The 234,978-nt window shown below is 40.2% G+C and overlaps 4 protein-coding genes and 1 non-coding gene across 10 annotated transcripts; 4 read left to right on the forward strand and 1 right to left on the reverse strand.

Moving 5' to 3' along the window:
* The first annotated feature begins 14,987 nt into the window (after nucleotides 1-14,987).
* TBC1D9 (TBC1 domain family member 9) lies at nucleotides 14,988-121,759 on the forward strand. Of its 2 annotated transcripts, XM_074378207.1 has the most exons (21): nucleotides 14,988-15,127; nucleotides 58,066-58,176; nucleotides 69,612-69,730; nucleotides 76,743-76,971; nucleotides 77,386-77,647; nucleotides 79,428-79,635; nucleotides 84,187-84,393; nucleotides 85,218-85,388; nucleotides 86,210-86,360; nucleotides 89,701-89,915; nucleotides 91,783-91,900; nucleotides 93,011-93,296; nucleotides 93,597-93,726; nucleotides 106,103-106,201; nucleotides 106,378-106,446; nucleotides 111,257-111,497; nucleotides 117,016-117,081; nucleotides 118,017-118,103; nucleotides 118,494-118,568; nucleotides 118,657-118,760; nucleotides 119,642-121,759. In XM_074378207.1, exons 1-21 carry the CDS (start codon nucleotides 14,998-15,000, stop codon nucleotides 120,362-120,364), a joined length of 3,801 nt encoding a protein of 1,266 aa, XP_074234308.1. In that variant the 5' UTR covers nucleotides 14,988-14,997; the 3' UTR covers nucleotides 120,365-121,759. The 2 variants fall into 2 exon arrangements, with proteins under 2 accessions (XP_074234308.1, XP_074234313.1); XM_074378212.1 differs by lacking the exons at nucleotides 14,988-15,127; nucleotides 58,066-58,176 and adding an exon at nucleotides 64,689-64,810.
* Nucleotides 82,798-82,869, forward strand: TRNAT-UGU (transfer RNA threonine (anticodon UGU)). The gene has a single exon. It is a non-coding gene; the product is annotated as a tRNA-Thr (tRNA).
* Nucleotides 121,760-141,716: 19,957 nt separating the features above from the next.
* Nucleotides 141,717-149,175, forward strand: UCP1 (uncoupling protein 1). The gene is made up of 6 exons (XM_074378255.1): nucleotides 141,717-142,760; nucleotides 143,405-143,603; nucleotides 145,931-146,125; nucleotides 146,225-146,326; nucleotides 147,043-147,187; nucleotides 149,040-149,175. The coding sequence occupies exons 1-6, from the start codon at nucleotides 142,635-142,637 to the stop codon at nucleotides 149,152-149,154; spliced, it is 882 nt and encodes a 293-aa protein (XP_074234356.1). The 5' UTR covers nucleotides 141,717-142,634; the 3' UTR covers nucleotides 149,155-149,175.
* A 2,077-nt stretch (nucleotides 149,176-151,252) lies between these two features.
* Nucleotides 151,253-177,750, reverse strand: ELMOD2 (ELMO domain containing 2). Of its 4 annotated transcripts, none has more exons than XM_010954611.3 (9): nucleotides 177,604-177,749; nucleotides 176,311-176,461; nucleotides 174,375-174,403; nucleotides 166,123-166,220; nucleotides 164,447-164,576; nucleotides 163,195-163,328; nucleotides 159,870-159,938; nucleotides 158,952-159,085; nucleotides 151,253-154,789 (listed from the first exon to the last, which is right to left on the reverse strand). In XM_010954611.3, the coding sequence occupies exons 2-9, from the start codon at nucleotides 176,450-176,452 to the stop codon at nucleotides 154,644-154,646; spliced, it is 882 nt and encodes a 293-aa protein (XP_010952913.1). In that variant the 5' UTR covers nucleotides 176,453-176,461; nucleotides 177,604-177,749; the 3' UTR covers nucleotides 151,253-154,643. The 4 variants fall into 4 exon arrangements, with proteins under 4 accessions (XP_010952913.1, XP_074234352.1, XP_045372374.1 ...); XM_074378251.1 differs by having other exon boundaries at nucleotides 177,609-177,716; XM_045516418.2 differs by lacking the exon at nucleotides 177,604-177,749 and adding an exon at nucleotides 177,457-177,594.
* A 208-nt stretch (nucleotides 177,751-177,958) lies between these two features.
* MGAT4D (MGAT4 family member D) lies at nucleotides 177,959-230,437 on the forward strand. 2 transcript variants are annotated; one of them, XM_074378223.1, is made up of 12 exons: nucleotides 177,959-178,206; nucleotides 180,045-180,136; nucleotides 204,938-205,096; nucleotides 207,351-207,488; nucleotides 209,836-209,969; nucleotides 212,519-212,565; nucleotides 219,559-219,672; nucleotides 221,167-221,242; nucleotides 222,550-222,664; nucleotides 224,226-224,356; nucleotides 228,883-228,990; nucleotides 230,272-230,437. In XM_074378223.1, the coding sequence occupies exons 2-12, from the start codon at nucleotides 180,103-180,105 to the stop codon at nucleotides 230,284-230,286; spliced, it is 1,071 nt and encodes a 356-aa protein (XP_074234324.1). In that variant the 5' UTR covers nucleotides 177,959-178,206; nucleotides 180,045-180,102; the 3' UTR covers nucleotides 230,287-230,437. The 2 variants fall into 2 exon arrangements, with proteins under 2 accessions (XP_074234324.1, XP_045372376.1); XM_045516420.2 differs by lacking the exons at nucleotides 177,959-178,206; nucleotides 180,045-180,136 and adding an exon at nucleotides 195,616-195,976.
* Nucleotides 230,438-234,978: the final 4,541 nt, after the last annotated feature.

The following is a 234,978-nucleotide window of genomic DNA, read 5'->3' on the forward strand; positions in this document are numbered from 1 at the left end:
TATATATAATGGAATATTGGCCATAAAAGAATGAATTTCTGTCATTTGCAGCAATGTGCATGGACCTAGAGAATATTATGCTCAGTGAAATAAGTCAGACAAAAAAAGACAAACACTGTATGCTATTACTTACACATGAAGCATAAAAAATAGTACAAACAGAACAAGACAAGACACAGATACAGAGAACTAACTAGTCTTACCAGTGGAGGCAGGGTTGGGGGGCAAGTTAGGGGTATGGGATTAAGAGACCCAAACTACTATGTATAAAATAGATAAGCAACAAGGATATATTGTACAGCACAGGGAATTACAGCTATTATTTTATAATAACTCTTAATGGAGGATAATCTGTAAAAATACTGAGTCACTATGCTATACACCTGAAACAAACATAATATTGTAAGTCAACTTCAATTAATAAATCTGTTCAGCTACAGTATATTTTCATAACATGCATTAGCTCTTACATGGCTGATAGGTAGGGCAATGATGTCAGTGTGATGAGGGAGTTATGTTGGGTCATGCAGTTTCTCCCTGGCAAGGAAAGCCGGAAGAGTAGAAACAGACTTAATAACAAAATCGGTGCCGGCATCCTCCCCTCTTCCTGGAGAGGTGCTTCCCCATCTTTGCCCAGGTCTGGGCTTGTGACAGGTTGCACTTCCTGTGTCCACCCTAAAGGCAGCCCCGCCGGCTCAGGGCTTCACTTCCGGCTGTATCAGGCTAGTGCTTATAATCCAGCATTTCCAGTGCAGTATTGCGGTGCATTTTTAGTATCTCCTTTGGGCAGCCTCCAGCCTTGATGAGGCCACCAGGAAGATCATTCTATGCAGCCAGGCCAAATCTACATCACAATGGGTTGAAGGTCAGGCCTGGAGCAGGGGTAGCTGAGGAAAAGAAAGTTATTGTTTTTGTTAGTGCTCTGGTTACAAAGCTGCTTAGATTTTGAGCGGTCTGATCTAGCTGCTTTTTTCCCATAGGTGCTATTATTTTGGAAAAATTATTTCCCAGAAAATAAGATTTTTCAGGAATACCTATATCTACTACTGTACACAAAAGTGGCAATTCTACTAAAACTGTAATTGTACGTAACCAGTATGTCTACTTTTCAGAAGCTATCTTTAAAAAGTATACCAGAGATTGACACAACATTGGAAACTGACTATACTTCAAGGAAATTTTAAAAATTGTTTTAAAAAGTACTCATACGTAGGCCTCCCTCACCACAGCCAACCATGTTCCATGTCCTCCTGCAGGGGGTGCTCTGCTGCATCCTGAGGCTGCCACCTGCTCCCATCATAGGGAGGAAGAAATCTTTCAAAATGGCTCTGGCACTTGCGAAGCTGGCTTTGCTGGGAATGACCCCACCCCTCTGGCCCTGGGCTATATTAAAAGAGAAAAACACTCATGTGTATATACAGGAGACATGTATACAAAGATGGTCACTGCAGCATTGTTTGAAAGAGTATAAAGGTGGGGCGAGAGGCCCTAAAGGTCCAGCTCCCACTGAGAAAGTGCTTTAATAAAATACAATATATCTATATTATGGAATATTATGCAACAATTTTAAAAAATGCAGCCATAACATAGGTAGACCTAGAAGGATCTCTGAGATGCACTGTAGAGTACAACGAAACATAAAACAAAATCAAAGCACACATGCAGAGTATTATGTATTTTCTACAATTACATATGTACATATGTGTAAGTGTGCAGGTATACGTGTGTGTATAACACGTGTGTGTGCCTAGGTGCACATGTATACACACATACACGGATGTACACACAAATACATGGGAGACAAAAGATCTGGCTTATCTCTAAGGAGAAAAAGAATCCAAATTTGAAGATGGGGAGTTGTTCAGGAATGCTTTTGTTTGTTTATAATTAATTGTTTTTAGCAAGGAGATAATATTCATTTGTATATGTTTAATAAAAATCCAGTGTAAAAAAGGAAGAGAAGAAACATAATACAATGGTTAAAAGCTGAAAGTCATGGGCCAGACTGTGAGTCTGAGGCCCAGGTTTGTCCCTTTCTGCCCATGTGAACTTGAGCTATTTTTCTTGTCTGTGCCTCCACATCCTCCATGAAAAAGTAGGAAACATTATTGTGCCTACCTCCTGGGGTTATTATGAGGGCTTAATTATTTTAAAATCACTTAGGAAATACCTGGTGCGCAGTAAGCCTGTTTGTTAGTTATTTTCAAACTGTTTAAAATGATAGATTTTGAAATACTTCTGAGTCATAAAGAGAAAATTACATCTCAGAAAATATTTCCTCTTGGGGGAGGGACAGGCCATCACAACACAGCACACAGCAAGACTGTCCAAAAATCCTCCCATGTTTGACTTGTTTCTTTATTTCCTCCCAAACCTCTCCTCCTTCCTGGATTTTTCTTCCTGTGGCTTCTCTTGCGGAGAGGAATCTGGCCTCTACCTGGATTCCTCTGGTTTGTTACCTCCACTCAGTATTCCCCAGGCCTGGTGGCCAAGGAACAAGCAAAAAATCTTCAGTGGGACAGAGGGGAGGAGGGGGGAATATTGCAAATGCACTTAGATTTCTTGGTTCACTTTGACACACTGATAATCTCATGGTCTCTTCAACAGTGGATGGCCAAAGTTGCTAGAGCTATTCATGGAGCTTCTGCAAATGCCCAAGGCAGCTACAGAAGTAAGCTTCTCCCAAGTCCTACCAAGCTGCCATTCTTCTTTGCACACACTATCATGATGTGTCACACTTTTACATGACTATCCTTATCAGTTCATTTAAAATTTGTTTATCTATTTTCACTTTGGAAACAGAAAGTGTTGTCTTTAGAAAAAAGCAGATACCAGTCTATGTGCCAAACCTGGGGACAGGCTTTCTCTTTATTAGCTGGCCTTAAACAGGCCCTTTTCGTACTTCAAAACAGATTGCCATGGTGATTTCTATGAAGACCTAACCCTAGTCAGATGGGGCACACTGCACACTGCATTTTGAACCATTCAGGTTGTTTAGGAGATGCTCAATCTAGTATCCCCAAAGAAGATCCACGGAAACCATTCAAATGATGTTGTCATTTTGTTTCCAAGATCATTGTCTCCACCTGAAGATTCTTTCATGCACTTGGGCCAAACCTATGTCCTAGTAGGCTGGGGGTCAGACCTACTGAGAAGAAGTGGGCTGAGGAAAAGAAAGAGATAGCAACATTAGGTAGAAACGGGGACGAGCATTCCTGACCAAGGGTCTCTAGTGGCCGATTGGCTCTGGGGATGGCCAAGTGAAGGACTTCACTCTTTAGATTGTCAAAGTGGCAGGGGACCTTGGCTGATTCTGGAAGAGATCTCTGTATTTACGGCCATCATAGCTGACAGCGTCTTCAAAATTAAAGAGTCTTAGGAAGAGTAGCAATTCATAAGGAGAAGTATGAATGAATTTCTTTATGTTCTACTAAAAAAAAAAAACTGCCCTTACAGTGACTGTCTTCCCTTACGAGTCTTCATTGGTTTGATAATAAAAGGTCACTTTTAAAAATCTAAGAACCAGTATTGAAAATGAGCTTAAACACAAACCCAATTCGTCACTTTATTGGAACCAATAAATACTTCACGAATTTGTCATTACGAGAGTGAGAGTTTCATCTTTTCAAACGAGTCTTTTTGCCGTGTTCACAAATTTTGAGTTAAAGGATACTCTAAGGACTATAAAACAGAGATGTCTTTATTTATTGAATGGTCCCTACCATTGGGCTTCAAAGTCTTAGAGCACAAATAAAGAGTGCCCCCAAACAGAATTCTGACTTAATGAGGTTTTATTTTTTTCCCATCGGGTGTGTTTCATGTCACAGACACTCCCCTTGTCACGATGCTGGTGACCTTGGACTCGGGCATGACTGCGCACTCCATGACACTCAATACTGCAGCCTTGATTGCTCTTCGGAGACATCACAGGGACATGGTACCCTCCCCTTCCCACTCACCCCACCCTGACCCCAAAGAGGAACCGAAAGAGGACCACATACCCTGGTGGAGTGGGGACAGACCAGAGAGCTTCGCCCTAAGTACCCACGTACACATACTTGTGTGTGATGTACAGGGACTGGCCTCAAATCAGGGTTCTAAAGACAAATGTCTGCTCCTTCTCTTGGATACTCAAGACCAAGCAGTAAATATACTTTGCAAATAGGCATACCTGCCACTTCCCCGAATCACAGTAATACCTGACATTTACTATGCTTTTCCTAGATGCCAAGCACTGTTCAAAGTATGCTCTGTGTGTCTCAAGAGAGGTGAAGAGCGGACACAGCTGATCAGTGGTCCAGTTGGAATGTGAACACAGGCAGCATTGCTTTAGAACTAGATGTTTTTAGTCTTTACACCATTCCCCCTCCCTTAACTTCTCTTTACCGCAACGTCTTCTAAATAATAATACCTTATTATAAGTGTGTTGCGAGGATCAAAATAAACGAATAAGAAAAGCACTTGACACAGTGCCTAGTACGGGGAGAAAGCTCAATGGGTGTGAGTTGCTAGGAATAGTAGTGAATTTGCCCAAAGTCACAAACGTAAGTGGCCCAACCAGGATTCCAAACAGGGAGCATGTTTCCAGAGTCCACCCTTAACACGACTGGTCCTGCTGCTCCGAGTCAGTGACATCAGAGGTAAGATGCCAGCACTGGGGCAGGCACAGAACAGTCAGTGTCAGTCACATATCTTCCTCCTTCTTGCTGAGAGATGAACCAAGGCACAGAAACGCTCTTATTTATAAAGTAATGACCAACTTTGAAAAGAGAAGCCAGTTCAGATTCCACATCACACTTCCTTTCTCACGCTTACATACAAGACAAAAAGTACAGTACATGAAACAGAAGGCATACGTTCAAAAAATGGATCGTATACTTGGCTTCCTCTTTTACTTCCCTTTTTTATCCTCTTGCTTCATTGTATTGAAACTACCAGGAAGGAATGGATCCCTAGTTCCTCATGATGTATCATCTGCCTCGTGTCAAGAGGAATGCTTAGATTAGTCACAAGCTCACAGTTAGCCACATGAGGCGCACAGCACATTTCATTTTGCTCTGACAGCGTCTGCTGTAGGTATGAACACTCACATTTCAATTTTGAAGGAAGCTAGCAATCACCTGATACGTCTTTAGCAATATAATAGTGCAATTCTAGATTTTTCTCCTTAAGAAATCTTGTACTTTACATACTATGGAAGACAGATCTTCTGACTTTGTCCTCTGATATTCTCCCTGAGATGGAGGCATCTTTAAAATCTTGAGGAGATCACTCTGGGCTTCCTGGCTTATCTAGATTGCAAATCAAACCTTAAACTCTGACAGCAGAGTTTCTGCTGTAAGTTAAGCTACAGCAGAAGGAGAACTCGGACCTCTCCTGCAAGTGAAGCCATGTGTCTCAGTGAGAAGGCGTCCCCAGGCTGAACCCCCACCGCCTCATCAGCACACACACCGCACCACATTGAAGCCGCTGTAACGGGAAGTGGAGCTGCACCGTGTCTGTGGTGGGAGGGCTGACCTAACCGGGAGAGGCAGAGAAGAGTCCAGAAGTGTCTGTCCTCCCTTGGTCCACCCCAGCCCATCACCAGGAAGAATAAAAGTTGCTGGCAGGCCTGGAAGGGTTGTGCTGACTAGGACAAGGAGAAGTCATATCGAAAGGATGTGGTGTGACCGACTCCAGGGCTGGAGTGTGGATCCAGCTACACCTCGGTGGTTTATCAGCCAGTCCCGGCTGAGAACATCCAGCTGTCTTTGGAGGGGCTTCCCTGAGAAGAGGAAGAGTTTTCAGATGATGAGCAGCCAAAGAGACAGAGGTTCACCCTGACTATCACGTATAGAACCCCCTTGTCACGGAGAGATATCAATTCCCATGAACCTACCATGTTGACAAAACCACAGCTGACACGAAAAACCTATTATAAGCAACAGATTAGGGAAGAATATAAAGCAGCATTGAAAGCCTCTGTTTTTAACTGTACAAAGACGTTCTAGAAGGCATCAGTTTTCAGAACATGTTCGATTCATCAGAACAGTGTGAAGCAGCTCTGCTCGTAGGTGGCCCTGCTGCCGGGTGCCCCTGGGCCCCCACTGCTTAGGAAACCTTGGGTCAGCACCAGCAGCTGCAGAGGGGAGGTCACCACAGAGTTTACATAGGAACCCTGCATCTCTTGGAGGGGGGAGTTCAGAGTCATTTGCATCATCCCCTGTTTCTCTTCCACGTTTGAGCAAGATCCTGGCGTAACCACTGACCTTTTCATATATTATCACAATTCTTTTCAGGGCCTAGTCTACACATACACAAGGGAGTGGAACACAAACAGATCTTCCCTCACCCGGACCTGCCCTTGTTCACTGTGAGAGAAAGAGGCCGTAATTGCAGTCCTGATCTTCAGTTAACTCTGCAGAGTAAAGAAGCATCAAAGAAACCTTTGGAACACAGATGCAAAGCCATGTTGCCTCTAAATAGCACTTAGCCATGGGAATAAAGGATATCTCTTTGTCCGTGTATGTTAATATGCACAGACTGATGTTTGGAAAGATGTTTACCAAAGAGGTAATTGTTATCACTAACTGGAGATATTTTGGGAAATTTTATTTTCTTGCTATACTTTTCTGTTATGTTCATCTTTTTATAATAAACATTTACTCTTTTTATAATCTAAAAAATAAAACTATTTTATTCTTGGAAAAAGAAGTATTACTGTGTCTGCTGAAAGCCCTAAAATGTAATAAAAGTGCAAAGCCATGTTACTATGTTCCACCCCAAATAACAGTGAAAGATACTTTCATGCAAAATATTAGATAGGGTTGTGGAGAAACAGGTGTTGCAGAAAAGATTAGATACAGCTTTCTGGGGAGTGATTTGCCAATGTGTGTGAAGAGCATTACAAATGTGCATTCTAGATGGCCCAGAAATTCTACTTTTAGGAGTCTACACTAAGAAAATACTTAGAAAAATATGCAAAGATACATAGGCAAACGTCCATCACAGACACCTATATAATATTTTAAAGATGCAAAAAATTATGGCAGACAAGTTAAATAAATGAAGATCTACCACATAATTAAATAACATACAGTCAAAAAAATTAATTCTATAAATGTTCATTGTAAAGAATCTGCGGATGTGTCTGCAGTATAGTTATGCAGCCAAAGCACATTACAAAAGTTTATGTGTCGTGTGAACTCATGTCTGTTTGGAAAGAAAATCACACACTCTGGATTTAGACTTTTTTTCTTTTTGTTTATCTGTATTTTCTAATTTTTCCATAATCCACATGATTTACTTCTGTGATTAAACATTAAACATCAGGAGGAATGTTAATTGGAGATGTTTAAATTTGTAGAATAGTTCATGTGACCCCCCTTACACACAAAAACACACACACATGCAGAACACACATACAGCTTACAATATAGATGGTTACTTGCTCCACGACCTGGTAAAGCCAGTGTATGTTCTGGCACTAGCTTCAGGGGGTCTCACTGCAGCTGTAAGGATAGTTACATAGAGTTAATTTGATCCAGTGAAATCTCTCATGCAACACTGTTCCAACTAACCACCAACCAACTATCTTTATTTAGAATTCTGTGATTTTCTATTGGCACATCTGAGATAGATTTTCTCATTTCTTTCGAAAGGTTTTTAAATTTAGATTTTGTGTTAAAACCCAAGGCCACAGTTTGTAGAGAAAGATACATTCAGTAGGTACTTATTTTTGTTTTCAATATGTGCCTTTCAGTGTTCTTTAGGTGAGTGAGGGATGGCTCTGTGCAAGGGAAGAAAGGGGAAATTTTTTTTTTTTTTTAAGTTTCATTCAGGGACAGAATGTCTCAGCTTCCAATCTGATTGACTGAGTCATTCCCATTAAAAGCAAACTGTAATTTTCATTGGAATAGAAAATCAGTGTGATTTAACACATCTCTTTTTATGGAAGATTGCTTTTCACAGCCTATAAGAGGATTGCAAGTGACAAAAAAAAAAAAAAAGGCAAAATTTCTCACCAGTACAATTTTATGATGAAAATGCCTATTTATGTCTGTATTTTATAGAAGAAATAAAGGTTATCATGGAAGGGCGGTACATTCTGTAAAAGAAACGTCAGCGATAAATGCCTAAACAGAGTGATGAGAGCCTTGGGACAGCTACAGAGCGAGTCATTTTTTGCCTTTTTCTCAATTCTGATCAAGGTGGTTCAACGGCCACCTCTCATGCTTACCCTTTGGGTATTAAGTGATCAGAGCTCTGATATTTCTCCTTTGGTGCAGTGAATAAGTGCATTTTCTCACTTAATGTTTTATATTTAAAGTTTTTCAAAGATGTTTGACTTCCAGATCATATATGTTTTATATCTGTAATCTTGTTTGGAAGCTCTGAGAGGCTGGAATTCAAAAGGTAAGGGATTTAACTATAATTGATAAATTAGAAGATTTCGGTAGTAAGTTGTCCTTTCGTGTTAGTACTGGTGCCTACATATTCCTTCTTTTAAATCATTTATTAAATGTATCTTAAAAATGTTGAAGATCTGAGATTCAAGATAGAATACAGTATTCCTCTAGTGAGAATGTTGTCGGTATAAAAGAAAGACAGCTGAGTTATCTTATTCTGAAAAGAAAATTGCAATTTTTTTCCCCTTAAGTCATTAAAAAAATTTTTAAATTAATTTTAGTTAAACTGAAAATGCCCCACAGTTCATCCATTTCTCCTATCAGCTACCCTCCACATTTTGCTTATCTGTACTAATAATTTGCTCTCTGGATCTATGAACTTGGGTTTAGTTAGTTTGTTTTTTAGATTTCACATATAAGAGAAATCATACAATATTTGTCTTTCTCTATCTGACTTATCTCATTTAGCATAACGTCCTCAAGTTCCATTCATGGTGGTGCAAATGGCAAGGTTTTATTTTTTTTTTCAAGGTTTCATTTTTTAATATATGCTTCTATATATATACACCACAATTCTTTATCCATTCATTCGTTAATGAACTCTTAGGTTGCTTCCATATCTTGACTATTATAAGTAATGCTACAGTGAATGTGGGGTTTCATACAACTTTTCAAGTTAGTGTTTTTGTTTCCTTTGGATAAATACCTGGAGGAAGTACAATTCTTGGGTCATATGGTAGTTCTAATTTTAACTTTTTGAGAAACTTCCATACTGTCTTCTATAGTATACATTCCCAGCAAGAGTCCACAAGAGTTCCCTTTTCTCCACATCCTTGCTAACACTTGCTATTTCTTGTCTTTTTGGTAACAGTCATTCTAACAGGTGTGAGGTGATATCTCATTGTGGTTTTGACTTGCATTTCTCTGGTGATTAATGAAGTTGAACATCTTTTTATGTATCTGTTGGCCATCTGAATGTCTTTTTTGGAAAAATGTTTATTCAGATCTTCTGCCCACTTTTTAATTGGATTGTTTGGGGCTTTTTTTTTTTTTTTTTTTTTTTTTTTTTTGCTATTGAGCTGTATGTGGTTTTTATATATTTTGGATGTTAATATTTTATCAGATATATGATTTGCAAATATTTTCTCCCCATCAGTGGGTTGCCTTTTTATTTTATTGTTGGTTTCCTTTGCTGTGCAGAAGTTTTTTAGTTTGATGTAGTCCCACTTGTTAATTTTTGCTTTTGTTGCTTTTGTTTTTGGTGTCAGATTAAAAAAATCATCACTAAGATGTTTGTCAAGGTGTGTACTGTCTTGTTTTATTACATTTTCTTCTAGGAGTTTATGATCTTGGGTCTTACATTTAAGTCTTTAATCCATTTTGAATTAATTTTTGTGTATGGTGTAAGATAGTGGTCCAGTTTCATTCTTTTGAACATGGCTGTCCAGTTTTCTCAACACCATTTATTGAAGAGATTGTCTTTTACCCATTGTATACTCTTGGCTCCTGTGTCATAAATTAATTGACTTTATGTACATGGGTTTATTTCTGGGCTCTCTATTCTGTTCCATTGTTCTACCTGTCTATTTTTATGCTTAAGTTAAGGAAACAAAAGCTATAGGTAAGGAAAAGAAATTGGTTGATAGAGAAATGACACTAGGACGAATGTATTGTATATAGAGAAGCAGAGATTCAGAGAGAGTGAGGGAGACAGAGACAGAGACAGAGACACAGCTGGTCCCAGAACTTCCTGAGGGTCTCTGGTCCCAATTTAGCCTATGTAAGTCTTACGGTAACCTCTCTCTCTCTCCTTTTTTAAACAAGATCAAACTACTAGGTTTCTTAGCATTAAACAAAACAAGATATGTTATATTTACGTAATATAAAATTATAACCAAGAAGATATGGTCATTAAAAAACAAGTTGTCAAAAGTAAGTTGTCTCATAGACCTCTGTTGTGCAGGCTTGCCCTGACTCCTGTCACTTTATTTTTATTTTTTGGTCACCTTATTCTGATAACAGTTCTCTGATTTGCCTTTAGGGACTGACCCTCCCCCTATCACCACCTCCCCAGGGTAAGCATGTGCCTCTCAGTTCCAGGCAATCAGTGAATCCTAACACCCAGATCACAGTGACAGATACTGGCCATGAAACCATTATGTAAATATGAATTATTTTAATTATTGAGACAAATGTGACAATGTATGGAATAAGAAGAAAAAATTGCAATCAAGATTTGAGATCCTAAAAAAAAAAAGATTTGAGATCCTAATAGTCTCCTAAATAATAAAATCAACTTCCAAGTCAAGTCCCTTCCCTTTTCTGAGCTTCAGTTTCCTTGTGTAACAAATGAAAAGCTCAACCTAACTGTAGTTGGGGTGTCTCAAGGTCCTTTTCTTCCTAAAGCTTGCAACTTTTCTGAAGTTTTGACATTCAGGAGTCATGTGTTTCCTTGTTGGGCATGTACAGAGGCCCCAGTGCTAAGCCTCGGAATACGACAATGACGTCACAGTCTTGGCCTCGGGGAACTTGCTGTTGGGTGACTGTGAAGCAGGCAAAGTGTCTACACACCCTTCTTTGTGATCTAATCTCTCTACCTCGTCACTCTTCCCCAACCATTAAAACGTGCCCTCTTCAATAACAGTTAATCAGAAAATAAATCTCTACTAACACCTTCCTTCATTTTTCTCCCCTTGAGAGGTAGCTGTTTTCTTTCCTTCTGTCATTCCAGGAACACAAGATTGGACAGAGGTCGTCTGGTCACTTCCTCTAACATGAAGAGAAATAAGGCTTTATTCAGTTTTGATCTCCAGAGCATCTCAGAATTCAGCAGGTGGGCTGATCCACTGAATGGAGGCAAGGTAGAACTGTTAGATATTGGAGCTACTTTGAAGGATCCTTTCCCTCAAATCACACTATAGATACACAGGTGGTCCTGGCTGCAGACCTGTTCAGCCACTTAAAGCTGAAAGAACCAAACTGTGGCTTCTGTATCATCCATTAGCTCCATTACTTGCAGAGTAGATGGTTGTGGTGACTCATTGATCTGGTTTTTCCAGTTGGGTTAGCAACTTAGATCTACCAAGGAGGTCTCTATATAGGTATCAAAGCTACTGCAAAGAAATGGATCTTTGAAACAATATTACTCTTCCCTATCCCAGCTGGCCACCCTCTCTTTCTGCCTCACTGGGTACCAGAAATCCCAAATACTCTCCTAGAACTATTGGCCTTCCAGGTTGCACAGGGAAGATTTGGGCATTAAAAAAAAAAAAAAAAAAGGTTCTTGTTAACATGTTACCTTCAGCTAGAAGGCAAGGGAAGAAGTTGTCTACTTTAGCATTTTATTAATCTGCTGGGTGAATTTTCTCTGCTGAAACTAGAACTGAATTTCTACTGGCCCGACCACTCCTGAGGCTAGGGAGCAATGGAATGGCTAGTTGGATTAGCAGTCTGCAGCCTTCATGCCCTTATTTCCGGGAGAGTTTGCCATGAAGAAGTGGACAGTGCAGTTGGGAAGTTGGGGTGGGGACTGTGGGCAGAAATAAAGTTCCTAAGACTCCATAGTATTTCCAAGGGTGGCAAGACCCTGACGACAAAGTAGAGGGCTTATTGTGAGAGGAGTGAGGATAGGGAGGGAAATACACCCCTGTGAAGGTGGAAAAGCGGGAAAGGTAGAAACATGTAGGAATGAGGGTCAGAGTTGGCAAAGACAAATTTACTGCCCTCAAAATTTTGCTTCAATCAAATATGCTCACTAAGTAGTAAACCCACTGATTGCTCCAAGGTGGGCCATCAGAACCCTACTGAAGTTGAATTTTTCCATGTGGAAGAGGGGAGTAGGAGATCTCAGGGGATACAAAGACTGTGATGTCATTTACTCTTATCTTATCTAGGCATCTGCTGAATGCTTTAAGTGCTTTGAGACAATCCTTGGGCTTAAAACCAATGAGAATGATTTGAAAGTTAAAACTACTCATCTATTTTACTGAAGAACTAGTTGGATTAATTAGGTTCTCTTTGTGTTATTTCTAGTTCAGGCACATTTGATTGTTCTTTATCTTTTCTTTTTCAAACAAAGCCACACGTTAGTAAGGGAGCAGTTAATAGTAGGGGACCGGCAAGCTGCCATGAACTCCTTGTAGTTTCTCTGGTTCTTTGCAATGTCCTTTTACTATAGATTATTACAACTCAATACCATAGTGGAAGCCCAGATTTCCAGGAAAGAATGTGCCTAACTCCTTCAAAAAACCAGAAAATAGCTAAGGACTTAAATCTTTTTCTTGTTTCCTCTTGGTGTCCAAACTTATTCTCAAAGCAAATTTTTGTAAGTTTGTTTTGGTTTTTATTATTTATTTCACATTTTAATCTTCACAAAGGCAGAAATTTTTGTATGTTTTGTTCACTTGTTATCCCCAGGGTCTAGAGTCTAGTAGGCATTCAATAATTCCATGCTGAATGAATGCGTGAATGAACATATGAATTATATAAGCAAACACCATTTTGGCAATAACAGACAAAAAGTGCTACACTAAGGTCCCACTTTAGGGCCAAGGCACAGATGTTAAGTCACAGCTTTGAGCAGTATGATAAGGACACTCCAGGAGATAGTATGAAGTCACTTAGTGGAGTTTTAAAAAATGCATATTCTATAAAATAAAAGAATATCTATGGAAGCAGTTCAAAATATTAAAATTATATAAATACAAAATTAATACAATTTTACATATGTACAATTTGCAATCTTATTGTTTATTTTTTAAATTTGCAATAGATTTTGTGACTGAGGCCACTATGTGGTGCCAAATGAAATTTTTGAGTCTATGTTAAAAATGTGGAATTTCCACAAATGCCCGGAGATTCAAAATGTTTCCTAAAGAGGCAGAAGGTCAATGTGGTAAGGTAAAGGGAGACTTCCGTTCCTTGAGAGCCCACTGGATAGGAAACCAACAGGTGTAAAGGCAGCCTCTCTAAAACGGCTAGGATGCGACTCACTCAGCTATTGAAAGGAATTCAGCCCTCCAAGTGAGAACTACAAAAGTGAAAAATGTGAAGTCCACACATGAAAGTCTCATTTGAATGATTTGCTCATTGGGGAAGGGATAAGTCCCTAGGATTGTCCAACTTTCACGACAAAGCAGAGCTTGGTAAATTCCCATTATCTGGGAAGAGGAGCCTTTTTCTTTTTTATCAGCTATCTTCAGATCTCCGGGGTGTAAAAAGAAGTGGGGAAAAAAAAGGTCATCAGATAGGTAGAAGGGCTGCGATCACCACAAAAAGGCTCGAAATACCGGGGAAAGTGAAACTGTCTTGGGATAAAGCAGGCCCAGTTTTGTGTCTCTGATTTCCATGATTCTTTTTAAAAATTTAAATCCATCCATTAAGTGTGGATAAATCCTTGAATTCTGCCATGTCCAGGCCTCGAAGCGCCAAAGGCCTCGTATAGGGACCAGCTGTGGTGTGAATTAGTTGCTCTAAGCTTTTGGGCTGCTTCCAACTTCGCTATTGCTCGTGCCCTACAGGTCAAGGAAAGAAGTGATGTAATGCATTTAGCTGGGCCACTTTAATTACAATGGAATGGAGAAGGGGAGGGGTTACAGGCGGTGACAAGTTTAGCGCATGACTTGCCCTAGAGATGCAGGAAACAAAAACATCGACAACCATTGGCTGCGTCCACTTCCGACCCCGGTCTCTAGCTCTAAGTCTGGAAGCCTGAAACACACTTCTTGGGAAAAGGGGTGGCGCCAGCCTACAGAGCGTCAACCATAAACACACACACAGCGCGCGCGCGCACACACCCCACGGAGGCTGGCAGCGTCCTCCCTGCTGGGATGGGCGTGGGGCCGAGTGCTTGCTACATGGTCCCCAGAAGGTACCCCCAAAGCCAGTCGCCGCGGCCCTGCTCGGCGCGCAGGGCCCACGGAGGGCTCGCGTCCGCGGAAGCTGGTGTCACCCCGGCTCGCTCCTTATGAGCCGTGCTGTCGTCATTCATTCGCAGTGTCCGGAGCGTCCTTCCAGCGGGGAGCTGGGCTTCACCGGGGGTGCGAGTGGCCCCGACGCGGAGTGTTAACGCGCGGTGACCTCGAGGGCTCTGAGCCGCTAGAGGCCGAGGCGGCCCTGACCCCGGGTGGGCGCTGCGGGACCAGCTGCGCCTCGGCCCAGCTCCGCCCGACCCGAGGGGCCGAATCAGCTCGCGTCGACCGCAGCCAGTCCTGCCGTCCGCCGAGCCGGATCCCGAGACTGAGCCACACCACTTCCTCCTCCTCCTCCCGCTCCCCTTCCTCCTTCTCCTCCTGCCGCGGTGCGCCCCAGCCAGGCTGCGGAGCGAAGGGCCTGGGTATCTGCGGCCGCGGGCTCGCGAGGGGCGGCGGCGCCGCGGAGAGGATGCTGCTCGCGGTGCCAGCCTCCTCGCGGTTCTCCCTAACCGGCCGCGGGGGCTTTGTCTCCGTCCGGGCGCCGCGGGCCACCCCCTGGTGAAGTCGCTCTCAGCCGCCGCACCTCGCCGGCGGGCGGGCGGGCGCGCGTGTGCCCGGGAGTGCGCGCCTGTGCGCGCTGGTGTGCGCCGGACCCGACCCGCCGCCCCATTGTGCGTCCGCCGGCGGCGCCCGGGAACATGTGGGTGAACCCCGAAGAGGTGCTGCTGGCCAACGCGCTGTGGATCACCGAGAGGGCCAACCCTTACTTCATCCTGCAGCGGAGGAAGGGGCACGCGGGCGATGGAGGCGGCGGCGGCGGACTGGCGGGTAAGGACCCGCGGCCGGCCCCTGTGGGAGGGGGGCCCGGGGCGCTGCGGCGCCGCCCGCGGCCTTGGGCTGCGGGCACCCGAGGCGCCGCCCGGTCTCTCGGGGCTGGGCGACCCGCCCCACTTTGGTGCCAGGAAGGCATCAGGAGCCGTAATTTTCAGACTGTGAGAGAGATGCTTCTTTTCTGACCCTGTCAGGCGGTGGGGCCCTTCGTGTACCCACCTCCCCGCAATTGGGTGATGTTGATAATGGAGATGAGTGAGTCTGGGGTGGGGGCAGCGTCAATCTTTACGAATTGAATGCGGTACTAACCCTCTCCCCCCTTTAAAAAATATTGCTTTATATATGGGCAAGAGAGGTGAAGGACGGTTAATTTTTACTTCATTCGCTTTACTGGTTGTGGCAGGATCAGGTATAAAATGCTCTTTTGTTTCCAGGAAAGCAATTAGTAAGGAGCTGGTGTGGTCATTTCTTATATTAGTTATGACAGAAGAGAATGAATAAGGAAAACTGAATTTTGTTGTTGTTGCACCTAATTAGATATATAACAAAGCAGGTTATCTGGTTGTAAAAATAATCAGAAGTGTAACTGCATTTTAACTGTTTTAACTCAACTACTTCCTCAAAACCCCTCACAAGGTATTAATATCGTAACTATTACTGAAACATGCCGTATTATTCTGAATTATAAAACCAGACCTCTGTCCCAAGTGGTGCTGTATTAGAAAGATCTTCCTTTACTAACTAACTAGTTTGCGTGGTGGGAGATTACGGGTAATCTTGAACTCAAACCATGTTAGAGAAATTGGACCTTCCCCTCTTTCTGTTGGTTACAATGAACAGAACTGGGGTACTTTTTACAATGGAAAAGTTAACAGAAGAAACAGGAGAGATTTAACCAGAAAGAGATTGCAGAAAAGAGATGAACCTTGACCTCTTCAGAGTTCAGAATATATCACCCACCAGGAGCTCGCGTGCTGGGTAGATGGCTGCTTTCAAAATGCCCTGCTATGAACTAAAAATTCTTGATATATATGCATTTAATTGTGATTATAATTTATAAATTAGTTTTCTCAAAATTCAAATTCAAGCGTACGACATTGACTGGTTTGAAAGATCTTGCTGGTGCAATCAGATCGTCTATGAGTAATCTGATTTTTCTGCACTTTTTTTTTTATCATAAAAGAAAAGGAATCTGCAGAGCTCCAGCTCCAGATTGTGTTCCGGAAATTCTGATTAGTAGCTTAGAATCAGAATTTTCCAGTCCATTTTGTAGAAGCTGTCCACGTATATACATTAATAAGAAATTTGCATATCTAATGTTGGTATCAGCCCAGATTGTCTTTTAAGTCTAAAACAACAGTATAGAATAGATAGTTTATTGTGTTAACAAAGAATACTTCCTTCCTGGAGTTAACCCTCCCATACCACAAATTACAAGTATTTATTTTCTGGAGTCATTTGCAATGGGTTATAAGAAATAAGAGATACAGAGCCTTCTTTTTCTAGTCAAGCTTCTTGTGGTGCTCCTACTGACTCTCCAAGCTGTAATTAATTGCAGTCTACTTGGAATCTCATCACTGAGACTTATTTCAGATAAACTTACCTACCCAGTTGAGAAATCACAGCTATTGCACTTATTGCTAGAATAATTGAAATCGTTGAAATGAGTACGAATATTCCTGCCAACAAAGGCTATTTTCAACCAACATGGGAAAAATGTTTGCTCTGATAGATTGGTGCCACATCGAATGTTATCAGGGACATTTTAGAAATCCTTGTACAATGTATAGAATACTCCAGTTCTAATGTGAGTTCATTCATGCCTTCATTAACTCACTATATCATTTAAAATACTGGTTGGCAACTTCCGAAGTGCTAGTGTCATGAAGCTCACAGCCTAGTGGGAGAAGACAGATGTTGATGGAAGTATCCTATAAATTAATATAAAATTACCACTCCACAGGGTCCCAGCAGAAGACAGAATCCAACTTAGTTCTAATGAAGATAGTTTAGTGACAAGACAGCTTTGGAAGATGGAGGCAGGGTTCCCAGAACCAGTGAGGGCACAGCAGTGGGGAGCTGTTGCCACCCTAGGTGGCAGGAATGATGTTGCTGGATGCCATGGGAACTGGAGCCAGGCAGGAAGAATCTGGACCTCCAGAGAAGCAGCCACCACTAGGAACACAGACCACAGCAAAAAGGAAATGGGGAGGACATGTCCCACTTCTCTCTCCTCCCTACTTCCCAGCTTCTGTCCTTGCTGGATGGGGTGTCCTGGTGATCTAGTCCTTAAGGATCAGCCTCCCAGCGATGGATCTGGGAGATGGGGGCAGACCAAGAAGGACCATCCCTAACATCAAAAGGAGAGGAACGCGATGTAGGTTACCTCATTCTGGGTGGGAGTGGGAGCAAGGAGAGCTTCCCTGTGAAAGTGACACCTGAGTTGAGAACTGTAGAGAGAAAAAAATTGGCCTGTGAGGCGAGAAGGGAAGAGCAAGTATCAGATATCAGTTGGAGATTTTCTAAATGATCTCAGATCTTTTATATAATGTGCATTATCTGGACCAATACACCATTGTCCACTCATCAAATGGATGACAGATGAGTGAAACCCACTCAGTGTGAACTGGCCAGGAGTGCTCAGTGGTCCCCAGTGCTTGCTAAGATGTTAGTGAGAAAGCTATAAATGTTAGTGCAAAAGTTATATTATTTTTAATGGGCCACAATGAGGACACTTGCTTTTTTAAAAAAAATTAAGCTATTCTTTTCCTGATTTCAGGCAATATACATAGGTGTTGACAAAATAAAGTCTTTTATTGTAGATGCATTTGATTTATTCATTAACCCTCTTTAATTGAGATTTCATATCATGTACAGAAAGGTGCATAAAATAGAGACGCAGAGCGCAGTGACTTATTACAAGTGACACCTTGCAGCCAACATCAGGATAAAAAATGGAACATTGCTAGTGCCCTGGAATCCCCCTTTGTGACCCTCTACTAGTCACTATTTTGCTCCCCCAAAGGTGAAAAAAAAAACCCAAAGCCAAACTATCCTGTAATTTTTGGTAAACACTTCCTTGCCTTTCTTTTTAGTTTTTCCAACAAGGAATATTTTGGTTTTGCCTGTCTTTTGAGCAAGGAGTGCATGGAATCATAGAGTATGTGTTTACACGTTATCTGGATTCTTTGCTTTGTTTGTGATATTCGTGAATGTTGTAGCTGTAGTTCATTTTTCTGTGCTGTGCAGAAAACTGTTATGAGTATACCACAATCATTTTTCCATATTTATCCACTGTACTGTTGGAGGACCTTTGGATGATCCGGTTGGGGTCATTGTGGATAGGGTGGCTGTGAGCATTCTTGTGTGTGTTTCTTGGTGCCTGTGGATATGCGTTTCTATTTGGTCTGTGCCCAGGAGAGGAACTGTCAGCTCATAGGTTACGTGTACCGTCAACTTTAGTAGATAATACCAAACTGTTTTCCAAAGTAGTTGTACCAACATACTCCCACCCACAGCATATGGGAATTTCCCTTGCTCCCTATCCTTGCCAGCATCGTCAGTCTTTGTAATTTTAGCCATTCTGGTGGTTTTGCAGTAATACTACACTGTGGAGTTAATTTGCTTTCTCTTGACTGATGAGGTTGTGCACCTTTTCATGCTTATTGGCCGTTTGTTTGAAATATTTTGTGACATGGTTCGAGTCTCTTGTCCACTTTTCAGCTAGGTTGTCTTTTTCTTACTGATCTATAGATTTTTAAAAATGTATTCTGGATATGAGCTCACTGTTGGTTGTATGTGTGGCATAATCTTCATTCTGTTGCTTGCCTATTCATTCTCTTAAGGATGAAAAGTGGATCTTAATTTTAATATCAATCTTTTGTAGACTCCATTTTTCTTTATGGTTAGTGTTTTTATTATGTTTAATAAGTGTTCCTACTCTGAGCTTATAAAGGTATTCTTTTATATTATCTTCTAGAAACTTCCCAGTTTTAACCCCTAAATTTATACTTAGAATACACTGGGAATTAATTTTTGCATATTGTGTGAGATAGGGGTAAAGTTTTAAATTAAAAAAAATATGGACATCCGGTTGCCCCAGCATGATTTATTGGTAAGTCCACTCTGTTCCCACTGCCCTGTGGGGCTACCTTGTCATAAATCAAGTGTCCCAGTATGTGTTGATCTGTTCGGGCTCTCTAACCCGTTCCTTTTGTCTGTGAGAATATCCTTGCACCAATGCCACACTGTGCTTTTATAATGAGGTTATTAGATCAAGTCCTCCTGTTCTTTACTAGACTCTTGGCTATTCTTTGTCTTTTACATTTACACAACATTTAAGAATCAGCTTATTAAGTTCCACCAGGAGCAACAGAGACTTAAGCTGTTGGGATTTTGACTGAGATCCCATTGAGTTTATAAATAAATTTGGGCAAAATTAATATCTTTATAATATCAAATCTTCTAGTTCATGAACGTGGCATATTCCTCTATTTATCTAGGTCTTTTAAATTTTTTTTTCAATGATGTTTCATAGATTACTCTGTAGAGGTCTTTCACATCTTTCATTAGATTTATTCCTAGGTATTTCAGGGTTTGTTTTTTTTTCACTCTGCTGTATAGTTTCTTTATAAAATTTTATTTTCTAAATATTTTTTTGCTTACCTATAGAAATAGTTTTTTTTTGACCTTGTATTCAAAACCTAGCTAATTTGTGAAATGAATTCTAGTAATTTATCTATAGATTCTTTTATATTTTTTACATACACAAGAATATCATCTGAGAAATTTGTTTTTTTGTAATCTTTATGCTTAAAAATTTTTTTCTTTGCCTTTTTGCACAAATTGTACAATGTCAAATAGATGTGCTGATTGAGCATGTCCTTGTCCCTTTATAGGTCTCAAAAGAAAGACTTTCAACACTTGTCATTTATTCATCAACTATAGTGATTTTTGTAGATAATTTTTTTTTTCACTTTAAGAATGTTCTTATTCCTAGTTTGCCAAAAACTTTTAGTTGTTTATGGATGCTGAATTTTTTCAAATACTTTTCTGTATCTATTGAGGTTATCATATGATTTTTCTCTTTTATTCCGTTAGTGTGGTGACATATTAACTGACATAAAATAATCCAACTTGGCTGTAATGTATTTTTATGTTTATTAATATCACTTGCTAATCTTTTATTTAGGGGTTTTGCGTCCTTATAAATTAGTAAGATTGGCCTGTTTTTCTTTCTCATAACATCCTTATCAAATTTTGGTATCAAGATTATATTGGCCTTAAAAAGTAAGTTGCGGAGTGCTCACTCTTTGTTCTGTTTTCTGGAGGAGTTTGTGTGATAGCAGTGTTATATCATCCTGACATGTTTGGCAAAATTCACTGGTGAGGCTGTCTGGCTTTGAAGTTTTCTTTGTGGGTTTGTTGAATGGTATGACAACTATTCAAATATTTAAAAATCTTCTTTTACTGTGAGTTTTGCAAGCTGTTTATTTTTAGGATTTATCCTTTTCATCTAGATTTTCAAATATATTGGCATAAATTTATTAATAATATTCTCATATTTGTAATGTACAGGGATGTGCAGTGATATCCCCTTTTTTATTCCTGACAATTGTTATTTGTGTCTCCCTTTTCTTAATTGGTCTTTCTAGAAATGTATCAATTTCTGTCTTTTTTAAAGAATCAACTTCTGGACCTGTTTACCTTTTCTGTTGCATATTTATTTGCTGTTTCATTAATTTTTACCTTTTATTATTTACTTCTTTGTGTTTTCTTTGGGTATACATGGTTGCTACTTTTCTAGCTTGTTAAAAGTGATGTTTAGTTAATTGATATTCAGCCTTATTTTCTAATATATGCATTTTAGATAAATTTCCCTCTAAGCATGACTTTACCTGCATTTCAAAGCTAAGTTTTGATATATAGTGTTTTGGTGATTATTTCACTCAAAATAGTTTCTATTTTCCATTATGATTTTTTTTATCTTGAGTTATTTAGATATATAGTTCTTAATTTACAAACATTTTGATACTTATTTTACTGCAGTCAGAAATGTATCTTGCAGTTGCTGGATAAATGCTTTGTTTGTGTTCATTTGGTGAAGTTTGATACTAGTATTTACATCTTCCATATATTAACTGATTCTTTAATCTTCTAATTTTGTTGATTACAGAGAAATGTGTGTTCAGTTCTCCACCGTAATTGTAATGTTGAGTTTTTCTTCTTGTAGTTCTTTCAATTTTTGTTTATATGTTTTGATTCTATATTATTAGTTATATAGACATCTATAATTATAATGTATTTTGGTGAATTGAATATTTTATCCTTATGAAATGTTTGCCTTTACCTCTAGAATTGCTTTTTGCTTCATCATTATAGTTAGAACAGATTTACTTGGCTAATGTTTGGTTCTCTTTTTCATACTTTTAAACCTTTCTGTATCTTTGTATTTTGATGTGTATTTTATAAATAGTAGATTTTTTTTTCTTAACCTGGTTTGAAAATCTTTGCCTTCTAATTGGATTATTTAATCAATGTACATTTGACTTGAGTTTAAATCTGCTGCCTTATTAAGTGCTTTCTGTGTCTTCATTATGCTTTCATTCTTGAAGGATATTTTTGTTTAAAATAGTTGGTAGTTATAATTTATTTTAAAAGAATGCTTAAGGTATTGTTCCATGGTCTTCTGATTTACTTTTTTTTCCCTAAGAAGTAAACTGTCACTCTGAATTATTGCTCTTTTGTAGGTAGATAATATTTATTGTCTTTTTCTCCAGCTGCTTTTAAGCTTTCTCCCTCTCTCTCCCTTTTTTTTTTTTTTTTTTTGAAGGTTTTTCTCTTTGACCTTAGTTTTCTGCAGTTTTAGTATATCCAGTTATTTGTGTTATTTTTAAAAATCCTGCTTGGGGTAGTAAGACTTGTTTAACTTGTCTTTCCTTGGTTTTGTAAACTTCTCATCTGCTGTTTGTTTAAATATTTCTTTTCCTTCATTCTCTTGATCTTTTTTGCTAGCATTCCAGTTACATGTATGTTATACCTTCTCATTGTCTTTTCTACGTCTGTTACCTTCTGATTTTCACTTGCTTCATTTTAGTGATTTTTTCTCTGATCTATATTTCAATTCACTATCTATTTGACTGTATTTAATCTGTTAAGCCTACCCATTCTTAATTATTTTTCAATTCTAAGATTTCCATTTGGTTCATTTTTATATTTTCAATATTTGATATTTTCAGTAATCTATCAGAACTCTCATTTTTAAAAATTCATTCCTGAGCATGGCAAGCATAGTTATTTTAAAATCTCTGTGAACTGCAGTATCTTGAGCTCATGTGGGTCTGTTCTGTTGTCTGTTATTTCTCCTAGTTTTCATTCATTCATTGTGTCACCATGTATGCCTGGTTACTTTTCATTATGTACTAGACGTTGTACTTCTGCTTTGCAGAAGTAATCTGAAATAGAAGGTGGTGTAAGAGAACTTTTTTCTGCCAGTTACAAACCAAAATCACTTTATTTTTAGGTACTGATGTATTTCAAAGCTAAGTCTAACCTGGGTGGTTTTGCCTACTTAAGATTCACACTTTTGATTAGGTTGTAGGTCTCTAAGATCTCAACCCAGAGGCAGAGGAGCATCATTACTTTCCTACCTCTATGCTGACACTGATGTCTATCCCTGTCTTTCCAGATTTTGATTCTGTTAAAAGCACATCCAGACTCTCAGCTACTGTACGTCCCCTTTGGGAAGAAGGAAATGCTTCCCCAGATAATAGTTGCCCCCCATGTAGGGGTCTTGTGTCTGAGCCGCATTCCCAAGTGATGTGTCTCTTTTTAACTCTTTGATAGTTTAAAGTATATTTTGTCCCATTTGTGTAGTTGTTCTCAGTAGCAGAGAGTGGTGCAGAGTACCCTGCCATTATAAGATGGTGCTATTGTTAGCCCATTTTACAGAAAAGGAGAGTAAGGCGTTAAAGAGATGAAGTGACTTGCCATGGGTCACACAGCTGATAAGGGGAGGCCTATTTGACTTTGTATTTACTTTTCTTTATAAGGACAATTATAATGACATAGGTTAACTTTATTTTCCTCACTCTCTCGCTTGAGAATCTAATAAAAACTATTGATTCTACCTCCGGAAAAATGAAGACACTGAAAATTTTTACATGCAGTTTTAGGAGCTTCATGGATGCCAGGTGAATCAGAATATAGATGCTTCAAGTTAAAGGATGTCACCAAGAGATCAAAACAGTTTCTCATTACCCAAAGTCCAAAGTGAGATGGCCTCTGTAAGCTGTCCTGTCAGGAATGTGTTTAAGTACCACTTGTGTTTGGAGTGCTGAGCTTTATAAAGATACACAGGAAGGAAAAGGCAAGTTTCTCTTGCTGAGCCATCATGAACCTAGTGATCAACCTGGATAAATAAATTTGGGAGAGCTACCGACACAGGCATGGGGATGGAACAAGTGCAGGCTAAGGCTGTATCTAGAAGTTTTGATCTGAGATTCAGCGTTGGGCTGTCCAGGAATTGGACTTTTTGCACCACATGGAGACCATCACAACTAGGGAAACATTCCATTTAATAACTGATAGGGAAAATCAGAATATGTCACCCCAAAATATGCCCCTTTGATACGGAAATTATTTTGAGCTAAAGGCAATTAAGAAGCAGTAAACATAGAGAAAGCCCCCCCCCCCCCCCCCGTTTATGACTAAAGGCAGGAGATAAATTGTCCTTTTACTGGGGATAGACTCTTATCAGCCCAGACACAGCAAACAAACCTGGTTAAACTAACTGACCTTCCTACTGAAGGAAGACAAAGACTAGTTAGCCCTAGCTGATTACACCCTTGCCCTAACCACTTTGTCTTGTCCATTGTTCAAAAATGTATTGTTACTTTGTCTAAAAGATATAAAAGCTTCCTGTTCTGGCCACTTCTCTGGATCTTCATTCTCTTGTGAAGACTCCCATGTACCTGTCCAAATTCAGTAACATCTGTATGCTCTTCTGCTAGTCTGTCTTTGTCAGTTTAATTTTCTGACCCAGCCAGGAACTCAGAGAGAATGGAGGAAAACTTTCTGTACACCGAAGAATTCCCAGTAATGAGAGAGAGAATAACAAAGCAATGGTCTGGAAACCCTCACTAGTTAACCCGGGCTTGTTTTTAGGGTACACGCTTTCCTCTTGCCAGTGTGTAGTATTAATGAAGTTGCAACTAGTTGCACTTAGCAGTTAATGTTTTTCTTTGTAGATTAATTCTATCTAAAGCCAGTAAAATGAGTGTTAGTTCCTCAGGGAGCCTAGTGTTGTAACTGGTGACTTGAGTGTGTTGGGGCGGGTGGTGGTCTGGAGCTGTGTATGGGGTTGGCTCCTGTACTTACATAATAACCAAGTGCTCTGGCAAGAAGCCTGATTAGACAAAAGCAGATGTTACTTGCTTGTTCCGTGAATTCCTCCCCACTCTGCTTGTTGTACCAATTTTGAGAGAATTTTGTCCACAGAACAATTTAGTCACCCATTCCAGTTTGTCTTGAGACTTTCCCTTATTCTACAAAGAAGCTGTCAGAATGAATGCGCATAATTTGTGTAGGATTTAAGGTGGCTTTTGACATCTTCCAGGTGTTTATAAACTGAGCTCTAAAAGTAGGGAGGAGAAAATGAACTCCGAGCTTCCTTTTGGAAATTCGAGGGGGTGAGGCTGACTTCCTGTTGCAGGGACACTGTGGACATTTTCTGCTTTGCCGTCATCGCGCACAGAGAGGACCCATTTGGTGAAGAGATCAGGTTGTACACTGTAGGATGACTCCCAGGCCTGCACACTAAAACAGGGGCGTGGCCACCTTTCCTTATATTTTTTGTAGTTGTTTTGTAGTTGTGTACAAATCAGGAATTTGTCATTTGGAACCGGGCAGCTTGTGATGCTAATGACTGTGGCCGGGACCACCTTGTGGCCTGGGTCTGGGTCTGAGTCTGGGTCTGGATCTGGGAGGCTGGAGCCCAGGCGTGTTCCTAGTACCTGAGTGCACCGAGGGCCGCAGGCAACAGGGGAGACTCCAGGGTCGCTCACTTCACTGCGTCTTTTGGTCTTTTGCATTCTCTACCCCTCACAGGGCTCTAGTCTTTTTCAGTCCTTCCCTTAGTAAGGACACCACCGGATTCAAAACTAGGTTAAAATCTCAGCCCCATCCGTTACCAAGAGATGTGATTTAGGAAGTGTCTCTTCCTTTATGAGCTTGATTTCCTTATATAAGGCTCAATAACCTTTCAGTGCCAGGTGTGAGGACTCCGTGAGGTAAGTCAGGTAAGACAGGAGACACAGGGAGCTGCCGTAGGTGATGGTCCATCGTTGCCCTCCTCCTGGTGATGCTCTCAGTCAGGTGTTAGGAGGCATCTGGCTCTGAGTAATTCACACCTCTGTGAGTCCTGCAGTTAACAGAGACACTGCAGTTTTAAAAGGTGCTGATAAAGCGACTGGTTATCTGATATTTAGGTGACTTTAAAAAGATAAGTCAGTATGCAACAAATGAACTTATTTATAAGACAGAGACTCACAGACATAGAAAACAAACTTATGATTAGGAGGGTGGAGAGGGGGGGATGGAGGGATTAATTGGGAGTTTGGGATTGGCAGATGCAAACTACTAGGTACAGAATAGATAAACAAGGTCCTACTTGTACAGCACAGGGAGCTATATTCAATGGCTTGTGGTAACCTGTAATGAAGAAGGATGTGTATATATACATATATATGTATATTAATAGTTAATTTTTGGTGGAGGTAATTTTTGATCAGCAACTTTCAGCCATGCTACCTGCACACCTCTCTCCTTCCCTTCTTCCTAGAGATGCACATTTTGAAAGCTCTGGCAGTAAACCCAGAACTCTCTCTCTTTTTCCCTCCCTCCCTCCCTCCCTCTCTATTCTCTCCTCTCTTTCTCTTCTCTCCCTGTCTCCTTGCACCAATGACCCTGACTGTGGCAAACTGGGACCACCAGGGAGAGGACAGAGGTGGGAGGCAGGGGTGTGGCCACCTTTCTTTATATTTATATATATAAAGATATGTGGTTAATTAGCCAATCAGGAATTTGTAAGTTAGACATATTACCTAGTAGTTATAATAGTAAAAATAATAGGAAGTACATACAACTAAGCATTAATAAAATAATATGATCACAATAACAATGACTTGGAAATTTAGCTTTTAGATCATGTAGATCATAGTAGTTAGTTAAATGATTTCTGAAGAAATCATTGACCTGCTTTCCCTTTTGCTTTGTTTCCCTTTCCTGTCAGGGATGTGTTCAGAGGACTGGCCAGCCATTTTTCAAGTTCTTCTGCAGTTGCCACTGGCTTCTGATTTGCTTCAAAAGGCATTTCACATTTTGCTGTTGGTTATTTACATTTGCTCTCAGGGAGCTGGGGGTTCCCTGGCTGTGGGATCCATTCAAGAGATCCATGAAGGTTCTCCTAACTCATCACACGAGATCTGGATTGGAAGCTTTCATTTAGTTGGATTAATTCTACTCTCTGTTGGGGCCCAAGGACCACTAGGCCAGGTGATTAACTGTCCAGCCCTGGAAGTGAGGTCTGTGAAATGCATTCCTGGCTTTCGGCTCCATTATTCTGAGGCTTGCTGGGCAAGTTTAAGTGTTTGCTAGAGGGAAGGTCAAGTAGAACATTAAGGATTTGATCTGTTTATGCTCGAAACAGAAAAGCCGAACTCTTTGTTTATCTCATATAGTTTTTTCTAGATTACTTGCTTCTTAATAATGAAACTCTTTACATTTCAGTAGTCCAAATGAATTTTTAAAATCTTTATATTAACCTGGGAACCAAGGTAATCTGTAATAAAAATAAGCAGGACTTAACAGATTTACATTTGGACTCTTGAAAGCATTAAAAGAAGAAATCATTAATTTATTTACTTTTTTTACTCCATTGCCTTTTTATAATATTTGCATATCTAGTACTGTAATGAATAATGTGAAGTACTGTGAAGTACATTATTTCTTTTTTTAAATTGTTAAAGATCTACCCTTTTATTTATTTAATTTTATTTTTTAGTTGAAGTATAGTTGATTTACAATGTTGTGTTAGTTTCTAGTGTACAGCATAGTGATTCAGATATATATATATATATATATTTTCTTTTTTGCGTTCTTTTCATTGTAGGTTATTACAAGATACTGAATATAGTTCCCTGTGCTCTACAGTAGGTCTTTGTTGTTTATCTATTTTGGACATAGTAGTTTGTAAAGTACATGATTTCTAAAAGCTTCTTTGTAATACATTTTCATATCTACATGATCTAAAAGCTAAATTTCCAAGTCATTGTTATTGTGGTCATATTATTTTATTAATGCTTAGTTGTATGTACTTCCTATTATTTTTACTATTAGCATAGAGGATAAAGGCAGAGGAGCTAACATTTGATGGAATTCTTCTGTGGTTCAGGCTTTCAGCTGAGAACTTTTCATACGTTACTAATTTGATTTCCATAACAACCATGTAGGGTAGTTATTCTTCCGTGTGTTACAGATGAGGAAACCACATGCTGGAGAAGTTAAGTATCTTACTTAAGGAGACCCTGCTAGTAACAGACAGAGTCTGGATTTGTACTTAGCTGTGACTGCATGACTGCATTTGGAAAGAAAGAAGGATAAAAAGCGAAACAAAGAAAAAAGAAGAGAGGAAGGTGAAACTGGAGCGCAGCCTTTGGAAAGCTAAAGGAAACGGAGGCAAAGTCAGTCTCAGTCTTAGAAATGCAATCTTGAGTGTGGATATGAAGGGAAAGGCAGAGCCAGGCTGCTCCTTCTCCAGTGTTACGGTGTCGTTGGCCAGTGGCTGTCATAGGTTACAGTTACCTGACTCTGTGCCAGGGAGGAAGTCTGAAAACTGTCTCTGGAGTTTCCTAAGAAAGGTCTCCAAACTTTCCCCATATCCAGCCTTCTAGTTAAGCTGTCTTTGGACCATGAGATAGAGCCATTCCAAGTTAAACAGTTGAGAGGGCGCTGATGGAGGACCAGGGAAGGAAGAGGTCTGTTTTGATGGATATTCCACAAGGAAAACCAGTATCCGTGTTTAGCAGGCGGGGAGTCAATCTCCAACATATTGGAGAAACGATATCAATTTTCACTAATGTAATTTGTGTCAGAGATCGTATTTTCTTTCTTCAGTACCTGCTTCTTTTCTCTTTGTGGATGTAAAAATGTTACTGAGTTTTTTTAATAGGATCTTTGTAATAGTTTGGCTCCCTGAACTACTTTTTTCTTTTAAAGATACTTAGGCTGGTGGGGGTTCAGATCTTGGAACAACATGAAATTATATATGAGATTTATGGAATTCATTAGGAGTTCATATTTTTCTGGAGCTGAGGCTCCACCACGTCTGTCAGCTCCTTAGAGTGGATTAGGAGTCCAAAAATGAAGAGCCAGTCCTCTAAAGTCTTCCGTTTATCAGCTTTGAATTTTCTACCCAAGTGATTTTCAGAAATTTAATGTTGTTGCTTGCAGCAGGATTATTACAATTTGTAAGTAGTCTTATAGCATTTCCAGGTAATTTTGTTAGCTTCCTAGCCAGTTAGAAATGTCCAGTTTGCTATATAGTGTTCAAACAATAGGAACATATCACTGCCCGAATGCAAAGATAAGTTAGTGCTTCTTTCTTTCTCTTACCCTGATACCCAGGTATGTGGCCCTTCAACTAGAGTTCTCAGTTCATTGTGGGGAAGGCCCTAGGAGGGTGTGTGTGTGTGAGTGTGTGAGTGGGGGGGGGGGAGCAGTGTCTAGATAAGCTAGTGGAAGGTCCTGCCTTGGGGCAAGATCTGGTGTTGCCCCAGCTGCTCTCTTCCCTGCACATACTCCCCAGGGGCAGCCCTCCCTGGGATGCTCTGTAATGCAGAGCACACAGTTCTGACAGCTAAATCCTGGGGTTCTCCCTTGTTAATTCTCCTAACCTACTGGTGACTAGAGAGAAGAATTGGTTTCAAATGCAGAACAGTGTGGTGGGCGTTACCCTTTTGCGCTCTAAAATTCAATTATGAGCCTAATTACGGTGTTGTTCTGATTGGATGGTGTGTGGCTAATCACTGCTGACCCCGAACTCCACAGCGCTTAGACAACTGTCAGAATGCTAATCCTGCAGACTCCCCTTCCTTCTCACTTCCTTCCTATTTCCTTCCCGTTCTCTCTTTTGCAATGGAACGTCTCTAGTCTCTCAAATACGGCCCCACTTGAGTGTCTCTGTGAGCTTTAGGAAGAGGGAGCTACATTCCCTCTGACTTTAACCTGTTTATCCAAGCCCACTGTCCCCTTCCCCCTCATCCTCTCCTTGATAAAAGTCAGCATGTCTCTCTCCTGACGTAACTCCCATCTTCATGGCGAATTCCATGGAGTCCTCCTAAAGGCATCATGTAGTTTTGCTTTTGAACATTTATGGGGTGTTCTTTTCAGAGTCCTGCTAATCTTGTCCACATGATTCCAATTTTAGGGTGTGTTTGACCAAGCAAGCACCCCGTGACTTTTTCCTAACTCAGATAACTTGGGTTGGCCCCTTGCTGGAAATATCAGTAATGAGTTGTGATCTGTCCCTCCTTTCTTAGCGCCCATAAAAACTTTGGCTAGCAGAGGACACCTCTTCTTCATTTTTTGTGGACGTTTCAGTTTGTCGCGGGGACAGTGTCTGATCACTTGAATGGTACGGCTGTACCAGACTCTCGCGTGTGTGCTTGTAATGGCTACTTGCAGATTTCTGTTTCTCTTGTGCTGATAGCCCACTTTTTAAAACACAAGACTTCATAAAATTTCAAAGGTGAATACTTTTTTTGCTTGCTCTTACTCACCAACTACATCTTTGTCTTGCAGGATCTATAATATCCACACAGAATGGGAGAGAGTATTTTCAAAAAGCTTAGTAAATGAGGATAATCATCTTTAAAAGGGCCTTGGAAATGTCCTTCCAATAGAATGTGAATGTCAAAGAGGGTATCTGCTCCTATTTGAGGTAGTTTATGGCAAATAGAAAGAATTTGATAAGAAATTCTGTATTTATCTTTCACTATAAATTATAGGTGGGTGAAGGAGTTTAAACATTTCTGGTGGTTGCTAACTTACAGGACTTTCTGGAACGGAAGGAGACCCATCAGCGCCATGGTTTTTAACTTCTCTGACACTGTGTTTCAACTGAAAATGGGGATGGTTCCCTCTACCCACCTTACATGTTTATCGTGAGGGCCAAATGAGACACTGAAAGTCCTTTGAAAGCCAAAAGTGTCAAGTTTAATATGGTATTAAGACTATGTGTTCCAAATGAAGTCTTCTCCTGCCCAAGTAGCCTCCATCTACCTAGTGTACCTGGGAACAACCTATTGACGGTATCAGAAGTCTACTGGGCAGCCATCAGCTTGGTGGTAGCGCCTACCAAGTGAAAATGGGGCATAATAAAACAGCCTTGCCCGCAAGGAACAGATGTTCACTAGAAAACAGGAAGGGAAAAATGAGAAGAAGAAAAGGAAGGAAACGGGGAGGGAGGATGGGGGAGGAAAGAAGAAAAGGAAAGAGAAGAGAAGAGAAAGGAGAAGAAAAGAAAACCGTTTTGTTACTGTAACTGGGGTGATGAATGGTCGGGTTGTTTGGTTTTTAAGTCTACATGACACTGACTATTCCTTATTACTTTGGAAGTAATATAATGCATTGTTTTTACATCAACTGCAGAGTTAGAAAGAAGCATAGGCATTTCCACATACCTTGAGATTCCATGTACCTTTAGATTTGAAGTACCGTTTACTGTTTAATTATGGAACAATCCAAGCAGGAAACAGAGCGCCTGCTCACCTGTCTCGGGAGGCCTTTTGCCCAGGTAGCCTGGGAAGAATCTGACTTTATGGAAATGAGTGTGTAAACACACGTAATAAGAATTTAATGTTGTTTAGTTTAAAGTTGTAAGGTTGTTTGCCTAAATTAACAAGGAAAACGAAGACCCAGGCATTAAGAATTATCAGATTTACAGTTCCCCAAGCCCCCTGAAGGATCTAGAAAGCCTCTCTCAGAAAGAAATTTCTCTGGAAAGACTTCTCTTGTTTTCCTGGGCAAGTCTGGTCCTGACATTAGCTAAATAAAGGACGGCTTAGTGTCGGGATACTTAATAACTCCTGGCATTTAGAACTCAAATAATTATTTTTGAAGGGGCATGAGGAAGGAGGGAGTGTTGGGAAGAGGGCTATTGCCTCTCTTGTAAAGGTCAGTTTTTTTAAAAAATATTAAACATTTATGAATATTCTTTATTGTACAAATATCTTCTCCCAAATATTTTGAAACATGTAGCCCTCTCAGTCTATCTTTTATTTTTCCAGCTTTGATGGAGATGTAGTTTATAGTTATAGAGATACATTTCATTCCTATGAACAATGATTGTAGTTTTATAAGAGTACGAGGTGATACATGGAAGCTAGCTCCAGTGTCAGCAGGGCAGTAGGGAGTGGTGAGGACCAGGCAAACTGGGGAGTCCATGCTCTATCGAAATACCTAGTCACAGGCTAATATTTACACTGGCTGTTGTATTGTATAGTGTCACCATGATGCATATTATTATAATTTGTAAATATATGTTGTCAGTTGAATTGTATCAAATGTTTGTTCCCTGATATTCATTTAGTGTCTTTAAAATTAGCTACATAGGTTATGGATTTAAATAATCACACTCTCCACAGAATACCTGGTTTTCTGGTAACAGGTAGGGGACTCTGGGGCCTGGTGGAATGTTGTGTCCTGTGGTGTAAACAGATCTGGGAAGACTTGAGTTCTATGTTGAAACCAGTAATAACTGGCAGTGGCGTGATCTGAACAAGACCAAGTATCATTTTAGTTAATTAAATAAGCACTTAATGATATGAGAACAGGGCAGTGTTTTCTTTAGGATTTGGAGAACATGGGTGAATAAACAATAACAATGTCCTCACTGGGAAAGGTGTTCCAGTCTCCCCAAAAGTCTCCCTGTACTTGTGTTTGAGACATCTAACGTTAATATCTAGCTATTAAAGCAGAGTGTGGTTGCAATTTGAATATATTTGCAACTGTACAAAGGTTTCTGTTAGTGTTTGATTTTCTTTCCAAATAAGACCTATGACAGGTGTCTGACAGGGGTGAGCAGCGGTCTGTGGAGACTTGCTGTCCTGGAAGTCAGCCAGAGAAGAGGAAGGATAATTTACCCCCTCTTATCCAGGTACTTTTAAGCAAACTGAGCAGAAACAGCTCAGTCATGGAATAGCTAAATTGTGCCAAACAGGCAAATTCTGTTTCCCGGCCTCAGTCTCCTCATCTGTAAAAGGGGGATGAAAGTAGTGCCTTTCTGTTGGAGTTGTTTGCATGTGTAGAGGGAGAGTGTTGAGAGCAGCCCTTGGAACCTGGCAAGAGCGCAGTATGTCGTGGTGATGACGGGGAGTTACAGAGTGAGGAGGGAAGCAGGGTCCTGTTCGACCTCTGGTGTTCAGCCCCATTCATGTCAGAGGATGGTTTCTATGATCTGGAAGAAGTGGAAGCCCAAAGTAGCCCTGCTTCTTACTGGATTCAGCCTTGAGGCCTAGTGCACCAGTTAAGAAACATTCTCACTTCACAGGGTGTGGAAAGAGAAGAGAATTTGGAATAAGGAGGCCTGGCTTTGAGTCACAATTCTACTAACTTCACTTTCTCACGTTGGTCGAAGGCTCGCCAAGACCGAACGAGCGGTGAATCGAGTGTGCTGAAGTCCCCCCCCCGGATGCTTACTTCACTTTTATAACGGGATCGCGTGGGTGTTCCTTAGACCAGGTTTTCCTTCCACGAGACAGGCACCAGCTTGCAAACCATTCACTCTTTTGTGACTCAGTCATTTTGGTGGTTTCAATGACTTTTTAAGAAATGAGTTAGTCAGAAGAAAATTTCTGGATTTTGGCAGTGAGATGCCTCATAATAATTAGTGACCCTAATAATAATAATGCCTAACACCAGTTGAGTGCTTGCCTGCCTACCGAGAGTTCGGCACTCTCCTCTGATCATCAGAACAACCCCAGTAAGTAGCACTTAACATTATCCCTGTTGGTAGAGGAAGGATCTGAGCCTCAGGCCCCTCAGCCAGTAAGTGCTCAAGCTGATGGTGTGTGAGCCCAGGGCAGTCTGCCTCGAGTCCACCTGCTTCAACTCTGCAGTCAACTACCGTTTCCCCCTTGCATTCATTTCTGAGACCTTCAAAGCTAGTCTAAATGGCCCCATGGTCTCAGTAAGAATGTGGCTGACCATCTTTGGATAAAGGACAGGCATTGGTCACATTTAACTTGAAACTCACTTAGGATAGACAAGTACTGCCTGGTTGATGGCTTAGACCAGCGGCTCAGCGCGTCTTCAGGGTGGTCAGGGGTCATTCCAGCAGTGTTCTCCATTTGTGGGTGGAGAGCACCCACAGTTCATGCACTCCCCGTGAGACTCAGCTCCTCACCATTGTGTGTCGGTGACTTTGGGGTGCAGGCAGACGCGTGTCCTGTTTCTTGTTGCTGTCTCAGTACCATCAGATCCATTCTTTGTCAGGGTATCTGACATCTGATTTCCCAGCAGCTAAAGGGGAGGGCTTTTGCCTGGCCAGGTGCCCTTGGTCTCAGAGAGGCCAGCTGGCACACACCAGGCTGTGGGAGAGGTGTTAATTGTCAAAGGGGTCTGATGAGCCACATGGTGGACCCTGGCAGGCTTACCAATCATACCCAGGACTGAACTCTCTGACAAAGAGTTTTAGTGCCTTGAGTCAGAGTGGGCGTCAAGGGTGAAACCGAAGTTATGGGAGGAGACCAAGTGGGTGAAGGATTTTGCTACCTAACGAGGAGTCTTTCTGGGGGAAGACATAGTCCCTACCACTCATAACTGAAGTTATCATCTCCCTGGTGCCTTCACTGGGTTCTTGGCTGTTGTGATGGACAAGTTGATCTTTGGGAATGTGGTTAAACACAATCTCATTTTCCCATCATTCGAATCCTCTAGCATTGGTACAATCTCATTAAAACTGAGGGGATTTGTTCAAACCATGCGTATCTCTAACACCTTAGGCAAAACACATTAGCTGATACACATCTTTACCCTCATTACTTTTACGAGAGCTTCACGCTCTGAAACCCAGTGAGGTGGCTTCACTGCATTGTCACATGAAACCTGAAATGTCGACTTGAGAGAGAGGGTAACCAGTTGATGGCAGTTCTGTAGCTATGAGGGAATGAGGACTGTGTGACACAGAGGACATCCGAAAAGGAGGAAGAGTGAGAATCAAGGATACAGAGGGGAACAGAGCAATACCAGGACCCCAGAATGGCAGTACTGCCATCTGTTTGAAGTACATATGCCTGAGTTCTCATCAGAGGAGGCAGATTCCACCTTTCCCACAGTGGCCGATTTAAATTAATTGGAATTTTTAACAGCAGCATTATTTCTTACCATTTTAAGTAAAAACAAATTAAAAAGTCTTCATGTGACTCAGAAACTGCTTGAACTTGAGAGAAATGTTTCCTCTTTCCCTTTCGTTGGGTTGTGGCCAACATTCCTGGCAACATGGAACCTGGTATCAAAAGAATGTGCCTGAAATATTTAGCTACTGACCTTTATAATCACGAATCACAATGCATGGGAAGGTGTTTACCACACCACAGTTTTTACTAACTGAAGTCCTGTACTGTCTACTTGTTTTAGCTTTAGCTTTGGTGACAGGCCAACTATTAGAATGACTCCCTACACTGTACTTACAAATGCTTTATAAATAAATACTCAAGAGAACTCTACTCCAGTTTCCTGGTAGACTGTGGTTTTTATTAATTTTTAAAAACTTTTTTAGTGGGGGTGGAAGGTAATTAGGTTTATTTATCTTTAATGGAGGTACTGGGGATTGAACACAGGACCTCGTACTTGCTAATAAGCATGTGCTCTACCGCTGAGCTACATCCTCCCCCTGACTGTGGTTTTTAAAGAAGTTTATATATGGAGAACAATTTTAATTCAAAAAGGGTACCACTGCTTCTGTTGGTGATCAGAGGGGCACTAGAGATGTGAAAAAGAGGCCGCCTGGTGGTTCAGGTGCATGCGGTAGTTAAATGAGCTTGCTTTTAAAACTTTTTAAAATTTTTTTTGCCTTTTCCCTAGTTTTACTCTCTGGCTAATTCATCACTTATTTTTATTCGTTTATTCATCCATTCACTCACTCCCTCATTCATCCATCGGACAGATATTAGGCGCTTACCACGTTAGGCACTTAAGATGCAAAAGTATATGACATCATCCCTATGCCTGGGAGACTGGATTCAGCAAGAATCTGTACAGATGTCTAGTACTGAAATTAGTTTCTTGGGTTTTGTCAAGACTTAATGCGAGAGGCTTTGAAATGCAGGTTGGAATGCGTGTGCCCTCTATGGGGAATTGATATTTGTGCTAAATGGGAATTATGTCATCACTCAGGTGATCTACACTCTCATCCCTCTCATCGCTAGGCTGTAGGTGGTTTGAGACTCTTGCCCCAGACTGGAGTTTGAGAGCCTGCAAATGGGCACAGGAATGGGGCTGAGCTGCGCAGTGACACAAAGAAAGAATCGGAGGTGAAGGCAGACTCAGGGGCCAAAGAGTCTGACCTCTCAGAGGCTTGAACATCAATTCCAAGGCAAAGAGTCTTCAACTGGGGCCGTGAATAGACACACTGCCCCTTTAATGTATTAACTAATTACAGCTGTTTTTTTGCAGCTAATTTTATAGCTAATTTTGCAGCTGTGAACTGCGGGAGGTCTGTGCACATTGTCAGCCTGAGTTCTCACCATAATTTTAAAGTTTGATATTTTCATTTTTATCATGTTAGTAATGAACAATACGAATCAAAGTCAGTACATGTTATTCTGGGTTATTGTTATGACCACCTTATGATGGACACGCTCAAGTTAGCGCTTGGATTTATAATTGTGATGGCTCCAGATCAATTGTTTTTGAGCCATTGGAAAAATGGCCAGCTTGAATAGTACACAATGCATTTGACCAGAAGAGAGTCAGATGATTTCTCAACACACGATACAAAGGTTTCCTGAATTTGAATAGAGGAAAATGGCGGCAGAGTCACCACATTGCTTAACAGAAGGTGACACAGTGAGCCCAGAGAGCCTGTACAGAATTCCTCATCTAAGTTAGTTTCAGCAAAACAACCTCATCTTTCACCATAAGTTAATGTGGTTATTTCAGACTTCTGTTGGTTGTATAATTTTGCTGTGGTTGATTTGTGAGCATATTTTGGTTTTGTAACTATAAGTGAGCTTTGAGCATGAGAAGTTTATAATTGGCTTTATGTGCGTGAGTATTTAAATCACACCATTTGAAGGAAAAGTAGTACTGAGGAGGATTGTGAGAATGATTCTACCTTTAAGGTCTTCACATTTGGGAAACTTTTGAGAAGAGATTGCAAATGATAACCCTTAGCGGCTCTCCCTCAAACGTCTCCTAATTCTTGAGGTTGATGGTTTGCTAATGTGCTGAGCAAAAGATGCTTTTGACACAGTCACAGAGATACTTTTTACAATTTAAATAAATTTTGAGTAATAATATATTCATATGGTTCAAAAATCCAAAGATATTAAAATGTATACAGTGGAAAACATCTCAGTCCTGTTCCTCTTGTAACCACTGTATCCATTTTTTGTGTATCTTCCCCAGATCCTTTTTGCACATTCAAACAAATACAAAATAGAGCCTCATCCCACCCTCCCCTCAGCCCTTTGTACAGAAAGCTTGTCCTGCACCACCACACTTTCTTTTCTCTTTTTTTTATTGAAGTACCATCAGTTATGGTGTGTCAATTTCTAGTGTACAGCACAATGTCCCAGTCATGCATATACATACATGTATTTGTCACACTCTTTCAGTGAACATCTATTTTCCTACAGCAAGACATAGAAGGTTGCCATTCTTTTTTCTTTTGTATGGCTGCCTCTTATTCCATGATATGTCAGTGCCATCATTTATTTAACCACTTCCCTATTAATAGATACTTATGTTATTTTCAAATGTTTAATATAAAATTAATGCTGCAATAAATAACCTTGTATATGTCATTTAGCCAAGTGGAACATATCTAGCACAAATACCGAGAAGTGAAGTTGCCGGGCCACTGGATAAGTGCATTTGGAATTTTGGTAGACCTTGCCAAATCACCCGCCCTCGAGGTTTTACCACGTTTCACTCCCACAAGCAATGTGTGAGGAATGCCTGTTTTTCCAGTCTTTTTTTTTTTTCTTTTCATATTCTTTTTCATTATAAGTTATTGTAAAATATTGAATATAGTTCCCTGTGCTATACAGTAAAAACTTGCTATTTATTTTATATATAGTAGTTAGTATACACTTTTGTATATATTTTATATATAGTAGTTAGTATCTGCAAATCTCAAACTCCCAATCTATCCCTTCCCACCCCTTTTCCTCCCTGGTAACCATAAGTTTGTTTTCTATGTCTGTGAGTCTGTTTCTGTTTTGTAACTTCTGTTTTGCAACTAAGTTCACTTGTCTTTTTTTTTTTTTTTAAGATTACACATATGAATGATATCATATGGAAATTTTCTTTCTCTTTCTGGCTTACTTCACTTAGAATGATGATCTTGGGTTCCGTCCATATTGCTGCAAATGGCATTATTTTATTCTTTTTTATGGTTGAGTAGTATTCCATTGTATAAACATACCACAACTTCTTTATCCAGTCATCTGTTGGTGGGCATTTAGGTTGTTTTCATGTCTTGGCTATTGTAAATAGTGCTGCTATGAGCACTGGGATATATGTATCTTTTTGAATTAGAGTTCCTTCCAGATATATGCCCAGGAGTGGGATTGCTGGATCATATGGTAAGTCTATTTTTAGTTTTTTGAGGACTCTCCATACTGTATCCCATAATGGCTACACCAAACCACATTCCTATCATATGTTTTCCAAGTCTCATGCAAGAAAATGTGTTATCAGACAGTTTGGATTCTTGCTACTTGGATCAGTGAAAATGGTACCTCAGTGTATTTCTAGTTTGCATTTCTCTTATTTGTGATGTTGAACATTTTTTCGTATATTTACAAGCTATTTCTATTTCCTCTTCTGTAAACGGTTATTGTTCTTTTCCTGTTTCTTATTGGGTGGCTGTTCTTTTTTTCACTAACATTTAAGAACTATTTTATATGTTGGGGATGTGAGCCCTTTGTCTGTGATCTGAGTTGCATCTCCCCGTTCTTTCTCCCATTTTGTCTTTTGACTTAACACATAGTGTTTTTGCCGTGTAGAGTTTCGGGGGTTTTACGTAGAAGAATCTCTCTTTTTTTTTTTTAAATAATTTTTTTTGGATTGTGAGGCATAGTTAGAAAGCCTTCCTACTCCCAGATTCAAAGGGAATTTTTTGGGGAAAAAAATCTTTCTAAAAGCTGACTCACCAGCTCTGATGAGGTTGCTGTCCTGGGCTCTGTCATAGCCCCATGACATAGGCACTCACTGTGGCTCATCTTGTGTCATTCTTGTTGATAGCGTAGCTTTAGAGACCTAAAGCTGGATGAGGGCATTTTCAGTTGCCTATGAACCAGTAACAGACCAACTCTGTCCTTGTCCTGTATCCTGTCTCCTGTTCTTGGGCAATTTTTGAGAGGGTGGTAAGAGAGAAAAGTAGAGCAGAAATGGCCAGATGATCCTGGAACCTGTGCAGTGACCTTCCATTAATTGTGCCTGTTTGCGTTAATCAGGAGCATTTCACAAATATGCCATCAATTGTTATTTTTGTGGCTTTTGTTAACGTTACTCAGAAAGTGATGCTACTTGTATAGTTAAAAGGTAGCACTTTGTAATTATTAAACTTGACTTTTTTTGGAGCCCATACATTAATATTTTCTGATTTCAGTGATTCCGAGAGCCTGTCTAGATTGGAAGGAAGCTATCAAAGACTGCAAAGTAATTACGTGAATCGGTTAGTTCGAGGCTGGTTCTGTTGATGCCTTCTCATGTCAAACCTTCAAAGAAGGTCGTGATGATTAAGTTGTGGTATCTGGACATCTTTTTCTTTATGCCTACCACTCAGGGTCTTGAGAAGAGAACCTGAGAGTTCACGGCATAGAAGGGGTAATTACTAGGAATTACTAGAGTTTGTAATTCAGGATGCCATTACCAGTCAGACGTAGTGTGGCCTTTCTCATTGGAAAGAACTCTAATGAGTAAGTACCATGATTTACATCGTATAGTGTAATTTGATAGTCTAAGAAAAATAAAAAGCTCACCCCCCTCCCTCCCAAAAGAACTTGAAAGAAATGAAGAAGAGGGGGGCAAGGAGGAAAGAGAAAGAGTGAAAGATGATGAGAGAGAACCCCAAAGATTCATTAGCCCTAATTCAGTGACCAGGGAGGAGAAATAACCAGAAGAATCCAATATTCTGGGAAGGAAGGAAGTGGGGCCAATCAGAGGCACACTTGGGAGGGGGGAGGATGATGACATATCAGACAGAATGGTGATGGGTGCCTTTTCGAAGTAGAATGAAGACGAACAAACAAGTAAATAACTCCAGCATGGAGCAGAAAATAAGGGTTTGTTTTAATAACAGTCAAAAAGTGGACAAAAGTATCACTTTTAAGAAATATTATTAAGAGGCCAGAGTCATAGTGGTATCTGTCATGTATTTTTTGCCAAACTGGTTACTCTCCACTAAACCAAAGGTTTCTTAGGATTAACATAGGATTACCTTGACCCAGCCCCATACCAGACATGTGTTAAGTCACTGTGTAAATGTTTGCTGGATGAATGAACGATTGAATGATAAATGAATTATCTATTGGAGGCACATTTAGGTCTCTAACCTCAGTTCACACTGAATAAAGGTATTTTTGGTCTTGGCTTTATTATGACAGTGATCTACCTGTTTATAGAGCCAGATGGAGGGGTTAATGGAAAGGATTTCAACAACCACACTTGGGTGTAGTTTACATTGTCCCTGCTCCTTCTTTATTTCTGAGGTTTTTTTTCCCCCCCACTTATGGGAAATGAATGAGTGGAGATGCAGAATGATCAGCGATCAGTGGAACTTCTCAAATGACCAAATAGCTTTTTTAGTCATGACATCTGTGGTTGGTCACTTTGACAAACAGTAATTGGTCCATATACCCAAGTGATACTGTGTTCCCTTCTTTGATTTTATGTCATTCGGAGCTATTTTGATGGTTGAAGCTTGGCCTGAGTAAATCTCTCCTCCCCCAAAGATCCTCTCTACGCCTTTGAATTGGGCATCGCTTACTACTTTCATTGATTGAAAGATAGGCTGCAGGCCTTACAGGAAACCAGGACAGGGGTGGGATAAATCCTGGGTTGGAGATGGACAGGCCAGCCCTGGGAGAATGGAGTTAGCAACTGATACCCACTGAGGCTAGATGTGCAGTCTGAGAAAGTGTCAGCGGAAGGCAGCTGGTTAAGACCTAGGCAGAGATGAGCAGGTGTTAGCAAGCAGGGAGACGATGTGCTCAGGGAATTGGAATGTTGGGCAGGTTACCAAGACAGACGTCAGCCACAGGAGAATCGTTCTAGACCCTGGGCCAGGATGATCTCGATATGAATAAGACGAGCAGGAAGGTGGCAGTTCATCAAATACTCTTTGCCACAACACAGAGCCTGTAAGCCAAGGGCTGGTATTTTATGTTCCTCCACTCAGGGATTTAGGTGGTTGAAGGAGAGGAGGTGAAGGAATTCTTATGGACCCCTGCAGGCACCCTGGCTGGGGGCTACATCTGGGTCAGCAATAGGCTCACCAGTGCTCTCAGCTGCCTCATGGTTTCTGAGGTGATGCCTGCTGTCAGTGTTTCATCCTGACTGGGAAGCATCTTTCTTTATGAAAATTTCTAACAGTTACACAAGTGGGGGTTAAAGAGAACACTGCCATTTTTATAGATTGTCAGTTTAAAAAATGGAAATGGGAAGGATGCTGTGGGATCTAATGTATGTAAGGGCTGAAATCAGATTGAATTTTCCGGGAGCTTGAAGAAGCCCTTATTATTACTCCTTTATTTGTACCACTTGCCTTTGAACAGCCTCAGCTCCCTTAAGGAGATGATTACAGGAGCTGATACAGTGAAACTGGCACAGGCTTTGGTGCCCTATCCTGGGCCCGGTGATCAGGGCTGCCCCCTGTCCCAAAGTGGCTGTGTGCCGCCTGGGCAAGTGGCTTCACTTCCCTGAGCCCCAGATTTCTCATCCATCAAGTAGGGATAATAGTTGCATACATGTCATAGGATGTTGTGAGGATTGAATTAAAAAACGCATGTAAAGTGATTAGGAGAGCAGCTGACATATGGCCTCTGCTGTTAGCATTAGCCGAGTTGTTTGGTGGTGTTTAGAAAGGTCAGTTGGAATGATATACATATGCTTGGCATGTGTAGTACACTTCATTTCATTTCTCCAACTAGCGTGTTGTAAACAAGGCTTCTAGTGGAAACGTGGACTCTGCTCCCCAGACCCTTAGGCTCTCTAAAGTCTTCCCCACTCTTTGGATTTAGTTGTCTATTGCCAGTTAGGTACCAGGGTAATTCTGGAAACTTCCTTTGCAGGAAGGCTGAGCTATAGTGAGGACATTTATCTCAGAGAGAAAGCACCTTCTAGGAACCAGGAGAGGAGCTGTGTGTGCTGGCCAGGCCACAGTGGCTCCCCCTGGGGTGTACACACACACTGGTCTCTGGTCCCACCCACAGGGTCCCTGGTTCCCATCTGGAGAATAAGCAGAAAATAATGAACTTGTGAGGCCCGAACTTGCCACTGTCGGTAGAAGCTTTTGGGCAGCCTTGGAAACCAGCTCTTCAAAGGTTAGTCTCCCTGCCTCTCTCCCTACCCCCACCCCGAAGAGAAAGAGTGGATTAAGAAGGCTTCTTCCTAATAGAAATAAAAACAGCAGAGAATGTGCCACCTTCCCTGGGGTGGCCAGTGTTACCACTGAAGTAACGCAGTGATGTCCGGTTTCTCTTGCTGCACCTGCCACAAAACGGCCCTCGTCACCCTGCGTGTGGGAAGCAGCTTAGTGGACTCGCTTGGACAGTTAAACGCATCCTGGCTTCATTCACTGAATGTCTCCGAGCCTCCATTTCCTCATCTGTGACATGCGGATAATACCTTGCTGGTTTTTTGCAAGGATGAAAGAGGTGATCTTGTGTAAGGAACAGTACCTGATACGACAGAAGGGGTGAAGGGGCTCAATACATCTCCTCCTCCTCATAGTTTCCTAAGCGGTTTTCCTGTTTCTGTTCCCCCTCCCCTAACAACTCCACGCTGCCGCCGGAGAGATTTCTACACAACACACATGATGGCCAGTTCTTACAAAGTCCAAACAGTGCAGCATGGGGCCGCCAAACCGCGATCTGCTCCTTCCTCCAGACCCGCAGTCACTCCCCAGACAGGCCGTGTGCCTTCCCGCTGTGCTGGGCTGCCTTGCCACACTTCAGCAACCACCAGCAGTACGATTGCTGAATCCTTCCCCAGTGCCGGCACTGTATGTTTCATACGCCTTGTGTCCTTTACTCCCCACTGCAACCCTGTCAGGAAGATACTATTACCTTCATTCTATGGATGAAGAAACATTTTTTACAAATTATATACCTCGGTTCAAGGTCATGACCCTAGGGTTCAAGTCAGACTGGGGTTCCACTCAGGTTCTCAGTGCTTTGAAGTGCTATCTTCTACCTAGTCCAACTCCAGGATGCTGTTCAAAACAGTCTCTCACGTGAGCACCCCAGCCCTGGGTGATCACCTTTTAGCATCTGTTGCACGTACTCTTGAACCACCTGAGCAAATGATCACTTTAATGGTTGCCATTTGTATGTGGTGCTTCTGCCTTCCCAACCGGATCCTGGTCTCCTCAGAGACAGCAGACATAGATTCTAATTCCATTGCCCAGCAAAGTAGCCTCTCCTTGGTGCTCAGTGTCCATTTCGTGATGATAAAGATGAAAACCTGTGCCTGCAGGAATGAGATCGTAATTATTCCTTCACCTCTTCTGGGTGCTAATAACCATGGTAACTACTTACTCAGATTCAAAACATAACCTTGGCTATACACACTACCAGGTGTAAACAAGATAAACAACGAGTACAGCACAGGGAGCTATATTCAGTATCTTGTAATAACCTATAATGGAAAAGAATCTGAAAAAGCATAGATATATTAACCAAATCACTTTGCTGTACACCTGAAACCAACATAACACTGTAAATCAGCTATACTTCCATAAGGAAAAAAAAAAATGGAAAAAAAGAACCCTCATAAGCTTGGCAGGCACTTTTTCATCTGTCATTCAGTCTCCTCTATAATAGAAGATGGAAGTGTTATGACCTAAAGCTCCTTTCATGCTGTAAAATTAAGCATTATTTTAAAAAAAATCCTGCATACATTACATGGACAAGATACTCTGCAGTTCATGTGGCACTTTTATGCACATATGTCACCTGATTTTCCCAACAACCCTGGGAGACTGGCAGAGGAGATGAATGATCTCTGACTTAGTGGCAGGAGAGTAGGGCACAGAGAGGCCAGGTGACTTGTTGGAAGTCACACAGCTTGTGAGTGGGAAGGTGGGAACTTGAACTCACCACCTGTGACTACTTTGTGCAGCCCTGGTGGGCCCTGCCATGTTGGAAATGTTCTCACTCCCACCGAGGAGGCAGACCAGTGCAATCTAAGTGTTTCCTTTGTACTCTGGCACTCTCCCAAGTGTGAAAAGACTTAGTTTTTCTAGGGGTTTCCCTGATGATCTTTTTGGAAATTAGTTGAAATAGGCATGTTGGTAATTTCCTAACCTCTTGGCTTGCTTATTGAGAAAGTGTTAGGTCACTGTGGTGGTTTATTCATTGGACCTTCCGGGAAGAGCTAGGAGGCCTGAGACCCTGGCCATAGGTTACATAGGGTGGCCCTGACTCACTTTTCCTCCAGGTCCATTCAGAGGAGTGAGGAATGAGGATCAGAGATCCTGAAACTTTTACAAGGGGATTTTTCTGGTCTAATAAAAATTTTCAAAGAATGAACAGAAAGGGAAGCCAAGATGAGGCAAATGTCACATGAGTCACGTCCCAACATACACAGCTAGATGTATTCTTTTCCTGTAAAAAAAAAAGAGAGAGAGAGAGAAAATATATATTGCATTCAAATAAAGTAGAGCACATTTAATGTATTTTTATAGGCAGATTCTTGCAGAACGACATACTATCAATTCAATTGAATGATGTCCGTATATATCAAAAGTAAATGTATAGGAATTTTGTAATGTGCTGTTATCTTAAAGACTTTTCTCGCTTTGTTTCACCCAATCCAGAGCTTTCCACCTATTTTCACATCATTGCACACTAAGGAAGTGGGAGTATTTGCATGACATGTGGGCAAGGCCCCGCCCAGCCGCCCTCAGGGAGTCTGTGTCACTGTCTTCCTGGGCACCACTGGGAAGCCGTGCCTCATGCCAGACAGTTAAGGGCTGGGCACCTGGAGGCACCCAGAACCCTGCTCTCCTGTCTCATCTCAGAGAATGCACTGGTTGCCCCTGGGGGAAACCCTGAGCGCCTCAAGAGCACACCTTTCCTGATCATATAATCTTCACGCCTAGACAGAGCCGTGGAAACAATCTGTTCTCCTGATCTGACGTCTAGGTTTCAGAGGCCCCGGCCCCCCACTGGCAGAGGAGAGGTTCTGAAGCCTGGAAGCTCGGTGATGACATGCCTCCTGCTGCCGGCTTCTCCCACAGCCTTTGCCTCCTTGCCACCCGGGGTCACAGCGGACATGCTGCTGAGAAGTTAGTCTCAGAGCCGTAAATGAGATATTGTCACAACAGGAAATGGAGAGTCGTGTCTAAAAGGAAAAGGGCTGGTGAATTAGCCATCGAGGAAGAATCATCGGCATTCCAGACTCGTTCGTGTGATAGCTGTCCCCTAAGAAGCCTGTGCTGTTTGAAACAGCATCATAAATGCTGTTAATTTATAACTGGAAAAATTTTCAAACTTAGGCTCTTCCACTTTTCCATGTATTTCTCCCTCTTCCCACCTCCCTCCCAATATAAATGACAGAAAGAAAAGTTGAGGCAAAAATCTTCTGCCTATGTCTTTTGGATTCACGGAACATATGCTGATTCTATACAGAATCAGGGCATTTAGGGTCACATAACAGAATCTGAGGGAGAGAGTGTTTTATGTTTATTCAAAAAGTGTATTGGTTGAGAAACATTGCATTAAAGGAGTTCTTGAAGGTGATTATATGTAAAGGTCTTAGAATATTGATTTTGATTTAATCCTATTCTTTTATACATATTATGTTTCTTTAAATCCAAAGATAGAAACCAAAATTTGAGGGTTTTTTTAAGACACTTCACTGCTCTAAACTCATTTTAAATGAGCAGATTGTCATATGTGTGTATTCATATATATGTGTGCAAACTATGTATGTATATATGTATGTGTATACATTTTCGTGTGCATCTATCATATTTGCTTAGAGATTAAGGAGCTAGGTATAGGAGATGTAATTCAGGGTGAAAGAAACATAACAAGACCCTCATTACTTTCATTTCCCCTACTCATTAATAAAACAATAATATAAAAAATAATTTCCCCCAGCTTTCATCTTCCTTCGTCAGTCTCTGCTTGAAGATACATGAGTCCGTGACATTGCTAATACCACACAACTGGTTGCCATCCTTCTCTGTGTCTGTTGTGTCAGGTTTTATAGCATGAAAAAAAACCCAATTTCTTGGAAATGACTTTGAAATCACTTTGCAAAGGTTATCCCCCCTTACCTCACAGTACACTGCTTTCCATTATTGCTGGTGATCCTTTTTTCCATCCATTGTTGACATTTTTCAGAATAGTATACAAGCTATTTCCAGGCCATTCCTGCACTGTTTCTCAAGAAATCTTAATTGGATTTAATGTATTCCATAAGGGACTCACCTACATTTGCAGGTCGTTTCCACGTATTGAAAAACACATCAGGTCATAATATATAACTTGACAAAATACAGACGTTACTTGCTGCCACACACCGGGCTTTGCAAAGTCAAAGCCTCTTTGGCAGGCTTCCTAGTTTGGTTTCTCCCACTTGTTGGCACTGTGATTCTCTTTATTTTCAGGTCCTTCCAGCTTGATTTTTCTCTTTAAAGCTTTATCTAGACCTTAGGTGAAGATTGCTTTCACTTGATCCATCACAAACTGAGATGTCTCTGTGAAATAGACCTTAGTCTCATCCAGGTGACTTAAGGCTAAGCTAGACTCAGAATTCTTCCGAAGAGGGAATGCAGGTGAGGTTGGATGCCCTAAAAGTGAGAAAGTCAAGACAAAATGCCAGGCTGCTATGTACTTCTGCCCTGAAAATAGCATGATTGTTTTAATCACAGTTCTGTTTTTATCTGTTTTGGAATATTTGGATGCAAGGCTGGAAGGCGTATTATTAACTTGCTGTTAATGCCTTGGCACTGTGTTACATAACACTCGCCTTGCTGTCCTAACAAAGGGAACGTTTACCAATAGTCCATCTTAGATGGAGCCAAGGGGGTAGTTAGGGTTTTAGTTGGTCACTTTTGGTTGCGAGGACCAGAGACTCAAGTTACCTTAGGTACTTGGGTTTCGTTGGCAGGATGCATGGACCTGGCACCAGGCCTGGAGAGCTGACAGGAAGCAAGACAGCTGAAGGGAAGTGGCTCCCTGCCTCCCCCTCAGCTCCCGATTGCGTGGTCCCTCCTCTGCCCTCTCCATTTCTGCTCACTTATCCTGCTGACAGCTGGCTGTCTCAACCTCTGCTTTGTATCTCTTCTTTAGCTCAGTGTTTCTGCCTCTGTGGCATCTGGCTTGCTTGCTGCCCTCCTTTCTCACGAAATCCTTTCAGCATCCATTTCTCTAGCTACTTGGCTTTCCTCCTAGTCTGCCTCAGCTCAGACTCCCTTGAGAGGGTGTGATGGGCCGGCCTCATCTTCCACATAGGCCACACCTGAGCCCCGTGCGTTTGCCCTGGTGGAAGGCAGTCTTATTTTGTGCAGCGTGACGGTCCTCCTGCCCACCCCAACGTGAGCATCATAGGGTGACCGGTTCTTAGGGTGGCCGGTGCCCATGGCAGGAAGTGGTAGCCGGAGCTGACGGGTCACATAGTCTCATCTTTTATGAAATCTTAAAATGATGTTCTGTTATTCTTTTATTATTGCTATATTATAACATATGCAAATTGTAAATAATTATGAATACAAAGTTTTATAAAGTATAGTTCCAACGGCAGAACAACTACTTAAAAAAATGCAGTTCTAATAATTCAGAAGAGTTCCTGATTTCTTCCCTAGGGGACATCTCCCCAGGCTGGTGTCATTCTCCAGCGGTCATCAGTATGAACAGTTGGGTGTGCCTCCTTCCAGGCGTTTCCTCTGTAGATATGAGCACATATTGCCTCTTTGTTTGTCTTGCTTATATGTAGCCAAAGGAAACACTATGGGTACTTAAAATATAATGAATGTTCAGTTATAAAATATAATGAATACTCAGTGATAAAAATAACAAAACTAATTTCATTCAGCTTTTGTGGTTTTTATCCTGGGACTACAAACTTCCTGTCTTAAGATAAGCTAGTTATTAAACACCTAGTCACTACAACTGGGTTAAGCAGTATGGCCCTATGTGTATTAATATGTACCAATTTGTTGTATTGGTGTGCTTTGTCTACTAGAGGGAAAATATGAATTTTAAAAGAATTTCTAAAGACAAAGGCCAGGCCCCTCTCCACTGGAACTTGTTTTGGGGATGCCATTCACTTAGCTACTGACCCCAAGCTGGCACGCTGCATCCTAGCAACAAGACCACTTACCTGTGGTTATCTGCCATGAAGCAGCAGCTTTGCTGTAAACATGGTAACCGTCTGTTTACTTGATGGTACGCTTTCTCTTTGAGTAAACAAAGCCCAAAGTAGGAGGTTGGAAATAATTGAGAAAACAACAACAACAACAATTTTTTACATCGTAAAAGTATTGAATGTACATTTGAGAAACTTTTAGAAACACAGAACAACACAAAAGAAAGTAAAATTATTTTGTCCACCAATATGTTCATTTTTGTAATCTTTAAAAATAATACATATGTTATAATTCAATATAGACAGTATTGTACTTGGACAGAGTGGGATCATATAGAACAAAAATGATAGTTTTGTGGTTTTTTTCACATAACATACTAGATACATCTTGCCATATCATTAAAAAATTATTTGAGGACGTGATTTTAAATGTCTAAGCATCATTGTATACCTGTACTATAATTTATATAGACATTCTAGGTTATTGCCTAAATGTAATTTTAAATTCATAATAACTTCATGCTGTTATTTCATTGCGGAGAAGGGGGTTAGGTGAATTAGGAGAAGGGTGGGCAGTCGTTTGGGACAGTAAGTGGCTCCTGCAAAACTTGGCCCGCCTGACAGAAGGGGTCCGAGGGGTGTCAAGCCCAGGTTTCACCGAGGCAGTGGGTGTGGCTCGTCTCTTAGAAGCAGTGGGCTTCACATCAGTGAACTGCTCTCAGCAGCACCGAAAGGGCTTCTGCATCCTTGTTCTCGTGGCTGACCTTGGCCGGCCTTGAGCCATCAGTTTCAGACGTTCAGACCTGCCTCCACAGACAAGATGGGAATCAATACCCCTTCCCGTCGTATAAATGGAAGCAACTGAAAATGAAATGAAAATGCATCTCCCTTCCTCTTCCTGGGTTGAGGGCTTGTTTGAGGAGTTGGATTGCACAGGTGCCTGGAGTGTTTCTGAATCAATTCAGTCCATTGTCCTCATTGATCTGTGTCAGAGCAGACTTGAATCCCTGACAAAAGTCTGAGCATCATGTTCGTGGAGATGAAATCACCACTGCCTGCTGGCGTCAGGGCCAGCTCTGGGGTCTGTGGTCCGTGCTGGTGCACCAGGACCTGCACTTAGAAGAGCCCCAGGCTTGATTTAATGTTTTCCTATGGCTGTCTAGAAATCCCCAAGAAATTATAAGCAAGGGAACCTGCATTTTCATTTTGCACAGGGCTCCACAAATTATGTGGCTCATCTTAACTAGGGTGTAAAGTGAGGTATTAAGAAGTTATTTAAAATAACTAAAATAAAATGATTCCTTCTCAGATGCCACCCCAAAGAGAAGGAAAAATCAATTCCACCTGCCCTCCCTTTGTGCAGGAGGAGGTGCGTGTGACTTTAAGAGACTGGCCTGCAGGGTAAATGGAGCAGCTCCTGGAAGACGGGCCTTCAAGGATGTTTGGGAGATCTGAGCTGCGCGCAGCTAACTGGCTGCCGGACAGAGGCCCTGCAGGCCAAATCCTCTTCAGATTTCAGTTTTCTGCCCAGGTTGTTTAGTTACAAACCAGTCTGTGCTTTATCTTTTGTAGAGGAAAATATGGATGTATATTTTGAGCCCTAACTTTCTGGGTATTTATGTAAGCTTGGGTTTCAAAGACCCCATTATCCAGAATTAGTTTGAAATACTACAGAGGGGGTGCCCTGCCTCTCCAAGTTTTGTCTTTCTGCCCTCTTCAGCCTGATCCCCTCTTGGTAAGATATGAGTCAAGGGTCTCTCAGGGACCACCTCATATGCTAGGTCAGAGTCTCCTCACTTTTGTTTATTCATTATTATTTTTAAATGAAATATAGTTGATGGACAATATCATGTTAGTTTCAGGTTGGTTCTCCACACTTTAAAACCCGGGTCCCTTGAGATAAATATACAGGGAAACCCTCGTGCCTCCCCCCCATTCATGTATTCTTGCCTTCAATTGAAAAATAATTTTGTTGAATTTTATTTTAGTTTGCAGTGGAAGAACTATGATTTTTTTTCATTTCTCAAATAAAAAGTTATGACATAGATTTGACTATCCACTTTAAAAGTATATATGATTCTAATAAACACAGTCCTGAGCAAATTACTGCCCTTCAGCCTCTCCTTCCCTAATTCAGCATTATTTAAAGTGCCAGTTTGCAGCCTGTTTGTTAACGACTGCCTTGAGCTCAAGAATGGAAATTGAGATTAAGCATTTAGAAACCTGGAACAATTTGTCTGTTGAGTTAAATAATGAGAAAATTGAAGGCTTATATTTTCTTTGTCTTTTTTCATATTCTCTAGATATATTTTAGTATTTCATAGGCACTGTATTTTACAGACATGTCAGTCTGCAACACATTGGAAATTAAAAACTGATTCTTAACCGCAAATAGTTTGAGGACTGTCCTAATTGACAGAATCAGCAATGTATTTGCTATGCTAGCAGAATTCTCATTAATTCATCTTTCCACAGACAGTCACAGGTTCTCCTGTGTGTGTGTGTGTGTGTGTGTGTGTGTGTGTGTGTGTACGTGTGTAGATGGGCTCCCTCCCCTCAAGTAATTTGTCTTTATTTCACGGCAACCATGATATACGTCTGGCTGGACTGGTGTCCCGAGAAGCAGCTGTGAAGGGGAGGGGGGTTTTGTGGATGATCTGTTTCAACCAACAGTTTGAACCATGTTGAGAAACCAGTTTTACTTAAATGTGCTAGAAGGGGTGGGAAATGTACAAGACTTAGGGAATCACAGACACTTCCAGACTGTTCTACCTTGAAGGTAGGATCCCAGTGTCAGCGTTGGTCTCTCCTTTTTGCCAGGAGTACCCACGCTTGAGAAAGGCTGTTAGACTTTTTGAGGTTATGGACAGGGAAAACAGATTGCCCCCATCCTGATCTTCAGCCACCTCCCCTGCAAACCTCTCGTGTCCCTTTTCTGCTTGGGTGGAGAGCAGCCATCACCTGTATTTGTCTCTTGTGCACACTGTATCTGGCCTGCAGTGGCCGACTGGACCCTCACGTTGGTCACGGTGATGCTGCAAGCTCAGGTGCATGTGTAGGTAGGGAGCTGACCCTCACCTCAGCTGACCCTCACAGCCTTCTCCTTTGCGACTGTGCACACATGCCGGTCCCTAATCTCTCTCCTGGTCTCTGGCCAGTATGGTGAGCAAGCAAGTGTTTAAAAATCTGTGTGCAGGATGCAAGAGTTTAAATTGATTAAATCTTTGGGTTTTCTTGGTTTTGGGGCAACCAAATCTAATCTCTGGACTAGTTTCCAAAAGTAGGAGAATAGAAAGACTTGTACTTTCCCTAAATATCTCTGCTTTCGCTCCAACTTCATTTCAGATCAATCTCCACATTTAGTAAAAAGGGACAGATTACTTCCAGAAATTAGAGAAGTTAACGTCTCATGGTAAATTTCAGTTTCAGATATGAGTTTGAGCAGCATTACCTCCCACAGTCTGAGATGAGATTTTCTAGCCTTTTTCTCAAGTCTTGGTCCCCTTTCATTGTCTGATTCTTTGTGGCAAATGACTAGAACTTATTATATTGGGTCCCCTGACACAGAGGTGAATAAGCTCTGGAAATAGTTCTTGGTTTCTCCCAATGTCCATCAGGTAGAAAAGCTTGTGGCCCATTTTATAAACATTCAGCATGATGTGCTGGACATCATTCTAGGCTTCAGGAATTCCAAGATAAATAAGGCCGTGCCTGCCTCAAGGAGCTCACAGCCTGATAGGAAGAACCGACTTTTTTTCTGGGCAAGAAACAATGTGATAATTACCTTAGTAATATGATGTGCAAGGTGGTTGGCAGACCACAGACAAGGGGACAGTTAATTGCCAGGAGATTTGGGGGTTGAGTGTTGGAAGAAAGCAAAACAAATGCCTTAGGTGACACTTCACCTGGATATTGAGGGAAATAGATGTTTGCCAGAAAGAGAAAAGAAAGGACATTCCAGATGGAGTAAAACAGCTGTGTGAAGCCTTGAAGGCTTTAAAAACAAACAAGCAAGATTTATTAAGAGAAGTGTAAAAATTATGGTGTGGCTGGAGTTTGTGTATCTGTCAGCAGCTGCTTCAGGACGTTACTGTTTAAGCCTTTCTGCCTAACGTCATGTGCAGACATAAGGGCTGAGACTAATAGGCGGTGTACCACTTACATCAAGGCAGCCGCAGGCAGAAGGACAAGGTAGAAGCCTGCAACCCACAGAAAACCTACATGGGAGGGATGCAGAGGGATTGCAAATACTGGTCCCAAGGTCTTGCATCTGTACAGAATATAAATATATCGAAGTAAATCCAAGTGTACAGCCCCTCTGGCTTTAGAAATATCTGTGTATTTGCTGAAATGAATCAAAATCCAGCGTGGATATTAGGAAGTCTCTAAGTAGTGAACTCTGAATTTCTGACCTGGATCTCTCAGCAAATGTCAGTACGGAGGAAAGGCAAATAACTCACAGAATGGAAAATTGGAGTGGCCGATAAGCTGGAAGAGATACCCAAACTCATTAATAATCAGAAAAATGCAAATTTAAACAACAAATAGATATCGTTTCTCACCCTTGAGACTGGTGAAAATGAAACAATCTGATAATACTAAGGGTTGCGGAAATTACGGATAAACATATTCTCTCACTTTCCTGGTACGATTGTGAATTGGCACAGTCACTTTGGAGACCAGTTTTGTAATAAGGAATAAGATTTCAAAATATACTTACCCTGTGACCCAACAATTTCATCCTAAAAAAGTACTCATATGTTTAAAGACCAAGTACAGAGACTGATTGCAGTGCCCATTATAGCAAAGAAAAAAAAAAAAGGAGATAAACCCAAACGTCCTTTATTAGGAAATGGATACATTACAGTATATTTTAAACAGTGGAATATTACACACTATTTGAAGTGAATGAATCAGATTTATAAGTATAACCTGGGTAAGTTTTATAAATATATTATTGAGTAAAAAAAAATAAATTGCAGAACAGTATCTGCTCTTTATCCTTAATGTAAAATTGAGAATATACATCAGTGTTAAATCTGTATTTCATGTACATACATAGGGGGCAATAAAAATATAAGGACCTGGATGGGAAGAATAAAAACTTTGAGGATGGTGAATGGAGAGGGAAATAGGATTAAGGGGGGGCATTAAGGGGACCTTTGCTGTCTGTGTTATGTTTTCTTTCGTTAAAAAAAAAAACAGATCTGAAGTAGATAAGGCCAAGTGTTAAAGACAGAGTGGTGGGACGTATATTTTGTAATTTTCAGTAATTTTCTGTGGTTTTGAAGTATTTTATTAAACAGTAGTGCTCAATACATCCCAGGCGCTCTCTGAATGGGTACTATTAGAGCATCCATGTCGGGACACAGCCCACCTCCCAGACCACTCCGGCATGGTCTCTGTAGGGCTCAGCCTCATCTGACTGCTGCAAGGCTGAGGGGAGAGAGGGAGGTCGAGTGAGCTTTAGGGTCTTGTCCCCTTTGACACTACATTATTCCAAGATCACCAGCAGATGGATTGATCATTGTCATGGGCACATTCCTGCATGTCCTGTACTCCCCTGACACATCCTTGCCCCCAGAAGGGTGAGGGGCTGCCCAGGAGTGGAAATGACTGTCTGCATCACACACCCCCTAGCGCCCACAGCTGGTGGGATGCCTAAATGTACCAGTTCCGTCGTGTGTTTTCTGAATCTCCTTGAAAACAGCACGTTTATGTTACCAGCTGCCCCTGAACTAATGTAATAGGTAGATGCAGAGAAGAGCTATTTTGAGGGCTATAATTTGATTCAGTTTTCTCAGGCAATCAAAGATTGTTTAACACCAGAAATAGCTGACTAGAACAGCTGCTGAAACAGTGCTTTGTGTGGGAAATGATGAAAGGTTCAGTGTTTTGACAGCCATTTCAGAGGGGTGAGTAGTAAGACTTCTAAGGAAATCCTGACTGCTGCTTTTGGGGGATTCTCTAGGCTAAATTTCCCATCTTCTAGTATTCTGTGTGGACAGAGAGTGTAAGAGGAGTTTCTGTTTTCCAGAGTCTTGACTCCTTGTATCAATAGAGTTTAGACAGTGATAAATTTACCATATGGGTTTTCAAAAAATACCTAACTTTTCTTGCCACCAGACATGTGTTCAGGGCTTCCTGTGCTCCAAGCAAAACATTGGACCTAGGAGTCCGAAGGATTCATCCAGGCCTTGCCATCAAGGAGCTCCCAGCCTGGAAAGAGGAGAAGTGGAACTCGGCGTGATGTGCAGGTGGTTTTAAATAACAGAATAGGTATCACAGCAGCAAAACTCGGAGGGGATCTGGGCTGGAAAGAGACGGCGTTAGGTAATTAGGAGTTTGTCACTGGAGGTGGTGGGAAGTGAGAGCCGATGGACCAGCACAGTACTGGAGGGAAGTGGAGGGAAGATCCTGGTCAGTGTTACAAAGCGAGAGGGCACTTCTGGGTTAAGGCAGCAGAGTCTGTTTATTGCTTTCGCTGGCCAGCTGTGGGCCTCAGTTCACAGTTCACAGTATTACTTTCTGTTGGGCTATCCAGCGCCCTAAGTTTTCAAAGGACTTTCACATTTTTAAATAATATTATGTGCACCTGATGTGAGCATTGCAATATTATACTGTCTGTAATTCACAAATATTTCAGTAGGGACCCTCTGGTAGATACGAATCTACCTGGTAGTGTCCCTCTAAATGTTAGTGGAAGTTGGTGGCTCCAGTTGTGAATGCACACTCAGGGTTGGTTACTGGCATCTAATCAGAAGCTCTCACCCCAGGGGAGTCTTCCTGAAGCCACTCAGTTTTCTTTACTTGTGAGTGACAGTGGAGGTTTTGTTAACTAGAATAATAGATGTTGGAGATGGATTTTAGTTGGGGACATTCCTGGTGGTCAAGATGTGCGGATGGGGTTGGACCTTTTCAGAGGCTTTCTCTCCTTGGTGTTAGAGAGTAGAGAAGTCTAGTGAGACATTTAGCATGGGGAAACTGAGGCTTGGAGAGACTGGGTCTGGGAGTTGGGCAGTGGCAGAGCTAGGACTGGAGGACGCTCGAACCCAGACCGCCTCTGTCAGCTGCTCTGCCCAGGGAGCTGTGCCTTCCCTCGGAAGGGTCTTTATCTGCCATGACGCTCTTTCTGTGGCTCATTAAACCACACGGGCTAGTCCTCGACTGCAGCTCCTAATTCCAGGCTGAAGTCTGTGTGCCTTAGAAACAACATGCGTGACACTTCCAGTATTTTGATTCAAGGAGACAGAAGTTTTATTATGAGTGATGCATTTATATTTCTGGTTCACATGTATTTGTACTTCTAGATCACATAGAAGAGAATCCAGTTTAGTGGGCACTCTTGCTTTTCCTATTAATATCCTCCTCCATCTGCAGATAATTAAAGAGTAATTAGAGGTCTTTGCAGTAAACCTGAGTCACAGTTGAGAAAACAAAAATGCACGTGTGTGTGGCGTTATGTGGAAAACTACCCCTTGGGAAACTCTGCAGGCGCCAAAGATCTGATTTTTGATGTGTTTCACACAGGCCGGAGCAAACACACAAATTCATTTCCACTTTAATGGAAGTTTGTTTTTCCTGATGTGGGCAGGGCAGCTAATGGTCACGGCGGTTTGGAATGAACCTAAATGGATTCCTGGCCTTAGACACAGACCAGGAGGACAACTGTAGGGCTTCCTCATGTTAAGCTCCCTTAGGCTCCTTGATTAATACCCCTGGTTCAGGAAGGCAGGTATATTACAGCCACTTTACAACAGAGGAAATGAAAGGCAGAGAAGTTAAATGGCATGTCCATGTGCCCCGGACCTGGTCACAGCAGAGTCAGAGCCAGAACGGAGCTCTTCTGAACACTGGTTGACTGTCCACTGCTCTTCACGACTCCAGGCTGACAGAGCAGAAGGAAGGGCATTTCGATGGTATCGTGTGTTACTCAGTAGCGTCAGAACAAGCCTCCAGACATTGTAATAAGACAACACCCCAAGAGAGACTGGTGGTGACAGTTTCAGAAGAACCTGTGGTTCAGACTCAGCGGAACTTTGTGAGAAGCCTGCTGGGGGCCAGGCCCTGGGCTTGGTGCTTCCAGTGAGCTAGTTATTTCCAATTGGCAGAGCAGGGGAGGCTGGGGGCCTTTACCACCCCCGTCCCAGCCTCAACCACCGTCAGCTCCATCCCAAAGCCATCCTTAATAAACATGCACTCTAAGTCAAAGTCACACTAAATAAAGGCGTGTCTTGGTACTGCTCGCCACCTGATAGGCCAGTCAGCCAAGAGACCAGTTGTTGGGGTAAGGGATCACAGCTTTGTTCAGAACGCCAGCAGTCTGAGAAGAGGTGGATTAAAGAACCATCTTGCCCAGGTTTGGATGCTAGTTTTTATAGAAAAAAGAAGGGGAGGTGAGGAGGTAAAGTAAAAAAGGCAGTAAGTTGTTGCAAGTATTTCCTGTCCCCTGACTCCAGAGGGGATGTGTTAATTTCTTCTTTCCTGCAGCCATTCACAAGTAGCCGTGGTCAGGAGGTTTTCTGTGATCTAAACAAAGGTGTTTTAGCATAGGCTCAGGCCTGGGAGGCAGGGTTCCAGGGGATGGGCCGTTATGTATACTTTAAGCTACTGGCAGCATCCCTTTACTGATTAATTTGTAGCAAAAGCAACAGAATACAAAGTATTCTTAAAGTAAAAGAAACAGATCCAATATGGAGTCAGATTTGTTCTCCCCTATCGCAGTGCTGGGTAGTTTGACTAACCCCTTATTCCAACCAGCCTCTTGCCCCTAAGTCCCGTTGTATTCAGCCTTTAAGAACAAAACTCTAATTGTCATATCATTGTCAGAACACAAAGGCATGGGAAATAAATGTCCTAAGATGCTTCAGCTAATCACAGTTCCTAATTGGTCCTTCTGAGTCCAAACCCTGCTCTATGCTGGGTTCCATATGACTTTAGAGTAATTATGGGCATTTACTTGATAGCAATCTTTTGGATTCATTCTGCCAAGGAAGGAATGTAGTTTATTTGACCTTGTGGAATTTGTGTGTGTGTGTGTGTGTGTGTGTGTGTGTGTGTCCATGATAGTCTGGAATAGTGTAGAAAATGTTTGGTATCTAATCCAGGCAAGAGAAGGCACTGCCTCTTCTTAAGTGAGCATCGGTACGCTGGGCATTTGTATTTCTTACAAATCAATTGCTAAGTTCACTTCTGGAGTGTACAGGCTTGCCTTAACGTGGATGATATGAACGAGTTTCCCCCAGGTCCTGGCCAGATTGTTGAGCCTCCTGATCCAGAGAACTCAACATCTTGCTACCACAGTCCCTTTCCTGGTCCTCAGCATAATTACTGCATCTTTGCAGAGTGTAGACCAGGCTCCAGTCATCTCTGTTTATAATGATTGATGTGACAAATGGCAGGGGACTCTGACGTTGAGATGGGCAAATGCATATTTCACAGCCCTGTTCCTTCCTAAACACAGCCCTGAAACATTGCTTGGCCCTCTCCCCTGCTGGATTATAAATGCCTTAGGGGGTCTGCTTTATTCAGCTTCAGGCCCACAGGGTTTGCCTGGCGCATAGTAGGCATTTCTTATTTGCTGAGCGGAACTGTACCTTTTCAATACAAAAGAAAAGTGAGGCACATGAAAATAATACCTGGGGCAGCCTGGCACACAGACTCATGTACATGACTGGTTCCCACGGCCTTGGCAAGTTACTCACATTAAGGATTGGTTTCTTGGATGAAAAGGGTGAGAAAATCATACACACTGGACATAATGGAGGTAAAGCAGAGATCCCCACGTATCAGTCTTAATACCTTGCTTTTTAATTTGAAACAGGCGTTTATAAATACTACCATATGCCAGACTGAGCTAGAAGCTTTGCTGGTTTTGTTTTTGAAACCAGCACTGTCTTTCTGTTTGTGCACTGTATCTTGGAGGTTGATGAAACGAGTAATGTAGAGTAGAGCCGACGTCATCGTGTCTGAGAGGGTCAAGCTTTGTCAAGGTGGAATGCGGGGGGAGGGGGTGGTGGGGAGGCCCAGCAGAAGGGCTCGTCCGCACTGCTGCCTCTGGGAATTTGGAGGAAACACTTACACACTTCTCCCCCTTTCTCTGCCCTCAGGCCTCCTGGTGGGTACCCTTGACGTCGTGCTGGACTCCAGTGCCCGGGTGGCTCCTTACCGAATCCTGTACCAGACTCCAGACTCTCTGGTCTATTGGACCATCGCCTGTGGTAAGTACGGTATTTGGAAATACGGCAAACATTAGGATTCGTGACTTTCTGTCTGAAGGGAAGGAACATTTATTTGCAGAACGCAATCACCTGGTATTACAGGGTCAGTGACCATAGCCGTTGCAACAGATGAACCCTAAATCTCAATGGCTTAACACAAGAAAATTTCTTTCTCACTCTGCTGAAGTCTTGTTCAGATCCTGTGGCCACCTGCACCTGTAGTGCCACCCCGTAGAACACAAAGCCTCCAAGGTCCACTTACAAGGCAAAAGTGGGAGGTGCTGACACACCTGTGTTTAACTTGCTGGGCCCAGAAGTGTCACCGCTTCCACTCACACTCCACTGGCTAGAACTAGTCACGTGGCCCCAGCCTGTCTTAGGGGAATTTGGGAGGTGAAGAGGGACACGTGGAATCCTGGGTGTACCAGGGAATGCTTCCATGTCCTAGTACGGTCCCTCCAGCTGAGTGGGGTTGTTTATTTCTCCTGATGACAGTCTGTACCAGGGTGCTGTGTGTAAGATGGTGACAAATGCCCACGCTGTTACTGGGTCACTAGAACTGTGAGCGTGAAATGGCTCGGATACTTTTTAGTTATTTGTTTGCAAATAACCATAGGAAGAGCAAGGTCACTGAACACTGTCTTTTTTTTTTTTTTTTTTAACCCTCTTTTGATTTTTGTTTTTTAATTAATAGGTTTTATTTTCTTAGAACAGTTTTAGATTTACAGGAAAATTGAACAGATAGTTGAGAGAGCTCCCATATGCCCTCCACATATACAATTTTCCCCTGCAACGAACATCGTAGTGTGGAACATTTGTGCCAATTGGTAAATCCACGTGGATGCTCTATTACTAAACAGAATCCACAGTTTATTTAGATTTCCTAAAGTTTCACCTGATACCCTTTTCCTGGTCCAGGATCCCAGCCAGTATACTATTCTGTATTTAGTTGATACAGCTCTTTAGTCTCCCTTTTGGCTGTGGAAGTCACTCAGACTTGCCTTGTTTTTGAGGACCCTGCCTGTTTTGAAGGACAACGGTCAGGTGTATTGCAGAATGCCCCTCTGTTGAAATTTGTCTGATGTTTCTCTCATGACTAGGCTGGGGTGATAGATTTTTGTGAGGGAGATCACAGCGATAAAGTGTTGTTTTCGTCATATCGTGTCAAGTGAGGGCACTTACTATCAAGCTGCCTTGTGTCTGACGATGTCCCTGATCACCCAGCTGAAGGAGTGTTTTCCAGATTTCTCCGTTGTCACGTTACTCTTTTCCTTCCCCTTTCCACACTGTCCTCCTTGGAAGGAAGCCACTGTGCACAGCCCACACTTACAGAGTGGGGAGTTCTAATTTATTCAATTATTTTTGTCACCAGGGACTTATGAATACTTACTCTATACTCTGGGTTATAATCCAATACTATTTCCTTTATTTTGTTACATAAATTGTTCCCGGTTTCGCCATTGAGGGCCCTTTCAGTTGACTTTGTTCAGGTTTTAAATTGATCTCTGCTTGGTAGGAAGTGCAGTGTAGAGATCTAAGGATGTAAAGATAATTAGATCCAGCTTCTGCTCTTGAGGATACCAGGAAATACTCAGTTTTAGCCCAGGGTGAGTAAGTGCCAGTGGATGGAGGGGCTCCCAACTGAATACTGGAGTCTTGACCAGCCTTTTGCAGGGATAGGGGGAAATTATCTGGGAGTGACTTCAGGCTGCCGGAAAGCTCCGGAGCCCTAGCCATGCACTCTCAAGGATTTAGCAGCACCTGAAATTCTAACACTGTAGTTGTGTCCTTTGAAAGTTCTTCTGGTTAAGATGCAAACAGCCCCATGAGAAACGGTGACACATCTCAGCATTTATGCATTGTGGTGAATGAAGGAGTGGTATTGGGAGTCCGGGCACTGAGGAAACCACCTAGGAGTAAAGGATGGGGATTAAAGCGAGAGGAAGGGGATGACGGATCAAGGGAGAGGGGGCTGGGACCCTGAGGAAGACAGACTGATCAGTGTAACCCAGGCTGGGTAAGACAGCGTTCTGGCCTTCTGTGCCATTCATCCGGCATGAAGGGAAACACCACCGCATAGCTACTGTAGAAGGGAAGCGCCCTGTGGTAGTTGGCGGGGAAAGTGTCACCTTTAGTTGGAAAACAATGTAGAATGGTGTTAAAATAGACGTTGTAGCCAGCAAGTGAAGAAAGAGAGAGGAAATTAGAAATCAGGCAGGAGCACTAGAACCCCTGGACTTAAGCAGGGTTTGACACTCCTCCCTCGCTGTCCAGCACTTCCGCACTTGTGCCCGGAGGCTTCTGAGAACCTGGGGAGCCTGGAGCGCCTCAGCGCCCTCGGGTCTCCTGGCCTGCCCAGGTCAGGGCGCCATTTCCCGAGCTGCGAGGAGCTGGCTCCCATCTGTGACTTCCTGCTCCTCAGCCCTCTCTTCTTTTCTCCCCTGTTGCCCGACATCACTCCTCCTCTGTCTGTTTCTGAGGCTTTGCCATCCTGCGAAGCAGAGGCTCCTCTGAAGGGTCCTGTGGGAAAGAGCCCAGAGTTACAAAGCTGAGTTATTCCTGAATAGTTTGCCAAGCCAAGGCTGGCGGGACACTGGGCGGCAAATGCCAATGCCATCATTTATACCTCAAAGAGATGCACTTCCCTTTTCCCAGTAAGTAATGCCTGTCACAACGGCATGATCTCTTTATAATAAACCCAGACCGGTTGTAGCTTTTGTATATATTGATTACACGCAGAGACAGCTCCAGAATTGCCTCGTGGAAGACTCCACGGAAGTGACAACCACTGCAAAAGTCCCACTCACCCGTTAGTTGTTCCTTCTTATCGATTTCCCTTTAAAAACCCAAATGGCTGGCTCTCTTTCCTGAGAAGATTTTAAGAGCGGAAGCTGCTACCTTAGAAAGATTTCTTGGCTATGCTGATCTTTTAGGTTTGTAATTCTAATGCTAATGTAGTTACAGCTACAGAGTTGGTATTTGGTGGGACACCACACCAAGAGCTTTTTAATGTGCTCTAATTTCAGGAATCTTTGCTATAAGAGAAGCTTCAGCAGAAAATTGAAAGTCTAATTCACTTCCCTGTTAGAATCCACAGGATCGCAAAAACCTTTGCTTTGTGCCATGTGCCTTGTGAATCTTTGATATGTGTAAATATAACTAAAGGGCGCATCCACCATCAACATCTTCACCTAGGTCACTGTCTGCACGAGAGCAGTCATCGTAGTGGTGAATCCTGATCATACGATGGCTTTAGACTTGTGCCACTTGGAGCCAGGCAGGACCTAGTTTTTTGTTTGTTTGAATTAAAGTATAGTCAGTTAACAATGTGTTAACTTCTGGTGTACAGCATAGTGTTTCAGTTATACATATATGTATATTCCTTTTCATATTCTTTTTCATCATAGGCTATTACAAGTTATTGAATACAGTTCCCTGTGCTGTACTTTAGGATCTTGTTGTTTATCTATTTTATATATAATGGTTAGTATCAGCAAATCCTAAACTCCCAGTTTATCCTTCCACCCCCTCTCCCGTTCCCCTTCTAGTAACCTTGTTTGTTTTCTATGTCTGTGAGTCTGTTCCTGTTTTGTAAATAAGTTCATTTATATCATTTTTTTGGGCCCCACATAATAAGTGGTATTGTATGATATTTGTCTTTCTCTGTCTGGCTTACTTCACTTAGTATGAATTCAGGTCCATCCATGTTGCTGCAAATGACATTATTTCATTCTTTTTTATGGCCAAGTAGTATTTCATAGTGTGTGTGTGTGTGTGTGTGTGTGTGTGTGTGTGTGTGTGTATGTGTGTGTATGCCCGTATAGTAATCACCCAGCCCTTGGCAGTATGAAGCATATGGAAAGAAGAGGGGGTAAAAAGCAAGAGTTATTTGGTGAAACATTATTTTCATATGCTGCTTTTTTTATTGTCTTCCTCTATCAGTCTGTATGCAGTTGGTTTGAAGAAATTGATTTTTTATGTTTCTTTGGCACTGAGACCTTTCATTGGGAAGGGGAGCCAAAACTCTGTCTGACAGATGACTCTTTCACTGCTACCCAAAATGAAGCCACTGTTCTCTTTGGCTGATATACTGTTGAGCCATCGATTCCAGCCTTCTGAGCTGCACTTTGTTCAGCGGTTTGCTCAGTGCTGTTTGCGCCGCTAAGAGCACAAAGGAAGCAGCACCGCGGGAACCGGCCCGACTGGCTTCGTTGCCCCAGTTATGCTCTGCCAGGTCGGCCTCCCTCCCACCAGTAACTGACTGTTTTACACCTGTGCCCCCACTAGGGCACTAAACAGCTGCAGGTGCTCCCCCAGCAGCTGGAGTTGTGGACTTGGTGCCCCAGAAGTAAGAGAGCCCAGTCCTCCGCCCTCCTCGACCTTCAGGGGGCCTGAGTAGAAGGCGGTGCATTTGGCTCCCCCCAGGAGAAGAACTAGAAGGTACGAACAGTAAGAAGGCCTATACAGCCTCATGAGAACGTGGACTCTTAGGAATGCAGAGAATTCCACGGACACTGCTTGAAGAGCTCTGGGACAGCAGAGGAGAAGAGTTACCATCAGAAAGATGTTGACGGTTCCCTCTGGATACATGGGACCTTCCAACAGGACTGATAATGGAAATGAGGTGGAGGGTATGTGCCTGATGGCCACCTCGCTGATAACATGGCCCTGAACCCTGCCCTGATTTCATTGCCCTCTGATTTCCTTTCCTTTTTCTTCACCGTCTTAGAATCTCGTCTGGGCCTAGATGGTCATTCATTTTTGGAACTGAGAGATAGATTTGCCCTTCTTGTCCAGCACTCTGGTTTTGATAGGATGCAGAGGCACAGTGGACTGCCCAAGTTCACATGGCTGGCTACAGCTAGTTAAGTAGAGCTGAGATCAAGGTCCCAGGCCACCCCTGCTCCCCGCCCAGTCCTTTTTCAGTGGCATCACACTGGCTTTTATGATTAAACATTCTTTTAGTCAGAAGCTGGTAAGACCCAGAGTTTAATTAAAGATTGCCAGTTGTTGCTGCTTCTGCTGTTTATTTACACTAGATGCAAAATGTTGGGTAATTTAGTTGCCTTCCACATGAGACACACGTAATGTGGAAGTTGGTCAGTTTTTTTTCATCCTTTCTTGGTCTGTATACCTCAGGAACTATTCCTGTTTTGTTGGGAACCTAGCAGCTTAAAAAAAAAAAAACTTGGCTTTTTTTTCAGTAAGCAAAACATGTTCATTGCAGGAAATTAGAAAATATAGTTAAGCAAAGAGAATAAAATATTTAAGACAGTAATAACACTTTAAAAATCTTTACCTTCCAGACTTTACATATATGTGTATGTCTGTGTGTCTGTACATACACATATATATGTATTTGTGTGTGTATGCATATATGTGTATAGACTTTCTATGTCAATAAAATGTATGCCTATAATGTCAGTTTTAATAGGTAAATAGTATTTTATTGTGTATCAAATGTAATTTATCTAACTATTCAGAAAATCTAGGGTTTTTCTCTCTAATATTAACTGAATTTTGAAAAACCATAGTGATTATCCTCTGAATAAAATATTTCCACATTCCTTTAATTATCACCTTAGGGTAAATTTATAGGAGTACATATGCTGAGTCCAAGAATATGCATGTATGTAAGGCTTTTAGGATCATGAGCCTGTTTGTCCTCCAGAAATAGAGCCATTTATGTTCTGCCCGTCAGAGTTGGTGAGGACCTTGGCATTTTAAGTAAAATAAGCAAACTGACAACACCAACCACTAATTCTTACTGCTAAGTCTGGATGAGTTACCTGGGCCTCTCTTTTCTCAGAGTGATTATAAAGCTATGAACGTACTGTTATGACCTGTAAGAGATCACAAGCAGAGCTATGTAAGCAGCTTATAATAGTTGCACAAAGAGTTGTTCTAGGCCTGCTTTACTTCAATTGTACGTACACTTTGCAATCCAAATGTAACAGTGTCAGGGCCAGAGAGATCTGCGCTGAATGTATGATGATGAGACAACAGTTAAGCAGCCAGTTTCTTAGTGCTCTGACATCAGAAGTTAGAAGTATCTTCTGCATCACATTTCAAGAAGAGACGTTTGTGTTCTGTTACTTGTGGCGGTCATAGCAAAAGTTACTGTTTGTTTAGTGCTTTGTATATTCTAGACCTGTGCTAAGGACTTTACATGTATTGTCTTCCTTAATCTCCAGCACAAACCAACGTGGTAGGTGTTGCTACCTACATTTACGGATGAGGAATCTGAAACACAGTGAGGTTAAGTCACTTTTCCATGGTCACAAAGCTAATATGTGGCGTGGTAGGGATTTGAAACCATGTGTACTCTTTTGACATCCAAGTCTGTGGTCTGAACCATTAAGTGATGTTGTCTCCCTGATAATCAGGCTCCTTATTACTTCATATCATGTATCCCCCAGGTGTACTTAACCGCACTTCTAAAATAGGTCAGGGGGTGGAAGTGTAGCAACGAACAGCATACATTTTGGAGACAGAAGAGTCTGAATTTGATTTCATAGAATGTGAAAACTTCAGTTTCCTCATAAACAAGAGGACTGTAATTGGCCTGCTTATAGGATTGCTGTGAGAATCCGTGTCTGTAGTTAAGCGTGGCTCCGGGCCCCGGTGAGCACAAGTAAGTCATGGAAAACATTATCATTATCACTATTTAACCTGTTTATAGTTTTCGCTTTAATTGGATGTGGATTTTTAAAATGTAAATCTCCCTTTTGTTTCTAAACTGTTCAAATCACCACATTATTTTGGGTTGTATCTCTTGCCCTCTCTAAATATGAGTTTGTCATTTTTCTGGATGTAGAGAGTACAGTGGTGGCCTTGTAAATACTACAGGGGACAGTAAGTGTCACTCCAGTGTGTTGGGTATTACTCTCACCTTTACAGATAAAAGTATTTAAATTTTGGTATTTAAAATCCAAAATTATCATCTCTGTGAATAAGACTGTGTTTGGATAAGGCCGTAAAAAAGATGATTCCTTCTATTTAAGTAGCTTCAAGTGCTGTTCATTTGAGGACTAGATCACCTTTGGGATCCAAGCATCCTGTTCTGATATCTGAAAATACTAGGTTAGCTGCTTTTTAATCTCTGGGATGTCTGGTGGATTTGTTTTGCTTAGTTTTGTTTTCTGCTGTCGTGAGTGGTTATTGTTTTTGCACATACACACAGATATATACCCACACGTATGCGTGCACACAAGCTCCATCAGTGGGGATTTACCATTTTAGATATTCTCCAATTCATGTTTTTAAATCAGGCCCACAGCTCCAGAACCAAACTGTATTACTAATTATGCATCGCAAAGAAATATCCACCGAATATCTGTCAGTGGGGAACCTAAGGCTTTGTTCCTAATCCTCAGAGGCCAGATACAATAGAATCAATTTGTGGGTCCACCTTAATGCTGCTTCCTTTTAGTTTCAAGTAGATTTCTTGTGCTTTAAGGTACATCTCAAACTAGATGAGAGATTAGACTAGGCTGATTTAGTATTTTCCACATCTTAGCGAGGAGTATTTAAACTTTGCCCAGATATATGCACAGAGCCTGTGGCTGGTATTCTAAAAACAAAACATAACACTGCAAATGATAAAGATTCTCATTTTTCCAAAATTAATTTCTCTATAATCTTAAGCCCATGAAGTGTTGATCCAGTTTTGACCATGGTGGAAAACTTTACCTTGGATTTCCTGAAGGAGTCTCATACCCGACACAGCTTTCTTTGTTGTTCTGGCTGATTGCACAGTCAGGTCAGCTTGTTTTTCCTGCTGTATCTCTGTAAATGCAGCCTTTCCAGAAAGTTGACTGCCAAGCCCTTCCTTTCTCTTCTGAGTGCCCAGCATATTTTGCTCAAACTGTTGGGTAAATAGACCTGCCTCTTTTCAGAAGTCATGGCAAAACAGTCTCATGTTATCTCAGTTTGCACAATAGCAAAAGGAACGTTCCAAGCTCTTAAATATTGCAGCCCTTGTAATTACTTTCTTGAGAAATGAAAGAGGCATTTATACGGAACATTAAGGATTCCAACATGTTTCTTCTGGAGTCTTACTGGTTCTTAAAGAGTGGGTTGGCAGAAGTGACAGTTGCTCTCAAACTGTTAGCAGGATATTTGCTCCGTGGACCTGACGTTTGTTCTGGGATGAGAAGTGGACACCTGCTCCTAGAGATCATTTTTACTAGATCAGCGTCTTCAGAATGTGTCTGGTCTGCGGGGGAGGGACTCCAGCCCTGCCTTATAGGTATCCTCATACTTCCAGAGCCTGGAGCCTTGAGTACCATCCTCATTTATTCTTTGTGTATTAAGGAAAGTGTTCAGAGAATATGGTGCATTTGCACAGTAAATAGAAATGTAAAAGGTACATTTACATCACTCCCCCGACAAGTGTCTGTTGGGTATAGATAGGAATCCATAGTTAATTCCTGAAGCTACCATTGGCTGTTGGCATATGTGACTTTTTCTTTCCTCAGTGATGGTGATAATGGTACACAAATTTCTTTGTTATCTACAGCCCAGTCTTCTGGAACTTTAGAACCTTAGGTCTGGATAGAGGCAGAAGAAACCTCAGACACCTCTTTGGTGGTATACAAGCAGGCCTCAGGCACCAAGCGGTCTGAAAGAGCTGGAGAACTAAAGATACTGAGATTTGCCATCTCGCACCTTTCCTGTGCATGGGAGCTGTGAGTGGCTGGAGATAACTCCAGAGAGCCAGCCTTTTCACGTGACACTGACAAGCCTGGGAGAAGCAACAGGAGATGCAGGACAGCAGAGAAGCAGCTCAAGCAGCAGGAATTGGGGTGGGGGCAGAGGGGGTAATCGCAGACAGGAACTTGGGGATTTACATCCTGGGCAGCAAGAAGTAGAGAAAAGAGCTGGCAGTGAGCATGGTGGCAGGTGCTGGCAGGTGGAGATTGTGGACATGATGGACAGCAGGACAGGGTGATGAGCAGGAGGTCCTGGGGCAGCAGAGAAGCCAACAGGTGGGGAAACAATGTGGCGAGTAAACTGAAGTTCAATACAGGAGTGCTCCAGATGGCTACTTGATGACAGGGATCCACCCCGTAGACTTTCATGGTATGCCCATGAAAATCAGAGGTCTGAGTGAATGTTTGTTGAATGAGTGCATGTGCACACACACCATTTCCGCAATGGCTGTGTGGCAGGATGGGAGGATGTACCCGTATGAATATGCACATAGAGAAAACTGAAGGTAGCACCTGCAAAGGTGGAGGCACACCTGGTCTGCCCTGGGGCTTGTTATCCTGGACTTTTTTGTCCAAGATGACCGAGGAATGGTGAGGTTGAAGTGAGGTTGGATTCCAAGACCGGAGTAACAGGGACTCTAAGGTCAAGTACCTGGTGTGACCACCTGGAAAAGGGCAGTGCATGGAGGAATACCAGTCAGCAGCCAGACTGCCCAGCTGAGCTAAGAGACGTGTGCAGACCGGCCTGTGGAAGGCACATCTGGGATCAGTGCAGGCAGGGCTGGAGGAGAGGCAGAATCAGGCTGGGAACTGTGCCCGGAGGGTCTGCAGAATCTCTGCCATCCTGCGGGTCCCTGGAGTGCCTCCATCCTCAGGTGCGAACCTCTCACAGGGCCAGCAGGCACAGATGGGACAGTGGGGTGCAGGGCATGTGGCCAGCATTCACGCTGGACTGAGCTCTATCTGTAACGCACAGCCAGTCACAGCTGGGGATGGGGGGTGACCTGTTTACAGACAAGGAAGGGCGCAGTATGTTTTAGAAAATTTTCCAATGCCAACTTAAAATTTTTATGCCTAAAATGTTTGAACACTCCTGGCAAACTCCAGAGTGACTCATTCCCTAAATATTCCAAATGGTCATTGTACTTTGCATCTGAAAAGTGGTTTCTACTTTCGAGAGTGTATCTGTAGACATTATTCCTTGTGATTTTTACTACATTGCTCTGAGATGAGTCAGGGTTTTGTTTTGTTCTTTTGTCTCCATTTTACACGTAAAGAGTTTGAGACAGAGAGAGATGAGGCAAACTGTCTAAAGGCACCCACCAGGCTGGTGGCAGGGACGGAGGGGGACCCAGGTATCCTGAGTTCTAGCTCTTGCCGTGACAGCACAGTAGAGTCATGGCTTTCACACACGATTGACTGCAGCCCAGGATGAGTGAGCTGCAGAAGCTGCAGGAAGAACTCCAGACAGTCTCCTCTTACTTGTTCTTGCAGGGCTGCCTCTCCACTCGGAAATTTGCTCTTCGTCCTCTGCATAAGCATAAAGTCAAAGAAAATGAACGTTGAGTTTGGTTTTGTTCTTCCTTTCCTCGAACAGTGGATCTGAAACTCCTCAAGCCTGCCTCTCCTTTTCTAAGAAATTTTAGTTCTGTTCCTCACAGTTCTGAGTACAATTCTGGATACATTTGTATCTCCTACCTTTCCTGGCCAGGAATCAGAGTGAGATGCTGAGAGACCTTGAATTACTGGTGGCAGAGAAGAGAGAAGCTATTTTTAAGAAATCAATAAAAAAGATAACTTGGAAATCTAAGGAGGAGCATGAAGGGGTGAATCAAGGGAATCACAGAATCACTCTTTAATTCTGGAATGAGTGGTGCCCACAGTTTACATCTGTGAGATATATGTATGATTTCTGACTAAGTGTTCTTCTGCAAGATCATTAACCTTCCCAGGGCAAGAAAAGAAAAGAGGAAAGGAATTTATTCCAGTGCCTTGACAACCACATCGTGAGAGCATCCCTATTATGCCCTGCAGTTGTGAGCAGAAGCAGGGTTCCGGGTTACATATGCTGCAAGGCTAAGGTTGCTTAAATCTAGAGGTTGCCAGGAGAGGTGACTATGCTTCTTGTATCTGACTGAAGTGTAGTGGCCGGGATGGAGGCTGTGAGGATGACCTCATCCCGTTGCGTTTCAGGGCAGCTGTGCTGGTGAGAGCCGGGCTGCTCTTCCCTCGCTGTAGTCCATTTTCACATCTCATTCATAATTGAAGGGAGTGAGGATAATTTTTTGCCCATTATAGGAGGTGGTTACATCAGCTCTCCAGGGGCATACCAAAGCTCTGTATTGTTGCAACTTAACAACTGTAACCTAGTCTCCAACAAGATCTACATGCCAGTCCTAGGAGGGAGAAAAGAGGATAGGGCTAAACTCCCAATCCAGAAAAGCGAACGGGAGAAACATTGCTGCCTTCTACTCTGGAAGATTGTCCTGAAAACTTTCTGGACTTACCTGATCAGATGTGACCATAACACAATACTTACTCTCAGGTTTCCACATCCTTGAGCATTTCTGTGTGTCTCCCCTAGAGAAGAGAAAGCATTTAAAGGCAGAGCTGGTGGGAACAGTAGTTCTCTTTAAAGGCACTGCATATGGATGAAGTTAACCATGATTTTTAAAGTGTCTTTTAAATTCTGACTTCTGTTATCATTTTACATTCGAATAGGTGGTTCCAGAAAAGAAATCACCGAACACTGGGAATGGCTCGAGCAAAATCTGCTGCAGACACTCTCCATCTTTGAAAATGAGAATGATATCAACACATTTGTGAGAGGAAAAATACAGGTAGTGGTTTATTTTATTATATTATTATTTTTTTTATTGATGTCTGATTGACTATAGCACTAGTTAGTTCTAGGTGTACAACTTAGTGATTTGCTCTTTCTAGAGTAGTGGAGTTTTTTTTTTTTTAACCTTCCACTGAGAATAACTCCAAACTTACAGAAAATTTGCAAAAATAAGAATTGTATAAAACACACCTGTAGACCCTTTACCCATATTCCCTGTTGTTAACAATTTACCCCATTTACTTTACCATTTGTGTGCTCAGTTACTCTATTTTATAGGAAATTCCCCCTAAATACTTCAGTGTATATTTTGAAGAATTAGGACTATTCTATTAAATAACAACACTATCACCAGTGGTAAATTTAATACTAATACTGTAATAGTTGGCGCATTTTCTGATTTTGTTAATTGACCCAATAATGTCATTTATAACATTTTTTTTTTCCACTCCAGTGCAAGAGCCAGTCTAGGAAGCTATTGGATTAGTTTTCATCTCTTTTGTCTCCTTCGATCTGGATCATTTCAATAGTCTATCTTTTATGACATTGATACTTCTCAGTGTATAGTTCTGTTTTTTTTAATGGGACACTTTTCCTTTGGGACTTTATTAGATGTCTCTGGAAGATTTGCTTCAGATTATGCATTCTTGGATGGGACATCATAAGCGATCTTGTGTCCTTTTCAGAGTATCATTTCTGGAGGCACCTGACACCCATCTGCCACCCACTGGTGATAAAAACCCAGCAAGGTGCTAGCCAGTTTCTCCACTGTAGAGTTACTAATTTCACTTTTGCAATTTTCTGTAGGAAGACACTTTAAGGCTACCCAAATATCCTGCTCTTCATCAAAATCTCCCCCTTGATTTAGCATCCATCAGTGATTTTTTGGTGGAGCCAGTCTTTGCTCTTACGGTTTACAGTATGATGACTCTCCAATTCCACTACCACTGAGCTATATCCCTCCCCCTCTTCATTCTTTTTTAAGCTGCATACTATGTGTGTGAACCATAGATAATCCAGCTACTCTTCTATTCTGTGACATTTATGTAGTTTCCAATATTTTGCAATTATAAATGATGTTCCATATGTACGTTTTCATGCATATGCACTTGTGTATGGTTGGGGCTGTATCTTTAAGATACACTGGTAGAAATGGGGTTGCCAGGTCAAAGGGTAAATGCATGTATGGTTTGGCTGAATACTGCCAGTTTCGCCTCCCCATTTTACATTCCCACGAGCATGTATGGGAGTGCCTGTTTGCCCACAGCCTCGCCAACAAGGTAGATTATCAAGCTTTCGAGTTTTTACCAGTCTGAAGGGGAGAGATATTTTAGTACTGTTTCCATTTGTATCATCTTATTTATGACTGAAGTTGAACATCTTTTCATGTGTTTAAGGGCCATTTTTACACCCTGTCTGTAGACTGTTCATGTCTTTTGCCTCTTGTTCTGTGAGACTTTTGGTCTTATTTTTCCTTAATTTTTAAAAGCTCTTTTTAATAAAAAAGGCCATTAGCCCTTTATCAGTTATATGTGTTTGTTGTTTTTCTTTTGACTTTGCTCACAATAGTTTTCACCAAACTTAAAATTTTTTATTTAGTCAAAATCAGCCAGTTCTTTCTGTTACAGCACCTGGTTTTTTCAGTTATAGTTAGAAGCCCTTCTTTAAACCCGGGTTAAGGAGGAATTCTAGGAAGTGACCTGACAGTGTTTCTCATTAAAATTCCAGAGTGGCCAGTTTGTATTTTATTTCTTCTTCTTTGCTGAACTTCTACATGTATATGTAGTGATTTTGATGTGCTTGTGGAGGGAGGCAAGCTCCAGGTCCTCCTCCTCCACCAGCTTGAGCTGCCCTCACATGTAGTAATTTTATGATTGAAAAGAAGAAAAGTATAAATGGATTTTCACTGCTCTTTGGATTCTGATGTTTTTGAAGGGGAATTTTAACTGGACCACATAGAATTAGTGAGGACCGAGGAGTACCACAGCAGGTGCAATGATACAGCCCCTTCCTTTATTCAGCCCCTTACCTTTCAAAATGAGCAGTCTATCAATGCTTTAAAATTGGCGATTTAAGCTTCTGCTCCATCCTTACTAAAGAGATGATTAGAAGAGTAGTGAAGAAGATAAAAAAAATTGAGAGAGGGGAAAACCTTGGAAAGGATCAGTCAAGCTAGGAAAAATGGCAGCTTCTGAGTAAAAAAATTATTCTTAACTAAATTAAAGAAGTATACTTAATGACAGACAGCTGTTTGGCAAATAGTTTACTGACCCACCAGACTGAATTCTGATCCTGCTGGAAAAAGAATCTATCTTTATTCTTCTGGCTTTTTACTGGTAGTAAAGAAAAGAATAACATGTTTTCCTTGTTTAACTGGTAGTTGAATATAGAACTTAGGTATAATAGATGACTTTTTTCTTTTTGGAACGTTTTGTATTTGAAAGTTAATAAAACAACATGCAAAAAAATTCTTGAATCATTGAGAGTTTTATTGATAAAATTAATCAGATTTGCTAACATCTTCCTGTGGTTTCTAAGTTCTGTATCTAAATTTCTGGGAAGTAGATGAATTTCTGGATTTCTGTAGATGAGGAGAGTCTGAGGAGGGGCTGGGCGAAAGGGGGCGGTGACTGGTGGGGGAACAGACGCAAAGCATCTTCTCTGTCCCTGAGCTACTACTGAGGTTCTCAGTTACCTTTTCATAGTCCTCCCTCAAATGTTGTCTTCTTTGGGAAATAGGTACAAATAAAGAGCTATAGGAAGACACTGAAGCTTCAAAGTGACAGTAGTTAGGAGAAATAAATAATAAAGCAAGGACAAATTATATCAAATAGCCATTCTTCTCACCATTTCCATTACACCAGAAGTGTCAGATTTAATTCCCCTGAAACCAATTATGAGGGAGGAATTGCTACTAATGCAGTTAAGTGTGAAAGAACATCATTCATGTGCAAATGAATGGTTTAAACATGCACAGATTGTCCAGTAATGAAGGGAACCAGCCTATTTGTTTGTGTTGAGATCTAATTAACTTTTATAAATTATAAATGAAATAATTAACTACAGAGGTGACCAGAATCCAAATACCATCAATAACTTTTGTTTGTTTCTTCCTAGATTTCTAATATGCATATTTATCATAACGGTAGTCTTGCTGTACATATAACTTTCTAGCATATCTTTCTTCTCTGGTATCTACTGTGTTGTTATATAACTTTTAGTTGTTACTGTAGTAACTGAATATTATCCCACAATTGACCTTACCATTCCTCTCTTTCTAGACGTCACCCCAGCTTTTAGACTCATGGGAGTCAGGCACAAACAATACTATAGTGAATCCTTTGGTGCAGCTTTTCCTATAATTTTTCACCCCCTTTTGGGATAGATTACAAAATGTTGGTTAATGGATTAAATAAGTTTAAGCACTTTTCGTGGACCTTAGTAGATATTGTCAGTCCATTAGAATCCTTGTGCAGTTTTCCCATTGCTTACTTTCAGCATTTCACTTGTTTAAATGGTTTTTCAAATTTAATAAGTAAAAAGACTGTGTCTTATTGCTTTAATTTTCTCTTTGATTATAATGTTGAACTTCTTTTTTCATGTCTCCTAAGTTAATTTTCCCCCGTTTGTGAATTACCTGTCAATGTCGTTTGGGTATTTAAATTTCTATTGGACAGCCTGAATATTTGGATTGTAGTAATTTCCCAAAGTTACGCGGAGCTGTTGCCTAGAACCGGGGTGACCTGTTTTATATTATGCAGAACCTTTAGAACATACAGGAAGGAGATAATTCCATCCCTTTGTTCCATCATCCGGTCCACCTGGCTAAAAGACTATGGTAAACTAAAAAGAGGTTCTGCATTCGGGACTCTCTCTTTTCCTGAAGGTAGAGACGCTGGGAGGGGGAATTTGGGGACTGTTATCCTTGCCATTGAAACCAGTTGGTAAGGCCTGGCCTGTTGATGTTAGTGTATTGGGCCCCAGAGTGTTTCAGAGTGATGTTTCTCACTTCTGTGTCTTCATTAATCTTCTCGTATTTAAAAACATTTTCTCTTTAAAAATTTCAATGAGCATTCTAGAGATTGTGGTACTTGTTCTTTAGAGAGCATAGTGTGAACCTAGTGTTTTCCCACTCAAGACATCTGGGCGTGATTCGGTTTGTTACATGTCTCTCCCTTCTAATAGTCTCCTTATTGTGACTTCAGGTAAGAGCCCAGCACAGTAGCCCGGGAGAAGAGCAGGCTGGCCTTGAGGGTCTCCAGGTTACTCTGAGTTGAGTGGCCATTGGGATTGTCTAGGGACCCAACTGCTACTTCTTATTAGTGGTTTTTTATTCAGTTCTTTTCATCTATTCATTCATTTATTTCTTCATTCATCCTTACATATTTTTTGATGGCCCTCTGAAGGCACTGATAACTTTGAAATGTCACATAGGCTGTAGGTGTATTTGCCAACGGGGAAAGGTTTTTCCATCCCTTCTCTCTCTGAACTGACTTCTTCTCCTCCCCGACTCAGAGGTCCAGTGGCCTCATGCTGCCTCCTGGCTGTCTACAGTTCCCTGCGCTACCAGAGCCTGCTCACCCCCAAAGCAGCCCAGCTCTAAAACGCGTCTCCCCTGGCCTCCACCAAAGTGGACATCTCTGTTCTCTCACGTGCTAGTATCAAAACTGACTAGAAAAAATAACCTTATCGCAGATGCTCTCAGGGAAGTGCATTGCCTCTTCCAGTGCCAGCCATTCAGCCCTCCCGAATGACAAAGGAACAGCAGTCGACAACTTGGTGCTTAATTTCCCAAGGATTGTAAGCTCTTAAACAATTTTAGATTTAGATATCTGTGACTCTGGAGAACAAAATAAAGACTAAGATATGGCCCCTTAAGAATGCATGCTAATTTGGAAAGACAACATACACTCTTTTAATAATCTTTTTATTAAATTTTAGGTGCTAGATATGGTGATTAAAAAATACTTGAGACATTATATTTGTCTTTGAAATGCATATTTAGTGGTAGAGGGACATATAAACAAAATACTTTCACCCGACGTATAAATTAAGAGAACATAGAGACGAGAATGCTAGTTCTTATTTAGTCCTGGGTTAGTTTCACAGTGAGTGTGATAGTTACACTGAACCTGGAAAGGTTGATGTGGGCAGATTGAGGAGAGGTTTTATGGCATAAGACGCAGATTGGACTTTTTCCTTCTTTCACTGATAGCGTACAGACATTTTTAAGGTGGAAATGGTACAGTGAAAATCTCTGTTTCAGAAAGTAGTCGTATAAAATATGTATTAGAGTGTGGAGAGACTCGTGAGGAGGTGCCGATTGGGAAGCCATTGCTGTAATTCCTGGACTGTGTAAAGGGGCCAAGAGGTGGTTTCTCAATAGAAAATAGGTTGGAGACTTACGTTGGGGTTGTGTTTGCTGTTATGGTATTGTTTACAAGTTTGCTTTTTTACTAGAATTGAACAGTGATGGAGATGGCAGAAGTCTAAAGCCCTCACTCTCCTCCCTCCCACCATCACTTCTGATTACCACAACTGCCGGTGACCGGAGTGGAAAGCCTGGCAGTGAAAATAAAATTCAGGACATAATTTCAGTACATCAGGCCGAGAGAATCAACAGTACTTAAGATGAGGAAGGACAGTCATAGTTGGGAAAAGACTCGTAAGGAGGTGGGCGTTGGACCAGACACTGAGGTTAGGCGGGATTAGTGAAACAGACAACAGTTTGCTGCTAGTTTTTAGGCACACAGAATGGCAGGGCCCCAGGCAAGAAGGTGGCACACAGATGACACATTCTGGCCCCGAGCGTGCCTCAGGCCGGCTGGGGCAGAGTAACTAACAGGGAATCTTGTCGAGTGTAGCACCATGAGAGAAAAGGTTGCAGTGCTGGTTGGATCAAAAGTGTGTCTGGTCTTCAATTTTGGACGTTATATGGTGGTAGTAGGGAAACACTCAGAATTTGATTAACAAGAATTTTCCATTTTAGGAAGATAAAATATAGAGAGCATCCAGGATATCCTGGAAGCCTGAGAGCCAGGAATTGTAGGTATGAGACAATTGCAATTTTCTGTCCTTGAAATACAGAGGACTCAGTCATGTCAAGGGGAACCCGGGAAGTTGCCCAGATTCACACAGAGCTGCAGTGACACTGTCAGGGTCCAAACCCAAGACTTCCATGCTCAAAAGTTCATGCTTTTCTCGTGCCACCTTGATATCAGAGGAAATGAAGATGAGGTGAGAAGGATTTGGTGATTACAAAGTCAAAGGTGGAATTCCACTGAGCATTTTCTATCCAGAGACATACACAGAAGCCAGTTTCCAGGGAGCTCTGGAGGAACTGGGTAACAATGAAATGGCCTCTCAAGCTTCTATAATGATTAAACAGATTAAGCCAGTCACTTGCTATGCATATATTTTGTTTCCTGTGCAACTGATCAAAAATCATGTATCTAATATAAGTTTTTGCTCTCACATTCACTCCTTTTCTGCTCAAATGATTGCTTGTTCCTTTTTGTTAGGTTCCCTGGTGTTATTCACGGCCCTGAGACAGTGAGTCTGTGGCCAGAATCAGTTAGTGACAGGTGTTTCGGTCTTTCCTCCCTTCCAATTCACGATGAAATTTCATTGGTTTTGTTTTTTTGTTTTTTTTTTTTTTTTTTTGATAAAGATGGAAGTTGACCTTTGGGATGACTCTATCATGATAAGCTAGGAAAAGCAGTAGAACTAACAAAATCCTTCCATGTCCTCATTGGTCAAATAAAACTATGGGCTTCATTCTATGTGAATTTATCAAAATGATTAGTACCAGTAAACAGATGATAAGATCTCTGTTGCTCTTGTTCACTGGCTTAGAATTTGGGAGTTGGCTTTGAAAATACTCTGTTTTTTAAAAACTCTAGCCTTTGAAGTTTGTCTGCCTCCACCCCTTTCCAATATGTACAGCATGCGGAAAAATGTAGCTCTAGTCATATTAATACCAGTTGTGTGTTTTGTGCTTTACCCCTTAGGGTATCATTGCAGAGTATAACAAAATCAATGATGTGAAGGAGGATGATGACACAGAGAAGTTCAAGGAAGCCATTGTGAAATTCCACAGGCTGTTTGGAATGCCGGAGGAAGAGAAGCTCGTCAACTACTATTCCTGCAGCTACTGGAAGGGGAAGGTCCCCCGTCAGGGTTGGATGTACCTCAGTATTAATCACCTTTGCTTTTATTCTTTTCTCATGGGTAGGGAAGGTAAGTTCTCTAGGATCTTGGAGGGAAGCTTTGCAAAGTCTGTTGAGGTTTGCCACATCCAAACATCAACAATTTATCTGTAGTTGTAACTGAGCCAACACTATTTTGTAACGATTTTAACAATTGAATTCGATCATTTTTGATCCCACAGTTGTAAAGAAATTGATTACTAAGTAATAAAGAGTCACCAAAGGTATAATCCGTTTAGCAGACATGGACTTAAATCCACAATAATCATAGCTCAGAATTTTTGTGGTCCAGATTTGTCTCTTAAAACTAACAGAATAATGATAAATACTGGCACAGAAACTCACAGGAGTTCAGTGAGATTGGGGCATGGGGTTGTGAAATTACAGTATCTTGAAAGGATTTTAAGCAGCTGCATGTTGACCCAGCCTTGTTTCCTACACTCAGCCAAGCTGGTAATCCGGTGGGTGGACATCACTCAGCTGGAGAAAAACGCCACGCTGCTTCTGCCTGATGTGATCAAAGTGAGCACAAGGTCCAGCGAGCATTTCTTCTCCGTATTTCTCAACATCAATGAGACCTTCAAGCTAATGGAGCAGCTCGCCAACATTGCCATGAGGCAGCTCTTAGACAATGAGGGGTTTGAACAAGACCGATCCCTGCCCAAACTGAAAAAGAAGTCTCCTAAAAAAGTGTCTGCTCTAAAACGGTGAGTGACAGAGACTCTGAGCCTTCCAGACTTTAGACAAGAAGCTCATCCATTCATTTATGAAATTTAACCTTCTCTGAACAACTTCAAGGGTTTCACAACACTTTGCTGGGTGTGGATACAAAACTGAAAAAGACTTTCTAAGGCACTCACAGTTCAGCAAATGAGGTAGACACGACCAACTCCAGCATAATGTGCTGGGACCTCTTCTGGTCCTCTGAGCACAGTGCCATGAGCACACAGGTGGGGAGGTGGGCTGAGAGGGTAGGAAAGACCTCTTAGCAGAGGCTGCTGGGAGCTGGGCTCTTAAGACGTAGAAGAAATTACTCATGCAAATTCAGTAGGATGGAATAACATGATGGGAGAAACAGAAGGGGAAAGCACAGGGGGAAGTAAGTCCATCACATGTGTGGAAGGTGGCTGGGCATGGGATGAGAGGCTGCAGAGAAGTCTGAAGACTGGATGTGGGAGGAGGGCTAGAGAAAAGACAAGGGAAAAGTTGATGCCCTGAGGTGTGACAGTATGCATGGAATTACTGAGATGGGGATGAGGGAAGGATGAGTGTTTCCAAGGGAGATGAAGCCTCAGTTTTGATCAGGCTGAGTTGAGTTGCCTGCAGGACATCTAACTGGACATTGGTCCAGTAGGATATATGGAATTGGTAATCATCGCCACGCAGCTGATAGCTGGAACCTGACCAGAGGTCACTGCAATTAAAATGTCTGGTGATATGAGACATGTTTTGACAGAGTGATAAGAGGCTGGGTCACCGCAGTGGATCGACTAGCACGTGAAAAGCAAGGCAAGGGAAGTAGGGGCAGGTATAGACCGCTTGCTCAAGAGATTCAGTGGTCAAGGAGGGGGCTTGCTCTTTCTAGACTAAAGAAGGTTTGAAAATAGGATAGTCTGAAGTAGGCAGATGGGAAGAGTTTACTGGTGAGGGCAAGCGCAGGGACAGGTGTGGGTGCAGGTGCAGAAGGGAGCGTGGAGATAAAGCTATAATAAAATGAATAATTTTAAAAGTGGCATCTCGTAGGGCATGGAGAAGGATGCGTGTGTGTGCTGATACCTCTCCCTTTCAAACGGGGAAAGGAAGCAAGAGTCGGTGAGGATGGAGGCAGTTTTGGAGACAGCAGGGAGGGAGCTGGAGGGCTTCTCTGTGTCCTGTGAAGCCAGAAACTCGACCATCCAGGGGCTCAGGTGGTGTAAGAGCTTGAGGGGAGAGGTTTAAATAACCGCCACTGTAAACAGAAAAGGACCTGATTCGGGAGGTTGTAGCCTCCCGAGGACCCAGAGAGGTTAGAAACGCGAGTTGTCCCGAGCTGGGTTGCTCCTGTGTTTCAGGCAGGTTTGTTGTCTGTTCAGAGCAGACAGTGACAGTCAGCTGATTCATGTGGCTTTTGTGCCTTCCCATTTGGTCATTCTTAAAAGATAAGACCCCGAAAGTACATCTAGATGAGTATAAATGTAGTAATCTCTTTAGCAATTACCGTATTCTTTTAGAAAGAGAATTATGCCTGTCTAGGCCTTGTTTTCCTAAGATCCTTGAACATTTACAAATACTGATTGTGAAAATGACAACCCAAGGGGCCCTAAATATATTAAAATAATTTTATTATGTTTTTGGGTCCTAGGTTGGAGCTAACTCCCAGGAAGGTAGGAGTAAGTCTGACAGGCTGGAGGAGGGGAAAGATGGGCTGGGGAACCTCCGTTGCTGCATCATTTAGAGGCACTGAAGCTCTTCTCTTGCGTAAGCTGCGTTACTGTTGTTGCTTTCCAGCGATCTCGATGCCAGGGCGAAGAGCGAGCGATACCGCGCACTTTTCCGGCTGCCCAAAGATGAAAAGTTAGACGGCCACACGGACTGCACCCTCTGGACTCCATTCAACAAAATGCACATTTTGGGGCAGATGTTTGTCTCCACAAACTACATCTGCTTTACCAGCAAGGAGGAGAACCTGTGTAGCCTCATCATCCCGCTCCGAGAGGTAAGCGTCAGGTGAAGATGGGTATTTGAAGAGTTTAATCTGTAATACTTCTTTGTGTATTTTTTACCAGCGTTGGGTGGCTTTTAACCATAGGGTGATTGTTCACAATTCTTTGATGGAATCTGCCACTCTTTCCTGTGTTGTCATTGCTCCAAGTGACCGTGGGACCTGCAAGATCTCTTCTTCTGGAGGCAGCCTGGTGTTTTAAAAAAAAATGTAGGTTTCATTCTTGTTCAGGTGAGGTGAGGCCAACAGAGCAGATGACTGTCATGGAAAAGATTGCTTGTTATAGTCGCAGATCCCTCTAGGGGGCGCACGCCATGCCACGGGGACCACACGGGGACCACACGCGGAAGCACCAGGGCGGGTCAGCAGGCAGAAGAGCAGGGGAAGTGTGGAGAAGAGCCTTTACTGTAGTTTCCATGGGAAGAAACAGTGGAGGCAGGGCAAACAGGCTTAAGACTGGCAAGTTGGATAGTTTTGGCAGGCCCTAGGGCAGAGGGCCTGTCTCCAGTTGGCTGGTGCCTGGCCCTAGGGTGATGGGGGCAGGTGAGTGGTGGCCCTGAGTGTGAGAGCAGGTGAAGGAGGTCAGTGGAGTGTGGGCTCACTGGTTGGTCTGCCTATGGAAGGGCCGCTCACAGGTGAGTCCTCTGCTGTCCCTAGGAGTTGGCTGACTCTGGGATGGGTGGTCCTTCCAGGGTCAGCAGGGCCCCAAGATGTGAAAACATCAAATACAGAAACTAGAATATGTGGTTAGTACACCTGGCTCACAGCCTGAGCAGCTTAGTCTTTAGAGGAGACAGTCCAGGTTGTGAACCAGAAAGCCAAGTGCTGAGATCTAGCTGGTCTGTCGATTCTCTGCATCGGACCCACTGGGACCGCCTGCCACGGTGGCAGACTCCTAAGTCCACCCCGGATCTTCTGAATCTGTGCAGGCTTTGGAGTCTGTAGTTTAATAAAGTCCCAGGCTGACTTACATGTGCAGTGAAGACTATGAAACATCAATCTTGTGTCTGCGGTGGAGGTGGGTTTCTGTCATGTCTTCACAGTGATAGGTTATTCTGGTACTTGCGTGGAAGCCTTGCTGTGCTGTTTGGGGTTGAGAAGGAACTCAGGTTAAGATGTCAGGGGCTGGCAGGCCTGCACTTTCTAACCTGGCAACTTTCAACCTTCTCTGGTCATTTTCTAGAAGTTAACATGGTTGGAAGCTTTGGCTATTAAATTAAGATTGACCCTTTGTTAAGATTCCCTATAGTAAAAGATTCAAGTTTCCCTCTGCCTTCTTTTCTTTTCTTTTTGTTAAATCATTTATGTAAGCAGATGTTCTTGGTTTTTTTGTTTGTTTGTTTGTTTTTAAACTGTTGCATCATTATTACAGTAAATTTGTAAGAATACAGACAAATAAAAAGAAAGCAAAATTCACCCCTAGTCTCACCATTCAAAGATGACCACTTTAGTTAACATTCTGCTATCCAGCTTTCCAGACTTTCTATACATGGCTGTGTATATGTCATTTATATTATTTACATATAAAACATAAAGAATTTTTATTATTTGCTTATTTCCCTTAACAGTATACACTTAACTTTTCCCCATATTATAAAATACTCTTTTACAATGTAACTTTTAATGACTGCATATTATTCCATAAATGGATACACATATAATTTATTTCTTCTCATGTAGGTGACCTGTGGTTGGACCTTTGCATTGTTTTTAGTTTTCTTCTAATCATATGTATAACTTTCCTTAAGTTATAAATTCCTACAAGTTGAATTGTCAGATTAAAAAAAATGAGAAATGTTAGGCAATTGATAAAGTGTACAGCACTTTTTGAGGCCAGGAATTGTTGGGGGTGAATTCTGAGATGGATAATTCATCAGTACTTACAACTGGCTCAGAAATGCATTTTATGACTTTTTCCAGCAAACTTACCTTCTTTGTCTTAGGGAGTTATTATACGCGTGTGTGTGTGTTGTAATTGACATATTAGTTTCAGGTGGACAACATAGTGATTCAATATTTGTCAGTATTGCAGAATGATCACCACAGTAAGTCTAGTTAACATCTATCACCATACACAAGACTGTCACTGAAATTTTCTTGGTCAAGTCCTACCTGACTGTAGTAAAGCACAGTAACCCGGACTGGCTAAGGAAACCCATCCTGGGATTAAGAATGTTCCATGGATGTGTCATTTATGACTCTGAGTGAGTCACCACTCTGTTTATCCAGAGGGAACTGAGGAGCAGAGAGGGGCTGGAGCTGCTGTCCAGACGTCTGCTCTCCTGTTCCCCACCTCTTGGTGCGGTCCAGCTAACTCTCTGCACATGCCAGTGCAATTTACAGCATGATAGTGAGAGCTCAGGGAACTGAGAGAGTGGTGGCTGATACCCTCAGCCCATCTTCTGCTTGCCAGTTTTCTCTAACAGGTAGTAAGGCAGAGATAATTCAGTCATATTTCAGCATAAATCAGATAAGGGACAATGGTGGGGGTAGCGTTTAGAAATAAAGCATTCTGTGGCTGGAGGATGCAGCTTTAACATGATGCTCAGTGAGACAGCAGTGCCCTTTCCTTTAACCTGATGAATCGCTGAAATATATTAATGGTAGATCTCTAACCTCGACTAATGGAAGAAGCAAAAGACTTAATGTAATTTTTATTACCTGTAGGTAATGATAATGACAGAAAGCAGTAGGGCAGGGCTCCCACCCACCAGCGAGTCTGTTTGAGCAGACACTGGTCTTTCTGTGAACTGAGTTAAACTGATTCTGTGAACTGAGTTAACTGTATTTATGATCCTACTAGACATAGGACTTTACACTTTGACTTCAGCAAGATCCACGTGGTGTCTGTGTTTTAGGCACAGAACTTGAACCTTTCATTCTTTTTGCATGTGTCATTTAGTCCCAGACACCTGGTGACCAAAAGAATCAGAAAAAAATCCGTTGGGAGAAAAGGAGTTTTTATAGGTCTTTTAAAATGAGTATTATTCAACACACATCTGAGGGGTCATGGGAAGATCCTTTTTATGATAAAGAGGTTGTTTTTGTTTTTGTTTTTCCATTTTTCTAGCTTCATTTGCATTGAGGAATAAACACTTTTATGTGCAACTCCGAGTATCTCAGAGGATTCCTTTAAAAATGTATAAATATGTGGGTGGGGGTATAGCTCAGTGATAGAGCGTGTGCTTTGTATGCATGAGGTCCTGGGTTCAATCCCCAGTACCTCTGTTAAGGGGAAAAAAATGTATAAATATATATCTAATTCTATGTATGTATAAAATCTGAGGATGGAAGTCAGGTCCTGCAGGTTTCCCTTTATGGACCCCAGTAATCCCTGTTTTGCATTTGTGACCATGTAATTTTTTAGGCAACTCCAGTGGTTTCCTTAACCTTGAAGTTTTCAAAGTTCTGCTTTGGTGGTTCACATGAAAATGCTGATGAAAGGGCTGAAGTTGAACCTGTCTAGATGACTTACCAGTGGAAATGAAGAGGGGAAGGAAACTAAGTATTTAGTCAGAGCTGCTGCAAATAAACCACTGATCTAGGGCTGGCCTTGAGGCGTTCTTCCCAGTGGGCTAAAGAAAAAACTTGTAATGCATTTATCCTAGTTTCCAGTTGATGAAAATCCTATTATAGAGCACCAAACACATGCCATCATTTCGAAGCTAAAGCAGATGCCCCCTTTCCTATTTTTCTCCCAGTGTGGTTCACTTACTCCACCACACACGCACGCTCCCTCTCTCTCTCTCGCTGTCTCTGTCTCTGAGACCCAACCACACACCTACACACACAGCACCCCACCTCCACACACACATAGAGTCAGCCGGTGCAGATAAGGTTGCAGTTAACTTGTTTACGTCATGTCTGTTCAAAATGGAGCCTTTAAAACTTTGAAGTGGTGGGAGGTGAGGGATGCAAAGCCCTGGGGTCTAAATGAGACGTTTGAAAGATTGGTGGTGTTTTGAAAGCCTTCTCCACATTAAGCTTTGTAAAAAGGAACCAGTATCATGCCTGTTTCTGTCTCTTAAGGGTGATGTAGCAGCTGGGAGTTCTCTCTCTTATGGCTCCATAAAATTTTAATGAAAATCAAAGAATTCCTTCACAGCAAGGTTTATTCATTCTTGGTGCCACTGACCTGGACTTGTCTTGGCCTGGGTGTTGTTGGGGCAGCTGCCCTGTGTCCTGTGCACTGCAGGATGTCTAACAGCATCCCTGTCCTCTACCTGCTAGGTGCCAGTGGTACTTCCACTTGTGACAACTGAAAGTGTCTCTAGATGTTGCCAGATGTCTCCTGGGGGGCAAAAATTATTCTCGATTTAGAACTACTGATTTAGAAAAACCAGCCAGATAATTCCAGCTCTACTTTGATTTGTTGTGAGCTGCTTTATTTTATGGGAACAGAGTTAAAGAATCTCAGCTTGCCTCAATAAAATATGGGTGGTTCCTATAGGACTTAAAAATGCTGTGTTCCTTCTTCGGTGCTGCTCAGAGATTGCTGTTGCATAATCCCCAGAAAGTAATGCTCTGTGTCCTCTTTCTTTTCAGGTGACGATTGTAGAAAAGGCAGACAGCTCCAGCGTGCTCCCCAGTCCCTTATCTATCAGCACCAGGAACAGGATGACCTTCCTGTTTGCCAATTTGAAAGACAGAGACTTTCTAGTGCAGAGGATCTCTGATTTCCTGCAACAGACGACCTCTAAAATATACTCGGACAAAGAATTTGCAGGAAGCTGCAACAGTTCAGATGATGAGGTCTGTGGAAGGCACCTGCGGGTGTTTTGGTTCATCTTATTACTCTTCCCTGGAGGTGCTCACTTCCTTGTCCCGTTTCTTGGATCTTCAAGCTTTGCAGCTGTGCTGAGATGAACCACCTACCCTCTGCCCAGAGCAGTATCTCATTTAAATCTCATGGAGTTTGTATTTGGGATCATCTAGGGCTGGACAGAACCTTAGAGATCATCTGGTCTAACCCTCTTATTGCACTGTTGATCTTGTTGGGAATGGTACAGAGGTCATTTATTATGATAAGATACGAATTGTATCCCCAGTTGAATTGAATCAGGCCCTGGACCAATATCCAGGGAAACTGAAGCCCTGAAAGCTATGTGACTAGCTCAAGTCATAGCACAAGTTACTGGTAGTTAAAGCAAGTTGTAAAAATAGTGAGCACATGAGTAACAGCCCTGCCCCTGTCCTCCTGCTCTAAGACTATGTGGGCATTTTTGAGGCACCAGAAAATAGAGAGGAGGTGAGGGAGGTGGTCCCATAAGCAGTTGATTCAACCACAGTGTGCTTGGCATGCAGCATACTAATCAGAGAGATGTGTGGCCAACCACTTGTTGCAAAAATACATCTAAAATACAGAGGATAAACAAACAAACAAACAAACAAACACAGAGGAGACCTCTTTTGGGCATTGGCTCTGAGTCCCACGACCCCACCAAAGTGCTGGCTTGCTGCCTTTCTTCTGCTTTGTGACGTAGCAAGAAGCCTTGGGAGCCAAGCTGTTGGTATCTGTCCAGAGTAGATCCTACAGCCCAGACCATCCAGCGGCTTGCTCCTCTCTGCACCTGCAGGTGTACTCTCGGCCCAGCAGCCTGCTTTCCTCCAGCCCCCAGAGAAGCACCAGCTCTGACGCTGATGGAGAGCGCCAGTTCAACCTCAACGGCAACAGCGTCCCCACAGCCACCCAGACCCTGATGACCATGTATCGGCGGCGATCTCCCGAGGAGTTCAACCCGAAATTGGTGGGTGCCTCCTCCTCTTGCCCAGAATGTTCTTATATTAGAACCATAACGTTTGAAAAATATGCTCTTAATAAAAGCAAACTTTTTTTTAACTTTAAAGTTGCTAAGAAATTAGATCTTAAGTTCTCACAACCAAAAAGAAATGATAATTGAGTGACATGGTATGGTAGTATCATATTGCAGTATCTAGTAAATCAACACACTGTACACCTTAAAAAAAAGTAAACTCAAATACGTCAATATAACACATTGTAGACCTTAAAAATAAACTCATAAATCCGTCAACAGATACTTTCCTGCAAGTAAAGCAGATTTTGTCAAATATGTCATTAGGTTTCAGAGTGGCTTCTTCACTGAAGGAGATGAGTTAGAGACAGTACAGATGACTTTTTTTGGTCATATTTTTAACTTTTTTATGCGTATTTAAAAAATTGAAGTACAGTTTTGATATACAATCTTGTATTTAACTATTGTTTAGTCAACTAACAAATAAGGACATAATTTCTCAGACCACGTTTTAAAAACATCAGCTTACTTTCACTTGGAGGTGTGGACATAAAGCCATAAATGTGGTTTGCACTCTGCTGACCCATCTCAGGTAAGCGGAATTCTGACTCTGGTACAGGAAGCGTCACGGCAGAACCACAGGCTGTGATCAGTCAGGGAAGGACCCCAGAAGATCTGAGTCCTTTATCCTTATGTCCATTCTGTCCAGAACTCAGCCGCTGTGTTCACTAAGGAAGATGTTCTGACCTTCCATTGAACTTCTTACCATCCTCCAGGTACTTTGGGATGTACTGATGTTTCATTATCTATTTCAGGCCAAAGAGTTTTTGAAAGAGCAGGCCTGGAAGATTCACTTTGCCGAGTATGGGCAAGGGATCTGCATGTATCGCACAGAAAAGACGCGGGAGCTGGTGCTGAAGGGCGTCCCAGAGAGCATGCGCGGGGAGCTCTGGCTGCTGCTGTCAGGTACGGCCGGCGGGGGTGGGAGCACTGGCCCCAGAGCCCGCGGGGCCGTCGTGCACCAGGGCCCTTTCACCATGTCGGCCCCCCATTCAGGGCTAAATTGCCGTCCCTTGCCAGAGTCTTGAAACCCCCCCATGACTCTTCCCTCCATGAAAACACAGGACACGTATTCAACAGATGTTGAAGCCACCATCCCTTGAGTCCTCGTAACCTCTTCCATTTTTCCTCTAACTCTATTTAGGGACAAACAGAACCCAAAGAAAAAGAGTAGCATTCTTTGTGATTTTTAGAGTCTTCTTTTTTTTTTTTTTTTCTCCTTTTTCAGCTGTGTCAGCTTCATTGAGGATGTTTAAATGTGGCACTTGTCCAGAGCAGTCGTTGGGGTGGGGAAGAGGGTAGAAATGGAGGAATAAGAGAACCTCATCAATGAGTTTTGGCTTCTCTTGATTTTGCGGGTTCTCACTGGAAACAGGGAAGAGAGGCCGGAATGGGCTCTGGAGCTAAAAGCCTACCTGGATTATACTTACACTCCAAGCTGGAGATGCTGGGAAGGACAGAAGGGGACGATCCCAGAGCCGTGGGAGAGGTGTGTCCATCTTCACAGGCCCACCACTAGGCTCACGCCCAGTATGACGCCATCAGGTTAAACCTCTGAGTCCGCTACAGAAGCCAGGGGTCCTTTGGGGATAACCCCCATCACTCCTTCCTCCCAGCCTCAAGCATCCCGTGTATCCCAGGGATCTGTTCTGTCACAAACATCAGAGCATTTCTTTGGGTGTCACCAGTCTTGTCTTTAATATATAAATCAGTTGCTCTACCTGATTAGAGGGCTGAAATGGAATCGTTTTAAATAGGCTCATGTGAAAATTTTTATTTGAACCTGAGCTGGTCTGACACAAGTGCTTATATCAAAACCTTTTATTTTAAAGATGACATTAAAATGAAAAGAAGTTACCAGACTTACAAGAAAGCCTTAAAGAAAAAACTTGTAGCTCTTTCTAAAAGTAGATATAAATGGTAATTACCAATGAGCTGTTTTAACAGCTCAGAAGTAGGAGTAGAGAATCCTGAAAAATAATTGGTCTTCTCTGTTTCATGTAAAACTGGTTTATTCTGTCCTCATTTACATGTCTTGTTTTTCATTTGCCACAAGTGGACCAGCCATAGCTCCTCATTTACAAATCCAAATTTGAGTCAAATTGTCTCTAATTTCCAGTCCATCTCAAGAAGATCCTTACCGTCCAGTCTGCCATCTTTCCTGTGTTTGGTGAGCTACTCACCTGACAGCCTGATTCAGATCACTGCTGCAGTGAACAAAACAATTCCATTTTCATCTTCCTTACTCAAATGGGGAGTTACTTACAGCTGCATTTTAGATGAAAATGAAACTTACGGTGGGCACTGGGAAACAGGATACAGCAGTCCACAGCCTTGTAGAGCCCTGTTTAGAGTTAGACCCAGTGTTTTCCTTTTTTTTTTTAACTTTTTTGGGGAGGGCAGGTAATTAGGTTTATTTATTTTATTTTGTTTTTGGAGGAGGTGCTGGGGATTGAACCCAGGGCTTCATTCATGCTAAGCATGCAGTCTACCACTTGAACTATACCCTCCCACCCGGCCCCCGTGTTTTCTTTAACTATGATGGGCTGCGTGAGGCCAGAGGTGAAGCAGTGTACACACCACGTTTGTTGGGTATAGAAGTGAGCCCATGTTTCCACCCAGTGCACCGGGGGGTGGGTAGGGTTCACGCGGAGGCCAGCTTGACCACGGGGAGAGCCCAGCCTCCTGGGACCTGCCCTGCTTCCCATGACTCTGAGGGCCACTGTCCCAGGACCTGGCTTGGCTACCCACTAAATTGAGTGCAGGCCAGATGGCAAGAAGTGCTTGTAAACCATCCTTGAAAGGAGTGCAGAAGCTAGTGTTAAGCTAGTGTTAAGTCAACCAGACTGCCTTTGTGGGGCAGGTGTGAGTGATGAGGCTGGCTCTCTGGGTGACCGTCAGCGACAAGGAGTGAGTAAGCCCAGGGGCTCTAATTTCTAGTCAGTTTACCCTGTCATTAAGTGTGTGTGTGTTTGTGTGTGTGTAGAGATAACACATATATATATACACATATTTAATTATATAGTATGTACATATGTGTGTGTATTTTCTATGTATATTTATGTGTGTGTGTGTATATATATAATTTATACATACTTAGATTTTATTTAACTAGATTTAGATTAAGGTATTTGTATCCAGGGCTTTTCTGTGCTCCGGAGTCTTACAGGGGGAGGATATAGCTCAGTGGTAGAATGCATGCATAGAAATCCTGGGTTCTGTCCTCAGTATCTCCATTAAAGTAAATAAATAAACCTTATTACCCCCCCCAAAATAAGAAGCAAAAACTTTAAAAAAGAACTTAAAATGGAAGTATCTCAAAGCAGTGATTCTCACCACCACCTGGCCCTCATCCCCACCTCTGCGGGGCTCCCCTCGGTGGCAGGGGCCCGTCACTGCAATTTTAAACATCCCTCCAGGTATCTGAACCCCACCTCCTCTTCACTAAGGCGGTTTGAGCCCTTCGAAGCTTGCACCTTAGCAAACAGTTTCCAGACTTGTTTTGAGATGCAGAACCTCCTTTTTCAAGTGAACGCCTAAGGAGGAGCCCCGTCAAACGCAAGCAGAGCTGCCGTGGTTGATGGGAGGGCTGAGACCCGCGAGCCTCAGCTCGGCGCAGTCCGCCCCCCTCCCTGCCCTTCTCGGAGCAGCCCCTCGGGATAGTCTGGGGGAGTTCCTTGAAACTCTACCTGAGGGAGGTTTCTCTTATTCTTTAATCATCATTATTTTTTACTGGAGTATAGTTGATTCACAATATTGTGTTAGTTTCAGGTGTACAGCAGAGTGATTCAGTTATTTTTTTCTGATTACGTTCTGTTATGGCTTATTACAAGATACCAAATATGGTTCCCTGTGCTGTGCAGTAGGTCCTTGTTGCTTATCTATTTTATGTATGACTTCTATCTGTCAGTCCCATACTCCTGTTTTACCCCTCCCCGCCTTTCCCCTTTGGTAACCGCAAGCTTCTCTGTCTGTGAGTCTACTTCTGAGTTGTATGTGGATTCATTTGTATTACTTTTTAGAGTCCACACATGAGTGGTAGCATATAGTATAGGGAGGTTTTGAAATAGAAGAGGAAGAGGGAGGGAAGCCAGGAGTGAACTGACAGCCTGGCCGTGACTGCAGCACACGCACCGTTGTGGGATGTCACTGTCACCTCACGCATGTCCTCTGAGGGGTGGGGAAGGCCACGAGGCTGGGGGTCCGCTTCCACTTTCTGACGCTGGGTCTGGTGGGTGTTTCCCAGGTGCCATCAACGAGAAGGCCACACACCCCGGGTACTATGAAGACCTCGTGGAGAAGTCCATGGGGAAGTACAACCTCGCCACGGAGGAGATAGAGAGGGACCTCCACCGCTCCCTCCCAGAACACCCAGCTTTCCAGAACGAGATGGGCATCGCTGCTCTGAGGAGAGTCCTAACAGCTTACGCTTTCCGGAACCCTAACATAGGGTATTGCCAGGTGAGTGTCACAGACGGATGAGGCTTTAAAGAAAAGACGTGTTATTAGCCACTGAGGAATGAGCAGAAAGGCTTCATGGCCAAGAGAGCTGTTGCTGCACGAGGGTCTCTCAACCTTGGTGCTGTTGGCCTTGGGGACTGGATAATTCTTTGTGTGGGGCTGTCCTTTAGGATGTTAAATAACATTCCTGTTTAATAACATGTTTAATAGTATCTACCCACTAAATGCCAGTAGAACCCCCTAATTGTGACAACTAAAATTTCTTTAGGTGTTACCAGACGTCCCCCAGGGAGCAAAGTCTCCCTGGGCTGAGAACCACTGAACTGAGCAGAGGAACCAGGATACAGGGGTGTCCTTCCTGGACCCATCACCCTCTGGTGACCTGCCTGGTCGCTAGCTAGTCGTGAGCACGCCCGCATACCTACCTGTCCTTTATTTCTGGATTCTAGGTTCCACGCTGCTCCTCCTTTGCATCTTCTAAGCAATTAGTGACCTTGAGAATGTAACTTTTATGTGCTATGGTTATATTTTAATGCACAGTAAAATAAATACTTAATTCAGTATGAAAAAGATGTTGCTCATACACCAGCTAAAATGATCGTTTGTACTAGTGCCACAGTTTGGGAAGCTCCAAGATAACGTGACCTTAGATTTAAAGGCTACATATACAGAGAGGTCTTCTCTGACCGTCTAGCTAAATGCTAAAGCAGGCTTAATTCCTCTGTACACACACACGCGCGCAGAGCACAGGCCTCCTTGTACCACGTTATTTTATCTTTTTGATAGCACTTAATTTAAATACACCCCCAAATTAATGCATCAACTTTTACATCTTTGTTCTGTCTCTCTGACCCAAGCATTTATGCCCTGTGAGACTTGTCACCACTGTGTCCCCGTCTTTCCCCAGTACCTAGTCCAGAGCCTGCTACCAAGGAGACTCCCAAAAGAACGTACCTTGACTGAATGATTCAGGCACTAACTGTGACCATGGTCATGTACTAGGCAGGTTAATCATCAAGTGGAATTTTAATAATGGTTTCACCTGGGAACATACTGAGTAAGGCTTACAAGAAAGAGCCTATTAGACCAAAATTCCTTTTTTGACATTTATATCGTAGAAGCCTGATGAACACTTACTGGTTTCTAGAAGATCAAAAGCAGTCCAGAAGTGAGTTGGCTTCTAATATTATAAAGTTCATATTTATCTTTTGATCTTCCTCTTTTTAATTAAAGGGACTATTAAAGTAGTTGAGCCTTGAGTGGTTATGAGCTGTCTGATAATATCTTTTAATAAAGTCAGTTACTTTAGAATTAAATTCCTGTTACTTATCACCTTCCATCCTTATCCAGATGGAAATAGTGGGCGAGAACTCCAACTCTGAAAGGTTTCATTGTTCTCCGAGGAGAGCCTCAAGCCGTGTGTACTCAGTTATAGAAACAATTATGGAAGATTAAAAAGGAAATATTTACCTCACTGAATTGAGGATTAAAAACAAGGAGATTTCAGCAGGTTCAAAGCTTTGTCAAAGGGCCTTTGGACCAAGTTCTTGAATGAGGGTTTGCAAGTGTCGGGGGCTCAGGCCTTGGTGAATGCTGGTGTTCATGGAGGCCCTTTAAAGTTAACAGGTTCAAGGACTAAGAGTTTTTACATTTTTAAAAGGTTGTAAAGAAAACAAAACTCAGAGGAATATGTGCATATCCCTTGCAAAGCCTTTAAATATTTATTATGTGTTTTTCTTATGGAAGAAGTTTGCTGGCCCCTTGGGACTAACTCGGTCACTTTTTAGGTTAACAAAATGGCTTCTATGTTCAAATGTGTCTGATGTATTTAAAATGTGTTTCATGACATCTCCTTCCACTCATTCAGGCCATGAACATTGTCACATCAGTGCTGCTGCTTTATGCCAAAGAGGAGGAAGCTTTCTGGCTGCTGGTGGCTTTGTGTGAACGCATGCTTCCTGATTACTACAACACCAGGGTGGTTGGTATGTGGTGATGCAGCTCACATTTTAACCCTTATCTCACAGGAAGGTGTTTCTAGAGCCAGGATATCATTTCCAGGCACCATTAGCCAAAAGAGTTTTAGACTAATCCAGTTTTCCAAAATGGGGATGAGAGGCTTGAATCAATACAGGTGGTACCCAAAGGAGCTCCAAAGAGCTTAGGAGAGTATACATGTATCACCTTGACGGAAACTGTTTCCTAAGACACCTGATGTGGGTGTCACTCTGTGGCATGTGAGAGCTACACCAAGCACACAGATCATCAACCCAAAAAGGTTTAGCAATTCTTTCATGAGAAGGATGGAATCTACAAAAGGCAGAAGTATTCAGAAAAGGAATGGAGACAATAGCATATAAAATGTTGCCAAAGCTAAGTTTCTAAGGTATTTTTTGGAACTGGTTTCTTTGCAAAGCAAACAACAATGGGGAGTACTTAAATAAATTATAATCCTCTCACGTGTTAGACATTCATTTTAGCAGGACACACTTTTCATTGCTGGTGTAGGAAAATGTATGCTTTACGTGTCCCTCTTGCATTCTGTCTTCATTTCTAAACTTCTGCACAGTAATTTAAATCATTGGAAGTACTCTCCAGAAATATCAGGACGTCGATCATGAGTGTGTTCAGCTGGAATGCTTTTAAGTTTAAAAAGCAATCATTTAAAGAAACAATTCCTGTGTGAGGACCATGCATCCAAAAGAGCAATTTGTTTTTAAAAGAGTTTGCCAAGAAATGAAGCTACTTAGATATACTTTTCATGCCTAACCATTTATGTTGCCAACAAAATAAAGAATTGTGTGTCATGAAAATTTTGTAAACTGACCCTTCCAACAGTCTTTGTAATTGTCATGCTATTGCTCCTTTCTGGTAGACAGCCAGGACAGGAAGACCTCCCAGGAAGAGAAGAGGCAGCCAGAACTCCTCTGGTGACTTGGCTGTGCCGATATGTTGGTCCAGTAACGTAGTAACTGGAGTTCTGTCTCGGCAGCAATTGTGAACTGGCTGGTTTTAGTCAGGCCATTGGATTGGGTGCATTCGTGAGAAGCTGTAGTAGGTTAACCCATGACCTCTGGTGTCCACCCCCGCTACAGGTGCCCTGGTGGACCAGGGTGTCTTCGAGGAGCTCGCCCGAGACTATGTCCCGCAGCTGTACGACTGCATGCAGGACCTGGGCGTGATTTCCACCATCTCCCTGTCCTGGTTCCTCACCCTATTTCTCAGCGTGATGCCGTTTGAGAGTGCAGTTGTGGTTGTCGACTGTTTCTTCTATGAAGGAATCAAAGTGATATTCCAGTTGGCCCTGGCTGTGCTGGATGCAAATGTGGACAAACTTTTGAACTGCAAGGATGACGGGGAGGCCATGACCGTTCTGGGAAGGTATTTCTCACCTGGAGAACCACCTCTGGGGTTTCTTCCCTGTGCTCTCCATCTGTCTGTCTCCTTGGTTTCATGAGTCTTCATTGCCCACATAATTCATGAGTCAAAATGCCCACTTCTCTCTGCGGCCGAGGATTTATTTTCATATGCTCTGTCTTTTAGTGAAGGGAATTTCATTCTGCTCTTAAGGAAATTCTAGTCCTTTGTTTTAATGTGCAGAATTTGGAGAAAATGGCTGGACAACTGTAAAAGGGGAAATTCCAGGTTAGCCTCCCAGTGACTCCCGATTCCTTCTTCCAGATACTTGGACAGCGTGACCAATAAAGACAGCACGCTGCCTCCCATCCCTCACCTCCACTCCCTGCTCAGTGATGACGTGGAGCCCTACCCGGAGGTCGACATCTTCAGACTCATCAGAACGTCCTATGAGGTAGGTCTGGTTTCCTGCCTGAGTGTTCCAGCACTCTGAGTGCTAGGAGGGGCTCAATCAGACGGGGCCACACACTTCATTGCTAACCCAGGGTATACTTGCTTCCTTCCACCTTCTGAGAACTTGTTGCTGAAGCAAGCAGCTACCTGCCACCTGCCAGCTTTGAGCTGAGGGGGTCTAGCACCACGGAACAAGTGGCATGAGCAGCTCTGCGCTGTGCCCACCCTGACGCCTGATCACGCAGCAGCTTGTGTTCAGCTCTGGTTGGGGAGGGGCTGTTGAAAACAGGAGTGGGGAGGTTGACCTGTACAAATCAGTTCACTTCCTGTGCTCATGTCAAGTCCTTAGATCTTCTGGGAAGCAGACAAGCCAATCCTTTTCAGTCCGAGGCATGTAGAATACTCTAGAGCATCCTGGAGAAGAACCAGAGTCCTAGGATTCCTCCAAAGTTGCTTGGCCTGGGTTGGGAGGGCGCCTCCCGGTCCTTGATGCCCCCAGACCTGGTCTTGAATCCCAGAATAGAACTAACAGGCGTCCAGGGGAGAAGGACCCAGCACGCTGCGTACCCCTCAGCACTCGGGGTGTGTAGAGCCCTGCAGGCTCAGTGCCCGTAACGCCTCCTGGTTTGTTCACTCCCTGATCGTTAAGAAAGAGTGTGAATGTTCTGCTGAGAGCACTGTGCCATCTGTAGGTGTTTTGGGATCGTGTGACCAGTGATCGTCAGCATTTCAATGAGCAACAACCTGGATAAGGGAGAAATGGTGAGGGACAGGCTGAGGTCATAAAGTCTCACTTAAACAGAGTAAAAATGTGGTGCTTTTTTTTTCTGCATATACATGCATATATTCGTTTCATTTTTTTTTCATTAAAGGTTATTACAAGACACTAATGAACTCATCATCTACAGAACAGAAACAGATTCACAGACGTAGTAAATAATCTTACAGTTCCTGAGGGGAAGGGGGTGGGAAGGGATAAATTTGAGAGTTTGAGATTTGCCAATGTTAACCACTATATATAAAAATAGATTTTAAAAAACCAAGTTTCTTTAGTTTAGCACTTGGAAAAATGTGGTGCTTTAAAAAAAAATTGGTACGGCTCTGGAAGCCTTTTCAGAAATATGCATCCTTAACTCATAATGGGAGAAAGACTGGTAATTTATTATTTAAAAAAACTTTTTGTTGGTACCCCATATACATTGTAAACAAAACATTTTTGCTGTGTTTTAAAATTATAAAATTTGTGTATGTTAATAATAAAAAATGTAGAAACTGTGGGAAAATATCAAGGAAAAAACTGTATCCTGTGAGCATCTCACCATATTTCCCTCAAAAAGGTTTTTATATTTGCATTTTACGCTTAAAAACAAATTTCTACTGAAAAGTGTTTTGTAACAGTCCATTTTCACTTTAAATATATCACCAGCATTCTCTAATATTTAATGTATTGTTTGCAGATTTTCATAGATTCTTAATATTCTGCTTTCATGAGGTGTCAAAACTTACTTGGCTGGTCCTTTTTGTTGGACATTTTCTTCGTTTATTTTCACATTTTCAGTACCATATGGCAAATTCACATGCTATTATTCCATGTATATCTATTACATGATATGTATGATATTATATATTATATGATAAACTTGTACACAAGCAACACATCTCTGATTATTTTCTTAGAGTCCGTTCTTAGGAATAGATTCACAGCAGAGGATCAAAAAGTATCAATTATTTCCAAGCTCCTGGCACAATTTTCTGTAAAGATTGTCCCAAATTATATTTCCTCTAGTAGAGATTAAGGATGGCTGTTTCACTTCATCCTCTCCAAAACTGGTTATCATCATAATGCATTTAAAAAATGAATCATTGCCCTAGGACTTGTGGATGGTCCTCTGTCAGAAATTTTGGATGATTGTTTTTCCAGAAAAAGAGCCCATGTGATTAAAGGCGATAGTTATTATTGTAGCTGGGGGTGTTTTTTCTAAAGGCGTCTCCTAAAACGTTTATTGTGAAGAGAATTCTAGACCAAAGTAATAAAGCTTGGTATGTGGAAACTCAGCTTTGTTCTTGACAGCAGATAAGCGAACATCTTGCTGAGGTCAGCGCCTGGCCCATTTTTAATGAGAGAGAGAGGAGAATGGAGCCACGACTAGGGCTGGTTTCCACTTCCATCCTGTCTGGCTGGTCCCTTACGGTGGCCATAGGCTGCCAGACATCCTATCGCAGTCACAGCAGCGGTTTCCTTCCTTTGCCTGGAAAGACAGCCCCGTGTATTTGTACCAGAGCCTACATTACTGGGTCTTTCAACGCATGACGACTGGTTTTTTATTTTCTCTGCTTAGTGTTGCCATTCTGCTCATCAGTTTCCAGTGGCTTCCCGATGCCCTATAGATCGTCCTAAAGAAAACACTACAGACCTTGCCTTTCTTCCCCTCCTAGCTGTTAGGTTGGTGGTTCTGCCTGTGCATTAAAATCACTCAAACTTTTTCTTAAAGCCAAACTTTTAAAAATATAAATTTCTAGGCTCCATTCTAGACCAGTTAAATCTGTATCTCTGGCATAAGGCCTAAGAATGAGTATTTTTTAAAAGTTCCCAGGTAATGGCAGAGCCCGGTGAAGGCTGAGAACGCAGAATGCAGAGCTGCCCTAGACGCAGAATGGGGCACTTAGACGCAGACGCCGGTTATAACCTGGTTTGGACCGTGGCATGACACCGGGTTCTGAGACATGCTACTTCTTTCTTTCTGTGCTTCAGGATCATCAGGAAACTAGAAACAGGAAAAATACCAAAAGCACATTCAGCCTTGAGATCTGAGCAGGGGTGCCCCAGGTGGCTGCACGTTGGTCAGCCTTCTCCTGATGCGTAGAGATGACTCTGCTCATAAATGCCTTGTAGGAAAAATCTCCATCATCGTTAAGTTCTCCCAAGCTCCTGCTGGAAGGAGTTGTACGGACCATTTGAGAGACAGTTTTCTTCTGTGTGGGCCTGTGTGCGAGGCGCTGCACTTTCGTTAGAGCTGCACAGAAGGAGAAGACCCAGTCCCAGCCTTCAAGGCTGACTCACAGACTGAGACGAGCCTCTGGAAGGCACTGGGGCACGTTAATAAAAGCCCTTACAGCAGACACACGACCAGAGGTTCTTCTTGTTCAAGATGACCCAGCCTGGTGGGTTTAATCTCAGAAATGTTAAGCAGGCAAAAGAGGTGGCTGACAAAACACAAGGAGTAGTTTGTGCAGAAGGACAGACAGTTTTGAAAGCTCAGAATAATGTGTCGGGCTTACTAATGATGACAAAAATAGCTGCCACTCATGGAGAGCCTGCCGGCACTTCCCAGACAGCCCCACCAGGTGAATGTTAATACACTTTAAGGTGAAAATGTAAGTTCAGAGAGGTTGAGCTAGTTTTTCAAAGACACAGAAAGTGGCAGAGTCAGGAGCCAAATAAAGTGCCCTGGCATTAAATCCAGAGCCAATAGGATTTGTCTGGATAGAACAGAGATGGAATTGAAGACATACGTATGGGCATGAGGTCAGTTGGTCCAATACAGACTGGTTAGTGGGGAGTCTTGAAACCACTAATCGATTTGCAAGGCCCCCAACAGCCACTGGAAACTAAGGGGAGATTTCCTTCAAGTACATTATTTCTGAGACTCCCTGTGCAATAAATTGAGTGGGGAGAACTAAAAGAATAGACTAAGAAGGGAGATACTACAGTTATGTCAGTGCGAGAAGACCCAAGAGATGCAAAAGACAGTGTGTGTCTATTCATTTATTCAGAAAATCTTTAAAATTTCATAATGCTTGGCCTCGGAGATGTGAATTGGTGAGAATTTGGTGTGAATTTTCTTCTTTCTTTACTTTTAATGTGTAGATATTTTCAAGCACAGTATAAGTCAAAAGGATAATATAATGCATTTCCATTAACCCATCGCCCAGTCCCAGCAGTAAACAACATCTTCCCGATCTCTGTTTCATCTAATGCCTTCTTCTTTTTTTTCTGATATATTTTAAAGCAAACTCCAGACCTCATATTATTTCACTCATAGACTCTTCATAATATATCTCTAATAAGCATTTGGGGCATGACATTTTTTGCTAATGCATAGCTTTGATTTCCAAGTGTAACTTGTACAAGTTTGTTGATCCTTCAGAAACCACATAGACCTGTATAATAGTTATCACCAGTTGTCAGTGGACCCTCAGTTATAACATTAGCACATTTTGCCTGATTTAAAGATTCGTGCTTTTCTTCCTCTTCCTCCTCTTCTCCCTCCTCCTTTCGCTGGTAACACCGGGAACAGTTCACAGCAATCATGCTGCTTGCTCTTCCTGAGTAGTGCATAAAATCCTTTCACCAACCCAAACAGGCAGAAAATAATTTTCCCTTTCTTGCTGATAAGCAAGCCGAGGAACATCAATTTGTGAAATTTCTGTGGTATCTGGGACTTGCCTCCAAATCTGAACACAAAACGGTGCCCTTTCTACAATGCCCAGTTGTCAAAAGTATGTCTTAATGAAGCTGAACGTGAATGGTGTGTATTTAAAGAAAACGGTCTGTTGTAAGTTAGCATGACTATGGGGCCACGCACATGAGGCGAACACCAAGTGAGGGGCGGTGGTGGGGGTGGGAAAAGGTGGTCCTCAGGGCACCAGACAGCAAAGGCCTGCTGGATGGGGGTAGTCTCTTTGCCACCTGAGATGGGGAACCATTGTTGCCAGAACTTTTGGTTTTTCAAGAGAAGTTGGAGGTCTTGATTTTAATTATCCTAATTTTCAAAAATACTTCCTGGGCCAAACAATACATATCATGAACTTTCTAGCCTGTTTATAATTTCTGCAACTTTTCAATCACTTCTAGGTAAATATTAAAATGATACTGGGCATTGTGCTTAGAGTTTTCCATGCCTTGTCAAAATTAACGATCACAGGCCTGAGAGTCAGATGATGTGTTAATGCCCTTTACAGATAATAGAATGGCAGCTTAGAGAGGTTAAGTAACTTGCCCAAGGTTCCTCAGTAAATTGGAGCAGGGCTTCAGATCCCAAGTCTGTTTATCTCTAATGTGCTTCTCATTATTTCTTGTGTTTCAACCAGCATGTTCAACCCACAGCTAATATGCAGGCAGTGCACAGAGCATATCTGACACTGACGCTAACATGTTTTGTGTAATGTTCATATTTACTTAATGTGACAATGGCTTTTTGAGCCCTTTCTGCTCGGCAGAGACTTCAGATGACATAGTCCTTTGAGGAGCCTCAGAGTAGTTACAAAATATGGGCCTGCTTTCTGGCAGAGTTACAAAGGTGTCCCATAGGTCTGGATATTGCTGTGAGTGGAGACTTAAGCTCAGAGGGCCTTAGAGGGCAGCCCGCTCAGCAGACGTGGGACTCCAACAAGCAGAATCCTTGCACTGACTGCATATACTGGTCCCCTCCTATCTTCTTCTTTCTTGTCCTGCTCTTTCCTCCACCCAAACACCTTCCCCATCCCCTACCCCGGCACGTGAGCACACAGGTACACACAGGTGCCACCACCACAGAACAAGGCAGGGTGGAGCTGGGGGGAACGCCCCTTCAGCTGTATTTGAGAATCTCTCTCCCATCTTGGGCTCAGCCTCTTGTAACTTTATGCTGTTTTCTGGAAATCCAAAGACCCGCATGTCCCCCACCCACCATTTCTCCTGTCTCTCCACGCGGTCTTCCAAGGCAGAGCCTCACTGTCTGCTCTGGGCATTTGGAGACCTTCTCATACAGAAAGGACTGTTCAGTGTGAATGGGGCTCAGCCCTCTGGCTAACGGGAGTGAACCCCATTCTGTATACTGGGAAAATAAGCACCCCATAAACTAAGAAACATGTAAAAGGCACTTTGGGCATAATTCCCACGACCTAGTCTTATTTAAAAACAGAAATGGACTATAGAATTAGGACATCTGGTGCAAACGGTCCCAGCCTAAAAGGAAATCATAAATTCCAAGTTCCGGCCTGGCTATTTCTGGAGATCTTCTAAAGGAAAACGGGCCATGAGAACAACGGGGTGGTGGTCTCTTCTCCCCTGCCCCTCACCTTTTTGAAGGGGCTCTGACAGACTGAAATGCTAAAAACAAGGCAAAGAAAAGTTGGCTCAGTAGATCCAGGAGCCAGCATTTCCAAACAAGCATTTCCCATCATCCCCAAACAAGGGCAATTCCCGAGGAATTTCAGTTCCATGAAAAGAACCGATTCATTAATTGAATTATGCTCTTTCTAACAAACAAAATTCACTGATGGGCATCAGAGAGCCTAACGTTTTTAAATTTCCTAAAATCCCCCCTTCCTTAAACAATAAACAAATTAGCCATCTTCGTTTCTATCTCTTCTCCAACTCTGTGTTTCTCTGTACATTTTTGTGGCCTGTGTCTAACTCTCCAGTCTAATTCCTAACATCTTTGTGAGCTGAGAAGCAATTTTCAGTGCAGGCAGACCCTCCTCTCTGTGCTGCTTTCCCCACTGGTTGCTGACAGCAACTAAGTCTTAGGTTTGCAGACCTTTGTTTCGTACCACCTCACCCACCCTTGCGTGACGTTCCCTCCCCCCCCACCCCCGCAGATTTCCAGATGAGGAGCAGGAGGATCAGATATGGGAATGAGGTGGAGACAAGTCTGTCCCAAGTTCCCGGTTTTATGCTCTGTGGCCCTTCCCACCCCTAGAGCATTCCTGGGTGGGACAAGCAGTCCCCTTCCGGTGCTGGGCGCCTCTTTGTGATTTCCTTCATCCTCCCAAGCTTTCCTTCGCATTGATGGGAAGGCAGGGCTGATGGAAAACAGATACATACACATTTGAAAGACACCACAAGGGCCAGGCTTCACCAAGTGCAATAGGTCCCTCCTTTCTAAGTCCTCCAGAGAGAGGACTTAGAAATATTTAAATGCTGGAGCTTAAAAAAAAAATTCTTAGTTTAGGCCGAAGTCCATGGAATGATCTGAACAAACCTGCTGACCACAGCGAAACTGAAACCAAAAGAAGGCATCATTTCTACTATCCAGATTCTGTGGTCCATTTCCGTTTTTAAACATTGTATGTGTTCCATTGTGTTCTGTCCATGGCCAGTCCCTGGCCCTGCCTAGCAGACAGCTGGGCCCATTTCTAGTTGAGAAACAGATGTCAATTAAATATAAATTATATCAGGCTTAGGGGAAAGAACTCTCTCTTTAGCAATCTGCAGAGATCACCACGCCAATGTCTACTACTAGTTACTATTAGTTGTACTTTATTTTTAATTTTTTTTTGTACTTTATATATTACTATATTTTTATTTCTAAAGGCGGTTCCACAAGGACACATTTGGGGTTTCATTTTACAGAGGAAGAAACTGGGAGTCAGAAGACTCAACTGAATGGCCCAGTGAAAGAACAAAAATTCAGATCAGATTTTGTCTAGCTCCAAAGTTTATGTTCTCTTCTCCCCAGACACAAGGAAGAACCTATTGGCTGAGGGGACAGGAAGTAGTGGAGTTATGAAGCCGGTGGCTGGGCCTCACATTACAGCGCAGCCCCTGTGGGACTCCAGGCAGCTTACATAACCTCTCTGGACCTTGGTTTTACCATCTGTATAATGGAAGTAACAGGACCAACTCACAAGGAGTGAGTTACTGTAAGGAGCCCATGACATGGTTAACGTCCCTGCCAGTTGTAGATGCCAGGAAATTTAGTTTCCTTCTTCCTCACAGCTGATGTTTTTGGCTGATCAGAGGCACACTGTGGCGCGGTTTGAGGTAAACCCAGTCCTACATCTTCAGCGTGAACTTGGCAGTGGATGCTCCCCACCCTTCCGTTAGGATCAGAAGAGTTACCTTCCCTGGTAACTTTCCCCTTCAAAGGTGTAATAACCCCAGAGAGAATTAAAGGTGATATTTTCCATCACCAGTGGTAGCTCCTACCAACCACCTCTGCATTCTGGCTTCTCAGTGGAAATAAGTGTATTGCATCTTTCTTTATTGTCAAGAGAATTCTTACTTGGTCATTAGAAGCTGCTTCTCTGGAGAGGAGACATTTCTTCCATAAACCCTGCATTCATTAGGTCAAAACCCTCTTACCACGTAAGTGGTGAGAGATTTCACTGGTCAGCTTTCAAGATATCAGTGCACTATCCTGTCTTAGTTATCAGAAAGGGATGCCTGAGTCAAAACTCAATTCTCTTTCAAAACAGGTAGAAAGTACTAGAAAGGTGGGGTCTTTAGCTGTAAACCGCAGTTTGGGGAAATTCTAAATTACATAGTTCAGAGTCCACCACGTGGAGCCACCTGTAGGGAGATACTGTCTCTAGGGTTGTCAGATAAAACACAGGACTAATATTAGAGGAGACAGTTATTCATTGCTTATCTGAATCAGTAATGTGACTGGGCACCCTGTATCTCCTGTACTTTATTTACTGAATCTGGCAGACCAAGGCATCACTGAGCACCAGCCGTGCTTGGAGGAAGTCAGAGAGGTGAACCCCTGGGGCGCCCCCCAGAGGTCGGGCTCTGGGTGCGAACCCTAGCATCGGACAGCCTGCATTCACACCTGGCTGCACAGCTCTGCAGCCTTGGGCAAGTTAATGATTTGGTAAACATCCATTCCCTCGTTTCTGAAATGCAGGTAAGAAGAGCACGTCTTTCCTGCTGAGGATTCAGTGTGTTCAGCCAACATGTGTTGAGCCCTTGCTGTGAATCAGACTGTCCACTCTCTACCCTCATAGTACAGGGCGAGAGGCAGACAAGTCAGAAAGAACACAACGGGTGAAAAGATAGGGAGCGCAGTTTCTCTGCGTGTCTGGTGAAGTGACATTTAGCAGAGACACAGGTGACATGGGGACACCAGTGCATGGTGTCTGAGAGAAGCAATTTCCAGGCAAGAGGGGGTGGCCAGGGCAGATGACCCCGCTGGCAGCGGAGCCAGCATGGTGTGTCTGAGGGACAGCTGAGGCCATTGTGCCTGGACGGGGTGAGGAAAGGGTGGTGGCAGGTGATGGAGAGCTAGCTGGGGGAGGGAGGGGGAAGGTGGGGGCTGTGGGCCTTGGTCAGACTTGGAATTTGACGCTGAGTGAGCTGTGAAACCACTGGAGTTGAAAGCAAGGGAGCAGTACATCTGACACAGGTTTTAGAAAGACCACTCTTGCTTCTAGGGGAAAAATGAAGGTAGAGGGCCTCGAAGATCCGTGTGGGGACTGTTGTAAGAGACGGTAGTGGCTTAGACCACAGTGGTGACAGGAGAGGCAGTGAACAGTGCTGGGAGTCCCTGGGGAGTCAGTGTTGATGGAGAAAAGAGGTTTTAAGACTCAGCCTGGAGTTCCCCAAGGTTTCAGGATGGAGGGGGATGTGCAGAGGAGACAGAAAGGGAGTAGCCAGTGAGGCATAAACAGAACCAGGAGAGTCAGATTAAATGGAATGAACACAAAACATGTAAATTTATGCCAAACACCATAGTCCATAGTAAGCAGTTTATAGGTTTTAGCTCTTGTATTAGTTGGAGCACAGGCCAGGCTGTCATACAGCAGACCCCAAAGTAGAGGTCAGCACGATAGAAATTTGTTTTCCTCTCACTCTGAGCCAGCAAGGCAGTTCAGGGCCGGTGTGGAGCTCAGCGGCACCAGGGACTCGGGCTTCTTTTAGTTCACTCTTGAGGAGTGTCTCCTCCCTGCAGGAAGGAGACAGGGAGTGTCTACCCCTTTCCCTTAATGGGCCCTCCTCAGTCACTTGTGCTCACATTATTTTGGCCGGAAACAAGCCACCTGGCACAGAAGGGGAGGGTGGAAATGTGCTCGTTTGCTGGGTGTCCGGATGCTCAGTTGAAATTTTGAATTTTCTGCATGCAGGGAGAGCAGATCTGTGGATCTTGGTGTGACGATCTGTGGATCTTGGTGTGACTGTCTGTGTGACAGCCATGGGGTGTCTCTCACATGTGACTTAGCTAGATAATGCTAGGCCTCATTTCATGATTTCAAAAAGCTAGTGTTCTCTCTCTATACCCACAGTAGTCTTAGATTCAAAGGTAATTTCTCAGCTGCCTGATGGTCGCTTACTTTTCAGATTCCTTCATCATTTTCTGTCATAAAATGTTTCATCATAACTTCAAAAAACAAAACAAACAAAAAGCCGCTTTAATTTTTAAATCATAATCGATTTATAAGAGATAGCAAAGAAACGTACAGGGAAGTCACATGCCTTTTCTCCCCAAGTCGCTTCCTCCCCAGTGCTAACATCCCAAACAACCTCCATATGAAATCAAAACCAAGACATTGACATTGGCCCAATCCACAGGGCTTATTCAGGTTTCATCAATTCTGCATGCACTCATTTGTGTGTGTGTGTCTGTGGCTCTGTGCATCGCCTTGTGTAACTCCCATCACAGCCAAGGCACTCAGCTGCACCCTCACCTCTAGTGTTACTCCTTCACAGCCACACCCACTCCTCCCTCACCCCCCGGCTAACACCAGCAACCATTAGTCTATTCTCCCTCTCCTGTTCTCCATCTCTATAATCATGTTATTTCATGATTGTTACATAAATAGAAATATGCAATATGTATCCTTTTAAGATTTGTCTTTTTTTTTCTCTCTCCCCTTTCAAGCTCTGTGCCCCTTTATAATGTTTTTTTTTATTGAAGTACAATTACAGTGTGTCTTTCTCTGGTGTACAGCAAAGTGTCCCAGTCATGCATATACGTACATATATTCATTTTCATATTTTTTTCCATTAAAGTTTATTACAAGATATTGAACATAGTTCCCTGTGCTATAAAAAAGAAACTTTTTTAAAATCTATTTTTATATATAGTGGCAAACATTTGCAAATCACAAACTCCCAAATTGATCGCCTCCCACCCCCATTCCCTGATAACCATAAGATTGTTTACTAAATCTGCAAGTCTGTTTCTGTTTTGTAAATGAGTTCATAGTGTCTTTTTTTTTTTTTTTTAGATTTCACATATCACATATGAATGATATCATATGATATTTTTCTTTCTCTTTCTGGCTTACTTCATTTCATTCACTTTTTTCATTCAGCATGAGTTCTTTGAGGTTCATCCAAGTCATTGTCTACATCAACATTAGTTTTCTTTTTTTAAAATTTCTGTGTAATATGCCACAGTATGGATGTGCAAAAGCACTCTTCAAACTGTCCATTTAACGTACCCACGTGACCATTTTCCAGATCAATACCACACCCCAAAAGTGCCCTTTGTGTCCCCTTCCTGTCCCTATCCACCCAAGCAAGGTTAATAATTCTCCTGACTTTTAGCACCATAGATTAATTTTGTTTTTGAACTTCATGTAAATGGAATTACACAGAATGTGCTCTTTGGGTTCTGGTTTATTTTGCTCAGCATTATGAACCAAATTGCTCATTTCCATTGCTGCTTAGTAATCCATGGTGTGACAATACTACAATGTATTTATCTGTGCTACTGTTAATGAAGATTTGAGTGGTTCTGGCTTTTGGCTAGTAGTGGCACTAGGAATATTCTAGTGTATGTCTTTTGGTAAAAATATATATATACACTTTTTTTGGGGTATACTTAGGAGAGGAGCTTCTGCGTCATAGGTATGTATCTGTTTAGATTTAGTGGATACTGCCAGATGGATTTCCAAAATGGTAGTACCAGTTAATACGCTGAGCAACAGCACATGAGAGTTTTGGCTGCACCATGCCTTTGTCAACACTTGCTGTTGTCTGTCAGCTCTTCTTGTACCCTTTACACGTGTTTGACCATTGCAGCATTGCTTCCATGAGTTGCACTTGAGGCAGAATTTCTTTGTTTTTCTTCCATACCACTAAGGGAGAGGAAACCTTACATCTTTCTCTGCCTTCTAATTGGAAGGCTCATTTGGCTTTTGAAATGTAGTTCAATAAACATTCAGGCAATGCTAGGCATTTTGGAGTTTGAAAAGGTAGCTAGCCCTCAGCGTCTGCCACCCAGAGACAAATGCTGTTGAACTTGAGGTCTAGACAAGGAGCCTCACACCAACATCCCTTCCAACCTCCCAGTTTGACAGTTGGCCATAGATAGTTCTTTTCTTCCTGTCAAGAAAGTTCTTCCTTTAAAGCATTTTTTAATACACAAATGGTCCTTGTAGCCTTATTTAACCCTTTTCTTCCTTACAAACTGTGCTGTGTGAGACTCATTTGGCTTTGAAATTTAGTTCAGCTGGTAAGAAGCACGAGAATTTTCTGTTATTTATTGATGGCTGTTAAATGGTTTTAAAATAAAGATAATACAGTAAATCAAGATGTGGTCTAGGAGGCCTCTGACTGGACAGGATATTTCCTGTGTGTATCAGGGCTGTGCCTCCATCAGTCCTGCTGAAAGGGCACTGTGTGCTTTAGCAGATTTCTCAGACCTGTCAATATTGCTCCTTTCCAGAAATTTGGAACTATCCGGGCAGATCTCATTGAGCAGATGAGATTCAAACAGAGACTGAAGGTGATCCAGACACTGGAGGATACCACGAAGCGGAATGTGGTGAGTCCTTCGAGAAACGGCACGTGGCCTTCCTTCTCCGTCCTTCCCTGCACTCCTGGCGACTCATAAATTCCTGTCTGACAGACTGAAGATGATTTAAAAGGAGAAAATCAGGAACTTTTCCCATTAGGATATTTTTGAGTTTATGAAATTCATTGTGTTTATTCTTCTTATAGGTACGAACTATTGTGACAGAAACTTCCTTTACCATTGATGAGCTGGAGGAACTTTATGCTCTTTTCAAGGTGAGTTTCAAAGAAAACTTGTGTACATTCAGGGAAATAAAGGAGTTGAATAATTCAGTGAGTTCTAGATTCTTCTGTTAAATTATGAAGGGCCAGCATGAGTGCCAACATGCATAAACAGGAAGACAGAGCTGAGAGTATAAAAATGGAGTGCTGAATATGAAAAATAAAGGTGTTTGTAGAACTCATTTAAGTTGATCTTTTAGCTTTCTTCCACTCCATACAATATTTTAGACGTCTCCCTGGACTTAAAAAACAGGGGATCACTTTATAATATTCATTAGAACAACAGCAATCAAGTTTAAATTCTGCCTGAAACTCTTGTAAATTATAATTTCCTATATTAAACTATATTAAAGCATCCTAATAGCTTTCTATACTAAGCTAGGGCACTTTTTATTGAAGAGAGATATGTAGCTAGAATAAGACCAAAGCTGCTCAGATGTCTGAGCAAAAGCCTAATTGTTTAAATTTCTGTTATTTCCATTTCTAATTCAGCCCATTACCAATCTTGATCCTGAGTAAGAAAATATTATGTTAATAAATACAGCAGTGTAGAATGTTTTTCCTTCTAGAAAAAAATACTTTTGTCATAGCTGTCATTACCAACATCAGAGGTACAAATGTGGCAATTGATAGAGAAAGTCTTAAAAAGATGCCTTTTGTACAGGTACCAATTTTATCACTATCTCTAACTGGCTGGTTTCTTGTATACAGTGCCTCTTACTTCCAGAACTAAACTTGGCTGTGTTGAGGACTGCAACAGTAGTTCAGGGACAGACATAAAGGGACAAACATAAAGATCTGAACGGGACACTGACAGACCTCAGGATCAGAGAATGTGATGATAAATAAAATAAAAAGTTTTATTTACTTTTGTTTCGCTAAATGCCGAGTCTAGTCTCCCCCTGATAGGTGTTCCAAACATGCATGTTGAATGCCTGCGTAAATCAGTGATCAGTTTTCAATTTAGTACCATCTCTGCATGCCTCTGATGTGGGTGCAGAGAGATTCAGGTTTCATAGCTGGATAGCGATGCACTCTGTGCAGCCCAGCAGCCTGACCGAGGGAGTGGACAGCAGTGCCCCCACCAGCCGCATTCAGCCCTTGACGGTGAAGTCTCTACTCATTCGTGTTCTGTTCATACACATAAAACTCTGTAGTTAATGGCTCGGTGTAAGTCGGCTAGCCGTAAAGAAGGGGTCCCTCTTTGTTTCATGGAGGAAAAATGTAACGACCCAACTGGGTACAAAACAAACAAACAAAATACAAGGATCCCATTGAGATCAGATTTTAAAAGGATACTGAGAACCAGAAGAAATCTGCTTCCAGGGTGGTGAGGGTAGGGCCAGGATTTGGGGTAACTAAACAAGTGGGAGTAGCAGCTGGAGGCAGCAAGACCATGGACAGATAATGGGAAGGGCTATGACATTTGAAAGAGGAGGCTGACTTTGGGGGATACCAGGAACTGGAGGACCAGGACTGGTTGTGCAGAAGTCCCAGATTCAGAGATCACTAAAGCCATGTCTTCTCTCTGGGCACCCCTGCCGTCTCTAGTCTGTGCACCTCCAGGTACCGGGTGTGGCATTTGTATGCTGAGGATATGCCTGAAGAAAGCTTCCCTTATGTACCAAAGTATAAGGAAAGTGCTTAGTACACTCTCTCCTAAGCGTGTGTTAACAAACACGAGCTCCCCATGTCTGCTGAGCACCCCGAGACGGAACCCAAGGCCCTTGGTTGCTGTCAAGATGGGAAGGAGCCTTGTACTGCAGAACCCAAGATAAAGATTTCAGTAATGGACTCTTTCTTGAGTCTTCTGAACACTTCAAATGGCTTTATTTCAACTGAACAAACATTTATTGAGGCATTACTGTGTGAGACACCCTGCCAGACTCTTTAGTCCTTTAAAAAGCCAGTTCCTAGGGGGGTTTCTGTGGATACAAAGGAAAGAGACAGTCATCTCCCACAGAGCTTTCTGCTTGGGCTTTGGGCTAAAACTTGTTTAAAAACAAAAAAGGTGAAAGGCTGCCACCCTGAGGCAGATTTGGTGGAAAATGTGGCTCAGGGCCCCTGTGCCTTGGTTTCTCTTGAACTCTTTCTCAGTTAGTCCTTTTTCAATCTCGGGTCCCCAGTCCCTAAGTGATGGAGTAGGAGGTCTCATCAAGGAGGAGGGACATGCTCGATCTGCATGGCTGGTTGTTTCGTGATGGGGTGAGCACCGTGAAGGTGCCTGCACCACAATCCTCTGGTTCCAGAGGAATGTGGGCACTCCAGTTAGAGGAAATGCTCTGGGTAACCTTTATCCACTGACATAGCTCAAGTAAAGAGGACCCCTCCCGGAGGTTGTATCACCAACACCGTCCCACCCCCAGAGGGCTGCTGGGCATCACTGATAATTCAGAGTAGAGCTTAACCCACGTGGCCCTCGGACCTCAGCCTCTGCCTCCCTCCCTCTGACATCACCACTGTCACCACTGCCCACCCCACGCCCAGCAGCAGGGGTGCAGCCCAAAGCCAGGTGAGCTTGACACGCTTCCTTTATTCTGCTAAGGCTGCACTGCAGAAACCTCTCCTTCCTCCTGTCCTGCCACTCCCACTCCTCTCTTTTTTGGGGGGTTGTTAGCTACAACTGCAGTAAACAATCAGGATAAAGACATTGGTCTTCTTTGCTCCATTCTAAGTGAGAGCAGCACTGAAGGACTACACACTCACCACTGACACCCCCTTCTCAGAGCCCTCAGGCAAGAGGGAAAGATCTGTTTTCAAAGTGCTTTTTGCTGTTTGAAATATTATACATGCTGATAATGAAATAGAGAGTACAGCAGGGAATAAAGTAAAAAATAAAGGCTCCCTTTGGATGCCCAGTGCTCACTGTAAACACCTGTGTAGTGAGGGGAGGGGGGATTCTTCCTGGCCTTTCTGTTAGCTATTTTATCTTTGTGGTCTTCCTAGAATGGGCATGGATATCTGCCAGAATCAATATGACCTCATGAATAAAGAGGCAGCCTTGTTTCCAAGGACAGAAACAGGAAGCCTTTTGTTGGAGCTCTGTTATCCTCACCCTAGTGGTCCCTGCTCACGAGTTTAATGGAGCTATTTTCAGATGTGTGAACCAGGAAGACCGCACACCTGTGGCCTGAATACTTGATGGCTAGGATAATATCTGTGTGGTTTTTGGTGACCTGGAAGCTGGGGGTTTACGGGACACAACACTGAACTAGGAATTTGGAAACCCAGAATCGCATCATGATTCTGCTCTGACTAGCTGGCTGGATGACCTTGTGGAAGCCACTTGCCCTCTGGGCTGTACCGTCCTCACTTAGGAAACAAGGTGATCAGATTGCCTGAATTACTGATCCTTTTCAGGTTAACATTCTATGTATTTCTTAAAAAAAAAAAAAAAAAGAGACTTGTTTGTCTTTACAGGAGTTAACTTTTTTTTAAACATTTTTTTTATTGATTTATAATCATTTTACAATGTTGTATCAAATTCCAGTGTATAGCACAATTTTTCAGTTATACATGAACATATATATATTCATTGTCACATTTTTTTCTCTGTGAGCTACCATTAGAAATTGTATATATTTCTCTGTGCTATACAGTATAATCTTGTTTATCTATACTACAATTTTGAAATCCCAGTCTATCCCTTCCCACCCTCCGCCCCCTTGGCAACCACAAGTTTGTATTCTATGTCTATGAATCTATTTCTGTTTTGTATTTATGCTTTGTGTTTTTTGTTTTTTTTTTAGATTCCACATATGAGTGATCTCATATGGTATTTTTCTTTCTCTTTCTGGCTTACTTCACTTAGAATGACATTCTTCAGGAGCATCCATGTTGCTGCAAATGGTGTTATGTTGTCGGTTTTTATGGCTGAGTAGTATTCCATTGTATAAATAGACCACAGCTTCTTTATCCATTCATCCATTGATGGACATTTAGGCTGTTTCCATGTCTTGGCTATTGTAAATAGTGCTGCTCTGAACATTGGGGTGCAGGTGTCATCCTGAAGTAGGGTTCCTTCTGGATATAAGCCCAGGAGTGGGATTGCTGGGTCTATTCCTAGTCTTTTGAGGAATCTCCATACTGTTTTCCACAGTGGCTGCACCAAACTGCATTCCCACCAGCAGTGTAGGAGGGTTCCCCTTTCTCCACAGCCTCTCCAGCATTTGTCATTTGTGGATTTTTGAATGATGGCCATTCTGACTGGTGTGAGGTGATACCTCATTGTAGTTTTGATTTGCATTTCTCTAATACTTAGTGATATTGAGCATTTTTTCATGTGCTTATTGATCATTTGTATGTCTTCCTTGGAGAATTGCTTGTTTAGGTATTTGGCCCATTTTTGGATTGGGTTGTTTGGTTGTTTCTTATTAAGTTGTATGAGCTGCTTATATATTCTGGAGATCAAGCCTTTGTTGGTTTCATTTGCAGAAATTTTCTCCCATTCCATAGGTTGTCTTTTTGTTTTACTTATGGTTTCCAGGAATTAATTTCTTAAAATGCTTGAGCGTGTATGTAAAGGAGAAGAAAAAAAGGGGGCATTCACTTTCTTTCTTCACCTACTCCAGCAATTGAACTGGGTTTTTCATGTCAAATGGAAACCGCAGAGGTGGTTGCCATGGAGTTGGTGGAGGGTGGTCAGGTGGAGATGTATATAGAAGAGAAGACGAGGGTGCCCTGGGACCAGAGCACTGTCCCAGGACATACACATGGGGGACCTAAAGCCTTTTTCCAAATCTGAGGGAAGATCTTTCTTCCTGGTATTTGCTGTGAGGTGCAACCCTGTTCTTTGATTTTTCAGGCGGAACATCTAACCAGCTGCTACTGGGGCGGAAGCAGCAATGCGCTGGACCGGCACGACCCCAGCCTGCCTTACCTGGAGCAGTATCGCATCGACTTTGAGCAGTTCAAGGGCATGTTTGCTCTGCTCTTTCCCTGGGCCTGTGGAACTCACTCTGATGTGCTGGCCTCCCGCTTATTCCAGTTATTAGATGAAAATGGAGACTCTCTGATCAACTTCCGAGAGTTTGTCTCTGGGCTGAGTAAGGACGTGATGGTGTTGCATGAGTTGGGGGGGAGGGGATGGGAGAGTAATTGCCCTGGTCTTCTGTGCTGCCTCAGGACCACAATCCCACTTGCCTCAGAAGATGGGGTTTAAAGGACAGAGGAGCACACTTTAGGGTTTGCAAGCTGATTCCAAAATTTGTTTTTAGTTAATGGATGTATGATTAAATCACTGGCGTCTACATTAGATAGTAATCTGCACTAGTTAAAATACATTATCAGAGAGTTTGCAAGAGTGCCGACTTAAACACTGAAACTGAAGATGATAACTTTATAAGGGAAGAAGAAATGTTTGGATGGATTGCTTTTCTCTGTCAGAAAAAAATATTTATAGTACATATAATTTCATAAAATTATATAAGATATTGCATAGTGTTTTTAATAAAGGGCTGGAGAAAACCCACAACAGCTCTGCAATATAAATGGAAATCTTTCTCTCCATTTTTCGGGGAGAGAGGGCCATCCATCGTGAGAATGCATACCCTCAACTCACAGGCAGCATCTGCTTGTCAGCCTCTCTGTCTGACTGTTTACTGCCCTGTTTCTGTTGGACTCCTGTTCGATTAATATTTGAGCAAAAAAGCCACATGGCTGTTGAACTTAGCTTGCCCAATGCAAGGTTGTGGATGTAGCAGGCATTATGTTGTCAGGCTGCCAGGAGAAAAGAAGGAAAAATCTTTTTAATTCTAATTGTGCCACTCTATGATGTTGGTCCATGCACTTCAAAAATGACCTGCCCAGGGAAAGGTGAAGGTGTCAGGTAGAGTGCTAACAGTGATTCCAAAAACTACCCTACATCTGTAATGATTGGAAGGCTTAAAGGCCAGAGGAAGATGATGGCATTTAAAAAGGCGAAGGGGTATAGATGAGGTCCTCCGAGGTAAGAAAAAACAATTTGTGTAAAGCATCATATGTATGTTTAGAAGGGAGGACAGGGAGGAACCTGGCCTTTATTAAGAATGCAGGTACTGTTCTGATGCTTTAGAACTTGTACTTTAGCACATAATCCAAACAATAGACCTTTGAGGTAGTAACAGTACCGATAACTAACATTTATACAGCACGTGCTCAGCCAGGCACTGCCCTGGTGCTTTACGTGCATCTGATTCACCGACAGCGCACATCTGCAAAGTTGGAGTTTGAACTCAGGCGCCCCGGAAGCACAGTCTGTGTGGTTGCTGTTATGCTTTACTACCCATCTGCTGACTAGTACTATCCCCACTTTCAGTTAAAGAGATGGAGGCTCAGAAAAGTTAAGCAACTTGCTGGGACATTTGTTTTTAGCAAGTCAATACATCTGTGTTATTGAACTGAACTGAAAGGCACAGTGAGTTCTTGCTGACTCAGGATTCAGACAAGGGCTGTCTCAAAAGCTCATCCTTTTCTCTTTACGCTGTGCTGAGGACAGCAAACAGGATTTTTTTTTTTTTAAGGGAAGAAGGAGGTGTTAATTTTTAATTACACAAGTAACACATAAATACATCCTGCTTTTTAGAAAAGTGAAATAATCCAGACAAGGCTGAAGACCCTTTTGATCCTCTCCTAATCTTTTCTGCCCCAAAGTAACTACTTACTGTCACATTGGTGTCTGTCAAAAAGGAGATTTTTTAAAAATCACCTTTGGGCAAGAATAAGGAGGAGGAAAAAGAGCTACGTTCAACACATAGAAAGAGTTCTAGGAATTTTTGCCGTAAACATCTCTGCCACAAGCAGTTTCACAGCACAGCTAGTTGACCATAAAGCCATGCTGCCCTAAGAGATAAAATAACTGGTTGACAGGTAGGACACTAGAGCAGGATATCTTTACAAATCCTTCGGTGACACAGTCATCCCTCCCACTCGTCAAAACCAAAAGTTTACCAACTATGTGGCAACTGCGAAAGAAGCGGCTACCTATCCACAACAGCCCTCGAGAGCACTAACGATTGGTTCTTTAGCTAATGTGGATACAGCAGCTTGCCCTCTGCTGCCATCTTTACCGAACTGATCACACGATACTAGAAGTGGGAGGCAAAGGAAGACTCAAGCTCCTCCTTTCCCCCAAGAGGAGGTGGTTGTGTGAGTCTTGATAAGCATAAGTTTCTTGAAAGTGGTGAACATTTTAGCAGAACCTGCCTTATCTTTTTTAAATTGAAGTATAGTTGATTCATAATGTTATGTTAGTTTCTGGTGTACAACATAGTGATCCAGTTATACACATATATACTCTGATTCGTATTCTTTTCCATTGTAGGTTATTACAAAGTATTGAATATAGTTCCTTGTGCTGTACAGTAGGACCTTGTCGTTTATCTATTTTGTGTATAGTAGTTTGTATCTGCTAATCCCAAACTCCAATTTATCCCTCCCCCTCCGCCCTTTAGTAACCATAAGTTTGTTTTCTATGTCTGTGAGTCACTTTTGTTTTGTAAATAAGTTCATTTGTATCATTTTCTTAGATTCCTCATAAAAGTAATATCATATGATATTTGTCTTTCTCTGTCTGACTTACTTCACTTAGTATGACCATCTCCAGGTCCACCCATGTTGCTGCAAAGGGCAATATTTCATTCTTTTTTATGGCTGAGCAGTATTCCATTGCATATATACCACATCTTCGGTATCCAGTCAACAGAATCTGGCTTAGATTAGCTCACTGAAGGATTCACAGAAATTGATCCCTTATTTTCTAGTATAATATAACTGCCGACCAGTTACCTTTGTCTTTTACGGCAAAATGGCCTCCACAGCCAATTAGTTGTGGGGTGAATATGCTTGCAGCAAAGATGTTTAAGGTGAAAATACCAGACACGTGTAGAAAGCGATAGGAATAAATATAAATATTTAACTTATTCATGTTTTGTCAAACCCCAACAAGGTAAATACTCTTCAGAATCTTCAGAAAAGGAAAGAGAAGCTTCCAGTGCAAGATGGTGAAAACAGTGGCTAAGAGTACTTAGGCTTCTTCAGTGCAGTTGAGTTCTTTGAGCAAAGGAAACTCCACCCAGATTGCTAGGAGTCTCAGAGCTGTAGTCAGTTATGCGGGTTGATTATAGCTAGTGGAGGTAAGTGGACCCAGAAAAGAGAAATTTGGTTCAAGTCTTAAGAAACTAAAAGCATGAATTCTGGAAAAGATGGATGAGTAATCTTAATGTCAATCCCCAGAAAGATCCCTCTAGAAATTAGTGAACAGACAGTCTATATGAAGGTAGAGATGAAGGGCTACTATTCAAATCCACAAATTAGCTGTACCTCCTTTTCCAGTGGTGTTGCAGGAAGGCAGCATTTCTAAACATGCTGTAGGTGTCACGATGCAGCTGGTCATTTGACAGATAACTCGCTATACATGGAAAAGTTGGAAGGATGTGGAAGTCAGTGAGTCCATGACTGGCTGAACCCTGCACCCAGAGCTTGGTGGTCAGCAACAAGTTTTCTAGTACCTTGGCTTGGTATTTAAGCTCTGTGGTTGTTCCCTCACTTGTAAAATAGTTCCTGTCAGGACTAAAAGAAATAATTCAAGTAAAGTTCCTACAACAGTGACTGACTCAAAAAGTGTTAAGTTATTATTGTCACTATAATTACGATGTACTGGATAGCAATTTAAACTATGAAAGTAGGGAAGGCATACTACCCAAATGTGTCGGCTACACGAAGCTGGGAGAGACAGCCAATGCATTGGAGGACAACAGCAAGATTAAAAAATATTAGAGGAGGAAATGATTGGCAAAAACAAATTGATAGGGATAAATCATGAGTCTTAAATTTTGAGAAGTGACTGTAAAAGAACTGTATGGCTGCATAGATGGTATAGTGGTTTCAATCTTGGAATCTAGGCTCAGACAAATCTGAGTTCAAATCCTGGGCCTGCCACTTACTAGCTTATGACCTTGAGCCTATTACTTAACATCACTAAGCCTGACTTTTCTCATCTAAGTTGGGGTACTAATTGTGCCCATCTCCTACAGTTATTGTGACAAGGCAGTGAAATACATGTGGAAAGCAGTTAACATAGGCTTAACACAACGTGAATGGTTAATAAAGGTCTGTCGTTCTCTTCATGATTAGTATTAGTGAGCATGCAGACACTCTGGGGTTTAGTTAACCATGCGGTCCGTACGAAACTCCAGCGTGAAGAGCAGGAAGAGTGGACCACAGTCCTGGGCTGCATTAGGGGAAGAGCCAAGAACAGTTCCACTATTGTCTTCAGTGGGCAAGAGGCTTCTGGAGCTCTCTGTCCAGGGGGACACTGCTGGACTAATTAATACACAAGGTGGATGTGGGTAAGAATAGGGAAAGGTGTACAAATCAGGTCACATAAGAAAGCTGAAGTATGTAGAGAGGTGTATCCTGGGGAACGTACATTTGCCTTGAAAAGATAAGCCTAAGGGGGACAGGACAGCTATCCTTAAAATCCAAGGACTGTCGTACTGAAGAGGTGAAGGACCTATTCTGTCTGACGTGAAAGGGGGAGAGGAGTTGTTCTAAAGCTTTTCTTTGAATCATGAAGTCTGAGATGTGATGAGTTCTAGGCACAGTGTCTTCCCCCAAAATGACACAGGCACGTGGACACAGCATTTCACCTTTCACACGGCCCATGAACTTGATGAAGCTGAGGCTGCAGGCTGAGGATGCTGTCCAAAGTGAAGATGGTAGAAGCACTTTCAGTGTTTGGAGAACTCCCCAGGGGCGTGAGGCGCCTCTGGTTGGGATGAGCTCCCCGTCGATGAGGACGTTCCAGCAGGTGCTGGGTCCTCTCTTATGTGGATGTGGACGTGGATGTGTGACGAGGTCCCACGTTAAGTGGGAGGTCAGATAAGATAACCCCGATGTCCCTGCCAGCCAGTCCAGATCCTGTGATTCCTCTTTTCCCAAATCCAGTTAATCTTCAGCTAGGTGCTCTGAGAATCCGTATTTACAAAGGGTTTTCTGATTCCTGATGTACGTAAGGGCAAAAGTTACAGGATTCTTTGGGTGGAAGCAATGGTGATATAATGGCGGCTGGGTTAGGCTAAATTAAACTGAAGAAATATTTAACAGAACCTAAAAGCAGCTGAAAAGGATTTCTAAAATGAGTAATCTGAAGCACTCTCAAATATGTATTGAGATTATTTCTGAACTCTTTACAGTAATCTGGGGTATTGAGGCCCAGTGACCTGAACTTGCTTATTGATAAGACTAATTTATTTTGTGCCAGGCGCTATTCTCAGTGTTAACACCTTTAGTTCTCACATTTTATGGGTCCTGAAGTCAAGACCCCCTGGTGGAAATTTCTGTTTATCATCCTGCCTCACAGAGGGGAAACTGAGGTACAGAGAGGTTCACGCTCCCAAGGGCACATAGTAAGTACAAATCCTGGTTCCAGAGATTTTGAACAAAATGTGTCCTGGCCAGACTTTCTGTCACACAATGTCTTGGCTTCAGTTTGTGTAGGGCAGACTCTTCGGGGGGGACACTACAGCCCGGAGGGGTTACCAGCACGTATGATGCATTTCACATTGGTACTCGTGTGACTCCTAGGTGCCGCGTGCCATGGGGACCTCACAGAGAAACTCAAACTCCTGTACAAAATGCACGTCTTGCCTGGTAAGTGAGCTCCACAGAGTAACATGTGTAACCCCGGCCTGGCCTGAAATCTTTTTTGGTGTGACCTGTTTGCCTGTTTGTCTCTTTGCCTCTTTTTTGATATACAAAGCCACTCATTGGTCCCCAGGAACAAACTGAACAATACTATTTACATGAGTTCCTGAATCAGCTAGATTCAATAGTCATTTCCTCATTTTCCTATGAGTCGTGGTAACAGAAAAGAGCAGAGTACCAGAAGAGAATGAGTAAGTAGTGTTGGGTAACCCATGAGGTACAAGGACTGAGATTCTGAGTCTAGGGGGAGCAGTTTTACCACTGACAGAAACAGTGCAAAAGATGGTAAGGTTTTGAGTTCAGTTTTAAATAAGGTTGGCCTCCAGCTGGATGTATGCAGCAGACACAGAGAGAGAGAGAAAGGAAGGAAAGAGGGAGGGAGGGGGTGGTGGGAGGAAAAGAGAGAAAGAAAGAAATGAAAGAAAGAGAGAAATGAAAGGAAGAAAGAAAGAAAGAAAGGAGGAAGGAAAGAAGGAAAGAAGGAAAAGAAGGAAGAAAATGAGGAGGGAATGGCTCTAAGGCTAGAGATACGGTAAAACTATAGATTTGGGAATTATCATAGCACACAATTTCCTAAAATTTGGTTTGTAAAGCATCGTTCTATAGGATTTAGGAAAGTCTCCAAAAAAAGGAATACAAAAAAAGGGATACTTTGGTGTGGGGTTGTTAAAAAGGAAGGTAGAGTTAGAAATGAAGTGAGCCCCTCCCCCATATGGTTTTAGAGGCAGGGGGCCTTCAAGGTCCCCCAGTGATGTGACCCCCCCACCCCAGTTTTGTAACTTTAGCTTCTCCTGCTCCCCTGTCATTTCTTTAACAATTGAAGCACACTTTCACTGAGTCATGGCCCTACCAGAATGAGAATCATCTCTCACCCTCTCCAGAACCATCCTCTGATCAAGATGAGCCAGATTCTGCCTTTGAAGCAACTCAGTACTTCTTTGAAGACATCACCCCTGAATGCACACATGGTAAGTGACTTTCCTTCCCACAGGGCCCTCTGTTATTGGAAAAAGTTGCCTGCAAAGCTGGTCAATCAATCACATGTGACAGGGTTAATCAGGTAAAATATGAGACTCCAGTAAAATCTGGATTTCAGATAGACAAAAAATAATTTGTTTAGCCTAAGTATGTCCCGTGTGGTATTTGGGACTCACTTAATGCTTCAAAAAATCATTTGCTGTTTATCTCAAGTTCAGATTCAACTCGATGTGCCATGGTTTCATTTTTGTTTCTGTTTTGTTTGTTTAGCTAAATCAGGCAACCCTACATAGAGGCTTTTCTGTTTTCTATGACACGTGCTAAATCTATGGGTTTATCATGTGACATGGTCCTGTTTTCTTCTGAATCTTTCCTGGCAGTGGTTGGGCTGGACAGCAGAAGCAAACACGGTGCCGACGATGGCTTTGTTACAGTGAGTCTAAAGCCGGACAGAGGTACAGACTTTCCCTTCTCTGTATTTCCCCATACTGCTGGTTCAACAGTTGCTTCTTGAGCCTTGATTTCTAAACATCTGGGTTTTAGGGAAAAGGGCAAATTCTCAAGAAAATCGTAATTATCTGAGACTCTGGACTCCAGAAAATAAGCCTAAATCAAAGAATGCAAAAGATTTACCCAAACTGAATCAGGTGAGTACTGAACAGTTCGAGTCATTCATTTCGAACCTTGAAGCTCTGTTTTCCAGGCATAGATACATGTAGAGTAAGTACCCCTCAAAGAGAATGGCTACTTGGGGCACTTAATTAATACCTGTTTGGGTCTGTTTTGTGCATCAAAAGTATGCTCTGTTTTGAGAAAATGACCTCCTCAGAGAAAATGAAATACTCCATTTTGAGAGTACATGCATTCTCATCCTAATCATTAAAAACACCTTCAGAGACTCAGAAGACAAGCTCATGCTGTTTTCAAACCACTGTGCTCAGCTCTAAAGGTGTCTGACTTTTTTTTTTTCCTCAAAAAGTTGAAATGTAATGAGGGAGCTAAAACAATATAAATAATTATAACACAGGGTGAAAATGCTTTTTTCTAACAGAAGAACAGATAAGTCATCTGGGTGGGGGTGGAAGGCGTTACTTCTGTCCAGGGACCCCAGCAGATGTGTCATGGGAGACGGGATGTGAGCCGACCTTGGAAAAACTGGGCTGCATTCTGATGTGTGTGGGCGTGAGAGGCGATGAAGTCTGCGATTTACTTTAGATACTTCAAGAAAGGATAGAGTTAGTGAAACATTTGTATAATGTGGTCCTTCTTGACTCCAGACTATGGGTACCATTATGAAGGTGTATTATTTCATTCTTTCTACTTCATGGATGTTGGAAGTTTTTCCAACTTAAAAAAAGGAACCATCAATGAAGCAACTGAACTACACATCCATCTACCCTAACGTAGGACTTTCCAGGGATCTTGTAGGAGTCCTGATGTTAAATGGCATTGCAGTCCACCTTGGTCCCGCCTCTCTGCTCACCGGTGAGGCGGTCACAGTCTTGTGTTTTCCCAAATCCCTTTTCAGGGGCAGTTTATCGAGCTGTGTAAGACGATGTATAACATGTTCAGCGAGGACCCCAATGAGCAGGAGCTGTACCACGCCACGGCCGCGGTGACCAGCCTCCTGCTGGAGATCGGGGAAGTGGGCAAGCTCTTCGCCAGCCAGCCTGCCAAGGAGGGCGGCAGCGGGGGCAGCGGGCCGTCCTGCAACCAGGGCCTCCCGGGCGTCCTCTTCCCCAAGAAGGGGCCTGGCCAGCCTTCCGTGCGGGAGTCCCTGGAGCCCCTCCCGGCCAGCCTGGCGGGGGACGGCGAGGAACACTCCCTGGGGGGACAGATGGAGGACATCAAGCTGGAGGACTCCTCGCCCCGGGACAACGGGGTCTGCTCCTCCATGCTCATCTCCGACGACGACACCAAGGACGACAGCTCCATGTCCTCGTACTCGGTGCTGAGCGCCGGCTCCCACGAGGAGGACAAGCTGCACTGCGAGGACATCGGGGAGGACACGGTCCTGGTGCGCAGCGGCGAGGGCACCGCGGCGCTGCCCCGGAGCACCAGCCTGGACCGGGACTGGGCCATCACCTTCGAGCAGTTCCTGGCCTCCCTCCTGACAGAGCCGGCCCTGGTGAAGTACTTTGACAAGCCCGTGTGCATGATGGCCAGGATCACCAGTGCAAAAAACATCCGGATGATGGGCAAGCCCCTCACCTCGGCCAGTGACTACGAGATATCGGCCCTGTCCGGCTGACTCCGGCGCCTTCACTGGGGACGCGGAGGTGGGGGCGGGGTGGGAAGGGTCTTTTTTATGTTCTTCTGTGTTGGGGTTTCTTTCCTTCCTTTTAAATTAAATATTTATTAGTACCCGGCTTGAAGCCTAGTGTTTTCATAATATAATACAATGAAAACTGTTGGAGAAATATTTAAACGCCTCAATGTAGGTAGAGTACACTCTCGTTGCGGGGAGGGGGATTTACCAGAATGCAGTTTATTCAGTGAATTCCAAAAAAAAGATGACTCTGTCTGTGATATGTGTGTATTATAACTTCTTAATCTTGCTGTTGAGCTGTCCACATGGTTTAAAAAAATACATAGTGCTGTTTAACGCTAAAGAAGGCAGCAGCCATTGTGCATTTGGGCTTTTTTAAAAATAGAATTAGAGCTGAAAGGAAAGTGTAATGCCACAAACACAGAATGTTCTTCAATGGAATGGGCATTGTCAGCTAAGGTAGATCTTATACCACTTTTAGGGAGCATTAAACATGTTTTTTAAGATTTGAAATATATTTCATAAAAGTCCTCTATTCAAAAATCATGTTCAACCAGTATTCCCGTTTGAGGTTCTAAGCAGTTACAGAAGTGTGAGTGATTTCTGTGTAATGCCAGAATCACACTTCTATTTGATCAATTTGGACAAATACCAGACCAATTTTGCATTAAAAAAAATGATTAGTTAAGTCAGCTGGCCAGAATTCAGGGGATATGAACAGTCTTTTGCTGCAGAGAACCTCAAAGTGGCAGCAAAAATGATAAGCGGACTCAGGATTTTGGGGGGATTTGGGGAAGAGTAAAGAACTGATGCTTCTCATGCTGGATTTTCAGCTTCTTGTTACTCATTGCAAATAAAGCAAAAAATAAAACAATAAACTTTATCATTTCCATACTCTCCATAGGTTCAAGAAATTATACCATGTATCACATATGACCGTCGTTCCAGTTAAACCAATGTAGAGATAATGTAAACTGAAAAAAAAATCTGCAAGATAACATATCTGAATGTTTAAAGCGGAACTTGTCACTTTATATTAAAAGAATAGTATGCTCTATTTCCTGAACGGACTTGGAAGTGGAAACTATCGCACCTGCACTTTGAATTCTTCCTTCTTTTTTATTGGAGTTTTGTTTTTTGCAGATGTTGGTGTTTTTTTCTTCTTATTGTAGAATTCATAATCATGGTCACATTTCCTTTGCTTATTCAGAATATTCCTTCCAACATATTCCTTTATTTTAGTATCCATCATGTCCTTATTTTAGCTGTTGCTGCTGTTTTTTATTTTGTTTACAGAATGATTTTTAAACGGTCCAATGAAGTAGTGTTAACCTCAAATAGGATAAATGTGAACAAATAAAATACATCAGATACTCAGATGTGGCTTTTCTCTCGGTGCTTGAGTGCCTGCCTAAGGGAATAACATTATTCTTTTGACAACTTTGAGGGGAAATTATGTTAGGCAATTATTTTGACTAAGTAAACAAATTTTATAGGCAATATTTTGAGATAAGAAATATAGTACGTAGTGACATGCATACGGATGAGTATATTTAAAATAAGACAATTGTTACCAGTCATCAAATTATTTAACTTACCCTACATAAGTGGTAGAGGGGTGAAAATCCCTCTGTTTAACTCTCGTTAGTACACTGTAACACCACTTGGTATGTATTTAACCAAGTAGTCGTTTTTTGATTTGACTCTTAGATTGTTACCCAGTATTCCATTGTTTCTATAAGGTCACTTAAAGATGCCTCAAGAAATAACTCTGTAAAGCCTGATACTCTGTCTCAACTTTACTTCTCCAAAATCAAAGGTGGGTTTGGGAGGGAATGAGCTTGTGTAGGGAGGAGCCCTGAGCCTTTGAGTTGATTATTTCCAACTCAACCTATGAGACAAACAGGCTTGTTGGCTCAGCCCTTCCTTCCTCCTCAGCCTCCAGAAGGTGGACAGTGCCTTTCAAAGAGCATTAAACCTCCTGTCTAGTTTTTAATGGTTGCATTATGTCTTTTTAGTATCTCCATGGATCATTCTCCTTAATTTTAGTGTATTGTGATGGACCATCTTCTTCTCTGAAAGGTCACTTCCCATCCAGCTCTGTGATGATGAGTTTCTGATGCTGATAATCTTTACACTGTCACAGACGATGGGCTTAATGTCCGTATCTTGATAGAATTGAACCAACATCCCAGTGCACTTCTGGCTCCAGAGCTTTGGGTACTGGCCTCAGTGGAGTGCTCATGTATGAAAACTCAAAAGAGAAATCTCCTGCTGGAGGAAAGGGAGAAATGCTGTGGAGCCTGGATGCTGGGGAAGTGAGTGCTGCAGAGAAACCACAGATGCAGCCACATGATTCCATCCTGCCTGACTTCAAGTCTGATTCTGGGTGGGAGGGGGATACACTGTGCAGGAGTGGCTCCAAGGGCGCCTCAGGCCGTGAGAAGGCTCAGCTCGGAGCCACTTAGTTCATGAATCCAGCAGTGGAACTCGGGGAGGAGGGGGGAGTCCCACCAGCTGCCTCCTTTCTCCTGCTCCTCCAGTTAAGGGCCCCTCTGTGTCTTCTTCATTACCCATCCTGTAAGACAGCTCTTTTGTTTCAGTATCAACTTCTCACCTGAGAAGAATAGTAATTGATGTGGTGAGTACAAAGCACTTCACACAGTTTTCTGTTAAAATGACTCTTTTGCCTAATGTTTAGGGCTGTCTGCCTTGTGTTTAACACCTTCTTGACAGTCTCATTCTTCAAAAAGAAAGCCTAGGCAGCCAGAGAAAGGAATTCAGAGGAAGATACCGAGTGAGAAGTGGCGGCAGGGACTGGGAGATCTCCCTGTGGGTTTTGTTCCTAGGACTGGCTGCCGGGAGACGGTCTGCACGGCCAGGAGGAGCAGGCGGCTGAGGGCGGAGCTGTGGGTTATTTGGGCTTCCTGGATTCACAGCTACCTCCCCTCCTCACCTCCACGGAGAGGCCAGAGCTGCAAGTGTAAATCCTGTAGCTGTTCTTAGACCACCTCAAGGGCCAGGTATCAAGGACTGGTGCCACATCGCGAGGACTGGGTTGAAGATAATCTACTGTCTAGTGGATTCACTTATTTCAGGAATGTCCACCACCCACCGTGTGCCAGATACTGTTTGTATTAGGCACTGGGAGTACAGCAGCAAATGGTGCAAATCAGAAATCCCTGCCCTTGATACAAACTACTATATATAAAATAGACAAACAACAAGATCCTGCAGTATAGCACAGGGAACTATAGTCAATATCCTGTAATAACCTATAATGAAAAGAATATATGTATATGTATACCTGGATCACTATGCTGTACACCAGAAATTAACACAACATTGTAAATCAACTATACTTCAATTAAAAAAAAATCCCTACCCTTAAGAGAAGTTTGTATTCTGATCAGGGAGACAGACTATAAGCAAGATAAACAGATGTTATGTTGGTGACATGGGCAATAAAATAAATAAATAAAGCAGGATTTGCAATTCTGGGCTTGGGAAGATGGTGAAATTTTAGATGGGCTGATCAAGGAAGACCTCACAGAGAAGATGACTTTTGAGTAAAAGCTGAGGGAGAGAACCACGCCAATATGTCAGGGAAACAGACAAAAGGAACTGCAAATGCAAAGGCCCTGAGGTGGGAGGGTGCCTGGTAAGTTTGAGGAACATCCAGACAGCTGTGGATGAAGCAGAGGGAAGGTACTAGGCAGAGAGGTAACAGGAAACCAGATCACACAGGATCTGGGAGGTCAATGAAGAGACTTGAGCTTTTAACTCTGAGTGAGATGTAGAACCACTGAAGGGTTGGGAGCAGGAGAGACAAATGACCCAACGTAAGTTTTACCAATAATTCTGATCACTCTAATGAGAATAGAGGTAGAAGTTCAAGGATAGAAGCAGGCAGACCAGTTAGAAGGTCACTGCAGTAATTCAAGTAAGAGTCGGACATAATTTTTTCTCCACCCTCAATCCTGAGGTCTGGAACCAGAGGACCATACAAACCCACCATATCCTAATGGTCCAAGGCCAGGCTCAAATGGAGGAGTTAGACCTCATCTCTCAGTGAGAAGGGTGTCTAAGAATTTGTGTCCTCCTTTATTCTGTCACATCTACCAAACTTCTTCTGGGTTCTCCTGAGCCTTCGCCAAAATTCACTAAATACCGAGCAGCTGGTGCACAGATTTCCTCTGCCCCAATGTTTGCTACCCTTCAGGGAACTTCATCTGTACAGAGAGGCCTGCAAATGCTCCAGCCTTGATTTCCTGGATTTCCATCCCCTGCTGTACCTTAGACAGGTGAGCCCCTCTGTCCGTCCCACTGCACCTATTCTTGGCACTTCTAGGCTTTTAACCTTTCTATCCATTCCCAATGTCTCTCACTAACTTTCCTATTCAGATTCGATCTTCTGGTCATCTCTTCAACTGCTGTCTTCTCAGGTCTCTCAACTCCATTTCCCCTCATTTTCTTTGGCTGCCACTTGGGGTGACCACTCGGCAGTCCCCAGATCTCAAATCATCACAAAGTTCTGCCTTCTTCAGTCACATCTGGGCTGCTGGGGGAGAGCATACACACTCCGTACATTTGCGCTGCCACAATGTCATGTCTTCAGTCTTTAGACGAGTCCTGAATGTCACTCAACAATCCCTTTCCTGTCCCTGATTCAACCCTCCTAAACCCCTAAATAGCTATTCTTAACTAGTCTCTTCAAGTCCCCTGTTCCCACTTCCTTCCCTCTCTTAGGTGAAAATTTTGATTCTGAGTTCACAGAAATCATCGGTGCAATTGGTTGCAAGTCTCAGCTTTTAGCCCCTCGACTACCAACGTGTCTGTTCCTGCAATCTACTTTTCTCCTTCCTCCACCCTGGATAAAAATCTGGCTTCCTTTAACCCATCTCTCTTTTATTTTCACATCTCCTTCACAACAGATTTCTTGGCCTCCTATTGTAAGAATACTTATTCAATCCCTCTGGGATACCCTGTATTTACTGACATCAACCATTTCACAGCCAAGGATCATGAAAAGTGAACATAACCTTGCTGCCTCGGTTTCTTCACTTTCAATCTAACTTCGATTCACCTTCAATATGATGCCTGGATTCAGCACTGCGTGGAAGCTGCTCCTGCTGAGGGCACCTGTGATTTCTTAACTGCTGAATCCAATAGATCCCTTCTGGTTCTTAACTAACTTACTTCTTTCAGTGGCATTTAGATATGCTGACATTCCCTCACTGAATTCCCTAAAACTCTTTCCTTTCTTGCACAGTCTCTGTGACACCAGGATCTTCCGGATTCCTTTTTCTCCCCCTCTGACAAATCCTCCATCTACTTTCCTAGGCTGCCTTCCTTTGAATCCTTTCAACACTGGGTACCACAAAGATCTGTTCAAGGTTGTCTTCTCCACTGCTTGCCCTGATTTCGGCTCCTGCCTGTCAGCTGCTGACTCTCAAAGGGTATCTAAGCTCAGGCTTCTCTCCTGACCTGCTTCATTCAACAAGTAGACAGTGAGTGCCCTGGGTGTTTCAGGCATGGTCCACACTCTCATTCCTGAACTTACTGTATGCACTTCAAAAACTGGACTATTTTCTCCCCAAAACTTGTTCTCCTTTGTTGTTTCTGAGCTTAACTAATAACACCAATATCCACCCAGTTCCTGAAGCCAGAAATGTGAATCACTCTTGATTCTTCTTGCTTAAGTATGACCCACCTTGTGACTGAGACCAACCCATTATTTCTTCTCAGCCCCTATCTCTGTTCTTCTGTCTAGTTCCAAGATACTGTCTTATCCAGCCTGGTATTTGTTCATATGCGCAAGAGGCTTTTATTAGACTTATATTATATTTGATGTATCCTCTTTGCTACAGACTGTACTTTAAAAAAAATAGGTTATCTTTAAAGTAACAAGCTTAACTCCCTGCCACATACTGGGAGAAGCTCTATTGCCTTTTACTTAAAGGAACAAAGTATGTCTCAGCCTTCGGTGATGGAGCAGGCTCACAGCAGCTTGTCTCATCTTGATATCTTTGCACAATATCTGATGGTCCAACCCTCTGCCCCAAAGTGTGACCCAAAGGGCGAGCTTATAGGTTGATGTTCTGATGGAAGATTCCTGTGGATTTATAGTCTCTGACACTGGCAACTCCAAGGCAACTTTCCTTATTTTTCCCTTTTCCTTTCCTTCTGTTTTTTAACAACTGGAAGGCAGTCATTCAGAATAACCCTGTGGCTATCAGTTAGTCTGAGTGGGATATACTTACTCTTCCAATCACTGGCAAGCAAGGAAGAAATGGTCCAGGATGTAAGTGCCTGGTGCCGCACTTTCGTAACATGTGTATGATGTTGATGGCATGTGTTTGAAAAGAATAAAGACTTGATTACAACCAAGGTGGCTGGACTGTAGCCACTCTATCTGTCTGCCCCTAGGCCTTCCTCTCACACCCCCCAGTTCATCTTTTTAAGCTGCTGCTTACACACTCTTTCTAAAACTTCAGTGTAATCATGTTTTCCTCTGCTTCAAACCTCCTCAACTTCCTACAGAATAATAAACAAGCATATAAGAATGTTTATAATCAGTCACTGCCTATTCTCCATAGACTAATTTCTCAGCCCTTATTGATATTCTGTGGGGTAAGGAACCTAAACTCTATGAGGGGTTACAGTTTATTCCTTTTTCCCACTTACTGGTTTTGGTATATAATTTACAGCATCCTTTGTCACACTGTCAAAATCCATGAACCACATGCAATATGCCAACAACTCTAAACCCAAATTTAGACCTAAGAGTGAGAAATAGAGGAGAGGGTTGACTTTTGAAGTTTTGGAAGTGAACAAAACCTTGGTATAAAACAATGTATGATCTATGTGTGTATAAGCATGACTGGGACACTGTGCTGTACACCAGAATTGACACATTGCAACTGACGGTACTTCAATAAAAAATATATATATATGATCAATATTAAATTTCATCAAAAGCCAAAAAGGAAATCTTTGCATCAGATATTTGGACAATACTCCTGTATAATTTGTATTGAAATGTCAGCTATTTCCAGAGAGAAATGAGAGACTAAAATGAAAGAAATGAAAGAAAACGGGGAAGTTATTAAATATAATAAAATGCTCTACCCTCACTGAAGGCTAGCAACTTTCTAAATGGGAAACAAATTTTTAATTTTCTTTTTCCTTCTTCTTCTTTTTTCTAGTCTTAATAGCCACTTGTATTTGCCACAGAGCAGACCTGATGCAAAATCTCCAGTTACACCTGTTCAGTTGCATCCCAGATACCTGATTCTATTGTATCCCACTAGAGGGTAATATTGGGCTAAAGACCATTCATTCCCTGTGACTAAATTTGAGGCCCACATTCAATACACTCTGGTTAAAGTTTTACTTCTCCAGTAAAAGCTAGAAGGGTACATTCCCCCTTAATGCTCCATACAACTAGGGCAGAAAAGGAGGGCAGAGCTTTGAATGCAAGTGTAACTCAAATAATCATCAAGAAGAGCTTGCAGAAGCACTCAGCAGAGACAATGCACTTTATTCCATCATGAACACAGGAAGCCAAAGGATCGAAGGGAGAAATGATTATGTGGAAGACAGATGACGTCCTTCATGACGCAAACATTACTTAACATGAAATATTCCCACAGGATTTTGTTTCAGCTTAAAATGTAATTTCTTTTTGGGTCTGTGGCCTTAAACTGGCAACATTCCCCTCTACAGCCCTGCTAGGGCAAGCCTGTTCCCAGGGGCACGGAGCCTGCAGCTAGCACGCCTCGGGCACCTTCCATCCGGCTGGCCCGGTGACTTCTGGTGGCCTCCCCTGACAGTCTTAAGCTCGTGCAAAGCCTGTACAAAAATCTCATCCAAAAGCACGGTCTAGGTCAGATCCTTCAGCTTTCAAAAGCTCCCTCCCCACCAAAGTCTTCCTTCTCTTGCACTTTGTATTTTCTCCGCAAAAGAGGCAACCTCAGTTGCTCTTTTAAAAGCTTCTTTAAAAATATGGATGGCCTGAATGAAGAAATAAACAAAGGTCAACATGATCCACATGAAATGAGACAATCATTTAAGAATCCGAGGGTGCTACTTTTAAAACAATAAAGCCTTAACCTTGACAGCGGGCTCAATGCTGAGCAGGCCTTCCACCAAGAAAGCTCTCAGACAGCGACACCAGCAGACAAAACTGGGTACTGTTCTTTCTCAGGTTGGCAAGAGGGAGAAACACAGGAGAGGACGTAAAGAGTTCACTGAGTGAAAAAGCTAGGTCAAGTTTCAGAATCATTCAGGCCAGCTCCCTTAGAAAAGTCCAGGTTCTATTTCTGATTGACATCGCTGGCTGTGAGTGGCGGGGATGGGGCAGTGCTGCCTGAGCCAGGACCAGCAGGCGAGACAACCACAGGCTCACCCTCCCTCATATGTTTCTATGGCTCTCCCTCCCCCATCTACAGATGGAGTCTTTGGAAACGGGAAGAGATACTCTACCCCAGTGCAAAATCTCTAACCTAAGAGCTCTGGCAAAAAAGAAAAAAGATTCACAAAAAAAGACAAAGCAGAAGGCAGGTCACTGGCGCCACCTCTTATGGGAAGAAGCATCTTCCCCCGCACACACCTCTGCCCTTTCCCGTGGACTCCCTCCTCTGTCTTCTCTCCCTCCTCCCCTCTGACTGCAGCTGCCATGGAAACTCTTGGGAGAAAAAAAGCAAACCTGAGGATTTTAGTGACCCCTCTGGTTCCTAAGAGGAGGAAAGGAAGAAATTCAGTAAAAACGCTCAGTGAAGCTAAGTTTGTGGGCAGACTTTACCCCAGATATCTGGCCTTCCCTCTGCCTGTACTTTTAAATATATATTGTTTAATATAATACAACCTCAAATGCTAGGAATCAGCGAGCCATTTGGGTTCAGTGCTGGCCTCAGACCTGGGCCATTGCTGTCCTGTCTTGGGCACCATGCTTTAAGCGGGCCCCGCCTGGTCCACCCACCCAGGTCAGATAGCCTCCGACGACTGCTCCAGAAGGACCATGGACACTGTGCTGAGTGGAGCTAGGTCACCCTCACCAAGCAGACCACACTCCAACCCGGACCCTATTGTTCTCTGCCTGGTGTCCTTCCCATCCCGCTGAGAGTAGATCCATGTACCCAGATGCGGGCATCCTAGGGTACAAAGGTGCCTGTGAGTTGCCTGTTGAGCACACTGTTCATGGAACTTTGATGTATAAGCTGGGGTGTCACATCATGTGCACAAGGTCACTCATGGTGAGACTCGGAGGGGGCCATAGAGAAGGGGGCGAGCCTACGGCCTCCTGTGTACCCTTGCTCCACCCAAAGTGCTTGCAGTGAGCCTGCCTGGGATAAAAATCGTTCTTCAAAAAAGGATCACAGTCAGTTATTTCTAGTATGAAATCAAATTTTAAAGGAACCATTAGACCATAACACTTTGCATAAGCAGGGGCAGGGCAGGGATGGAAGGCAATCCTGCTGTATGACTGCATCCTGCACTAATGCTGGGTACCAGAGGATCTCTAATGAGTCTAACCTCTGGGCTGACACCCTTATTGGCATCACTATTCACCTCATGGCAAGCGGTGCCCCATTTGCATGCCTAAGATGGGCATGGTTGATCAGTTTTATCCTGTAAGCCAGGTCCTGGCTTGTGTATTACATTTGCAAGGATTCTGAGACATTCTCTAGACTCATGAAAAAGGGTGTCATTATCTGTTACCCGAGTCCTGCCATCTGTGCAGGATGGAGAAATAGCAGCACCTGTACCAGGTATCTGCTACCACCAGTCAAAGAGAGAACATTTTCAAACTTCCTGAGGATGTGCTTGTTAGACTTTATCCTATTTTAAACTGGAAACATCCTAAGGAGCCTAGATAGTTGAAGATTAGACTCCTATCAGGAGTATTTGGGTTTTATTTTCTGGAAACCAGAGATACCTCCCTTCTGCTAACCCCGAGTTGGGCAGGTTTCGGTCATGCACTTGTTATCTTATCCTCAGCCCCTCCTTATACTGGTAGCAGCTTGCTTTTCTGTCCTCATCATGAGACATTCACATGGCACCTCTTGCTACCCCAGCCTTGCCATTTTTCTTGGCTGAGCAGCCTCAGGCCCTTGAGAAATATAGGTGGACAACAAAGGATTCTCCGAATTCCAGACTGTCCTACTTCAGCCGAGGTGGATGGAGGAAGATCAAAATGGCCAGGTGCCAAGCTCTCAATGGTTAAGGCAGTAATGACGGCAAAAATTTCTTCTACCCACAGTACAGCAAAACCCATCTGGATAAAATCATGCTTTAATATTTAAAGATTATCCAGTCCAAATTCCACAATCTTACAGGGGAAGAAACTAAGACTGAGAATAATTAAGCTTTACTCAGTTTGAGGGAATAAAAGTGGATCTGGTCATTTCAGTTTCAGGCTTGTCTGATTTCCAGACAAGAAACTCTGAGATATTTGGACACTTTGTGATATGTCAACACATTTGTTAGGCATAGGGGAAGGATATAGCTCAGTAGTAGAGTGTGTGCTTAGCATGCACGAGGTCCTGGGTTCAATCCACAACATCTCCATTTAAATAAATAAATAAATAACCTCTAATTACCTCCCTCCTCCTCCAAAAAAAAAAAAAAAAGCATGTGTTAGGCACAGATATTAATGGTCAAGTTTCCCCTTTGAGAACTGCTAGTATTTCACAGTGCTTTTCACTACAGCCTTGATGGCAGCCTTCCCCCAGGCAGCCTTCCCTGACTGCTTATGTGCTGAGTGCTTTCCCTTAGCACACACTAGACAGTTGTGGGGGTGGGCTCTCTCTGTGACTACAGGTTGACTTCACCCCCTAGAAACAACAGAATTCATTTATAATGGAAATTTAAACTTCTCTGCTGCTTCTCACTATTTACAGTAAAAAGAGTTTTCTTTGTTTTTAACTGGCAGTAAAAATTACATAATTTGTACCAATGACATCGAAATATAAGTTAAATGGCTGCAGAGTACCATAAAGTTTCATATAGATTGTAATTTAGAATGCCTCATATATACAAACAAAAAATTCAGAGAATGTGTGGGAAAAGAGATGCTTTGCTTCAGATCATTTGATATTCATAAGGATTTCCCATACAAAGCAATTTTTAAAATCCAGACAGACTAATTTACATTTAAAGGTATGAGTATATTTTAGTTTTTTAGTTTAATAATAACTTCTAATACCTTAAAGATCAAGCATCTGCTCACTCTTCTTAATCTTCTTAAAAAATACATTGTTGAAGACTTCTGCTTCTAGGTACAACAGACAACCCGTGTCAGACCAATTCTATTACAAGAACAACTAGAAAAGCTGGATAAAATACCAAAAACAAAACAAAGCAAAGAACTTATCTGAAAGCAAACGGAAGCTACCCAGGCAGCCAGGACTTCAGGGACTAAGGTCTTGGGAAGAAGGAGTATGCATGGAGGTGATCCCAGTATGCATAGACCTGCTCAGCTTTTCTCCTTAGAATTTGTCACTTATTTATCAGTGCAGGGTTAAGAGGTTGAGAAGCTAAGCAAAAAGTAGTGGCAAAGAGGTAAAGGTGCAGAACAGAGCTTTGAGTAGCCCCTCAAGGCTGGAGAGATGAAAACTGGAGTGTGGGAATGACAAGGTAGCAAGACCATGAGTCCAGATCCTGGAGAGGATGTCAGTGAAGAGGAGCAAACTCTGCACTGGGTGCTGCTTTCCCTTCAAGGTTTCAGCATGTGGCCGGAGGTTACGAAACTGAGCAGAACCTCAGGCATTCTCACTGAACAAGGTGAGCTCAGATTCCAGGGCCTGCCAAGGAGGTGGAATTCTGGTAAACACCCCCAGGCTATTAGTTAGAATTTCTGAAAACCTTTATTCCAAAATTAAATGTGAACCAAAATAGATCAGTCTTAAGATCAAAATCCAGAAATAAACTTAATCTCTGGAATAAGGAAACTGTGTCTACTTTTACTGCTATCCCTCCAAAAGGTACACTTTCTCTGGATGAAGAAAGTATCATCCAAAGACTGTATGCTTTTCATATACAACATCTGGCATTCAATAAAAATAAGCAAAAAAAAAATTAGTAACCACACTATGGGACAGAACTAAAGTAAAAAATAGTGGACTCAAACCTACTATTGACACAGATATTAATGTTATTGGCATAGACTTTTTAAAGATTATGTTTAACTTATTTAATAAGATAAATGATTAAATGGAAAATTTCATGAGAAAACTAAAATAAAGAATCAAATGATAGAAAACAAACTATGGTTATCAAAGGGGGAAGGAAGGGGAGAGATCAACTATGAGTCTTGGAAGCCATTCTGCCTCTATCTGAAAACCCTCTCTCTTTCTGGGACTTGGGTTCTTGGAAACAAAAGCTGGGAAGGAAGAGTTTTCAGGACACCTTATCCATTTCATCCTACCTTTTATCTCCTAAAGCAATGAGCATAAAGCCAGCTATATGCTTGAATGAGACAGAGGGAAAGGGAAAATATAGGAAGGAAAAAAACATAAAATAATTTTTTAAAATATTAAGTAGCCCTAAGCAAATTCTGTTGATTTCTTCCATCAAATCAGGTTTCCATTTGGCCCCTGAAATGTTGATGTCTCTGCATTTTTCTCATCTCCCACAGGTCCCTTTCTTCTCAGTTTGTCTGCATCTCATCCTCTTTTCATTTTCATCTAGGCATGATTTCTCTTTGGACTTTCTGCTTCTTTTTTTTAAAAAAAAATTGTGTCTTCTTTACATCATGTTTAACAGGTTACATAATTTTTCTTGCATTTTCTTCTGGCTCCTGAGGCAAGAAGTCCTCTTCACCACTGTGTTTCTTCTTTGTTTGTTTTTCTGTTTATTCATTCTTAACCCAAGGGTGACCTACCCTTGGACTTGCCAAAAGAGGCTTCTGCAGCTTGTCATTAGCACCTGTTATGGGCTGAATTATGGCGCCCCCCTCACCAAACTGATATGTTTAAGTCATAACTCCCAGTATCTCAGAATGTGACTCTTTTTGAGAATAGAGTTATTGCAGGTATATTTAGTTAAATTAAGATGAGGTCATTAGGTAATGTGGATGAAACTAGAGGACATTATGCTAATAAACCAGACATAGAAAAAACCTGCATGATCTCACTTATATGTGGATACTAACAAAGTTAAAAACATAGAAGCTGAGAGTTGAAGTGGTTAGCAGGGGTGAGGAGGTGGGGGAAAAGGAGAGACATTGGTCAAAGGGTACACAGCTGCAGTTCTATGGATGAGTAAGTCTAGAGATCTAAGGCACAGGATGAAGACTAGAGTTAACAGTACTACATGAATACTGGAAATTTCTGGTGCTCTCACCACACACACACAGAAAAAGAGAAAAATGGTAACTTGTGTGAAGGGATGGATGTGTTAATTAGCTTGACTGCAGGAACAATTTCACTATGTAAATGTATATCAAATCATCATGTTTTATACCTTAAATATATATACTATTTATTAGATGAAAAAAGATGAGGTCATTAGGGTGGACTCTGACCCAATATGTGTCCTTATAAAGAGGGGCTATTTGGACACAGACACACACAGGAAGCACACCACGTGAAGGTGAAGGCAGAGACTGGGATGATGCTTCGAACTTCAAAGATGGCCAGCAAACCATTAGAAGTTAAAGGAGAGGCGTGGAACAGATTCTTCTCACAGCTCCCAAGAGTTCAACCCAACGCGACATAAATTTAGCTACAGTATAAAATTAACATTGTCACTTCCCTAGTTAAAGCCTCCTCAATACTGAGGAGCATCTCGGACTCAATTATCTCTTGCTTTCCCCTGCCTTGCCTTTGATAGTCCAGAAATACCAATGAGCTTTTATTTATTTGAACATATTATGCTGTTCCTTGGCTCCATGTCTTGGCTGTGCTGTCTCATCTGACTGGCATGACCTTGCTCTCCACGTCCCATGCCCCTGTCCCTTGCCTGGAAATGCCTGCTCACTTTTCAAGATGTGGATCCATCTCCATCTTCTTCAGGAAGCCTCCCAAATGCCCAGAGTCTGGATCAGGCACCCTTCTCTGCTCCCCAATCACCTGGCTGTATCTCCACATCCCTAGCACTGTGCCTACCATATTGTATCATCATCTATTCAAGTGTCTGTCTCCTTAGACCTCAGCCCAGTACATGCAGTGGGTGCTCAATAAATGCACCTGGAATCCGACATTCATTGAACAAACAATTACTCCAAGAATGTTAGAACAGCTCCGCCCAATGGACAGATACCCCAAATACCAATCCCCTTCGTACCTAACCAAGGAATGCAGAACAAGATAATTTAGCAAAGGATCAAAACAAAGAGGGTACATCTCAAAAGAAACAGAGTAGAGCATGTGACAATTTAGAGCTTACAGCTTCTAAGTAAACTAACCTCCACGTGAGCTATTTTATTATGAAATCCAGCTGGGCAAAGAAAGCCTTCTGGAAAGCCCTCAAAAGGTCATTCTAGAGATTACAGGAAAGTAAGGGAAAGGAAGCTTTATTCTCTCGTCTGTGAGGATCAGGGATCTTAAAATCAGTCACATGTGTGTTTCTAAATAATCATTTTAAACATACAAATAAAATGTAAAAGAGAGCGCTTTTACAGAATTCTATGCACACACATAAATGTGCGTGCACAGCACAAAGAGTGCACATACCCTGTCCTCTCACGTCAGACACAGCACTGTGGGAAGTGGGGGATGCTGAATCCCTCGGTGGGTTCCTCATGACCCGCTCCCTCAGCATTTCACACTCTGTACTCAAACAACAAAGTGAGAATGCTTAGGGGCAGTACTTCCCTTCCTTTATTTTGCCCTGCTGCATCATGCTGTGGATGAAGTAAAATCTATCTGTTCCTTAGTGTCAGAGCTTCATCCTTCCCAAATACTCGGGATCAACAGCTTGTCACCTGGGCTCACAGCGTCCACAGGCTGCACGCCAGCTGAGAGGCCCCTGGCCGGTCTCTGTTTTCCACACAGCGCTGGAAATCGGCAAACAGTGTCGAAGCAATAGCCACAGACATCACCAAGGACACTTGCAATGTAACCCCAATTGGTCTTTGCTCCTTTCCCCAGTGTCTATATCACATTCGCACCAGGGCTGCAATCACTGATCTCTGACCAAGTCCTCTCTGCCAGGCGGGACACACCACTCTGACATTTCCACTTGTCCAGGAGATTGGGAAGAGGAGGGGTGAGGGGAGGAGAGGGTCCTGGAACTGGGCTATGACCTCTAACCCGGTAACCACTTCCCCATCAGAACAGAGGCCCAGCACCCCCACCCCACGCACCAGGAGCGACAAGGATTTTCCTCAGCTGGAATGTCCCCATTTCACCCTCATCCCACTCCTGGCCGCCCTCAGTAAAGAGATCTGGGATCCAGCCCCGCTCCTCCTATGTAGTAACTGTTTCCCAGGATGGGTCACAGAGTCATGGACTCATGGTCTCACAGTGTGAAGGGATCTTTCACATCTTTGAGCAAACCCTTTAGTTCAATGCTTTGGTTCCCTACAACCTGCAAAGTGGTCATCCAACCTGTGTTTAAAAATGTAATTGAAACAATCACCTATTATGCCTTTTTTAGGTGCCTCTCTGTGCTTGTTTTGCTAAGATTTTTACTAGTGTTATTTCATTGTGTCCTCACAATATCACAGTAATTATGACTCCTGTCCCCACTTTACAGACAGGATGCATGAGGTCACATAGATTGCACATGACAGATTCAAATCCAGGTCCTTCTGACAAGAAATCTGATACTCTGAATTAATATGACACCAAACTACCTGAAATTTAATACCTGCAGTGACAGAGAACTTGTTATCAAAAATAGCATCACAGACCATCTCTGATCACATGGACTAAGTAGAACGTTATTTACACTTATCTAAAATCTGTCAACCTGCACTCTCCACTCTGAAGCGCTGATTCTTTTCCTTAATCGTGTACAAAGCAAATCTAACTCTCCATTGGCTATGCCTTCAAGTTCTGAGGACAGGACTGTCCTGTTCTCCAGGCAATCACTTCCTCTTCATGCTCTGCTCTCTCCACTGGGCCTCGATCCCTATAAATTTCATTTTTCAAAATCCCACATATATTACCTTTCCCACCTCTTCCACCAGGTTCTACTGAGATCAAATGAAATAAAGTGATTTTTAGAGTAAAAGTGATATAATATTTATTCTTCTCTTTGTAAGTCCCTTGGTAATGTACATAAACCAAGTAAAGGATATGTATCTCATGTGATTTTTTGATAACCTTTGACATGACTTATAGAAAAATGTACATGAGTATATTTAACAATTATACATCTTCAAATACAGTAAAGTATCATGTCACAAATATATCGGGAAGGCAGTTTGGGTATTGTTTAGTGATTGAGATCTTGGAGGTCAGACAGATCCCAAGTGTATTATGAAATGGTCAGGTGACCTAGAAGTTACTTAACTCCGCTGAGCCTCAGAGTTTCCTCATCTGTAAAGTGGGGTCACAGCAGCGCCTACCTCAGACGACAGCGATGAGGACTACACGTGGTGCATTTTGTAAAGTGCTTAGAAAGTGTCTGGCACTTGTCAAATGCTGTACAACTATCTGTTAAGGGCATGAAATGGATGAGTCTCTCCTAGCATTAGGGGGATTGTGTTTTTCTGGTGCTAAGCACAAGGAGCGGTCCCCTAATAAGAACCACCTAACGACTCGGGAATACTCATCACCAACGTGAAGGATCTGAGGTCAGAGAAGTCATTTGTCCCCGCTCACCTGGTTAGTAGGCATCTTAGAATCCGAACACAGGCCTGTTGCTCTCTTAATCACTAGGCTATACCACCTGAAGCAGAATGGAAATGCAATATTTTCTCCTTAATGCAGAACTTGAGGGGTTCCCTCTCTTTGGGCTGGGCTGGGCTGGGCTGGACCCAGAAAACCCCATCTTGTCCTCTCCCTACTGTTTCCCTGCTCCTAAGGGCAGTTCCTTGCCCCGCTTGCAACCAGTGCCCATCAGCAGACACCCACAGGCTGAAACATGCACAGCCCTTCAGACAGACCCAGACACGCAGGGCGCAATCCCAACTGAGCTTAGTACTGCCACCAATCTGCTGTTTTAAATGTTAAGCCATATAAGTATCATCCTACATATGACTTTCTCATATTTTGGCTAGTGGTTTTAGGGTAGATACCCAGAAGTAGAATTGTTGGAGCAAAGAATATGGACATTTTCTTGGCTCAATGCTAACTGCCAAATTGTTTTCCAAAAGAATCATGTGACTTTATAGTGCCATCATTAATACAGCACTGATACTATAATTACCATATTTTACATATTTATAATTTATAGTTATAATAGTCATAATTTATTAATATGTATAACAGTAAATTTAAAATGCACATGTAAGTGTTATAATAATTATAATTTTGGTAGAGACAAGTATTAATGTATTAGATGAAAAAGGTACAATTTTTTTATTAGTGATAGTAAATATAGCTCCCTATTTTAAAGGTTGTATTTCTTCTTTTATAAACTGTCTCTTCTGTCACTTGCCCATTTATCTATAAAACTACAACATGACATTTCCTACCAGTGGTTAGAAAAGTGTAGAACATTATTCAAATGCATAGCATTGTTATTTATCACTTATTTATTTAATACAAAGACGTTTTGTTCAGAGATTCCTCCTTGACCACAGCTCATCGTTCTAAATTTTAAAAGAGGAACATAGGAATTTAGCACAGTGGGAACCTGCTGCCACCTGTCAGCTACGTCATACAAGGTCTGCCACCCTTGCTGACACGGACCTGTTCTTTACCGCTTTACCTCTTGTGCTAGAAGAGCAGACGTCTGACCCTTTGGGGATGCCACCCTCTCCCCTACTGTTCTCTCCAACTTGGGGCAAACTTTCTCCTACTTCCCAGAGCCTCTCAGAAGTGGGTGAGGTAGCCTGGCCCTTGGAATCCAGAATCTTTCAGAACCTGGAACTCTTGTGACCTCTCAGGGTCTTCCCACAGGAGGCTTTGCCTTCTGCTTCTCTGGGACCTTCCGTACTGGCACTGTGCCTCGCACGTCTCACTCACCACTGAATAAACTGCTAGTGTCTCCTGCAGAAGGCTCTTTCTATCTTAATTAAGAAAAATTTTTATTGAAGTACAGTCAATTACAATGTGTCAATCTCTGGTGTACAGCACGATGTTCCAGTCATGCATAGACATATATTTATATATTTGTTTTCATGGTTTTTTCCATTAAAAGTTATTACAAAATATTGAGCACATCTCCCTGTGCTGTACAGAAGGAACTCCTGCAGAAGGCTCTTACCTGGCCACAGCTAACCAGATGTCTATATGCCAGAGCAACACTGCCCGTGAACTACCTGAAAGCCATTGCAGCCTGTTCTCTCCCACAGCCTCAGACCACAAAGGTGGGGAAACAAACTTTCACGTGCCCAGCATCCCTTGCTGTCCTTTATCCTCGTGGTCTCAAATCAGTCAGCCACTCTCCCCCTCTCCCTGCGTGTCTTTACCTGGTTTGCCCCACAACCCTTCATGTTTTCTGACAGATCTTTTTCTCATATTCCCTCCCCTCCTAATAGCTCTCATTTCACCCTATCATCTAGTTTGTTGTACTCTGACTTTTTAAAACATAGGAGGAAACAAAACAACTTTTAGTTTGCCCTGCTTCTTCAAAGATGTAACGTGACGTCTTTTTATAGTCCAAGTTCAAAATCCTCCAGCCACCCACTGCATCCAACTCCTCATCATGAAGGTAGTGTTGGAGGAAAGGGTAAGCAGAGTGTATGTCACTCCCAGCTTCACAAAAGAGACAAGGTGGTTTCAGCTTAAAACCACAACCACTGCACTGCTCCTCACGAGTTCCCAGGTCAGGAATTTGGGCAGCGCTCAGCTGGACGCTTCTCCTGCCCTACCCCACTGGTGGAGATTACCTAGTGTATTCAACTGGCAGGTTGGTTTATCTGAAGAGTCCAAGAGAGCAGCCCTCTAATGTCTGGTGCCTTGGTGGGGAAGACTGGAGGTGCCTACTTGGGGCCTCCCCAGCATGGCAGCCTCAGAGAAGTTGGATTTCTTATATGGTGGCCCAGGGCTCCAAATATTACAGTGAATAAGATGAAAGGACTTTAAGGTTCGGCCTTATAAACCACATAGCATCAATTCTATCTTACGCTATGGTAAAGCATTCACAAGCCTGCCCAGATGCAAAAAGAAGAGACGTGGACCCTCACCTTTTGATGGGAAGAATTTGCAATTATGCTTTAAAACCACTATAGATGGAACCACTGTGAAGGACAGTGGGTAGAGTTGGTAGGGTTGGGTTGTGGGCTGGAGACTAACCAGTTGATAGCAGAAGTTCACTAGAGTTATCAAGGAATAATGCCCCCTTTTATACATTTGGGCATACTCTACAAAACATTCTAAATCTTTGCTTAGCCATCAGCCTTACCACCTAATAATGCCTCCACAGTTGTACCCCTAAGGGGGCCAATTATGTTAGAGCCAAATCCAATAGGCTTTTCTTTGTTTTTGTCTTCTTTTGACATTTTTTTCTGAATAGTACACTTGTCAATCTTTCCTTAATTATATTCTTAAATACCACAATTCCATGACAGGGGACGCTGTTCCTTTCCTAATTGTACCTTTGACAAGGCCATTCTTCCTAGACCATAACTCTTGGTACCCCTCAGTACCCCTTGGCCTTGACCTCTTTTCCTAGCCCTTTTATACTCACTCCCATGTAATGTGTAGCCTCTGTCATCACCTCCATACTGCTGACTCTCAAGTACCTCCCAGCTCTGATTTCTCACTCTTTGCCTATTATATGCAGTTTCCTATGGTAGCTCTATAAACAACCTTCTCTTCAAACAATTCCAAGAGTTTAAAATCCGACTTCATGTCTTTGCCCCTAAAACCACCTCCCCTTATCAACTGTCTCATGACAGTCAGTTGGCACCATCACTGAGCCTACTACCATGTTCTTAAACTTAGAGTCATATCTGAAAAATCTTTGACTCCATACCTAGCTATTCATAAAGCTGTCTGCCAGATGAAATGTGACATGTAACGGAGGGCATCTGACAATCTGTAAAGTACGAGACAGGCATGAGTCCACATTCAGAACAGATTTTCTCAACTGGCTTCACTTGGCTTCTACAGCCTTATCTCTTACCAACTTCTTACCCTGTCTCTCTCTCTCCCCCCCCTCCCTGTCTCTGTCTCTCCCCCCCCCCCCCCGTGTCTCTGTTTCTCTTCTCTCCCCCTCTCCTTCCCCATCGTCTGCTTTCCCAGTCAGGCCAACAGAATGCATCCCCATATCATCCCCCTGCTTTCCCAGACATCTTTGCCTTCCTGCCTGCCACTTACTTGCCCCAAGCATTCTTTATTTCAACAGGTTTTTCAGAGGACAAACCCACTGTCTCCTCCATCTCCTCTGTTTATCCAGAGCCCACCTACCTTTAACGCTGACTCCCTCTACATCTGTCCCTCAACCCGGACATCCCCTGGAATCTCCTTAGGACTGGCTTCTTGTACAGTACAGTAGTCCCCCCCGCTCACTCCATCCACAGTTTTACTTTCTGCCATTTCAGTTACCCACCGTTAACCACGATCAGAAAATTTTAAATGGAAAATTCCAGAAATAAACTATTCATAAGTTTCAAAGTGCATGCCTTTCTGAGTAGCATGATGAAATGTCATGCCATCCCACTCTGTTCCCCCCGGAACTATCCCTTTGTCCAGTATAACCTGCCTGTTAGTCACTCAGTAGCCAACCAGTTATCAGATTGACTGTCACCTTATCTCACTCAGTAGCCAACCAGTTATCAGATTGACTGTCACCTTATCACCCTTATCACAGCATGTGTGCTCAAGTAACCCTTATTTTACTTAATAATGGCTTCCAACTGCAAGAGTGGTGATACTGGCAATTGGATATTCTCTTACTATGCCTAATTTATAAATTAAACGTTATTATAGGTATGTATGTAAAGGAAAAGAACATAGTATATACAAGGTTCAGTCCAACCCTGCGGTTTCAGGCATCCAGTGTGGGTCTTGGAATGTATCCGCATCAAATTAGGTGGCCTACTATACACACAACCTATTCTTAGGGATGCTTTGGCAATTATTCTTATTTTCCCTGCTCCTGGACCAAAAGGAGAAATGAACACTCAAAACAAATCCTTGTATAGGAGCAGAAGTAGGAACAGCTCCTCCTCCCACAACAAACACACATTACATGGTTTCATTTATAGGTAAGTTAGCACCAGGATTTCATACCTGGGATAGATGTGGAAACACATCCCACTCGGACGGAAGCAAAGGCCGGAGTACAGATGACCTGCCCAGGGCCACAGAGAAGGGAAGCAGCGGGGCCGCACGTGAGCCAAGCGACCTGCCCCTGTCCTCTCCTCTGCACGCCCCTGCGCGTGAAATTAAAGGGAGCAAGTGATTATCTCATTTTACATAGTGCTTTAGCCATTTACTACAGATTTGCTTTCTAGTATGTTTATTATCTCATTTGATATCCTCCTACAAAAAGTATTCAAATGAAACACTTTAAAAGTTCTGAGAGCTCTTGTTTTCTGACTGGGATTTTTTTGCAGTCTGGTTTTAGTGTTTGAAAGGAGGCAGGAGGAAAAGGGAGTCTAGCTCAAAGGGTGCCTGCAAAGCTTCTGGGGAGCCAGAGAAGTAAGAGGAGCCCCATTCTTGCCTTGGAGAGCTCCGGCTGGGCGGGACCTTCCACCAGGGTCACTGAGCTCGCGCTTGTTTCAGGGTCTCCCGCCACAGCGCGCCGCGGAAGGTGCCGGAAGCCTCGGCAGCAGCCGCGCGTGCGCGGGGCGCGGGGCGCGGGGTGCCCGCTGCGGTGCGCGCTCCGCGAGGCGCCGACGGCAGGGCGCAGTCGGCCAGGTACGAGCGCAGCGAGGGCTTTCGAGGTGAAGGGCGGCTCCCCAGGCGCCGAGCGAGGATGGGGAGGTGGGCGGGGCCCGGCGTCCCAGGGCACGCCCCCGTCAGGCCCACGCCCGGGTCCTTTGAGATCTGGAGCTGCTCAGCCCCCGAGCACCTCGATATAAGTCACCCGGGGAGGACAGGGGCACCGCGCGGCCAGCCTGGGCGCAAGGGAGGGGAGGCCGGCGCCGCCAACTCCTTGCTGCCTCGGCGCGGAGGAGTGAGGAGCCAGGGCGAACTTCCACCTTCGGCGCTGGCACCGGTGCCTCGCTCCGCGCTGGGTCAGGATGGTGGGGCTGACAGCCTCAGACGTGCCCCCGACCATGGCGGTCAAGATCTTCTCAGCCGGAGTGGCGACCTGCGTGGCGGATGTGATCACCTTCCCGCTGGACACGGCCAAAGTCCGGCTACAGGTAGCGAGCGCGATGGGGATGGAGAAGCAGAGAGCGAACCCCTAGTGTGTGCGCCTCTTTGATTCTGTCTTTGGTTTAAACATCCTTTCTCACTTTAGGTAGGGCAGGTGGCCACCCTGAAAAAGTTGGACCTGTCACGGGATGGATGCGTTAGGGTGGGAAATTGGAATTTTTCCGAAATTAACTGAAGAACCACAGGGTCACCGAGGATGTGTTCACCATGACTGTTGCCAAACTCCCCCAAAGTTAGGGAGCGCTAAGTGTTCTAAGAGCTAAGGATATCAGCCTCTCCCGAGTTTACAAGCCAAGTTCTTTCTCCTTCCTTCTAATTAGGCGGAAGCACCTTCGGATCCTACTTCCTTGGGTTTCTGGAAAGTTCATGGGAGTGGGAATGTTCAAACATGCATAGTAGCCAGATTCTCTCTCCTTCCCCTCTTTCTCTCTGGATAGATAGAGAGATAAGGGGAGATGATGCTGCGAAGGGAAAAGGAATTGAAAATAGTGAGAAATAATGGGAAAGAATCTTGGCTAACGGTTTCTCTACAGAGGCTAACCTGATGCCAGTATTTTTTTTTTTCTCACCAGGTGAGACTCCCTTACTCAATTTTCACTGCCCTCTGACCTGTACCCTTTCTCATTTCCAGATCCAAGGCGAATGCCAGACCACCCGAGCTGTTAGGTATAAAGGTGTCCTGGGAACAATCACCACTCTGGCAAAAACAGAAGGGCCAGGGAAGCTCTATAGCGGGCTGCCTGCTGGCCTCCAGAGACAAATAAGCTTCCCCTCTCTTAGGATCGGCCTCTGTGATACCGTCCAGGAGTTCTTCACCACAGGGAAAGAAAGTAAGCAAGCATGGAGCTGTCCTGGGAGGGGCGACAGTCAGAGACTCCTCCGGGACCCAGTTCTGTTAAAAAAAAAAAAAAAAAAGTGGTGCGCACAGAGTAGTGGTCTTCATAACAGACTGGCAAGCAAACATCAATATTTGAAATTCCTCCTCTACCCCCAAAATACTAGCTTGGTACTCACTGTTCATAGGGAGAGAAAGAAGTGTTCAAAATCGATTTTTCAGATGCAGTTTATCACTCACTCAGGTATGGAAGGCCTGGGCCTAATTTGGATATCCATCTGGAGAAGAAGCATACTTTGTGAAATAATATTTAATTCAAAGTCCCCCCCAAGTGAATTCTGTCAGAAACACCTGCGGAACTTGTTAGACATCCAGATGCTGAGGACTGCCCTGTACCCTGAATCTGAATCACTCGGATTAGGCCCGGGGAATCTGTGTTTATCACAAGTTTCCCTGGTAATTTTAGTATGCAACAAATCTGAAAACCTTTGGTTTGAAGAGAAGAAAACCAGAATTCCCTAACTCCAAACCCTAAGGGCTTATTTCCTTTAAGAAGACTGGGGAAGACCAGAGTAAAAGGAGTGGGCTTAAGTTGTAGTGAGTTTGTTTAGGGAAAGAAGAAACTGAGTATATACCAAGAGTTCCTGATGGCTTAGTTAGCATTTATTTGAGTGCTTACTATAAACCAGATACTGTTCTAAGTGCCTCAGATACATCATCCCTGCAAAGATTACTATTAATTTTATCCTTTGATAAAACAGGAAGCATAGAGCAGTTTTATAACTTGCCCAAGGTCACACAGTTGGAAAGGGGCAGAGTGAGAGTTCAAATCCAGGCAGGCTGGCCTCTGACCTCAGCTTTTAACCACAGTACAGTCTTGCCTCCTGCAATTTGCATGTGATTCTGTGTGTCACTCAATCCATACAAAAATGCTGTTAGGTGCAAAGTGCTGTCCCCATTTTCAGATGGGGAGACTGAGTATCAGAAAAGTTAAGTGAAGACCACCCAGCTAGCAAGTATCTGAAACATTTCCATGTAAAGCACACAATCCAGAGAGATGTACAGATGGGGAAGTGAATATGAGTGACTACCTTGGCAGATTTCATCATTTCTGCTTTAAATGACCTTTGGATAACGTAACTTTATGGGACACGTTATAATTATTATTTATACCAACAATATAAATTTAAGTTTATCCACACTACACTTTCAAAGTAAAGATAAAGTCTGGATGTTTCTAGATCAATACTGCATTTTCTTATTTACAAATGTAGCAAGAGAGGAAGCATAAAGGATGAAAAGCTGCCTGTTCTGGTGGTATTGTTCACAATTGACTGTTCTAACCAATTGCTGGGGTCTTTCTTTTTCTTCCTTCCTTCCTTCCCCCTTTCCATTCCATTCCATTCCTTTCCTTCTTTCTTTTTTAAGTTTTATTGAGATATAACTGAGATACAGCACTGTATACATTTAAGGTATATAGCATAATGGTTTGACTTACATACATCATAAAGTGATTATCACAGTAAATTTAGTTTAAACATCTGTCATATTCCTATTGCAAGACCCTATGTTAAGTGCTGTATTGATATTATTTTAATGCACACAATAGATCTGTGAGGTAGACATTATTACCTCTATTATACAGATTAGGAAACAGAATTAGAGAGACTGAGAATGTCCTTGATGTGTAAATGTGATTGACCATACTTTAATTATAGGAATGGGTCTTGGACTTCTATTTGGAATTTTACTAAATGATATCTGTCTTGAGTGACCTAAGCTAATTTTTCAAAATTGCGAACAAACAGAAAGATCACTTCATTAGTTTCCTTCTTGTTTTTGTCCCCTTTGTAGCCTGACACCACTTGATGTCCCATATTGGGGCAGGTTGTCCACTTGGGTTCTTCCTAAGACCCTGAAGTCCAATCATTAACATTCTCATTGATGGGAGGAAGACTGAGCATCCCTGGTGCCTCCTCCCAGTTGGGAAATACTGAAAAACAGAGCTAAAGATAAGAAAGAACTGAGCAAAATATAGGAAAGAACTAAGATGCTATTTAAATAGGCAGTGTGTTTTCTTTTCCTTGAAAGCCTTTATTTTAAAAAATTTCAGTCACCTTTGAAGTCTTCTAGCCCTGCTATGATTTAGTACATGTTTAGTATATGATTGACACGTGTACCAGTATTAGGGAAGTACAAAAGATACAATGACACAATAATATTAACCACTAAATTAAAAAGACGGTACATTCTGGGTCTTGTTTTTTGTTTTTGTTTTTTCTTTTTTGCTTGACACATCGTTTTTCTCTCTGATAACAACAGCTAGTTTAGGAAGCAAGGTCTCAGCGGGCCTCACAACTGGAGGCGTGGCCGTGTTCACTGGGCAACCCACAGAGGTGGTGAAGATCAGACTGCAAGCACAGAGCCATCTCCATGGTCCCAAACCTCGCTACACTGGAACCTACAATGCTTACAGAATTATAGCCACTACAGAAGGCTTGACGGGGCTGTGGAAAGGTAACTCACTTCAAGATGCATTTTACCATCTTCAGACACGTGTATCCAACTGGCACCTTATCATATAATGGAACCATTAAGCACTTTCTTTTCTTCCAGGGACCACTCCCAATCTGACAAGAAATGTCATCATCAATTGTACAGAGCTAGTGACGTATGACCTGATGAAGGCGGCCCTTGTGAAAAACAAACTATTAGCAGGTAACTTTTTTTTTTACACAGCAAGTCAGCACATATACAGTTTCATCTTGGAGTTTCTCCAGCCATATTATACTGAATCTCTTAATTGTAATAGTTTTCTTTCTTAAAAAATTAAGTACTTTTGAACAATACAGTATAACTAAAACCCTAAGTTTTAGAAGTTTTGCTGCAACAGTTTTTGGTTTTGCAACAAAACCAAGAGGCAACTGTATTCTTACATCAGCATTATTCTCATTTAATACTAATAGATGAGATTTCTGTTAGCATCTTATGCTTTATAAAGCAGAATTCAGGAAGTGAGTCCACCCTACACTAAGTCCAGATGAGCTAGTTACATAAGGAGCTCCTCAGTGGTTTCGGCAAAAAAACAGTACCATTGAATAGGTTCCTAAAGTTTTTATTCTAACAGGTTCTGGAGACATTGAAATTCTCCTTGGACAATGACTTTAATTCAATAAAAAAGTATTCGATGCCTATGTATCGAGCATTATGTCATGACCTAAGGACACAGGGAAAAGTGACAGGTTATTTTCCTAAAGCACTTACAATGTAAGGTACTTATACTTAACCTTCCTTATTGTATTTATTGATAAGACATCTGTGTTGATCTCCTGTTTACAACAGGAGGTTTACAAAGGTTTACAAAGATCTGATAACTGAAAATGAGAAGCCCCTCCCAAAGTCTGGTGTTGACCTGTTTCATTGGTCCGTTTCAGATGACGTGCCCTGCCACTTTGTGTCCGCTGTTATCGCTGGATTTTGCACAACCGTGAAAACCAGGTTTGTTAACTCTCCACCAAGTGTGCCCAACTGCTCAATGACGATGCTCACTAAGGAAGGACCATCGGCTTTCTTCAAAGGGTAGGTCTTCCGCATCTGTAATGCTGTGGTCAGGGTATCTGTGTGCTGCGGGGTGCTGTCTCGTCTAAACAATTGACAATTAGCTGACCAGCCTTAGTATGTGCAGTACACTTAGTGTCTACTTTTCCTCGCCATAAATTTCTCCAATCCACCAATTCCACTGTGCCAGAAAATTTAAAGCTGTGATATTAAAATTCTCCCAGGCTTTGAAGAGGCTCTTTCAAAGCCAGTGACTTCCTCCTTGGTCTTCACCTATCGGAAATGTAGACAGTATTCTGCCTTCCCTGGGCAGAAGTATAAAATGGAAGGAAAGCATAATAGAAGGCTATGAGAAAACAAGATTTGATTTTCACTATTTTAATTTAATAGGCCCTGTTTTTTAGATTGTATTCAAGCAAAACTAGAGAAAAATCATTGTTATTGATCTAGAAAAGCTATGTAGAAAACGATGTAGTTTGGTGATTACACTTACCTAGAAACTACTATCACATAATGGATCATATTTTTCCATAAAGCAATATTATATTAATATTATAATCACCTTCTTAAGAAAATATAGTATGAACTAATTTATGGGTATACTCCACAAGGATTACATGTGGTAAAATAACAGAATTCTATGAACTTAAAAAATTGTAAGGCAATGCCTCAAACCTTATAAGCATAAATGCATGGCACACATTATACAAGAGCTGCTAATTCACCATAATCTGCATTTACGACACATTAACACAAACGGAATATATTGTAAAATTAACTGAAAATAGATGTATCAGTTATCAATCAGTAGCCATTTAACAATAATTTTATTTTTTTCAAATTTAAAAACTTCTGGGGGGATACATGCTACAAGGGTGTACTCTGAAAATGTTATACTAAACAAAATGAGCCAGATACAGAAGGACAAACATTGTATGAGTCTACATATATGAGGTAAAATTCATAGAAACAGGAAGCGCAGCAGTGGGTACCAGGGGATGAGGGGTGGAGGAGCAGGGAGTTGTTTTTTAATGTGTGCAGAGATTCCGTTTGGGATGACCAAAGGTTCTGGAGATGGAGAGTGATGATGACTGCTCACAATGAGAACATACTGAATGTGACTGGATTATACACTTAAATGGCTAAAATGATAAATTGATGCTATGTATATTTTACCACAGTTAAAACACACACAACACACACACATCCAGGAGTCAGGAGAAATGTTAAGAGAGCTGCCAAAATCTTTGGGGCTGATTTTTATGGGCCAGATTTCTAAAATATCTTTACAAGGCAGACTGAACTGATGACATTTTTCTTCTGGAATATTTCATTGCTGTGAACAGGAATTCGAAATCAATCATTAGGCCTGCGCAGTTGGGCAGAATTCTTAAAAATAATAAGAGCAACAACAACAAAACGCAGTTAGATCCTGAGAATCTTAGGACAAGAATCGCCAAGATCTAGACTTGGCATTAATTTCTTGACTCCAGAAAATGGTCCTACGTACTCATCACTTTGCTTTCTCCTCTTACTTTCTCTTCTAAAGTTTCCTACTTCCCCTTCAGAAAGCAAAGCAAGACACAAAATTTCCTTTTCTCTCAAAAAAGGAGAAAAGATCACGAAAAAGGAGACAAGCTCTGGTTTGGTGGGACTGTTTGTACTGATGTGATCACCTGGGTATGGTTCTGATGCAGGATAGGGCATCTAGATGAAACTTCATGTTAGGCAGAGGAGGGAAAGATGAAGAATAGGTACTTCTGAGCATTTGCACTGGAGAAGAGTGGCGAAAGGAGACGCATGAACTGCCGGTACTGTAATAGCTCTGAGAACTTCATGCAAACTAACGGAATGTTGACATGTACTTTTCCAGATTTGTACCTTCCTTCTGGCGACTCGGATCCTGGAACGTCATTATGTTTGTGTGCTTTGAACAGCTGAAACGAGAACTGATGAAGTCAAGGCAGACCGTGGACTGTGCCACATAATCATCTTCAGTGAAGGGATGTAACAGACCAGTGGGCATCTTTGCTAACTGCATAACTTTAAAAAGCAAACAAACCTATTGACTTTATTTCACCCTAAAAAGATCAGGGAATTCTGGTAGAGTGTTTTGGACTATTTTTCTTTTTTTCAAAGGAAAACTAATACCTATTTCTTTTGACTTTTATTCTGTGTTTTAAGGAAGGGAAAGCATACACACTGGCAAATGTAGTATCTAGATAAGTTACTGCTAGTGATTGACCATTTTTATGGGAGGGATTTTATAATTGAATATGAAGAACTTTAAAATGTTTTAATTATTAATGCAAACTGATGGAAAAGAAAAACTGAGTGAGATGCACTTTATAAATACTTAAAAATGAAGTTACCAAAGAAAATATTACTGTCTCCTTTTTATTAACCCAGTTGTCAGTTAATACATTCAATAAAGTATTGCTAATACCTTTTAGTTTGTCGTTTTGGGTCTATAGTGAATGTAAGAGTTGAAGTTCACCGAGATTATAAAATTGCCCAAACAGCAAGGGAAGGTCTTTAGAATCAATAGGCATAAACTTACTTTAAACGTTATTAAGTACAGATTTTTAATTTTTAGAGTCTATTTTATGGCATCTAAGACAACCTCTCATCGAAGACACCATATTCATTTGGGCATTGTTGTTATTAGAGTCATTGTATCTGTCCTCGAATCACAGAATTTTAGAGCTAGAAGGTACCTTTGGTTAGAGGAACAGCCTGAGATGAAAATGAATGTTCACGGCATCTTTCCAGCAAAGCCAGTTGTTACAGTGTTAACCATGAACGTGTCTTGCAGCAGACATTGTGTGCTGCAGGTATCACTTTGCTCAGAACACTTTAGTGCCCGCTGGCTTGACTTCTTGTCAACATGTCAGCACCTGTATTTTTTTAGGGTCTTCTGGCCACTGGAGACATCCCTGCCCACCTGTGCATGGGGCACTAGAAGAGCAGGGCAAGTAACACACCCCTGGGAGCAGCCCTTGACCAGTAACTGTGGGAGTTGGTGTGAGTATCTCAGGCCCCTTGCTGTCAGGTGGAATTCCTCTGAGGGGTCGAAATCCAGTGGCAGAGTGGTATTTTGCCTACCTCAGACACTGCTCAGGGATGACTTCAAGTCCCTCGTTCAGTTCCACACTCTCTCACCAGGGTTTCCTGGGGTCACCTCCCAAATGAATTACAATCCTTGTTTTGATGGCTGACTCTGGGAGAATCTAAACTAAGGCCAACCACAGCCTTAGAGTAGCATGTTTCAAGAACAAGGAAGGAAACATAAAATTTCATTTCTTTGCTGGGATCCTGGTCTGGCATGGGCAGTAGTGACAAGTTGTTCCTCCTTGACCAAATTTTAGTCAGGAGCCTCAGTGTTTATCAATACTGTTAAGTCTTTTCAAACAACATTTTATTCTTGTTGATCCTTTATTTTTATTGTGTTCATGTTTTCTTTTTTATGCATCTAAGCTGTTGTTTTTAACATTCCCTTCTCTATTTTCTTCAAGTTTATTTTGTACTTCCCCATCAAACTCCTTGCTTCATCTTTCATTTTAAGCTCTTCTTTACTCTAATATACATTTAAAATTATAATTAGTACTAACTATAATAAGTACTGCTTTAGCTGTACCCAGCCAATTCCATATGTAGTATTTTTTATTTAGTTCAAAATTAGATACACAAACACACACACACTGGAATGCTTTGCAGCTGTAAAAAATACAGAATAAGGAAGCTATGTGTTAATATAAAAATAGATCTTTGATACATTGTAAAGTTCAGAAAAACAAACTGCCGTACTGTATGAATATTCCTATCCTTTCTAAGAATGAGGGAGTAGGGCGGTGGTTTCTTTTCTGTTCTCATAACCAATTGCTCTTATCCAGTAACATCTTAAATAGGTAATTGGTGGACAGTTAAAGTCACAAAAATTTTAACAATATCTATATTCTGACTTACTCTATAGGAACATGATTAAAGGATCAAATAAGAAAAGTATTATTTCATGAACATAAATGACTTAAATAAAGGATGGGGAAGATGGGAAGAGAGCAGAAGTATTAACAGAAAGGCTTATAACAATTTCAACGTGTTTTTATTTGCTCACAACATTCCGAACAAAGTGACATCACATTTCAACTATTGCTTTTACATAAGAAGTTAATTGCTTTATCCAAAGTAGACAAAAAGCTATTTCTTTAAGTTGCCAACCAGCACTCTTTCCCCCAGGGAAAGCTACTGCTTAAATATTTTTTGAATACTTTTGTTTAGCAGAAACATAGACTTGCCCTATAACAGTGATGTAGTAGCTGGGTCTCACCTGCACTACATTTGACATTTTTCTTATCCAAAGTTGAAGCCAGGGGGAAAAAAGCTCGCTCATGGGTTCTCTCAGATTTTTACCAATTCCATTAATCTTAATTAAAAAAAACTGCTTGTATGGAGAGGTGCATAAATATGAAAGTGGAAATTAAGCCTCCCCAGAAGTTGGGTGGACTATTTGTCCTGAGAAAGTAGCTGCTGGTCCCCAATCATTAATTCAAGAAGAAGAATAAACATTATTGCCCTCCAAGTCAAACTTCTCTTCTGTGCCAAGACAACATGCAGCCTTTTCTGCTCAAGAAATGAACATTCCACTTTCACACTCATGTAATGCTTCTCCTTTGAGCAAATCTTTGACCAAGTTCTGTTTCACTGAATGCAAAGGGGAGAAATGGTACATAAACAATCATGAACACTGGAATAAAAATGAAGAGTACATATATTCTCACATAGAAAAATACATACAAATCCAAGTAGCTCCTAAAATAGAAAAAAATCAGGAAGGGCATTTTTAAGAAAACGATTCTGTTTTCCAAATTGTAAGTGGTGCTAGCAAGACACTGAGTTTTCTATCTAACTCTATCACCACATTTATATACAAAGAGGGGTTGGTCTAGGTTCACTGATATCCCCTGATTTCTCTCGTTTCTTTAAAGATTGTCTTTCAGAACGTATTTGAACTACAGCCACTGTAATTATATTCTTAGACTATTTTTGTCACTGGTAGACTCTTTAGTCTGGCACATACAAAAATTCATTTCAACACTGATGCACTTTTTTGATGCTAAAACAATTTTCCTGCTACTTCAAGTCTATCACTACTTTGGTATTTTATTAATTATTATAGAAACAGGTTAAGATTTTGTTTATGGATTTTTAGACTACCTAAAATTCTAACATACATATGTTGAAAGCAAGGAAAAGTAGGAAGGCAGACACAATTACCACATTTTTCTTTTCATGTACATCACTATCACATAAAAGTCAGAAGGCTCATGTTACATTCTAATTTACAACTGGTGACACTTGGCTTCCAGACTATCAAACCTTAGAATCTGTTGGTGGCTTTTACTACCAATTTACTACAGAACTATTTGAAATGGTTACTAATTATTTTAAGCAAAAACAGAACAATATCTATTTATACAAAGAGGTGGACTTAGAAGACATATTATTGAGCAAAATTTCTAATGACATTTAAAAAACATTACTAAAAAGTTTTATTTTTCCATAGAAGGGGAAAACTTAATTGAAAAGTTTCCTCTTCCCTACTTGAAACATTCTTTTATTAAGGACACTGACAAGGTTTAAATCAGTTCAATACCTCATCTGTTAAAAGATTAAAACATAAAAGATAAGTATTTTCTAAACAAAAATTAGAAGACTAACAAAACTGCTTTCCATGTAATAGTAAACATTTGGATAAAATGAACTTTAATGGTTAGTACCTGATCCTTATTTCACAGAACTCTAGCTGGATGATAAAACACAGAAAACATTTAAAGAAACTAAGTTAAGATAACTCACAAGGTTGAGAAGTCTCCTACAAAAAAACAGTTTTAAAATTCCTATAATACTGAAAAGCTAAACTACCACTATTGTAATAAAATGAGCCCAATTTTAAAGTTTTATCTTGTTGAGAAAGTAAGAATTTTAATGCATGCACTTTTAATATATGTGCTCAACAACACTGCATCTGTTATTTTCCAGTAGGATATTTTTTTTAACCACTCTTCTCCTTGGCAGGTTTGAAGAGAGAGGTTTATCGATGACATGAATAAATACTTGAAAGTCTCAGGTCTTGCTTTTGTCACATAAAAGACAGTCCTTTAACACCTGATATATACCACCTTAAAGGTGTGCTAACTGTGATGTTTTAGATTAAATTACGTGTTTAATAGGCTGGTTTCTGTAGGATTTAAGGAGAATTAAGTAATCAGATGAACCTATCTTTAAACTCTTTTAGTTTTGCTATGAGTACAAATGTCTAAAACACACAAAGAAGAACTCATTCCCATTAGAATCTCATCACTATATAACCCTTGACAGCACTTGCTGCTCTCCTGAGGTTTGGGGGGAATAAAGCTATACAAAATGCACAGTCATCATCCTCAGGCTGCTGTGGAATCCCACAGACTGTTAACTCAAAGGATACCCACAAAGTCCACTCATCATTACCTAGAAACCCAGTGGAGTCAAAGCAAAGAAAAGCAAGACTTAACAGCAAGTAAAATGAACCAACTGATGTTTAACTGAGATATTTAAAAAGCTTTGTTTTCCTCTTGTTAAAAATTCCAACACAGCTTTATTGAACTAGCACCTGTCCTTTGAATACAATCAAGATTTTCTTAGCAAATGCATCTCTTTTCATAAACATATAGGGAAGCCTCATTAAAAGGCCCTGACACCAAGCACTAAGGTTCTTTAACTGATAAAAAGCAAATGCTGAAGATGAGAAAATGACTTTAAGCTTTAAAATAACACTGTGATATTTTAAAGTGTGGTATTAAAAAAAAAAAGCTAATCATCAATACTGTCATTCTCTGGTTATCTATTACATGAAATTATCAGAGAAACCAAAAAAGAGGCTATAATTCTTTGTCTTCTCTGATATTTCTATATGCTCTTGTTGCTCCTACTAAGGAGACATTACGATGTGTGATTGAGATGCAAAGAAAGAAAACCATGAACTATTCTATTAACCTAGAAATAAAATAAGACAAAGAAAATAAAAAACAATCATTTCCAGACTAAAAAACAAAGTCGTAACAGAGCTTTGAAAAGATACCAACTTCATGGCTACAACATATAAAAATTAAAATTGATTTTTACACATTTTAATCAACCAATTCTATAAATACCTGATTTGTACTTTTACACTAAATGGGCTAAGTCCCAAGTTCCAAACTGTAGTTCATATGACTCTACAGAGAGGATCTTTGGAAGAATAAGGTACCTTTGGAGGACAGTGTATAAACAAGTGTAAACATACACTGATTGTCCACTAGCTTTCTTAAATAGAATTTCTGAAATATTTTTGTAGGAAATTATATATAAGGAGTGTAATTGATCGGATAATTTCTATTACAACATATAAATTCTGTCGTGTGTGCAAAATGTGGTAAAAATAGAAGATGCTACAGATGATTCATATGTTTAAAGTAAGTGATACATTACAATCCAGTAAGAGTCCTTTAATCTTTTCATGAAATTTCTCTCTATACACGTTGAAATACATAATGCTTTCTGGTTTTTCTTCAAACCAAAACTTGTCAAATTCATAGACAAGATAACCTGCAGTTAAAAGAAAAGAAACACACACACACAAAATATAGTGCTCAATAGGGAAATCACATCCAACCATCTCATTTCAAAAGTATATAACCATCCTTTAAATTCCATACTAAGATTCAATAATCAGAAACCATATTAAACTACTATAAACCTGAGGAACTTCATAGGAAATATTTTTGTATGTTCAAGATAAATAGCAATTTCAATAACATATCTAGTGAACATTTACTTTGTCTCAAAAAGTCAACAAAATCCCTTAAAGAGATACTGTCAAAGGATATCTTGAGAATAGGAAAAAAAGTTATCCCTAGAAGCCTGAAACTACAAAAAAATGTTGGACGAAGGTGAAGTACAGGGGAGCTGTTTTCTACTTGATTTATAAATCTGAGTCATTTCTGCTTTGTTCAATGAACTATCAGCACCATCTCTTTAAAAAAAGAATACATGAACTCTAAATACACTTAATATTTTTTCAATATCCTTATTACAGTAGCTAAACTAATGCTCAGTTAAAAGCATTTAATGAAAATAAATATGTAAATAGACATATTTACCACAACAAAAAAAAATGTGAATTTTAAAAGCACTCCTAAACCTTATTTGGATTCAACCAAATGTATGAATTTAATTATTTAACAAATGCTACTAGAGTCCTCGCCACATGCTCATTCACTCTCACAGCAATCTTGTGATGCACTATGGCATAATTCCCATTTTTCCAAAGAGGAAACAGAGAAGCAAAAGAGGTTAAATGACTTGCCCAAATCACATAGTTTGCAAGTGGTCTCTATTATGTTATAAATTAGACTTTGTTTCCATCAGAATCTCATTCCCTCTTCTGAAAGGCTGTTCAAGAAGGGATAGAAATGACTTAGTTCAGATAAACAGGGGGATAAAGCCAGTGACCTTACACAAAAGTGTGGCTAGACTATCATAATAGCCTAGTATGAAATAAATGGAAATTCCATTTGAAAACATTAGTCCTAAAGCAAACATTTAAGAACCATGACATTTCAACACTGAAATATGACTTCATAAGGTCAATTTAAGAGAGAGTTCAGATTAATCCCCTGATATATGATAAAATGGATTTTTATCAACCAGGACATGTGACAAAATCAAAGAATAAGGCCTCTTTGAGCAGAGGGGGGCCATCTGCTTCCTGTTCCCAAAAGACAAGCTGAGAATGCTAATCTTACAATTATTTTTAACTAATACTTTAAATATTTATTTCATTCTAAATTTATTTTATGTATACATCAGGACAATAGTACATCTATAGAAATTACTCATCCAGGTTTGGATGGAGTTTGTGGTCTCCCCTACCCCCATGCCCAATATACTGATAGGGATTTACAATTAAAAACTTTGGAAAGTAATGTTCTAGGTAATATGAAAAGTCAAACATCCACCTAAATTTTATAGAATACAATTTGTTTTAGTATTTCTGGCTATCAGCTTTAGCTCTTTACCATTCTTTTAAGTCCTTTAAATTGCTTTTCATTACCTATTCAAATGATGATACAGGTCTGGAATAAACTCAACAGTAAAATATCAGAAATTACTTGCTTCAGAGTGAAGTTGTTAAAATGTAAATTGGTGTCAGAAAAAGACTGAATCAAAAAATTGAGACTGTAATGGTTAAGTTGATTTAATGAGACCTCAGGAAACTACAAGAGATAACACCAAAATTCTAGGATGCTGGCAGGCCCATACATGGCATAAGACTCCTAAAGCTTTGCAGAAAGTGACAGAAAAGAGTTGTTTCCATAAAGCACATCTATTGTCCTTTTGACTCTAAGAGGTTTAAAACATCAGACTTAGTAGAAACACCAAACAAAATTTCTAAACTTAAAATGCCCTATATGCTTCTACTGCCCCTAATCAAAACCCCAGGAGAATTTCAGGTTTTCTGACAGGGATTAAAAATAGGAGAACCAAAGAAACAGGGATTAACTGTAACCTGGTGTAAGGGATCTTACTGGGGTGGTAAAAATGCTTTAAAACTGGATTATGGTAACGGTTGTACAACTTAGTAAATTTATTAAAACTCACTGAATTGTACACTTAAACTAGGTAAATTTTATGGTTTATAAACCTCAGTAAAGTTGTTACTAGTCATAACTTTTTGTTATACAAATTTGAGGCATTATTTTTTTGGAAGCACCAAACCAATGGTCAGTGACTTCCCAGGATGAGTGACTATCTGCTTACATATCAGATGTACACAAGGTGACGATGGAGCCAAGAAGCTACATTACCACTCACTGCGTCCAGCCTTGCCCACAGAGAACAACAACAACAAAATGGCAGGAGGGATAAATGGGGAAAGGGGAAATGGAGACAGATCACAGGGAAATAAAAACTGTGAAAACTAATCTCTTTATAGCTCTTTCTTCTGGACAGAAACTATGACCTTGGAACAGATCTGTACAAACGAATTGGGCTCCGTCCCTCAACAAAAAAGGGTATGTCTGTTCAAAAAATAAGGTTTTCATATTATTTTCTAGTTAGAAAATAGGCCCCTTCTAAGAAAAGCAGAGGCTTAATTAAGACATGAAACTTTACTGGTAAAGGGTATAAAAATCAATTTGGGGGTGGAGGGGGAACTACTGCATAAATAATGGATGTGTATGTGTCTACGTGTGTGTCTGTGTTTTTGCTTTAAATGTTTTAAGAAATTTGAAAAACATAAGCTTCACTGTTTCCAGGATGACCCACAGCTCTTGTGGATCTGACTGACAGAAACAAGGCAACTGAGAAGGTCCTATAATGACCTTTCAATCTCAGATATTACTTTGATGCTCCTCCTAGTCAGGAGCCAAACCATGTTGGTGTTGAGGGCACTAGAAGCAACAGTGCCCAAAGATGTCCCAGTTACCCATTTGCTGGGGGAAGAATTACAGGACAGAGATCATTTTGTACTGCTTTTCTACCTATCACTCTCCTATATTTATGTAAATATAATAAAATGCTTAATTTGGGGGAGAGGAGTTTTTTGCTTGTTTATTTTTATACTTGCTTTATGTTTGATGGGCAGCATTACACAAGCATGTATTTTGTAGAGACAGCAAATATCTGGAGGCAGTTAGCAAAGTCCCGGGAGTTTAGGCACTGTGCTAAAAGTCAGTGAGAGATTTAGGAGAGGAAATCAAACAAGACTAGTAAAGGGACCAGTTCCCAGCAACGAGATGAAAGAAAATGACTAGATTTTCATTTTAAATAACTATACCTTCAGTATGGAGATCTAGAAGAGGGTCATCATTGAAAGACTGGGGAAAAGATTATTACAGTAACCTAGTAACAAAGGCCTAATGTTGTGCAGTTACAATGGGAATGGGAAAAAGCAGACAAATGCAAGAGAAATTTAGGATTTAGACAAACCCAGAATTAAGGATTAAGTAAGGGCAGAGGTGGTTGTGAGAAAGAGAGACCTGGATGACTCCTTCAAGAATGGAGCTGAAGAAGTTATGGTCTGGCCACTTATTATCTAAGTGCTTTCCTATATCCTAGCAACATGCAAAAAACCTTCTAAAGACACAAAAAGATCAAGAAAAAGTAGAATATGAAGCCAAGCTAGGTATGAATTCTTTGCTTCTGAGCAATATCTTCAGAAAATGGGTTTATTCAATTAAAACTTCAGGGATCAAACATCACAATAAAAGTTAATGGAATAGTGGTGATATGATTGCTTTAGGAAAAGTTATTAAGTAACTTACCACAAGAAAACCTGGCCTTGAAATAAGGTGGTGTGGGGTGGGGAGAATGTGTGTGAGAAGTTCCTTTAAATTAAATCCCTCACAAGAGTAACCAAATGATCTATCCTTGACTCATAGCATTCATTAACCAGTACACAAGAAGAAAAAGTCACTTTATAGTTGACAGGAAAAAGGATGCCCACAGAAAAACTGCATAAATCCTAAATTTGCATACATGTAAAAAACTGCCTCACTGAAGTTTTTAAATTTGCAAATATATAAACTGAAATACATAACACTCTTGGATAATCTTCCATTATTTTCCAGTTTTTCAAAGATCCTAAATAATAAAATGATAAGCGTAAGTTATACATCTGATAGCAGTACATATTATATATTTTACTTTCCTAATGATTTAAAAATTCTCTTAGAGATATCTATTTTTAACTCATTTTAATACTCACAATAAAACTGATGAAAGTGTTCCATTGTTGGCATTCCAGGAACAAAGTTATAGAGGTGAAATTTCAAAGCGTCACTCTTCAGCAAGCTATAAGCCATCTCTGTAAGATTGATTCCAACTATTGCATAAGAATACCTATGTCAGAAATATTATCAGTTATACCAGCTAGCCAAATAGCTCATAAAGTAAATTTTAAATTATGCAAGGAATTAGTAAAAAGTTATTTTGATCCATTTCTAACACAGTATTGATTTCACAATAATCTCTACATATTAAGAAAGTAAACCAGAATAGATGAAAAATTTTGTTCTTTATAGGCTGTTGATTTTCTGGATATAATCTAAGAAACAAAAATAAAGCTCTGGTCACATGAATATCTAAAACCAAAATCCTTACAAAAAACTAAAGAGTACTACATACACTCTCACTGATTTCTAAAATACACTGGGTAATCTGACATTTCCTCCTCCATTATCTGAGTATTTATTTTTATGATGAAATAGTGTTGTGTGATATTTTTTCAAAGATAGGGATCACTGGAATATAAAAAAAATGATAAGACTAATAATATGACCTCAATTTGCATTTTGCTTTACAAGTTTCAAAGCTATTTCTCATTTTCCTATTCCTATTTCAAAGCTGTTTCCTCTCTATTTTTAAATGTTTCTCAGAAAAATTTTTATAAGGTCCTTATTTCTATTTTATAGACTATATCTTGTGCTAAAAATATACTGAAATACATACAAAATTGGTTTATGATCACACTCAGCCTTAAAAATAATATATCATGTAATAGCCTTTATAAAGTTCTTATTAATTAAAATCTCACTTTAAAAATACCTTGAAATAGTTTCAAATTCAGATCCTCTAATCAACTTAAATTTATGAGCTTACAGTTTCTTTAATATATCCAGCTTACCCTAATTTTGGATGATTTGAACGGGAAAGAATCTGATGAGCTTCACTGGTATAATTTTCACTGAAATATCTGAAAAATTTTGAGAAAAATAATGAAATTAACATGTCATTCAAATTGAAGATATCCAGAAGCAATTTTAAAAGCTACTGTCAAAATGACAGTCCTACTGCCAAATCATCCTGATCTCCATCTCAGACCACTTCAATGACTAGAGATGCTTCTGAATCAAAACTTAATTCTTACAAAAATGAATATATGTGTGTATATGTATGACTGAAACATGCTGCACACCAGAAATTGACACAATATTGTAAATTGACTATACTTCAGTAAAAAAACAAAAAACACAACTTAATTCTGAGCTATCAGGCCTATCTAGTATGGGACATAGGCCCTTGGCTAGACTTTGAAGTATTCTGACAAACAAGTGGTCTAACAAGAGACTTTTTATCTGCCTTAAAAAAAATTTAGACTTCCATTTGTTTGTTCTAAATTTTCTATAAAATAGTCATCGTGTACCTGTTGGGACACTTCCTTTCACCTGAGCTTATTCCTTCTGTTGCAGTTTATATCTGTATTGTTTAAAGCTACTGACAGTGCAATCAGAAGAAAGTCATTAACATTCCTCCTACGTTACGTAACTAAAACACTGGCCATAAAACATAAGTATCAGCTGGTACAACAGAGAAATACATAAAGCTATTTGTAGGTTCATATATCCTAATACTAGTAAACTAATGCAACCTCTGAGTTCTTCAAGATAGGCATCAAATCTTCCGTTCACACTTGGAATCTCCTCGTAAGGTACTGATACTCATACACAAAAGACTGACCGCATGTTTATGTAAGAATAACAAGTAGAGTAAAACATGGATTTCTGTGGTTTATTTAAATTTTAAAGGGCATAATCATTGAAATTTCATGAAGCATAGAAATTTCTAACTAAATGTTCCTTCTCTATTTTTCCTTCTGTAGATTAATACTACAGACTTCCATTTTTTCTTCACTGGCTCTGATTTTCAGCCCATTAAAACAGCGTATGTTAACTTAGAAGCCCACGAATAAAGGATCATTCATGAATAAAAGGGGATCCATGAACCACCTTAAATTTATTCATACATTTTTCTGTGTGTACATTTTCCAGGCAAAGAATATACACAACTTTCATCAAATTCTCAAAGGGGACCTGTAAATCCCCAAACAGAAAAACGTCCTGTTTTAGTGCAATGCTCTCTTCACACACTCTAATTTTCTACTTTATTCCTAGTCTGGCTCTAAAATGCCCTTAGTAAATAGACTATATTTAATTTTTTTACATGATACTCCTAATACAATTCGGTTTTACATCACTATTTCAATAATCAAGCTACCTTAAAAATATTCAGTCTGTAAAACTTTTAATTTCCTTGCTGGGCCCCTATCTTAACAGTGTCTAAGGAAAATCAGCACGTATGCAGCAAGGAAGCGTATTCCTTACAATCACCTGGACTGACTTATTTTCCTTCTTTCTTCCCTTCTCCTTCTTCCTTTCTACCCTCTCTCTTGTCCTATATAACATTTTTGGCCTTAACTTGTATATTTTACTTTCTGCTTCTATTTCCTCATCTATTTAGGTTTTTCTAATCTCTCTTGAATTAATTTTTCTGTACAATATCCTCTTTGCTTCTACACCTGCCTCAGCATTCACTAGCATGGTTATCTATCAAACTACCAGCTATCCTTTAAAGCCACAAAAATTTCAAGAGATTTGATGACAAAGGCCAAGAAATTTTTAAAATTCATTATGTAAGGGTGTCTGAACAGCTCTCCTGCTTCTTGACTGTATCTTTATTTTGACCCTGAAGAGTCATAGCTCCATACACAGAACAAAAATAGTCAGAGAGGAATTAGAGCTAGTTTTATGTTTTCAACCATCTCTAGTACGTCAATGGCAATCAAATAATACATCTGAATTCTGGTCATTTTTCAAGTTAGTAGATACTAGCTCTAAATAGAGTAAAAATACTTGTAAAGCATTTAAAGATCTATCAGAATCCCCTTCCGGAGTCTTGAATGAAATCCTGTAAGTTATTTAAATTTTAAGCTAAATTAAATTCTCTTCTAGTAAACGCTGAAAAATCTTGATTTCTGAGGAAACGAGCCAAAAGCAAGGTTACTCAGCAAAAGTGAAGAAAGGAAACACCAGAAGAATGTGTATCTAATTGAAGTTCAATTATCTGTGTAGTTTACAAGTACCAAGAAGACAGATGGTCTTTAAAGGCTAAGAACAAAAGATCAATATGTTCTGAACAATGAATTTTAAAATATTTTATAATTTTTCCAAGTGAAAACACATTGCATTTATTCTACTTAAATTCCGAATGGCAGTTTCTGTTTATCAAAGTGGAAAACTGGCAATCTCACTTTTGTAATTATAATTATTAAGACTACTGGGTTTTATCTTTGAGAAGTAGACATACAAGGAATTTTCATACTCATAAAACTTAGGTATCATGGAAAATTAAATACTTTTATAATTAAAAATAATTATAGATGGTGAAGCCCTACTGTGTCTTCTATTTTGCCCCACAACACCCTTATCCCTACTGACCTAGGTATTTTTCCTCAATATTAACATAATCTAGCTCAGTTTCAGGATTAATTTTTTCATGGTAACAATTATCCAAACTTTGTTAATGGCTAGGGTTTCCATTCTAGGTACTACAGAGTCTATAAATCACAGTTCAAGGACAGACCCAAACACTAGAATCTCTCCATCTGCATATTCATATCCATATTAACCTTACAGTTTATTTTCTAAAACAGTTTTGACTACCAATTCTGATTTTAGTTGCATATTTTGAGATTTCATATGTGTGCCCAAGCATAAGTATTAAAGAGAAAAAAAAAGAGGGAGCTCATATGGCCTCTGAAAAGTGAGATGTAGATCGCTCATCACAGATGGCAAAGAATAAGTGTGAAGAGGCTTTACTATCATCTCTGGTTATATCTCCTAACTAGAATCAGAGAGCCAAGAGAGAAGAGGCAGGAGGATAAAAAGAGTGAGAAGAGAGTACACATAGTCCCTTAAAAGGCATCAGAAAGGAGGTCAGGAAGAGAAAGAAAGAGGAAAGTTACTGGTAAGTAAAGCAGTCACACACACACAAAGTATGTGGTCAACATCTTCATATTGTTGCCAGCACATTAGTAAATACTTTAAGCATGACAGCTATTAAAATTCAGAGATAGTATGAAACAACTGGATTAATTCTTACTAGAATTTAACAAGATTGGAGATTACATGTAATTTCATTTACAGAAGAAAAGAAAGTTTATTTTCACTTACACAAGATTGATTAATCCAAGCAGGCCCATGCCTCTGAAGTCTGTTTTGGGATCATCACCCTGGAAACCAATGTCAGCCCACTGCTTGGAGATTCTGGCCTTCAACTTTTTCGTGGGCATTAGAAGATTCCAAAGCTGTACAAACATGCTTCCATATTACAAATAATAGTGAAGCTCTTCATTTACCAAGACATTTTCCTTCTCATAGCTGATGTACTAGTAACTTGAATGCTTTCAACTAAGCAACTTTTGTAGACAAATCATAGGCTCAATGAAGGCTGTATTTAAAGAACTTTTCAATTATCCTAAAAAATGTAACATACTTATTCCAATTCAAAAGATTGATATAAAGAACAGTAGATTTTAAAAAGGCAACAAATACACAAAATTCTAAGACAATGAGATGTCTTTACTGACTAAGTAACATATATATATCAGAATTGGTAAACTGCTTCCTGGAGAAGAACACAGTGCTAGCCAGGCACTGCTGGCAACTGGCTCTTCACCTCTAAAGGAGTTTCATGATGAATCACCAAGATGAAAATTCCCTTGACTGAAATGCTAGGACTTGTGTCTTACCCCTTCAAAAGGGAAAGTACTGCACAGAAAGGGTCTGAAGTTAAGGAAATAGTGATGACAAGGAGGATATAAAGAGTGGTCCAGCCTCAGGGAGTGCCAGGCACTATTCTAACACTTTAAATATAAAAATTCAATCCACAGCAACAGCCCTTTAGTTACTTTTATTATCCTCATTGACAAAATCAAGTTTTATTTTTAATTTTAAAATTAGTAGAAGTGTATATTTATACTCTTTCTGAAAAAAAGTAAAAGGTTTTATTGTTCTTAAGCTTGTCTCTTACTGTTACTCAGATGCTATCAACATACTTTTCCCCAGCACTTTTAGTTCTAGCAAATGCCTAACTCCAGGAGCAATGTGCCATTTTCCCTAATTTTAACCATTTAAAAACACAACCAGAATAGGTGAAGTGGATGGGCAGGTGACTCAGCTGTATTTCAGAATTCACCATTCTAGGACCTTCTAAAGCAAATTACTTCATCTCCTCTAGGCCCTAGAACTGACCTCATCCCTAAAATGAACGTTCTAGATCAGATGATCTGGAAAGCTTACTCCAGGTCTAATATTCTCTCATTTCGGCATCTCACTGGCCTTATGCACTCATACTTCAGGAACAAGAAACAGGAAGGTTCAGGTAAATTTATTTACTCTCCAAACATACAACACCAAAACTTACCTTGAGAAGGAGCTTTTCATGTTGCAGGTTATCGGAATCATACGGCCTTTTTCTCACATTCTCTACAGACAGATAGAGCTGTTTATAACCGGATATCTGCAGTAAGCATGCCTTCATGCAGATTTTAAAACTGAAAATGATAAAATTATTAATTTTTAAATCATACCTTCTTACCACAATAAAGTAATGCCTTCCCCAGTCTGTGGGTCATATGTTTATTTAGAAAGCACTTCCTAGCCTGCACTTTAACACAATAAGCATCAAGAGCTTCTGTAAACACAAAACATTATACAAAGTATTATCACGAGGATACCATCAAATAGGGCCTAGAAAGAGAGCAAGACAGGGTAGGAAAGGCAAACCTTGCAAATCCGTGATTTGTCCTCTTCTTTTCATGTTTTCTCTGGGCAATTCCAGGCATTCCCAAATCTCTATTACCAGATGCTACCAACAGACCTAAGTTTCTAAGTATATAGAAGCACACAGCACACACGCAACAGCTTATCTGCCCTGAAGAAACATGCCGTTTTTTAACTGAGGCTTTACATCTATTAATGGGCTCACTAAGCATGTAGTTCCCCAAGCTAGAATGCTCCGAGTTCTGAACTTCCTCTCCATCAACAAGACATCAACAGGTCCCCAAGCCCTTATCCTTTCTATCTCTGAAATGTCCCTCAAAGCCCTCATCATATATCCTCTTACCCTGGTGTATTTATGGCTTCATTGTCTCATACCTGAATGACTCTGTTTCCTAACTGTTCTGTCTTTATTCCTTCTACCAGCCTCCAACATCCTCAAATTTACCCTCCATCTTCCTAAAAGATTTATCTGATAATATATCAAGTTTGTTCGCTTGAAAAAAAAACAAATCAGAGGAAAACATCTAAATCTCAGTGTGGCACACGAGACTCCTTGCAGTGGATCTCCAAGCTCACACTCCACTCATTTCTCCAACCTCTTCTCTGCACCTATTCAATGCTCCAGCTACAGAGGACTCCTTGTCATTCCCAGATACTCAAGGACTCTGTAACTTGTTGGCACTGTTCCTCTGCACAGAATGTCCTCCTCTACCCATTCAACAAGATCCAGCCTCTGTGGAATTATAGTCTCAGTTCCCTCCTGTACCCTTCCCTGTTCCAGCCAAAATAAATGACTCCTTCCTCAATATTTACATAGAAAATAGAGAATGAAGAAAAAAATTGCTCAATACTATCTCAATATACTTGAGCTGGTAACACAAAAATGGAGTAAGTCCGGTCCTTCTCCTACAGAACTTAGAATTTACTAGGGGAAGAACAAGAGCAAATCAATGCCTACAGGACAACGGGCTAAATGCTATGATCGAGGACCTTCCTGGAGGACAGAGGAACTGAATCTTGAAGGACAAGAAGGACACAGGAGCCAAAGTTATTTAACTTTGGGAAAGTGATGGTAAGTTTCCTTAAAGAAGGCAGGTGACTAACCGGCAAGAGTACTGGGTTGGGAACTAAAAGATAGAGCCTTTAGTCCTACTTCTATCACTCACCTCTCTGGACCTCACTTCCTCAGTGAGGGAGGAAAAGGGATAAGTTTGATGACCTTCCAAATCTTTCGCTCTAATGTTTCACAACGTGTGTGATCTCCAACCTCACAGGATGCGAGTGCATGAGAAACAAGAAAACTGTAAAAACACATACCTGATGTCTTTCTCAGGGTTAATATTCTTTTCCTTCATTATATCTTCTACACATCTGTCCACTTCACTCTGAACAACATGTGTCGCTTTCTGTAAAATCTATATATGGGGAAAAAAAGCTGAATGAGAAAAATTCCTTAGAGCTGAAAAACAACAGTAAGTTTGAGGTGTTTGGCCAACTTTATAATGCATGTATTAAAATGCAAAAAAAAAAAAGAAACCAAATTTGTTTCAAATTTTCAGTAGAGCTAAAATCATAGATATATACATATATACATTCATAAGATAGAAGAAAGCAGCATGATGTATCAGATGAAGTCCTTTTAACTGAGAATCAACAGGTTCTCAGCTGATAGTTCTTAGCAAATAAGCTACCCCAACACTGTGCTTATGAAGCAGACACTTTTCATAAAATTTAAGTTCCATAATAAAAATATATGTACAAAAATGATGCAGAAGTAAAAAAAAAAAAAAAAAAAGTAATGCAGAAGAGCAAAAAGAAGAAAAGTCAAGTAATCCTGTAAATCCTACCATGAGAGACAGCTACTAGTAACAGATCAGCATATGTCCTTCCAGTCTTTTTTTCTATGCATATAAAACAGACTTCTTAAATAATACAGCCTGTAAATGTCCACCAGATCCTTCCTTTCAACAAAAGCAAATTCAGGCTTTCCTTACCCTTAAAAGGTTTCTTTAACTTTTATGCCTCTGTAAGCTACTATGAAAATTCCCTGATATTCTTTATACTCCAGGCAAAATAATCTAATCCTACCTGGAGTTCAGCCTCTGCATATCCTGGGCCTTTCTTCTGAATGCTCCTTTCCCCAATCTTTAAACATATTAATCCCTCCCGGTTTTAAGCTAGCTCACTTACCAGATCCAGGAAGCATTCCCTGATTCTATTCAAGTGGAATTAATCTCTCCTCTCTTGGAATCCCCATAATAATTTATCTGTAACCTTTCTATGACTCCTACCACCTTCTATATTATAGTTATTTGTATATATTAAGTGGAAAATTCTCTGAGGACAGAGACTATACCTAGCTCATCTTTTCACATCCTGCATTTAAGAAATAACTGACAAATAATTATTGAACAGAAACATTCAATGGATGAAAACCTTAAGAAAGGCAACTGTTTCAGTGAAAGACATGTATAGCAATGCATAAGATTATTTTAAAAGAAGGAAGGAAGAGACAGAGAAAGGAAGGGAGGGTTGGAGGGAAGGAAGGAAACTTAGGGTTGGAAGGAAAGGAAGGAAAAGGAAACTAAAGCAAACTAAAAAAGTGAGAAGGAAAATGATCAAAGACTTATAATCAGTAGGATGCAGATATGGTCACCAAGGTCTAGTTGGTCAAACCCTGGGATAATATGGCTAAAGGAAATGTCCTGAAGCTAAAAACACTAGAACCAGTAAAAGGGTTACCTTCACCATGGGTAGAAACTTTTGCACAAACTACAAACACCTAAAACATGAAAAACCCAGTCAAACGTCCCCTCCTCTGTGAAGTCTTCCACCCTGGAGTTAACTGCCACCCTGACGCTCACCCCTCAGGTAGAGAGCACTTGCTACACCATAGCTGTTTACTCTTCAGTAGACTTTGTCTCTTTTATTTGCTCTTATATTGTGAATGAATGACTAGCTAATTGAATGAACTTACCCAAAACACATAAATTTAGAGACAGAGTTCAGACTAGAAATGATGTCTTATCTCTCAGGAAATTCTTTTGCCATTATACACTATTCCATTCCTTTTCTTTAAATTGAGGTGTAATTTTAATACAATGAAAGGAAGGATGTCATATTCAGTTTGATCAGTTTTGACAGATCCACATACCCCAATAATCAACATCCTGATCAAAATACAGAATACTTCCATTGCCCCAGAAAGTTCCCTCATGCCCCCTTCCCAATCAATCCCTCCTCCAAAAAGCAACCACTGTTCTGATTTCTATCACAACTTTGTACTGTGCATATAAATAGAATCATAAAGTACATACTCTTGTGTCTGGCTTCTTTTGTTCAACATGTTTCTAGGATTCATCCATACTCTTGCTTTTATCAGTAATTTGTTCCTTCCGATTGCTGAGTAGTACTCCACTGTATGAATACACCTCAGTTTGCTTATTCATTCTCCTGGTGATGGGTATTTGCATCATTTCCAATTTTAGACTATTACAAATAATATTTTTTTTCTTTGTGAAGTGACTATTTGAGGCTTTTGCCCTTTTAAAAACTGTTTTTTATTACTGAGTTCTAAAAGTTCTTTACTAGGTATAAGTCCCCAATCAGATATATGTGCTGCAAATACTCTGTCTGTCGCTTGCCTTTTCATTTTTAAAAGGCATCCTTGATAGGTAGTTTTTATTTTGATGAAGTCTAATCTCTCTTAAGCGATAGCACTGTGTCTTCTCCAAAAGAAATTTTTGCTTAACTTATGGTGGAAGATACATATTCTCCTGTGCATTCTTTGAGAAGCCTTAAAGTTTTAGTTTAAACATAGGTCTAAACTCCATATCAAATTAATTTTTACATGTGGAGGGAGACAGGAACTAAGCCTCTCCACCCCACCCCCAATTTGGGTATCCAGTTGTTCCAGCATTATTTCTTGCTTTTCCAATACTTTCCTGTACTCACTGAATTAACTTGCTTTAGTATCTTTGTTAAAAAGTATGCATGTATTTCTGTTCTCTCATCTGTTATATTTATCTACTTGCCTAGAAAGTCTTGAAGTCAGGTAGATTAAGTCTTCTAACTTTATTCTTTTAGAAGTTTATTTGGGCTAAACCAGGTCTCTTAAAATTTTGTATAAACTTTAAGTGACCTAGCCACTCTCTTCAAAAATAGCTTGCTATGATTTTGATTGGAATTGCATTGAAACCATAGGTTTAGTTTGAGGATTAGCACCTTAACAATATTGACTCTTCCAATTGATGAATACAATAATATGTTTCCATTTTAAGTTTTCTCAGGAAAAGTTTTATTGTGTTAGTCTTGCATATCTTTCATTAAATGTATCCCTGAGTATCTTATGTTTCTGGATGCTACCATAAATGGAACTGTTCTTTTTTTTTGTTTTCCAAGTTTGTTTTTAACGTATAGAAGTAGACTGTGCCTCATGACATTGCTAAATTCACTTAATAATGATAGTAGTTTTTGTAGATTTCTTAGGATTTTCTATACTCACAAACTGTCATCTGTTAGTAAAGACAGCTTTCCCTCTTTCTTTTCAATTATTACGTCTTAGATTTCTTTTTCTCGCCTTACTACGCTGCCTAGGACCTCTAGAACAATGCTGAACAAAAGGAGAGTAAACATTCTTGCCTTGTTCTCAACTGAATGTGGACAGCATTCAATATTTTAGCGTCGTCTATCATGTGAGCCGCAGGTTTTCCATAGACAGCCTTTAATAGGATGAGGAAGTTCCTTTTATTTCCTAGTTAGTTGGGTGTTTTTAATCATGAATGGGTATTGAGTTCTGCCAAATAGTTTTCCAGTAACTACTGAAATGATCCTATTTTTCTAATTTACTTTGTTAATGTGGTAAGTTGCATTCATTGATTTTGAAAACTTAATCATGATATATTATTCTTTTCATACATTACTAGGATCAATTTGCTAATGAAGAATTTTTGCATCTATATTCATGAAGGATATTGATTTGTAATTTTCTTTTATTATATTGTCCTTGTCTGGTTTTAGTATCAGGATTTAACTTGCCTCATAAAATGTGTTGCTTCCTACTTGATGTTCTAGGAGTTTATGTAATAGCTGTATTATTTTTTTCTTTTACTGATTTAGTCTTTTACTTAAGAATGGTCAATATAAGAATAACATATACATGAGTGAATTTTTAAGGGGGAAGAGTCTAGAGTCCTACTCTTTTGTTCAAAATCTTATAGAGTGATTACTGTTTTGTTTTTTTTAAATGAGATTGTAGGGATCTAGAAAGTTAACAAGTTGCTGGTTCCAAAATTTTGTTTATATGTATCTACCCCTATAGTTCCACTAATTGAAGTTTAGGATGCACTTTCACAAAGTAACAGTATCATAAATTGTAGCTGAATCTCTGGAGAGGTTCTGGAACTGGGAACTCAGTTTCAGATTTTTGGAGGGCATACTCCAAAAGAAATGTCAACAAGTGGGTAGTTAAATACTTACTGAATTAAGTAACAGGAGCTTTGTTTCTCAAAGTTTTAAATCTAAGGTAAACTTGTCAATAAGCTAATGGAGGAAGTCTCATCAGTTTAAACATGTACTTTATGGTGTGTATTGCATCTCATTTGTGTATTTCATTTATTTTGTAGAGTAAAATTGAATTGATTTTGTGTTTTTCTTATTAATCTGATCTACTTTTTTATTTCTATGAAAAGTCTGGGTGCAGATTCTGATTTTATTATTTCTCAGTTGTTTGACTTTGTACAAGTTACTTATTTTCTCATGGTAAAAGTATTAATACCAACATGGTTGTTTTAGGATTAGTCTAAGAGAATGCCCAGCATTTGATTGGTATCCAAAAAATAGGAGTTACTAGTAATATTAGTGATGATGGGATTAAATCAATATATACTACACAGTTTTTAGAAGTTTGAAATATACATGAAAACCTCTTAGTTATTTAAATACTTTACTGATGATTGCTGTGCATAAATGTGATTTTAATCTATTAAGGCCAGTTCCTAATGCAATGGTAGTGTGGTCCTATGGAGTTGTGAACTGTTCCATATGGGGATTCTTTCTTTGATTGTTAAAGATTGAGTTTCATTTGCTTGTATTTTAATTAGGACCACTCATCAGTTGTTATTTAGGGTTATTAAACTTTGGGATTTATCAATGAAAATGAAAACCTTATTAGAACTTGAGTCTAGTTCAGTATTCTTCTAAGAGGTCTGGCTGCTAGTCAACGTATAATTTTGCAAAGCTCCACTGTACTTATGGTTATATGAGTATTTGAAAAATCTGAAATTTAGGAAAAAAATACTTTGTCAGTCTAATAGTGTTTTTGATTGGTTGTTTTTCGATTGCAGCTGCTGTATTAGCTCTTAAATATTAATGACAACATTCTAGCTACTGAATGATAAATTAGTTTTATGGCATCAGTTTAGTGTTCTGTGGTTTGATGGTATAGTAATACACATTTGCATATTTTTTGTCTCTATAATTTTCCAAAAACTAGATTTCAAGTACCTAATCTTCAAGTATATAACCACATAGGCATTATGATTCAAAAATGAAACATTCACATTCTGTGAATATATGAATACAAATGTATATGTAATTTCCCCAAATTTGCTTGCAGAGTGAAACTCACTGTTGATGCTATAAATGTGTGCTAGCCATATAATTTGGAACCTACCATCAGGGCAGGTGTAATAAAAGACTATGTTACTTTTATGTTCATTGAATGTTGTTTTATAATCAAATCATATGCATAAGCATGTATTATTTTCTTATAAAATATATGTGAGTTGTGTATATTGCTCTCTTGTTTATTATCACCTACTTTTTCTTCAGCTCAAAAGTAAACATTGTTAAGAAAAGGGTCTTTGAGTGCTTACATAGTTTGAGATTAAGAAAGAAAGTTTTAGAATTGCTGACCTGCGTTACTCTATATTCCAGTATTGAATGAGATCCATGAGAACTTAGACAGTGTTGTAATGGGTTATATTTCTCCTCCATTCAGCATGTTAATTTGTTTTTGATTGGGAATCAAAGACCTACCAAAAGTTTAGAGAATAAACTGGAGATTGACAGTTGAATAAAAAAGCAAGACCTAACTAACTGCATGTTGTTTCAGGAAGCATATTCTAAAGATAAACACACAAACGTATAGAAAGTAAAAGCATATACTATGCAAACGATAAGCATAAAAAGGCTGCTGCAGCTTTCTTTCAGAAAGTATAAACTTGGAGCATTAACAGACACTAAATCTTTTTTGTTGTTATTGTTGATTATAGAAGGGTTAATTTATCAAGAACATGTAACAGTGTTAAAAGTGTATGCACTTATTAACAAAGCTGTCAAATACTTGAAGCAAAAACTGACTTAACCAAAGGGAGAAATGTATGAATCCACAATCGTAGCTGGAAACTTTAACACACTTCTCTCATTAATTGATAGTACAAAAAGAAAAAAAAAAAATCAGAAGGGTCTATATAATTTGAACAATACTATTAACCATCTTGACCTATTAACATTTATAGACTGCTACACCCAACAAATGCGAAATACATATTCTCAAGTACACATGGAACATTCACATAGATACATCATATGCCAGGTCTTTAAACAAGTCTCAGTAAGTTTCAAAGGGCTGAATGTTTACAGAGTATGTTTTCTGTCCCCAATAGTACTAAATTAGAAATAAGAAAAATGTAACATCTAGAAAATCCCTAAATACCTGCAATTTAAAAATCTGAGTAACCCATGGATCAGAGAAGCACTAATAAGGGAAATTTACAAAGAAAATTGAGCTGAATGATAATGAAAACACAACATATCAAAATTTGTGAAGTACACCCAAAGTAGTTTTTAAAGGCCTGAAATCAGTGAGCTATGCTTATTCCTTAAGAAACTAGAAGACAGAAAACTAAATCCAAAGTAAATAAAAGGAAGGACATAATAAAAATAGGATTAAAAAATTAACAAAATAGTAAACAGATAAAAATAGGAAATATCAACAAACTCAAATTGTGATTCTTTGAAAAGATTAATACTACTAATAACCCTCTAGCAACACTGATCAAGAAAGAGAGGAAACCCAAATTGCCAATATCAGGAATGACAGAGGGGGCATTACTACAGCCTATAGTCACTAAAGTATAAGGAAATACTATGGACAACTTTATGCCAATAAATTCGATCGCTTAGATGAAAGAGATAAAGTGCTTTTAAAAAACATAGTTTATCAAAACTAACACAAAAAGAAATGTAAGAAACCTAAATAGTCATATGCCTAATAAATGGAATCTGTAATTTTAAAATTTTGCATTAAAAAATCCTCTGATATTAGCTTTGCTAGTGAACTCCTATCAAACTGATATGCCTGTGACATTCAACAATGTCCATTTTCTTTCTGGCATGAATCAGTGACTTGTATCAATACCACTAGACAGCAGCAAGTCAATATTTTTTAACCCTACATTCTTGATCCACAATGTACACCATGACCAAATACAAACATACATATGGATATCTAAAATACAGATGCACACACATATAGATAACTAAAATTAAATTTTCATAAAATAGTATTTAACCTTACTATGACCAGTGTTTCTAATTATTTTCTATTCCATTCCTTTTGTTGTGATTTACTATGGGATTTCAAACAATGGTCTAGATGACCCATACTCCACCTTTGCCACAGCAAATTGAGAGAAAAATATTGTGAATTACTACAGGGAAATACAGCATGAATTACTGGTCCCCATTTTTCACTCCTCTATAATTGAACTATATACCCACATGCCTAACACGGCCTTATGGTGGGGATAATGCATGTCCACCCTGTGACTTGGGCTTGGCCATGTAACTTACTTTAGGGATATTAATGGCCATGACACAAGGAAGCTCAAAATATGTCTGTGTGGTTGGACCCTCAATGATCCACTGTGAGAAGAACGTTTCCCAGGTACCTTTTCAACCTGGGTCCCAGAATGAGACAGCTGGAACAGACCTAAACTTGGCAACAGCTTGAAGAAGAGCCTCTCCAGTTGGCCCATAGACACAAGAGCAAGAAATGAATCATATGTTGTTATAAGCCCTGAGATTGTATAACTTTGTTACACAGCATCACCTGATTGATAAATAGCATGAGGTATAATTTATTTTGGATTAAAAGGAACATGACCCAGGGTTTTCTATAATTATCCAAAATTCGTTGCTTTTCTCTCACATAAGAACCTACCCTAAGGACACAGTCCATGAGAAGGTTTTCCCAAGACCCTGCTTTCCCAAAAGCTATCAATTTTTGAAGTCAAAAAACAAGCAAAACTTCAGAATAGGACAAATTATTCAAATACTTTCTTTGTGCAGGAGTAGCACACATGCACACACACATACAAAGAGAAAAACGTTTTAAACATAGAATATTACTTCTAAAGTGTGAAGGTTTCATTCAATACTCTTTATAGCAAAGACTCTTCTAGCAGGACATTTAAAATAATTAATTCTAAAAGTGAGGCATTCTTTTAAAGAAAATGTATCTTCAAGTTAAATTTTCTAGAATTGTTACCTTGATATGATCCTACCTTATTCTTGGAGCATGTCAAGGAATTTTCTGAAATGAAAAAGGAAAAAGAATATTATTACTTAAATGCTATTTGTGATTTACCCCATAAACAAATAGTATAAATATCAAGCTAGTAGTAAGTTAAGTTCTAGAAGACATAATTTCTACATGAATAACATAGAAAACAGTTTACAATTTTATCCTTACAGTATTAGTATAATTCCAAAATCTTCAACCCTACACAACATACCAGAGCCAAAGAGGTGAGACCAACCTAATTTCCCCAGAATCATGTTTCTGTGCAGACTCCAAAGTGTCTACCAACATGGCTGCCTCAGAATAGCTTGGGTTCCAGAAACTCATCTTAAGAACAGTGAGAGTGCTCTATATTACATTTTATTCACGTGTTAGCCTTAGGAAGTAAGCATTTATTTTTGAGGAGCTAGCAAATGAAGCACACAACAATAAAGGGACAAAAATGAAGACTTTAAATTATTTGGACAACCATCCTCTAATCAAAGAGCAAAATAGCTTTTCTGTTCTTGTTTTCTGCTTCAAGAATAACAAGAATAGTTTTTACTGGTCTATTTACAAATTTTTCTGGCAAATAGTAAACAGTCTCCTTTTCTCAGCAATTCGAGAAATTCAAGAAAAAATGCTCTTGCCACAAAATAAAGCCTTAATATGTTCTTCCCCCATGCTATAAAACACTAACCGATGTTGCTAAGATTTCTTATCAAGAGGTACTCTGTTCTTCTCAGAGCAGTCAAAAGGGCAAGAGGAGGCGATAATTTCAGTCAGCCACAAAGTTGTGAAAAACCTAGGGAAGGAATTAAACTTCAATCATCCAGCTGCCCTGAGGCTTACTCCCTCTTTATGTCTGTCATTTGTCTCCTGTCATCTTGGATACCAACACCCACTCCTCAGATCTTACAGGGGTGGATCTCTTACTTGAAGCACACTTATTCAACACAAAAGAGGCTCTGGTTGAGTCATGATTTTTCATTTAACACAGTGAACATGAACTGTAGCTGATCCCTGGGATTCCTGACTCTGGCCAAAGGGAAATGACCTCCATCCTACTTCTCACTCATCTGTGTTCTAATTTACAGCACTGTTTTCAAATTTAAAGCAATATTTTCTATCAAGCATTAAAAGCCGATAGTTTAGAAGGTCCTGGAGCAGTACCGTTCAACAGAAATATCACACAAGCCAAATGTGAATCACATATATACTCTAAAATTTTCTAGTAGCCATGTTAGAGTAAAAGAAACAGATAAAATTAATGTTAATACATTTTACCCCTATATATCCAAATATTATTTCAATATACAATGAATATAAGTAATTATTGAGATACCTTTACATTCTTTTTTCATATAAAGCCACTGAAATCCAGCGTGTATCTTACACTTCTGCACATCTCAATTCATATTAATCACATTTCAGTGTGGCTACTGGCTATAGTACAGGACACAGCAGATTTTGAGTTTAATCATCTTTCCCAGGGATCACTAGATATCTACTATTGTTCTTTTATGAATTACATAAGAGATTACAAGACTCTCTGATGAAAGATGAATATAAAAATGGATCTAGATCCAAATACTCTCTTCCCCCTCACTTGAGTAAAAATTTCAAAAGGCTTATATAAAGCGCAGAGATTTTTCTCTAGAAAGTTGGCTGCAAGTATAATCTAAGGTACAACTGATGAATTTCAGGAGCCAGAAAAGATAATGCTTTGCATGGATGAATAATCAAATAATAATTCGCTTCTTTTATATAACCAGTTTTAGAGCTGGAAGGATTCAAAGCTAGATTTCAAAGATCATGAAACTGAGATTAAGTGCCTTGCTTATGATACACAAGTGCATCTGTCACTATCAGTACTGAGAAAAAAATATTCATTCAGAGTTAAATTTTTATTTTTTTAATTATTTTTTGAAAAACATTACCTATCCTGTGTGTCCTTTGTGCACCTACATAGGTATCAAAAATTCGCTGCAATTCACATTTTCCAGTCATCTGTCGTAAGAGCCATTTCATCCAAAATCGAAAAAAGTGCCCATAGAAGAACTCCCACAAAGAAATAAACATTTTTTTTTCCTGGAAAAGGAAATATATGACAGGTTTAATGACCTTATATTGGATTTTTAAAAAAGGAAAAGTTACAGTTTATCCAACTCATTAAATCCCCAAATTATATTAATATCTATCATATCATTCCATCGTGTCTATTTTGTAGTAGTGTTAAGTCATCTAAGGAAACGATAGGTGTAATATATACTACTTAGGTTAATTAAATGATGGCTGGTCAAATGGTCAATTTATCACTTTTAAACAATTTATCTGTAAAAGTCAAACTAGTTAGATTCAAGCTCTCAGTTCTCTATCTTAATTTCTCATTCTTTGAGAATGGGGCTCAAGAACAAAAGGACCCCAACTAAGCAACAATTAAACCAAATATACGATATCTAAGAATTGTTTGTAAAAGGAATAAGTCTTCATAACCCCTCTGGATAATTCCAGTTATATCTGTCCCACGGCCAGGTGATCCCAGCAAATAAGAACACTACATACGGCTTACAGGTCGAAGTACACAAGTTGAACACGGAGTAGATTACACCCTGGCTAATTGCTGATTTTCCATTCAAGAGGGGAAAGGCAGAAATGCTAAGAAGAGTAATAAACAAAACTACACCCTCTATAAAACTAAACCTTTATGCCATAAGAAAAATCTTCAGCTCCTAAATGAAGCGGGGTCGGGGAAATCCAAGTCAGGAGGAGTTACTTAAAAACAAACAAAAACAAAAATGACCATCTCCTTCCTGCCTTTTAAACATTCCCATAGATACGTCATCTCTTCTACGGACTGTCAAACTCGAAATCCCCGCAGGTCAGTGCAGAAACAGTGCAATCAGAGACAGGCTGTGACTTTAAAATGAATCCAACTGGTCCGCGCTCATCAGGACAAAAGAAGCCGGACTGCCAAGCGGAGGGAACGCAACCCTCGCGGCGCCTGAGCTCCCCAGCCCTCGGGGAGTCGCTGCGCCGAGCCCCCCTTCCGAGCCTCCCGCCGAACCCCTCTTCCAAGCTCGCACCCGGCCGCGAGTGGGAGGGAACCGCTCGCACAAAGCCCCGCCGGCCCGGGCGCCCCGCGGACTTTCGCAGGACACGGTGGGGCTGAGCGCCCTCAGCGCAGCAGCACCCAAGCAGCGCGGGGCGAAAGGAAAAGAAACAGCAGCCACCTCACGGGAGCGGAAGAACTAGGGGGAAAAGCTGGAGCTGCCTCAGTTTCCCCCAACTGCAAACCGCCGGCAACGGAAACGACGCTACTCGCCGCGCGTTCCCTGCAATCACCGCGACCCGGAAGTCGGGGAGTGAGGCGGCGGGAACGCCTACCAGGGGACACGGTCCGCCCCACCCCGCTCCCCCGGCGTCTCCGATTGGCCCGAGCCCCACCAATCGCTAGCTCTGAAAGGATGTCCAGCTGCGTTGCCGCTACGCGCGTGCTCGGATTCTAGGGACGCCGACGATTGCCCTGGCAACGGCTGCCTGGAGGCACGCCCGGCCCCAAAGGTTGGTCTTCGGCAGAGCGGCTCTGTAGACTTTTCTGGACTTAAACTTCGGGTCGTTTGCGCAAGTTGAAACCGTGTACTGTTTCGAGACTCCAAGCACCGGAGAAGCGGCGGGGTGCTGTGTGTAGCTTTCACAGCACCTGAGTTACAAAAGTTTTTCCACCTACATTTAATCTTCATTCCGTGAGAGAATTAGTACCAGTCCGACTTTATACGTAAGGACACGGAATTCATGTTGAATGACTTGCCCGTGGCTACTACGTGGCACATAAGGTGAGCCCTGTATGTTGAGTAGAGAAGTTTGGATTTTGTCCCATAATAATAAATATCTAATAGTTAATTCATTGAACATTTATTCCTTAACTAGTTATCTTTCTTGAAAAAGTAATTTATGCGCGTGATTTAAAAAAAATTCAACCTCAAACAGTACATTCATTAACTCAAGTATATGCTGATTGCCTGTTATGCACCAGGCAGCATTCCAAAGGAATCATACACTAAATAAACACAAATATTTAGTATGTCAGATGGTGCTAAAGTAAGGGGTATAAGGGAGGGAGGGAGAGTTTTTACATAGCGTAGTCTGGGGAGTCTCCGTGGTAAGGTGACATCTGAGCAGTGTCCTGAATGGAAGTAAGGGAGTGAACCATAAGCGTATCCGGAGGAAGAGTATTCCAGACACTAGAATGGCAAGTGCAAAGGCCTTGAATCAGGAGCATACTTCATAAGTTGGAGGAATAGCAAGAAGGGCAGTGTGGCTGAAGGAGAAAGACCAAGAGGAGGGTAGAATGTAAGCACAAAGGACAACTTACACTGAAAAATAGCTTCTACCCACCCACACACAATTCCTGGTCCTTCAGCCTCCATGCTCAAAAGCAACCAGTATTAGTTCCTTTTTTTTATACCTCCAGGGACATGAAATCTGGACATACACTATAATAATAAAACATAGAATCTTAGATTTTGGAAGGAACTTAAAAATCATCTCATTAAATATTTTTATTATACATAAAAAGATTCCAAAAGGCAAAGTACACAGCCAATTTGGCAAATTAAGAAGTAGATATGAACTTCTATTTCAGAGGTCTCTCCATTATTACACAAGACCTTCATATAACAGAAAGTGAGGTGATTTTTTCATAGTACGATTATAGAACCTTTTTAGCTTTTCAGTGTGCAATACTGAGAGCAGGGGGTACAGAGAGGAACTCTTCTCCTTGTCTCCATGCTGCCTGTTGGCTCACTTCTATTCATGTTTTTCTCCAAGAGAAGAGAGTGCTCACCTGTTTGGTCAGAACCTGAGAAGTTGATTGAACTGTATTTATTGGAAGCAGGATCAGTGTACATTAAAATGTCATGTGCATATGACTTCCTCTTCTCTGTTCCATGAATTCATTTGCATGTAACTAGCAGATGTGTTAAACCTATCCTGTCCCTCTGGGAAGGCTGGCCTTCTCTTTCATTCTGTTTGGCTTTCTTCTTCCGTGTGGCTGGCTCAATGGTACTTAAATCCTAAGACTAGGATTCTGGCTTCAAGGAGAGGGTGGGATCTACTTAGGTCTCTGAACTAACTTGTGTGCTTTGACCAAGCCTTATCAGGTATACCTACATGGAAAACAAAGGCTATGGTATAATGGAGTTTGGTTATATTTTTGAGTAGCACTAAGAAATCTCTGCTTTCTTGAATTCCCTAACTAAACACCCAAGGCACTGTTGATTTTAGAAACTACTTAATGGAAACAGTTGTTTGGTATGACTGTTAATCAACAATTTGTTACAGTGTTCAGCATTTGATCCATAGAGGACCCAAATAAAATATCAATGCCCTCATTTGGACTGTGTGAAGTTTGGAATACAGCAAAGTTACACTGAGAAGGAAAACTGTACACTCCTTTCATGAACAGTGAAATGAATTACCTCTGTCGAAGCACTGAAAATACTAAGGACAGTGGCAACCCGATTGGTTTTATGATGACCCATGTTGCACTTCCCTGAAACTATGTTAGATACTGTGATTAGGGGGAACCCCTTGTGTAAGGACTCCCCATATACTTCTTTCAATGGGAGAACAAGGAAATACACAGAATGCCAAGGAATGTTTGTTCTTACAGCTACTAGTAATGGGCATTACCAGTGAAGAGGAACTTTCAGTTATGCAGAATTAAACTGATGTGCTGGCGTGAAGACAGTAACCAGACCAAAGGTAATAAATACTGAATCGGGCAGAACAGTTTATATGATTTTTAAAAAAAACAGGGGGATGAGAGGTAATAAATAAGCAGGAAATTTGACAGGGGCCCTACAGAGGATTTGTGGCACATTAACAATAGTTGGGAGCAGGGAAACCTACTCTATCTAAATCTGATAGTTAACCTATCAGATCTGTTCCAATTATCCCAGCCTGGATGAGTTTAGAGTCAAGGATGCTGAAGATAAATAGGGAAATAAGGTGTAGCACAGGTAGTTATTTTAATACACCGATTAAGGTTGTAAGGGAAAAGGACGATTAACTTGAGGGTCAAGAAATCTTCAGTTGACCCCTGGTAGGAGGTCCAAGATTGTAGGATATAGTTAATGTCAAGTGGCAAAGGATAGTGTAAAACCCGTGAGGGATTACTAACGGTGATGCAAAATGTACCATAACATCATCAGAGAAATGGAAGGGCAATATTTAGGTATGAGGATTGAAGTTTAGGGCAAATGAAAATGGTATGGTAGGTAGCACCAGAGTCACCATGAAGCTGAAGATGGAGAAATAAAGAACTATCCATCCAGTTCTTGCCTTTACTGGAATATGTGGGTGGATGAATATATTAGAATGGATGTGGTGAAGGTCTTTGTCACTACCAGCTTAAAGCCAAATGCCTTTAAGAGACAGAGAAGTTTGTTCTTCATGTACTTTCAGTTGGACTTGCAAAATGGGAGCCCTGAGGATTGCTTGAGCCTTCCTTTGTAGTACATATCAGGCAGTGTCAGATTCAGGAAGGACACAGGAAATTTCCTCTCTCATTAGGAAACAATGGGATCAGGAGTGCCAATCTCCACCTCCTGTTAATCCTCTGTGGACCAGGAGAAAAGATCCTTGGAAGTAACTGCTCACTATCATGATTTAAACAGGGTAGTTCCCATGATTTAAATTAGTGTCTGTTGTGCCAAGCATTGTAAAAACTGTTTAAGAGGTTCAACAAGCTGACTGTGACTGGGATTTGTCTGTGATAGATTCGGTTATGCTATCTTCTTCTTTAAAGTTTACTTAACTATAGTTGATTTACAATGTTGTGTTGGTTTCAGGTGTATAGCTTCAGATTGTTTTCCATTATGGGTTATTACAAGATACAGTTTGAATACAATCTCATGTGCTATGCAGTTGTTTATCCATTTTACATATAGTGATGTGTATCTATTAATTCCATACTCCTAATTTATCCCTCCCCACCCCCTTCCCCCTGTGGTAACCATAAGTTTGTTTTCTATGTTTGTGAGTCTGTTTCTGTTTTGTAAATAAGTTCATTTGTACTATTTTTTAGATTTCAAATATAAGTGATATATAAATTTGTCTGACTTACTTCACTTAGTGTGATAATCTCTAGGTCCCTCCATGTTGTTGCAAATGGCATTATTTCATTCTTTTTTACAGCTGAGTAATGTGTGTGCATGTGTGTATATATATGTGTGTGTATATATATTTGTATGTTTGTATGTATATCACATCTTCTTTAACCATTCATCACATTTAGGTTGCTTCCACGTCTTGGCTATTATAAATAATGCTGCTATGAACATTGGGGTGCATATATCTTTTCAAATTAGAGTTTTCATCTTGTCCAGATATATGCCCAGGAGTGGGATTGTTGGATAGTATGGTAACTCTATTTTCAGTTTTTTAAGGAACCTCCAGACTGTTTTCCATAGTGGCTGCACCAGTTTACATTCTTATCCAACAGTGTAGGAGGGTTTCCTTTTGGCTAGGCTATCATCTTGATCTCACTCTCAGAGAGGTCAAGCACAGTTTGCTTGGACATGAGAAGGAATGTAATATATGTTTATGGTCCTTCCCCAAGGACGTCTGACCTCTCCAACTCACTGCTACAATTTGGTGAGACTGGATTTAGACATGATCACCATTAAAATTAAGTTAATTCATTATATTTATTATATTATGTTCATTCTCCTCTTATAAGGAGAAATTCAGGATATTTGAGAGCTGTCATGGCACATATAACTAGCCGAATGGTTAATCAATCCAGTTAAGATTGAAAGCTTAGCAAAATTAGTGAAATTTCTAAAGATAACTTTGGGCCAGGAGAAGTATTCTATGCATGGTAAATAATAAATTACTCTCTCTCCAGGACCCTGCCAATAAAAAGGGGCAACACCTTGAAGGAATATTTGGCAATGAATATTCCTGAAAAATATATAATGAGTAGTAGCCCAAGGATGCCGCTGAGACCTTACTATTCTAATACATTCACAGATAATTTTAGAAGTTTCAGACACCACAATCTGTCCAAATTGAAGGCTTTGAATGAAGTATAACACTGCCACCTCGTGGCGACCACTGGGATTTTTGGACTCAAAATGTTCCTAATGATGGCGCTAGAGAGCCCGTTTGCCAGTACGCTGCTGGGCTCTGACAAAAACAGTCCCCGTAACCTCAGAGCGGCAAATATTCTAAGATCTGAACCACCTAGGATATGATATGAGTGATATCAGAAAGAGGTTGCGGTAAAGAGGAAGCTGCACAACAAAATTCTCAAAAAAAAAAAAATGGAATTCGTTTCAAGAGAGGTGTCCTGAGGAGTTAGAACACGTGAGCAGGTAGCACCTCTGCTTTCCAACCATTTCACGGTTCACTTCTGTTGTCTAAACCTCATGACTCTTTCCACTAAAATGTAATGAGTTTCTTGGTTTACCCATGAGAGGTCCTGTATAGTAGAACTTCAATATAAAAGTCAGCTACTCTTTGCTAGATGGACAGTAAAAACCCAGTCAAATAATGTTAAGGTAAGTTCAAGCAATGGGCAGAGTTGACAGCAGCGCACAAGACAGTGAGGGGAGATTTTAGTTCTTTGCTTCAGGGCTATGCTTGGACATTTAAAGAGTCATAGGCAGCAACCAACAGGGAAACCATGGTGAATGAGAGATAAAAATGCTTCCAGTATAGGGGATACAGCTGTTGAAACCCTTGTGGGACTTCCAACGGAGGAGCATAGTAGGTCACAAAGAAGGCCTCTCTGAGGACTGAGCTGGTTCAAGAAGGGTAATGGAATGCCAAGCTGATGCCCTGCTGCTCTCTGGAAGTAGCCACCTGGATGACTTACACGGGTACAGTGGTGCCAACACCACGTTACTCTGGGTAGAATAATGACATATTCCACTTGTCTCTTACCTCAGACATGAACATGGTAAGAGACTGTTGAGTGCTAACAAAAACAACAAAAAAGTAGCCATTTGAAGGTGGCATTCGGAAAACTCTCTTGGGAACAGAGATCCAAGCATTTAAGCCAGTGAACTACATAGGATTACTATCTGCAGCCCCTAGAGGATTGAAATGAGTTTGATATTTATTCTATATTGGGTTAAAACTCAAACACTGTCAAGGGCTATTTGGTTCCCAGTCATCCATCTGTCTGGACCCAAGTGTGCATTCCTATATCCCAGTGTGTGGAAATGGGCCCCCTAAATCCCAACATGCTCTCTGTAAAGTAGTTGTTCAACTGATACTAAAATTGGTCATTGAAATACTATCGAAAATATAGTGTAAAGATATGAAGGGCTGGCTAGATCAGTTAGGTAACTGTGTGTTTTGTCCAAATGTGAGGAGTAGTGAAGTGGGAACAGTTCTAAAGTTTTTTGGGTACTGGAGATCCGTATGGTTCTGGCCATCAATTTCACCAAGCAATTCTCAGACACCAGCTGGGTGACCTCTAAGTTAACTCAATTCTGACACTATCTACCTGGAGTTAGTGTCAGATCCTACAAGTTAAGAGCTCCAAGACTGACAGCCCCCACCCCCACATACACAGATATTTCAGACACCAATCACGAGTCCAGGTTGTCACTCACTAGCATAGATTAGAGGTTGCAACGACCCCCTCCTTGGATTTGATTAATTTGCTAGAGCAGCTCACAGAACTCAGAGAAACATTTTATTTACTTGATTACCAGTTTATTCAAAGGATATAACTCAGGAACAGCCAGATGGAAGAGATGCATAGGGCAAGGCATGCGGAAAGGGCTCAGAGCTAGGCACGCCACTCCCCTGGAATCCCCACCTATTCATCAGCCTGGAAGCTCTCCAAACCCTGTCCTTTTTGGTTTTTATGGAGACTTCATTGCATAGGCATGATTGATGAAGTAATTGGCCCTTGGTGACTGAACTTAATCTCCAGACTCTCTCCCATCACTGGAAGTTGGTGGGGAGCGGGGTGGGACTGAAAGTTCCAACCCTCTAATCATGTGATTGGTTCTTCTGACAGCCTGACAGTAATTGGAACATTACCCAATGCCTTTGCTTCCAACAGTGGGTTCCTTTCCTACCCCATCTCGCTGATATTACTACTCTCCTGAATTATCTATTTATTGTTTCTCTGCTTCTTAGAATCGTTTTAAAAGTCAGTTTATGTATGTCCTTATGATATGCTGTTTAGTTTGTCTTGTTCCTGGACTTTCTAAAACTCTTACCTACTGACAGTCTTTATATGCCCTTCTAAATTCTCTTTGGTGTGATCAGAACCAGAAGTCTGTTACTTGCCACAGTCACCTTGCCAGCTGCGTTCTCATTACCTGCTGCCAGTGGGAGGCAGCTGTGCCAGACTGGAGCGCAGAAAGGATCTGACACTATCTCCAGGCAGCTGTGGTTATTTTTCTGCTTCTTTTCTAGGTACCCTATGCAGTCACCTATGTTGCTTTCTAGTTTTCATGGGGACCAGGACAATGCCTTGTCCTTGTCCCACTGCTCCCAGGGCTGGTGATATTCAGCCAGCCTACATGATGCTTTTGTGTGAATTAGTATAAAACGCTTCCTCACTCTGAACAGACACAGTCCTGCACCCAAGTGCACTTGGGGCGAGTGCTGATTTCAGCCCTCCCCCAGGCAGGGCCCCTCTTGTAGGAGACAGCCAGCATTCCCATACCCAGCGATCCTGGGGCCGGGAATCTTATTTCAGGGTACCAACCTTCCTGGTAGTTATTTTCTGGTGCTGGCTGCACCTATCGGAACCTCCAAGCTGTCTCTTATTTCTAGATTCCCTATTCCTGTCCTCTACGTATCTGCTAGCCTCTGTGGATCAGTCAAAACTCAGTTACAGGTGATAGGAATCCCAGCTCAAACTTAATTAATTAGTGAAAGAAATGAATTGGCTCATGTAACTAAAATGGAAATAAACATAGATGTAGGCATGACTGAATCAGGTAGAATATCAAATGAAATCCTCTTAGCTCTGCTTTCAGTTTTGCATTGGCTTTATTCTCAGGCATGCTCTCCCTTCATACTGGCAAGATGGCCCTAGACACTCTAGGCCTAGACTAGAAATTCTCATAACTGAGTCTCATTGACCAGCGTAAGTCAAGTGCTGAACTAATCTCCATGTGCAGGGTCATGAATATGGTGGGGCTACATGTAAGCCCTTTCCACAAAAACTAAGAGGAGAAGCTATTGCTTCCCAGATCAGTTATCTACTGCTGGAACACAAGCCATTCCTGATTTTGTGGCTTAAAACAATAATTTGTTCTCTCTTATAATGCAGGGGTTGGCTGGCTTCAGCCAGGCAGTTCTGCTGGTTTCCCATGGGGTCCCCCACACAGATGCATTCCACTGGAGCACGATTATGCTGGAATGTCCAAGATGCCGCTCTCCACGTAGCCTCTAAGCATTCAGTCATCTGGCCTGGGCTTCCTTAGGGCATGGCATTTGGGATCTAAGAGGAAGCACACAAAAGCTGCCAGTCCTCTTAAAGCCGGCTCATGAGCTCCACAACATCCCTTGTGCTAATTTGACGACAATTTTGATGACAATATAGACAGTATAGTTATAAGGTGGGCCCAGAAGCTCCACTCTGCATGAGAGAAGCTGCAAGCAGAGATGGAAGGTTTGCTAAGGAAAACTGGAGTGCTCTTCCCAAGGGAAGGGCAATTAAAAAGAGAAAGACCACTCAAGTCCTTGTGGAACCATGTTGGACCATCTGACGCCCGCTACTTGTCTGTACCATATTCCTGTTTGTGTTCACATGGTTGTTGGACCGTGGGCTTTGCTTGCTGGAAGGGACACCCTCCATTTGCCTCCAGTTGGGCCTCTCAATTTAGGGAACAATCCTAGAAGCTCGATAGCTCTTTTTCTGTGAATCAGGCTAGTCTTTGTACCTTCAAGGGATATTAGAGACAAATTTTCATAAATATTGTTAACTTCTAGAATATAATGTCCAAGAGACATGATGGAATCATCCTCACTGGTGGCAGAGGAGGTGGGGTCTTTATTAAATATGTATCTTGGGATGGTTTAGGCAGAGAGGACAAACTTGGCAACCTGTTTTTCTAGGTCTAACCTATGACTCTATGGAAGGCTAATATGCAGTGATTCTCAAAGTGTGGTCCCTGGACCAGCAGCACCAATACCATCTGGGACTTGTTAGACATGCAAGTTCTGGGATCTCAGCCTTAACCTACTGAGTCAGAAACTCTGAGGCCCAGCAATCTGTGTCTAACGGGCTTCCTGGTGATTCTTGTGCATGCTAAAGTTTGAGAAGAACACTGTCATAGATAACCCATTAAAGTCTCTTAGGGAACAGTCATTTTCCTGAATTGTGCTGAACAGATAGCACTCACCCCGGGTTCAGATGACTCACTCCCAAGTAACTTGAGAGAGAAAACAGGGGCCAGGACAACTGGCATTTTATCAAGAGTCATTGTCTTTCAGATTGTTTCCACCTTCAGGACCCTATATAGCTATGAGGCCAGAATCATCTGTCCCTACTAAGTTTATTTTCTGTGCTGATAGCAGTGTGAGACCACTGTTGAGACTGAGGTTGACTAAAGAGGCCTCAATGGCCGTAGCACTGGTAATACCCCCACAGGACACTCTTCCCCTTCCTGTAATTGTAGCAACTCTTTCTCTTTAGCCTGGCCATTCTCTGCTTCCCATGGCTGAATGTGACACTAATTTTAACAAGCAAATCACAAAAGGGAAGCCTGAAGGCCTTTGAAAATGCTCCTGCATTCTTTATCTACTGGATGCCATGGAATGATACGTATTGTTGGCTCAAATGGAAGCAGGTAGCGAATGTAAGTGGTTGGTTGTGAATATAGCTCAGTTAGACCATGGGCTTCTGTTTCATTCAAAACCTCTGACCTGTAAATCACCCTGAAATGGACAGTGGGGAAAATACGAAAATGAGGAAGACACGCTCTTTCTCTTCTAGGGGTTCATAACATGGTAGAGGAAATAAAATACAGTTGACCCTTGAACAACATGAGTTTGAACTGTGCAGGTCCACTTACAAGTGGATTTTGGAATTTCCAATAGATAATGTGCTACAGTATGACAACATCTAAAGTTCCTCTGGTCTGCTGCTGTGGGAGGAACAGGGGCTACACAGGGCCATCTGTGAAGTTACCTTCCACTGCCCAGAGTGTCAATGCCCCTAAGTCCCACGTTGTTCAGGAGTCAACTGTACATGCACAACAATGAAACAGGTTGCAGATTGGGTCCTGAGAGATAACCCAAGTGCTATAAGAGTTCAAAGAGAATAGAGATTCCTTTAGGTGATCAGTGAAGGCTTAACAGAGGAAGTGGCATTTCAGCTGAGTCGTGAATATTTCATAGGTCAGAATATGAGTGTGTGTGGGCGGCAGCCCATGTTTGCCTGTGAAGAAGGCAGAGCCAAGAACCTTCAGGTGATACCTGTACCTCCAGCACCTGAGTCAGGAACTGGCACACAGCAAATGACCCACAAATATCACAGGTTCTGACTCAGACAAACACTAACTGACTAGCAAGGTTTTGGTTTTTCCTTTCTTTGGAAGAAAAGAGTAAAGAAGTAACTGTATAAAATGTAAAAATTGATTGGAAGACACTTGCAGAATTCACAAACATTAAGATGGGAGAGCGAAGTGCTTTTTCTGAATCTTAAAAACATGGCATTTGGTGAATTTGAGCGGAGTGAACTTTCGAGTAGCACATGAGAGGCATATACACAGCTGGGATAGACAGAGGAGCCAGAGACCCAGATGAACCAGATGGCATAAGGCCCTGGATTCCAGGCTAACACTTCTGACTTTTAATAGGGAGTCGCTGAAGGATCTCTGAGCAGAGTCTGCTGTGGGAAAAGTAATAATCAGAGTCAGTGAGAAACTCAGCACTGCTTTTGGTGATCACAATAGGAGAATGAAAATGCATTAAGCACTCAGATAATGACAGGAAAAATGCAGGCCAGTTTTGAATGTTATTCTATTGAACTCAAGCAACCTTGGACAGACACGACTCATCCCATCTACCGGTTGAGGAACCCAAGCTTTGAGAGGATTAAAAACCTTTTCAAACATTACACAGCTGGTGGATGGGCACTGTATCCTTTCCAACACTGTAAAAAAAGTTCCATATTTTAACATGGATAGTTTGTTTTCCTTTCTAATAATACTCTACTTCTTCTTCGTTATGCTGGTTTCTTGAACCCAGAAACTAGTAACTGACTTATTTGGAGGTGGGCAATATTCTGAGAAATATTATAATTTTGATTTGGGGGAAGTTGATGGGGCAGAGATGGATAGCAGACCACTGAAGATATGTAATCTCTTTCCAGAAAAAAGTGCTGATGGGAAGCAGTTGCCCATCCAGGACTACCTTACCCAGTTCTTTTACATCTGGTTCTTGCCAATAAAATTTGAGCAGAATTAAAAAATACAGTAAACCAGTGTATATAACAAAAAAGCAGACTCAACAGATATAGAGAACTAGTGGTTACTGGGGGAGAGAGGGAAGTCGGGAGGGGCCAGATAAGGGAAGGGGATTAAGAGGTATTAGATATAAAATAATCTACAAGGATACAGGGGAATATAGTCAACATGTTATGATAACTATAAATGGAGTATAACCTTTAAAAATTGTGAATCACTATATTGTACACCTGTTAGTTATATAATATTGACTCTACTTCAATTTTTTTTAAAGTGTGTTAACTCTGGTCTGAGTGTCTTCTCCACACACTTCCCCTCAGTCCCCCAGTGGAACAGAAAGGATTCCAAAACCCAAGAGGAGAGGGGAGCCACACACCAGTAGAGCCTGGGACTCAGTGATCACATGGAAAGCTGCTGGTCAGTCGACTGCTATTTGAGCAAGAATAAAACCTCGATTGTATTAAAATATTGAGGTTTAGGAATTCATTTCTTCCTGGAGTCAATCATAATTTAATTAATCAGTTGTTACTATATTTATATCATCATTACAAAGTAAATATAGCAGATATGAGGAAAATGTGTTTATGTGGATTTGTGGCTTGGATTATATAAAGATATGACTTATAATAGCATACAGTTTACAGCAAAATGCCAAAATGTACAGAAAAAAGAAAAGCAGTAAGCTGGCCTTTTCACTATTTGGATCTAAGAGTCTTGATGCAATTACAAAGTGTTTCTACAACCACAGAGTTTGTCACACAAAGCCTAAGTGTTTTGAATAAATGAATTATTCTTCCATGCTTAGCATCATGGTCTCATTGGGTTTTCCAACAGAAATGAACTATGTGGATAAATTAAAGCACTCACTGTTCCTCCATTAGACCTCTTGGTTTTCTCTCTCTGATACCAATGAAAATCGAGTGATATTCAGAAGCAATTGGAGCCAAATTGAGAGATATTTAACAATTAGAAATTCTCATTTATTAAATTGCTTTCCTTTAGTTTAGCAGTATGAAAAATAACCCCAGGACTTTTTCTGGGCAAATGTGCTTGTTCGAGACAACCTGTTTACACTGAAGTTTTTCTTTATATATACAGTAGTGGCCTTGTAAGTGATTAAGATAATTAAGCTGAGCAGAATTTTGTTTGGCTCTCACTCAGCAGCTTTTCCTCCTCTGTTTCCCACGGTCCTTGTGGAAACAGATCTCCAGCTTCTGCCCACAACCAGCTCTTTTTTCCCCAGAGTGTGTCTATCTGGCATGGCAAAGAAACAAGGAGCCCTCTGTTCCCAGGCACCCACGCACCAATGTCCTTCTCTAGACCATTATCCTCCTTAAACGCTGACACTAATGTGTAGAAGTATATTTCTTAGGACAACCACCAATAATTCAATCTGCTTTGAATCTATTCCTCCTTCAACCATTAGTTGTAACTTAGGCTCTTTTTGGGGACCCGTACCCCCAAGTACATATGGATATGTAGCAAAATGAAGGAATTCAGAGAAAGGGAAATCAGAGTGGTCTGGTGTAGTCACTTTTTTTTTTTAACATTTTTTATTGATTTATAAACATTTTACAATGTTGTGTCAAATTCCAGTGCAGAGCACAATTTTTCAGTTATACATGAACATATATAAATTCATTGTCATATTTTTTTCTCTGTGAGCTACCATAAGATCTTGTGTATATTTCCCTGTGCTATACAGTATAATCTTGTTTATCTATTCTACAATTTTGAAATCCCAGTCTATCCCTTCCCACCCTCCACCCCCTTGGCAACCACAAGTTTGTATTTTATGTCTATGAGTCTATTTCTGTTTTGTATTTATGCTTTGTTTTGTTTTTGTTTTTGTTTTTGTTTTTTAAATTCCACATATGAGCGATCTCATATGGTATTTTTCTTTCTCTTTCTGGCTTACTTCACTTAGAATGACATTCTCCAGAAGCATCCATGTTGCTGCAAATGGTGTTATGCTGTCGGTTTTTATGGCTGAGTAGTATTCCATCGTATAAATATACCACCTCTACTTTAACTAGTCATCTGTTGATGGACATTTAGGCTGTTTCCATGTCTTGGCTATTGTAAATAGTGCTGCTATGAACATTGGGGTGCACGTGTCATTTTGAAGTAGGGTTCCTTCTGGATATATGCGTAGGAGCGGGATTCCTGGGTCATACGGTAAGTCTATTCCTAGTCTTTTGAGGAATCTCCACACTGTTTTCCATAGTGGCTGCACCAAACTGCATTCCCACCAGCAGTGAAGGAGGGTTCCCCATTATCCACAGCCTCTCCAGCATTTGTCATTTGTGGATTTTTGAATGATGGCCATTCTGACTGGTGTGAGGTGATACCTCACTGTAGTTTTGATTTGCATTTCTCTGATACTTAGTGATATTAAGCATTTTTTTCATGTGCTTATTGATCATTTGTATGTCTTCCTTGGAGAATTGCTTGTTTAGTTCTTTTGCCCATTTTTGGATTGCGTTGTTTGTTTGTTTCTTATTAAGTCGTACGAGCTGCTTATATATTCTGGAGATCAAGCTTTTGTCAGTTTCATTTGCAAAAATTTTCTCCCATTCCGTAGGTTGTCTTTTTGTTTTACTTATGGGTTCCTTTGCTGTGCAGAAGCTTGTAAGTTTCATTAGGTCCCATTTGTTTATTCTTGCTTTTATTTCTTCTAGGAGAAAATTTTTGAGATGTATGTCAGATAATGTTTTGCCTATGTTTTCCTTAGGAGGTTTGCTGTATCTTGTCTTATGTTTAAGTCTTTGATCCATTTTGAGTTGATTTTTGTGTATGGTGTAAGGGAGTGTTCTAGCTTCATTGTTTTACATGCTGCTCTCCAGTTTTCCCAACACCATTTGCTGAGGAGACTGTCTTTATTCCATTGTATATTCTTGCCTCCTTTGTTGAAGATTAGTTGACCAAAAATTTGTGGGTTCATTTCTGGGCTCTCTATACTGTTCCATTGGTCTATATGTCTGTTTTTGTACCAATACCATGCTGTCTTGATGACTGTAGCTCTATAGTAATGTCTGAAGTCTGGGAGAGTTATTCCTCCAGCCTCTTTCCTTCTCTTCAGTAATGCTTTGGCAATTCTAGTTCTTTGATGGTTCCATATAAATTTGATTATGATTTGTTCTAGTTCTGTGAAATATGTCCTGGGTAATTTGATAGTGATTGCATTAAATCTGTAGATTGCCTTGGGCAGTGTGACCATTTTAACAATATTGATTCTTCCAATCCAAGAGCATGGGATATCCTTCCATTTTTTAAAGTCTTCTTTAATTTCCTTCATCAATGGTTTATAGTCTTCTGTGTATAATTCTTTCACCTCCTTGGTTAGATTTATTCCTAGGTATTTTATTACTTTGGGTGCTATTTTAAAGGGGATTTTTTCTTTACTTTCTTTTTCTGTTGATTCATCATTAGTGTAAAGAAATGCAACTGATTTTTGAACGTTAATCTTGTAACCTGCTACCTTGCTGAATTCTTCGATCAGCTCTAGTAGTTTTTGTGTGGACCTTTTAGGGTTTTCTATATATAGTAACATGTCGTCGGCATATAGTGACACTTTTACCTCTTCTTTTCCAATTTGGATCCCTTTTATTTCTCTCTCTTGCCTGATTGCTGTGGCTAGGACTTCCAAGACTATGTTGAATAGGAGTGGTGATAGTGAGCATCCTTGTCTTGTCCCAGATTTTAGTGGGAAACTTTTGAGTTTTTCACCATTGAGTACTATGCTGGCTATAGGTTTGTCATATATAGCTTTTATTATGTTGAGATATGTTCCCTCTATACCCACTTTGGTAAGAGTTTTTATCATAAATGGGTGTTGAATTTTATCAAATGCTTTTTCTGCATCGATTGAGATGATCATGTGGTTTTTGTCCTTTCTCTTGTCGATGTGATGTATTACATTGATTGATTTGCATATGTTGAACCACCCTTGTGTCCCTGGGATGAACCCCACTTGGCCATGATGTATAATCTTTTTCATGTGTTGTTGGATTCTATTTGCTAATATTCTGGTGAGGATTTTTGCATCTGTGTTCATCAGTGATATTGGCCTATAATTCTCTTTTTGGGTAGTGTCTTTGCCTGGTTTTGGTATCAGGGTGATGGTGGCTTCATAGAATGAGTTTAGGAGTATTCCCTCCTTTTCAATCTTCTGGAAGAGTTTGAGAAAGACTGGTATGAGTTCTTCTTTGTATGTTTTGTAGAATTCCCCGGTGAAGCTGTCTGGTCCTGGACTTTTATTTGTAGGGAGGTTTTTTTATTGCTATTTCGATTTCATTTCTAGTGATCAGTTTGTTCAAGTGGTCAGTTTCTTCTTGATTCAGTCTTGGTGGACAGTATGTTTCCAGAAACTTGTCCATCTCCTCTAGGTTATCCAGTTTGGTTCCATATAGTTTTTCATAATATTCTCGTATGATACTCTGCATTTCTATTTTATGTTGTAATTTCTCCATTATCCTTTCTTATTTTGCTAATTTGTGCTCTCTTTTTCTTCTTTGTGAGTTTGGCCAGAGGTTTGTCGATTTTATTTAGTTTTTCAAAAAACCAGCTTTTGGTTTGATTGATTTTTTCTATGGTTTTTTTAATCTGTATTTTATTTATTTCATCCCTAATCTTTATAATTTCCTTCCTTCTGCTGCCTTTTGGGGTCTTTTGTTCTTTTTGTAGTTCATTCAGCTGGTGGGTTAAATTGTTTATTTGAGATTGTTCTTTTTTGAGGAAGGCCTGTATCGCTATAAACTTCCCTCTTAGCACAGCCTTTGCTGCATCCCATAAATTTTGTATGGTTGTTCTTTCATTTTCATTTGTCTCAAGGTATTTTTTAATTTCAGCTTTGATTTCCTCATTGACCCATTGGTTTTTTAATAACATATTGTTTAATCTCCATGCTTTCCTTTTGTTTCTGTTGTAATCACGTTTTTATTCACAAAACAGATAAAACTTGAGCGAGACCTTGAGATGTGGAAAGAATTGAATGGTCAGGGAGAAGGCTGGGCCTCCTGGGCAGAGGGTAGACATCAAGAGAGAAGGCACAGAAAGAGAAGAGTGAACATGACATGTTCAGGGTGGAATAAAGAAGAGAGTCTGGGAGGTCTTTGAGGCATGTAAGGGAGTATTGGGAAATAATCTTGAGAAAGCAGAGAGCAGTCTGATGGATTGAACTTTATCATCCAGGAAGAATGGAGCTGCTTAAACAAAAGTCACAGCTAATGCTAGTGAACTGGGAAGATTTCCTGGGATTGGAGTGAAGAGTGGTCTGCAGTGGGTAAATGCTGCAGACAGTACTACCAGTTTGAGTATCATCATAAGAATCTGGGGAATGGGGTAGCAGAGAGCAAGAGAAATGCAAGTCTGGAAAATGAGACATTGCAAAGGAGGGATGTAAAGATTTATAAATGATGGGATACAATGAAAAAGAGTAAATTGATCAGAAGAACGGTGGTGCCATTGATAAAAGTTGAAGGACTCTGGGAAGATAGCTGGTTTGGGGAGGAAGTTTGGCCATCTTGAGTTTAATGTGGGACATCCAAGCAGAAGTGTTGAGATGGCCTCAGAAAATGTAAACCTGGAGTTCAAGTAAGAGAGCAGTGGAATACTGATTTGGAGATACTTTTGTGCTTCCTTCCCCCACCTCAATCTGCTAGAGTAGATCTTTCTCCACCCTGCTTCATACCCCAGGAGGAAGGTTCGTATGATCCAGTACATCAAGCTGAAATCCCTTTCCCTCTGGCTTCCAATAGGGCCTAACCAATGGAAAGCATTGGCAAGAGACTGAAGAGATGAAGGAGAATAAAGTTGAAGTATTTATTCCTCCCATTTCCTCTTTTAGGCTCTGGCTGGGTCACTGCTCAACTGAAGGCCACAGCTCCAGGCTGTTAGCTCATGAGAAAATACAGCTTATATTGGCATCCTCAGGCTGGCATTGTATTCAATGTATTCAAATCTTTTCTCTTCTCCTGGGGCCAGAAACTAGGCCAGCCAGTGGTGCAGTGCTGATTTGAAGTAGAATGCTTGTTACCAGACACTGCCAGGGAGTCCTAAGTAAGAAGAGCAATCAGAGCAGAGAAGCCAGATAACAAACCATGTTCAAGCTGCCAGAAGAGAGTATCACCCTACTGACGTTCAGCCTTGGGTAAAGGTCTGAGAAACTGACCCCTCGAACTTGGCTTGGGTTGCCGCTCACCAACAACTTTACAACATAGCATTTTGGCGTTTATATAGTTTAATTTTTATTTATAACTCTTTTCTTTCACAAAGTTGACTCCCTGCTCCTTTCCTGGGGGAGGGACTACCAAAAAATTAAAAAATAAAGGTAAGGGGATTAAGCTGAAGGTTTCAGCTTGCCGCCCTCCCCACCCCCAACCCCCAACACACACACACACACACACACACACACACACACACACACACACACACACACAAAGTCTCCTAAGTCATTTGGGCATTTGATAGCTACCATTTAAGACTAGTAACCTTCAAGTAAAGACATTTTCTTTAGGCACTTCTCATCTATGGACAAGGTTTGTAGAGGAACCGCTTTCAGCTGTGCAACCTGCAGCAAGTAGCTCACTTCATTGTGGCTCAATTTACAATGCTATTGTTATCTTCATTTTATGCTTAAAAAAAAAAAAACTGGCAAGTTGTGAGGGCTTGAGATAATACATGCAAACTGTTTAGCCCAGAGTCTGGCACAGGAATCTCTTCCTATTTCAGGACAATAAAGTTACTGAGCCACTCACCTCGAGCCAGGCAGTGGGGAGCTTTCCCATAGTTTATCTCTTTTAATAGCGGGTCTGGCGAGTGGTTCAGGAGTCTAAGGGCTGAGCCATAGGAGAGGAGGCAAATGGTGCCGAAATTCTGTGATGGGAGCTCCTAGAGGGCGTGCATGATGGAGTCCCCGGCCGCACAGGGGAGGGGGGGGCGCGGGGGCGCGCGTCCCGGGGCACAGGCGCGGCGCGTGCCCGTCCTCCACGGCGCAGACACTGAGTGTCTGCTCCGCCCCGAGCTCCGCTGCCGGCTCACGCCCTCCCGGACAGCTTAATGAGGACCAGGCACGGGAACTTGTTGATAGCGCTCGTCGCCGTTGTGCTCTTCAGTTTCTCCTGCTTCTGCATCTCCAGGATGACTCAAACCAGTTAAGTGGCGTGTGGCTTCTCCCGCCTCCTTTCTCGCCTCCCGGGCTTCAGGGCTCCGGGACTGCTGAGGCGAGGCGGCCGGGTCGGAGAAAAGGGGGCGACGTGGGAACCTGGCGGCTGTCGCCCGCTCTCTTGTTAGAGGCTCTCACATGTAGCCCTCCACGCCCTTTTCCGGCAGCAGTTAAGCTGTAACGGGCGCCCCTGGTCTCCTGGGCGGCGCTTACCCCCGCCCCGTGCTCGCGCTAACGGCTTGGCCTGCCGTTAGGGGTTGGGGGGCTTCCTGGCCATCTCTTGGCCCAGGCGCTCTTTTTCCCTCCAAAGGTTCATGGATCCATTCAGGGCCCAGCTTTTGCCCTACTTTTTCATCGTTTCCAGAAACATGTGAAAGTCTGACTCCAGGAACTCCTCTTATGCAGCCAGCATCTTTCCTTTTTCCTCTTTCCTATTCTACATTGTATTTTTGAGCAGTATTTCAAGGCTCCCTAAAGTTTTTTGTTTGTTTTGTTTTTTTGAGAAGTTGAAAAGGGGCAAGGTGACGGAGAGAGACAGAATCAACAATTTATAGCACTGGTGTAGCACCTGAACTTTCTTCCATGGACAACTGGGAAACGCACCACAGTTTTATTGCTGTTTGTAGGGTTGCCAATTTAGCAAATGAAAATAGAGGTTGCCCAGTTAAATCTGAATTTCAGATGAACAGCGAATAAGTTTTAAGTATGAAAATTGCATAGGATATATTTATACTAAAAAAGTTGTTTTTCTGAAATTCAAAATTAACTAGGTTTCCTGTATTTTGTCTTTCGACTCTAGTCCATATTAAGCATTGTAGCATTCATATAGTTGAATTTTGAATTTAAGACTTAGGAATCCTGTAAATATATTAACCCAGCCTTCCAAGATTGTCGTCAGGTTGTTTTCCGTTAAATTTTCGTTATTCTTATTAAACACCTTCATGACTCAGAATGCACACAAAATAATCTTGCTAGTAGCATGGAGGATCAACTTTGGAGGTAGCTTTAGTTCTTTAATTAATGTTTATGTCGTCTGCTTAATGTTAAAATTATGTTTTAGTCCTCTAATACTAAATTTTGTCATGTACACACAATATCAAAAATTTATCTCATTTGTTTCAAAGCCCAGAAACGTATATTTATTTATCTGATTTATACTACTAATTTCAATCATTTAATACACTTTTATTCTTCTTCATTTCCTATAAAAACATTAACCAAATATGTTTTTCTTTTAGAACAGTTAACGTGCACTTTTATAACAAAAAATAAACTGTTACTCATAATTAGAAAGCAAAAATAAACTTATTTTTCTAGTAATTTTGGATGGCAATTTAGATTGGTAACCTTAGAAGGCATTTAATACAGTTAGTATTCTTATAATGAAACTGTAGACTTTTGAGATATATACAATCATTTTGATGTGTTTTCCAGTTATGGCCAGGAGTTTGGTTCCTCAAAGCGTTTATATTCCTGTCATTCGTATGTTCAAGTTTGGAAAATGAGGTACTGTTCTTGAGAATACACTACTCTTAAAAGAGCAGTTAAAACAGGATTTTCGTTTTCTATGTATGTGATTCTGTGGAATCTAGCTCTAAAATAATTAGGAAATCAATTCTAATACTATAATGATGTTTATGCTGCAGAGCTTACCTGTGTACTCCATGTTTTTCTTTTGTATGTATAACATTTTTAAAAATTGAAAGAATTTGTATAATGAGATTACAAAAGCAAGAAAACTGAAATGATAGGAGGCATATAGTATTCAGTTCAGCTGAGAATATAGAAACGATCGATCTTTTGCAAAAAGCTTTTAAAATGAAGACTAATACTCTTACACACATGCGAAATCGATTTATTAAAGCTTTCAACTTGTTGGGATATAAATGTGAATAACTTATTTTTCCAATAATTGACCATATGTGTTCTATCAAACACCCTCTTCTGATAACCACAGGTTCATAGTAATATTGAAGACCTCTTTTGGTCACTTCTGGATATTCCAAGAGTTTCATTCCTGTTTTTAAAGACTCTGTCCCACTCTTTTTAAAATTTTTCATCTCATAGTCAATTAAAAGCTTTGTCTTCCTTTCCCTACTGGACAGGGACAGGCTAGACTTGTGGTTCTAAGAAATGCAATGGCAGGAGAGGAAAAAGGTCTGTTTTCAGACATTTCCCCTTGTTTGGTGTAAAACTTCCCAAACCTTACTAGTTTAAAAAAAATCATTTTTTTTAAACTCTTGATTTAGTAATCAGAAATTCAGGAAAGGCTCTGCTGCGTTTTGTGATCTGCATGGTGTCAGCTGGAGCACTTGGGGCTGGAGGATCTTCCAAGAAGATTTCTCAGAATATTCTTGATAACATTTAAAAATAATTTTTCATTAACAGTGATAAAGATGTTGTATATTCAAATCAGTGGAGCATTTTACAGTAGATTAATTTTAGAACATAAATTGAGCAAAAGAAGTAAATACATAAAAGAATAAAAATACATGTGTTTTATTTATTAATGTCTAAAACCAAATATGAGTCAGCTTGCAGAACTGGTAAAACTTTAAAGAAGAACAACACATTGTTAATACAAAATTCAGAATTCCACTTATTTGGGAGTGGGGAGGAAGGGGAATTTGACTTTGGAAGGAGATAGATAAAATATCTAAGGCTAGGGTAGTAGAAGTTTCATAGATGTTCATTTTTATTATTGTATTTCAAACTTTTATATACTGTAAAAAATTAATAAATAGAAATCTCAGTTAAATAGAGGTGACCAAAAGGGAGGGCTCTCATACCCTGTGACAATAGTAGAGCCTGACAGTAAGAAGGAAGATTCCTCTTTTTTCCTGGCAAGGACTCAGTCAATGGAAAGCCACAGACCCTTTGTTTACTACTGCCCTCCCAACTTCCTTTCCCCTCTATAAAAGCATGCTCCTTCCTTTTCTGTGGGGGGACTTGGCACATGGTTTGCAATGGCTGTAGACTCTGAATTGCAATTCTCTGCCGATACTGAATAAATGGCCCCCCTCCTTTTTTTTTTTTTTTTTTTTGCTAGAGAAATAACTAGCAGTCTGTTTGTTTTAGGTCATCAATACTCTTTGTAATGTTGAAATATTTCACCATAAAACAAACACATAGAGGAACCATTTGTAGGAAGTTTAAAGGGTGTGGTATATAGTTTATAGGGTGTGGTATATGATTTGATTATTGCAAAGCATACGTGGAGGGGTGTAATCTGGCAGCTTCCTCTGCTAACAATTACCTCAGATACTCTTTTTTTGGAACTATATTGAGTATACAAATAAATGAATAATATGTTTAAAGTGGGCCAATATTTGAACTCAATGCTGTTTCCCCTCCTTTCTATCCCCTGAGTTAAGGACTTGCTTTCCCCTTGATACACCATACTATTTTATACTTATGCATTTATGTTGTTGTTTTCTTAGCCTGGAATGCCCTTTTCTGCTCTTTGCTGTATGCAAAATTCTATATATTCTTCGAATTCTCAAATACTCCCTCTTCTCTGAAACCTTTCCCATCACCCTCCCCGACTCTTTAGTCCCGCTTAAGAATTAATCATTCCTACCTCCCTTTGCCTGTGGCACTTGAGGATAGTTCCATTTTAACAATTACTTTATAATTAATTGTTTAAATATATGCTCCTTTCTCTCATCCCTTGCAGCCTGATTGTCAGTTAATTTTGAGCAGAAACTTGACTTTATCCATGTTTGTTCACCTATCACACAACACAGTGAGTGACACATGGTGAATATTAAATGGAGGAAAGCATGACTTCCACAGCTTGCTTCTCATTGCTGCAGGTGTTTAGTCAATGAAATAGTGTGAAAAGTCAGGTCGCGGCCGTACTATATGGGGCCTCCTGTATTAAGGCAAGTGTTTTGATTTTATCCAGTAAGCACCCAGGGAATCTTTTAAAGCCTCTGAGCAGTGTTTCCAGAAGATTAATTGTGGATTGGAGGTGAGAGACTAATTAAGAGGCAATTATAACAGTGCATCTAGAGGCAATAAAGACTTGAACTATGGTAAAGTGAATGATGAGAAAGATAAAATAGTTAAAGGGGTCTTTGATGGTGCTTCTCAAGTTTTAACGTGCATACCAATCACCTGTGAATCTTATTAAAATACAGATTCTGACTCAGTAGGTCTGGGGTGAGGCCTGAGATCCTGCATTTCTAATGAGCTTGCAGCTGGTGCCACAGACCTATGCTGTCCCATATGGTCATCCCTAGTCAAGTGGTTATCAAGCACTTGAAATACAGTTAGTACAACTGGGGAACTAAGTTATTTTATTTTATTTTATTTTATTTTATTTTATTTTATTTTATTTTATTTTATTTTATGTACCTTAAATTTTAAAATGGAAGCAGTACAAAATATTTCTCCATTAAGCAAAATTTTATTGTTTTGGTAAGACTGCATTTTTACTGTAACTATCAAATTTGAGCATCTGAGTTAAGATATACCAGAAAAGTATAAAATATACACAGGATTTAGAATACTTAGAACAAAAAAGCTATTCTATTAATTATGTTGATTACATGTTGAAAAATATTTTAGATATATTGATTACATTACTTATACTATTTACAATTACTTTTATTTGTTTCTATTTGGTTTTTTTTTAATGTGGCTACTAGAAAATTTTAAATTACAAATGTGGTTTGCATTTTATTTACACTGGGGAACAGTGCCTTGGACCTCTGCTATGAGAAGCAAAGGTCAGTGGTGCTTGAGATCTTACCTGGCCCCCTTTTTATGGGTGGAAGTGACATTGGCCCATTGTACACATGGGCCGGTGTTTGTTTTCACAGTTGCGCTACAGTTGACTCAAAACACCTAATTTTTCAAACTTTTGCAAAATAATTTTGTATCATTTCATCCTCACGAAATACCTGAGTGAATATGCAAGTAATATGTTTTAAATAGAACACTTATGAATTATCAGGTAAAAATGTACAAGAAGCAGATACACGACTAGAGATTATGTCCTTTATTATTTTAGTATAGTTGTTTCTGAAAATACTACTTCCTCTAGAGAAAACTCTTCTCATGTTTACCAAATTGATCCCTCAAGGACTGACTTACATTGTGGAAGTCCAGATATGTTGCATCATCCATGATATATCAACTCCAAACACATGACCCATTTTGCAAAGAGAACATTACCCTGGAAACCCCAATAACATAGGGCTATACTGGCTAAACCACACCCACTGTAAAAATTTTAAGCATCATCAAATAGTATTCACCGCATGAATATTCAAGATTTACCTGGGATAGTTGCAGTTCTTTTGATTAAAGCGTGATGCAGTTTTAGAACCATTCACATCAGTTCCTATTTGGGCAAATCCATTTATTCATTAATTTGTTTATTCATTCATTCTGCATATGTTTGTGTAGAAGCTGTATCCCTGCCATTGTTTCAGGCATTGGGAATTTTGTATAAAAAAAACTAGAGTTCTTGGTGTTCTCAAGCTGAAATTCCAGAGTGCTCTGGAGAGAGACATAAAAATGGTAAATATGTAATAGAAGTCAGGGAGTGATAAGTGATCTGAAAAAGAAAAAGAAGAGAGGGAGAGTGCTCTGTTTCACGTAGGGTGGCAAGGTAGGCTTCTCTGAGTAGGTAAAGTTTTTGCAGAAAACTGAATGAAATTAAGGAGTGCTGACTGGATCTGTATCTGGGGGGTGAGCTGAGAACACTGCAAAAGCTGAAGTGCTGAGGTGGGAGAGTGGCTGGCGTGAGGAACAGCATGGAGCCCGTGTGGCTGGAGCTGCCCCCCAGAGTGAGGTAGGAGGGGTGGGGGATGAGGCAGAGAGAGCCAAGGCCCCGGGCAGGTAGGCTCTGGCATAGTGAGGGCTTTGGCAGTTTGTCTAAGTGTGATGGGAAATCTCTGGAGGGTTTTGAGCAGGGCACTGGCATCATCCAGCCTTTGGCACAGGTTGCACATATGTGTGTTCTTGTTCCTAAAAGGCAGATGAGTGAAAAAATATTAAATGTTTCAGCTCAAACATATCATCATTCCTTTCATGTTTTTATATTTTACCCTAATTAAAACAATCCATCTGGAATTTATTGTCTTCCAACCAGTGAATTTATTTTTATTCCACCCAAAATTGACAGCCAATTTCTGTGCTTTCCTTGTGAATAATAATATAATTTCCCATATTCTTGAGTCTCTGAATAGTTTTTTCTGTATATATTTTGATGTTTCACTATCTAACAGTTACTTTGTTTTCATCATAGATTATGCCTTTTTCAACATAAAATGAACCACTGTACCTAACCTAATGTTTTTTTTCCCTCTGCATTATTATATTTGACATTTATATGCCAAAGCAGGAGGGGAAAAGTAAGCACAGTCTAGAACCACATAAAGCTAAACATTAATAGTGGTTCTCTTTGAGCAGTGGGATAACAATGGATTTTTTTTTTCTTTTCTGTGTTGTTTTCTAAAATTTTAACCCAGGTATTGCTTCTCTAATTAGATGTTCCATATTTTAACAAAGCAACCGAAGTTGGAAGCCACTTTGTGCCCTCATTTTTTCTGAGCCATGTATTTGCCACACATTTGGATGCCCCTCTGGCCCTGCTCCCTTTCCTGTGTGCCGATCCAGATTGAACACCAGATTAGAAATCTAGAGTCACACCGGAAGTCTAGCAGGGGTTCTAATCTCTTCGCTCTCAGACAGTTGCTGAGTCTTTCCAAGAAGAGATCTCAGACATCTCTCATATCCATCTCCTGCTTCCTGATCCTTTCTGCCCTGGTTTATTCTTTATCATCTCTCACTTGGAACTAATATCACTGTAGGTTCCCAATGGGTAATTTCTCTGGCTTTAGTTTTGCCTCCCTGAAAGAATCTTCTGCGTGGTCACCAGAATGATCTTTCTGAAGGATGTGTCCCACCTAATAGTCTTCTGCTGTGCTTCTCCATTGAGTGAGTTGTTCCTGTGACAGTCTGTAGTGGCATTCCAAGGTATATAAAGTCATCTGAAAAAAAGAACTTGGCGGGGGGCAAAGAGTGACTCCATTTTCTTTCTATTAAAGCAAATTTGTACTATGGAATGGACTACAAAATTTGTACACTTTTTGAAAAATTGAAGTTTCGTCAGCTACAATGTGTCAAACTGGTGTACAGCATGTTTCAGTCATACATATACATACATCTAGATTCTGTCTTCTGTGAATACTATTGTCACTGCACACAGGGGTTGAAACCTTGTTCTGCAGGGCTATATTTCCTTCAAGGGGATATCTTTCATTCCATCCTCCTAGAGAGGGCATTTTAAAGTGAACACTTGGAACTTTACCCAGTAGCTCATTACCAATCTCAGAAGACTAGGAGATTCATCTGAATGGTGAGATTGGTCAGACTTGACTTCTGTGGGTCAAATTAACAAGGAGGCAGAATCACTTCCTTAAAAAGGCAACTCGGGCCATCTCTGGCTCTTTTTGTTACAATATCTGTCCTGTGTACTTTCTACATAGGAAGGGCCAGACTCCCTCTTTACTTTTCCCTCCTAAAGTAGTTAGCACAGGTGGCAAGTCATCCCCTTTGTGCATGTGGCCCCACTGTTGTCCAGCTCCTCTTTCAATAATGGGGTGGGAGTAGGGGTAAGTTAACTTGGGTGGGGAATTAGGACAATCCCAGTGCACTCTGCAATATGTTTATTATCAGAGAGCCCCAAATAAAGCTGATAGTCCCTATTTGGGGCTGGTGTTACCAGTGTATGTGTTTAATCAGTTAAAACCCAAGAAGGGAATCTATAACATCAGAAATATCACATTGGTTTAAATTACCAATTAAGTTAGTTCTACCATTTAGCCTATAAACTTCCTAAAGGCTAGAACTGACCATATCTTACTTATTTCTGTATTTCCATTGACATAGAGTAGTTGGTAAATAAAAGGTGTTTAATTTTTTAATTTATCAATTTTTTTTCTGATTACAGAAGCAATGCAACCTAATTTTGGAAACAAAAGAATTTTGTGAAAATAGGAAATAAAAAGTGATTCAACAAACCAAAGATTATATATTAACAAAAGATAAACTTGTACACTTACTCTTTTTTTACTCTATGAATGTATTTTTTTGCAAAAAGGAAATTATTTTATTGTTTTGTTTTTAAAAAGCAATTGTTTTACATTAAATATTCTTCTACAAGGTGATTTTCATAGCTCCATAGTATTTAATTGATAAATGAATAAAGAGTAGCCCATTGATAAATAACATTTATTAGACATTTGTTGAAGCATTTTTTTCTCGTGTGCTTTGCCGTATGGTTTATGTATATAATAGCATTACCACTTCCAAACAGCTCTGCAGCAGGGATTTTTATATATCCATTTACACCTGAAGGAAGAGAGGCTAACAGAAATTAAGTAGCTTGCCCAAGGTCACACAGATAAGTGGCAAAATTGGGAGTCACTTACATGTGGTTTAACACGAGAGCCACCAGAACTCTTAAAAGGACATTCTGTAATTTATTTAGCATAGTTCCATCATTGGGCATTTAGGTTATTTTCAGTTTTCTTACAATGAAAAATAATGCTGCCTGTGTTGAACATCCTTAGAACCAAATCTGTGTACATATTTCTGGTCATTTTCTTCAGGAAAATTCTTAGAAGTGAATTTTTTCTCTCAACTGGTTTTTCCCTCTAATTACAAATCTAATACATGCACAAAATGGGAAATTTGGAAAGCACAGAAAAGCACAAAGTAATAAAGCAAAAACCATTGATAATTCCCACCTTCCAGATATTACTATTTTTAACATTTTACTCTTTTCTCCAGAATATATATATATATATATAGTGCTATATAAATATCCATAGTTATATTGAAGCATATATTTTACATTTGTTATATATTATAGAAAACTGTATGATACCATTACTACATATAAATGTATATACATATATGTTTTCTTTGTAGGTAATCAATTAATTAATTGTAGAAACCGTATTTTGGAGTTTAAGGAAGGTATACTACATTTAAAAAACAGAACTGAAAGAAATCGCCAAGAGCTGATTAAAGCCTTGAATAAAATCAAATATGAAATCACACAAGGAGAGAATATATCAGTAAATTCGGGTTTGTATTGTTTTTGCTTTTGTATATGGTGGTTCGTTGGTTTTATCTTTTGTGCTTGGAAATTTAGATTTTATGCTTTCTGATTTTAGGGCATTTCTTCCCAATAAATATAACTAAATCAGTACTCATTCTTTCACTATGAGACATGCAAAAGTCAGGTAAGAGACATCACTGATGAACTTCCTCTCATCTCTACCTCGAAAATGATTTCCCTGTGTTTTCTGTCTCTGTGAATTGCAGCACCATCTGTGATCCATCCAATGGCCGCACCCAGAAACCTGAGCATCTTCTCTGAATCCTTCTCCCTCTAAATACTTCCAGGGCAGTCAGTAAGCAATCTTGTTGACTCATAATCCTATGTATCTCACAAGTCTGTCCACATTTTCCTATCACCATCTCTACTACCCTAGTCAGGCCACCTTCGTGCTTCATCTGAATGATTGTTAACATACTTCTATTTTTTTTTCTCTCTCTCCAACCTGTCCCCACCTATTTACTCTCATTATAGCCAAGGTGAAGGCTACACTGTCCTATATATCAAACTTCAGTGGCTGCCCATTTCTGTAGGATAGAAGTCCTGCCTCCTGCTTCGCTCCCTGTAATACCTCCCCCTACGCTCAACCCCGGCAGCCACAACTGATCAGTTCTCTATTCCTATAGCTTTCTATTTTCCAGAATGCCGAACAAGTGAAATCACACATGTGGAACCCTTTGAGACTGGCTTCTTTCATTTGGCATAGATTCATTCATGTTGTTATGTGGCCTTTTTTTGCTGAATCACATTCCTCCGTATAGATGTGCAAAGGATAGTTGTTTATCCTTTCAACATTTGAGAGACATCTGGATTGTATTTGGGGTTTTTGTTTGTTTTGTTTTTTGATGATACTTGTTGCCATAAGCAATCATCTACAAATTTTTTATATGAAGGGAATTTTCATTTTTTTAGGATAAGTATCTAGGATTGATGGGAATATAGTAGGTGTACGTTTAACATTATAAGAGTCTGCCAAACTGTTTTCCAGAGTGGCTGCACCATTCTGCCTTCCCTGCAGCAATGTATGAGAGTTAGTCACTCCAGTTAATTATAGTCATTCTAATGTCATGGTATCTCATATTAAGTTGTATTTCTCTGGAAATTAAAGATGTGGAGCATCTTTATGTGCTTATTTGCCATCCATATATCTTCTTTGGTGAGATGCCTGTTCAAATATGTTGCACATTTTTTAATTAGGTGAATTTTTTCCTTGTTGTTGAGTTTTGAGAGTTCTATATATATCCTGGACATGTATCAGATGGATTTGTGATTTGGGAATATTTTCTCCCAGTCTGTGGCTTCTTATGATATCCTTCAAAGAGCAGACAATTATAATTTTGATGAAGTCCAGTTTACCAGTTTTCCTTTTTATATATTATGCTTTTGGTGTTGTATCTAAGAACTTTACCTAGAACAGGGTCAATAAAGATTTTCTTTTCTTTTCTTTTAATTTATAGTTTAAGATTTTGCATTTAGGGCTACGAAACTTTTGAGTTCATTTTTATAAATGGCCTGAAGTATAGGTCAAGATTCAGTCTTTTTCATGTGAGTGTCCATGTGTTTTAGCACCATTTGTCTAAAAGGTCCCTTCTGTATTGATTTGCCTTTGTGCTTTTTTCTAAAATCGATTGCCCATATTTGTGTGGATCTGTGTCTGGATCTCTGTTCTGTTCCATTTGTCTATGTTTCTGTTTGTTCTTTAATACCACACTGTCTTGATTACTGTACTATGTATTATGAATTAAATTGGGTAGTGTGAGCACTCCAACTTTGTACCTCTTTTTCAGAATTATGGGGGCAAATTCAAATGAATGGTACCAAAAAAATCATTAAATGTTGAGGGGCTACGAAACAAAGTTATGAAGAGACAAACTTTAATGATGTGATATTAATCAAAGTAGGAGAGCAGGCCAGTTAGAGCATGTTTCAGTTCTGCTTCCTTCGTTTGGAACTGTTTTAGTTCTGTTAGCCTCTGGTTGTGTTGCTCAGTGTGTGAGACTTAAATTAAATAGTACTTTTAAAGTAAATATGAATTCATAATCTTTGAGCTATATTTTGTAGTCTTATGATTTTGATAATTCACATTTAATAGTATTTATCTTATATATTGAATATGGAATTAATCTGTGATAATTTATTCATCCTCATTTAAAAAAATTGTACCAGAAGAAGAATCCCTTTAGTCATGAACTCAGAGACCCTATTTTTCCTCTCTTTCAGTTAAGAAGAAAGTGAATGCATTGGATAGGAATGAAACAACCCCTAATGCATTTGAAGTCCTGAAGTTCTTTTTCCCTCATCTAAGGAAAGTAGGCAGAATTTATCCTGATGTAATTATTGGCAAAGAGAAAACAGGTGGTAAGTGAACTTAGAACTGGAAAATCAAATACAGATATTTTGATCTTTGGGAATATCCTTTTAAGTTTTAAAATGTAATCTATTAATATGATATTCAGATTGATATATACAAACCTGTCTGGCATTAATTTGGATTACTAGAAATCAGTATATTGTCTGGCAGAAAAAAATTGTTCTATTTGGAGACAAATTTAAATTTAATTTTAATATAGATGCTTTGAAAGTCAGTATAAGCCAAACGTACATTAACCATCTGCTGAGCGCTTGGCGACTTATTTCTCCCTTGGTTTTGATAAATCTATTTCTTATCTGGTTATCTTTTTATTTCTCCATCTCTCTGAAGACCAAAGTCAGCAAAAGCTTTACTGAAGAGATGATGATTGAGCTAAGCCTTGAAAAATGAGTTCAAGTTCACCAAGTATAGAAGAGAAAAAGCATTTTCGTTAGAAGCAGGGCAATTAGGCTAAGTCTCAGAACACCTTTCATTCCCACAAACCTATTTCAGTCCAATGAGCGAGTCACTCTCTGCCAAAGGTCAGCAAACTAGAATGCACAGGCCAAATCTGACTGTTTTTAAATACACTTTTGTTGGACTGAGATTATGCTTGTTGTTCACCTATTTCCTGTGGCTGCTTTCATGCTACATCAGCAGAGATGAGTAGTTGCAACAGAGATGATACGGCCTGAGAGCCAAAAATGTTTACCATCTGGCCTTTCATAGACAAAGTGTGCTGACCTCTGTTCTAGGCACTCCTTGGGAATAAGCAGTGCTGATCTATGTCACATGCTTCTGACAAGCCAACTGTGTTGGGAAGAGGGTGCCAGAAGACATGGTTTAGCATCAGGGATCCAGGAGAGTGTTCTGGCAACAAGGAAAGGCATTTGCAGAGGCCTGGAGATGAGAAGTGGGGTCTGGTCAGTTTGAGAAGCTAAAAGACACTAAAGAAGACTGTTTTGGAGAGCAGGTGGAGGAGGTAGGTCAGGACCAGGTCACTGAAAGCTTTACAGACCTTTGCAAATGTATTCCTTATCTTAAGCTGTGGGAAGCCATTCCAGGAATCATTTGAGAGTGGATCCTGAAGCCTGAGACTTAACTTCTGGCTCACACCATTCATAAAAATCTGTTCCAGGTGGATTGTAAATCTAAATTTAAAAGGCTAAACAATAAATCATCTAGGAAATATTCAGGAAAACATCTTTATGACTTGAAGATAAGCAAAGATTTCTCAACAGGAATCAAAAAACACTAACTATAAAGGAAATGATTGATAAATTACACAATATTAAAATTAAGACTTTCTGCTCTTAATTTTGAAACGTAAAACATTGAACTCATGGTGGGGGATATTTGTAATACATGTAACTAACAAAGGGTTCATACTCAGAATCTGTAAAGAACATCAATAAATCAGTAAGAAAAATACAGACAACTTGAGAAATTGACAATATCTTAAACAGGGATTTCACAAAAGACTACCCAATGGCCAATAAACACATGAAAGTATGAATAGTGATCAGGGAAATACTGATTCTTACTGTTCTCACTGAAGTTCAATAATTTTTCTTAAATAAATGCCTCTTAGTTTGTTATGTCCAGGGCTCTGATTGGTTTGACAACTTCTTTCCAGTTTTATTATTGCTTTTTAGGGAGAGGATTTTCTGAGTTCCTCACTTAGCTATTCTGTAAGTCCTTATCCTCATCTTAAAGATGGAGAAATTGAGGCTGCAGAGGCTCTAAATCTTGACCAAACTCAAACAGCCAGGGGCTGCTGCAGCCAAGATTAAGTTTGGACAGACTTCACTAATAGAGCCTTAATATGTATGTGGAATAACGTGGAGTCTGTTCTCCCGGTGCCTGTCATTAATACACTGTAAAAATCACTTAGGGACATGGATTCATTCCATCAAATCATTTGGGAATTACTCTATACAATTTTTTCACAGATGAAAATATTTCATAGTATTTTTCCCACTTTGGGTTCCATTGTCTCCGTAGGAAGAAGAATAGAGAATCAGGTAACGTGTGAAGTTTCGTACCCAGTTAGACAAAAACTATAATAAATGGAGAGTGGCTAGTTTTAGTTTTCACCACATTGAAATTCTCCAACATGAGAACGTCTTGGAGTCTAATGCTTTAACTAACAGCCTATTGCAAATTGGAATTTCCTCAAACAGTAAATGAAATATGTGATAAAAATTAACAGTGATTTGTATTAGTTTTGCAGTAGAGTTTAAACTTTTGATGACCATACAACTAACCTAAACAGAGGAATAAGTGTAAATATTAATGCTAAATTGTGTTTTCTCTGTAGTATGAAATGATGATTTTGTGCTCCTACATTTGCAGTTTCTTTTGCACTGGGTATTTCCACTGTTGACAGAGGAAATCGTAGTTACCTGAAGCAGACGCTGACCTCTGTTGTCTCCAGGATGACTCTTTCAGAAGAGAAGGACTCCGTGGTGATTGTCTCTGTCTCAGACGTACGTATGAAAATAAGGAGCTCTCCTCACTCACAGCCTTAGTCTCTAAATACTCTTCCTCCATGGTAATCACTGTATCATTTTGAATTTTTTTCTTAAATTTAAAAAAGCAATTCATAGATGCTTTTTTTGAATAGCACACAATGTATTTAATGCTTGTTTGGTACCACTGCAAAAGAATCAAATATGTCAAACTAAAAAGGAAATATACTGGTTCCAAATGGGAGAAATATGACTATATTGTTAAGTATATTATTGGGAGGCCTGCACACTATATGGTACAGAAATTATATTTACAAACAGAATATTAAAATTGATGTTGTAGTAATAAAACCTGTCCAGCCCAATAAAAGGTTGGTACACGAATCAAGAGATAATTTATATTAAGTCACAGTAGCTATTGTCAGTTGAGAGACTCCTTTCTATATCTGAAGGATGGTGGACAATTTTTATATACATTATTTATAATCTGCATTACATCCCTGTAAAGTAGATATCCAGATGAAGAAACTGGAGCTTAAGGAAAGTAAGGAGCTTGCCCAGTAATTAATAGAGCAGATTCAAATCTGTGTCTCGCTAATGGCCCCAAAGTTTTGTGTCCTGCCTCTAATGCCATGTAAAATTACAAAGTATGGTATAAATATTACCACCATAAGACCTTTTGGTGGGGAATCTGGCAATATGTGTCAGATTTAACATATGTTACCCTTTGAATCAGAAATCTTAATTCTTGGGAGTTACCCTAAGGAGATAATCAGCCAAGAATTTCAAAATAATAAAAATATGACAGTACAGTAGACTAGTTGAGGACACAGACTCTGATCTAGATTGCCAAGGTTCAAATGTCCGCTTCTCCACTTCCTGGCTCATGAATTTGAACAAGTCGCTTAACTTCTCTTTGCTCTACTTTCCTTATCTGTAAAATAGTGATGATATTGCCCATGTTATAGGGTGGTTTTGGCCATTAAATTGGCTAATATATTTACATTATATACAATGATGGACCGCATGTAGTAAGTGTTCAATAAGTAATAATTTCAAGGATTTCAATGCACTGTTGTTTTATAAAAGCATTATGTTAGAAACAACCAAAATATCTATCAGTAATAGGCTGACTAAATATTTATATCTACATTGCAATAATCTGTAACCATTGAAAGGAGAATGAATATCTGTATTCACTGAGATAAAACAATGTCCCTACCATATTATTGACTGAAAAAAGTTGTAGAGCATCATATTTCATATAATATTATCTATGTAAAATGTAGTAGAAATAAGGAAGGAAGGAAGGAAGGAAAGAGAAAAAGACGATATACAGACAGATGAAATATATAAAGAAAAAAGAGAATGAGCTAACCTTCATGCTTGAAAAACCAAAATATACGTAATGGTTGTCCCTGACTCAAAGGAAATCTGGATTAAAGGGATCTTTGTTGTCCTTTATTTTTTCCCTGTTGTTTGAATTTTTATAATAAACATATCTTTGACTGCAAGTTTACTCTTTGAATACAGTTTTAGGAAAACTCTAAACCAAACAAGCAATAGGAAAACTAATATGAAAACATAAATAAAAGATTAAACAACCATTCTTTCTAAGTTTACTTTCTTAATATTGGAAGCATATACATAATCTCTAAAATGTTATATCACATTTCCCTGTATTACATACTGTAATCTATTTCTTTGCTGCTGACACAGTGCACATCTGCCTAAAATCTTTGGACCAATAATAAAATATTGGGAGACAAATTTTAAAATGGAACATAGAATACTTAAGAAGAAGTATAACTTTAGTAGTACTATATTTCACTGTGCAAGAAATAGCTGGTGATTCAATTTTTGGCTGTCTTAAGAACCTGAAGTACTATAATAGGATTTTCTGCATCGTACTGATAGTTTTAAACAAGCAATCTAACCATATACATTCAAAGTTGCCTTCCAGAATACTTAGATTTGTCAATAGAACTATTATTATTCAAAAATTTTCAGAATTTTATATTGGACACTGAGGCTACATCTTGTAAATACCATAGGTTATGTTTTTTTTAAAAAGTTACCCGAGAGAATAAGTCAGCAAAAGCAACTTACAAATGAATCCGTCATCTAATCTAGCAGAGTAGATACAAAAAGTTTGTTGATGGAAGAAAACTTGAGAATCAAGCTGAGAAATACTATCTGGAAAAATGTGGTATAATTTTGAAGTAAGCTTATTGCGTATAACACTCATACAATCAAGACACTTCCAGAAAAGAGCAATTCTTTAAGCCATCTCCCTTTTAGGACAAAACTGTTTTAGATATATAAATTTTTGTATACTAATTTTTAAGTATAAATACTGTGTGGTGATGTGTGACCAAGGGAGAATGAAATATTTTCAGTGTTCCAGTAAGATCTTTTAGACACATGGATATTTTAAATTCTTTCGTTGAAAGTGAAAACACTAGAAATTAAGACGTAATGACATTCCACACATGAACTAGATTTACAGGTATTAGTAGATCTATGAGACATGCTCAGTTTCAGAAAAATATTTTTCTTATTTTTAGAGTAACGAAGATTATTTAAAATCTGTGGTTGACATGATTACAAAAAAGTAAGTACAGTCTTATAAAGTTAAAAATAATTGTTCTTTCATTTTTCTATTCTATATTTTCTGTCCAATTACATAATTTTATTAGTGGTCATACTCTTTTTAATGAGTGCGGCTGTGCAGGAAGAACCTGTAGTTCTGTCTACGCTGTGATGAAATATAGCTTGCAATTTCCCCCCAATTCTGTACATTCTCTGCCTATGATAATCCATATTTGTCATGTTGTTATTGTTATAGTATCTGTTCCTCATGAAATCCATTGCCTCTGAGAGAAGCCTGCTGGGCTGTTTTTAAAAAGTCTTGTGTTCGTTACTGTATGAGGTTACTTTTGCTGCTTCTGCTTACAATCTCCTGCTGTATGCAACCGGGGAGGCACAAGCACATGCTATGAACTCATATGAAGTTACCTAACATGCATGATGCTGTGGAATGGACCCAGCCTTCCAAATCCTCACATTCAAATGGTCGGTGCAGATGGTAAAAACAAATCAGAGCAAGGAAGCGAGTGATATTGTAATGGCAGAGGAGGTCAGCATGAGAACAGGTAGAGGAGGAAGTATTTCCCTCCACCTGCAGATATCAAGAAGGACTTTCTTGAGAAGGTAATAGTTGAGCTGAGTCCAAGCATTGGTAGACGTGCTTTGGGCAGATGGGAGAAGGGAATGCCTGGCAAATAGAATTGCTTGAGAAGACAGAAGGGCCAAAAGGGGAGTGTGCTATATTTGGGGGAATGTAAGCATATCCTGGAATGTAGATGTTTGAGATTAAGGAGGAAAGATTGATGGGAGATAAGGCAGGCCGTGACGAGATCATGAAAGGCCTTACATGCCTTGCTGAGGAATATATGTTATTTGTGCTACAGGATAGGGTGCAAACATGGCCTTCATGCTGAATCTGGCTAACAGACATGTTTAGTTTAGCTAGCAGTATTTCACTTTATTTTTTTCCTCATCAAATAGCTTTAGTGGATGAAGAAAGGTTATTCCAGTAAAAAAAAAAAAAAAATTCCAGCTAGTATCTTTAGAATGAATAGAATTAAAAGATCAGCATTTTGAAACATAGCTGATTCAGGCATATCTCTAAGTGACAGGTGGTTGGGGAGCTTTACAAGGAAGGTGTACCAGTCAGCTTCCAAAGAGGAAACTTTTGGTAGTTCAAAAAGAAGGAACAGAGAAAATTTAATACGAAGAATTGGCCAAAAAAGCTTACAAGGGCTGATAGAAGAAAAAGGAGAAGAAAGGAGACAGGAGAAGCATAAAGGGAGTTGGGCTATACCCCAAGGTCTGACGTTGGATGCACGGGCTGCTGCACTGTGCTCAGTGCCCTGAGAGCAGGTTCTGACGGTGCCACCTCTGTCAGAGCTGGTGCCTCCACCAATTCCGTTGCTCCTGCCAGTGCTGATGTTGCTGTGCTTCATGCTGCTGCTGGAGATTTCACCATAAACCAAGTGTGGGAAGCATGTCTTCCTCTTTTACTGCCTTCTAGTCTCTTGTTACTTACTTCCTCTCATAGGACCTACTACATGGAAGCTAGCTAGTAAGGGGCCTGGGATTGCGGGGTGCAGACCCCGCCCTACAATACTGGGCAGAGCAGGAGTGTGAGAGTGTGGGCTGAGAGCAGATGGACAGTCAGCAGAAAGGGTTCGAGTCCCCTAACCTGAATCTCTGATTAGTTTCAGTGTCACTGCAAGTTAGAGAGTCAGGCATTCTGTGCCTCCTGCTACGATGCAAATGAAACACACCAGGAAGGAATTATGTAGGGAGTCATTGCCCACCATCCTCCAAAAAACAAAACAAAACAAAAGGAAATAAAACGACCTTGAATCTGCGGATGAAAATTGAATTAACAATCAAGTTAAGAAGAAAAAAGGGAGTCTTAATTCAAGCCAAATTGAGGATTATAACCCTGGAGACAAACTCTCAGAAGCTCTGAGAACTGTTCCACCTGTTAGAAACCAAATGCACCGTTATATACATTTTTGAGACAAGGATTGTACATCAAAATGACATACTGATATTCTAAGTGAAGTTCATTAAAGATATATAGTCCAAGTAAGTACATACAAAGTGAGCAATAAGTTACTATGACCCCTTATAGAATTGGGAAAGGATGCTAATCTAAGAAGTTACATCAGAAGAAAGGGGCGGAAAAAGCTTTCCAGTTGCGCAGGCATTCCCATCTTTGAGGAGGTCTGGTTAATGTGTAATACAGATGCAGATTCAAGCTAGGAGGGAGGGTTGGGTCAGAGAATTGTATGCTTAAATTTTCTCATTCTGCCTTAAAATATAAATTTTATTCTGTCAAATCTAATCAAGTCTTTTAAACTAAACTCCAGTTTAGAGTATACACAGTGAATAGAGGAAGCAATCTAGAGCAAACCTCCAGGATGTGGGACATTGTTGGACTACTGACCCACTTCCTTCAAAAAGACAGCTGCATGGGGAAAAAGAAAGGAAAACTAATGTGACTGGTCTAAACAATAAGTTTAAAAAAGTAATAACAGATAACCAATTACAGTAAGGAACTTAAGTGGATACTCATTTGAACACCCCACCCTCCAACCCCCACCATTAGTTAGACTACTGGGGATATGTGAATATCAACTAAGTATTAAGTGATATTAAGTAATTATTCTTAGTTTTGTAGCATATGATAATGTCATGTAGCTATGTAAATAAATGAATGTTTATAGTTTTCACACTGAAGTCATCTCCCACCTATGAGAATGGCCAGGATTTGTTTTAAAATACTTCAGCGAAAACTTGGGGCTGCATAGATGAACGAGTATGGTGAAAAATGAATGATTGTTGAAACCAGGTGATTTGGGATTTGTTGAATTTCTACTTTTGTGTGTTTTTGGCAATTTTCATAATAAAAAATATAAAAACTTAGACTTTTCTCAACAAGCCTAACTGATGGGGAGAAAAGTTAAAACAGACTCGCTTGAGGGGAGACGTGTTTGGGGAGTTTTGAGATGGGAGCAACTTGAGTGTTTTCCTGTGTGCTCCAGTGAAGAGGGAGGACGCTGATGGAGTAGGGTCTACGGGGAATTGGATGCAAGGTATGCATGGAAGGAGATTTAGGCAGGACTAAGACTAAAACAAAGAGATAAGAATGAGTGAAGGAGTAGGAAAAAAAGTAGTTTGGGGAAGGAAGGTGAAATGAAAGAATTCTCTGCTTAAAGGCTTTTCTTTTCTCTGTGAAGGAGATAAAATCGTATTATTGAGAATGAGGGATTTATTGGCAGTAGATGAACTTGAGATCAGAAGGCTTGAAGTAGATGATGTGTGTAAAGGGAGACAGCTGGGCAATAGGTGATGTGTGTAAAGGGAGACAGCTGGGCAAGATTGAATAAAACACCACGTTTGTCTAGTTTTCCCCAAAGAAAATTCCCTATAGAAAAAAGTTGCCCTATACTTGAGTCCTTAAAATGTTCTCATATTCCAGGCTCTCCTCCTCAGTTGCTTTATTCTGAATAATAATCCACTGTTTGGAGCCTGAAATGACTTCAGTCTATGCTAGTTTGGTATCATTATAAGAGATTCTTAACAGAATCATTTAAAAAGAAGGCAAAGGTTTACAAATAACTCCTGGGGTTATGAGCATATCATTGCAAATCTTGCGAAGATGACTTTAAAAAGAATTATAGTATGTGGTTACTGGTGGAGATCACAAATGAAAATATTACTGAATGTGTAAGAATACTTATGTTTTGCTATACAATATTCATATACAACATTATTAGTTTCAGAAGTTGCCGTATTTTAGTTAAGCTTAAAGATCAAGTGTACCAGAGAACTATGTCTGATGATTCAAAAAAATAATACCAGAGATGATAAGGAGATTTAACAATGCAGGATAAAAAGTTGGTATAAAACTCTTTATTTTTTGTGAGACTTAAATTAAACCATAATTTAAAAATAGCACATTATATAATATGCAATTTTAACTATGTGATTGTACCTAAGTTAATATAAACACGTGTAACTTTTCACTTACACACCCATTTTATATATTTAATTTAGCCATGAACTGTTTTTTCTAGATCTTCTCTTTGGGGGTAATGAGGGATTGCTCTTAATTTTGTTGGCCCTAAACTTGAGACTATATAATAATTTTTAAGGGACCCAATTAAGGTTATGTGTAACCTTATATGAAACTGTATATAACTATGTACATTATGTAAAACTATAGAGCTTTAAACATTCCACTCTTTTCTATAAGGTAAAATCACTCATTTATAATGGCAACAAAGTACATTTATATTATGATCTCCAGTCAACTAATAACTTTGGCAAATAATAATTTTGTCAACTAGTAATTTTGGTATCATTATCTCAAGAACTTTTGATGCCATCCATAACTTAACAGAGTATATGCTTTCTTCTGTGTGTGTGTGCGCCTTTATACATATTCAGGCTATCCTTGATTTGCACCATAGGGCGAGAGCATGCAAGTTGATATTAACAATCACTGGGAAAGAATTACAATTTTTCCATAACCTTTAACATTTGTCAGAGTTTTTAATACTCTGTCAATTATAAATGTATAGAAAAATGAAAAATACAGTAAAGCTAATATTCACTTAGTACACTGAAATTTAAAACATGGAGGCACATGAAAAATTGCTCAACATTGATAATCATCAGAGAAATGCAAATCATAACCACAATGAGATGTCATCTCCCACCTGTGAGAATGGCCATCCTCAAAAAGATCACAAATAACAAATGTTGGTGAGGATGTAGAGAAAAAGCACACTATTGGTGGGATTGTAAATTGGTGCAGCCACTATGGAAAACAGAATGGAAGTTCATTAAAAAACTAAAAATAGAACTTCCATATGATCCAGCAATTCTACTACTGGGTATATGTCTGAAGAAAATGAAGATTCTAATTCAGAGAAGTATGTCTGTCCCAATGTTCATAGCAGCATTATTTATAATAGCCAAGATGTGTAAGCAACCCAACTGCCCATCAACAGATGAATGAATAAAGAAGATGTGGTGTATATATACAATGGAATATTACTCAACCATAAAAAGAATGGAATTCTGCCATTTGCAACAACATGGATGGATTAGAGAGTATTATGCTTAGTGAAATATTAGAGAAAGACAAATACTATATGTAATCACTTATATTTGGGATCTAAAAAACAGATGAATGTATATAACAAAACAAACAGACTCACAGAGAACAAACTAGTGGTTACCAGTGGGGAGAGGGAAGGGGAAGCGGTGAGATAAAGGTAGAGGATTATGAGACACAAATTACTATATATAAAATAAATAAGCAACAAGGATATATTGTACAGCAATATATTTTGTAATAACTTTAAGTGGAGTGTAATCTATAAAAATATTGAGTCACTATATTGTACACCTGAAATGAATATAATATTGTAAATATAATATTATAAAATAATATTGAACTATATTGACTGTACTTCAATAAAAATAAAACATGGGAATCATTTAGAATAAAGTATTTCCTTAAGAATATTTATCAAAAGTAGTTTAAGTAGTGTTTGCCTTCTTTTTGTCGTATAACTTAAAATTCAGAGCGAACATCTTTTTTATGCCTTGGATAAAGGATATACCCCTTTTGAGTCTGAATTAGCTCCTACATTTTATCATTTGCATTTCAACGTCATGAAACATCTCTGAGAGTTTCTTTAATATGAAGTTCCTTGCCAGCATCACATCCTACAGGACATCCTTTTCTCCTTTTCTTCACTTATATCAGGTAAGTTCACCTTCACTAAGTGCCTGTGGCTGCACGTCTAGAGTCTCTGGAGAGCAAAGGTTTCAACATGCCCAGGGCCCGCTGTCTTCTAATCACGCCCAGAGTCACTTCCAAATTACCACTTTCTGCACGTTCATCTGTTGGCCAATTCTCTCCCTTGGTTATTTATTTTTGTTCACTGTCATGTGGGTTTGTTTATCACTGGAAAACAGGGAGGCTACAGAACTGCATGTTTTGCTGCCTATCAGTGAACTGAGTAACAGATGCACGGGGACCAATCACCAGCAGACTTGGAGAGAAGTAATGCGATGATGGAAGATGATGTGCATCTGTCGTTTATGTAGTGATTTGTGAACTGAAGAGCCCAGAAGCAAAGTTTGTGCTTTATACAATTATTCACAGTTAATATACCATGATGGCTCAAATTTGAACAGTGTTGTTGGGGAGGCTGGTGTTATTTAACAAAAATGTGGTAATTGAAATTCGTGCGTATCAGAATTGTGTAAAGCGAGAACTATTTTGTACATAATTGAGATCGTGCATATAAAACTCTGTCCTGCTCCATTTTAATGAATAATGCCTAAATTTAAATCTCTCTACGGTCATATTATCTTTCTGTAAAGGAAAATCATTTAAAATGCTCTATCTGGTCTCTATTCTTGACCTTGATGGTACAAGATTTATATTACAGTTTTTGTGAGCAATATTTTATGCATTTTAATGATGTCCTTGTTGGTCTATAAATATTAACTTTTAAAAATAGAGCCTAAAATATATACATACTCCTGCAATGAGTTGTGGACAAGAGTCACACTTAATCCTTTCTGTGGCAGTTTGATTTCAGGAGCCACATTGCTATTTGGTAGGACTTTTACTAAACTCAAAATTAAGCACTTAAATCTTCTAATGATCTTGCTCTTTTGTGGTTACTGTATTATGCTAAGTGATTCTATTATCTTGAATCTGTTAGAGTACATATCTGATTGTACACTTGAAAAATTCGAAATACCTATAATTTTATAAGGGGAAATTAATTTTATATTGTACATTTTAATGTTTTGATATGCCTGTCACTAAATTATAAATTAAATATTTTTAAAAGTATTAGTTTTATAATGTTGATATTGGGTATATCATGAAATAATTCAAATAATATTATGTGGACATACATAAGGAAATTCTTCTTGAGTATTTATGTTATTTTGGCAAATCAAATATTCAGTTATAAGCCTCCACTTCTGTTTATAGGTTCAAAAGGCAACTGAAGTCTGGATCCTTAGAAGTCATTTCAATACCTGCTTATTTTTATCCAAACATGTTGCATACCAAGCAATCAACTGAGGACTCACAACAACTAGAGAGGTATGACATATTAGAGAATAGTATCCTTAAATAAGTAACTTCATGTGATGAAATGCTAGAATCAGCATCTGATGGATAGTGTTTCCAACACAGTGGTGTGCTGGAGCCAACTCCTGTTGGCTTGCACCTAGATTCTAGTCCCAGCTTTTCTGTTTGCTAAGCATCCTAGGCAGTAATTTAGCCTTTTTTTTCTCTTAGCTTCCTCAACTTTCTAGTGTGTATAATAAAATCCATATTACATCTATGGAAAAGACACTGTGAAAATAAAATATGGTAGTATTTATGAAAGAATTCTGGAAAATGGAAAGCTCTATACATAATACAAAGGAGTGCTGTCGTTTGGTTAGAAATGTGGTATGTGTTACAAGAAGTATAATAATTTGGTTCCTCAAAACTTAATAGAGCAAGATGTTAAGATTCAGGAAAAGGTCTTATCCCAGGAAACTTATTAGTACTGTTGTTGTTTTAAATATAAATGGTATGTCAATCTAGAAATATTTTAAGGGTTTTGTTTTGCTTTTAATTAATGACCTGTATTATACCCAATTTTTAGAGTCATAAAGCGGGGAGACATCCTAGATCCTCATTTTTCCTTCTACTCTTTTCATCTCTATCATCATTTCTGTTTTAAAGATCTCTCTCTCTATGTCATTCTTCTCATCCCCATTCCTCTGCCTCAGACTTAGTTCAGCCCATTAAAGATCTATTGACTTTCCTTGATCCTAGCCTTGCCTCTCCTCCAAGTCATTCTCCATACTGTAGCCAGAAGAATCCTTTTTCGTATGAAAGCAATTCCAAAGTTTCCTGCATATCATAAAAGACCCTTCATGATCTGGTCTCAGCTGACCTTACCTTCACCAGCTTCCTTTCCATCATCTCTTGGTGCTCTGAACCCAAGGTGGTATGCTCCTTCACACGTGAGTGCTTTTTAACACCGCTCCTCTACACCGAATGCCCTACTTCCTTCTGCTCCGTCCTCCCCATCTTATTGTAACTCACCACTGTCAATGTCTTTATATAGCACTTATCTAATTGTTCCAATTTTATGGTTTTTCTGTCTTTCATGCTAGATTATGAGACCCAGAAGAGCATGAACTACACTGTGCTTTGCTCTCTGGATCGTCAGGACCTGGCCTAGTATCTAGCTTAGTATTAAATTAGAAGGACATTTCTTTATACTTTCATTTGAACAAGACCTAAGATCAGGAAGAATGTTAACTTTATTATAGAGATCATAAATTAACTAACCAAAACATAAAATAAATAGATTGTGCTTATCCCATTCTAGCAATGGCAGACACTGTCCACTGAATAAATTTGGGAAGCCTTCTAGTATAACTTTTTAGTGTAATGTATTCAATTTCACTTAATGTAGGCAGTACTCTCTGTTAGTCAAGTGTAGAAAAAAGTTATGTTTTTAATTACTAAAGTGTGCTTATAAATAAATAAAAATAATAATGAAAAGTATTAACAGATTTTATTGCTTATCTCTAGTTGGCGAATCAAACAAGTATTGGATTTTTGTTTTTTGATGCTGTATGCCCAGCCTAAAGCCATGTATTACTTACAGGTAAGATCTTGTTATATATGTAATTTAAAGTGGAAGTATTATGTTCTCCGTCTCTCCTTCAATTCTTTCCTTCTTCATTGTTTTCCTCCACTTACTTTGTACTCAGAAAACAGAAAATATTCATTATATTAAAACGCCAAAAAGAATCTTAAAATTGATTCTATATTAATCTTCTTGCTGGGTCACTATTAATAGAGGAAATTATTGTTACCTGAAGCAAACTGAAAATAAATTATTTAATTAGAAAAAAATAGAAATTGTACTGCTTACATTTCTCTACCTGCAAGTATATTAGATTAAGCAAACATATTTTGAGCACTTATTGTATGTCAGACAGTATATATGCTTATCATTGCTACCCTGCACTGCCACATTTCGTGAGTAATGCAGTTCTACAGTGCCTGATTGTATCTGTGAAATAAATCAATTATGTATAATTTCTACACCCTACATTCCTGCATATTGTTAAATAACAACACTATGTTTCCCAACACGACGTATGTACCTCACTACATGAGAAAGTGTGCAGCTGTGAGAAAAGTTTGCAGAGTGTCGTTGGAGAATAGAGAGAGGGATTAGGAAAAGGCCTGAAGCCAGGTCTTCTCCTTTACTGGAAGAAGAAGAAACCCCCTTTGATTCCTAGTTAGTGGCAATGGAACTGAAACGTGAGGTCCAGCCAATGTACTCTTCCCATTTTGAAACAACAAGTTCTGTTTTGTGCCCTGGTGTTGTGCCCGAGGACTTGTGCGTTTTCCTGAATCATTTAGGAGGCCCTCTTAATCTATAGATTCCACATAATATGTATTAAATTTAAAAAGAAAATCCTAGTTTCCCTTTCCCCCATCTCTCTTGTGGAGGACTGTTTTTGGGCTTACTGGCTCCGTCCTTCTAGCCAGCTGGTTGTAGATGAGGTTGCTAGCTCCCTTTTGTCACCTCTTTGCCAAGCACAGGATCTGGCACTACAATATGGCACCCATCATCTAAACGTAAAGCCAGTGATTCGTATACTAGAAACTCAAGTATTTGTGAGGATGAAAATGGTTCAGATAGACTCTCCCAAAGAGAATTTAGATTACCTGTTACTTTTTAGTACTTAGGAAAGAAACAGATAATCTCTGGTCTCAGAATCAGAAAAGGACAATTGACTGACAGGAAATTCCCTCAGTGAAGTGAACTAGAAATCAACCTTCTACCTCATAAAGACATTTTCCAGTGTATTCTATCGAAAGTGTTTTCAATTTTGAAGCTAACAGTTTGTTCAATGGAAGCATCAAAGGTACTAACGTCTTTTTGTGTTTTTTTTCCAGCTAGAAGATGGTATTATAGCTAAAAAGATGTACCTTACAAAAATCACAGATTTTGTGCATAAAATCACTTCAAAGAATTGGTTTTACATTGAGTTTTCAATTCTTGGATTTATAGGTAAGCAGTGGATCTATTTTGTGGGGTCAAGTTTTTTAGAACACAGTAATCTTAAGTTCTTAAGAACTTACCAGAGAGTTTGTTACTAAATGGCAAGGAATGGCATGATTTCTATAAAGATACTTTTACTTTAGTAGTGAAATCAGATTCATGGATCTGAATTTCAGAAAATGTATTTTTAAACCAAATTTTTTTCTAGATGGACAATAAAAATAAGCAGGTTGACATATATTCACATTTTACAAAAACCTAAAGTAGCTACCTACCACATGTTACATACCAGCTATGGGCCTGGCACACTTGTCCGCAGTGGCTCAGATGTACTTCTCTCTGTTTTACATAGGAAAATACTGAAACTCAAAGACTTAAAGTCTGTTTTTTTCTCAGCTTTGGTTAAAATAAGAAAAATTCTAGGTAACAGTAATACCTGCTGAAAAGCTTGGAGAGGTAATAATTTTATTGATGTATTACTTTCAGAGTTTTAAATTCCTTTTATTTTTCTGCACAAAGTCAGGTACCAGAAAGATGGAGAATATTCACATTCTGATCATCACAAGAGCACACTGAACAAGGAACATAATGTGATACTGAAGTCTTATTTAAGCGTTTATTTACAAAGGCTTTTTTTTTTTGGTTATCATAATAACAGTACTGTTATTTAACATTTTCCAGAAATTTGAGCTTGCTAAATAGAATTTTCAGAATGCTGACAGCAGATGAAGAAAACATAAATATTAAGTCAACTATTTCTATCATTATATCACTTGCTTTGGTTACTATATAAAAGGGTGCAAAAAAATTCAAATACAGCCTTACACTTGATCAGATGACCCAGACAGACTGAAGTCTTAGTGAAAAAAAATGAAACTGCTTACAACCTACTATCACGTTTATTTAATGGCTAAATGTGTTTCACACTGTTTACTTTAAAGTGAACATTTACCTCCAACCTATTATGCCTCCAACTTTATTTTACAATTGTAGACGCAATATTTTAGAGATAAATAATTGGATGTAATGAAATAATACCCCAAAATGTAGTAAATATTTAAGAATCATAAATATAAAAGAAAAATAACATTCTTATAAAATAATTTTTAAATAATGATAGAACCCTGTAATCAAAATTAAGTATTAAAATTTAAAAATGTGGTAGACTAATACAGTTCTACAAAAGTCAGTTTACAATTCACAGTTTCTGAAAAACTGAGTAAAGATTACAGCTCCTATAGTTGCCATTTTTATTTACATATCTTACACTTGGTCTTCATTAGTTTTCAAAGTTGATTTTCAGAGAGTATTCACTATTCTAAACTTGTTTCACACTTTTTCCACCCAGAAGTGGTAATTTTTAATACTGAAACCATTATATTATTTTGCTTCATTATTCTCCAACTTCATTAATGCTTTAATCTTTATTTCTAAGAAATATAGCATATAGTTGTTTTAATAATTTTTACTCTTTTCCCATGTTAATGGAATGAACAATTATATATAAGGGTTATGATATATAAGTGTAAACACTCAAGGGTTATTTGTATTGTTTACTTTTTCTCCATAGGAAAGCTATTCAAATCTGAGGACTTAACTGACTTCATACGTTTTTTTTTAATGTTCTACAAAGATAAACCCATAGACTTGCTCTTGGGGGACCTTTTTCAGGTAAAGATGTGTAAACCAGGAGAAACTCTTGTGAGTATTTATTTACTTTGTAAATATCAAATATTTTATGAAAATACTGTTTAACGTAATTACCTAAATTTTGTTTACCAAACCAAATCTGATGAGTGCATCAATTTTTAACTTGCCATATGCTAAAGTTTTACTGATACTTAAAACCAACTAGAGGAAGTAATGAGAAGCCAAAGATGCAGTGAAAAGTGGAAACAAAGCGACAGAAAAAGTGAGCAAACAGAAAAGAACAATAATAAAATGGTATATATAAATCCAAACAAATCAATATTGACATCAAATATAAATGGCCAAAATACACCAATTAAGAGACAATTCATCAGAATGGATTGAAAAACACTGTTCAATTACTTGCTGTCTCTACTCAATTCAAATATAAGATCTAAGTAGCTAAAAAGTAAAAGATAGAAGAAGATATACTATGCAGATATTAATCAAAGGAAATCTGTGGTAGCTATATTAATATCATAGTAGACTTCACAGCAAAAGAAAAAAAAAATTGACCAAGGATCAAGAAATACTGACAAATATATATACTGACAAAAGGGTCAAATCACCAAGAAGACATAACAGTCCTCAAAGGACATACATTCAACAACAGAATCTCACAACACATGAAACAAAAGTTGACAGGACTGAAAGGACAGATAGATTAGTCTACAGTGACAGTTGGAGATTTCAGTGCTCCTCTCTGTAAGCAATAGACCTAGTAGGCAGAAACCAGCAAGGAGATAAAAGAACTGAACACCATCTACCATCTGGATTTAACTGCTATTTTAAAAAACACTACATCCAACAGCAGTAGAAAACACATTCTTTTAAAATACACTTAGAACATTCACCAAAATAGACATATCTTGTATCATAAAACAAAGCTGAACATATTTAAATTGAAATCACAAAAAGTATATTCTCTGACAACAATGGAATCAAAATAGAAATTAATAACAGAAATATAACTGAACCATCTAAAAATATTTGAAAATTAAACAACACATTTTTAAATAAACCAAAAATGAAAGAGGAAGTCTCAAAGGAATTTAGAAAATGCTTTGAACTGAATGAAAATGCAAATATGGGGTGTCGATATTTGTGAGATGCAGCTAAAGTACTACTTAAGGAGAAATTTATAGCAGTAAAAAATCTTCATCTTAGAAGAGAAAAAAGATCTCCCATTAAAAATCTTAGCTTCTACCTTAAGAAACTAGAAAAAGAAGAGCAAAATAAACCCAATTTATGGAGAAGGAAGAAAACAACAACCGTAAGAGCAGAAAGAAACAAAATTGAAAACATTAAAACTGTAGAGAAAAATCAGTGAAACCAAAAACTTGTTCTTTCAAAAGAGCAATGGAACTTACAAATCTCTGGCAAGGCTGATAAGAAAAACCCAAAGACATAAATTACCAACATTAGAATGAGAGAATATCATGATATATATATATATATTTTATAATATATAATTATATATATAATAAAATATATATATAATATATTGATAAATTGGACTTCATCAAAATTAAAACCTTTTGTGTTGCAAAATTTACTGTTAAGAGAGTAAGATGCCAGAAACTAGGAAAATTTTTTGTAAATTCCATATATATATTGTATGTGTATAATTCTAACAAAATATGTACATTATTTATATGCTGAAAATTCCTAAATGCTGTTGAAAGAACTAGACATACCACGATCATGGATTGGGAGCCTCGACATAGTAAATATGTGAATGTTCCCTAATTGATCTATGGATTTAACACAATTCCAATCAACATTCCAGTAGGATTTCCTTTGGTGAATATACACAAGCTGATTCTAACATTTTTAAGAAAAGGCAAAGGAACTAGAGTAGCTAAAAGTGATTTTGAAACAGAAGAATAAAATTGGAGGCATCATCATACTACTTGATTTAAAATCTTACTGTAAAGCTACAGTAGTCAAGACAAGGCTTTAGAGGCAAAGGGGTAAACATATAGACCCATGGAACACAACAGTCCAGAAATAGGTCCACAAAGTACGGCCAATGATTTATGACAAAGGAGCATACTACAGTCAATGGAGAAAGAATAGTCTTTCAACAAACGTGTATTGGACACTGGAGATTTCTACTTCCAGTCAAGATAAACTAACAGGTGGCAGATTTATCCTTCTGCCTCAAAGTGCTAGAAAACTGAACAAAATATGTGAGACAACAGTTTTCAAATATTACACAACAGACAATACAGGATTGTGTTACCTGGGAGAAGGAAAACAAACACAGTGATTTCTACAAACTTCCAGTTTATTGCCCAGGAACAATTTCCAGAATGCAGCACAAGGAGGAGGACATCTCCCCAAAAAAGCCCAGGAGTCCAAGTTAATTGAGGGAGGAGACTCACAAAAAGAGAGCTCCCCAGAGATTTATAGAAAGGTCCATGTGAGGCTCTGGCCAAGAGCGGACACGCACATGTGTGAGACCAAAGCCACCCAATGTAGGTGAAGCTGGAAGACAATATGCTATGTGAAATAAACCAGATACAAAAGGACAAAAAAAAAGAAACCCAAAACAAAAAAACAACAAATGTGTATTGGATCAGTTGGATATCTATAGCTATATCCATATTTAATAAAAGAATCTGAACCTAAACATTGCACCTGATACAAACACTATTTAAAAACAGGTCGTCTATCTAAATACAAAACATAAACTTTTAGTAGAAAATATAGGAAAAAATCTTCAGGACCCAGGGCTAAGTGGAGAATTGTTAGACATGACATTAAACACTTGATCCATTTTTAAAAAATTAATAAATTGTACTTCATCAAAATTAAAACCTTTTGTATGGCAAAACTCACGTTAAGAAGTTAAGACATCACAGACTAGGAAAAGACATTTTTAAATTCCATGTACAGCAAGGACTTGTATTCAGAGTATATAAAGAATCTTCAAAACTCAACAATAGGAAAATAACCCAGTTGAAAAATGGGCACAAGACTTGAATAGACTCTATTAAGGTAGTTTCTCCCTTACTGCAATAAGCAATGAACTCAGTTTCACTTTATCGACAGGTTATTTGGTGGGTATTTATGGGGAGCCAGCATTTGATAATACCATCCCACTGGAACTATTATTAATAGATTAGAAAATATTACCATATTTGCTAAATTTTAACTCCTCAACTAAGTTTATCCAACCTTAATTTAGTTTCAAATTAAATTAGCTCTAGATTATTTAATTACTTTACAGTTACAAAAGCAATTTTTAATGTTTTCCTGCATGTTAGCATTGAGTAGAAATGCATTTAAATAAGGCTGCTATTTAAAAATTCTTATGTACATAAATCTGAGATATATTTTTATGAATTTTCTGTGCATACATATATAAAATACATAAAATAATTCTCATAGCAATCATAATAATTTCAAATGTTTGTCTTTAATAGGAGCAATGTCACAGGTCATCTTATCTTTTTTCTTTTTTTTAAATATATTTTTATTGAAATACAGTCAGTTTACAATGTTCTGTCAGTTTCTGATGTACAGCACAATACTTCAGTCACATAGGAACATACATACATTTGTTCTCATATTCTTCTTCACCATAGGTTACAAGATACTGAATATGGTTCCCTATGCTATACAGTATAAACTTGTTGTTTATATATTTTATATATATTAGTTAGTATCTGCAAATCTCAAACTCCAAATTTATCCCTTTCCACCCCCTTCCACCTTATTTTTATTTTTAAGGAGATTATCCATATATTTTTTCATTAAGTATAATATTGGCTCTTTGTTTTAATCATACACTTTTTAAGAAGAAATTGAGGAGGGTGTAATTCAGTGTAGGAATTTATCAATGAATATGAGGAGAGAATAATGTAGTCTGAGACAAGTGGATAGACAGGAAAATACTAAAAACTTTATTTTACTGGAATATAGAGAAAGGAGAGGAGAATTATTTGTTGGTACAACTGTAGCCTGGTTTTCTAATGAACTAACAGTTCATGAAAATACCTGCTTTTGTATCTTTTTTGTTCCATTATTCTTACGAAGAAAAATCTAAGAAATAAATGTTTAAATTTTGAAGTAGTAATATAGAACTCAGGCAAAATTTTTTTCTTTTTTTAACATTTTTTTAATTGAGTTATAGTCAGTTTACAATGTTGTGTCAAATTCCAGTGTAGAGCACAGTTTTTCAGTTATACATGAACGTACATATATTCATTGTCACTTTTTTTTTTCGCTGTGAGCCACCACAAGATCTTGTGTATATTTCCCTGTGCTATACAGTATGATCTTGTTTATCTAGTCTGCATATGCCTGTCAGTATCTACAAATTTTGAAATCTCAGTCTGTCCCTTCCCACCCCCTGCCCCCTTGGGAACAAGTTTGTATTCTATGTCTATGAGTCTGTTTCTGTTTTGTATTTCTTTTTTTAGATTCGAGCAAAAATTAATGTAACAAAAGATTCTTCCATCAGTAAATGCAACAAAAAGGAGTATTTGGGTTTTAACATAAGATTGTTGTTTCTCTTACTTTTTCTCCAGGAAAAATGTACAGAACGAAATAAGCAAATTCGTATTCGATATAAACCTTCTCTTTTCCAGCATGTGGGTATACAGTCATCATTCCCTGGAAGAGAACAATATTTCAAAGTAAGTAATTTGAAATGTAAGTTGAGTAATATACAATGTTTCATGAACTTATAAGATATTTAGAAAAGGATTGTTGAGAACATTAGAGACTATAAAAATTGTTTAAACACAATTCATCTTATGACCCAACTGTTTTGAAGAGCAGTTATCTTTACAAGACCCAAGTTACCTATCATGCTTAGAAAAATCCAGCGTACATGGACTTCTTTGCCTTACTGTTCCCAGCTGTGCAATTCAAATAATGAGACTAAAAAAATGTTTTTAAGATTATAATAAAATTCACTATTTTAGTCTAATATTTAAAAGTATAAAAGAATATTTCCCCCAATACCTCTATTATTAAATGTAAATGTATCAGCATTCTTATTTCAGACTACTGTCTACCAGATGAACAAAAATTCAGCATTATTTGTTTTTTTAACATTTCTAAGTTTTCCATGATTCTTGAAAATAATATTTTTTATAATTGTCCTAGCTCCCCTTGGTGGAGTAAAAGAAGCAAAGACTACACACAGAGTCAAAACATCTATAGTTTATCGTGGTGATCTGTGTACATGATACTGGGAAAGCCCTACCATTCCTCCGAGCTTTTGTTTTCCTTCACCTATAAAATGAGGAGCGTAAATTAAATGATCCTTAAGATTTCTTCCACCTTTGAAATAATATTGGCGTCTCTTTCTTGGTTTCTTCACACAACAAAGCAAATTACTGCTTTAATCCTCTGTCAAAGAGAAATGCACATATACATCCTTCTCCTGTTTATGACGGCCCTCTTGCCACCTTTCCCTATTTCTATGTTTATTGCTCTGCACTCTTGAGAACTCTACCTCATAGTGTGAACTCAGTAAACATTAGCTATTAGCTCTCAGAAAAGGTGGAAATCAAGATTAAACATGTTTGCCTTTAAATAAGACAAAGAAGTGTCTGGAATAATGAAAACTTAAGTGTTATGAGTCTTTATGCAAAAACTAATACCATCAAAATACATAAAACATAGCCACAGATGATGCAGAAAGAAATTAGCGTATACCATTTTGTTTGTTGATGCAGTTATAATGGGATTATTTTTTACATTTTTTTTTTTGCTGGATAAGCTATTTTAACCTTATCTTTGTGAAGTCATGACAGATTAAGGAGAATGTACATCTAATCACTTTTATTTTGATGTTATAATCTTAGCTTTTTTCTTTTTTATTCTTCATACAACATAAAATAGAAAGTAATAGCAATCTAGTATGTCAAGTGTGATTATATTTAACGTATTTTTAAAATTTCTAACAGGATATCTACTACTAGGAATTTCATAATTCTAATACCTTCTTTAAATGGTCAGAAGCATTCTTTGGAAAAAATGGCATCACAAGGATTAGACTATTTCTCAACTTTCTTCATAGTGGATAAGAGATTTTATCATATTTAAAAAAGTTAAACCTTTAATAATAAAATGGTAAGTGTAAAAATTGATTTAAATATATAGAAAATTATCAGATATTTATATACCTTATAGTATTTTATATTCTTATGTTTTGTGTATTTTTTTTAGTTTTACGCATGTAACTTTCTGAGACATTTGCCAATATTCTGTTTTAGAAGAACCAGTTAGTGTTTCCTTTCATGTACTGTAGATGTACAATGAATTTGGAGATAATAGATCTGAATTTGAAGCCTCATTCTTACCAATAGATGCAGCAATATGGATGAATCTCTAAAACACTATGCTAAATGAAAAAAAAGAAAGCAAGGTGCAAAAGACTACTATTTTTATAAAGTTCTAAAATAGGCAGATCCTGATATCTCATTATGATATTAATTTGCATTTCTTTAACATCCAATGATGTTGAGCATCTTTTCATGTGCTTAACATATTTTTATATATTTGTATACATATATAATGAAATATATTTTTATGATATATATTTTTATGAAATATATATACTTTTATGATATGTTTATTCAGATATTTGCCCACTTAAAAATTGGGTTGTTTGCCATTTTACTTTTGAATTGTAATAATTCAATAGTTTGACCACAAGTCTCAACTATGTCTTGCCCTTTCATTTTCTTAACAGTGTCTTTTGATAAAGTTCAATGAAAATTTTAATTTTAATAGGGTCCACTCCACTTAAACCTCCACTCTCTCAATATAATTTTATCATTGGCTAGCTCAGTATTCAGTGATTTTTGTAATTATAAGACTATAAATGCTATTTACATTAAACCTACATAGTATAATCTTTCTACTCTTTCCTTATTACACAATGTTTTTTCTTTGGAGTTTTAAGTTTTCTTTATTTCAATGCACTTATCACTAATTCAACCTCAGATTCTCTGTGAATTCTCTAAATCTTTTCTTGATACATTCAAACATCTAAAAAAATCATAAATGAATGTTTAATATTATCAAATGCTTCTCTGCATTTCTTTCACTTTCTAATCTTTACAGGTCTCTCTCCTGCAGCCTTCTGACCAGCTCTGGCAGATTTTAGGCACCTCTGGGGTTCCTTTTGTCTCTTGAGTTGATTCCTCTGTTTTCTGGATCCCAACCTCCACCATTCTTGGTTTATTTGTTTGCTTTTGTGAGGCATGCCTGTGAGTAATTTCTTGAGAAGGACTGTGTGAGAGGTAAAGTTTTGGAGAATTAAAACATCTTAAAAATGACTGCAGTCTATTAAACTTAGTTATTAAATTGGCTGGGGAAACAGTTCTGAATTGGAAATGATTTCTTCCATTTTTGAAGGTATTCAAACAATTCTAATTCCTGTTTCTTTGTATAAGACCAGTTTTCCCGTTTCTAAACCTTTGAAAATGTTCTTGTATTTGGGCTCTACAATTTCATGAGGAAGGTATGGGTTTATTTTTATCTGTGGTGCTTCTTATTCGGTGGGGCTTTTTAATCTGAAAACTCATTCTTCAATTCTGGAAAATATTCTCTCAAAGAATATTAGTTACACTTAAACATCAGTATATTAGTGTAAGTATAATTTGTTATTTGAACTGCTTCCTATTCTTATTGTTTGTTGTTAATTCTGCATTGTTGCCATCCTCCTTTCCATTCTCCTCTACTTCTTGGGGAAAAAACCTCATGGAATGTCTTTATCCGAAAAGTTACACGTTAGGTTCTGTGGGCGAGAGATACTCGCAGTAGACATGGTGGACAGCTGAGAAGGCAGCAGTTGCCTGCTGTGGACAGGAATTGAGATCACACTCACTTCCAGGCAGCTTCCAGGGTTCTCAAAATGGCCTGTTGTACTGCTGAGACATCTAAAATCATCTGCAGTGGCTTCCAGATCTCCTGAGAGTGGCTTCCTGACATCTGCTCCCCAGTCTTTCCAAGAGTTGAGTTCACCTCTAGTTTATTCTATCTGCAGTAAATCTATTTCGTTATTCAAAATACCTCAAGTGGCTTCCGTTCCTTGACTGATCTCAGTTTGATTCTGTTGCTTCTTGTGTTTCAGGCTCCCCAAAATGAAAATTTGTTTCTTACTTGTTTTTGAGATTGTCTGCTATTTAGTCTGTGATTAGTGAATCTATTTTCTGCAGCCTTTCAGCAGAAGAAGGAAGGGAGTGGGCAAGGGATGGGGCGTTCTACGTTCTGTTGCTCATAGTGTATGGTAGCTTTTCTTCCAAGTAGGGAAGACTCATTCTTTCTTGGGTTATTACTTCTTCTCCACATCAAATACCTACAGCCACTATTTCTTCCAGGGAATAGTCACTTCTGATGTCTGTTGCTTAGCACAATCATGGATATTCCAACTGTGGCTCTGCATTCAACCCCAAAGCCCTTGCCTGTTCCCACCACCTCTGAGCTTAGGTCCTCTTAAAGCCACTCCCATCTTCTTGGCTGGCTCCATTTTGGAATTTGAATTTCTTCCCTTCTAATCCAGTCTCATTCACTTTCCACCTAATACTGCCCTCTGAATGATTTATGTGGATGGAAGTGTATTCATACAAAATTATCTTTTCACACTTTAACAGTAAAAGAAGCACATAATATATAATCAAAAATGTGCTTTATTTATATACATACCATTTCAACATGGAAACGTGGGTGCATTTCCATGAAGATAACGCTGCACTCTGAGTTTCAGTTAGACTTGCATCATGATGAAGAATTTTTTTTTATGTTTTAGTGAGACTAAGATCAGCCAAAGTTTGAAGCAAAGTTGAGGTATGGTAAAGCGTATGTGGAGTTTAAGAGATATCCAAAACATACTCAGGTATCAATTTTCCCAGGTACCTTCATTCATTACCCTATCAGTCAAGTGTCTTTCTCTTTTCATTGCTCCTTTCAGAACATTTCCCTTCTTTTCTGCAAAAACAAAATGAAGATCATCACTACCCCTTTTTACCCTCCTAACATAGGACTTTGAAGTGCTTTCAGCATCCTTCACTGAAACCACATTTCCCTATCAAAAACAACTTTCTGGGAAATAATGAACTGTCCATTTGCTAAGACTTTTAGATATTTAATATTAGGTGTTTCCAAACTGATGACAGGGTTGCAGAATGGATTATCCCTTTCATTTTCCAACAGTGCATTTCAAAATGGAATAAAATTCAGTGATACAAGATTCTTAGCTTTGTTTATATTTATCAAGTAATATACATACATATGGCTAAAATTTAATTAAAAAAAACCACCTCATAATTAAAGGCATCAGTCCCCTCGCACTTCCCCAGCCCTATCTGACTCACCAGAGGCAATAACATTTAATCATTTCTGGTTTAAGTTCTAGTAGTTATCTTTATACTGCTAAATAATATGCTTATACTGCTAATTTTTATTTCTACACATTATCATTCTTCCTGTAGGATAGATGAATATTTAGCTTAAGTTCTTACTTATTTTTATTAAGTCCTAGTCAGTTTGGGCTGCTGTAACAAAAATACCACAGATCAAGTGGCTTGACCAGTAGAAGTGTGTTCTCACGGTTCTGGAGGCTGGGAAGGCCAAGATCAAGGTGCAGCCTGGGAAGTTCTGGGGAGGGCCCACTTCCTGCTTTGCAGACAGCCGTCTTCTGGTTGTGTCTTCACATGGCCAAGAGCAGAGAAAACTCTGGTCTCCTTATCCCCTTATAACTGCACTATCCCATTGGTGAGCATTCCACCCTCATGACCTAGTTATCTCCTAAAACCCCACTTTCAAATACATTGGGGATTTAAGCTTCAAGATATGAATTTGAGGAAGGGTGACAAATATTTAGTCCATGGCATATTCTTACTTTGATTATTTTGACCTTCCTCTTTTTAAGTTCTCTTTTCTGAAAATCTTAATAATCAGACATTAAACTTACTGAACCAATCCTCTATATGTCATAACTTTTATTTACTGTTTTCTGTCCCTTGTTTGCCTGTGTACTAGGTGGTTTCCTTGACTAACTTTTCTATTGAATATTTATTTTATTTTTATTTTGTTCCCTTTTCCTAGCATTGACTTGTTTTGATGATACATTGTTTTCCTCAGATCTCTATTAGGTCTTTTCGCCAAACTTTTAAAAATTCTCTTCTGCATTCTGAATGAACTGTTTTTTTCTGTGGTCAGATCAATCTGTCTGCTTGTTTATTTGATCTTTTTCTGTTATGTTGCACTTTCTCAAACGTTTAGTGATTCTTAATTGTCTGGGGGCAAAATGGGTAAATTTTATTTCCTCTCCCTCACCCCATCCCTGCCCCGCATTTATCTTTATATTCCTTCATAAAATTGAAAGGGATGAGGCTTCCTGGGCATTTTTGGTACATGGGTAGGATTTTTGGTTTGCAAACCATGTTTTAGAGTATGTGAGTGGCTAGATTGCGATTGTTTTATGTTGGAGGTTTGGTTGTGCTTTTTTTCCCCAGTGGTTTGAGAGAAGGGCACCACTATGCCAGAATATAGTGGGCTTTGTTCTGGGACACCGGTACACACACTGCCTGTGCTGCTTACATGTAGATGGTGCATCTAGCCTTCATTAAGAAGACTGTGCATGTGCTTTGCCTGGAGCATAAGTC

This window comes from Camelus bactrianus, chromosome 2, assembly GCF_048773025.1.
Source record: "Camelus bactrianus isolate YW-2024 breed Bactrian camel chromosome 2, ASM4877302v1, whole genome shotgun sequence".
Taxonomy (NCBI): domain Eukaryota; kingdom Metazoa; phylum Chordata; class Mammalia; order Artiodactyla; family Camelidae; genus Camelus; species Camelus bactrianus.

Bases quoted from the DNA above. Each gene is read 5' to 3' on its own strand.
- TBC1D9 (XM_074378207.1), top strand. From the start codon at position 14,998: ATGTGGGTGAACCCCGAAGAGGTGCTGCTGGCCAACGCGCTGTGGATC. The intron at 93,297-93,596 runs GTATTTCTCACC...TCCTTCTTCCAG, and splicing joins GCCATGACCGTTCTGGGAAG to ATACTTGGACAGCGTGACCA. The intron at 111,498-117,015 runs GTAAGGACGTGA...TGTGACTCCTAG, and splicing joins AGAGTTTGTCTCTGGGCTGA to GTGCCGCGTGCCATGGGGAC.
- UCP1 (XM_074378255.1), top strand. From the start codon at position 142,635: ATGGTGGGGCTGACAGCCTCAGACGTGCCCCCGACCATGGCGGTCAAG. The intron at 142,761-143,404 runs GTAGCGAGCGCG...TCTCATTTCCAG, and splicing joins CGGCCAAAGTCCGGCTACAG to ATCCAAGGCGAATGCCAGAC. The intron at 147,188-149,039 runs GTAGGTCTTCCG...GTACTTTTCCAG, and splicing joins CCATCGGCTTTCTTCAAAGG to ATTTGTACCTTCCTTCTGGC.
- ELMOD2 (XM_010954611.3), bottom strand. From the start codon at position 176,452: ATGTTTATTTCTTTGTGGGAGTTCTTCTATGGGCACTTTTTTCGATTT. The intron at 174,404-176,310 runs GTAATGTTTTTC...TTTTCATTTCAG, and splicing joins ACAAAGGACACACAGGATAG to AAAATTCCTTGACATGCTCC. The intron at 154,790-158,951 runs GTGAGTATTAAA...TTTTAACTGCAG, and splicing joins ACACTTTCATCAGTTTTATT to GTTATCTTGTCTATGAATTT.
- MGAT4D (XM_045516420.2), top strand. From the start codon at position 195,883: ATGAGGACCAGGCACGGGAACTTGTTGATAGCGCTCGTCGCCGTTGTG. The intron at 195,977-204,937 runs GTTAAGTGGCGT...TTTTCTTTGTAG, and splicing joins CTCCAGGATGACTCAAACCA to GTAATCAATTAATTAATTGT. The intron at 212,566-219,558 runs GTAAGTACAGTC...TTCTGTTTATAG, and splicing joins GTTGACATGATTACAAAAAA to GTTCAAAAGGCAACTGAAGT.